General features: G+C 58.4%; 1 protein-coding gene across 3 annotated transcripts; it reads left to right on the forward strand.

Moving 5' to 3' along the window:
* The first annotated feature begins 78,761 nt into the window (after positions 1-78,761).
* Positions 78,762-213,358, forward strand: CFAP46 (cilia and flagella associated protein 46). Of its 3 annotated transcripts, none has more exons than XM_058298090.1 (59): positions 78,762-79,389; positions 79,984-80,108; positions 80,193-80,324; positions 81,209-81,273; positions 84,657-84,821; positions 94,482-94,605; positions 95,128-95,222; positions 95,883-95,993; positions 99,780-99,879; positions 107,292-107,390; positions 111,786-111,976; positions 117,727-117,955; positions 119,626-119,746; positions 120,611-120,734; positions 121,276-121,406; positions 121,841-121,968; positions 122,879-123,012; positions 123,902-124,114; positions 125,557-125,722; positions 138,130-138,279; positions 140,846-140,953; positions 143,179-143,345; positions 149,176-149,307; positions 149,762-149,924; positions 152,581-152,665; positions 155,103-155,241; positions 156,684-156,867; positions 157,130-157,289; positions 157,858-158,063; positions 158,898-159,071; positions 159,766-159,915; positions 165,370-165,518; positions 166,685-166,783; positions 169,137-169,269; positions 170,159-170,305; positions 176,001-176,201; positions 176,286-176,392; positions 177,865-178,041; positions 179,333-179,468; positions 188,706-188,894; positions 189,685-189,873; positions 190,436-190,570; positions 190,651-190,830; positions 191,151-191,321; positions 195,598-195,692; positions 196,117-196,193; positions 196,469-196,599; positions 197,018-197,133; positions 197,856-197,935; positions 199,563-199,721; positions 204,396-204,466; positions 204,576-204,636; positions 205,141-205,176; positions 205,821-205,929; positions 207,573-207,682; positions 209,062-209,143; positions 209,331-209,467; positions 209,553-209,630; positions 209,870-213,358. In XM_058298090.1, exons 1-59 carry the CDS (start codon positions 79,341-79,343, stop codon positions 210,004-210,006), a joined length of 7,812 nt encoding a protein of 2,603 aa, XP_058154073.1. In that variant the 5' UTR covers positions 78,762-79,340; the 3' UTR covers positions 210,007-213,358. The 3 variants fall into 3 exon arrangements, with proteins under 3 accessions (XP_058154073.1, XP_071071708.1, XP_058154074.1); XM_071215607.1 differs by having other exon boundaries at positions 205,827-205,929; XM_058298091.2 differs by lacking the exon at positions 80,193-80,324 and having other exon boundaries at positions 79,192-79,389.
* The last annotated feature ends 9,881 nt before the right edge of the window (positions 213,359-223,239 follow it).

A 223,239-nucleotide genomic window follows, 5' to 3' on the forward strand; every position in this document is an offset into this window, starting at 1 on the left:
TGTAAAATTATGCAAGAAGCCACCAGAGCAGAGCTGTGTGTGGCCGTCGGGCCCTGGCGCCCTGCTCCCGGCGCAGGCGGCAGCACCTCCTCCACGTGGGACTGTGGACGTGGCCGCGCGTCCCACGATAGGAACAAATCTGCACGGAGCGCGGTTCGAGAGACCAGTCGAGGTGCCGAGAGCTCCTCTCAGCCTCCGGCTGGGGTCAGCCTCGTGCTCCTTGAGACGTGGCCTGTGCTCCCCGACGGCCCCATGGCTCAGCCCAAAGCACGGCTGTGCGGGCCGAGGGCCACCCAGGCCACATCTGATGGCCGGAGCCCCACCGCAGGCACCAAGCTGTCCCAAGCCCTCGAGAGGAGGTCTCAAGGGAAATTTAGAAGACATGTTGAACTGAATGAAAATGAAAACACAACACACCAAAAACATGTGGATCCCAGCTGAAGCAGTGCCGCGAGGCAAATGCATACATTAGAAAAGGACCAAAGTCTCAAATCGATAACCTGAGCTCCCACCTTAAGAACCAAGAAATAGAAGGGCAAAAAGAAAAAGAAAAAGAAAAAACAAACAAAACTCCAGGGCAAAAAGGAAGGAAGGAATAAACATGAGACCAAAAATCAGTTAGTTTTAAAAGAGAAAACAATAGGGAAAAAATCAAAAAAACAAAGAGCTGATCCTTGAAAAGACCAATAAAACGAACACGCCTCTGGCAAGACGGGTGGAGGGACAAAAGGGCCAGAGGTGACTCGCTGGTGTCCCCAGCAGCTTGGAGACCATGATGAGGGAGTACCACGAACAACTCTACACACTTAAACGTTTTATTCTGACAACCACCGTGTGCTTATTTCCTGCATAAATTAACATTCGAAGACAGACAAGACAATTCACAAAATAAAGTTAGACACACACAATCCTCTCAATGGGCTCAGAAGAAACGCACGGAGGCTTTCGGCTCGAGGAGGGCAAGGCGCCCTGTCCTTCCACCGTCCACCTCCGGGTCATCCAACTCCAGCCACCTCCGCACGTGCCAAGTTTATCCCCAACGAGGTCAGAGTCATCGTGAACCCGGGGGAAGCTGGCGCCACGTCTGGCCTGGCCCCCGGCACCGGCCCCTGGGTCTGTCCAGAAAAGGTTGGCGACGCTGGCGTCAGGCCGCTGGAGAAGGGCTAAGACAGACAGTCCACACACAACTCGGTCACTGCGACGACGCGGGCCACTTCCTCGAAAAGCACAAACGAACTCACCCAATGCGAACGAGATCGTTTGACCAGCCCAGACTGTTAAAGAAACTGCATTCGTAGCTGCAAGGCTCCTAAGGAACAAATCCCCAGGGCTAGACGGTTTCACTGGAGAATTCCACGGAACGTGCACTGCAGCCTCGTGGGCTGGGCAGGCTCCTTGGGGGCAGAAGGGAGGGGGTGGCGGCTCTTCAGGTGTACCACACGGCGGGTTCTCCAGGGAACTTCGCTGAACGGAAAGAGCCGCCTACTGCCGAGGGACTCCACTGGCATAACGTTCTTGAAATGGCAAAACTACGGGGCTGGAGGAGAGCAGACCCCCGAGGGCGCGGTGGGGAGGTGGGCGGGGCTCCAAAGAAGCAGCCTGGGGGGCCTAGTGGGACAAGGTGCCGCCCTTTGGAAGCAGCAGGAAAAGGGCTCCCGGGATCCCCGGAACCATTTCTTACACCTGCACCTGAGTACACAACCTCGAACTAGAAAGTGGCGCGAATAGCGCAAGGTGTAAGAATCACAGAAGCAAAGCGTGCCCTGAAGGAAAGTGGCTTTCCAGTGACTTCTGACTTGCCCAGAGACTGTTCTTTGGTTTTGCGTGTTGTCGTTGGCATTGTCCTCTGGTCAAAAAGCCACCTGCACATGGCACCTGCTGACCGCGCAGTGGGCAGTGCGACAGGCGAGTGGCAGCGCCAGCTCTGTGCCCCGAAGCCTGCGCCTGCCTAGGGGCGCTCTGGCCCCACGCAGGGAGGGCGGTGAGGGCCTGGACAGTTCGCGACAGGGGAGCCGAGCTCGGGCCGGGATGCCGCTGTGAGTAGCCCCCAGCCTGGGCAGGAGAGGGCGATGCAGGAGCCAAGGTGGGGGGAGACGACAGGGCAGACGGGGCGGGCGAGGGTCTGTGGGGGGCCTTCCACCACCACGAGAAGCTCCATGAAGCCAGGAAGTCTCCTGGCAACGCCCGCGTCCAGCAGGCTGCGCGGTCAGCCGGGACGAGCCTGCAGGCTCTGCTCCCTGACTCTGCCCACAGCTCCCGCCCTGGCAGAGGCTGCTGGGAAAATCCCAGCCACGGGACGGCCCGTGTTCCCCTCGGCCTTCCCATCCCCCTCCTTTTCCATCTTGCCAGAGGCTGGACTGCGGCGAGCAGCCCTAGGTGCTGACCAAACAGGACTTCTCAGGGCCCCTCCCACGAGCGGATGAAAACCCTGCTCCAGCAGTGAAGACAGGTGGATAAAACCTCACCCAAACAGTGGAGACAGGTGGATAAAACCCCGCTCCAGCAGTGGAGACAGGTGGATAAAACCCCGCTCCAGCAGTGGAGACAGGTGGATAAAACCCCGCTCCAGCAGTGGAGACAGGTGGATAAAACCCCGCTCCAGCAGTGGAGACAGGTGGATAAAACCTCACCCAAACAGTGGAGACAGGTGGATAAAACCCCGCTCCAGCAGTGGAGACAGGTGGATAAAACCCCGCTCCAGCAGTGGAGACAGGTGGATAAAACCTCACCCAAACAGTGGAGACAGGTGGATAAAACCCCGCTCCAGCAGTGGAGACAGGTGGATAAAACCCCGCTCCAGCAGTGGAGACAGGTGGATAAAACCCCGCTCCAGCAGTGGAGACAGGTGGATAAAACCTCACCCAAACAGTGGAGACAGGTGGATAAAACCCCGCTCCAGCAGTGGAGACAGGTGGATAAAACCCCGCTCCAGCAGTGGAGACAGGTGGATAAAACCTCACCCAAACAGTGGAGACAGGTGGATAAAACCCCGCTCCAGCAGTGGAGACAGGTGGATAAAACCCCGCTCCAGCAGTGGAGACAGGTGGATAAAACCCCGCTCCAGCAGTGGAGACAGGTGGATAAAACCTCACCCAAACAGTGGAGACAGGTGGATAAAACCTCACCCAAACAGTGGAGACAGGTGGATAAAACCCCGCTCCAGCAGTGGAGACAGGTGGATAAAACCCCGCTCCAGCAGTGGAGACAGGTGGATAAAACCCCGCTCCAGCAGTGGAGACTGCTCTCTTCTTTGGCAAGTGGGGTGCAGGGCTGCCACAGCCCCCTCCCCGCCCGGGGCAGCTTCGGCCCCCGCCAGGCCCTTGCGGGGCGTCTTCCCTGCACTCTGGACTGGGCGCTGAGTGCAGGAGTTGCTCACCTGCCTGTTCTGGACTTTGCCTCTGCCGTAGTGAAGGAACCTGCTGGACGCCCCAGTGCGCCCTGAGCCGGTGCCCATGACAGCGTGGAGCACCTCGCCCCCAGGGGCCAGGGGAGGCCGGTGCTCCCAGCCTGGGGCCACGTGCATGTGTGCACGTGCGCAGTGTGCGTGCCTGGGTGAGTGTGTAGGTGTGCTGGAGTTTGTGCAAGCATGTGTGTACACGTGTGTGGGCGTGCACACGCATGCATACATGTGCGTGGGTGTGTGGCGTGCGCAGGTGTACATACGTGTGTGCGGGAGCCGCTGCCCGCCTGTCTGCTGTAGGGAGCCACCTGCTGTGAAGCCTATTCTCAGCCCTTCACAACATGGCAGAATTCACAAATCTACTCTGTCATTTCCTTGTTCTTCTTCCTCCCTGCTCCTTTGTTCTCCGTTTCCTGCCACTGCCCAGGCGAATACAGCAATGCGCAGGCGCAAGGCGCGACACTCTGCACACCAGACAAAAGCTTTCAACCAATCCCCTCCTTGGACGTCTGCCACCCGTGAAACCAGCCTATCACTCCTGAGCACGTCCCCTTTTTTCTCTATATATTCCCATGTTTTACCTCCAATAAACGCAGCTTGATCAGAATACTGTCTTGCTGTCATTCTTCGTGTCTCTCTTGTCCCATACCATTCTATCCTCACAGGTCCTGGAGTCTCCGTTGATCGTCCCGTGGGCCGGGACAGTCTGCCTCCCTGTGGCCTTGTGGACAGTGGCCTCAGCCTGCCCAAGGGAAGGGACTTTACTGCATCCCAGAACGGCGCGGCTCACTGACCCGGGCTGGGGCTCAGAAAGGACACGTTCACTTCTGGGATAGATGAGGGAGCGGCAGGAAGCCCGCCTGCCCCGAGGCCGCAGGGGCTCTCGCAGACGGGTGGGTGGACGCAGCCGTGGGCCAGTTGCATCTGGAAAGGACGAGGAGACCCGCCCTCTCCTGCGTTAGGACACTGCAAGCGGGCCTCCTCTTTAGAGGCTGTAGGAGGTGACCTGGCCACAGCCTGTGGGAGGTGCCAGCCCAAGCGCACGTCCACCAGGCTCACGGTTACGGCCGTGCTCACCTGCTGGCAGACAGCATGGGGGCCCCCCTCCACCCCGGAGAGGGCCATGCCTCGTGTCTCTTCTGTTTGCATTTTTAAAATTAATTAGTTTTAAAAATTGTATTTTTTTGAAGATGCATAGACCACAAAAAATATTACATTAAAAGATATGAGTTTCCCACATACCCCAGACCGCCCCCCCTCCACTCCTCCCACATCAACTGCCTCCCCCATCCTTGCGGCACACTCATTACACTCAGTGAACACATTTTGGGGCACTGCTGCATTACACAGATAACAGTTTACCCTGTAGTTCACACTGTCCCCCAGTCCATTCAGTGGGTTATGGCAGGGTATGTAATGTCCAGCATCTGACCCTGCAATATCATTCAAGACAACTTCAAGTCCCGAAAATGCCCCCACATCATCTCTCTTCTTCCCTCTCCCTGCCCTCAGCAACTCCCGTGGCCACTTTCTCCACATTAATGCTACAGTTTCTTCCATTCCCAAGGTCCACAGAACGGAGGAATAAAATATGGATTACAGGGGAATTACTAGTACTTTCTATAGAACCATTGTGACTTATATGCATTTTTAAAGCCAGGAGACATAACTCTAAGGACTATGAAGTGACTGCCCGGGACAAAATCTGACCCCCGGCAACCTTCATACAGGAAGTCCAAGGAGGACGGCCTCGGGGCATTTCTGAAAACACCAGTGTCACCGGCACTGCCGGGACTGGACGCTCGTTCTCCTCATGGGTCTGCCTCCGTCTGGGGCCAACCTCAGCGTCAAGTCCCCCTGGCCACCCCCACTCCCCTGGCCGGTCAGGGGAGCGCACCCCGGCTCTACAAGACGCGCGCCGAGCCGAGGCTGCTGCCCTGTCCGGGACGGAAAGCCTCGGCTACAGGGCAGACACCGCTGTGGGGTCTCGCCGTGATGAGAGCTCAGGCCGGGGGTCCAGGGGGAGGCCGAGCGGCCAGCAACCCCCCGCAGGAGAAAGGACACACGCCAGGGTTTTCAAAGAAAGTTAGGGGGAAAATCACATTTAAATCAGAGGATGAACATGCAGGGGGAAAAGAAATGCAAAGTCAGAGCAGACCGCGGCAGGTTGGGATCAAAGGCCAGACGAGCACATGAGCTGCCCAGGAAGTGCTGGGTTCACTGGGCAGGGACGGAGGGGCAGACAGTGGGGGTTGCCGGCAGGTTTGGGGGCCCGGCTGGCAGAGAAGGCTCGGGGCGCCAGGGCAGGCTCTGCCAGGCGCAGCACCCCTCCCTCCTCTGCTCGGGTGCCCTGGGGGGCTCAACAGAGCGTCTCCCGGCCTGGTCCACGGTGTGGCTCCGCCGGCTCCAGCTGGCAGGGTGGGCCGTGGACACCCCTGCGGGGTGGGGGGCGCCTGTGCACGGGCAGCTGGCTGGGGGCTTCTGGGCGGCATCGGTGGTACCTCCAGGCCCACATTCCTGGACTGCCCCCCCAAACGCAGACATCCCCTCACTCCCCAGCTACAGATTGATCTCTGCCTGCTGCGCAGTGTGGTCAGCGACTGCCACCCAGTCAATTCACAAAACGCATCCTGACAACACCTCTGAGGTGGCGTCGCTAAAATAAACCTAGATAAATCTGACGACTCACCCTGCTGCACGGGCACCTTTCCTCTTTGTAAACACACACCTCTGTTTAAAAGAATCAACCCTAAAATCCCACTCAGGGCCTGAAAGGCCGGGAAATGCTTCCCAGGCAACGTACCCTGGCACTGCTCTTCTCTTTAAAGATAGGTATTCAGTGAGGGGCGGCCGCCAGCCTCAGCTCCTCCCACTGGCCTGGCCGGCCGCTCCGTCAGCAGCCCAGGAGCTGCTCAGACCAGGGTCCCCAGCTGTGACCAGAGCTCAGCAGAGCAGAGGCTGTGGTGGCTCAGCCCTGGGAGTGGCCCCCGGGGCAGGAAGGAGCAGAGCCCAGTCCACTGGGCAGGCACGAGCGGAGTCCAACTCACACGGGGCAGGCACGCGCGGAGTCCAGCCCACCTGGGCAGGCACGAGCGGAGTCCAGCCCACCTGGGCAGGCACGAGCGGAGTCCAGCCCACCTGGGCAGGCACGAGCGGAGTCCAGCCCACCTGGGCAGGCACGAGCGGAGTCCAGCCCACCTGGGCAGGCACGAGCGGAGTCCAGCCCACCTGGGCAGGCACGAGCGGAGTCCAACTCACACGGGGCAGGCACGAGCGGAGTCCAGCCCACCTGGGCAGGCACGAGCGGAGTCCAGCCCACCTGGGCAGGCACGAGCGGAGTCCAACTCACATGGGGCAGGCACGAGCGGAGTCCAGCCCAGTGGGGCAGGCGTGAGTGGAGTCCAGCCCACTGGGGCAGGCATGAGCGGAGTCCGGTCCACGTGCTTCAGAACCTCCCACTGCGGCAGTGTGACCGTCCAGCTGCTGGCTAAAACGGAGTGACACGAGGAGCTGGCGAGCCCGGCGGGGGGTCCAGTGGGAGGAGCTCAGGCTGGTGGTGGGGGTCCACACAGCAGGCTGCACAGGCGGGTCGATGGGCAGCTTCCTGCACGGACGGCATCTTGGCGCTTGTTCTCTGCTAATGAAGAACGCAGCAGGGACGATCCAGAGGGAAACCAGGAGCGACACGCCGGCCCCTGCCTGCCTCCTCGCCCGCCCGCACCCTCCTCTAAGCCTGGACGGGAGTGAAGCGTGAAAGCTGCGGTTTCTTTTGTTTAAGATTGTATTCATTTCTTCTCCCCACCCCCCTCGTTGTTGGCGCTCGCTGTCTGCTCTGAGTTCGTCTTCTTTTTAGGAGGTACCAGGAACTGAACCTGGAACCTCCCATGTGGGAGGGGGTGCCTGATAACTTCAGCCACCTCCGCTTCCTGCTGGCTGTGTCTCTCATTGTGTTTCCTCATTGTGTCATCTTGTTGCATCATCTTGTTGAGCCAGCTCACTGTACCAGCTCGCTGTCTGGCTCATCTTCTTCAGGAGGCACCGGGAACCGAACCCAGGACCTCTCATGTGGCAGGCAGGAGCCCAACTGCTTGAGCCACATCCACTTCCCGCTGCAGTTTCAATTTCATATGACTTTTGAAAGTTCCAGGTCCAGGGCCTAACGATTAAGTTCAGTTATATTGAACTTGCATCCTGTCAATTATTTTTTATCTTAAAAAAAAGCATCTAACTGAGAACTGGTGGTTCTACTGGGCCAATCGCAAGGCAGCTAGTGAGGTGAGGGGCACGGTCCAAGCTGCCCCTGAAGGCAGCGTGCGCCCCCAGGTGACATGCTCCTCCCCCGGGCTTGTCCAGCCCCTGCGTCACCACAGCTGCACTGAGCCGGCTCCGCCGCGTTCAGCTGTAGGGCGTGTACAGCTCCAGCAGCCGACACTGCTCGAGGTTTCTCCTCCAGGAAAGAGCTGCTGCCATTTGCTCCTGGGGGTCAGACGTGGGGGGCAGCATCTGGGCCGCTCTGGACCCTGGGGTGCAGATGCACCCACTTCCCTGCTAGAAGCCTCGGGTCAGCGGACCAGCCGCCAGGAGAAGAGGCAGCAGGAGCTCAGCGCAAGCTCTGAGGGGGACGTGGAAGGAAAACGAGCATCTGCCACTGCGCACGTCGGCAGCCAGGGGGCCTGGTTTGAAACGGGCATTGGGCGAGGGAGCGGGTCCGTGGACAGCGGCCCTACCGCGGAGGGACGTGCCTCAAGGCATGACCAGGCAGCTGGACACGAGACCGCTGCGTCCACCTGGCCACCCCGGGCCGCGCCCAGCGCCCTCCGGAGCACATTTGGGCGCAGGTGGGAGCTGCCGCTGCTGCCCCCCGCACCCGCTCACTCGGCAGCCCCCATCCCGGGCGCCCGCCGGCGGTGCCCGCTGCAGAGCCTTCGCTTCCCACAAGCCCTTCCGGGCGCTCGGGCCGTGGAACGCAGCGCCCTTCCTGGAAACTCCTGTTGTCGCTCAGAATCCCGCAAGAGGTCAGGAGAGCAATGGGTTTAAAAACGCAGGACAATAATTTTGCCGAATAGCAACATGCAATTACAGAAATGAAGACCTATGAAGTTCTAATCACTGAATTACAGGCTGTTTCCATTTTCCTGTCTAACAATAAATAAAAGAGATGGCAATTTATAACTGCAGAGCAGGCAATTACTTCTTCAACATATTTCTTTTTAATAAGCCCATAGAAGGCAAGTGCTTCGGGGCTTTGCGACTGTTGAAAATAACGGGCGTCGGCGCTGGCAGCTGCTGAGCCCTTCCTGTTTCTACGGCGCCGACATTACAAACGTGCAGAACTCGGGGTGCAGAGCCAGCCCGGGGGGTGGGGACCGCACGGCTAGGCGGGGAAGGGCGGGGAGGCCCCGGGGCTCTGCGCGCGGGCTGGGTCAGAGGTCGGGGCGCAGTGGTGGACATGGGAGCCCAGGGCTGCCGCCCCTGCAGGTAGGGGACAGCTCCGGGAGGCGGTGCCAGCGGGTGGGGTCAGGTGGGCTTACGGTTGCTGTTGCCGCGTCTGCAACCACGACGGTGAGTCCAAGGGGGCTCTTTCTGCCCCTCCCCCCGCCCGGCACGCCCGCCCCCAGGGGGGCCCTGTCCCCTCCCCCAGCTCAGCGCCCCCCCCCCTCCCCGTCCAGGCCAGAGCCCCCCAGCTCGTCCCAGGCCTCCCTGCTCTCCTGGATGCTGCCACCCTGGACAGCACCCTGGGGGCAGGGAGACCCCTGGTTTCGTAGCTTTTGCCAATTTCCACAGTGTGTTCCTGCTGTGGTCTGTTCTGAGCTGCCAACGGAAGCCTCTTGCCAAAGCCCCTGGCCATGGGTGCCCCCGGGACAACAGCTCTGCACCGCCCATGCCGGCTCTAGCTCACCCTGCTCCAGGAGCTGCCCAGCGCCCCAGCCCCTCGCCTGCCTTTCAGGGACCCTAGTGTGCTCCTCGCTACCCCAGGATATCCCAGTGCCTCCCAGGCCTGGCGGGCTTGAGAAGGGGGCTCTGCCTCATTACCTGTCCCAGGTGCTGTGGGCCAGGTGAGTACCTGGCAGGTGACCCCAGTTCAGCCCTCAGGGAACGTCAGGGGGTCAGTCCACGTCCAAGGCAAGACCATGGGGCGTGGGCACTGGCGAGGTCCAGAAGCCACGGTGGCAGCAACTGGGCTTCTCGGACACCTGGGCTCTGGACCACATGGGCTCCGAAATCTCCAGAAGCCTCCGGCCTGTACTGGGGACGTGGCTGCCGGCCCCCAGCGGGCCCCGCACCTGCGGTCATGCTCCACCGCGCCCCAGCGTGGGGCGAAGGCCACGGGCAGCTCGGCCGGGCCAGGAGCCATGGAGGAACCCGAGACCCTGGAGGAGGAGGCGGGGAGGGTCCAGCAGAGTCCAACTGGCCTGCAGGACCGGGGCCAGGCCGCCAACAGCTGCTAAGTGGTGAAGTCACTGAACGCTGCCAGGCCTGGCACTTGCCACAAAGAAGCTCTAGAAGGCGGAGGAACCGGCGGGCGGGAGAGCAGGCGCCCTCTGCGTGGTTCGGGAGCAGGTCGTGGAGACACGTTACCGTCAGGCCCCGCCCCACTCCTGGGGCCCCGCCGGGCCGCCTGCCGCTGCGACCGTGCCAGCCCCGGGACACGCTGGAGCCACAGAAGGCGGCGCGAGCGAGGCTGTGGGTGGTCCCATGGCCACGTGGTACTCCCACCTCCCTGGCCCCGAGACCCCAGCCGAGGGCAGCCCAGGCTGGCGGGTCCAGCAGGAGCAGGGCACGGCGGCCGCCAGTCCCCTGGGCTGAGCAGGGCCTCGGTCAGCGAGCACGTGGGCACAGCCTCGCTCTGGGGCCCTGGGCGCTCCGGGAGGTCCGGCAGCTCCCTCTGATCCCGCCGTGGACGCTGCCGTCTCCACTGAAAGTTTCACAATGCCAGGAAGTGGCCGTCAGCATGCGTTGTCCTTCGAGAAGGAGCATGTTTGATTTATAAACTCTTGGGCATCGTGGGGCGGGGCCTCCGGCCCTCGGGGCACTCCCCCCGGGGACTACACACTGCAGGGGCGTCTTTGGGTCCAAAACAGAAAGGCACCTGGTCGGGCGATGGCCTGGCTCCTGCTGAGCTGGCCAGCACGGGCCTCGGGAGGTAGATGGCAGCCCAGCGAGTTCAGGGGCCGACGGGTGGCACTGAGGCCCCAACGCCCCTGCGGACGGCCTTGACCAGGCCCGCTCCAGGCGGGGGACAGTGATGAGCACGGTGGGAGGTCCCCTCGGGTCACGCTGCCGGGTGGGCACAGACGAAGTGCGTTCGCGCCACCTGCAGAGCTGGGCGTTGGGGGCGGCGGCAGAGGGGCAGCGGACAGCGCAGGGGCCGAGCCGGGCGTGGGGTGGGGCCAGGGCCTCCTCGTCCTGCTCTGCCTGACGTTGACGGCTTCGGTGGCCCTCGAGACTAAAGCAGGAAGCGCGTCCATCAGGCGCTGAGGACCCGGATGGAACAGGGCAGACCTGCTCCAGAAATGGGCTCGTCTGGCCACCCCACCTGCCTGGGCACCTGCCGGCGTCCCCGGGGGCTGCCGCTGCAGGGCTCCCCACTCTGGGTGACGTAGAGCAACGGCAGCTCCTTCTCTGTCTGGAGGCCAGAAATCCAAAATCACGCCTCGAAGGCCCCGGAGGCCCTCCCCTCCGCCTCCTGCTCGGGGCGCCCGGCGCTGCTCGCGGCCGCCTCTGCCTGTCTCTGCGTCTCTGTCTCTTCTCAAAGGACACTGGCCACGGCGTCCAGGGTCCCACCCAGGACAGCCTCCCCTCAAGAGCCCACCTCAATGCCACCTGCAAAGAGCCGCAGTGTCCAGGCGCAGATGTGCCCGCGTGGGGCCACGGCGCTGCCAGGAGCCTGACGTGCTCTCTCCAATAAGGCGAGGAGAAGGCTGGCGTGGTGCTCCCCCCCCACACCCACGGGGGAGCAGAATCCGCGCCAACGCGGCACTCCGGGCCTGCGGGGATCAGCTTCCAGAAGTCTCCGCGTGAAGCCTCAGAACTGCAGTCAGCTGGAACAAGACACCCAACCCCGGGGAGAGAGGCTGCTCCCCCACGTGTGGGGCTCCTCCAGCACACGACACGGAGCACGCGGGGGAGCCGCAGCGACGGCTCAGGGGGCAGCGGGCCAGGGCCCACGGAACGCCGAACCCGAGACAGTGCGGGTCAGAGGGCTGCAGGCGGCCGCACAGCCTGACGGTCTGCCGAGCCCACAGACCTGCAGACGGGATGCCGGCCGTGGCCAGGCCAGGGCAGGGGGCGGGTGCCCACAGGGCACGGCTGCTGGGCCTCAGAAACGCCCCCACCCCAAGCCAGTCCCTGCCCCACCACTCTCCTGGGCCCTGCAGTGACCCCAGGGCGGGGCGGCTCACCTTAAACCAGGCTGGGATCTATCCAAGAACAGGACTTGGAATTTCCTTCTGCTGAGCCCAGCTCAGCAACAGGTCTGCACGAAGGGAAGGCGGCGCAAAACTGAAGAAATAAAAGGACAGAAAGAAAGACACAAGAGAGAAATTAAAGATGCGACCGGGGTGCTCAACAGCTGCTGGAACTGAGAGCCTTGACCCTACTTTCCACATCTTTTTTTTAGAAATTACAAAGCAGTGCTTATCTGTGTTTATTTTCAAGGCTGCTTGTTGTTAAAGCTGCAGCACCGGCAATGCTAGGGAGCAGACCATACAAAGTTCAAACGCCTCCACAGGCCAACAGTTTTTGTGCTGACCCGACGGCGCTCCGTCCAGTCAAGGCCGGAGTTCCTAAGCCCACGCTTCTTATCTGCGTTATGGAAACGTTTCAACTTCAAGCCAGGTTCCCACATTCACATTCAGGCTATTTTCCCACAACCTTCCCATCTGGAATAACCAAAAAGCCAGAAAAAACAAACAGCGGTTTTCAAGAACTGACCCTCAGCCAACGCAGGTCAGCGATCCCTGAGGACCGGGAGGAAATGAATGGCTCCTCCAATCACCAGACCTTCAGCTTCAGAGAGCCTGCGGGCCACACGGCAGGTGGAGACTCAGGCAGGGCCAGGCGAGCTTTCTGAGTTAAAAGAACGGATCTGACGTTCAGGGAGACAAAGGTGGCTCCAGCTGGCAGGACCCATGAGCAGAGAGGAGTGGGCTCCGCAGCGGGTCCTCTGAAGGTGCCTCAAGCAGGCGAGGAGCCAAAGGGTCAGCAGAAACAGCTGGGTGCTCTCACAGGATCCATTGCCACCAACCAGCCGGGAAAAGCTCCGGTCAGTAGGAGAGTTCTCTGTACGGCCTCGCCTCAGTCGTTGGGAATAATTAGACAAGATTGAGCGCTGCTCTGTCCTGCCCAACAGGAAAAGGACCAACCTGTTGCCACATAACTTAACGGGATCCCAGAACGAGGCTGAAGGCATGTATGGGAATACAAAAATACCCAGCACCCGACAAGGTAAAATTCACAATGTCTAGCATCTAATCAAAGATTATCAGTCATGCAAAGTGAAGGAAAACGTGACCCGTCATGACGTGAGCCAATAGAGACCAGCTGTCAGTAGGAACAGCCGAATGAGGACCTCTGAAAACTCTCACCCAAAAGCAAGGGGAACACTGGAAAAAGTTCTCAAAGTCAAAGTTTTCAGGACTCTGGAAATTAATCAAAGGCTTGCAACAATCCAGAGGGTGTTCATTTAAGAATGGCTGAATCGCCATCAGGTGAGCCTCAAGCTCTGTGTGCTTCGACTTGCCTGCTCCCCTCGTCCTCCGCCCAGCTCCACAGGAGCCTTGGAAACAAACAGCCCTGAGCCACGGTGGAAGCCAGCAGCCACAGCCACCTGGGGAGCAGGGGGAGCAGGAGCCCCTTCAAAACCCCATCCCAGGCAAGTGCCATTTTTTGACCTGTACTGAAGCTTACTGGGAAATTCCACTCACAAGGCTCGTCTTGATCTGATGTGACTCAAAACACACCCAGTGCAAATGACGTTTTTCTCAGGTGCTGTGGCAGTTTGATATTATTTATGAAAGAGATATTGATTATGTTTGGAAACTGGTCTGTTCCTCTGGGTGGAAAACCCTTTGATTATATTAGATTCAGCTGAGATGTCTGATTAAATTATATAAAGAGTAGGGCTTTGATTCAACTATGTCCTTAGAGTGTGATGCAGTGTCGAGTCCTAGCCCCTTGATAAAACAGACTTGCACATGGAATTAGACACACAGAGAAGAACACAGAGGAATAGAGAGAGCTCATTAGACACAGCAGAGGCCCCGGGAAGAGAGATGAGCCTAAGAGTCTAGTTGACCTTGTGAAGAGAACAGAGCAACTGAGTCCAGAGGAAAACAAGCCCCGGGGAGAGAGATGAGCCTTACACCAGGCTACAGCTGAAATCAGAAGAAGCTGGGACCACAGAGCCTTAAGAGGAAGGAGGAGGGCTAAACCCTCGCAGTCGTCGCCCGCCATCTTGCTTCAACATGTGGCCAATGACTTTGGGTAAGAAAGAATTTCTTATGGCACCTTGAGTTCGAATCTTTAGGGCTTTGTGACCCCAAATAAATATCTTCTATAAAAACCAACAGAGTTCTGGTACTTTGCATCAGCACCCATTTGGCTGACTAATACAGGGGCATTTATCAAAACCGGTTAATGGAAATTGCTTAACATCAGAGGTGCTTGAGGTGATGACACATTTGAAGCAAACAAAAAGTTGACAAAACCACTTTAAAAGAAAGCTGAAGAATGAGGTGTCCATAAGGAGCTTTGGAAACTTCTGACATTTTCTTGGGACTCAAAAGGGGGCTGTGCACATGCCCAGGCAGGGCTGAGAGCGCTGTGGCCTCCGTCCTGCTGCTCTGGGGGCTACACACACTGAGGAAGTGGAGGCTAAGGCAGAGTCAGGCTACCTGGCTGGGTGCCGAGGGCCCCATGCGCACGCGCAGCTCCTCGGCGTGGACGGGAAGACCTCCTGGCTGCAGGCCTTTCAGGAAACTCCTTCAGTCAAAAGCTGAGCCCTAGGCTGACCAAATAGGTGTCAGGGCTGCCCATGACAGCACAGACTCAACAGTACATTCAAGAAAATCACTAAGCAAACAAAAAGCAGCAAGGATACCAACAGGTAGCAATGATGCTAAATCCTGGGAAGAATCTGATTTCTAGAGGGGCAAAATAATATTTAAATTGTCCAGTTTTCAACCAAAAAACCCCTATAAGACCTGCAAAGAAACATGAAAGCATGGCCCATATTCAGGAAAAGAGATACTCTCCCCAAAGTATTGGAGCTAGACTCATTTATAAGTTTCCTACATGTTTCTTATGCCTCTTTTATTCGAACCTATAATTAGCACCATACCTGTTAAATATGTGTCCCAGAGACAAATCTTCTGACTGTATACTGAATCTCAGCAGAGTCGCCGTTTAAACAAAAGTGATAATGTATAGTGGGGTTTATAACATGTATAAATAAAATGCATGACAACAATAGCACAAGGGCTGTAAGTTAACTATTGTATACAAATACTATGTGTGAACTAGTATATATGTAATTGAAGGTGGATTGTGGTAGAATAAAGACATGTATTACAATTCCTAAGTGGGAAGTGGACGTGGCTCAAGTGATTGAGTTCCTCCCTACTGCATGGGAGGTCCCCGGTTCGGTTCCCAGTGCCTCCTGGAGAAGACAAGCAAAACAGCAAGCTAGCATGGTGGGTTGGCATGGTGAGCTGATGTAACAAGGAGACACAAAAGAAGAGAGACAATGAGAGACACCACAAAGCAGGGAGCTGAGGTGGCTCAAGCAATGAGTGCCTCTTTCCCAGGTTTGTTTCCTGGTGCCTCCTAAGGAAAGGACGAGCAGACACAAAGAGCACACAAAGCATGGGGCGCAGAGAGCAGACAGCGAGCACAAACAAGAATAAATAAAATAAATTTATAAACAAATAAAAGAAATTTAAATAAAAGTGATTCCTAAGCAACCACTAACTCACAAAACAAAGTTTTAGCTAATGAGCTAAAAAGGAGATTAAATGGATTATAGTAAATACTCAATTCAAAAGAAGGCAGAAAAAGAGGAAAAGACAAAGAAGAGATGAGAAAAAACCGATTGGAATATGCCTGGTTAGACCTTACATAAATAATCACACTCGTGAATGGTCAGAACACCATGAGGTCAGTGCTTTTCATACCTAGATTTTTAAAAAAGCAAGAACTAATTTTATGCTACCTACAAGAAACACATTTTAAATATAAAAACACTTTCGATTAAGAGTAAAATGAGAGGAAGAGATATAATATGCAAACACTAAGCAAAAGAAAACTGGAGTCTCTGTAATAACAGCAAATAAAGTAGAGGTCAAAGCAGAGTATTACCAGAGAAAAAAGAGGGTCATTTCTAAATAATGAAGTAAAGAATTCCTCAAGAGGACGCCGCAGGCCTGAACGCATGTGCGCCGTACCAGAGTGTCCCCACGCACGAACACAGGGGATAGGCGCGGCGGGTAGTGAGGCACCCGGGGGAGCAGGGATTCCAGCCGTCCTCTCCACAGCCGATGGAAAGCTCACAGACATTTTCCACAACACTCGCATCTAACAGGACCTGGCTGATGCTTGTAGGATACTCCACCACTGAAATACCCATTCTTTTCAAGGGCACATGGAATAGTTACCAAGATGGACCAAGCTCTGGTCTTCAATAAATTTAAATTTATCTTCAGTAAATTCAAGATAGACAAAGTATGTTCTCTCTCTCTCTTTCTCTTTAGGAGGTGCCAGGATTGAACCTGGGACCCCGTACACGGGAAGCAGGTGTGCAACCACTGTGCTACACTCACTACTCCAAAGTTTGCTCTCTTACCAGAATGCAATTAAATTAGAAAGCAATAATAAAAAGATCTTTGGTAGATCCCCAAATATTTCGACAACAAATAAAACACTTCTAAATAATGTATGGTTCAAAGAAGAAATCAAAAGGAAAATTAGGAAGTATTTTGATCTGAATGAAAATGAAAGCACAAAATATGTGGAATGCTGCTAAAGTAGCACCTATAGTTATACATTTAGAACTTATATCAGCAAAGAAAAAAATCTCAAATCAATCAGAGTCAGTCTTCCCTTTAGGAAAAAAAGAGCAAATTAAACCCTAAATTAGCGAAAGAAAGTAAGTAATAGAGATGGGAACAAAAGCCTACAAAACAGAAAACAGAAAACGAAAGAGAAAATCAATGAAATCAAAAGTTGGGTCTTAGGAATATCAATAAAAATGATAAACCTCTGGCTAGATGGATCAGTAAAAAAAAGAAAACATAAAACATCAGTATAAGGGATGAGAGCATTACTTAAAATAAAAATTAATTAATCAGACTTCATCACAATTAAAACCTTCTGCTCTTTTAAAAAACAGTTTAGGACAGGGGTTCTTAACGTTTTTGTTCCATGGACCCCTTTGCCAGTCAGGTTGAAACCATGGACCCCTTCTCAGAATGCAGCAGCAGGTAGTTTTATGACACTAACTAGCACTGGGTCTAACACCTACTGTATTTTCGAAGTATGGATGAGAGTTAGGTGGTTTTGTTGAGATAGGCAATAATGATGGAAATGCTAGATTTCAGTTAGAGGTCAGTGAAAATAAAGGTAATAAATTGACTTTTTTTTCAGTTCAAGCTCATGGATCCCTGGAATCTTTGGTGGATTTGGTGTCCCCCCAAGAGGCCCGGGGCACCTGGTTAAGAAGCTGTGCTTTAAGAGAATGAGGAGGCAAGCCCAAAGCAGGTGCAAGTGTTGGCAGTGACATATCTGACAAAGTGCTTTATCTAGAATATGTAAAGAACTCTCATCACTCAATAATAAGATGACATGCAACTCAATTAAAATGGGCACAAAAGATTTCAATAGACAGTTTCTTCACAAAAGCACACATACAAAATGGCCAATAAGTATATGGAAAAACACTCAACATCATTTCAATAGGGAAATGCAAATTACAACCACAAGGATATACCACCACCTATGCAATAGAATTGCTGAAAAAAAAAAAAAAAAAGGACCACGTAGGTGTCGGGAGGATGTGGGGGGAGGGGGTGTATCCACCACCAGTGGGAAAGCAAAACGCTGCCACGACCTGGCAAATCCTTTTAGCCTTTTCTTTAAAAAGTTAAATATGCACACCTACAGATGCTCCAGGCTTTTACTCGAGTCAAATAAAGCCCTATGCCCATATTTACAGCAACTCCAAACACGATGGTGAAAACTGGAAACAAAAACCAACCAAATACTCACCAGCGTAGGAGGGTAGACGCAGCGTGTGCCTCCGACAGTGGACTAGTGCTCAGCGGTGGGAGAGCCGCCCCGGAAGGTCTGGTGCAGACGGACCTGAGGAGCGAGGCCAGCGCAGAAGCCACGCCCGGAGACCACACCCGTGGGATTCCACGAGGCTGAGGCCAGACCGGCGGGTCCTCAGGACGGCGGCAGGTCGGGGCTGCCTGGGGCTGCGCGAGCGGCAGGTGCTGCGAAGGGACACGAGCACGCTTCTGGGGCGAGGAACAGGTCTGCATTTTGGTTGTGGCTTAAGTTGGTGTGCACGTTTGCCAAAACTGTCACTTTGTACCCTTAAAATGTGTGCATTTCATTGCATGTAAATGACACCCCAACAAATTTGATTAATAAACAAAAATTCACTGTGGACAGTTCCTCGCAGCCACCCACACCAGCCCACGCCACAGCCGTCCGCCACCGCCGTCTCCCACCGTCTTTCTTCCGAAGGTCAGAATCCTCTTTCTCTGGCCTGGGTGGGGCGGCAGCACCCTCCAAGGTCAGCCTGAAGCGTGGGGTGAGCTGCCCTGCAGAGGGTGCCCCAGGCTGGGGGACCGCGCCCCGGGGAGCTGCCCTGCTCCAGGCGCTGGGTTCTCCAGGGGTCCCGAGGGAGGGGCGCTGGGCAGGTTCCAAGGCTATCTGCTTCCCGTGGCTGCGCTGGCTCCACTCTGAGTCCTGGAGACAACGAGCAGACGAGGCGCAGGCAGGGGCCTCGGCTCGGGCCGTCATCCCATCCCAGCCCTCGTTCCTTTTAAAGTACACAGTGCCTGGCACGTGATCACTTCCCGGTTTGTTCTTACGCTCAGTTTTCATCAGGGTCCGGTTAAATGTGCGCTTAGTTTGTTGCACATCATTTGGCTGTATAGTTAAAATATATCTCCATGAAAAATAGCCTTTAAAAAAGCCAGTCTTTTAAAAAAAACACATCAAAGTAAAACCCTTCTCTGATTTGTTACGCGCATGGGAGGCCAGAGCCCCGGCCTCCGACGGGGCGTTTACTCACCGGGTCCCGGCTTCCCTCCCCCGCTCTCACCTGCTGAGGGTGATGGCACAGGGCCGTCTTCCCTCTCTCCGCTCCTTTGTCTCGGGGCAGGTAAAAGGCCCCGGGACGTGTTTCACCAGCTGGATTCATGTGCGCCGGGAAGTTTGGGGCCGTGGACCCCCCGCTCCAGACCTTGAGGCAGGAGAACGTTTTTCTCTTTCACGTCTACGGGGAGGAGACACGCGAGACCCCGATCCTCACACGTGTCTCTTCAAGACTCGGCGGGGGGTCGCGTGTCTGGCGCCATCTGCCACGACGTCAGCCATTCGCAAGGACAAACACTGCACGCGGCAGCCGTTTCAGGGACACAGGCGCAAGTTTACAGCCGGACGTTCTTGCATAATTCTCTCAGAACCACCCAGTTAAATGTGCGCTGAGCCAGACGCCACCGGAAGAACAGAGCCCCACGCTTCATCGCAAGCAAGCTTGGCTCCCAAGGCAGGGCGAGGACCGGCTCCCAGCACGGAGGACCTCCTGGCAGGAGGCCCCGGCGCTCCCCACGCTGGCCCGGCGCACATCGCAAAGTCCTTGGGAAGAAAACGCCCTGGAAGTTTTTAACATTCAAGGAGAGGCTCCAAAGCTACAAGAGACCCCAAGAGCCGGTGCCAAGAGCTGGCGGCGACTCACGTCTCCAGCACATCAGCCAGTCCTCTGCTCCTCGGTGGGCGCACAGGGCGAGACGCCCAAGGAAAGGAGCAGGGCCCCGAGAGGGACTCTTCTCTGCCCCCAACCGCCCCTCACCTGCTGGTCCCTAGCACCCCTCCCCCTCCCTGCCCCGCCTGCCTGCCCAGCACCCAGGGCTCCTTCCCGAGGTGCCAGCATGCCCCTGAGCCCCTGAGCAGCATTCAGCCCGGCTGCTTGCCTCCACCTGGACAGAGGCGTCTCCGGGCCACCGGACCACCCTCCCTTCCGCAGCCCCTCCCACCCGTCCATGTACATCCATGACAGCTACTCAGCTCGCGGTGGGCACCGGAGCCCGGTGGTTTGGAAATGACCCTGAGGGTGTCCTCAGCAGGTAAGAGCTCACAGGGGCTCCCAGCAGGTGAGAGGAGGCCGGGTTCGCCCTATGAGGTGACTCCAGCTGTGCCCGCCTGGTTTGGACGTTGAGCGCAGCTCTGGGGGGGCCAGGAGAGCAGGCAGCGGAGTGCTCCAGAGAGCCCCCGCCACGGCCCGGCTCGTGGGCTTAGAGGGCCCAGGTGACCGAGGAGGAAGCTCCCGGCCTCCCCAGGGAGCACAGCCAGCCCCAGAGCCTCAGACGGGTCAGCTCCTCCAGGACCCCAAAGCTGGGCAGGTCTCAGAGGCAGCCCTGGTCAGGGGACACGGCCTGCCAGAGGCGGGGTCAGGGATTCACAGGTGGGGTTGGAGACGTGACCTGCACAGGTGAGGTCAGGGGACATGGCCTGCACAGGTGGGGTCAGGACGCACAGGTGGGGTTGGGGCGTGGCTGCTGCAGGTGGAGGTAGACTTGCAGAAGGCAGCCTGGCCCTCTCCCCTTTACACCCCTGCTTCCCCCTACACCCCGACCCCTCTGCCCCTCCACTTCTGGGGCCCCTCGTTGCCTCCGGCCTAAGTCCACTCCCAGGGCTTACGGCAGGCTCTGGGGGTCTCCTCGGGCCCCTCCCCGACGCTGCCACGCAGGTCAGGGGTGAGGCTTTCTGAAGACCGCTGGCTCCACCTGGGGGCCGCCGCCTGCCTCCGGGCCCCGCCCACTCTGTGCACGAGGGTCTCCTGGGCGCGCTGAGCACCCCAGGACACAGGAGGGGTCGGCACCCCTGACCTCTTCTGCCCCAAGGCCCCTCGGCGGCCCGCGCTCTGGACAGGAGCGGCCTCAAAGGAAGTTCATTCCAGGGACGAGGCTCCCGGCCTGCCCGGGGGCCCCACGCCCCGACTCTTCTAGCCCTGGGCCTAAGCACACCCCAACCCCTGAGCCCAGACCCACCCAAGGTTAGAGGCCCCCCAAAAGCTATGGCTCCCCCAGAGCTCTTGGAGGGGCAGGGGGCCCCTGGAGCCCAGATGCTGGGGCAGGGGCACATGGGCGCTCCCCTCCCGGGTGCCCCCCATGCACAGTGCCCCGAGTACCCTGCTCCTGCTCTCTGGACCCCCACGTCAGGGCAGACGGCGCGCGGGGCATCTGCTCTCGGCTTACCTGGCGTCCTGGGCCCGAGGCGGCCGGCCACGGGGCTGGGCTCGTCCAGCCTGTGTCCCTCTGCGCCCACGAGGCCCGGGGGTGGGTCTCCACCATCCCTCTGCACCCGCGAGGCCTGGGGCTCGGGTCTCCATGGGGTGCCGGGGAGGCGAGCCTCTGCCCACCCAGCCATCCGCAAACCGAGGTCGGGGGAGAGAAACGCCCGTGAGGAGACGGCGTCCAGAAGCCTCAGGCACCCGCTTCCTCGGACCAAGGACACGGAAGGACACGGCCCGCGAACGGGCAGGCTTGCGTGGCCTCCCGGCGAGGGCCCGGAACGCAAGGCCTTCACCCCGTGCAGGGATCCGAGAGCAAGGTTCTGGGGACACCGGCGAAGGTGCCTCGGCCAAACCCGGGACGTGTCTGAGCTTACGGTTCTCAGAGGAGACAAATACGGAAGAGGCGGCAACCAGCCTATGGGGACACAGGAGAGCCTGGCGACCAGCCTACCGGGACTCAGAAGGAGAGCCTGGCGAATATCCCACAGAGCCGGGCGTTCCTTTAAAAGGAGAAATACATCAGGACGCTCCACCCCAGTCAGGTGGGAGCACAGCCCCCGCCCCTGCCCCTGGCCCCCGGCCCCCAGCCCCCCACCCCCGTCGCCAGCCCCGCCCCTACCCCCAGCCCCTGCCCCGGCCCCACCTGGGGAGGCCGCAAAGATAACCTGATTTTATTTTTATACTGAAAGTGCAGCAAGAGGGGGCATTCTGTTTTAGGCTCTCACCTGTGTTCACCTCAGTGATAAATTTTGTTGAGATTTTTAATTAAAGAAAACCAAGCAAGTCATTTATTGTATAAATGCAAAACCACTCAAGCCCAAGAGACATTTAATCTAAAAAGAAGCAGTTTCCCTGAGCTGCCCCAAAATTTGGCACAGCTGAAAACGTGCTCCAATGGTGTGGATTTTCACACCAGAAGGACAGTTAATTAGCGGATGAGCTGAGCTGTCCCCAGCCCGCTGGGGCTTACTTTAACCACGAGCCAGCGTGGGCAGCACCTCCCGGCGGCCGTGAGCTCACACACCCCCGGCTCTGTGCAGACCCCGAGACCTGCGCGCGCTCCCCTTTGAAAGAGAGCAGGCCAGGCGTGCAGCCCCGACGGCCCAGCAAGGCCACCTGGGCGTCCACTGAGCCGGAGCAGCCCCGTGTCCCGTCAGCCGAACGGGGCCCGCCCAGGCATTCGGCCTTCCGAGGAGGGGAGCGCGGGCACGCGCCACAGCCAGACGGGTCTTCAAACCCACAGAGCCCAAGGACGGAAGCCGCAGAGCGGGCGGCTCCAGGTGTGCCACAGAAGGGCTGGAGGGCGGGCGCGGCTGCCGGCACACCCGGGGGGTCCTTCCAGAGGGGTCCTGGGATTAGCCGGCGCTGGGGACCGCCCAACGCTGGTCAAGTGCTAAACGCCACTGAACTCTGCCTCCGGAAGCGAACGCCTCCTCTGTGGGTAAAGTGGACTTGCCCACCTCGTGCCCACGATGAGGTGGCGGTGCCCCGAGCCCCCGGGCCCGCCCCCCTCCCTGAGGGAGCTGAGCCCTTGACGTGGACTTGGGCCACAGCGTCGCGGGCATGCGATCGGGTGACGGAGTGAAGGACAGACACTGATAGTGGAATGAGAGGATGGACACAAGCGAGGGCAGCAGAGGGGAAGGCGAGGCCTGCATGAGTTTCGTTTGGCTCTTTTAAAGGCCACTGTCACACGAGTTGACTTCCGTAAGAGCTGACCCATGCAGGGACGAGTGGAAGTACTGACTGGAGCCGTGCAGGACGCTGCGGCGCCCTGAGGTGCCGAACGGACAGTTGAGCCGTCAGGGAGGGCTGTGCCGGCCAGCAGCTGGGTTAGAAAGAGAACAGTGGGCGAAGAGGAAATCCTCCTCTCCACGTGGGATTCCGGCATTTTCCGTCGTCCACCGGGAACGATCCTGTGGAAAAGCCGGTGCCTCGCAAGTGAGACAGGCGCCCACCTCAGTTCAGAGGGGCGCCCTGAGGCTCCAATCCCAGACCGCGTGGGAGTAAGCGCTGAGTGTCCAGATCAGGCTAAAACCTGCTCTGCCAGAAAGAGTGGCACCCCAAAACCGCCAGGCGCTAAGAGGTCAGATGCCACCGCGCCACGGGGTCCCGGCCATGGAGGGCCCGCGATGTCACAGGCCGACCGGCCCCTGACGACGGGAGGAATGCGCGGCTGGGACCCCTCTGGGCCCTGGGAGGCCCCGGCCTGCGCCTCTGGCTGCGCCCACCCGCCCCGACATCCACGCGCCGGCCGCCCGCAGGCCCCTGAGGACACGGCCTCGCCCCCCCTCGGGCCATGGGGGGTGAGGGTGGCTGGTGAGCGTGCATCCTTATGAGTGTGTCAGAACGTGGTGTGTGCACAGGCGAGTGTGTGCAAGTGTGGAGGATGGGTGTTTTAGGGGGTGTGCAGTGCACAGGTGAGTGTGGTGTGTGCACAGGTGAGTGTACTCAGGAGAGTGGTGTGTGCTCAGGAGAGTGTGGTGTGTGTGCAAGTGAGTGTGTTCAGGAAAGTGGTGTGTGCATAGGAGAGTGTGGTGTGTGCAGGTGAGTGTAGTGTATGCACAGGTGAGTGTGGTGTGTGCGCAGGTGAGTGTACTCAGGAGAGTGGTGTGTGCTCAGGTGAGTGTGATATGTGCTCAGGTGAGTGTGGTGTGTGCTTGGGTGAGTGTGATGTGCCTGTGCTCACGTGAGTGTGGTGTGCACACACACACATTTGCACGCCTAGGAGGCCCAGGTGGAAGAAGGTCAAAATAAGAGCGGTGTGCTAGGCTGGAGAGAGAACAGGTGAGAGCCTCCTCCCCAAGCAAAGTCCTGGCTGCTCCCGGGGTGTCCGTTTGAGTCCCCAGGGGCGCCCGGCATTGCTCTTCCTGCGTTACGGAAGCAGGGGCAGGCGCGACCCCTTCCCCATCGCACAGACCTGCCCCCCAGGTTCCCGAGGGACACGGTGCCCCTGGGGCAGGCTGTCCACGGAGGGTGGGCGCGGAAGGGACCCTCCCGGGCTGGGCACGGGGACCCGCAGGGTGGCGGGGCTGGGTGGCCGGGGCTGTGCTCTTGGGGCTGTCAGCGTCCTCAGCTCTGGAGTGCGGGCAGGGGAGACGCCGGTGTGACAGGGCGGCAAGCGCAGGTGAGGCTGCCCAGGGCGTGGCTGTGCCGGGTCGGGAGGCTGGGGGAGGGGTAGTTGGCAGGTGGGTAGGGTAGTTGGTGGGTGGGGTAGTTAGTGGTGGGGGAGAGGGATAATTAGCAGGTGGGGGGAGTTAGCGGGTGGGAGGGGTAGTTAGTGGGTGGGAGGGGTAGTTAGCGGGTGGGAGGAGTAGTTAGCGGGTGGGAGGGGTAGTTAGTGGGTGGGTGGGGTAGTTAGCAGGTGGGGGGGTAGTTAGTGGCTGGAGGCGGGTAGCTAAGCGGGCAAGGAGGCAGGAGCCCTGGCTCGCTCCCCTTCCCAGGAGGCGGCCCTCGTGCCTCCACACTGGTCACTCCTGGGGACGCAGGTGCCTGGGCCCCGTGTCTGCGACCCAACCCGGCAGGGCCGAGACGCCCAGGACCACGGGGATAATCTGGTGAAAGGAACCCCCCCGCCCCGTCCCTGCTTGGAGAGACTCCCCCCGTGCCGCCCCCTCCTCGGCCGTCCCCGTGGGCCCCTCTCCTTAGTTAGGCTTTGCGTCTGGGCGGAGCCAAACCAGCCAGAGGGGCTCCGCACCCACCACTGGCTCATGGCGGGTGCCTGCCCCCCCACTCCAGGGTCCTCTCCTGCAGGGCCCCTGGGCTGCCTGGCCCCCACTGTGCCCTGCCCGCCGGCCCCTCCCGGCAGCACTCACCTAAATCAGACGAGGCTTCTCAGTTTAAAGCCACGCGTCCCCCGCAGCCGAGCCGCCCTCCTTCCCCCGCTTTTTCGGGAGCGCTGATATTTCTCCAGGACAAAAATCCAAGTTGCCATTTTTCTTCCAAACGACTTTAAAAAGTTACACCACGAAGCCAACCACAACAATGCTCCATGTTTGCCGATTAAAATGTCAAGCGACACTGACCGGAAGCTTGAGGACAGGAGAGGACACCGTGGGGCTTGGCCTCAGCTGCCCTCGGTCTTAGTGAGTAGACACCAAGGCCCCAGCAGGCGGTCCCACTCCGCGTGTCTGATGGCCTGGACAGGAGGCCGGTTCCCAACAACAGGGAAGAGGACGCAGAGAGAAAGCAGAACGCGGGATGCCTGGGCGAGCTGGACAGCGAGCGCCAGGGTCCCGGGAGGGGGCTTCCTTCCACGAGGTTTATGAAAACGGTAGCTCCAGCCCCGCCGCTTAGAAGCAAACAGCAAATGCCATAAAACCGCAATAAATTAACCGTGACTTTGGGCCCACCCCTCCACCCACTGCACGTTGTCAGAACGTTCTTTGAGACTGCGCTCTGGTCTGCAAGACCTGTCCCTGCTGCTGAGAGCTGGCTGCGACGACGACTGTCAGGCCTGCAAACCGACAACTCTTACCACCTGCCCTTCGCAGGGAACATTTCCCAACCCTGCTTTCAGAGACAGAAACACAGATGGTCAAGTGAAAACACAGAGCGAGCCCCTGTGCTTGCAGGAGCAGCCCACTGTGACTCCACACACAAGCGCACCTGTGCACACCCGTGAAACATCACGCACAAGAGCCCCTTCCTCGGGCACTGATGCCCTGCATCCGCCTCTCCTCCCCCCCCCACCGCCCTGCCTGGGGCTTCTGAGGCCCCTGCCCAGCGCCCGCAGAGGTCCTCTGTCCTTGTCACCTGCTAGTGAGTGGCCCCAAGGTGGCTGCCCCTCTGCTCACTGCCTTTGGAGGACACAGTGGCCTGGACCCAGGGCCCCTTTCCCCCCTCAGGAAGTTTCGGCCAGCACCTGCAGTTCTGCCGTGCCCACACCTGCCGACTCCAACGGGAACAGGGGGCCAGGGCTTCAAGGGGTTAGGATCCATTAGCGGGGGCCAGCTGCACAGGGTGACCCCCACCCCCACCCCAGGTTGCCTTCTCCTGCATCACCCTTAAGTAAAATAAAACAGCCACCAGCATCGGGGATTGCCGGGAAAAGGCCCCTTCCTGAGAAGACTTCTCCAGAAGACAAAATTGATTGGCCTGCGGGGTTTTCTCAGAAAACCTGAAGGCAGCTGATGAGCAGCACCTGGTGATAAAGCCCGGTTCCGTGCAGTGGTGCGCGCTCACCGCCGTGGATGAGCGCGTCACCCCAGTGCAAAACGGCAGCTTCACGTCAGCCAATCCGAGCCCCTCCTCGCTTGCCCGCAGCTGCCCCCTGTGAGCTCCCCCTCCACCCCCGTGGGGGTTCCCCCTGCCTTCTGAATGGGGTGCTGCTGGTGCGCGCACGTTGCCTAAAGCTGGGAGACCCTAAACTGCTGAGCGCCCTCCTTCCGTGACCCAGCCCACTGCCCGCCCTGCATGCCCCGCCGGGGGGAGGACGGTGCAGAGTCCAGCCTGTTTCTGGACACGTGTCCCCAGATTTGTCTGACAGTGTGCACGACCGGAAGTGGGGGCCTCTCACTCAGCGCCCCTGCGGCCCCCTCTCTGCACTGGCCATTTCCATCTCACTCCTTCCCTGCGGGTCCAGGAGCCAGACAGGCCGCTTCAGACATCCCACAAGGAGGGGCTCTGGCCACGGGGGCTGCCCCACAGCTTCCCTTCTGCAGCTGGGGGCTGTGGGCTGTGCATGGGGCAAACACTTGCTTTCTGGATGCCAGCTCAGAAGGTCAGCCCCAAGGGACAGTCTGGGAAAATCACTGTAGGACCCTCCCTGCTGCTGGGCCCTGTGCTCACCACGGGAGCCTTGTCGTCCTGCCCGGATGAGCTCTGAGCAGCCACGATGTGCACCTAGATTCCCACGCAGGAGGTTCCGCTCCAAGACCAGGCAAGCCCAGATACCAGGAAAGCCTCTCCTGCCCTGGAGGGGATGGGCATAGCTCTTTCCCTCTGCTGCATCTGCCTCCAGGATGGCTGTGGGCATGTGGCAGGCAGGTGGGCATGTGGCAGGCAGGTGGCTTGGCCTCGTGGGCACGTGGCAGGCAGGTGGCTTGGCCTCGTGGGCACTTGGCGGGCTGCAGGTGCTTGCAGTTCCTTGCAGAGAGGCATCAGACATGGGGTCCAGCTGCCAGGGCATCGTCGAATAAACACTTACGCTTCCCTCCCCAAGAGATAAAACACACCATGGACACATGGGGGGCGTTCCAGGGAGGTCAGCTCTTGGGGCTCTTTTTAGCCCACCAGGTCCCTGGCTTTGTTGTTACCATGGCAAGGGGGGAAGGGCTCAAGAACAACTCATGGATGGTGCATTTTGTCACATGGACAGCAAGGCTTCAAGGCTCCAGAGCTACAGTTACTAAATGGTAGGGGGCCAGAGCTGACATGGTTAAACCCACATCTGAGCCAAACTGCAAACCCACTGCATGTCAGCCTGTGTCTGTGGGATTGTGTCTGATGTGAAAGAGACAACCAGATGTAGGAATGTCACAAAGAGCTGATGACGGGTCCTGGTGTGCAGGGCATTCTCAGGAAGTGTCAGCCACTCCCACCTCCAGTGTTGCCCCAGTGACAATTCCCACCCCTATCACCATCACCACCACCACCTCCACCATCACCATCACCTCCACTATCAACTCCACCACCACCTCCATCATCTGCACCATCACCATCACCACCACCACCATTACCACCCCCATCACCATCACTACCACCACCACCTCCACCATCACCATCACCTCCACTATCATCTCCACCACCATCTCCATCACCACCACCATCACCACCACCACCTCATCACCACCATCCCCTTCACCACCACCACCATCACCTTCATCACCATCACCATCACCACCTCATCACCACCACCACCATCACCTCCACCACCACCTCCACCATCACCATCACCATCACCATCACCTCCACTATCAACTCCACCAACACCTGCATCATCTCCACCATCACCATCACCACCATCACCACCATCACCATCACACCACCTCATCACCATAACCGTCATCACTATCATCATCATCACCACCATCACAACCACCATCACCACCACCACTGCCATTGTCATCACCATTGGCTGGTGTTGGGGATTGAGTCATGTCCCTCCCAAAAGGCACGCTCAGGTTGCAGCCCCGAGTCCTGTGGTGAGAACCCATCTGTAAATAGACCTTGGAAGATGTGGTTGGTTAAGGTTGCCCAAACTGAGTGAGGATGGCCTTAATCCAACAAGGTTGACGTCCTCATACACAAAGGAAATTGGACACGGAGAGGGACCACGGGGAGCAGCCAGAAGCTGGAGGTCAACAGAACCCGCAAGAGAAAGGAGAAGCTGCCACCACGTGCATCGCCATGTGACGGGAACTCCAAGGAGCCAGGGTCGCTGGCAGCCAGCCCAGGATGCCCGCCTTCAGGGAAAAGCCTTGCCTTGATGACACCTCGGGTCTGGACTTCTCCAGCCTCCAAACCGTGAGCCAGTACACTCCCAGAGCCAAGCCTGCCCACTGTATGGCCTTTCTGTTAGCAGCTGGGAAACTAAGACAGTTGGTGACTTCCTAAACCAAAAGCATGGATCTTTGACCCGAAGCATGCTGACAATAAGAATAAGATGGAATAGAAAAGCGTTCTTTCCACCTCAGCTTTTGGTATCAGTGACTTCTCCAAACCCACCTCTACTGCCTGCCACAACGTTTCAGAGAGATTTGGCTGAGGAGCAGACAAGAACCGGCAGGCAGGGTCTTTGCCACTTTAATCTTGCCAAAGCCCAAACTGCGAAGCCGACTTTGAACCAGTAGTCTCCACACTTTTTCCTTTTATTTTTTTTCTTTTAAGCAGAAGCACCTTGATTTCCCAGAACAAAACCTCACACAGCACACGGAAACCAAGACCCAACACTTAGAAGCAGAGCCACCCTGGATGAGGCAGGGGCAAGCCTTGGGCGCATCAATATCACCAGAGCTCCCTTGAACCCACAGGGTGCCAGAGAGGCCCCCTTTGTCCTGTGGAAAACAGCACCCGTTCATTCTCTTTCACTCCATTTCTTCTTGAAGGCAACACTCAAACAAGAATCCAAAATGTATCCCATCTCCTGGAGTCTCTGAAGCAATTATGGCTAATCTGAGGCAGTGCCCTGCAGTGAAGACGGCACAGAGTTCAAGAGCCCCTCCCCCGGCCCGGGAAAGCCTCCCCAGTCCCAGGAGCCAGGAGACTCGGGGCAGAGGCCAACGTCCCCAAGCCGCTCCAGCCTTGTCAACACTTCCCTGGGGGGAAAGGGGTGTCCAGGTGGAGCTGAAACCGGGCGGGGTGTGCCCGAGGTGACGGAAGTGCAATTCTTGGTTCTGTGGTGGGCCTTAAATTTTTGCAAAATTGAAGGCAAGTTTTGACAGTAAAAATATATGTCTTCCTTTTACTTTCACTTTGTTTTCAGCAGTCTCTTTTCAGGAGGCACTTTCCAAGGGTCCTGTCTTGGAGGTGCGTGGGCAGCCCGTGGGCTGCTGGGGGCAGCCCTGGACCCAGGGGACGGGCTGCGGGGGCCGAGTGCTGCCAGGTCCAGCTCCCGCTGGGCGCGAGCTCTGCTTATGGCCCAGCTGCTCTTTCCTCCACGGGGCCTTCGTGAAATCCCAAGGAGCCCAGGGCTGGCCTGAGGCCCAGCGACCTGCCCCCGGGCCGCCTCGCTCTCCGCCCTGGACGTGGGAACGTCTGTCCATGAAAGGTGCGGCTGAGGGCACACACGCTGTGTCCTGGGCGCCGCCCGGTTCGGTGCCGTCTGCCTGCACACAGCTTGCACCCACCTAGCCACCGGAAGCTGAGGAGCGAGCGGTGGAGGCCCCAGGGGGCCTCAGCGGGGCCGCACCCTCCTCTCTGCAGCCCCCAGGCGCCTTCCCCTGAGCCCCTTCTGCGGCCTCCGGGCGCCCATGGCAACGCCAAGCCAGGGCGGCAGGGCCATTCCTGACCGGGCCGGGAGACCCGGGATGCAGACCTCGGGCTGTCCTTGGGGCAGACAGGGGGCCGCTGAGCCCGTGGGCGGCTCTTCCTGGTGCTCCCCACCCGACCAGGCCCCTTAGAGCGTGCTGGTTAAAAGCCACGTGGGCCACGCCCCCGAGCCAGCCCTCCCTGCCCAGCCCACTGCTGGGTGGCCAGAGCCACGGCCAGGCTGGGAGCCCCACAGGGCACTGGCGGACACAGGTGCCCAGGCGGTCCACCCCGGGGAGAGACCAGCTCCCCGCTCGCCTGACCTCACTGTGGGAACGGGCTCCCGGAGCAGGGACCACCGCCCAGCTCCCTGGTCTGAATTCCCCTCCCACGGTGCTCGGTTTTGTTTCTTCCCATGTTGGGAAAACGTCCTGGGGTCTGTGCTTATGTGTCCAATGTCCTAACAAAAAGGACTTTAAAAGGGGCCATCCAGAGCCTGTGGTCTCCCAGCCAGCACTGTCCTGTTGTGAGGACTTATCGGCTGTAAATCAGAGGGGGCCCTAGCAAGACCCGGAAATGTGGCTGAGACAAGAGGCTCCAGCACCCGAAACCGGCAAGTTCATTTCCAATGGCCAGGTCACAGGTCATCTCCCAGCAGCAGCAATTTTAAAATATTTAAACCCCTATCGTGAGCTGCTGCCTTTGCTTGTAGAAGGACAGTGAGTCTCCAGATGAAAGAACGAGGCTAAACTGAAAATAGACAAGGATTCACCCGGGCCGGACCCCCGCTCCGGGGAAGCACCGTGAGAACCGTGGGCACATTGGCAGGTGCCCAAACAGCGACTGCCAGAATTTGCAGGAAATGACGCTAGTCTGTGGACTCCGCAGCCGCCACTGGCCTCCCAGGGACCAATGGCAGAGGGCGGGCCCGGCAGCTCTGACTCCGGAAACTTGGGAGGCGCTGACCGGAGACGAAGCCCTCCAGGTGAGGTGCAAACGTGCCTCCTGTGGGCCCCGACTCCAGCCGCTCACTGTCACCCCGTGTCCGGGGGACCCTCCCCAGAGGCAAAGCCCCGGCCCCCGGCCAGCCAGAAGCCTGGAAGCCTTCTTGGAAAGGCGATGGCCACGCCCCTCGCCTCCACGTGCTCTGTGGCCAGGGCAACGCATCCCAGGTGGCTGGGTTCTCCCAGGGGCCTCAGAAGCCACGTCCAACCACGTCGCTCGTGCTGTTTCTAGAGGGCACAGCTGGTTCTTCTCTTCCTGCCCCACAGTTTCTGCCACTGATGGCAAATTCGTCTTCAATAACCTCAGAAAAAGTCCAGTGAAACTCAGTGATGTAACTTTGGTAGAGTACCTATTTAGACCTTCTGACTTGGAATTCTTCCTGGAAGCAGACACGTTCCACATGCTGCCCCTAAGGATCGACACAGTAACCTTTCTCAAGACATTTTAATCAACAGGAAAAGCGCAGAATCCTACATCTTCCTGCAGCAGAGACAGAACAGCTTTGACTTCTGCTGAGTGAGCAGAGGGAAGAGGGGGTGCTGGGCCTGCCTGGGGAGGGGGAGGGAGTTGGGGTGCTGGGCGTGGAGGCCCGAGGAGGGGGTGGTGGGATGGGGGTGCAGAGTGCCGGGGCACCTGCTGGAGCTGGGAAGGGAGCCTGGTCCCTGCTGCGGGCACTGGGTGGTGGAGGGGCCACCCCTGCCTTCCCAGGTGGAGTGGTCTTCTTGGGAAGCCTGGGGGGACACAGGCCTGGAGAAGGGTGAGGGTGGGGATTTGGCAGCAGCACAGAGGAGCCCCAGAAAGTAATTCCAGCACCTTCTGCAACGAGGAGGATGGCACTGAGCACTGGACAGCGGCAGGGGCGGGCGCAGCCCAGCAGGTGCAGGTCTGAGCTGATGACCCATGGGAGGGCAGCCCCTTGGGATACGGCTCCCTGGAGCCATGTTTGGGGAGCGCCTCCCCGACAGCCCCCATTAGCCGGCCTCCTCTCTCCGAGGGCCCCTCAGCTCCCAGCAGGTGCAGCGAGCACCTCCATTCCACAGGCGAGGTAGCCAGGGCGCAGGGAGGGGATGTGCCAGCGCCACGCTGCGTCCCCACTCTCGACCCCATGCAGTGCTGCCTTCCGGGTGGAGAACAGGCCGGAGGGTGGGGCACCCGGGCTTCTGTTCCTGCCACCTGCGGGTCCCCCCCCATCTCGAGGCTCCCTTTTCAGTTTCCAGCCGGGCGTCTGAGGTCCCGGGGAAGGCTGCCTGCGCGGCCACAGCCGCCCTCCTCGCCGCCCTGTGCAGGCCAGGGTGTGGGCGCCCCCCGCCAGGCCCCCTGCCAGTCCCTGGCCCACCCACCACCCGCCTGGCCTGGCCCACACCTCCAGCCAGCCTTTGGCCCACGCCCCCGCCCGGCCCTGTGCAGCGGGCCCTGTAGGCCAGGCCCTCCACCCGGAGCCCTGGACAGGTGGACTTGAGGAGCTCAGGGGCTGCCAAGAGGACCCGCTCTGCCCCCTGACCCCCTGTTCATGTGGCTCTTCCTGACCAGCCACGTCCAATGTCTGAGCCCCACAGGCCCAGGGGGCCCCTCGCTGTTGCTCGCTGAGCCCCCCACCACCCCTGCTTCCCGGGAAGGCCCGTGCTTCTGTGGAGAAAGGAGGCCGTTTTAAAAGGAAACAGCCAGAGAGGGCGGAGGAAGCCAGATCCCGGCAGCCGCCGCTCCTTCCCAAAGCGGACCCAGCCCCAGGCCCCTGCGAGGCAGAAAGGGGGCTCAGGCAGGGACGTGCCCCCACCAGCACCACTGGGCCCTAGAGCCGCCGCAGGGCCGGCCTGTGCCTCCTGGCCCTTCTGCAGGTAAACCTCCCCGCTCGACCCCCGCCCCGACAGGTGAGCAGCTCCAGGTCCCCGAGTCTGCCTTGGGAGGTCCCAGTCTCTGCAGCTGTGCCTGGGGCCATGGGCCACCCCACTCTCGCAGGGAGCGCCCGCCAGGCCCCGCCCACCCGCTGCAGGTGGGCCCAGGTGCAGGAGACCCCTTCCGACTCCACGCTGGGTTGGTGGGATCCCAGCAGCCCTGCCGCCCAGCGCCTCCGCGGGCAGCGTCTGACCCCTCCTCTGGCCCTCCAGCTCCGCCCTCGGCGCCCAGTCCCGCCCCCACCGGGCCCTCACCCATCCCGGTCCCTGCCCCTGGCCCAGCCCCGACCACAATCCAGTCCACCCCCACCGCAGGCCCTGGCCCGGGTGCCCACACCACCCCCCCGCCGCCCCCACCCTCCCAGACCCCCTCGGGCCTCCCCGTCCGCCCCCTCCCAGGCACCGAGCTGCAGCCTCTTCCAGGCGGCGCCGCCCCAGCGGAGGTGACCGTGGGCCCTTTGTGGCTTGCGCTGCCCAGAGGCCTCCACCCACGCCCTCCGCGGGGGTCTATGATGCCTGGGTCTGGCCGGGGTTGGGGTCCCTGGCTCTGGAAGGCCAAAGCCCTGAGGGTAGCAGCCCTGCGGGGAGACCCACCCTCCGGACACCCCCACACCTACCTCCCCATCCTCGGACTCTCTGGGGTCCCGGCAGTGCCGCCAGGCCGCGGATTACAGGCCGTGGCAGAATCGAGTGGGATACCTGCCAAGGTCCACACCGGCACCAGAGCATACCCGCGCATTGGCAAGTGCTTGGGGACCCGGCCTGGAGCTGGGTTCTGGGACAAAATGGGGGTGGGGGGGGCAGGGAGCAGCCTGCCACCCATCACCCTGCCTTTCCCAGGGTCTAGGCGGAGGTTACCCTGGGTCAGTAGAAAGCTCTTGGCCTCTTTCTCAGTGCCCATCAGCTCCGCTCTGCCCACCCTCCAGGGTCCCTGCCCTGCCCCCTGGCATGCCCTTGGCCAAAGACCAGCAGCTGATCATTATTTCCAAAAATCAAGCATGACCTGCCAGATTGCAGGAATTTGAAAATTCATCAGGTATAGGCTTCACTTCTCAGGGAAAATAATGATCTTAACTCTGGAATGGCTAGTGTCATAGAAAATGACAAAATCAGAAAGGTTATGCAAATTACAAGTGTCAAAGACATGCTGCTTGGTGAAGAAAGAGCTAAATCTCCAAATCTTGCTAGCTCTAAGAAACTTTCAAAATCCTATAAAATGATTAAACAGTAGGTCTAGAGTAAAAGAAAATCTCAAACTTAAAATGATAATAAAATGATTCATTGCATCCTATTTGAAAATTAGTTTGCATTATACATGCGAATGATCTTTATAAATTGAAAAGATTTGTTTTTTGACATTTGTCTTTTTTTTTTTAAAGATACAAAGATCACAAATAATGTTACGTTAAAAAATATAAGAGGTTCCCATATACCCCACCCCCCACCCCACCCCGACTCCTCCCACATCAGTAACCTTTTTCATCATTGGTGCCACATTTTGGTGAATACATTTTGGAGCACTGCTGTACCACATGGATTATTGTTTACATAGTAGTTTACACTCTCCCCCAGTCCATTCAGTGGTTTATGGCAGGATATATAATGTCCAGCATCTGTCCCCACAATATCATTTAGGACAACTCCAAGTCCCCAAAATACCCCCACATCTCATCTCTTCTTCCCTTTCCCTGCCTTCAGCAACTACCGTGGCCACCGTCTACACATCAGTGATACATTTTCTTCCATTGCTAGTCACAATAGTTCTATAGCAGAATACCAGTAAATCTACTCTCATCCATAATTTATTCGTCCATCCTGTGGATCCTGGATGGTGATGTCCACTCCACCTCTAAATTGAGGGGGCTTAGATTCCACATGGTTGATGGATGCAATTCCCCTGTTTGCAGTTGTAGGCACTCTCGGTTCCCTGGTGTGGTGGTTGACCATCTTCACCTCCCTCTTAGGTGACCTGGGTAAGTCCAACGAACCAGAGAATAAGAGTTGCAACACTGCTGAGGCTCAGGGCCTAGCTGACACAAGGCCAGTCCAGAGATTCAAGTCTTCTGAGTATACACCAACTTCAGTGCCAACCACAGGTTCAGTAAAAGTGACACTCAGGAGCACAAATTCAAAGTAGGGCCCACTGACAAAGCACTGAACACCAGAGCCATCTGCCATGACCAAAGAATCTGTGTGTCTCCGTAGCCCTCAGGAGCACCAGTACCTGGGATTGTATCTACTTTGGCTGTCTCTGGGATCCTGCAGAAATGTGCATAAGAGCGACCCCTCTGATGACCTCCTGAGTCATTTTGAAGTCTCTTGGCCATATTAACTCATTTGTCTTTACCATTTCCCTCTTTTATTCAAGTTCTTCTAGTTGCATCACCAGTTATTGATTGGTAGTAATCCCCTGGCAGCAGGGAGGCTCATTCCTGGGAGTCATGTCCCACACTGGGGATAAGGTAATGCATTTACATGCTGAGTTTGGCTTAGAGTGTGGCCACATTTGAGCAACATGGAGGCTTTCAGGAGTTAACACTTAGGCACCCTGCAGCTCTAGGCCTAGTTGAAATTTCAGGTTTAATAAGCATAGGCATCAGTATTAAGGGCTCATCATTGGACCATCCTACTTCACTGGTCTTTGCCCTTGCACTTGGGAGATTGTTGCTGTTTCATCGCGAATGTGACAGAGTTCCCCTGGCTAGGAACTCAGCACTCCCTCAGTTATCGTTTGTAACTCTAACTACTATGAAATTACCCAACAATATCTGAACACTTTTATATACACTATATACATGCCCTGGAGAACTCCCTCCCAACTATGTGTCCCCTACAATAACACCCCACACCAGTGTTCCTTCCCTACCATAGTTAAACCTCTCTGTGGTCCAAAACTTCTTAAAAAAATGAAACCTAATATATTGTCAAATTCAATTAGGAAAATGAAATAGTAATGATGGTTTCAAAGATTAGTGATATAATACATACTAATTTAGAAAAACTAAAAGTAAAAAATAAATTGGGGTAATAAAAAATGAAAAATATCATGAAAAATATCATAAAACTTTGCTTTTGATATTTTCCCTTTCATCACTGTAGTAGGTGTTGCCTTGCAGGCACAGTGGCAAGGCAATGTTTTCTACTCCTTCCTCAGTGTCTACACCTTTTTTAAAAAATTTTTAATTTTGTCTTCAGAAAGTTTTTGATCACGGTAGAGTCACATATACAACATAGGGACTTCCATATATCCAACATCAAACCCTTTTCCCCTTTCCCCAGCAATGATCTTTTTACATGTTCATGTTATATTTGGTACAGCTGATGTACAGATCTTGAAACATAGCTACCAAACATGGTTCCATTTTGTTTTACATGATGATCTATATTTTAGACTGTAAACTTTTCTAAATTTTTGGTTACATTATGGTTTACATTTTAGAATATATACTTTAATAAATTTTTGGTGAAATTTAACATGTCCTATATCCATCATTGAACAGTCTTGTGGAACACTTCCATTGCCCCCAGTTACCCCTATTTCCATCTATTCTATTCCTCTCCCCACCCCCTCAGGGCCCACAGTCTCAACCAAGCTTCGCTGCTTGAAGGACTAGATTCACAGATACTTGCAACAATACTGAGGGCTTGACTAGACTGTCCTCCCCCATTGGGAGCCACCAATTCTCTCGAGAGACACCCTTCCCTCTGTTTGAGAACATCAGGCTTCCCCAGGATGGGGGTACACCTTCCCACTCATTGTATGGGTCTCTGCCCAATGATATAATGCACTATGACAAAAGGAGCACTCACACACTCCCTAGAAGCCTGCCCCTGTGCCAGATGCCCCCATTAAGCACCTTAAACAAGTAACCCTTCCTTACTAGACTTTCTAATGAGTTTTTTCAACATTACAGTTTCAACCACATACCCGACAATCTCCCAATGTTCATCTGTTCCCCCCTACCCTCCCCCCAATTCCTTGGGCCATCTGACCCATCCTCCCAACCCTAGCCCCCTCAAGCCTGCAAAGCCCCACCCTATAGTATCCCTATGCCCCCGTCTCATCCCTTCCCTGTTCAACTACTTACCTCCACTTTATCATAGACTTCACCCATGTAGGTGTCAGCTCACAACCTTCCTCTCCACCCCTCCCCCCCCCACCAATTTCCTGTAAGTCTATCTTCCAGTCTCTGGCTCTCTGAGACAGCTTGGTTTGCAGTGGAATTGCTGGGTCATATGGAAAATCTATAGCTAGTTTTTTGAGAAACTGCCAAACCATCCTCCAGAATGCCTGGATCCTTCTACTTCCCACCAGCAGTGAATGAGGTTCCCATTTCTCCACATCCTCTCTAACACTTGTAGATTTCTGTTATTTTAATAGCTGCTAGTCTAATGGATGTAAGATGGCATCTCATTGTAGTTTCGATTTGCATTTCCCTATTAGCTAGTGATTTTGAGCATCTTTTCATGTGCTTTTTAGCCATTTGTATTTCTTCTTTGAAGAAGCATCTGTTCAAATCTCTTGCCCATTTTTTAAATGGGTTGTCATTTTATTTTTGAGATGTAGGATTTCTTTATATATGCAGGATATTTGTCTCCTATCAGATATATGGTTACCAAATATTTTCTCCCATTGGGTAGGCTCTCTTTTCACTTTCTTGACAAACTCCTTTGAGGTGTGAAAGGCTTAAATCTTGAGAAGGTCCCATTCATCTATTTGTTCTTTAGCTGCTTGTGCTTTGGGTGTGAAGTTCATGAAGGCATTTCTTATTACAAGTTCTGTAGATGCTTCCCTACTTTGTTTTCCAAGGTCTTTATGGTCTTGACTCTCATATTTAGGTTTTTGTATAAGGTGTGAGTTGGTAATCCTCTTTCATTCTTTTGCATATGGATATCCAGTTCTCCAGGTACCATTTGTTGGAGAGGCCATTCTCTCCCAGTTGAGTGGATTTGGTGGCCTTATGGAATATCAGATGGCTGTATATGCGAGGATCTATATCAGAACTCTTAATTTGGTTCCATTGGTCAGTATGTATATCCTTGTGCCACTACCATGCTGTTTTGACCACTGTAGGTTTCTAATATGTTTTAAAGTCAGGTACTGTGATTCCTCCAATTTCATTTTTCTTTTTCAACATGTCTTTGGCTATATGGGGCCTCTTTCCTTTCCAAATAAATTTCATAGTTAAATTTTTCTAGTTCCTTAAAAAAATGCTGTATTGATTTTTATTGGGATTCCATTAAATCTGTAGATCAGTTTGGGTAGGAGAGACATCTTAACAATATTTGGTCTTCCTATCTGTGAACAGGAAATAGTCTTCCATTTATTTAAGTCTTTTTTTTTTTTAAGATTTATCTATTTTTGTTTATCTCTCTCCCCTCCCCCCCAGTTGTCTGTTCTCTGTGTCTATTTGCTGCGTCTTCTTTGTCTGCTTCCATTGTTGTCAGCGGCACAGGAATCTGTGTTTCTTTTTGTTGCGTTATCTTGTTGTGTCAGCTCTCTGTGTGTGTGGCACCATTCCTGGGCAGGCTGCACTTTCTTTCGCGCTGGGCGATAGCATTGGTAGCAAAAATCAGTGCACACAGAAAAGAGGAAATCAAGGACAAGGAAGCACAGCAAATAAGAAACACTGCCTGCAGCCCCTAACAGAAAAAAAAAGGGGAAAAAAAAAAAGTAAAAGTAAAAAGGGGGGGAGGGGAGGGCCCTGGGAGGATAAAGAGGGAGGAAAGACAAGAAAACAAACAAAAAAAAGAGACCAGATACAGCCTCAAGGAAGGGGTCCTCTTGCAACTGAATAAACTGCTCAGGAGTCTGACCTTCCCCCTTTCTCCCTTCCTCACTCCCCTCTCTCCCAGGGCAGCAGGAAGGCTGCATGAGGGCTCCCCTCTGAGATTCAAATGCGACCCTGTGAACCAACTCACCACAGAAAACAATGAGCTTAGTCTGTCTGAGAGAGCACCACATCTTGCTGGGAACCTAAGGGTGCTACTGGAAGCCTGCAAAGCACATCCTACCATCCCCCTCGCTTGGGAGTGTTGCAGAGGATGAGTTAATTTTTGAGTCTACCTTCTTCCAGACCAAGTTTCCCTTTCTCAGGGCTTTTAGGTAAATTGGGCTCTCTCAGCAGATTCACCTCTCCCCTCTTCTTAGCCTCTCCCCAAGCCAGCTGGTATGCTCCCCCAAGCTCAAAAAAAAGGGGGGCAGGACCAGAAAATTGAACGTGCATTCCTTGGGCCCCTCTGCACCCCTCACCAGAATGCTCTCACTGCCCAGTCTGTCTGGGTCTGGTGGGCTAGGGGAACGCTGGGTTCAGGGAACGTGGCTCAGGGAGTGCAGGTCATGGGGAGTGTGCGTTCGGGGAACGCCGCCGAGGGACTGGCAGTGCTCGAGAGTGCTGTGGCCAGCAGCCCTGGGGGGTGCTTAGCCTTCCCAAGCTTCCCGCTCCAGAGCCAGAAACCCGCGGTTTTCCCTTGAAAGCTCTCCCCTTGCTGCACTCTCCAGATCGATGTCCAGAAACCTCTGGCTTTGTGGGTTCCCACACCAGTTCACTCAGGCAGGATTCTGTCCCCACTCAGCCGGCTTTTTGCAGGAGAGATGACAAGGGCGAGATTTGTTTTTAGAAGCTAAATATAAAGCAGTGTGTTGAGATCAGGATCGATTTCCTCTTGCTTTGTGGTCCCATCCCATATGTAACCATCTACCCACAGTCCAATAACAGTTTCAAATACCAGTGAGGATGGGCAGCAGACTTGGCCCAATGGATAGGGCGTCCGCCTACCACATGGGAGGTCCAAGGTTCAAACCCCGGACTGATGCGCGCAAGGAGTGCCGTGCCACGCAGGGTGTCCCCCGCGTAGGGGAGCCCCCATGCACAAGGAGTGCGCCCCGTAAGCAGAGCCACCCAGCGCGAAAGAAAGTGCAGCCTGCCCAGGGATGGCGCCGCCCACATGGAGAGCTGACACAGCAAGATGACACAACAAAAAGAAACACAGATTCCCGGTGCCACTGATAAGGATAGAAGCAGTCACAGAAGAACACACAGCGAATGGACAACAACTGGGGGAGGGAGAGAAATAAATAAAAAATAAGTCTTAAAAATAAATAAATAAATAAATACCAGTGAGGATAAGTTAACCCATGGAGTATATAGTTAACAGCATAATTAAAAGATGTGTATACCAAGGAGGATAAAGGCCTCTTGTAAGAAATTGCAAGCATAGAGGTGCCATAGTAGGGAAGTGGATTAGGCTCAATGGATAGAGTGTCTGCCTACCACATAGGAGGTCCGCAGTTCAAACCCAGGGCCTCCTGACCCGTGTGGTGAGCTGGCCCATGCGCAGTGCTGATGCGCGCAAGGAGTGCTGTGCCATGCAGTGGTGTCTCCCACATAGGGGAGCCCCACACACAAGGAGTGCGCCCCCCCAATGAGAGCTGCACCGTGTCGAAAAAGTGCAGCCTGCCCAGGAGTGGCACCGCACACACGGAGAGCTGATGCAGCAAGATGACGCAACAAAAAAGAGACATGAATTCCTGGTGCTGCTGACAAAAATGCAAGTGGACACAGAAGAACACACAGTCAATGGACATAGAGAGTGGACAACAGGGGTGGGGGTGTGGGGGAGAAGGAAGAGAAATTTAAAAAGTAAATGAATAAATCTTAAAAAAAAAAAGTGCCACACTAGCTGGTGGCACCCCAGGCCTACAAACCAGGGTCACCCCCTACCAAGACCCCGGCTCCCTGCTCCCCGGCCCGATGTCCCCCACATGGGCTGTTTGCCCAGTGGACACAGGAGCCCTGCTGTGGCCCTTGTGAGAAGGGAGCTGAGAGGCCACGCGGCCCCACCCCTGCGGCATTTACGTTTATGATGGTGGCCGCATGTAGGTTCAAACCAGGGTACCAGGAGCTCTTCCTCCCGGGAGGGAAGGCAGCCCTAAAGAAAAGGATTACTCCCCAAACCAGGTCTGAGTGCAAACTTTTCCAAGGAATGTTGAGAATGAAATCATGGAAGCTTGGCCAGGTGGAGCGAGAGAGAAAAGTCTTTTCAAACAGCCTGGTTCTGAGAAAGTAGCCTTGAGACAAACCACCCCCCCACACACAAGGTCTGTGGCGTTGAATGTAAAATAATCCAAATATTCTCCCAATCACGGTAAAAGACTTAGTCACGTAATTTGGGTTTTGGTTTCCTTGGCTGCTCAAACAAACGCCGTGCAATGGGTTGGCTCAACAGTGGGCCTTTTAGACCTCCCAGTTCTGAAGCTGAGGGGCAGTTCAAATCCGGCGTCTTCCAGGCGCTGTTTTCTCCCTGAAGGCCGTGGCGTCCGGGGCTGGGTGCCGGCCGAGCTCGGGCCTTGGCTTTCTGTCTCATGACAGGGCACACGGCGGCCTCTCTTTCTCCTCTGGCTTCCCTGGACGTCCGGCCCCTGGCCGCTCCCCGCGGCTCTCGCGCTCTGTCTGAATTTCATTCCGCTTACAGGGACCCCAGGAACGGATATGACCGTCCTGATGGGGCCAGGCCGGGCCTCACCTCAGGTCGCCTCACGGCGGGCTCACAGCCAAGGAGGGACCAAGCCTGAGAACATGTTTTTCTGGGCCACGTCCAGCTCCAAATCACACACCGTGGGTTTAGTCCATTACACGACTCAAAGCACCTTTTGTCTTTTGGTTTTCATCTTCTTTTTCATCCAAGTGACAAGGTCTTAAATGCTGTGTCATATTTGAAAAAATCTAAACAAGCAAAAAGGAAAAGGAAAAAAGACTCTATTCAGGAAGTTTCTGTGGAAAATTAATTGCTACCTTTTTCAGCTCCACCAGAAGGGGGAAAAATGTATGCTAATCCAACCATAATCAAAAACATGACAGAGCAATATAAGAGTCTAACTCCTCATAGAATATATAAAATGGTTTCCAGCAGAATAAAATTAAATATTTTTTTAAGTTGCTCTCGACTTTTTATGAGCTCTTTTAGGATTTTCTCTCTCTGCAAGGCGGGCTTTAGGGACTCACAGCTGTTAAAACTGGATTCACTTTATCTTACCAGTGCATTCGTTTTATCCTGGAGTTTAATAATTCTTGCTGCATCGATCCCATTTCATCATCTCCCCGAATCTGCCGGCTGGGATTGCTGCAGGGCAGGGAGGTGCGTCCGGGTGGCTGCGGGTTCTGATGGGGGCAGGGCAGGCTTGGGAGAGGGGCAGGGAGTGAGGGGCCACGTTGCTCAGGGAACGTGTAAAAGATGAGGTTAGAAACGTCCAGTCGGGAGTGAGCAACGAATAAAGGAAAGGATCCCGGGATTCCGGGAATTGTAGTTGGGGTGGTGGGGTGGGTGGGACACAAGGCAAGGGCCACGGGAGCCAGGAGGGGGCGGGGGCTCGAGGGCCATGGGGTGGGGTCAGGAGAGTGGTGGGGGTGACAGGGCCACGGGTGGGAGCCTTATATCCAAATTTGGGGTGTGCTTTGACCATCAGTGATGGCGTGAGGGTGCCTGGGTCACCTCCGAAGGGGACGGGTTTTCTCCGTCAATCCAGCTGTGACGAGACTCTTGGGAACAGTTATGGCCAGTTTGGGGCTTCCTCCTGCCAGATAAATGCACACATGTTACTTTAAATAGAGAGAAAATGTTTAAACACGGGAACAAATAGAAATTACTTGATCTGGAGAAGAGGCCACCATTCTGCATTAAGGCCACCCAGGCTCCAGCCTCAGCAGAGGAGGGGGCTGTGGGTCGCTGTCCAGGGAGAGCCCCGGGCAGCCCTGGTCTGGAGAGCAGGGAGGGGTCCACCACCTTCCACGTGGACCCCGTGGTGGAGAACCTGGGGGCTCAGCTGAGTCTGGCTCACGCGGGGATTCAGAGAAATCTTCAGCTGGCGTCTCTTCTTAAAACTGTATTGTTAGGTCCCAAAGTGCCCAGTCGGGCCACTGGGCAGTACAAAATTCCACTGCTGTGTAACAAATCGCCCCAAGCTTTGCAGCCTGAACCAGCAGCTGTACTTGGCTCACAAAATCTGCAGCTCAGGAATGGGCACAGTTGGGATGGCTTTGCTCTGCCCCATGGCGTCTGGGGCCTCAGGCAGGAAGGCTGGACAGCCGCAGCCACTGGACAACCAAGACCAGCAGGCAGCTGGTGCAGGGCTGGGGTGCCCGGCTCCCGGGGTGGGGGGGTGCAGATGCCGGGACCCCCCTCGCCCCTGCCCCTCCCACGACACGGCGGTGCAGGCCAGGGGCCCTTTCACGCGGCTCAGCTCCGAGGTGGAAGGCTGTCCTGCCTCGGACGTCACCCAGCGCCACCCCCAAGAGCCGCCAGACAAGGGGAGGGGACCAGCCTGTGGAAGGCCACCTGCTGCTCACAGGAATGTCACGAGCAGGGAAGGAAGGAGAGGGCTGAGTGGAGGAGGAGGGGGCTGGTGGGCGGGCTGCACAGGGGCTGGGGGGCACCGCCGGGCCCGGCTGCTCCGGACTCGCTGTTTGCAAATCTCTCTTCACTCTCCCCTCACCCGTGAGACCGAGGGCTCCTGTGGGCGGTGCAGAAATGTTTGCTGAACTGACCTGAAAAGGGGAGGTGGGAGGACCGTGGAGGAAGGGTGATGGGAGCTAGAACCCGGGCTGGAGGTGTTGGGGGCACTGGACCTCCTCCGTAAGTGCACCCCAAACCACCCTGCGAGCCCCAGGCTCACCACACATGGGGTGCAGGCTGCACACCCCGGGAAGGGGGTCAGAGCAGAACCAGAAACGGGGTGCTTACGGCACAGGAGCCCGGGCTGGCGGGCTTGGCAGAAGCAGAGGGGCGCCTCAGGGCAGGTACCTTGGAGCAGGTGCCTGGGCGCAGGTGCCCTGGGCAGGTGTGGCTGGCAGCTCCCGGCACATCCTCTCCGAGGGGCTTCACCCCAGGACCATGCCTGGCCCTCCCGCTGCTCCCCGCGTGGGGTCTGTGGACTCCCTGAGGTCATGGGGGGGGGCAGCCAAGGTGGCACGGTCTTCCAGAGGTGACGGGGCACATGGGATGAGAGGAGCAGGTGGCGCCTGCTGCCGCCATGAGCCTCAGCCTGGGTGTCTGCCCCTGCCCCTGAGGGGTCTGCAGGCCTCACGCGCTCGCTGGCTCCCCGGGGGAAAGGCACCGTGCTTTGGACCCTTTTGGAGCAGGTGCAGGAGGCCCTGGGGGCCCAGGAACGGGCATTTATGTAAGCAGCACCGGGCGGGGCCTCAGGAGCCATCCTGGCAGCCGGCGTGAGAGGACGAAACCCTCAGCCATGGACTGGCCCCCCGACAGGGGCTCGGGTGTCTCCTGTGGGGTCCCTGTGGCTGGTGGTTTTCTCAGAGAGCAGAGGATCCTGATCCGAGGCTACACCTGCACCTCCGTCCCTGGGGGGAGCCCCACCGCTTCCTCGGCCCCACCCCCCCCTCCCCTGGCCCCCACCTCCCGCCTCCCCGGCCCCCACCTCCTCCTCCTCTCGGCCCCCACCTCCCGCTCCCTCGGCCCCACCTCCTGCCTCCCCGGCCCCCGCCTCCTGCTCCTCTGGGTCTCGTCTGGGACTCGGCCTCCTCTGCCTCCAGGTGGGGACACCAGCCTAGAAGGCGCCTCCTCGGCCTAGACCAGGCCCCCGCCCCCAAAGAGGGCCGAGGAGGACCACCCCCCGCGCACCCCGCCCCGGCTTCTTGAGGTTAGCTTGAGTTCTCTCAGAAAGCGGCGCTCATCCACGCCGGGGCCGTTCTCAGAGGTCAGCAGCCGTAAGTGCAGAGCAATCGCCGCGCCGCCAGCGGCTGTCCCGCAGGCCTGGCCTCTGCGTCCCCGCTGGGCAGGCAGCCCCTGCACCCGCATCCAGCCGAGGCCCAGCCCGGGCAGGCACGGCTAGTGTTCCACCGAGCCACGTCCTGCTGAAACATGCCCCGTGGACCCACGTCCCACGGAGCCACATCCCTCGGAGCCACGTCCCTCGGAGCCACGTCCCTCGGAGCCACGTCCCACGGAGCCACGTCCCACGGAGCCACGTCCCACGGAGCCACATCCCTCGGAGCCACGTCCCACGGAGCTGATCAGCAAAGGACATCCCTAGGGTCAGCAGAGGGCTGTAGCCCCGGACGGTTCGTGGGTGGTGGCAGCGGCTGTGGCGGGAGCGCGAGCACAAGGGTGGGGAGGCAAAGAGGCCGGCCGGAGGGAGCCCCCGAGGCTGGAGGGAGGTGCAGGAGAGCAGGGAGGGAGGGGCCTGAGCCAGCCGCGGGAAAGGGGCTTCAGGGAGGCCCAGCAGGGGGCGGTTGAAGAAGGGCAACGGGAGAAGTCGGAGGCGGCTGGGGCGGCACACCCCTCCTTCCCCGTGTGGACGGGCTGACCGGCCGCCGGAAGCCAGGGCAGGGCTCCTCTGTGGGCTGCGTGCCTGCCCTGACCCCAACCCTGAAGGCCAGGGCTGACGGAAGCCTGACCCCGGGGCTGGGAGGCAGGAGGCAGACGGCGGCGCTCGGACCCCCTCTGCCCACGGGAAGGGGACAGAAGGGAAGGCTGGAGACGAGGAGCCCTGGGCCCTGGGGGACAGGAACCCCGGGAAGCTGCCCGCGAGCGCTCAGGAAGCAAACGGCGCGACAGCACCGAGGCAGCCCTGGCCCGGGCGGACAGGCACGTCCAGGCGGCCGGGACGGAGGGGGCGGCGAGGCGACCGGAAGGCCTCGTGCAGGTGCAGCCAGACCACAGCTCACGGGCAAAGGGACGGAACGGACAGAACACCGCCTCAGGTCAGAAAACGGACCCGTGTCTCGCTCCGACGGTGAGTGTCCAGGACCCCGGACCCGCCCCGAGAGGGGCTCCTGAGGCCGCCGGGAGCCCCACCTGCCTGTTCTCACCCGGACCATCGGGGGGCCCTGGTCAGAGGGCCGGGCTGGGGTATCCGTCGTGGGCAGCGCTTGCCCGGCGGGAGGGAGCCGCGGGACCTTGAGGGGATGCCACACGGCCTGAGGCGGGCAGGGTCTCCCCAGCGAGAAACTCAGGAAACACCCACCGCCCTTTTCCCAGCATCTATTCGAGGTGCCTCGCCCCCTAGCCGAGGAGTCCAGTCGCCGCGGTGGGCGGGCCTGACCAGGCACCGGGGGCTTCCTGCAATGGCAGGGGTGGGGGGGGGGAGCTGGGGAGGGGCGCCTCCCCCACAGGACCCCACCCGGTTGTTAGCGAGAAGGACCCACTGTCTCGAGCCTGCACCCTGTGGCTGAAGCAGCCGGCGGTGGGAGGCCAGCCCCAGCCCTACCATGATGGACACCTCGGGTGAACCCCGATACTGCTCCTGGACCCCATGATGGACACCTCGGGTGAACCCTGATACTACTCCTGGACCCCATGATGGACACCTCGGGTGAACCCTGATACTACTCCTGGACCCCATGATGGACACTTCGGGTGAACCCCGATATTGGTCCTGGGCCCCATCATGGATATCTAGGGTGAACCCTGATACCGGTCCCAGTGCCTCTCCCGTGATGGCTTTGTAGGGTGACTCTTGATACTGGTCTGACTGGAAATGGGGGTATAAATCAGGGTGAGGTGGGTAAAGGGGTGCTCGGGCCTCATTTGCGCCAACCCTAAAACTTCCTGAATGAGAAAAGCAGAAATGTCAGCGACGTGGAGCGGGGTGCTGGGGCGCTGCCCTGCCTGGGCTCGCTGGGCTCTTGCCCTGGGTGTCCTCGCCTGTGTGGACGCAGTGGTGGGATCCGGGCGGTCGCTGCGGGGCCCCTGCCCTCGGGCGGGTGGCGTGTGCAGAGCCCTCGGGCACCCCTGGCGCAGGGTCGGGGCAGCCGGGTGTGGGTGGGGTGTGGACGGGCGGCGTGGAGGCCCCAGGCAGGCCGAGCGGGAGCTGTCACCCCCGAGGGGCTGCCCGGAGGCCCGGCCTGTGCCTGAGCCTGTGCGGGGTGCTCCAAACACATCGTAAGGGCAACGCCGCCCCCTGCCGCAGGCGCACTGCCCGCCAGTCCCGGAAAGGGGCTCTTGCTGAGAGCTCTGATTACTCAGGACGGTGTTCTGGATCTAAGCACGGAGAACTCGTGGAAGCCAGGAGGGAAGGCGCAAGTGAGTCCTCCTGCTCGTAGCATCAGTCTGTGGAGCCGCAGGAGCCGGGAAACAAGCATCCCCTCGAGCCTTGGGTGAAGATTGCAGATCCGTCTTTTATCTCCTCCCCTCGAGCGCCTGAAGAGATATTCCGCTCGTTACTCACCACGGCAAAGCGCACCTGCTCCCACTGGTGGGACGTTTCAAACAGCCCTGGGTGTGGGAGGTGAGGGGCCCCAGGCCACGCCCAGACGTGTGCCCCGCAGGGCACGGGCGCAGCCACCGTGTGCCCAAGAAGCTCCTGCGGGCATCGCACGTGCTCGCGGCCTCGTTCTCCAGCACCTCTGAAGGGAAGGTCACCCGGCTCAGGCCACGGCAGGAGGCCTTGGGCGGCGCGTGGAGTCCCAGGTGTGTGCCCGGCGGCTGGGCCCCTCCCACACTGCAATGGAGCGTGCGACCGGCTCTCGCCCGGGTCAGCACCAGAGGGACACAGAGACGCCTCGGGGGTGTCTGGACCCACCACCCGCAGCGCGGCGCCCACATGCCTGGAGCAGGGAAGTGTGAGTCCCCAGCGAGGAGCCAGGCTGAGGTGGGGTGCTTCGGGCAGTCCCCAAGGAGAGCGCCGCGAAGGGGGAGCCGGCAGGCTCAGCTCTGCCTCCCCCCCCGCCAGGAAGCCCAGCCTCTCAGCCCAGCACCGCCCGCCGTCCCCGCTGGGCCATCAAGCCGGCAACCCAGGGCCTGCTCTTGGCCGTGGGTGCCCTCCCAGTCCCTCCCCTCCCCAGGCTGACCCTATGTCTTGTGTCCTGTGCCCTGTGTCCTGTGCCCTGTGTCCTGTGTCCTGTATCCTGTGTCCTGTGTCCTGTGTCCTGTGCCCTGTGTCCTGTGCCCTGTGTCCTGTGTCCTATGCCCTGTGCCCTGTGCCCTGTGTCCTGGGCCTTGTGTCCTTTATCCTGTGTCCTGTGCCCTGTGTCCTGTGCCCTGTGTCCTGTGCCCTGTGTCCTGTGTCCTATGCCCTGTGCCCTGTGCCCTGTGTCCTGGGCCTTGTGTCCTTTATCCTGTGTCCTGTGTCCTGTGCCCTGGGCCCTGTGTCCTGTGTCCTGTGCCCTGTGTCCTGTGCCCTGGGCCCTGTGCCCTGTGTCCTGTGTCCTGTGTCCTGTGCCCTGTGTCCTGTGCCCTGTGTCCTGTGTCCTATGCCCTGTGCCCTGTGCCCTGTGTCCTGGGCCTTGTGTCCTTTATCCTGTGTCCTGTGTCCTGTGCCCTGGGCCCTGTGTCCTGTGTCCTGTGCCCTGTGTCCTGTGCCCTGGGCCCTGTGCCCTGTGTCCTGTGTCCTGTGCCATGGGCCCTGTGTCCTGGGCCCTGGGCCCTGTGGCAGCTTCAGGGCTCCGTGGTGGACACCAGCTCTGCGGCGCACAGGAGGGCTTTGCTGAGTGGACCTGCGGTTCCGCCCACCGGTGGGAGGGGAGCTGAACAAGCAGGCAGGGGCCCTAGTGCACGACAGGGACCCCCAGGGGCATCTCAGCAGCTTTGGAGGCAAGTCTGGGCCCGCCGAGCCCCTGCACAGCCCGCTGTGGCTGCCCTCCCCTCCTGGCTGGGCAGACCCTGCGACAAGCCTCGCTGCCCACCCCTGGCCCTGCACGGTGCCATCCAGGTGCGCTCGCTCGTGACTGGCCCGGCTGCTCACGGTCAGGTTAGTCAGTTTACTTCGTCTCCGTTATGCGGAAGAGGCAGCACAGGGGTGCCCATGAACAAGATCCGGCGAGAGCAGGGAGATTCCAGGGGCGGCAGCTGGACAGCAAAGTGCACCCACGTCCTGCGCCTTGGGGGTGGCCTGCGCCACGGCCAAGCAGGTCACTACGGGCATTAGCCGCAGCGGCTGTGATGGTCAGGCTGTCGTGTCAACTCGGTGGGGTAGCTGTGCCCAGGTGTTTGGTTGAGCCAGCACTGGGCTAACTGTCATACAAGGGCATCTGTGGGCTTTAGTCCCCATTGACTTCACTGCGGAGGTAAATCACAGATAGCTGGTTATAATTACATCAGTCAGGGAGATTGCCAGCAGCAGAAAGGGACACTTAGGCCAATCAGTTGAATGCCTTAAAAGGGGAAGTGATTCCAGCATTGAGAGAGAATTTCCCAGCTCGTCTTTGAGCAGCCAGCATCTCCCAGAGCTCGTCAAGGACCTTTGCTGGACTTTCATCGGAGCCCCTGGTTGCAGCCTGCTGGGAACCTGGACTAGTGCATCCCCACGGCTGCGTGAGAGACTCTTATAGAATCACAAACTATTGACAGATATCTCTTATTGATTGTTTCCCTAGAGAACCCTGACTAGCACAGTGGCTTAAGAGGTCAGAGTTCCTCGAAACCTCCAAAAAACCAGCTCCTGCTGTGTCTGGAAATTAGAATGACCCCGAAATGGGGAGTTTGCTAGGACACACAGACACATGCTGCACTCAGGGTTGAGCGGGCCATCACCCCAGTGGTTACGCCATGAACACAAGTGGCTATTCCGTTTGTCCCTCAGGCAGAGGGTGGGACCTCCAGCCATCCAGCCAGCCTTTGCCCCCACTGTCCATCCAGCAGGGTCAGGGTCCAGTTTGGGGGGAGGGGCAGGCCTTGGTAAGAGGAAGTCCCCATCTGGGGGACCAGGAACCAGAGCCTCCAGGAAAGGCTGCTCTTGGTGCACCCTTGGTGTCTGAGGGATGCTGGGTGTGGTGGTTCCTTCGGGGTGGGGAGGAGGTGGAGACCCCTTGGGCAGGCTAGTGGTCTGGCAGTGCCGGCTCAAGGTTGGCTGGTACCTGCCTCGGGACAGGGAGGTCTGGCCTCCCTGGCAGGCTGGAGGTTGGGTGGCACAAGCTTGACATTGTGTGGTCTCCAGAGGGCAGGCCACTACAGCTTTATCTGGCAAAGTCTGTACAGATTTTAGGATTTCAATATCCGCACTGATATCATCAGCCCACGTGTCTCCATCCCAGTCCTCAGGGTTCCACTCCTTCCCAGTCCATGCCTTCACTTTAACAGCAGACACCCTGCCAGGCGGAGATTTCAGTTTCCTTTGTAACTCTGCTATTTGGACAATGAGACTCTGAGTCTGGTTTTCAGAGGCCTCAAGTCTGTGCTTGCACAAAACATAATTTTCCTTCAGAGCACACATAGAAACTTTCACATCATTCACACGGCGTTTAAGTTTCAAATTTTTTTGGTGACTGTATTCAGAGAATCTAGGAGAAGCCAGCCAACATCATTTTTCCTTTTGGCTCCACAAAACTCTGTTGGAGTGTTGGAAACATTCTCACCCAGATCTTTGCCTCTTGTAATCGTGGAAGCAGTCATATCCAGGGGTGATATTTTGCATATCTCCATTGCCAATTTATGCCGTGGACTGTTGGTGGCCTCTTGATGACTGGAAAGGGAGACATTAGTGCCCTTGAGTTCAATTAGAGTAGAGCCTATTGCAAAAATCCCAGAACCACTTCAGAAATCTCATTTTTAAGATTCTGTTTCTCAAGAACCATCCTGGTACCAGCTGTATCAGTCAGGGTTCCCGAGGGAAACAGAACCGACAGGAGAGATCTCTAAATAGCATGGGATTTTATAAAATTCTCTCATGGGACCATGGGGATGCACAAGCCCAAGTTCCTCATGGCAGGCTGCGAACCAGGGGCTCTGATGAAGTTCCCTTGAGTTCCCAGGGGACGCTGGCTGTATGAAGCCGAGATGGGAATTCTCTCGGAATGCTGAAACCACTTCCCTTTCTCAGGCCTTCAAATGATGGCTGATGGAAGCTCCTCAGGTGGTTGTGGATGAAACCTGCCATCTGTGCAACCAGCTCACTGAGGATTACAGCCCAGGCAATGCCCTTGTATGACAATTAGCTGAGTATGTGCTTGACCAGACAACTGGGCACCATTGCTTGGCCGAGTTGACGCATTAGCCTAACCGTCACAGTGGACCAGGGCTGGACACTGTGGAGCCAGGAGCTCCTCCCTAGAGGGAGGTGTCAGTCCTTGCACTGCTTTTTTCTTCTTTGGGACTGGGTACCCTGGTCAGAGGTGCTTGCTCTGGCTTCCCCTCTTCTGCCCTTGAAGGTCCACAGGTCCTAAGGAAACTTCAAGACCAGAGAAGTACCCCCAGAGAGGGCAGCAGCCAAGCACCACCTGCCCTCCCCACAGCGGAGTTTCCAGGGAACATGGCAGGGGCGGGGGGCGGGAAGAGCCAGTGGGTCACTCTGCGCCCTCACGCCACTGACCAGGGTGGTCCCTGCCCCAGCCTGTCCTGGCCGCTCCCAGGGTGAGCTAAGCTGTGCCCCCCAGACCCACGCTGACCGGGAGGCCGCGGGGCCTCGGCTCACTCTGCAGGGCACCCGCTCCCCGGGTGGGGGGGCTTCCCTTCCTTCCTTTGGGTGTGGCTCCCCTTCCCCACGAAGCCTCCGATGGCCCCCTGCCCAGAGACTGCCACCCATTCCCGTGCGGCCCCTCCCCGGGCCTGTGGCTCCGTTTATCTTATGTCCTCCTCATGGCCGCGTGTGCGCTCGCTAACACGCGTGCCACGTACTAGGAGATGGTCTTCCACGGGAGTGTTAGTGTGAGCGAGACAGACCAGCAGGCAGAGAGCTGCTCCCCACAGGGCAGAGCACGCTGCAGGCCAGGCTGCCCTTCCGGGAGCCAGAGCCAAGGGGATGTGGGGTTGGTCCACAGGACGGAGACAGATGTCCTTCCTGGGACTGTGCCGAGGAGGACAGACGCCGCCCAGGGCGCTCGCCTGCCGCCGGGCACCAGCTGAGCGTATTCCCTGACCACACGCCCACCGCAAGGCCGACCCCCAGGGGCAGGGCACCTGTCGCCAGGTGGCACACCTGCCCCACGCACCCTGGAACCTGGGGGAGCTGCCACCCCTGCCCAACGGGGCAATGTGAGGCGGGGGCTCAGCCTGCAGGCAGAGAAGGAGCACGGGCTGCGCCGCCCTCTTTGTTTCCTTGGTTTACTTCCTTTGGGTTTCCTTTGCTCTTCCTTTTCTAGCTTCCTGGGGAAGTCCTTGATTTTAGAGCTTTGTTATTTTCTAATATAAACATTCAAAACTCTAAATTTCTCTCTAAGCACTGTTTTAGCTGCATTTCACTCATTTTGTTATGTTGAGTTTTCATTATCATTTCACATGAAACATTTTCTAATTTTCTTTGTAGTTGTCTAATCAGTGGATGAGTTAGAAGTAGACTATTTATTTCAAGGTATTTCTTTTCCTAGATATCTTATTTATTGATATCTACCTGTTATGGATTTCTAACTTAATTTCGTTTGGCCAGCAGCATATTCTGTATGATTTCGATCCCTTTAAAACGGTTGAGGTTCGCTGCATGGCCAGCACGTGGTCTGCGTTGGTGGTCACGTATGTGCCCTTGGACGGGTACATGTCCCGCTGTGGCTGGGTGGTGTAGAGCTTCACGAACGGAACAACAAGATGGGTGAGAGCATTGGTCAGACACTGCGGTGACAAAGCACAGCCACAGCGTCCCAGGGCCCACGGCAGGTGCAGCTTGCTGCCAGAGAAAGTGGCACAGAACGTGCCTGGGTGGTGACTTGTCACGAGGCTGTGCTGACAGTTGCCAGCTCACAGAGCACCTGAGTCCCACTTCTTTTGGGAACACACCCGGCACTGATAGCGTCTGTAACACAGGCTCAAACAAGCGGCCTTTGGTCCCTGCACAGTGACACTAGTCCATGAAATCAACGTGCTTTGCAGGTGGGTCAGTCCCAGAGAGGCAGGAGGTAGCCGGACGCCCAGCCCAGCTGCCTCGGGGAGTGGGCCCCCCAGCCCCCAGCAGCCTGCCAACGCTTGACGCCCGGGGCTCGGCAGCCTGTCACCCCGTCCTGTGGGTGCAGACACGGCGGCAGCACGGGGGTGGGAGGGGAGGGAGGGAGGCTGAGGGGCAGGAGCCTAAGGGGGCTTCTGGTCTCGTGGCACAGCACAGGTGGTGGAGGCAGAAGCTGGGGTGCTCCCAACCCGAGCTCCAGCCTGCTCTCTCCACCCTGGCTGTGTGCAATCCATCCTGCTGTCAGCACCTGGGGGGCGTGGGGCTGGGGTGTCGGCACCTGAGGATCTTGGGGTTGAGGTGTGTAGCAGTTTGACATAGTTATGAGTTCCAAAAGTAGATATTGGATTATGTTTGTGATTTGGTCTGTACCTGGGTGTGATTAAATCACGATTAGGGCTTTGATTGGGCCGTGTCAGTGGGGTGCTGGGTCCCCACCCCTTGGTGGGTTTAGACTCACAGATAAAAGGCATGGCGAAGGACAGAGTGGGAGGGTTTTTAATGTTGGAGTTTTGATGTTAGGAGTTTTTGATGCTGGAGTCTTGAGTTGGAGCCCTGGAGAGTAAGCACAAGAGGAAAGAGAAGCAAGTCCCAGGAATGGCCCAAGAAGCCTGAACCCTTGCAGACGCCAGCAGCCATCTTGCTCCAACACGTGGAAATAGACTTTGGTGAGGGAAGTAACTTATGCGTATGGCCTGGGATCTGTAAGCTCCTACCCCAGATAAATACCCTTTATGAAAACCAACTGATTTCTGGTATTTTGCATCAGCACCGCTTTGGCTGACTAATACAGGGTGTCAGCACCTGAGGATCCTGGGGTTGGGGTGTCAGCACCCGAGGGGCATGGGGCTGGGGGGAGGGACTGGTGGTCTGAGGCACGGCCCCACCTACTTGTCCACGGCAAAGCATACTTCTTCAGTTACCATGGAAACTGCAAGCCCACACCCTCTCACGTGGCGGTTCCGTGCGTGAGGCTCTGTCCGCCATCGCGGCTGCTTTAACAACCTTTGCAGAAAAATAGACACTTCGGTGCAGCCAAGCACAGTGGTCGGCAAGCTCGAGGCGTGCGCGTGTGGAGGCCGGAGGGGTGCCCGCGGCTGAGGGCTGGAGGCTCCCGCCACCTCCATCCAGCAGGTGGAACTACGAGGAGAGGCGCAGCTTCTGCAGCAGAGCCAGGAGCGCCAGGGCGTGTCCTCCCACGGGGGTCTCAGCAGCGTGGAGAGCTGCAGGCGGAGGCGGTGGCGTGCCTGGGAGACCCGTGCTGACGCCCACATGGGCCGATGCAGGGAGCACACACCTGAGGCTGCGTGGGGTGGCCTGTGGGGACAGCCCAGCGCCTTCCCTGGAGCTCCTGCCCCAGGGACACGGCCCCTGTGGGGTGCAGGAAGGGGAGCTAACACAGCTCTTCTCTTAGCACCCCAGCACGTGTAATCAAAGAGCAAATAGGGGACGGCGGGCTTGGCCCAGTGGTTAGGGCGTCCGTCTACCACATGGGAGGTCTGTGGTTCAAACCCCGGGCCTCCTCGACCCGTGTGGAGCTGGCCCATGTGCAGTGCTGATGCACGCAAGGAGTGCCGTGCCATACAGGGGTGTCCCCCGTGTAGGGGAGCCCCACGCGCAAGGAGAGTGCCCTGTAAGGAGAGCCGCCCAGCGTGAAAGAAAGTGCAGCCTGCCCAGGAATGGCACCGCCCACACGGAGAGCTGACACAGCAAGATGACGCAACAAAAAGAAACACAGATTCCCATGCCGCTGACAGCAACAGAGGCGGACAAAGAAGATGCAGCAAATAGACACAGAGAACAGACAACTGGGGTGGGGGGGAAGGGGAGATAAATAAATAAATAAACCTTTAAAAAAAAAAAAAGAGCAGAAAGGAATGAACCAACCACAATGAAAGCCAAACTGTCCTCTCTGGGTAAGAGATTTCAACACGTTTCTGGATGATCGAAAGTGGTTAGAAAAGTGCTGTTCAAAGAGGCGGGGGAGGACGCTAGAACGTGGGTGAATTGTCAAGGGGGGTAGACAGGTGGCCGGGGGAGGGCAGAGGGGCCGGGCAACCGGGGGGCGGGGGCAGAGGCCCCTGGGGTCTTCTCAGTGGCCCCAGCCCGCCTGCCCCGTCCTCACCCACCTGTGTGTGGGACCCTCTGCCCACCGCTCTGCCCGCCCCCCCAGCTGGTGCTGCTGGCCGTTTGAGACGACCCTCCCCAGCCCTGCCCGAGGAGCTTTCCCACATAAACCGCCCGATCCGCTGTCCTTGTGCTCCAGAGCCCATTCCAAGCTCAGCCAGAGCAAGGTGACAAGGAAGGGCGAATAAAGGGCCACCACGCCGAAACCTCCATTTTCACCGTTTTGTTTGCTGATAACAAGGCTCCCTGCCAGTTTTCAGGAGAGGGTTGGCATTTTTCATCCTGTAACAGGAAAAAATCACTTCTAGCAAAAACAATCTTATCACAAATCTTCCAATTTTCATGACAAATGACACTTGGGTCTTGAGGTTTGCTCTGATTTTTAAAAAATATGGTTCTAAGATAAATGACTCATAATTCACTGAAAACCTCCCTCCAGCCACCTGGAGAATAAGATGACGGGCGTGGGCTGGAGGGGGAAAGCGCCTTGAGGCTGGATGCCGCGTGTTCCCACCTGAACGGGAAGCAGGAACGTCGTGTTTTATTTTTCACACGTGTGGGAAGGGCTGGAAGGCGGGTCAGTCCTCCCAAAAGGACACTCACGGCCCGCCCAGCCCCGACCCCGCCAGCCAGGGCCAGGGGCCTCCCCGAGCCCCCGCCCCAGGAGCCGCAAGCCAGGCGGGGCAGGCAGAGGGGACCGGAGAGCCGAGGGGACGCGGCCCCCAGGCCCGCCTCCAGGTGCGCACAGGTGGCGCAGGTGGAGGGGAGCCCCCGCCGTGGAGAGCCCGTGGCCCACCTCGCACCCAGATGCTCCCTGAGGGCACGGAAAGCACCTCTCCCTGCGGAGAAAACCTCCAGAACCCCCAAGTGTTCAGAGGCCGCTGCAGCCCGGTGTCTGGTGCCCGTCGTGGGCGCAGAGGGCGTGAGGAGCTGTGGGCTTTCGGCTCCCTCCCGTCCTGGTCCCTGCGGCCCCCTGCCCCACGGCCTGCGCAGCTCGTCTGGCCCAGCCTGCCCCTCAAGGCCCAGGCAGGGGCTCACGCCTGTTCCTCCCCAGGACTCCCTCAGCAAAGGGCGTCAACGCAGAGGAAACCAAGAGGAGCAGCAAAGGTGGCCAAGGGGACGCCGGGGCCCGAGGCCGCAGCCCGGCAGCGCTGCCCCTCCGCCCGCCCTGCGGCCCTCCTCCTCCCCTCCCTGATCTGGCCCTCCCCTCCCCCCACGCCTGCCTGGGGAGGGGTCGGCGTCCCGTCCCCCTCCCGCGGGAACTTTCTCTCACAGTCTCTCTCCAGCTCCTTCCTAAGCTCTGGAGGGACCCCCGGGGCTTCATGGCCCCTCGTCCCCGCCCGGCCGGGCCTGGGGCCTGGGGTCCTCCGGGCCTCACTGGGGTATGAGGGGTCCTGGCCACCTCTGGCTTCGTTCTAAGGGTGTTGGGGGCTTGGTCAGATCTGAGTGGCCAGAGCGGCCTGGGTCACTGGTATCCAGAACTGCAGTGACCTGCCTGCCAGAAGGTCTTGTCACGGTGGCCATGGCCACGTGTCGGTCTGTACGTGACTGTATTTGTCAGCCAAAGGGGTGCTGATGCAAAATACCAGAAATTGGTTGGTTTATAAAGGGTATTTATTTGGGGTAGGAGCTTACAGATACTGGGCCATAAAGCACAAATTACTTCCCTCACCAAAGTCTATTGTCTCGTGTTGGAGCAAAATGGCTGCCGACGTCTGCCAGGGCTCAGGCTTCCTGGGTTCCTATGTTCCTGGGGCTTGCTTCTCTCTGGGTTCAAGGTTCCTCTCTTCCTGGGGCTGGCTTCTCTTTCCTCTATGAGCTGACTTCCCAGGGCTCCAGTTTACGTCTTCAGCATCAAACTCCAACATTAAAACCCCAACATCAGAAACCTTTTCTCTGTTCTTTGCCATGCCTTTTATCTGTGAGTCCCCACCCCTTGGTGCCCTAATCATAACTCAGTCATGACCAGGTACAGATCAGATTACAAGCATAATCCAATATTTCTTTTTGGAATTCATCAATAATATCAAACTGCTACAGTGACTTAAGATGGGCACCGAGCCAAGCTACGACAGGTCCGATATCCAGAGAGAATGGAGACCCAAGGGTGGCCACCCAGGCAGGATGCGATGAGCTGATAAAACTCTGGACCCTAAGGCTCGGCAGCTTCCCTGCCTGGCAGCACCCTGAGGTGTGGTCACACGCAGACGCTGGCAGAGCAGGGGTGTCCTGCCTCCACAGGGAGACACACGGAGCCTCAGTTGGGATCGTCCCAACCTCGACCCACAGGTTTCTTCTTTAGCTGAGCCTGAGGGTGTCCGAGGGCTTCTGAGGGGCCCGAGGGGGATCTGAGGGCACCCAGGGGTGTCTGGGGGTGTCCAGGGTGCCCCAGGTAGTTGGGGGCACAGGGTGGGCTGAGCCCTTGGTGGACCCCACTCACCACCCTCCAGCCTCAGTGCTCCCCGGAAACGAGGTGACGCTGCCACCCTGTGCATAGCGGTGAGGGCTCAGGAGCCGCCCTGTCGCGAGGACGCGCTTCAGGAAGGTGCCAGCGCGTCGGGCCTTGGCGGTACTTCTGGGCCAAGTCAGCGTCAGGGACAGAGTCAGGCGTGGACCTGCCGCTGGTGGGCTGGCCGCCGCAGCAAGTGGCGGGCGGATGGTCCATCGCCCCCCGGGCCCAGGGCCAGCCCCACTCATCCTCTGTGAAATGCCACCACTTGCATTTTCCCTCAGAATCAGAAGCTGCCCCTTGTCCGCGACGCGGACGGTGCTCGTACCCACCAGCCGGGGCCAAAGACGGGGCGTTCTGCATTGGACCGCGCGGGGCTGCGGGGCCCGTTTCAGTGCTTGTTCCCTGGCTGCGCTGCACGTCACGGCTTTAAAAGGGCCAGATGAGGAGCCCGGCGCCTGGACGTCCAGGGATGGAGCTGCCCGGATCGCCGGCATCTGCGGGGCGGATGCTGCGTCGTCAGCTGCTCGCCGGGCCTTCCCCGCCCTTGACGGAGGGAAGCTCCCAGCTCTGAAGCAGCTGCAGGCAGCGCCTGGCCTCCACGGCGTGTCCTCAGCAGCCGGCCCTTGGCCGGTCCACCCCCCCGCCCTGCCCGCAGGAGGCCAGCGCTTGTCCTGGGCTTGGGATTTGAGGCCCCGGGCAGCAGAGCCTCAGGGACAGACCCGGGCCACAGCTGCTGGGTGAGGAAGGGGCGCGGGGCTCTGGGGTCTCTGGGTTCTGCTCGGGGCCCGGCCAGGCTGCAGGCTTGTAGCTTCACCCACATACCTGACAATCCCCACGCTCAGCCCTTCCCCCCAGGCCTCCCCCAGTCCCTCGGGGCATCTGAGCCGTCCTCCCAACCCAGCCCTCCTCAGGCCGCACACTTCCATGGGATATAAATAGAGCTTCGTCGTCATAGGTGGGTTTTCTGGATAGATAGAGGCCCACACAGTAGTTAACAAAACATTAAACTTCCCTCCTGGGCTATCCACTACTTTCTCCAACAAGATGTCCAGAAGCTCTGGAACTTGTCAGCCTTGCCCAGTAAAGGAAAATAGGCTAATAAACTAAGTCCTCAATCTTAATGATTGCGCTTATCACCCTTATTCCTGTAATAATGAAACGAAGCCTAGTATTATTTAATGCCCTAGCGTTGCCCCCTTCTTGTTGCTCAAATGTGGCCTTTTTCTAAGCCAAACTCTGCAAATAAACTCAGTACCTTCCCCCCAGCATGGGACATGTCTCTTGGGGTGAGCCTCCCTGGCAGCGAGGGCTTATTACCAAGTGTTTGTCAGCATTGCATTTGAAGAAAGACCTTGACAGAAAAGGGGAAATAATAACTAAAATAGAGTTTTTATGGTAAAGTGATTTCAAAGTGAGTCGGGAAGTCATTCCTGAGGTTACACCTATTCGGGTCTCCGTCAGATTTCACAAACCGCCACAGGAAACAAAGCCACAAACAAAAGTGCTCCTGAGGGACCTACGGACGTCCGTTCACCAGCAGTAAGCCACATAAAATCAACACTCCCTCAGTGGGCTCTATCTGGGAATATATGAAAAGCTATTTTCCCAATATAACGAGTTACACTTAGGTATAATTCCCCTAATCACGATTCTTCTTCTTTTATTTGAACCTATAATTTTCAGTTTACTTGTTAAGGATATTTCTCAGGGACGGAAAGCTTCCGGATGGTTCCTATGCGGTGCAGCCCCGAGGCCCAGCAGCTGTGTGGCCAGCCCTGGTCTCCAGGTCTTCAGGGCTGCCCTGGACACTAACAAGACGCTGATGATGGACCAGCCCAGCCCAAAAGCCAGGAGTGTCCTCAACTGCAGCAAAACAGTTCCATCCTCTGCCCAAAGTATCGATGTCGCCTCTCAGCCTGACGCAGTAAGGGTGGACTTCGTCCCAAATCCTACGAGACTGAGCAATGAAGCCAAAAATAAGGGGGCGGGGGGGAACGTGTAACTGCTGATTAAAGCAGATTTACTATTATTGTAGTTGTTGTCTTGTGTTAGCTGAGTAATATGTAACATAGATATAAAAAATTTTTAAAAGGGTTAAAATGATAGAGACAACAACAGAATTAAATTATATATGTACAAGACAGAATTATATCTGGAAAATATCCAATTGGAAATTAAGCAGCACACTTCTAAATAACCCATATGTCAAAGTAAATTTCAGAAGGGAACTTGATTTTGAACTGAATAAAAGATAAATAGAAATGTGTGGGAAACAGATGAAGCAGTGCTTAGAAGGAAACTTACAGGTTTAAATGCTTATAAGACAAAGGAAGAAAGATCTAAAGTGATGGTTTACTTTTCTACCACAAGATGTTGGAAAAAGAAGAGCAAATGAGACCAAAGTCCCTAGAAGAAAAGAAATAAAGATGTGAAGAGCAGAGATGAGGTACATAGAAAATGGACAAGGAGAGGCCTAGTGAAGCACAGCGCTTCCCTGAAAACATCGGTGAAGGTGCTCGGCCTTGGTGCAGACTGATGAGGAAAAGGCGGGAAGACCAAATGACCAAATGACCGCGACAGAAACTGCAGACATTAAACCACAACAGCGGGACGTCACAAGCACCGCTAGGGCCACACGCTGACAACAGATGAAATGGCAAATTCCGTGAAAGACAGAAACCTTCCGAGCTCTCTCTAGGAGTAGGGAGCCCGAGCAACCACGCGTCTATCGGACAGATGGACGTCCTCACAGGAGCCTTCCATGAGGGGACGCGGGGCGCCCCCTGCCCGCCTGCTCCTGTCCTTCTCCGGGAAGCCACGGGAGGCGCCTGCTGGCGCTGAGCCGGGTCCTCTCCTCCCGCGCAGCCGCAGGTGCGTTAGCGCTCCCATCCTTCTCCCCCTAGATTTCCAGCTCTCTGACCGGCTCCAGAACATTCTGATGCTGTAGGCAGTTTCCAGCTCTCTGTAGCTGGGGCAAAAACACACCTGCCTGTCCACATCTCTAGCTGCTTTCATCTTCCTCTTGAACAATCTTCTCACGTCACCCTGGAAGCCGTGATGCCTGGCTCGAGAGGTGGCCTGCGGGCAGTCGGGCCTCCCTGCCCGGGCCTGTGCCCGGCATTCTCACGGTGCCCACCTCGGGGCCAGGGCACGCCCGTCCCGCCCCTGGTCAGGCCCGCCCAGGGAAGCCTCGTCCACCCCGTGCAGGCCAGCGCGTGTGCAGAGCCGAGCCAAAGCGCACCTGTCAGTGTCCTCCAGGCCAAGAGAGGCCCCCCCGTCCCACCCAGTGCCACTGCGGTGCTGGCCAAGGCCAGCCAGGCCTGGGGTCCCGAGGCTGGGCGAGGGGCACGTGCCGTGCGGGCGGGCCTGCTGGGTGGACCCCGGCCCTCCAGAGCTTGCCCGGGCAGGCCCCCGCCACCTGGCCGCAGGGGCAGGGGGTCAGGCTGGAGCTGTCCGGATCACCTGGGAGGCCGCTCCCCAAGTCCCTCCAGGGCCTGCCTTTGCTGGTGCGAGGGACACGCAGGGAACGCCCTGGGCGGCCGTGCTCCCTGGGGGCCCCGGTTCAGTCCTAAAGATGCTGCGCGTTCTTGGCGCTTCTGCCTTGGTTCACGACGTGGCTGTTCCCCGCACGAAGGCCTGGACCGTGAACGCGGCTTTCAGCCCGCCTCGCCGACCGTCCTTCGGTCTCCTTCCCCGGCTCCCGAGGGCGAGGGTGCGCTGCACAGCAGGCACAGCTGCCCGGGTGGGGGGCTCGCTCGGGGGCTCGGTCCCTGTACGAGGGAGGGGCTGGCATGTGCTCCGCCAAGGGAGGCCCGGTCGTCCCGGCAGGGGCTGCTCTGCGAGGCAGAGGGGGCGCCGGCCCCTCCCGTCGGCTGCTGCGTGGACCCGCCTCCACGCCCGGGCCCAGCCTTCCCCATGCACAGGAGCCATGGCTGGCGAGCCCCAATGTCCAGCCCAGGGGGGGCACCGCCTCCACCACCATGTCTTGTCCAGACCGACGGGGGCGATTCCCCCACCCCTGAGCCCTGACGCCTCTGCGAGACACCTTGGGCGGGGGGTGTTGCCGTGTGGGATTTGGCCGTGGGCGCCAGGCCCCTCCCAGAGGCTGGGGACTTGGGCAGAGCGCCTGCACCCGCCCCGGCCGGCCCAGCCTGGCTGCCTCCCCCTGAGGCCGCATGCCCGTCACTACCCTCGGACGGTCGGGGAGCCTGGGCAGCCGAGCCCAGGCCAGGAGAGCAGGACGGTCTGCGGGGGCACCTGACCCCCAGGCCAGCAGAGCGGGACGGCCTGCGGGGGCAGCCGAGCCCAGAGCAGCAGGGCAGGACGGCCTGCGTGGCGTGGACGCTGCGGGAGGCCCCGGGCTCCCCACCTGGCATGTCTTCTCACTGCGCAGGGCAGACTGGGCTGCCCGGCCCACCCCGCGCCCTCCCCGAGCCCCTCTCCTGATGCCCCCCTCCTGGGGCCTGGGGCAGTCGCTCTGGCCCAGCCCCTCCTAGCCCTGAGTCCTGCCCGTGGGGGGCTGTGCGGGCCGCAATGGGGGCAGCTGCCGTCACAGGGCCGAGGTGGGCTGGCAGCCAGGACATCCGGCCAGCCCAAGCACCGGCTGCCCCTTGGGTCCCAGCTGGCCGAGCCGGGATCCCTGGGGACTCGCCCCTGCCCCCTCACTCCAGGGCTGCCTCTTTCCATGGAGGAAAGTGCCCTTGGCGTGGCCGCAGAGCAGGACTGTGGGGCAGGAGGCCCGGGACCCCTCCATCCTTTCTCCAAGGTCAGGCCTGGGTGTGTGCGGTCAGCGTGTGGGGGCCGGGTCACGCTGGCCATCCACCTGGCACAAGGGGCAGCTGCTGGCCACAGGAAGCTGAGGGGGCTTCCCTGGGAACCTCAGAAATGTCCTCACCGGCAGGTCCACCCAAGGACTTGGGAGCCGGTCACTCCACTCTGCCTTTAAGCCTCACCCAGGTGCTTTCCTGGAGACAGGACAAAGCACACTGGTTTCTGGTGAGCTCTGGACTGAGCCTGGAAGACTTGTCTGGCAAGGAGACGCGGTTAGGGCCTGAGGTTCAGCTCCAGGGCAGCTCTGCGCTCCGTGGTCACTGGAGGCCACGCTGGGCTCGGGGCTAGTCTCACTTGCAGGGGCCCTGGGCCCATGGCTGGTCTCCCCTGCAGCCACTGGGCTCAAGGCTGGTCTCACCTGCAGCTGCCCTGGTCATGGGAATTTGGGTGCATTTTGGATTAAGGAGGTCACTCAACCACGGAACATTCCAGAAAGGCAGCTCTTCTCCCAGCCAGAGCAGGGCTGGCTGGGGCTGGCGCGTTGCCCTGGTGGCTTGTGGGCGTGTTTTCTTCCGTGGCCTGATAGACACCTGCTCCTCCGCATCTGGGCACCGAGGTGGGGGATGCGCAGGTTTGGGGAGGGCCGCCTCCCACACCAGCCAGCCGCCTGCAGCCCCCGACACCGCCAGCCTGAAGCCACGAGCCACCGCGCACTTTCCCGTTAATTCTCGAGGGTCCGTGAGGACGGCCTTCGCGGGATGGCGGCTCTGCCCCGCGCCGGCCTCGGAACCCCTGCTGCCCTGAGGCCGCTCATCGGCCTGGGGTGGGGGGGCGTGGGCCAAGCGGGAGCGGCAGCGCCTCGCCCAGCGAACGGCTGCTCCTCGGCCCTGCGAAGCACAGAAGATCGTCCCACGGGTTTGGGCGCGTGTCCCATGCCGAGCCGGGAAGAGGCGCAAGGAGGGGGCACCCCCGGCTCGGGCACCCCAGCCTTGGACGCAGGTGGGCCAAGGTCAGGCGAGCTTCGCGCACGTGGCGTTAAGTCTCTGCGCCGCTGTCCGAGGGCCAGGGCGTGGCGCGCTGACGCACCCTCCGCCGTGGCAGGGCCCTGGGACACCTGGGGGGGGCGCCCCGTGGCCCCAGTGGGTGCAGAGGACGCAGCAGTCGGCCGTCGGGCCCCTCACGCCCCGGGTGGTGGGGTCGGGCGGGGTCCACACTGTGGGAGGCTGCAGGGGAACCCGAGCTGGGGGCGCGGACCCCGACTGACCCGGGCAGTCCCAGAGGCCTCTGCTCGGCTGGGCCCCGTGGCGCTCCAACACGAACACGGCCTGTGGACACGGAGGACTTCCCAGGGTGCTCAGGCCCCCGGGGGTGCCAGGGGGACCCCCAACCGCGCAGCTCAGATGGACCGAGGCCCCGTTCTCAGGCGCAGGAAGGCTGGACGGCCACGCCACAGGTCCAAGGCTGCCGCCCTCCGCCACAGGCCCACCCCGGTGCATGGTCCCCCTGGCCCAGGCGGGCTCTGGCCCTCACCTCCCACTCCCGCAGTGAGGCCGAAGGTCACCACCGCTCTAGGGCACTTCTGGAACGTCCTGCAGCAAGAGTCGGGTGCTCCCTGGCCATCTTGGCCACCACAGTCAGCCCTTGCCTGGAAATCAGAGGCCACACACCTCTGCGGACCCCCCGACTGCCCCGCCCTGCCCCCAGGGGCCGCGGAAACTGCTGGACGCAGCCCTGCTCGAGCCTGGCCCGAAATCATTTACGTGTCCTTCTGGGGGTGAAGCGTGGTTCCCAGCACCAGACTTTCCCATGTGAGCACATTTGCTGAGCGTTCCGGCGCCTTCCGGCTCCTTTTGGAAGCAGCAGCACTGTTCCTGAGGGCTGGCTCAGCGGCCAGCAGGGCCCTTGCCAGAGAGGACCTGCCCGTACCACAAGTGGTGCCTCCGCCCTGCCCCGCGCTGCCCGCTGTCCCCCAGCGTCCCCCTGCCCTGTGCTGCCCGCTGTCCCCCAGTGGCCCCCTACCTGCCCCGTGCTGCCTGCTGGCCCCCAGCGGCCCCTGCCCCATGCTGCCTGCTGTCCCCCAGCTCCCCCCTGCCCCATGCTGCCTGCTGTCCCCCAGCGTCCCCTGCCCTGTGCTGCCCCCTGGCCCCCAGCGCCCCCCCGCCCCGCGCTGCCCGCTGCCCCCCAGCATCCCCCTGCCCCGTGCTGCCCACTGGCCCCCAGCGCCCCCCTGCCCCGTGCTGCCCACTGGCCCCCAGCGCCCCCCCGCCTGCCCTACACTGCCCACTGCCCCCCAGCGCCCCCCCACCCCGTGCTGCCCGCTGGCCCCCAGCGCCCCCCCCCCGCCTGCCCTGCACTGCCCACTGCCCCCCAGCGGCCCCTGCCCCATGCAGCCCACTCTCCACCAGTGCCCCCCCGCCCGCCCCACACTGCCCGCTGTACCCCAGCGCCCCAAATCCACTCGGTCTCTCCACGTGCACCAGCCACCATTTCCTCCCGCCCGGACACCCCGGGAGCCCCCGCCCTCCCTGCCGCCCCATTCCCTGCAGGATGGAGCCTGCGCACAGCGGTCAGCTCTGCGCCCCACAACACCTCCCTCCACACAGAGTACACCCCGTCTGCCCCCGACCCCTCCTCTGTTCTGTGAGCCCCGAGGGTCCTCGCCCAGCCGCGCCAGGCCTGCGTGGCCTCCTGCTCCCCTCCCTGGGGACACCCCCACCCAGTGCCTCCTCCAGAGGTGCCCGGAACTCACATTCCTGCCTTCCCACCGGACGGTCGACGGAGGATCTCTTGATCCCGTGTTTCGGGGGCGCGAGCTCCCACGAGCAGGACCCCTGCCTCGCCCATGGCTCTGCAGGTCCCCAACAGCCATGCGGGGCACTCTAGAGAAACAGCTGGGGAGGCGCCGCCCACAGACCCTGAGCGCCGCCGTCGTTCCCCAGAACGTTCCGGGAAAAAGCGGGGATCGCCGTGGTGGCCGAGGGAGGGCTGCACCGCGTGGAGGGCCCTGTCTAGGAAGACACGCCAAGCACGGGACCCCCAGGAGCGCAGGAGCCTGAGGCGGGAGGGCCCAACCGGGGGGGGGGTCTGGTCTGGGGAGCGGGGACAAGCCCAGGGAGGGGGCTGGCCTGGGGACCGAGACAGGACCAAGGGGTGTGGACAGGCCCAGGAGGGGGCTGGCCTGGGGAGGGGGCCGGCAGGCCCTGCTGGGAGGCCCTGGGCATGGATGCCCTCCTTTGCGGGAGGGGCCTCAGGTGCCCTTGTGGGTGGGGTTCCTGCCGCGACCTGCCCGGGGTCCTGCCGCAACCTGCCCGGGGTCCTGCCGCGACCTGCCCGGGGTCCTGCCGCGACCTGCCCGGGGTCCTGCTCTCTCCCCACAGGCCAGCGGAACTGCAGGCTGCCAAGTGAGGGTGGGCGCTGGGCCTCTGTGTCGCCCACGGCCGCAGTGGACCCCACAGCTCCGAGCAGATCCCGCCCCCACTGCACCCACTGGAGGCAGGGCAGGTGCCAGCAGACGGTGGACAGGTGGCAGGTGGGCAGGTGGGCAGGTGGACGGACGAAGGCAGACAGATTTGACAAGCTCGACGCCAGCCGGAGGGCAGGGGAAGTGGCAGTGGCCCGAGAGGCAAATCAGGCTCTCGGTTATTTGGTCAAACTTCACGTTTATAAGTGAGAAACAGAGCGCGGTGCTTCTCCTTCTGGGTCGGGCGGCCTTTACAGACACCTTTATTCAGGCTCGCTGTGGGCCTGGAGGTCATTCAGCTTGCAGTCTCGGAGCTCAGGCCTGAGAGCTGTTTTCTTTGGCCCTCTTTTTTTTCTTGGAAAAGACAGGAAACTCCCAGCCAAATAAAAAGTATGTTGCTAGCTTAATAAATAATGGAGCGTGAGGCCAACCACTAAAGCGTCATTGTCCTACTTACATGACTCTTTCAGCAATGACCACCACAAACCACCAGGGCGGTGCGCCCTGCGCACTTTCTCCCCGGCTTTTGAGTTAATGCGGGAGGGGGTGCCGTATCCCAGCTCACTGAAGGTGTTTGTGTTCCAGCCCACACTTGGGAGCTGCTTATCCAAGACACTTCTGGAATGATGGCGTCGCGGTTCCTTCCCAGCACGTGTTTGTTAATTAAGTCTGATTCCATCCTGCCTTCCGTTCGGGCAGGTGCCTGGTTACGCGGCTGCGGCAGGGTTGTGCTGACTGCTGCTGGCCCCTGTGGAATGAGGAGCCGTCACTCGCGGTGAAGGGGCCAGGCGGGAGCAGACGCACATGTAGAGAAGTGACACCCACACTCACACCCACACCCACACCCACACCCACACACACCCACACACTTACACACCCACACCCACACACTCACACACCCACACCCACACTCAGACTCACACCTACACCCACACACTTACACACCCACACCCACACACTTACACACCCACACTCACCCACACACTTACACACCCACACTCAGACTCACACCCACACTCAGACTCACACACCCACAACCACACCCACACCCACACCCACACTTGCACCCACCTTACACCCACACTCACTCTTGAAGATGGAAAAGCACTGGAGTCCCCTAGGTGCTTGGCTGTGTTGCACAAATGAATTTAAGAACACGCCAGTTTGGTTAGGCCAGTAAGAAGAATTTATCGGGAAATGGGGGAAAGAAGAGAGCCTGCTGAGAAATGGGAGAGAAAGATGGAAACACACTCCAAGATCTGATGCCGCCTGCTCTGAGCTGTGTGCCTCGTGCGGTCCCTTTTGAACTGTGAATTACTGCTCCCCTCGCCAGGGCTGAGGCAGGGGCCCCGGCTGTACTGGTTACCCCACCAATGGCGGGGGCCGGGCTGAGGCCTGTTTGGAATGTCCGGGCCCAAGGGGAGGCCCAGGAAAGAGTTAACTGGGACCTCAAGGTCGGGGTCAAGGTCCCAGCAAGGTCTTGCAGACATGCAGTCTGCTGGCCATGCCATTGGCTGTACTGTCTGTTGGCCATGCTGCCCATCAGCCACGCTGTCTGTCGGCCATGTTGTCGGCCATGTTGTCGGCCATGTTGTCGGCCATGTTGTCTGTCGGCCATGTTGTCGGCCATGTTGTCTGTCGGCCATGTTGTCGACCATGTTGTTGGCCATGTTGTCGGCCATGTTGTCGACCATGCTGTCTGTCAGCCATGTTGTCAGCCATGTTGTTGGCCATGTTGTCGGCCGTGCTGCCTGTCGCCTGTACTGTCCATCACCCATGCTGTCTGTCGGCCATGTTGTCGGCCATGTTGTCGGCCGTGCTGCCTGTCGCCTGTACTGTCCATCACCCATGCTGTCTGTCGGCCATGTTGTCGGCCATGTTGTCGGCCATGTTGTCGACCATGCTGTCTGTCAGCCATGTTGTCAGCCATGTTGTTGGCCATGTTGTCGGCCGTGCTGCCTGTCGCCTGTGCTGTCCATCACCCATGCTGTCTGTCGGCCATGTTGTCGGCCATGTTGTCGGCCGTGCTGCCTGTCGCCTGTACTGTCCATCACCCATGCTGTCTGTCGGCCATGTTGTCGACCATGTTGTCGGCCATGTTGTCGACCATGTTGTCGGCCATGTTGTTGGCCATGTTGTCGGCCATGTTGTCGACCATGCTGTCTGTCAGCCATGTTGTCGGCCATGTTGTTGGCCATGTTGTCGGCCGTGCTGCCTGTCGCCTGTGCTGTCCATCACCCACGCTGTCTGTCGGCCATGTTGTCGGCCATGTTGTTGGTCATCCTGTCTGTTGGCCATGTTGTCGGCCATGTTGTCGGCCGTGCTGCCCGTCGGCCATGTTGTCCCGCTGCGCCACCTGCACCTGCAGGCTCCTGTCGGTGCCCGCCCTGATCTCAGTGCTGCTGGACTGCAGGGGGCTGACCAGACAAAACGCAGCGGGGTGGGGGAGGTGGACAAGGAGGCCGTGGATGCTCAAGCGACCGAAGGAGTCAGTGTGCCAGGGGGAACACAGGGCAGGGTCTGCGAGGGGGCCCTAAATGAGGTGGGAGAGGGCGCCCGAGGGGACAGCGAGCAGAGGCCTGCAGAGGGTGAGGGGTGAGCCGGGGAGGGCTGGGGGAGCGTCTCCAGGCAGGGGCGGGCCTGTGCAAAGGCCCCGAGGCAGGACCCGCGCGGCCGCTTGGGGCAGTGAGGAGGCCTGGGGGGGGGGCAGGGCGAGGGTGGGAGGTGGGGGAGCCGGGGGTGGGCCGCGGGCAGGGGCTCTGGCTGCCACTTTCCTGAGCGTCGCGGCGGAGGGGCTCTGGGGTAGGATTCTGGGCACAGGCAGGTGCCCTGGGGATTGCTGGGGGCAGTTTTAACCCCACTTTGGAGATCGTCCTCCCCTCCGCGCCCCCAACACGCCCACGTCAGTCCTGGGCCTGTGCAGGCGACCTCGGTGGACCGGGGGCTCTGCGGCCAAGGCGAGGGTCCCGCAGTGGGAGATGATCCGGGACTGCCCGGGAGAGGGACGACGGCATTCCAGGGAAGGGCGGGTCGGCGTCCGAGGACCCGTGAGCAGAGGCCGCAGCGTGCACCTCACGCCCCTGGAGGCCGGGGGAGGCCCGCGCAGCGCCCCCGGGGGGCAAGCAGCCCTGCTGAGCGCGGCTGCAGGCCTCGGCCTCCGGGGGCCCACGAGGACAGCTCTGTGCCGTTGTAGGCCCTGGGGTCGGCTGACGTGTCGTAGCAGCCGCAGGGCGCGCGTACACACGACATCCAGCAGGCACGGCTCTGTTTTTCTAGCTTCCCAACCACGGCTTTCTAGTACTTTCCACGCCCCTTGATGAAGAACGCTCCTCATCCTTTGGGTTTGCATTTCTCTTGCCATGAGATGAAAATGTTTAAGTGCAAGTTGTATTTTCTTTTCTTTGAACACCACCTTCAACTCCTTTGCTTGGATTACCGTTGGAAGATGATGATTTCCTTCTTGATCTGTAGGGATCTGGAGGAATCGATAAGGAAATCACCTCCCACCTGCACTGCAGATGGCCAGTCTCTTCTCAGCTGTCCATTTGTCTTTTTACTTATTTTTGGTGAGAAGTTTCTATGTAGTTACATTTCTCAGTCATACTTTGTGTTGTACTTTGCCATTGCCCTGTCCAAGAATGTTTTTAAATTCTCTCGTTTTCTTCTAGACTTTTAGAAATACGTTTTGCTTCCTGTTTGATTGTTGATTGTCCACTTCCCCGGCCATCGTCCACAGTTTGCGCTTCATGTCTCTGTCTGGGTTCTGGTTTACAAACAAGCCCCTCACCCCCACCCCCCGTCCCCACCCTCCCTCCCCCACCCCTCACGTCCGCCCTCCCCTGCCCCGTGTCCCCACCCTGTGTCCCCATCCCACATCCCCACCCACCCTCCCCTGTCCCTCACGCCCGCCCTCCCCGCCCTCCCCGCCCCCGCGTCCCCACCCCGCGTCCCCACCCGCCCTCCAGCCCTCCCAACCCGGCCCCCAGACCCCACTGGCCCCTCGAGGTGCCGCAGCCCCCAGGAAGCCGGCCTCTCCTGCCGGCCTGGCCGACTCCTCTCTCCAACGCGGGCTCTGCCCTGGAGACGGGCCACCTCCAGCGTGTTCCCGTCGCTCGTGGACGTTCTCCCATCGCCCCAGCAGGACCGCGAGCTCCGGGAGTGTGGGAGCCCCCGCCCTTGGCCCCTCACCCCGCCTCGCGGAGCCCCTCTCTCTCGGGGAAAGGAGACAGCGAGTGGGGGGCTGCGGCCCTGGTGGACGGGCCTTTCCAGCACCCTGGAAATTGCCGCCGCTCTAACCACCTGCCCTGGCGCGGTGCAGCTCCCCGCATGCTGCGCCCCCAGGCGGGTTTGAGGGTGGCCCTGGGACTGACCGATGGGCCGACGGCCTCGCCTGGGGGCAGCAGGGCAAGCAGGGGGCACACACCTGGGTCAGGTGTCGGGGTCGGGGCCTTGTGGTTGGGGGAGACGTCGCTGGGAGCAGCGCACCCCAAAACGTGTGTCCACCCCCCACTGAGCTCCCCGGGGGCCGGCCTGGTGGGCAGAGCACCCTGCATCCCCCGCTGCCAGGAGCAGGTCTGGAGACAGGACCCGGCTTCCCCTGAGCCTCCAGGTGGAAGGGCCGCAGGGGGCTCTGTGGGCCCAGAAGGCAGAAATTTCTCCCCACTTTGGAAGGGATTGCAGAAAAAAAGGCATTTGTAATGAGAAAAACGACTTTCTGAGATGACCGGGAACCTTCATCCCTGAAACAGAGTAAAATGGCCCCAAAAATGAAGGCAGCAGAGATGCGCCAGCAGAGCGGAGCTGGGGCAGTCAGGGCGCGGCGTCAAGCAGAACCATCCAGAGGCCCGGCACGCGCCTGGCCCAGATGCTGAACCGTGCAGGCCGCGCCTGGCGGGGAGGGCGGGCAGTGCCGAGAGTGGGGCGGGGTCTGGGGGCGCCCAGGGCGCCTTCTCTCCCAGCCCAGCCCGACCCCCCGGCCCTGCAGCCCGCCAGAGCTCCTGGCTCCGTTGGGGCCACTGCGCCCACCTGCACCCACCTGCACCCACCTGCGCCCACCTGCACCCACCTGCACCCACCTGCGCCCACCTGCGCCCACCTGCACCCACCTGTGCCCACCTGCACCCACCTGTGCCCACCTGTGCCCACCTGTGCCCACCTGCGCCCACCTGCACCCACCTGTGCCCACCTGCACCCACCTGCGCCCACCTGTGCCCACCTGTGCCCACCTGCACCCCGGGGCTCAGCCAAACTCAGGGGCCACACCGGCTGCCCAACTTCCATCCTAGGGAGGCCCCCAGCCGAGTAGGGGCGCCCAAGGACTGGGAGAAAGCCCCGAGGGTGGGGTCTTTCAGAACTCTGGGCAGGGAAAGACAACGCCTGAGCCTCCAGCTCTGCCCCTCGGCGGGGGTGCACCCCACGTTAGGTGCCCCCCTGTTTTGATTGGGCCACAACCTGCCGGACAAGGGAGGGACACAGTTTCCCCCGAAATCCCCTCCGCTCCCTGAGCTTCTGCCCCCCCGGGACCCCCAGGGCATGTGTCCTCGTGGGGTCTGGTGGGACCACGGCTGCCCGCCTCCCAGAGCGCTTTCTTTTCTGAAGGACGAACAGCGGCCGGTCAACGCGCTCTGCCTCCCGCGAAGGCCCAGGCCTGGGGGAGAGCGGCGTCGGGCCTCGGCCAGGGCTGGACGAGGCTGCCCGCAGGCGCGGGGGGCGGCCGCTCGGAGGGAGGGCCTGGCACAAACCCGCGCTCACGAGGCGAAAGGGAGGCCGGTGGGCAGGTGGGGGAAGTCGGGGGCGCGGCGCCGTCCAGCCAGCGGGAGACGCCGCTGCGCGGGCGGGGAAGCCTGGCCACGCTCCTTTCGCGCCTGACGTCGCATCCGCCCTCCTGCGGGACCCGCCTCTGAGGGGAGCTGGGGCCCCCCCAGACCACGCGCCCCCGTTTTCTGCTTCTCTAGGACTCACGCTTCCGAGGATGGAGCGCTCCCCGCCCCGCCCGGCTCTGTGCCTGGCCCCCACCCTGCCGCCTGCACCCCACCTTGCCAGGGGACCCCAGGCGGCAGGAGGGGAGGAGCAGGCTCTCCTGCGTGCGGGATTCAGGACATTGCGCAGGCTTCCTTTCCAGTGCAACATCCAGCCTCCCTCTGGGCGGGGTCTAATTCCTCACTTAGAGAGCTTTTCCTTTGGCTTAAGCAATGCTGCTTCCCTATCGAGGGCACCGGGTCTGGAAAGGGGGGCACCGAGGGCCGACCAGCCTTTCCTGAAAGGTGCGATGACAGGAGGGAGAGCAGGCCAGGGGGCCAGCTGTGGGGACAGCGAGGGACTCGGCCGGCCAGTGCCCAGAGCGTGCCCTGGGCGCGGGCTGCTCCGAGGCCTGGCGCCGGTTCAGAGTCGGCCCAGCCAGAACCGGGCGTGTCGCCGGCGTGTGCGCCCCCACTGCCCTGGAGGCGGTGGGTTCCATGCAAAGCGCCTTGCGCCTGGTGTTTTCGTTGCCACGGCAACCCTGAAGCCGGCCTCTCCGCAGGGCACCTCCGGCCCCGCCGACCCCACGTCCTCCTGCAGGTGGCCGGAGAAGGCGGAGGACAAGACGCGGCCTCAGCACCGAAGGCCAGGCCCCGCGAGGCGCACCCACGGAGGGAGGCTCCCACTACCGGCCCAGCGGCGCCCGATGCCGGCAGGACGGCTTTTGTCGCCTTTGAGTACAGCTGTTAATGTGAATTCTGTGGTTTTCTGTTTCAGTCTGTTTTGAACTTGTAAAGGTTTCAGCTTCACCCCATCTATTTTGCATGGAAAGTGTTTTAAAACCTCGGGACTTGTGCTTTCACACTACCTGTCACACAGCTCCAAGAGTCCTCAGCTGAAATCCATCACCTTAATTTAATTAACAAGAAAAATGGAAAATAATTCAATTAAGCCTTCAAATTTAAAAGATCTACAAAATCGAGTAAAGTTAAGCAGACAGAAGGACTTAGTAAAGATTAAAGAAAAATGAATGATTGAAAACTGGAAAATGGAGAATCAGTCAATAAATCCAGAAGTGGGTTCTTAACAAAACAGTAAAGCAGAGAAACCATTAGTTGACCTCTTCAAGAGAAAAGTAAAAAGGAGAGACACAAAATGGGAAATGAGGAGAAAGCAGCCCCCGGCGCAGAGGTCAGGGCCCCGCGGGCCGTCCGCAGGTGGCGACGCCAGCCCGCGTCCAGGGCCTGGCCTCGCGGCAGCCCAGCTCAGGAAGCGCGGTCCGCTACCCGGGTGGGCCTGGGGCCCGGGCTCCGCTCTGCTCGCCCAGTGCTTGCCTGGCTGTGAGGCGACGGTGGTCAGCTGGGCTGCAGACAGTGCAGCCACTCAAGCCAGCGGCCCTCGTGGGCGTCGCTGGGCTTCGCCCAGGAGGAGGGGACCCTGGGGACGGGCCCCACGGAAGCTGCCGGAGATGTGGGGCTGGAGGCGTGGGCCACCCCACCTGCAGACCAGCTGTGCTTGCCCGGTGGGGCACGGAGAGGAGCGGCGGGACGGAAGAGGGAGAGTAGCCGCTGACTCGAGCGTGGCGTGAGGACGCAGCGCTGCAGGACGGCCGCGGGGAGCGGCGCAGCACAGGCCGCGGGCTGCCGGGACGTTCTCTCCAGGGAACCAGGGCGCCAGAGCTAAGACCCCGCCATGCTGGCAGCCCGAGTTGGGGGGTACTCTCGATCTCAACCCCCCTCTACCCGCCCCAGTTTGCGTGCCCATCTGTGTGTTTTGAATCCCGGGCCACGTCCTTCGGCCGCGGTTCTCAGTGTCTGGACGGGCGGACGCCCCAGGCCTGGAAACGCCTCCTGCCCTTTCGGGCTCCCTGGGGCCGCTCTAATGAGTCGCCGTGTACACTGTTATTGTCTTGCCTCTTCTCACCACATCCTCCTGGGGTCAGCAGTCCCCGTATTTGTCCGACAGGAAACGCCAGGCCCAGGAAGGCTGCCTGCTCCTTCTGGGGCTTTGCTCCCTCCTGGAACCATCAAAAGCCTCGGTAGAAAAGCCCACGTGGGCGCAGCACTCGTCACCGGGCTTCCCTCGTCTCAGGGGGGCAGCCCCCCAAGTCCTGGCCGCCCCCAAGGCCTGCAAGCAGTGGTTTTGATGGTTTTGTCATCGTTTTGGGGCTGTCCAATAAAAACTACTCAATCGTGAATGAAGGCCACAACAATCGTAAAAGACAGATTTGCTCAACTCTCTGCCTATTAAAATCTGAATGAGTTGAACGGTTTTCTGAGAAAATATAAATTACCAAACTGACTCAGAAGGAGACATTTTCCACAGAAGAGAGAATGTTGTCAAAGAGTCACAACACACACTCAGACACACACAACTCATGCATGTAAACAGACACATACACATGCACACCTATACACACCTGCACATCTATAAGTACACAGGCATGTCAGCACTCACACATGCATACACACATTCACACACACACATACATGCATGCGTGCCTGCGTGAGACAACAAAGAAAACATCTATTGTCACTCATTCTAGCAAAACCTTAAGGGACAGATAATCCCAGTGTTATTAGCATAGAAAAAAGGACAATTCTCTGTTTGAAAAGACATGGTAGACCGGGCTTGCCTGCCCACATCGAGGTGCACATTCTAACACTGCTGGCAAATGAGCCAGCAGCCCCGGAGGAGCACGAGTTCAAGAGCACGTGCGTTCTGGCCTGGGAGACTCACCATCCTGACGGTGTCGCTTCTAAGTTGATCTTTACCTTGAACACAGAAAAATCCCAAAGAAAGCCCAGCATTGTTTGAATTAGAGCAGAAGATTCAAAATTTACAAGAAGCAAACATGCACGTGCAGCCTTAACTGACTAGGAGGGAGGTGACGGCCTCAGGAAGCAGGTGCAGGCGCCGGAGCGGGAAGGGGAGCGCGGCGGGGGCGGCACCCCCAAGGCAGCCCCTGCCTCAGCAGAGACCCAAAGACTGAAACGGGGCCTTGGGAGCTGGACGGTGCTGGGGGCCGGCATCGTCCTGGACTCAGGTGCGTTTCTGGGGTGACATCGAGACAGCTGCTAAATTCAACCATGTTAAAACAAACAAGCAGCCAAACCTTGTGCCTGGCAGGAAAACAAAACAAACAAGTGAAGAAACTAATCATGAAGTGGGAAGAGCTTGAACTCCATATTACGAAGCAGTAATTTCCTTAAGGCATAGAGTGCCCGCCCAGGTCAAGCTGAGACCATCAACAGCCCGATCGGAAACAACTGGTAGAAGATAAAATGACCAGCAACAGAAAGGAGACAAAATTGTGCAGAAAGGACGTTTAAGGAACACCTTGTAAAACAAATGCGAGTTAAAACGAGATGGGAAGCTGTTTCCCTCTGCTGCCCTTGGCAAGGAGGTTTTACTGTTTATTTTGTTCTTCGTTTCTCTTGGCGGACCTTTTGCCTGCACAAGAGACAGGAGATCATCACCCACTCCCCCACTGGCCTGCGCCCGGGTTCCACAACCTCGGGGCGCACTGCAGGCCTTGCTGAGATTTGGGGCCTTTGTCCCTTGTCGCAGAGTCAAAGGGACGATGTGCCCCGAGCAGGGCAGGTGGGGGCTGAGCCCCCTGCCACGGCCCTTCCCGGCACCAGGACCTCCCCATCCTCGCGGGCGCTGGCCAGGCCGAGCCGCGTGCGGGGACACCGCCCTCGCGTGGCCGGCGCGGGAACTGTGCACAGCGGCCATCCAGGCTCGCTGTGGAGCCGCCGGCCAGAGCGGACCCCTGTTCCCGGCGCCGGGCCGCTCCTCTGCACGCGCCCCCGGACCCAGGTCCCCGGGGCTTCCCGGCCGCGCGGCGTCTCTGGGCTCGAAGGGCTGCCCGCACGCGGCGCTGGGCGGGGACTGCGAAGGTGTGCAGGGCCCGCTCTCTGCTCCGTGCCCACACGCAGGCACAGACCCCACGTGCACACGCACTGACACACGCACTTACACACGGGCACACACGCAATGCTAACACACATGCACACCGCACTCTTCATATGCACACGTACGCTTACACACTCATGTACGCATGCACACCCACATGTGCACTTACGCGTGCACACACTGTCATATGCTCACACACATCACATGCACACACTCACACACACACACGTGGGCTCCTGTGGGGAGCCCACTGCCCACTGCTGGGACGTCCGGGTGCTGCCCCCGTGGTCCACCCCTGCGGGCTCAGGCCCTCTTCCTCGGCTGCACCTTTGAAGACTCACTCCCGTCTGCAAAGAGCCCCAGCACCTAGGGCCCGAGAGCAGAGGCGGGGGCGGCTCCAGCCTGGCCTGCACCCGCTCAGCCTCCCTGCAGGGTGCGGGGAGCTGCAGCAGGGGCCGCGGAAGGGCTCCCAGGACACCCCGGAGCCTCCGTGGCCGTGCAGCCAGGAGTGGCCTCGGCCTGGCTGACCGCTGACCGGGAGGCGTTTCCGGAGCTGCTTGCTATGCCTGAGGCCGCCTGAAATCGCCGTGGTCGGAGGATTTACGCCTCAAAAACGGAAAATTGGCAAATGCTAAGAATCATGGGGTTCCCTTTCTCTTTCCAATAGGCGCTCCCAGGCGGCCAGAGCACCACCACTCCTCCTGGCTCGGCCGCCCCGGTCCCCGTATTCCAAGAGCTGCCCCCACCTGCGCCCTCCGCCCCTCCCTGCGCCTTCCTGTCCCTTCCTGCCCCTTGCCCTGCCTGGGACCAGGAGTCAAGGTCTATTTAGAGCAAGTTTTTCTTTAATCACCGAGATCCTCACTTGGGTATACTCACAGGGGGTGGGAATGGCTCTAGTTGTAAATTTTGTTCCATTCATTTAAATATTTTTGTGATGTTTTAAAGCAAACTCTGGCTGTCTTCCTGCTATTACTTGATGAAATTACAAATGTTCAGAATTTTTGCTTTAGCAGGACCTGGGGTCTAGCCTGGGAGCCCGGGCCCAGAGCACCGTTTGGAAGGGCACAGCCTCTACCAGGGCCGCTTTGGAGGGCCAGCCTTAGGGACTGCGGGCTCCCGGGGAGGGAGCGGCCTCGGGGACAGCCCCGGGTGCCAGGTGCTCCTTAGCCCCCACTTTGTGTCCCTTAGTGGGGAGACTTGTGACCACTTCTGAGTGTCAGACGTGGGGCGTTGCCTTTGCCTTTGGGCATTTCGGGGTGCAGGTGAAGGCCACAGCGAGCCCGCTGGACCAGCATCCAGGGACATGAATGGCTCCCCGCCACCTCCAGGCAGGTGGGGCAGCAGGCGGGCCTGGCCGGAAGTGTCTTTGCAAACTGAAATGTCCAGCCAAACACAATTGAGGGCCACTCAGTGTGCAAGTGTGCAAGGCCACTGTGTGACTGGGGAAATGAGGTTCATTATCTAGTGCCCCAGACTTCAGAAAACCTCTTACCACATAACGTTTAGGAGATACCTGCCGGGCGGTAATAAATATTTCATACCTGCTGTATGCATAGTGCCAATTTTCTCCATGAATAAGCAAAAATTTGAGAACCATCTTTGGAAACTAATAGGTACTTAATTTTAAAGGGATTTGAGCTCTCTGCCTTTAAGATGGTATATTGCTCTAGGACCCTGAGGAAAATATGGAGGCTTCAAAATCATATGAAGGCACACCTTACTTGATCACGAGCATGGAGGTGTGGATGTGTGTATCATGCTTCTTTGGATTTAACCAAGAAAACCTAGACACAATACTTGTCAAAAATGCGCCCACCCCACAGCCCCTATGCTCCCCCACCCCTCACCACGGTCTGCATTTGCAGCCTCATCTTCACCAACTGGCAAACATCGCCTTTCGGAATCTTCTGGAGATCTGCTTCTCTTAAGCCCTGGTGAGGATTTCAACTGGGAGTGCACAGAAAACACACACCGGCCATAGATTTAACACAAGGAGAGTTTATTTTTTTCTAACATAAAATCATCCATGGCTGATCAGGGCCCCACAGAGAGTGGAACCCAGGCTCACTTGTGCTTTGTTGTTCCTTAGCATTGCTCAGTATGGGGGTGTCCACCTCATGGTACAATACTGTTGCTGAAGCTCCAGCCTTCAACGTCATCTTCTGCCAGCAGAAAAAAGGAAGGACCAAGGTAGGGTTTGCCCCTCCTTTAGGAACACGTTCCTAAAATTGCTTCCATCCTCCTGGGCAGAACGTGGTCACTTGGCCACACCTGGCTACAAGGGAGGGAGGTGCAGGGTAGCCCTGTGCCCTGCCAAAAACCAGGTCCTTTTCCTGAGGGGAGAAGGGGAAGAGCTGAGGAGGAGAAGCCGGGTGCTGCGAGGAGCAGAGCCCCTGCCTGGAGCTCGAGCACGGCTGCCGCACACCTGCCTCGGGGGCTCTGGATTACCCCGTGTTCTTCTCTCCACAGCCACAGCCCCACCCCCGGATCTGGGGTCTGGACCACCTCACAGCCAGGCCTCGGGGGTCTGCGGCAGGCCCTGCTCACCCCACCCCTCGCTCTTCCTGCGTCCGTGCCCCCTCCCCGCCTCTGAGCTCCCGCCTCACCCAGGAGGGCTGTACCCAGCACCCCGACACCCCCACTTCCTCCCCAGCCGCCAGGTGAGCCTCTGTGTCCAGAACCTTCTCCTGCTGTTTCAGCCTCACCCACCTGCCGAGGCCCCCACCACAGGACCCCAGTGGGAGGGGCCTCAGAGCAGGCAGGAGACCACTCCTCAGCGGGGTCTGAGCAGGCAGGAGACCCTCCTCAGCGGCCTTCCTCCCCCATTCAGGGTCCTGGAAAGCAGGCGCGCCTGGCAGAAGCCCCTCCCCAGGGCAAGGCCCCGTGCCGACTGGCCCTCCGGAGCTCCCAGGGTGTTGGTTGGGTTTTATCCGGCGGTGGATTAACGGGAAGATGCACGCACTGTGCACACCAGCCAGCCAACAGCCGTGTGAGGCGGGGACGGCCGCCTCGCCCGGGGGCTCCCTGTGCCCTTCCCTGCCCGCTATTCCAACTCCTGTTCTAGTTTCGTATGACAGAACCCTACGGCAGGCGCCCTTCTGAGCGTGCGCTGCGTGGCACTGGGGCTTCCCTCGCACGCCTCGCCGCGGCACAGCAGGTCGCGCCTCTCCTGACGAGGGCCAGGGGCTGTGTGGCCACACCTCGTCGGTGTATCGTTGGAGACCACCCTGGTTCCACTTTGGGCAGATGCTGCTCCCTTCTTTCCTCTTTCCTGGCCTACGTCCTCTCCTCGTCCAGTTCTCGGCTTGGCTGTCCCTGCTCCCCAACTGCTTTCCCCGCAGCTCCGGGGTCAGAGCGCCTGGGCCAGCGGCCGGGGACCCCTGTGCTCCCCGCATGCTCCTGGGAGCCCCCCAGCAGGCACTCCCTCTCCTCGGCTTGGGGTCTGTGCCCCACCAAGCTCCCGCCCTGGGGGTTCTGGTCTCTGCCGCCCTCCAGGACCAGCCCCGGGGAGGAGCCACTGCGGGGCGGGTGAGGGACGGAGGCGGCAGGACGCCCGAGCACGTCCAGGGGAGCTGCAGCGGGCAGCAGGGGCCGGAGCCCCAGCCATCCTTGGCCCGGGGCAGCCAGCCTTGCCAGGCGGTCTGGAGGTGGGAGTGGGCCCCGGCAGCCACCGCACCAGTGACCAGGCCCAGGTGTGGAGCGCTGGGCAAGGGCGGAAAGGGGTCGGTGAGCCCCCCGAGCCCAGCCCCTCCCTGGCCTCCTCTGCCCCGTCACCTGCTCTCCCTCCTCTCCCCTCTCCCCTCCCTCTTCTCAGCTCCAGCCTCCTTCAGGCCTGCCTCCCCCTGCCCGCCCTCTGCACCCTCCTTACTGTATTCTCGCCCCCGCGCCCCCATGCCCCCTGCTGAGCGCCCACCCGCGGAACTGGGACAGCCGAGGACCCCGGCGTGGCTCCCGCCCAGTGGCTCCGCCGCGCCCCGTAGGCCGCGCTCCGCGTCCCTCCGTCGCTAGGCAACCACGGCCGGTTCAGCCCGGCTCCGGGACGCGGTGGGCTGTGGGCGGCGGAGCTCGGTGGGAACCCGAGAGGGCGGCCCCGGGCACGGTCGCCATGGACCTGGCCATCACGGAGCACCTGGCCCGCGCCAAGAGCCAGCGAGGTGCGCCCGGGGCCCGCCGCGACCCCCGTCCCCGGGCACGTCCGGGCCCAGCCGCCCCGACCTGGGGAGGCCCCGGGTGGCCGCGACCCCCGCCCCGGCCGGTCCCTGAGCCCCGGGAGGTCTGCGGCTCGACCGCTCGGGCGGATTCGCGGGACCAGCGCGGAGTTCGCGGGCGGCGCTTCGCCGGGAGGGCCTCGGCCGAGCGGGGCCAGCGGCCGGTGGAGGCGGAGCGCGTCTCGGGGTGGCGCGGGCCGGGGAGGGGCGGCGGGCCTGGGGCCGAGCCCCAGGAGGGACGGGGGGCGGGGCCGGGTCGGGGCCGAGCCTCGGGAGGGACGAGGAGGGGCGGGGGGCGTGGGGCCGAGCTCCGGGAGGGACGGGGTCGGGGGACGGGGAGGGACGGGGTCGGGGGGGCCCCGAGACCGAGCCTGGGGAGGGGCGGGGGCCGGGAAACGGGGAGGGGCGAGCCCGGGGACGGGCGGGGGGCCTGGGGCCCCCCGGGAGGAAGGGGGGAGCGGAGGGCCCCTGGCGCGGGGAGCCCCGGCACGGCGCTGGGGCCGCGCCCCGCGCCCCTCGAGCGCCCGCCCGCGCCCGCAGATGCCGCCGCGCTGCAGCGCGCCTACGCGCTCATCAAGTCCGCCAACCTGGGCAAGTCGGAGTTCGACCCCTCGGAAAGCTTCAGCCCCGACCTCTTCGTGCTGTGCGCGGAGCAGGCGCTCCAGGTGAGCCCCCGAGGGGGCCGGGGGGGTCCCGGCGGCGGGCGCCGCGCCTCTGCCCCCGGTCCTGGACCCCGGCCTCTCCCGCAGATGGGCCGGCCGGAAGTGAGCGCCGACTGCGTGCAGATGTACTTCAGGGTGAAGGGCCCCGTCACGCAGTTCCTGGGCCGCGCGCACCTGTGCAGAGCCCAGCTGTGCGCCCCGCGGTCGGCCGAGAACCTGGTGAGGCCCGGGCGCCAGGACGCCCCTCCCGGCCCCGGCCCCACACGCCCTGCCCGCCCCGCGGCGAGAGCGCCGGCCCCCGCGTTCACTTTGTTAGCTTGGACTGAGAGGCTTTAGGTGTGTGATTTAAGTCTCTTCAGTGCCGGAACGTACAAGCCTCTCTGGTTCACCTTCCTGGTAGGAATGCGTAACTGCCCTGCCGTCTGTTTTCCTGAGAGGCCTTGCGTCTTCTCAGTCCCATACTCCTGAGAGCAGCTAAACTTCTGCCACACCTGCAGAGCCACACCTGCAGAGCCACACCTGCAGGGCCACACCTGCAGGGCCACACCTGCAGAGCCACACCTGCAGAGCCACACCTGCAGAGCCACACCTGCAGGGCCACACCTGCAGGGCCACACCTGCAGAGCCACACCTGCAGGGCCACACCTGCAGGGCCACACCTGCAGGGCCACACCTGCAGGGCCACACCTGCAGGGCCACACCTGCAGAGCCACACCTGCAGGGCCACACCTGCAGAGCCACACCTGCAGGGCCACACCTGCAGGGCCACACCTGCAGGGCCACACCTGCAGGGCCACACCTGCAGGGCCACACCTGCAGAGCTGCTATTTAGCAAAATCGAGTTAAATGTCCAAATTCATTTTCACAGTCCCAGGGCATCCCTGCTTCCTGCCTAACCCTTTGACGTCCCATGATCCACTCCCCAGCCCCCCCTGCCTGCCACCTGGGGGGGGGGACTTCAGGGGAGGGCCCCTGGCGGAGAGCACAGCTGCTGAGGCCACAGACCCCGCCCCACTCTTCCGTGGTTTAAGTCACTGACATGACGTGCGCAGCAGTGGCAGTTTCAGGCAAACTCAACTGAACCCCAGCCCTTCACGTCGCAGGAGGAGTTTGAAAACTGTGTGACTCAGTACATGAAGGCCGTGAACTTCGCCAAAGGAGAACCCAGGTAGGTGTATGGGAAGCAGCTGTTTCTGACGATATGAAGCATTTTCGGATCAGAGTTGCCCAGCTGTTCTCTTTCATTTGGGCTCCGGGGTGTCCCCCGTTCTCTTGGGCTGTCCGCTGGCCCCTTCCACGTGTCCACCTGGGCAGCTTCAGGTGAAAGCCCCTTGGAATCCTGCTCTCAGGATTCGTGGTTTGCGGGCAGCTTTGAAGAGCCTCTTTTCCTTCTCGTCTCCATTTTGGTGGTCCCCAGAGCTGCCACCGAGACCGGCACTGCAGCCTCTGGGTCTGAGTGACCCAGCCCACCGCCGCCCCCACTGTGCCATGTCCCTGTCGAGCAGACGGGCAGCTGCAGGAACTGGAGCAATATTATTCAATTAATGCTTTCTCCATCAAAATAAATACCATCGTGGAACCGGTTAAGGTCACGTACATGCTGATAGTAATACAGCGTATTTTAATAGGATGCAGCATTTAGAGGCGACAAATGTAAATCCTAGCTTCTTCCGTCCACCTGCCAGGAGTGACTGGCCTGTGCTGAGCACCGCCTCTGGCCAGCCCAGGCTGTAGGTGTTGGGGACACGCCCCCCCCCCCACATACATGGCTGCCCTGGGTGGGGTCAGGGAGGCTCTAAGGACAATGGATGGTTCTGGAGGGGATGGCCCCTGGGGAGGGCATGGCCAGTGCCTCTGTGGGGGAGCCCTGGAGGGCTGGCAAGGCCTGGGTGCGGCGTGGAGAGCAACCTGGGCCCAGGAGGGGGCCTGCGGGAGGGCAGCCCTGAGCAGGACGGGGGGGAAGCGAGGGGAGGGGAAGGAGAGGACCCTGCAACCCACGGCCATTGGCCGAGAGGGGCGTAGGGCGAGGGGATGGAGGAGAAGCTTCCGGAGACTCACCCGGGGAACCGTACCATGCCCTCCCCTTCTTCCACGGAGATGCTAGAAGGGACCCCCACCTGGGGCACCCCTAGCCCAGAGCAGAGCCTGCCTGGGCCCCAGCAGTCCTGCGTCCACCCTGCTTCCTACGTTCACCCACCTGAGGGCTAGGGCTAGGGCTAGGGTCAGGGCTAGGGCTAGGGCTGGGGTCAGGGCTAGGGCTGGGGCTAGGGTCAGGGCTAGGGCTAGGGCTGGGGTCAGGGCAAGGGCTAGGGCTGGGGTCAGGGCTAGGGCTGGGGTCAGGGCAAGGGCTAGGGCTGGGGTCAGGGCTAGGGCTGGGGTCAGGGCTAGGGCTAGGGCTAGGGTCAGGGCTAGGGCTAGGGTCAGGGCTAGGGCTAGGGCTAGGGTCAGGGCTAGGGCTAGGGCTGGGGTCAGGGCTAGGGCTAGGGCTGGGGTCAGGGCAAGGGCTAGGGCTGGGGTCAGGGCAAGGGCTGGGGTCAGGGCAAGGGCTAGGGCTAGGGTCAGGGCTAGGGCTAGGGCTGGGGTCAGGGCTAGGGCTAGGGTCAGGGCTAGGGCTAGGGCTAGGGTCAGGGCTAGGGCTAGGGCTGGGGTCAGGGCTAGGGCTGGGGTCAGGGCTAGGGCTAGGGCTAGGGTCAGGGCTAGGGCTAGGGTCAGGGCTAGGGCTAGGGCTAGGGTCAGGGCTAGGGCTAGGGCTGGGGTCAGGGCTAGGGCTAGGGCTGGGGTCAGGGCAAGGGCTAGGGCTGGGGTCAGGGCAAGGGCTGGGGTCAGGGCAAGGGCTAGGGCTAGGGTCAGGGCTAGGGCTAGGGCTGGGGTCAGGGCTAGGGCTAGGGTCAGGGCTAGGGCTAGGGCTGGGGTCAGGGCTAGGGCTAGGGCTAGGGTCAGGGCTAGGGCTAGGGCTGGGGTCAGGGCAAGGGCTAGGGCTAGGGTCAGGGCTAGGGCTAGGGCTAGGGTCAGGGCTAGGGCTAGGGCTGGGGTCAGGGCAAGGGCTAGGGCTGGGGTCAGGGCAAGGGCTGGGGTCAGGGCAAGGGCTAGGGCTAGGGTCAGGGCAAGGGCTAGGGTCAGGGCAAGGGCTAGGGTCAGGGCAAGGGCTAGGGCTAGGGTCAGGGCTAGGGCTGGGGTCAGGGCAAGGGCTAGGGCTAGGGTCAGGGCAAGGGCTAGGGTCAGGGCAAGGGCTAGGGTCAGGGCAAGGGCTAGGGTCAGGGCAAGGGCTAGGGCTAGGGTCAGGGCAAGGGCTAGGGCTAGGGTCAGGGCTAGGGCTAGGGTCAGGGCAAGGGCTAGGGTCAGGGCAAGGGCTAGGGCTGGGGTCAGGGCAAGGGCTAGGGCTAGGGTCAGGGCTAGGGCTAGGGTCAGGGCAAGGGCTAGGGCTAGGGTCAGGGCAAGGGCTAGGGTCAGGGCAAGGGCTAGGGCTAGGGTCAGGGCTAGGGCTAGGGTCAGGGCAAGGGCTAGGGTCAGGGCAATGGCTAGGGCTGGGGTCAGGGCTAGGGCTAGGGTCAGGGCAAGGGCTAGGGTCAGGGCAAGGGCTAGGGCTAGGGTCAGGGCTAGGGCTAGGGTCAGGGCAAGGGCTAGGGTCAGGGCAAGGGCTAGGGTCAGGGCAAGGGCTAGGGCTAGGGTCAGGGCTAGGGCTGGGGTCAGGGCAAGGGCTAGAGGGTTAGGACCAAGTTAGGGCTAGGGCTAGGGCTGGGGTCAGGGCTAGGGCTAGGGCTAGGGTCAGGGCAAGGGCTAGGGTCAGGGCTAGGGCTAGGGTCAGGGCTAGGGCTGGGGTCAGGGCAAGGGCTAGAGGGTTAGGACCAAGTTAGGGCTGGGTCTGGGGCTAGGGTTAAGGCTAATGCTGTGACGCAGGGTTAGGGCTAGACCTAAGGCGAGGTCTAGGGTTAGGGCTAGAGGGTTAGGGTGGGGCTAGAGCCAGGGTTAGGAGCAGGGAGACCCCTTTCGTCCCCTTCCTTGAGAGGCCTCCCTGCCCTACGCCCCAAGTTGAAGTCCTGCCTCTTCGCTCCACTCTCCACCCTTAGCCCTCCTTCCTGGTCTGGTGAGGAAACTCAGGCTCAGGGAGTGGCTTTGCTCCAAAAGTCCTGCCCCTCTGCCTTTCGCCCCTCCTGCACTCCTCTCCTGTCTGGGTCTGGCCTGGTCACCTCCTCCCAGAAGCCCTCCTGGCTGCCCTGTCTGCTTGCCTGCCCTTGTCTCTGTCCCACCTAACCCAGGCCATTGCAGCCTCGGGCCTGGGCCCTGGTGCCTCCGCCTGAGGGCAAGGCACTACCTTGACTGGGACCACTCCCAGAGTGTGGCCGGGTCACTGCTGCCGGGTCCCAAGTGGGCCACCTGCAGCGGGCCCCAGCAGGGCTGCGGACGGCTGCCCTGTGCTCAGGCCCTTTGGGCCGGAGGACCTCTGGTGGGGCCACTGCTGGAGGGGCCTGAGGTGCCCTGCTGGAAGGGGGTCCAGGACCACGAGCCGCTGTGCGAGCCTGCGCCCCGGCCGCCCCTCTGCTTGCCTCTCAGGTATCACTTCCTGGTGTTCAACGCCTCCGTCCTCTACTGGCAGATGGTGCGGCCGTTCCTCAAGCCCGGGTACCGCCGCCACCTGATCGCCAGCCTCTCCCAGATCGTCACCGTCCTGAACCAAACCGACGAGGAAGACAAGGAGTGGCGGGCGGAGCTGGCGCTGTGAGTCCAGCCTGCCCTTCCCCTGGGCACGAGCTCCCGCGCGGTCCATGACGGGTCACGTCAGGGTCGACGTTCTTGACAGCACCTGCGTCCTGGGCGGGGGGCAGTCGGGCCAGCTGGGGGAACGGACGCCACTGAGGAAAGAGTCGCAACAGCACAGAGCGCAGGTCTCGTCCTCCCAGGCGCCTCTTCTCAGAGGTAGAGGTAACTTACTCCATAAAGCACGGCCCTCTCGGGGATGCCCCCCAGCCCCCGGAGAGCCCCCTCCCACCCCGGCCCCGCCGGGGAGTCTGCCCCTTTGCTCTGACTCCGTGCCCCTGAGGCCGCGGTCTGAGAGCGTCTGTGCCATTGGCCGGTGCTCCTGTCCCCCGCTGGTGCTCCCTGCCTGCTGGAGCAGCATTGTTTGCCCCCCCCCCCCGCCGAAGGGCTCCGGGGTGTTTCCTCTTTGGGGCGATGTGAGTGCTCACTGAGAACATCCGTGCTCAGGCTGTGTGTGCACACGTGCTCTTTGTTTCTCTTGGGAATAAGTTTAAAGTGGAGTTGCCGGGTCCCAGAGTAAATGTTTAAATATTAATAAAACAGCCAGGTGGTCCTCCAGAGAGGTTGCACCGCGCCGCAGTCCCGCCAGCAAGACGGGGCGCTCCGGGTGTGCGCGTCCACACCTGCGCGCGGTGGTGGTCTCCGTGTGGGAAACCGTGTCCTCTCAAGGTTTAATTTGCGCTTCCCTGGTGACCAAGGGTGCTGGCCCTTGCCCGTGCTCTGGGGTATTTGCGGGTCCTGCCGTGTGGCGCGTCCGTCTGAGTCTCTTGCTGGTGCTTTGTTGGGTTGGCGGTTTCCGTACTGAATTGTATGGAGCATTTTCATTACTCCATAAATAAGAAAAAATCCACCCCTTAGCAGTCACTTCTCAGTCCCTCTATCCTTCCCCGGCCATATATATCTGATAAACTTTTCCCATCTGTATTAACTTTCTATTTACAATTTATATAAATGGAGTCAAACAATATGAAGAACTCTGTGTCTGGTTTCTGTCACTTAGGATTACTCCTTTTTTCATAAGTGATGAAAAAAATTCAAATATTACCATTCACTACATCCATAATTTGCTTCGGGTGCGTTTTAGCTCGAGTACCACCCTATTATTAACGTCTCGTAACATTAACGCGCACTTGTGATCCCCGGAAGAGCAGCCTTGGGTTTGTTCTGTTAGCCACGCTGGTCGTCTCTGGCAGGGCTCGCTGTGCTCTCCGTCCCCGACCATCCTCAGCGCTCCTTCCGGTGGCGGTCGCGGCGCTCTCCTTTCCCTTCCAGCAGCCGCGCCCCACACTGATGCTGTGCCACCGTCACCTGTCCAGTTCCAGACACTTACCGTCAGCCTTATTCCCAGTCGTGACAAATCGAGCCTCAGCTCCCATTCCCTGTCCTCACTCTGCCTCCCGGTGACCAGTCCTCCAGCTTCTAACCCCGTGCCTGTGCTCATTAGAGTTTATTCCTATCAGTGAGATCAGGAAGCGCCTGTCCTTTTGTGTCTGGCTTGTTCCACTCACCATAGTGTCCTCAAGGTTCATCCATGTTGTCACATGGATCACGACCTTACCTTATAACGGCTGAATAGGATTCCATCCTGGGCGGCACCCCCTTTGTTTACCCACTCATCTGCTGGTGGACACCTGGGCTATTTCCAGCCTTTGGCAGTTGTGACTAACACTGCTGCGGGAATGAAAGACTCGCGCACCAAAACTCATGCAGCGAGGGCCCCGTCTGCTTTATTTCTCTTGCTTATTTATCATTCAGGTTTTGTCCTAAATTTTAGTCTTTCTTAATAACTAGTCATTTTATCTTAGGACAAAATTATTTTCTGTTTCCTTAATAAAAACACACTTTATACTCTCTATATATACAAGTTACCAAAATGATTTTGGAAACTGTCTCCACGCAAACTTTTTACAACATGCAGTTACCATCAACACTAAGCAAACTTGTCAAAATAATGATTTAATTTGGTTATATGCAAATATCTTTTCTTTATTTCAAATACCTAGTAACATGCAATACTAGAAACAGTTTTTTAGAGGGAAGTTAGCAGAGGGAGGCTGACTGCCAATAAGTTTTCTTGTTATGAAGTTACTTTTTGTTATTCATTTCTGTTTAATAATTTCTTGGAGTTAGTTAATTCAAAAAATGCTCCACAAACTTCTTACAATTATTCATAACCACATAGACTGTAATTATTTTATCTTAAGACAAATTTTACCTTCACAGAGCCTGTTCTCTCACTGAACATGACAATGCTTTTTACAGCTTGCCATGTGCATTCAAGTTTTGTCCTGCTTAATTCCATTTTGATTTCATGAAAACTAGCCATTTTATTTTAGGACAAAACACTTTTTTGAACAACTTAGCAAATTTCAGTTAGCATTCTCACAAACTTTTTACCTTTTTAAATATTCATTTAAGTTTTACATCCTTCATTTTGTTCTGTGAAGAAGAATCAACTATTGATTTCAATTTAGGCAAGAACTATTTTTTATGAAGAAATCAAGACTTACGGTTTTTATCATTGTGGAGATCTTATTAGCATTTATACTTATGTATTAATATAAGCATTTATTTATTTTTTGGTCATTTGAATAGAGCTCTTTTAGGAATTTTTATTTATCAGTTTATAATACCATCAGGAGGTATTAAAATATACACTGACATTGAACAAACAGACAAACATAAAAACAATTATAACGCACCAAGGGAAACATAAAGTTTACAATTTGACCCGTAATTCTAAGTCTAGAGTTCCCATAATTCAAAATCTAAGGTTCCCTCATTGGGGAAGTACAGACAAAAGGTCTGTACTGTTTGAAGCAATGTAGTAATTTGTTCTTTCACTTTACAATTAGCTGCTTCCAACAGTTGTTGTAAAGTGTGGGGATAGGTCTCCTGTTGCTCTGATAATGTATTTCCCATGTTATACTAGCGTTGGTGGTCAGCTTACCTCTCCCAGGGCAGCCGATGACCTGTCTGTGCAGAATGCGTGGCCTGGACCAGTCTCACTACGCAGACCCGTTCCCGGGGGCCCTCCCAAAAGGAGGGCCTCAGCTAGGGGGGCAATCAGCTGCCCCACGTTTGGGCGCCAGTTGCCGTGGGAATGAAAGCCTCGCACTCCAAAAACTCATATGCAGGGAGGGCCCCGTCTGCTTTATTTCTCTTGCTTACATATCTTGTATTTTTTGGATTCGGCCAAGGGCTGTGGTTAAAGTTAATTTCCCAAGGATGTTTTGTCTTGAACAAGAAAACTTATCCCTGGGCTCACATCCTGTCTAGCGGCAGAAAGGACAAGAGGAACCTGTTTTCAAGCTTCAAGCGAAAAGAGAGCTTGTACAGAGATAGGCAAGGACAGAGCTATTTTTGCTGTGAAGCAAGAACAGATGAGCTTAATAAATCATTTCACCATTCCCTTGCCGAGGGGCTGGAACTAATCCCCACGTAGCACTGCGAGGAACGTCGGTGTGCAGATGTCTGCTTGCGTCCATGCTTTCAGGTCTTCTGAGTATATACCCAGTAGCGGGATTGCGGGCTCATTCCCCAGATCGATATTTACCTTCCTGAGGAACCCCCAAACAGTCTTGCACAGGCTACACCAACAGAGAATAAGCGTTTTTCTCCACATTCTCTCCAACACTTGTAATTTTCTGGCATTTGAAAAAAAATGTTTTTATAGTGGTCATTCTGATAGGGAGGAAATGATATCTTGCTATTTTGATTTGCATTTCCCTAAGAACTGGTGCTGTTGAATATCTTTTCACGTGTTTTTTTTTTGCCATTTGTATTTCCTCTTTGGAAAGATGTCTCTTCAAGTCTTTTGCCCATTTTTAAATTGGGCTGTTTGCTTTTTTTTTTCATTGAGTTTCAAGATCTTTTTATATATCATGGATATTAAACCCTTATAAGAGATGTGGTTTCTAAATATTTTCTTTCCATTGAGTAGGCTGCTTTTTCACCTTCTTGACAAAGTCCTTTTAAGTACGAAAGCATTTAATTTTTAATTTTCAGGAGATCTGTTTTTCTTTCATTGCTTGTGTTTTGGGTATAAGGTCTAAGAAACATCTACCACAAGAACTTGAAGATGCTTCCCTATGTCTTCTGCTAGGAGTTTCTGGTCCTGGCTTTATTATTTAGGTCTTTGATCCAATTTGAGTTAATTTTAGTACAAGGTGTGAGGTTGGGATCCTCTTTCATTCTTTTGGATGTAGATACTCAGTTCTCCCAACACCATTTGTTGAAGAGACTAGTCTGACCCAATACAATGAGTGGGCTTGGTAGTCTTGTCAAAATTCAATTGATTGTATAGGTGAGGGTCTATTTCTAAACTCTCAATTTGATTCCATTGAGCCATATATCTATCTTTATGCCAATTCCATGCTGTTTTCACCACTGTAGCTTTGTAATGTGCTTTAAAGTCAAGAAGTGTGAGTCCTCCAACTTTGTACTTCTTTTTAAATATATTTTTGGCTAATCTGGGTCCCTTTCCCTTCCAAATAAATTTGGTAATTGCCTTTTCCATTTCTGCAAAATAAGCTGTGGAATTTTTATTGGGATTGCATTGACTCTGTAATTTAATTTGAGGAGAATTGTCATCCTAATAATATTTAGTGTTCTAATCCATGAACATGGAATGTCCTTCCATTTGTTTAGGTCTTCTTTAATTTCTTTTAGTGTATGTTGTTGTTTTCTGAAAAAAGATCCTTTACAACCTTGGTTAAACTTATTCACAGATATTTGATTCTTTTAGTTTATTGTAAATGGAATTTATTTCCTGATTTCCTTCTCAGATTGTTCATTTGTAGTGTATAGAAATGTTAGTGATTTTGTGTGTTGATCTTGTATCCTGCCACTTTGCTGAACTCACTTATTAGCTGTAGTAGTTTCATTATAGTTTTTTTTTTTACTTTTCTAAGTATAAGATCATGTCATCTGTGAATAGTGAGTTTCATATCCTCTTTTCTAATTTGGATCCTTTTATTTTTCTTGCCTAATTGCTCTGGCTAGAACCTCTAGTGCAATGTGAATGGCAGTGGGGACAGTGGGCGTCCTTGTCTTGGCCCCGTTCTTAGAGGGAAGCTTCCAGTCTTCCACCACTGATTGTGATGTTGGCTGATGGCTTTTCATATCATGCTGCAGAAGTTTCCTGCTATTCCTATCTTTCTAAGTGTTTTTATTAAGAAAAGATGCTGGATTTTGTCAAATGCCTTTTCTGCATCAATAGAGATGTGAGTTTTCTCCTTTGATTTGTTAATGTGGTGTATTACATTCATTTTCTTTTGTTGAACCACCCTTGCATACCTGGGATAAAACCCACTGGATCATGGTGTATACTTTTTTTAATGTGCTTTTGGATTTGGTTTGCAAGTATGTTATGGAGGAACTCTGCATCTATATTCGTTAGAGAGATTTGTCCATAATTTTCTTTTCTTTAGTATCTTTGGTTTTGGTGTTAGGGTGATGTTGGCTTCATAGAATGAGGTAGGTAGTGTTCCTTCCTGTTCAATGTTTGGGAAGAGTTTGAGCAGGATTGGCATCAATTCTTCTTGAAATGATTGGTAGAATTCACCTGTGAATTCATCTGGTTCTGGGCTTTTAGTTTTTGGGAGGTTTTTGATGCTTTTGCTTGTGATTGGTTTGTTGACGTCTTCTGTATCTTCTCCTATCAGTGTAGGTAGGTTGTGTTTCTAAGAATTTGTCTATTTTATCCAAGTTGTCTCTTTGTTGGCTTATAGTTGTTCATAGAATTTTCTAATGATCTTTCTTATTTCTGTGAGATCAGTGGTAATACCTCCCCCCTCATTTATGATTTTGCTTATTTGCATCTTCTCTGTTTTTCCCTTTGTCTTTCTAGCTAAGGGGTTTGTTTATTTTGTTGATCTTCCCAAAGAACCAACTTTTGTTGTTGATTCTGTTGTTTTATTTTTGTTGTTCTCAATTTTATTTATTTATGCCCTAATCTTTGTTGTTTCTGTCTTTCTTTCTGCTTGCTCTGGACTTAATTTGCTATTCTTTTTTTAGTTCCTCCAGTTAGGTCTTTGATTTAGTTCTTTCTTCTTTTTTTAATGTAAGCATTTAGGGCTACAAATTTACCTCTCAGCACTGTTTTCACTGCATCCCATGAATTTTGATAGGTTGTGTTCTTATTTTCATCTTGAGATACTTACTGATTTCTCTTGCAATTTCTTCTTTAACCCAATGATTGTCTAATAGTGTGTTGTTTAATCTCTATGTATCTGTGAATTCATCTGTTCCATTCCTGTTATTGATTTCCAGTTTCATTCCATTATGATCAGAGAAAGTCCTTTGTATTATTCCTATCTTTTAAATTTTATTGTGACCTGTTTTGTGACCTAACATATGGTCTATCCTGGAGTAAGATCCATGAGCACTTGAGAAGAATGTATGTCCTAGTGATTGGGGTTCAATGTTCTGTATATGTCTTTTAGGTCTACTTCATGTATTATTTAAGGTCTGTTTCTTTATTTATCCTCTGTCCAGATGTTCTATCCAATTATGAGCATGTTGTATTAAAGTCTCCAATAATTGTAGAGATGCCTATTTCTGCCTTCGATTTTGCTAGTGTTTGCCTGATGTGGGGTACCCTGGTTAGGTGCATACATATTTGTAATTGTTATTTCTTCTTGGTGAATTTCCCCTTTTGTTAATTTCCCCTCTCCATCTTTTTTAACAGTTTTACATTTAAAATCTATTTTGCTCGTTATTAATGTATAATAGCTACTGTTGCTTGTGTTTGGTTACTGCGTACATGGCATGTCTTTTTCCAGCCTTTCACTTTCAGTCTGTTTGCATCCTTGGGCTTAAGGTGAGTGGCTCTTCTTTGATTCTTGAGTCAATTCTTTCTATTGTCTTTAAAATTGGCCATTTTAAGCTATGAGAACAGGGCCAGGGACCCACTAACGGGACACAAGCCAGATCCAGGGGCCTGGAGATGGGCAGGAAAGACGCCCAAAGTCTTTCTTCCCCTTCGCTTTCCGGCCTGCCATGGACGGTGCTCCTTGGTGACCTCTCCCCGGAGTCCTGGGTGGAGGCAGCGTGACCTCTCCAGCCTGCGCCGGGTGCTGCTGAGATGACGGGAACTTTCCTGGGCCACGTTGAGCTGGGGTTCGAGGCCGTACCCTGCTGTCGAGCCTCGGGGCAGCCCTCGCCCAGCCCCATCACGCCCTCCCCTGCCCTCTCGGCCGCCTCCAGCCACGGCCGACGGAGAAGGTGAGCAGCCCCAAGTTTTCCTTTCGGCCCTTGGCCTCTCTGTCCCACTCCCTCCTGGGCCATGTGCAGCACCCCCAGAACATCTGCCGGGAGCTGCGGCCCCCCCTGCTGCTCTCCAAGAGCTCAGCCCTGCCCACCCTCGCCAGCGCCCTCTTCCCAGAGCCCCTTTATGCATCTTGATGCAGTGCCTTGCCTGGTACATGTATGGCAAACATTTCTTCTGCTCTGGGCTTGCCCTTTCATTGTCATAATGTGTCTTCTGAAGAACAGCAGTGCTTAATTTTGATAAAGTCCAATTTATTCTATTTCCCTTTTATGGCTATTCATTTTTTGTGCCCCACCTAAGAAAGCTTTGTCTGCTCTAAGATTGTGAAGGTGTTTTCCTGTGTTTTCTTTGAGATGCTTTACGGTTTTAGCTCTTCTATTTGGCGCTATGGTCGCCTCAAGTTAGGGGTCAAGGTTCATTTTCCCCTTGGCTACCCGGTTGTTTCAGCGCTGTTAGTTGAAAAGACATTCCTTTCCCTTGTTGACTTTTACTGGAATTGTTTTTCAAATCACCACTGACGCTGCTTTTGGATGACTTGGTGACAAGTCTCTGACCGTACAGAAAGATGAGATACTGCACAGATTTTTGCTTCTTTTCCCCTACCCCCTTCTCTCTCCCCATTAGGTAACTATTTTTTATTGCCAGGGTGGGTATTATTCACTTTCTGTTCTATAGTTAGATTTAAGTGTTTTGTGTCATGTCTGAAGGTTGTTTCTAAAAATCGAGAACCCACCGACAGCATTTCCGGTGTTGGGATGCGGCTGCTGCAGCCCGTGGCGGTGTGCTGGGTGGACCCCGGCAAATGCTGTCCTTAGAGCTGAGCCGTTGCTGTGCGGCCACGTGCTGCAGACGGGACCTTTAGGTTAGACTCGGCTAAGGGCCCTCCTGATGAGGCCACCTCAGGAGGAGCAGAAGCCACAGACACAGAGAGAAGCCTCCAGCAGTGACGACCCAGGGGGTGAAAGTCCCCGGAAGGAGCAGCGCAGAGCTGCAGCAAGGAGGCCTGGGCTGGGGGAGGCGAATGGGCCCTGCCGCGCGCCTGAGGGCCGAGCTGACTCGGGGAGAAAGTGAGCCTGCAGGAGCAGGCAGACACCCCCGAGCTGCTGCGGGGCAGCGGCCCCGCGATCACTAGCAGCCGACCTTTGCGGGGAGAGTGTCGCCTGAGGCCTTGGTTTAGACACGTGCATGGCTTCAGAACTGCATGCTTTTAACCCAGTAGATCCCGCTGTAAAAGCCGACTTGTACCTGGTGGAGCTTTGTCAGCCCTGAGTGAACCAAGCACAGCGGAAGCCCGAGCTCTGGCTGGACTCGAGCCCAAGGCCATGTGGTCCTGGCGCAGCATGTAGAAAAATTAGTCCAGCACATTTAGAAGGTAGTAGGCCTCTTAGCAAAATAAAAGTAAGCTGAAATGAGCACAGACCTCCCAATGCCCCTGTGGCCAGCTTAGGGGGGGCGTGCCACGGGAGTTGCCGCGGGTGGCAGAGGGTGGGGCCGGGTCTGCTGCAGACCTGGGGATGCACAGGGGGCCACCTCGGTGGTTATCGGGCCAGCGGTCTGGGAGGGAGCCCTCAGCTGCTCCTGTAGCAGGGGAAGCACCACATGCAGGCCAGTGCAAGAGCAGGTACCCACAAACAGAAAACCAGAGACCCCAGAGGACACCCACAAACAGAATCCAGAGAGCCCAGAGGACACCCACAAACAGAATCCAGAGAGCCCAGAGGACGCCCACAAACAGAATCCAGAGAGCCCAGAGGACGCCCACAAACAGAATCCAGAGAGCCCAGAGGACGCCCACAAACAGAATCCAGAGAGCCCAGAGGACGCCCACAAACAGAAAACCAGAGAACCAAGAGGATGCCCACAAACAGAATCCAGAGAGCCCAGAGGACACCCACAAACAGAATCCAGAGAGCCCAGAGGACACCCAAAAATAGAGACTCCAGAGAGTCCAGAGGATGCCCACAAATGGAAAAACCAGAGACTCCAGGCTGAAGCCTGCACCTGGATCCCGCAGGCGCTAGTCACCTCCTTATGGCAACTTTGGGATCTTTTAAAAATTATGAATAGGAACTTGCTTTAAAGTGCCTTTTTCAAATGTCCTAGTGATTAAAATGCAGATAATCCCCTTTTCCTCTTGTTGGCTGTATCCCGACTCTCCCCTCCCTGGTGGCCCTGCCATGTGAGCCACGGACGCCGTGGCTGGGGCTTGTGGAGCTGGTAGATCCTGGGTGTCATTCTGGAGTTTGTGGAACATGAAAATAATAAAAGTAGAATAAACTGGTTGTTAGACGCTGCAGCAGCAGAGGGCTCTCCACGCACGCCTGACCCCACTGCTCTGTGCCGTCTAGGGAGCTGCTCGAGTGCTACCTGGACGCCGGCAGGAAGGAGGAGGCCACCAGCTTCTGTTCCACGGCAGTGCCGTTCATAAAAGCCAGCGTGCCCCAGAAGTACCGACAGCTGTTTTCTGTTATGGTAAACTGACATGAGTAAATGTAGCTCTAAAAGTAGTTTTCTCAAAAGCCGGTCCTCAGAAACCTTGTTTAAGAGCAGCAAGCAAGTTCTTCACTTAAGAGACACAAAGACACACATGGACAGAGGAGCAAAGCAGATGTGAATGAAAAGGAATATAACGCATTCCTTACGAGCACATACATAAACCTGACTTTTTGAAAGCAAACAAAATTGTTTTCCTTGTCACCCTTTGACTATTTACATTGTGACCACGTTGAACAAAGAAAAAGTTAATAGAAAATTTCTAAAGATACTAGTAATACGACAAGAATGCATTTGAAAAGCATTCATCACCATTAAATTTTATGTACAAGGGAATCAAGTTGTATAGAGAAACTAAATACAAAACATAGTTCTAGAAGATACTCTTAGTTACAGTTATTAATTTTATGGGAGGAATTTTTGCGACATAGTAGCTACATACAGCATCAGGATCCCACCTAATGCTGAACTCCGGAGACGATCCCGCTCCCTGTACCGCAGGTACGTTGTGAGCTCATGGAGGAGTCGTGGTTAAGAGAAGAATCGAAAGCTTCCGTGAGCCTGTCTGTCACCTTCCACATCAACGTTCTGAAAGCGTGAGTGGTCGTGGGAGGGAGAGCAGGAGCTCGCTTTTGCAGCGGCCGCTCTCGGCAGCCTCATGCCCTGCCCGGGCGCCGCGGTGGGTGCTGTGGGGAGGGTTTGGCACAGCAGGCCAGGCGGGAGGAGCTGGGACAGCAGAGGGTCTGGCAGCCGCACCCTGTCCTCCCTCCTGCCACCGGGAGGAAGAAGGACAGGCCAGGAGGCCCGGGCAGCGCGAGAGCCGGCCCCCGGGTTTAAGGGCATGACCAGCCTGCCGCGGCTGCCAGGTCACAGCCGCTCGCCGTTTAGACCCAACCGCGAGATGGAGCAGAACACCGTGGGGTGGGGTGGAGGAGAGTGGCGGGCTGTACGCAGGCGGAGGCAACTAGGTGTGAGACGGGGACGTGGGAGGGCTGGGTGCCAGCCCCAGGGCAGGCGTGGGGAAGGCGGGTCCCCGGTGGGCTCCGGGTGGGCTGCTGGCCGAGGGGCTTGCCACATTGCCCTTGGAAGCAAGGGCCGCAGCGGGGAGGACGGCAGACGAGGTCCAAGGGTGCAGGCTTGCTCTAGGCTCCCGTTCAGGGGGAAGCGTGGGCTCACGACCTGCAGAGCTTCTTTTAGAATAAACTGACTTAAGCTGACAAGATTTTTTGGTTAGTTAATATTTGAACTAATTCTAGAAAACTGGATAAAAATGAGTTACCAGAAGACGCCAACGGAGTTCTGAGGAAAGCCTACGAGCATTTAAGTTCCTGTGATCAACAGTGCTCGCCTGCAGTCAGAGAAGACGTGTAAGTGCTCCCAGCCAGGCGGGCCCCGGACAGCGTTTGGTTAGGCCCAGGAAAATGCAACTACCTTTTAAAAAAAAAACACGATAGCCTTCCTACCAAGCGTCAGCCATTCTGGAGTTTTCAGTATATTTCTTGCAAGTCTTTTTTTGTCCAGCATGTTGTACTGTTTTGTGACCACTTGGGAAAAATAACTTTGTATCCTACTTTTAAAAATCAGATTTAATATGTAAGTAAAGCCCTTCTCAAGTTATTACATCTTCTTACACATTTCTGTTTCATTGGCTAACATTTCCTTGTGTGGGAGGACAACAGTGTTTCTTGACATTCCCTGGCTGATTCTTTTGGTTCTGATTTCAGAAATGACCCGCGCTGGGCAGCTCCAGGTGGAGGAGTCCAAACCGCCTGGACCCCCCCAGGGCAGGTCCCTCGGCCTGAGGCAACAGCTGCCTGAAAGGCGTGGGATAGTCGCCCACCCCGGCCCACCGCCGGGCGGGTTTCGTCGCCGCCTCATTAGCGCTGCAAAGCCTCTGGGACAGCGGTGGTTGAAAGCAGCTTCCTGTCCTTGCTGTGATTTGCACGTCTCTGATCACCAACATGGCTAATGTTCAGCCCTGCTGCTGCCATGTTTGAGAAATTATTGTCCCTTTGCCTATAATCATAGTTTTGGAATATTTGGTAGTTGTTTGGGGAGGTATTAGTTATCTGTTGCTGCGTAACAAGTTATCACCAACTCAGCAGCTTAAATGAGGCACTTACCATCGTGCTGTGTCAGCCTGGATCCCACAAGCTGCGGTCAGGGAAGGCCCTGCGGTCAGGGGAGGCCCTGCGGTCAGGAGAGGCCCTGCGGTCAGGGGAGGCCCTGCGAGGAAGGCCCTGCGGTCAGGGCAGGCCCTGCGGTCAGGAGAGGCCCTGCGGTCAGGGGAGGCCCTGCGGTCAGGGAAGGCCCTGCGAGGAAGGCCCTGCGGTCAGGGCAGGCCCTGCGGTCAGGAGAGGCCCTGCGGTCAGGGGAAGCCCTGCGGTCAGGGAAGGCCCTGCAAGGAAGGCCCTGCGGTCAGGGCAGGCCCTGCGGTCAGGAGAGGCCCTGCGGTCAGGGGAGGCCCTGCGGTCAGGGAAGGCCCTGCGAGGAAGGCCCTGCGGTCAGGGCAGGCCCTGCGGTCAGGGGAGGCCCTGCGGTCAGGGGAGGCCCTGCGGTCAGGGAAGGCCCTGCGAGGAAGGCCCTGCGGTCAGGGCAGGCCCTGCGGTCAGGGGAGGCCCTGCGGTCAGGGGAGGCCCTGCGGTCAGGGAAGGCCCTGCGAGGAAGGCCCTGCGGTCAGGGCAGGCCCTGCGGTCAGGGAAGGCCCTGCGAGGAAGGCCCTGCGGTCAGGGCAGGCCCTGCGGTCAGGGGAGGCCCTGCGGTCAGGGCCGGGGCTCATCTGGAGCTCAGCTTTTTGTAGTTCAGCTGAAATCCCTGCCTGTTAACTAGAAGTGCTAATTGGGGTGTTTTAGCCAGTTATATTTAATGGGGTCTGATATGCTTAGTTTAAATTTACCATCTTGTTCTTTTGTCTTCCACTTGTCCCATATGTTCTTTATTACCTTTTCATCCATTTCTTCCTTTTTTTTGGATTAACTGGATATATCTTATGATTCCGTTTAATCTCATTTATTGGCTCATTAAGTATGCATGGTCCTAAATTTTGATGGTCGCATTAGCATTTACAATACACATTGTTATCTCGTCACAGTCTCCTTTGGAGGATACTGAATTTCTTCACATGTAGTAGAACATTCCACAGAATGCCTCCACCCCTCCCAGCTCTGGGCTATCGTTGTCATGCTTCTTACTTCTATCTCTAGCATAGTCCCTGTAGTACGTTATTATTGCTTTTATTTTAAAAGTCAATTACCTTTAAAAATATTTAAATGATAAAGAAAAAGAGACTTAAGAAAAATACATTTTATGATTACCCACATAGTCACCGTTTCTGGTATTCTTCGTTTTTTGCCTAAACTCTGATAATCGTGTGCAGTGTATTTTTCATCTCATGCATTGCCGTTTGCACCGCTAGAAGTTCTACTTGAGTCTTTTTTGTATTTTTCATGTCTCTCCTTTTGCTCTCCTCTGCCTTCTTGAATATACGGGGCATAGTTTTATCCACTAGAATGTCTTTGTCTTCTGATTCTACCACCTGTTTTGTTTCAAGGTCTGTTTCTATTGATATTTCTCTTCATTAAGGATCACATTTTCCTGGGTTTTTTTTGCATGCCTGGCAATTTTTGGAAGTTCTCAGGCCATCCTTCTGCGTACTCTCCCCTGCGCGTCACCTGAGGGCTGGTGGGAATGTGGACCATTCCCGGCCACGCGACCCCCAGGGACGTGCTGCCTCCTCTTTTCTGGTGCTTCTTCCTGGGCCTGGGTGCTTTCCCCACCCTCGAGTGCCGACGGGGGAGCCTCCACCAGCCACTGGGCGGGACTCTCGTCTCTCTAACCATCTTTCTTCCCCAAATTCTCAACCCTGCCTCCGCACTTAAGGTCGACTGTCGGGCTCGCTTGGATTCCCACTCCCCACCCCCCAACACTGGCCTCAACATTTTTCCGTGCAGTGTGCTGGAGCAGCGGCAGGGCTCCCCCCATTTCTCTCCCTTTTGCATGAATGGCTGTCCTGCACTGCCTGTGGTTCACCGTCCAGAAACAATTGTTCCATATGTCTGTTTTCTTTTTCTGTTTTCTTTTAGTTTTTAAGGCTGAAGGTTGAATCTCTTTCCCATTGCTCCACTATGTTTGAGAGCAGAGGCCCTCCTTTTATGTGTTTTTAAGATAAAATTGTATTTAATCATGCCTCTTAACTGTTTATTTGTATTTTTAAAATGTCTTTATCTGTCTCTGCTGTCTGGTTTAAGTTCTCCACATTTTCAAGTTCACCAATGTCTCTCCTTTGTGTGCACCTCAGATTTTATCAAGTGTAGGAGCCTTTAGTCTTTCCATGGCTGCGCCCAGTGGCCCCCTGCCATCACTGGTGTGGTAATGAGTTATTTGTGCAAATGAGTGCTGTTGCTGAAACGGTGTGATTGTGGTGCTGAGTGGAGGCTGTTTCTGACTGGGTGAACAACTGTGCAAGTTGCAGATGGCACCCCCAAATCGTCGCCACGCGTGAGGAGGCCCGAGGGCTGAGTTTGGAGTCAGGAAGGTTTTGCCAACCCAGCTTTGCCCCTTGTGTTAGGAGGCCACCTTCCCCCCCCCCCCCCCCCCGAGCCTGCCCTGCCTCACCTGTCAGTACAGGTGCTCACACCTGCCAGGCTGCGTGGCTGTGGTGTTTGGAACAGAGGCCAGGCTGTAGCCGCGTCCCGTGCCTCCCTGGGGCGGCTGGCGATGCGCTCCGCTGGTGTGCAGCGCTCTTCTTGATTTCTGCAAAGCCTTAGGTTAGCACCTGGCGGGGGGAGGGGTTCTGATGGTGCAGCTTGGAGCTGGCTTTGGGGGCAGTCACAGGAGGATCTGGGGCTGAACGGGAGGTCCTGGCCGTCTCCTCTGAAGCTCTGCCATGTGGACACGCTCCAGATGCTTCTCCGCCTGAGTTGAGTACAGATCCTTCATGGTGACATTTGCGTATTAAGAAATTGCTGGTCTCCCCCATTTTTCTATTATTTTAAATGTCTATAGTTTCTCTTTATCACTCTTTCTTGCTATATTGTTGTATCTCCGTTTCCTGCCTCTGGCTGAACAATGATAGGATGTTTTTCCATCTCACAGGTGTCTTTTTCCTTTCATATTCCTATCAGTTCATTTCTGGTTTGTTCATTTGTTTCCAGAATTCTTTTGCTTTTTGAATTAGCTCGTCTTTCGTTGGTCTTGAAATGCGTGGAGATAAGCTCTGGATGCATCGCAGACCTAAAGAAAGTTGAAAGCATGGTAAGTGGCCGGACTCCTCTAGAAATAACAGGTGCTCCTTGTGAGTCAGAATGTACAAGGCAAAAGTGCCACCAAATGGGAATAGCAGGTAAGTTTCCTTCCATCTTTGTAATGTACATTTTACATGGTTGAAATTATTTGAGTTTTGCAATTTTTGCGTCGTGCCCCTTTCTGTTTACCTGATGTTATAGGCACTAACTAGTCCACATCATTCCCAATTGTGTATAAAATTCAATCTAGTGATGGCACATTTCTTACCCTCTTAACCCCCCAGGTGCATTTAAACTATATAGATTTTTTTTTCTTATTACATAAAATGCTACAATGAATATTTTGTGCCTAAAACTTTTTTCTGCATTTGGAAATTTTCCCCTAATATAAGTTCATTGATGTGAAATTACTCAGGAATCATCACTTTTAAGATTTTTTTTTTATATATTAAAATATTGCCCCCAGAAAAAGTTAATGATCCCACTAAAAGTCTATGAGAGTGTGTGTTTCAGATTTGTTTTTCAGTTTAAAAAATGGAAGGGCTCTTCTGTAAAGCAGAGGTTTGTTTTAGTAGCATAGTGGACAGATTTAAATGTCCTACATGATATTTTACAAACGGCGTGTTGGCTACATACGAGGGTGCCTAAGTTAGGGGGGGATTCTCTTGGCGTAGGGGGCAGTTGGCAGGAGGTTCGCGTCCCGTCTCAAGAGCCACCTGTTCCGCCCACGTCACCTGTGAGCGTTAAGCGTGAGCTGGTCCGGAGTCCTGGGTCCCAGGTGGCCCCACGGCCACTGCCCAGCTCGTGCTGCCAGCCCCGGGCAGTAGAGGTCACCGTCACAGCTGGCTGCCACCTGGAAATGTCACGGAAAAGAAAGAGAACTTTGTTTGGACCTTGGCAGGCAGTGGCTTCTGGCCTCACACCCGGGAGCTGGGGCCGTCGGGCTGTAGGTGGGACGTGCAGTCGCGGCTGGAGGGCGGGCGGCCGCAGGCACCGAGGCACCCAGAGCGCGGCTGGCCTTGGTTTTGACGCGCTGTGCGGCGCCCTTGAGGCCCCACCCGGCACTCGCGGCTTCCACGGCCGGGCGGCGCGGCGTGGCGGCTCCACGCCTGGCGCGAGGCCTCCACCCCGCGAACCCTCTGCGCCTCCGCCTTCCGTCTTTGTGAAATGGCGACGGTGGTGCGTCCGTCCCCGGGGCCGTTTCGGAATTGAAACAGCTGCGCGGCCGGTGTACCCTGCGCGCGGGCATCACCGCCCAAGGCCCTGCGCGTGCCGGGCCCTGGCCGGCTGTCGCCTCCTCTGTGACCGCTTGTCGGAAGTGACCTGGCGTTGCTGGCCTCACTGCTCTGCTGGGACTGGCTGTCCCTGCGGGCGCTGTGGGTGGACGTGCGCCCTGCGCGAGGGCCTCCTTCCGCGTCGCTGGGACCTGTCGGAGCGTCTGGCATCACGTCCCTTCTGCTGCGCTTTCTCTCTTTTTCTTTTTGGCTCAAAAGCACAACCTGAGTCACCTCGCCTCTCTGTTCTTGGCACCCCTTTCTTCTCTGGGGTGAAGCCGTTCCACCTGCTCCGTATCTGCGTTCTTCGTTTTGTGACTACTCCATGCATGCCAGAAAGAGGTGTGTTCCCTATTTGTAGGTACAATATCCATTAAATAGCGCTGTAGTCTACGTGCTTGTTTAAATTTCTACATCCCTGCTAGATTTTTTGTGGGTGTTTGTATTTTCTGAGGAGTATCTTAAATCTCCATTTACGAGTACAATTTTACATTGTACATCTTTCATTTTTTGCCTTGTTTTTTTAAACACTCTTTTCTTTGGTATGTGTAAGTACAAAATTACTCTACCTTCCTGATGAAATATTGCATCTTCCTAGTAGATTCTTAGTTATATGTTGACCCTTGTTATGCCTTGTAACATGGTTTTTGGGTTAACTTGCTTATTGCCCATTTTCCTACTAGAATGAAAGCCCTGGAGGTCAGGGCACTTCTCACTGGTTCACGGTCACATCCCCACTTCCAGCATAAGGCCTGAACGTCAGAGATGCTCCACGAAACTTGCTGAGCAAATGAATCGCTCTGCACGGCCATCCCAGTCTCTGCGGTGGGCTCTTGCCCTGTGGCTGGGAAGTCTGGGGGCCTGGCCAGCCTGGGGAGATAATGCCCCAGAGGAGAGAGACCTAACCAGAAAGACACGGAGAAGTGAACACGAAGCAGGGACTGTTTGCACAGTCATGTCTGACAGTTTAGTATCCTCTTAGGGTGGAATGAAAAGCAAAGCAAACGTGTAATCATTTATGACTGCTCAGAAATAAACAAACCTTTTCTTAAAAGGAGGAAAGAATATAAAACTGGTGACATAGGGCTTCTGTTCAAGATCAAGTCAAAGGAGTATTTACTTCCAAGCCTGAAACAATTGAAAAAAACAAACAACATACATGAAACTATGGCTTTCAAGACATGGAACAGCAGATAACAAAGGAAAGTAAAACTGGAGAGGTGAGAAGCAAATGGGCTAGGCCTAGGTTGCCCCAGCTTACTGCCTGAGGGAGGTTTTCAGGTTAGGCACACGGGAATTGGGGTGGGTCCCGGAGGTCTCCTTGAGTGGAGGAGACGGAGCTGGGAGGCCAAGGCAGCTCCAGTTCACAGAGTAGAGCCCTGGGAACGGTGAGCTGCGCAAGTGAGAGCTCTGGAGAGCGGGGACCACTCCGCCTAGCCCTCCGCTGAGAACTCAGTGCGCACGTCTGAGGACGCCATCCAAGTGAAGCAAAGAATCGCCCTGCAGGAGAAAACGGAATGACCCACAGAAGGCACGAAGGGCAGGAAATCGTTGCTGTTCCCACCAAAGAGGGAATAAAGCTGTAAAATTCATGGGACATTGGCCGGGGAACTCAGAAGGGATTTATCTGGGTCTTGGAGAAAATTTATCCTTAGGCTAAACACTGCTCTAGTTCTGCATAACAAAGCTTAAAAGCAAAACTGAAAGAACTAAACTTTTTCTAAGTGACATGATTGAATACCAGAAAGAGTCACAAGAATGTAGGAAGACAAAAGTGTACAGCACCCAACAAGGTAGAGTGCACAATGTCTGGTACCCAATAAAAAATCACCAGACATACAGAGTGCAGGAAAATACGACCCATCATGAAGAGAAAAATCAAAACCAACCAAGAAATGACACAGATTATAAAATTCATTGGCATGAACATTAAAAGTTATTATAACTGTATTTCGTGTGTTCAAGAAGGTAGAAGACAGATTGAATATTTATTTTAAATAGAAATATAGATGATACATAAACCCCCAAATTGAACTTTTAGTGATGAAAACCACAGTATTGCAGATGAAAAATACTTGATGGAACTTAAAGCATAATTGAGATTTCAAAAGAAATGATTAGCAAACTCAAAGATAGAACAATGGAAATTATCCAAAACGAAACACAGAAGAAATCCTGAACAGAAAATGTGGAGCATCAGTGAGATGTGGGACAACTTCAAGCAGACTGATCTGTATTTAACTGTAGTTTCTGAAGAAAAAGATATAAAGGGAGAAACAAAAAATATTTGATCAAACGACAGCCAGCAATTTCCAGAACTGATTATCTTCAAAGAAAAAAAAATTGACATTTATGTTCAGAGAAACAAAAATAACAGTAGACTTCTCATTGGAAACAATATCAACCAAAAGATAGTTTTATTATTTCAGTATTTTAATGGTGTTATATCAACCTAAAAGTCTATACCCAGGAAAATTTCTCTCAAAATTGGAGGCAAAATATTTATCAGAACATACAAAAAACTGAAAAAGTTTGACCTACTACTATAAGAAATACCTTAACAGACACTTCGGCAATGAAGATGGATGGATGGAAAATAGACACACGAGAAGAAGCTTCACATCACCTGACATTTAGAACATGCCAATCAAAGCCACAGCAAGCTATGGTGTGGACCATTGACCATGAGGTGCAGCGGTGCTCAGAGATGTACTCACCAAATGCAGTGAATGTCTCATGATGATGAAGGAGGTTGTTGTTATGGGGGGAGGAGTGAGTTGAGGGGAGTGGGGAGTATATGGGGACCTCATATTTTTTGAATGTAACATTAAAAAAATAAAGACAAGAAAAAAAAGCAAAAAAAAAAAAAAAGCCACAACAAGATGCCGCTGCACACCTACTGCAATGACCGACAGCGTGAGATTGAGCAGGTGCTGACGAGGATACGGGGCGACTGGATTCTCTCACACCACAGGTAGAAATTTAAACTACTCTGGGTCCGCTTGGTAGTTTGGCAAAAAGTTGGACATGTACCTGCTGTAGACCTTGCCACCCCACTCCTAGCTATTTCACAAACACAAACGGCAGCCCGTGTTCACACGGACACTTGCACACGAATGGCCTGTGATCGTGGGAAACTGGTCACAGCCTGAACGTCTGCACAGGAGCTGGACAAAGACAGCTCGTCCTCACCGTGGATCCCGCCGTCCAGTGAGAAGGGAAGAGCCACGATGGACGAGATGGCAGCGCAAGCCTCGGGTAGTTATGCTGACAGGAAGAGGAGAAACCATGACGAGTGTACTGCGTGCTCCCAGTCCTGTGGGATTCTAGAACAGGCAGAGCAGCCTGCGGTCAGCAGCTGCCCGAGTGTGGGGGGGGGGTTGGGCGGGAGGGCAGGGCCAGAGGCTGCTGGACGCTCTTGGAGCAGAGGGAGGTGCTCACATCTCAGGGACGGCGCTGGCTTCATGGGTTCACACAAGCATAAAACTTAAAAACTTGCAGTTACACGTCACTTATACTTCAATAAAGTTGTAAAAGAAGAGAGAGTCAAAAAAATCAGTGACTAAAAAAGACATTTTTTCATTAGCCATGCATTTTCCTCTTCTCTCGTGTAGCCTCGTGGTGAGGCCGTAGGAGATGCCTGTGATGGTCAGGCCATTGTGTCACCTCGGCCAGGTGACTGCCCAGCGGTTGCGGTCAAGCAGGCACTGGGCTAGCTGTCATACCAGGGCAGTAACGGGCTTCAGTCACCAGTGACTTTACCTCGGTGGTGAATCATAGACAGCTGGTCAGTCACAGCCAGCAGGGAGGCTGCCAGCAACAGTGAGTGACACACTAGCCAATCAGCTGAATGCCTGAAAGGGGAAGCGATTCCAGCATTGGGAGAGAATTTCCAGCTCGTCTTTGGACAGCCAGCGTCCCCCAGAGCTCGTCGAGACCCTTTGCTGGGCTTTCACGAGCCCCTGGCTGCAGCCTGCTGGGAACCTGGACTTGTGCGTCCCCCGGTCACATGGGAGACTGATAAAATCGCATACTGTTGACAGATATTTCCTGTTGATTGTTTCCTAGAGAACCCTGATGAATACAATGCTCCAAAAAAATGCTTTTATAGCATTTTCATTGTTCTAATATTATAACAATGGCTCCTAGCTAAATTATGAGAAATTTGGAATGCTCGTAAGGATAAGAGAAAAACTCTCCGCGGACGCTCCTCCCGTGCACGGCGTCGGCGTTTGTGTGATGACGTGCATCTCGCCCATGTCAGGACGGCACGTGCGTCTTGCTCCGACCTGCTGGCAGGCCACCCCCGCCGCGCCCACAAGTCTTGAGGCCTGAGCGGTGCCCCTGCCGTGCCGTGAGTGCCTCGGCGGCCGCTTGCCGCAGGTGCCTTGACCTAAAAGCTCAGCGTTCCTGAGGGTGTACGTGAGTTTTGATTTTCAAGCCTCGATGCATTTTTAAGGAGCAGCCCCAAGACACCTTATCTCGAAGCTCCTGAGAGAGTAGGGACAAGGGACGAAGGCAGGTGAAGGCCCCAGCCTGTGAGGCGCTCTGCAGAATTCAGGGTTCACGAAAGTAGCAGGAGCGCTCCGCGAGGCAAGGCTGCAGCTTCCTCGGTGGTTTCGAAGACTGTCCAGGAGGCCTTCCTACACGTGCACAGGCCAGGTGACTAGGTGAGGGGGCCGCAGGCCAGGTGACACAGGTGAGGGGCTGCAGGCCAGGTGACACAGGTGCGTAGGCCAGGTGACCAGGTGAGGGGGCTGCAGGCCAGGTGACACAGGTGAGGGGGCCGCAGGCCAGGTGACCAGGTGAGGGCCGCAGGCCAGGTGACCAGGTGAGGGGGCCGCAGGCCAGGTGACACAGGTGAGGGGGCCGCAGGCCAGGTGACCAGGTGAGGGGGCCTCAGGCCAGGTGACACAGGTGATGGGGCTGCAGGCCAGGTGACCAGGTGAGGGGGCCGCAGGCCAGGTGACACAGGTGCGTAGGCCAGGTGACACAGGTGATGGGGCTGCAGGCCAGGTGACACAGGTGAGGGGGCCGCAGGCCAGGTGACCAGGTGAGGGGGCCTCAGGCCAGGTGACCAGGTGAGGGGGCCTCAGGCCAGGTGACACAGGTGATGGGGCTGCAGGCCAGGTGACACACGTGACACAGATGCCACAGATGCCACAGGTGAGGGGCTGGGCAGACGCCGGAGCCGACACTCAGGCCTGCTGAGACCTGGAGGCTCCCGGGTCTGGGGTCTGTGAGGTTGAAGTCAGGGTTACCCAGCATGTTGGGAACGCTTGCTGGGATGTCCTTAGGGCCCCCGAGAAGGCGGTTCTGCTGTAGCTGCGGCAGCCACGCCGAGTCGCGGGGGCTCCGGGACCGGGTGCTGAGCCTGTCCAGTGTGCTCACGCCCCCACGGGAGGCCCGGGAAGGACCCGGCCGCTCCAGGCAGTGCGGGTTTCAAAGACGTGACCTTGGCAGGACGGCCCAGCGCCCTGTCCTGCTGCCCGGCTGTGCCCTTGTGGTGCTGCCAGGGCCGGGGGGCACGTCCCCTGGGGCTCAGAGGCAGGTGGAGGAGGGCGGTGGGCAGCTCCCCGCCCCAGGGGGGCTGTCAGGCTTGGGGATTTTGGGGTCCCCCTGGTGCGCCGAGCGCCCTCACGAGGCTGGGGTGGGCTTGTATGTCAGGCTTCAGGGTGGTGGGTGGTGGGCAGCCGAGGCCCCCCCGCAGGCTGGGGTTGGATACCTCCGAGGGGCAGGGACCCCCTGGACAACACACCCCCAGCCCCCTCCTGCTGCCACCTTGGCTAAGCGGGGTCACCACTGCCCCAACCCCAGGCAGTGACCAGACAGCGTGCGCTTGCCAAGTTTATCTGGAGTTGGTGTAACTGTTCGAAGGCCAGTGGCCACTGAAATCTACTGGTTTTCCTTCTGTTAAAGAGGTTATAAATATATATATCTATTAGCTTTCTCACTTAAATCTTTGTACTTTTGGACACATTTTAAGTTTTTCTTGTCTGTCTCTCTGATCTTTTGTTTTTTATTTGTTGAATTTCTGCCTGGTACATTAATTATATTTAAAAAACAGTCTTTGAAATTAACAAATGGGCATGAATGTTTTCATTAAACATGCATAAGATTTTTAATGAAAATTATTTATATCCCACAGGACCCTGGGATGCTGATTGAAATCGAATGTCTTGAATGTGAATTTGAAGCTTTGGGACTTGAGAATAGCCTTAAAGTCTACCCCCGAGCAGCTGTGGAGGTGAGCCTGTCTGCAGATGGACCCGCTGGTGAGGGCTGGGTGGCGCCGGCCTGGGGGTGCTGGCACGCTGGTGAGGCGGTGGGCCTGGCAGCGGGCCGGTACCTCAGTGTCCTCACCTGAGAGCAGGGCCCGGCGCAGCCCCCTGACTTGGAGTCTGGCCCCTCGCTGCCAGGCCGTCTGTCCATCCTCCTGCACAGCATGGAGGCCAGGCTGTCCGCCCTGCCTGCTCCCGTGTGCCAGCGCCGCGCACCCCCAGGGTGGGAGCCTGGCCAGCGCCTGGCGCTGCGCCCCACGGGTCTCTGGAGAGCCACCCCAAAACATACACGCCAGCAGCATGTGCCTGTGGGATGCTGCAGGTGCAGGCCCCGTGTCCAGGAAGGTGCCGGGGCCACCACAGCTGGTCAGGAGTCACCTGGGTGAGGGCTGGTCAGCGATGACATGGCCCTGGAACTGGGAGTGATGGCGCCCACTGCCCTCTGGCAGTGCTGGGGTTCGCCCAGGGAAACAGCGTCATCGCAGGGCCGGGTGCTGCCCATGGCCTCCCCGGAGCGTCCACTCCCCCAGCAGCAAACCACGAGCAAGGCCAGAGCCGGAGAGCAGGCTTGGGAGCAGGCATGGGGCGGCGAGAGCACAGAGGGGTACAGCCAGGGGGTGCAGCACAGAGGGGGTACGGTGCAGAGGGGTGCAGCACAGAGGAGTACAACGCAGGGGAATACAGCACGGGGGGTGCAGCACGGGTACAGCCCAGGGGATGCAGCAAAGAGGGGGTATGGTGTGAGGGGGTGCAGCAAAAAGGGGTACAACGTGGGGGAATACAGCACGGGGGGTGCAGCATAGAGATGGGGTTGTCAGCACGGGAGGTACAGCACGGAGGTGCAGCACAGAAGGTGGGTGGTGCAGAGGTGGGGGGCAGCACAGAGGGGGCAGCAGGAGGCGGGGCAGTGCAGAGGGGGCAGCAAGGGGGCAGTGGGAGGCGGGGGCAGTGCAGAGGGGGCAGCAGGAGGGGGGCAGCGGGAGGCGGGGGCAGCACAGGGGGCAGCAGGAGGTGGGGGCAGTGCGGGGGGGCAGCAGGAGGCGGGGGCAGTGCAGAGGTGGGAGCAGTGCAGAGGGGGCAGCGTGGGGGCAGCAGGAGGTGCGGGCAGTGCAGAGGGGGCAGCTTGGGGGGCAGAAGGAGGTGGGGGCAGGGTGGGCAAAATCCAATGACTTTTCGTGAAGAAAGCACTAGGAAAACTAGGGATTGGAGGGAAATTTCACAGCACGGAAAAGGGCATTTGCGAGAACCACCGAAGCCCCCGCTGGGTGGCACAGGCTGACGCCCTCCGGGCCACTCGGCGCTGTCCTGACGCTGCAGCAGAGTGCTCGGGCGGCGAGAGAAGGATCAGGGAGAGCGGGTTCTCCCTGCTCAGAGTGACATGGTCCTGTAGAGGATCCCAAAGATCCACACAAAGCCCCAGCCCCAGCTAATGAATCCAGCCGGTTGCAGGGCACGAGGTAAACGCAAAGCCAGCTGGGTTCCTGTGCAACAGTAATTACAGCGTGGGGGAGCAGACTTGGCCCAGTGGACAGGGTGTCCGCCTACCACAGGGGAGGTCCGCGGTTCAAACCCTGGGCCTCCTTGACCCGTGTGCAGCTGGCCCACACGCAGTGCTGATGCGCGCAAGGAGTGCCGTTCCACGCAGGAGTGTCCCCCGTGTAGGGGAGCCCCATGCGCAAGGAGTGCGCCCCATAAGGAGAGCCGCCCAGGAGTGGTGCTGTACATGGAGAGCTGACACAACGAGATGACGCAATAAAAAGAAACACAGATTCCCGGTGCTGCTGACAAGAATACAAGCAGACACAGAAGAACACACAACAAATGGATGCAGAAAGCAGACAACTGGAGAGGAGGGGAAGGGAGAGAAATGAAAAATAATTAAATTTTAAAAACAACGTGAAAAGGAAATTAAGAAAAAAAATCCATTTGCAACAGCATCTGAAAAGTAAAACACCTAGGAGTAAATTCAACCCAGGATGCTGCTTGTACACTAAAAACTGTAAATCATTGATGAAAGAAATTGAAGAAGACCAGAAGAAATGGGAAGACGTCCTGTGTTCGTGGACTGCAAGACTTAATGTTGTTACGATGTCAGCACTGCCCACAGCAACCTGCAAAGTCACTGCCTATCAGAATCCCAGCAGCCTCTTTTTGCAGAAATGGAAAAGTTGATCCTCAGATTCGTATGGACTTGGAAGGGGCTCCAAGCAGCCAAAACAATCTTGAAAAAGAACAAAGTTGGAGAACTCACACTTGCCAATTTCAAAACTCACTACAAAGCTACAGTAATTAAACCATGTGGTGTGGCCTAAGGATGGACATGCAGACCAGTGGGGTAGAATTGAGAGTCCACCCGCACTGTGTGGCCAGTCGGCTTTGCTTTGCTTTTTTCCTGCTCTGGCCTCAATTTCCCAGGCGAGGCTCTTTCTTACAGTCACACGCTGGGGGCGGCGGTGGGCACTCTTGGCCAGCTGACTTTTGACAAGGGTGCAAAGTCCTTTCACTTGGGAGACAACAGTCTCTTCAACAAAGGTTCCTGGAATGGTTGGAAATCCAGATGAGAAAGAATGCATGTGGACTCCTAACTCTCACCACGTGCAAAAATGAACACAAAGTGGATCAATGGCCTACAAATAAAAGCTAATACTATAAAATACTTATAAGCAGACTTCGAGAAATATCTTCAAGACTTTGTAGTAGGTGAGGATTTTTAGATTTTTTACCAAAAGCACAAGCAACAAAGAAAAATCAGATAAAATAGACATAACCAAAATTAAAAGCTTTTGCATATCACAGGACATTATCAAGAAAATGAAAAAAACCCTACAGAATGGAAGAAAATATTTGGAAACCATATATCTGGTAAGGGTTTAGTATCCAGACTATATAAAGAACTCCTACAACAGCAAACAGTCAACCCAATTAAAAACCGGGCCAAGGATCTGAGTAGACATTTCTCTGAAGATCTTCAAACGGCCAGTAGGTTTACGAAGAGACGCCCAGCGTCCCTCGTCATTTAGAGAAATGCAAATTGAAGCCACAGTGAGATCCCCCTTCTCACCCGCCCGGGTGGCTGTTGTTTTAAACACTGGGAACAGGTGTCGGTGAGCACGTGGAGCAGGCGGGACCCCCTCGCCGGTGGCTGGTGAGGTGGCATAGCCGTGGGGAGCGGGCGGCGGCTCCTCAGCAGGTCAGCGCAGAGGCAGCAGTGACCCAGCCGGTCCGCTCCCAGGACGGGTTTGCACACCGGCGCTGATGGCAGCACGGCACACAGGAGCCAGAGGGGCAGGCGTCCGTGGATGACGGGCAAGCCCCACCGTGGGGTGCTGCTCAGCTGGGAGGAGATGGGGCGTGCTGGCCCTGCTGCAGCGTGACGAGCCTCGAAGACGTCGTGCCCAGACACCAAAGGACAGATACCGTCTGACTTCTCTTACGTGAAATACCTAGAATAAGCAGCTTCCTAGATGAAGCGGAAGAGTGGCCCGAGGTGAGAGGAGGGTACAGGGAATTACTGCTAAACGAGTCCAGGTTTTGTTTTGGGATGATGAAAATAGTCTGGAAGTAGAGGTGAAAGTTACGCTGCATTGTCAGTGCATTTAACATCGAAGAACTGTCCACTTAAAATGGTTAAAATGATTTCTACGCTATGTGTATTTTAGCACAATTTACTTTTTTTAACTCTATGGACACAGTGGCGGCTAGCGTTTCCTCGGGGCTGCGGCCGTGCCCGGGCTTAGCTCGGAGCTGTCGCACTGGCCGGTGGGACCAGGTCCCCTCCAGGCCCCCCCGTCACCATGAGGCGGAGTCCCTGGAGCCAGACCCACACCCGGCTCAGCCCTGCCCCGAAGGCCCACCGGGCCGCCCCTGACCCTGCGCCGCCCCCCCCACACCCAGCCTGGCGCTGCGGGAAGAGACCCCGCGGGTTTTGTAGACTGTGGGCACTTCGCAGATGTCTGTGTAAGAGGAATTTCAGAGGAAGCTGGGGCTGCCATCTTTCATCATGAGACCTCAAGGGAATGGGCAGAGGCGGCTCCGAGTGCCGCGTTGGTCAGTGACACAGCCCTGCCCTCGCGCCTCTGTGCAGCCGAGGGGGGCACGGGTGCCAGGGAGGTCCTCGGAGGCCCTGCCCACCAGCCCTGGCAGCCCAGGTGCCAGTGGTCCCCGGTGCAGCTTGGGCCCCACGGCCCAGGAGAAGCACAGCCACGGGTCCGAGCCGTGGGACGGATTGTACCTCCGCGTCCACGTCCGCGCCACCCACTGCCCCGGCTCCGCGGCCTCAGGCTCGGGGCTTCGCTGACCACCGGCGTGGCGCTGCTGAGGTCATTCACAGCCTGCGCTGACTGGCTCTGTCCTCTGCGCAGGCCCAGCTGAACATAGTACACCGCCTGGACGTCGCGCTGCAGCACGCCACCCGCCTGGGCAACCCCCAGGTCATCCACGTGGTGTGTGCCACGCAGTGGAACGCCTGCCTCCCCCTGCTCCAGCACAACTTGCGCCACCACCTGCGGAAGCCGCTGACCAGCATCGCGGAGGTCCTGGAGAAGGTGGACAGGTCAGTCGCGGGCCCAGGTCCCGTGCGGTCACGCACTCGGGGCTGACGAGGCTCTCTGAAACATGGGCAGGAGAGGGTTAAGGCAGATGCTTCACTCTGCCGGTAGATACAAAATCAAACCTATTTGCTGGAAAAGCGATGCAAACCGAAAACTCCCCCCGTGCTAACGAAAGGCTAGCAGGGACCCCAGCGACGAAGCCACCCGCGTGTCTAAGCGCACGAGGCTGCTCCGGCCGCCTGCTCACGGGCAGAGCCTGAGGGGTGGCCTCAGCTCCAGGAGAAGCAGCGTCCCTGGCAGGGAGGGGCCGGCCCGCGGGGTGTGCTGCTCTTTCCCGAGCGGCTCGTGCCGTGCCCCCCCCCACGTGGCTCAAAACACCAGCCAGAGCAGGCAGGGTTCAGCCCAAACACCTAGCCTGGGTCTGCACCTGCACCTGTGTCTATACTTACACCTGTACCTACACCTGCACCTGTACCTACATCTACACCTGCACCTATGCCTGCACATGTCTACACCTGCACCTGTGTCTATACCCACACCTGCACCTACACCTGTGTCTATACTTACACCTGTACCTGTACCTATAAAGTACCTACATCTACACCCGCACCTATGCCTGCACATGTCTACACCTGCACCTACACCTGTGTCTATACTTACACCTGTACCTACACCCGCACCTGTACCTACATCTACACCCGCACCTAAGCCTGCACATGTCTACACCTGCACCTGTGTCTATACTTATACCTGTACCTACACCTGCACCTGTACCTACATCTACACCCGCACCTAAGCCTACAGCACATGTCTACACCTGCACCTACACCTGTGTCTATACCCACACCTGCACCTACACCTGTGTCTATACTTACACCTGTACCTACACCTGCACCTGTACCTACATCTACACCCGCACCTATGCCTGCACATGTCTACACCTGCACCTACACCTGTGTCTGTACTTACACCTGTACTAACACCTGCACCTGTACCTACATCTACACCCGCACCTATGCCTGCACATGTCTACACCTGCACCTGTGTCTATACCCACACCTGCACCTACACCTGTGTCTATACTTACACCTGTACCTGTACCTATAAAGTACCTACATCTACACCCGCACCTATGCCTGCACATGTCTACACCTGCACCTACACCTGTGTCTATACTTACACCTGTACCTACACCCGCACCTGTACCTACATCTACACCCGCACCTATGCCTGCACATGTCTACACCTGCACCTGTGTCTATACCCGCACCTGCACCTGTGTCTGTACTTACACCTGTACCTGTACCTATAAAGTACCTACATCTACACCTGCACCTATACCTATGTCTACACCCACACCTACACCTGTGTCTATACTTCAATCTATATCTATACCTACACCTGCACCTACACTTGTGCCTTCACCTACACCTGCACTTATAGCCACACCTGCATCTACACCTACACCAGCATCTACAGCTGTACCTGCATCTACACCCACACCTACCTCTACATTTACACTTGCAGCTACACCCACGCCTGCATCTGTGCCTTTCTGTACTTACACCTGTGCTGTATCTCCACCTGCACCGGCACTGTAGCTACGTATTCACCTATACCTACCTCCACATCCAGGCACTGGAGGTACGTGGTGGCCACGTACCTACACCTGCCTCCACACCACACCTGCGTCTCCACCTACGCCCTGCACCTGCACCCACACCTTCCCCTGCATCTACAGGCCGAAACACCTCCTTCCAAGAGGATCCTCGGAAGCGAGGGCGGGTAGTGAAGCCCGGGGCCAAGGGCAGGGTTGCTGGAGCTCGCGGGCTTGTCTGGGTAGCCTGGTGGTCTTTTGTGGACTCCCCCAGGGCATCCTGGCATGTGTGAGCGCTGCAGGGTGGGCGTGGATGTGACAACGCCAGCATGTGCAACCCTTCTCAGAGAAATGGAAGCAGGAGAGGGGTGGGCAGACAGGAGGCCTCTAGGGGTGGGTGAGGAGGGGGGTGAGAGGCGGTGCGTGGAGAGGGCTGGGAGGGCTCGGTCAAGCTGGGGGGCCGAGCGGCGCACTCCTCATGCCAGCGGCACTGCGCGGGGTCCTGCCTGCGCCTGCTGTCCCTTCCCATCTGGAGGCCTAGGTCACTCTCCAAACTGGGAACCTCAGCATTTAAAAGCGTTCCCTCCTCCCTGTCCTTGCCAGGCTCTGGACTTCTGCTTGGACAGATGAAGGGGCCATCTGTCCCACTGTGAGCCCTCGGGGCCCCCGCCCCTTCTTGTCACTCCTGTCTCCCTGCCCAGCGCCTTCTCATTGCGCTCTCCCCCGTCCCTCTCTCCCTCCTCCCCCTCCCTCTCTGCATGTCCCTCTCTCCATCTCTCTCCTGCTCGTGCTGTCTTTCCTTCTTTCCATCCCTCCCTCCCTCTATCACTCCCTCTCTCTCCCTCCACTTTCTCATTTCCAGAAGTGTTCTTTGAAAATACCTTCTTCGCCTGGTTGCCCTCTGTTTCTCTGATGTACACACCAATTAGATGTGGGACATTTCCATCCCTCCAAATTCCCCCATGCCCTTTCCTCACTAACGCCCTCCGCTGCCAGCCCCGGGGCACTGCCCGCCTCCCGTCCCGACGGAGTGTGGCCTCTTCTGGAACATCACACACCCGCGATTATGCAGGATTCAGCCTTTCACTCGGCTCGTGCCACGCGGTTCACCCGGGCACCGCACGTGCCAGCCGCCGGGCGGTGTTCCGTGCTGTAGAAGTCCGACTTGGGTGTACTCACCTGCCGGGGGACGTTTGGCTGGGTGCCAGGTGCCAGCGTGTGCACGTCCGGCCTGGGCGAGGGCAGGCAGGGTCCAGAGCCTGCTCCTGCCTCCTGGCGTGCGTGCACCCTTAGCCCCCGCGCTGTGCGTGCCAGCGGCTCTGCACCCTCGGCAGCACCCACCCTGCTGAGTGCAGCCGACCTAGAGCTGTGCAGTCCACGGGATATGCGTTCACCTCGACGGTGCAGCGAGCACCGCTGCTACGCTTACAGCTGCTCTCTCCTCCTGGGAGGTCTCTCGGCGTTCGTTTAGCGCTGGGTGGTGTGTCCTGTTGAGTTGTAAGAGTCCCTCAATGATCCTGCCATGCCCCAGGAAAACGTGTTCTTAGCCTGAGCCCCCTCATGAGGGCCAGAGCCCCTCCTGAGCAGGACCTGGTGAGGGGGTGTCACCTGGGGCGTGCCCAGCCCACGGGGGGGCCTTGCTCCTACTCATGGAATCCTTTAGGAGAGAACAAAATTCAGGCAGACGGAGAGACAGCCACACGCAGCCAAACGCTGGACGCAGAGAAACCCAGAAGGACACGGAGAGGCCGGGAGAGGCCGTCGTGTGGGCTGTGGGACAAGCGCGGAACCAGGGTGGCCGGCGGCTGCCCCGAGGCCACAGTCTTCAAGGAGAAGGCCTTGTCTCGATGCCTCAGTTTGGACTTTCTTGAGGCCTCAAAACCAAATAAGTCTCTATCGTTTAACCCAGGCTTTTGCATGGCATTCGCTCAAGCAGCCCCGGAACGAAAACTAAAGCAAGTGTATGCAGACCCTTTGCTGAATGCCTGCTTCGTGACTAGTTTCTCTGCATCTGCAGTTTGTGTTTTCATTTTCTTAGCACTGTCTTTCAAAGAGCAAACGCTTGTGCTCCGTGTCCTTGTACACTCACTTATTAATTCACTTGTAAATCTGCTTGTGAGTCCGGCTGGTTTGGCGTTGGCAGGCGAGGTCGGGGCCGTGGGCCTGCCGTTCCGTCGTTGCTGGATCGTGGGGAGGGTTCCGCCTCCTTGGTTTTCTGAAGGGCTGGTGCTGGTGCCAGTTTTTCCTTAAGTGGTTGACAGAATTCAGCAGTGAGAGCGGCAGGGCCTGGGGGCCGCTGTTGCTCAGTTTGCTCTTGAGGGAAGGATTTGGTGCCGAGACCCCTCCGTGGGGTGGGAAGCTGAGGGGTTTCCGCGCAGCTCCCCCGCCCGCCCCGCCTGCCCCAGGCGCCCACGGCTGGCTCTGTCTGCCCCAAGTGCCCCCCGGGAGGTGTTAGAACGCCCAGCTGTGATTGCAGGTTTGTCTCTTTCTCTCTTTCTCTCTTTCTGTTTTCACTTGATGTACTCTGAAACACTGTGTGGTGCACAGTTGGGATGGTTTGACTTCTTGTTTCATTGACACTTTTATATTTGAAATGCTCCCACTTTTCTTGGCTTCCTCTCTTTCTGCCCTTGCCCAAAGGAAACTGCCCATTCCTGGGTGCAGCTTGGACTTGGGAGCAGGGGCCAAGCCCTGGGTGTTAGCGGGTCCCCTGGCCTCCTGCCTCAGCTTGGGTGCTGCGGCCCCTTCCCCGCGGGCCCTGAGTCCCGTGCCCTCCCATACCCGGCTGCAGCCCCCTGCGGCCAGGCTTCCTCCTCCCTGACTCAGCCAGAGGTTATACAGGTGATCAGGTGAGGTTTTTCCTCCATCTCGACTGAAAGCTGAGGCGCGGGCTCTAGAATTTCTTTTGTAACTTTATTTAAAAGTGACTTCAAGTGTACAGTTACAAAAATAATGCATTAGCCAAAGGAGTGCTGATGCAAAATACCAGTAATCTGTTGGTTTTTCTAAAGGATATTTATTTGGAGTAGAAGCTTACAGATACCAGGCCATAAAGCATAAGTTACTTCCCTCACCAAAGTTTATTTTCAATTGTTGGGGCAAGATGGCTGCTGACGTCTGCAGGGTTCAGGCTTCCTGGGTTCCTCTGGGCTCAGCTCCTCTGTTTCCTCCACAAAGTCAGCTGTAGACTCTCAGGTGAACGGCTCTGTCTCTCTCCCTGGAGTTTCTGCCATGTCTAAAGCGCCGTCTCTATTCCTCTGTGTTCTTTTCCTGGCTCAGTTCCTCTCTTCTTGGGGCTGGCTTCTCTTTCCTCTGTGAGGAGCTTACTTCCCGGTGCTCCAGCTTAAGGCTTCAGCATCAAACTCCAACATCAAAAGCCCTCCACTCTGTCCTTCGCCATGCCTTTTATCTGTGAGTCCCCACCCACCATACCCTAATGATGTGACCCAATTAAAGCTCTAATCCTAACTCAATCACACCCATGTACAGACAGGATTACAAGCATAACCCAGTATCTATTTCTGGAATTCCTAACCGTATCACACTGCTGCACCATACTGAGACCTCCAGCATACCTTGCCAGACACCCAGATCTTCCAATTTTACCTTTCTGCCAGGCCCCATAGACTTTTATGCAGCAGAACTTGCTGGATTTTCTAACGCTCTTGTCCGAGGGCAGTGGTCATGGTTTGGGGGGCTCTGGTTCTGTTGATGGGAAGCACTTTGGGGGTTCTTTACGTGCTTTGAGGTGGAGAAGGCACAGGGCCTCTCCAGAGGCCTGCCTGGTGCCCCAGATTCCAGTAGAGCTGCCAGCCGAGCAGCGCCCTGCTGGCCTCCCTGCCGAGCCCTCTCCCATCTCCAGGGCCCCCGCTGCACCTCAGGTCTCCCCAGCTTGGCCCCCAGGGCCGCCCTGCTTCTCCCCAGCCTGGGAGCCCCGAACCTGCAGCTCTCGCCAGCCGAGCTCTCATGTGCAGTGAGCCTGGCGCCAGGGGCACGAGGCCGAGCCCTGCCCCTTCCAGCTGGGGCTGGGGCAGGCCGAGCCCTGCCCCCACGAAGGGGTCACGCACCAGGGCCCTTCCTTGAGTGCCCCAGCATTTCCTTCCGGAACGACCACCCCGCCGCGGGGCCCCTCACGCCAGTCTGTCCCGTGTGCAGCCTGATGGACCTGCTGCGCTGCCAGGTGCACATGGAGCTGGCCCACATTGAGGAGGACGAGGACCGGCTGGAGCCGGCCGTCGAGCACCTGCAGAAGGCCACGCGCCTCGACAGCCTGGGCGTCTACGAGGACCGGCTCCAGATGGCCTCCAACCGGCTCCGCCTGTGCACCATGCTGTACCAGTCCCCCGAGCGGGCCGAGGACAAGGCCATCATGGCCATTGAGCAGGTGCCGACACGCCTGCAGGCTCTGAGCTCAGCCCCCAGGATTGCCTGGATTGGGCAGAATGCTTGGCCGGCGGGAGATGGGTGGGCGAGGCTAGCAGAGACCAGGGGCGGGGCTAGTAGACTGGGGCGGGGCTAGGAGAGGCCAGGGGTGGGACTAGAAGGCAGGGGCGGGGCTAGGAGGCAGGGGTGGGGCTAGGAGAGGCCGGGGCGGGGCTAGGAGGCTGGGGCAGGGCTAGGAGAGGCTGGGGGCGGGGATAGGAGAGGCCAAGGAGGGGCTAGGGAGGCTGGGGGTGGGGCTAGGGGAGGCGAGGGTGGGACTAGGAGAGGCCCAGGGGTGGGACTAGCAGAGGCTGGGGCGGGCTGGGAGAGGCTCAGGGGCGAGGCTAGCAGAGACCAGGGGTGGGGCTAGGAGACTGGGGCGGGGCTAGGAGAGGCCAGGGGTGGGACTAGAAGGCAGGGGCGGGGCTAGGAGGCAGGGGTGGGGCTAGGGGACTGGGGTGGGGCTAGGAGAGGCCAGGGGTGGGACTAGAAGGCAGGGGCGGGGCTAGGGGACTGGGGTGGGGCTAGGAGAGGCCAGGGGTGGGACTAGAAGGCAGGGGTGGGACTAGGGGACTGGGGCGGGGCTAGGAGAGGCCAGGGTGGGGCTAGGAGAGGCTCAGGGGCGGGGCTAGGAGAGGCCAGGGATGGGGCTAGGAGAGGCCGGGGGTGGGGCTAGGAGAGGCCGGGGGCGGGGCTAGGAGAGGCCAGGGATGAGGCTAGGAGAGGCCAGGGTGGGGCTAGGAGAGGCCGGGGGCGGGGCTAGGAGAAGCCAGGGTGAGGCTAGCAGAGGCCAGGGGCGGGGCAGAAGAGGCCAGGGGTGGGGCTAGGAGAGGCCGGGGGCGGGGCTAGGAGAGGCCGGGGGCGGGGCTAGGAGAGGCCAGGGGCGGGGCTAGGAGAGGCCGGGGGTGGGGCTAGGAGAGGCCAGGGTGAGGCTAGCAGAGACCAGGGGTGGGGCTAGGAGACTGGGGCGGGGCTAGGAGAGGCCAGGGGTGGGACTAGAAGGCAGGGGCGGGGCTAGGAGGCAGGGGTGGGGCTAGGGGACTGGGGTGGGGCTAGGAGAGGCCAGGGGTGGGACTAGAAGGCAGGGGCGGGGCTAGGGGACTGGGGCGGGGCTAGGAGAGGCCAGGGTGGGGCTAGGAGAGGCTCAGGGGCGGGGCTAGAAGAGGCCAGGGTGGGGCTAGGAGAGGCCGGGGGTGGGGCTAGGAGAGGCCAGGGTGAGGCTAGCAGAGGCCAGGGGCGGGGCAGAAGAGGCCAGGGGCGGGGCTAGGAGAGGCCGGGGGCGGGGCTAGGAGAGGCCAGGGGCGGGGCAGAAGAGGTCGGGGGCGGGGCTAGGAGAGGCCGGGGGCGGGGCAGAAGAGGCCGGGGGCGGGGCTAGGAGAAGCCACGGGTAGGGCTAGGAGGGGCGGGGGGCGGGGCCAGGAGGGCCGGGGGCAGGCTGGGGCTGGTGGGGAACTGGGGGTCTCCTGGGAGGGCTGGCTGGAGCCCGGGGGATGTCGGGGTGAGGGTGGTACGTCCGCAGTGAGGTGCCCGGATGGGGTAGGAGCCCATGCAGGAGCCCCTGTTGGGGGCGCAGGGACCCGCCCCCTCCCGCCCTTGGCTGAGCTCTGGGGGTCCCCACCCACTCCTTTGCAGGCCAAAAAGGCCGCCCCCAAAGACAGTGTGAGGAAGAAGCGGGCGCTGCTGGTGAACGCGGGCCTGGCCTTGGCCCCCGACGCCTTCCAGATCGTGCTGGACAGTGAGAACGAGGCCAAAGGTCAGCGCGCAGTGCGCCCCTCCCCCCGCCCAGGGCCTTTGGCACAGGCGTGAGGGGCTGCGGGGTGCCTGCCCCAGGTGCTGAGCCCCCGCCCGACAGCCCCTGGCCTCCTTGCTGGCTGCTTCGCTGCTCCTGCGGGGTCCCCAGGGTCTGCTCTCTCTGACCCTCCCCGCCAGCCGCTGCCTTTTTCCTTGTAAACAGAGACCTGTCCCCAGCGAGTCTAAACTGCTTTTTGGTAAGCAAATAGGAGACTGCACCACCCCCAGGCTCCAGAAGGGGGGCTACTGGGCAGCCCCCAGCAGCACTGGGCCAGGCTGGTACCCCCATGTCACAGAGCAGCACCCGGGACAAGCAGGGCCCTGGTTGGGGCTTTCGGCAGGAGGACACGTTAGTGCTGGCTCCTTGTGAACGGGCAGGTGTCCAGCCGGCAGTGGGCCAGCCCAGGGAGGCCAGCATGTGCTGTGCCCCCTGCCAGGGGCCTCCCCAGCCCAGGAAGGGGGGCGTCCCCCGGTGCCACCTGGACCTCGGCATGGGGATGCGATCCTGGCGTTCGTGGGGGAGCGGGCAGTACAGGCTGTGGCTGCTGCACGTGAAGGTCAAGTACGGCCAGGGGAGCTGGACAGGACGCGGGGTCTCGTGGTGCTCGGGGACGCCGCACACCCTGGGGGGGCAGTCAGCTCTGGGCAGTGCTGTCAGAAGCTGCAGGGACAGCCTGAGGTCCAGCCTGGAGGAGGGCGGTGCTGTGCTGGCGGCCAAGGATGCGGCCGTCTTACCACCACGGCTGGGGCAGAGCCGCCCGTTGGGCACAACCACACGGTCCCGCAACCTGCGATGCCAACGTCTGTTCTCCCTTCTGTGTCTCAGTTTCCATTGGCAAAAATAGGGGGCGATTCACCTACCTCTTTGCGAAAGCTCGCCACTACATCCTAAGCGTGGACAAAGCCAGCGGGCACTTAAGGCGTCTGGGAGATGAAAACGACAAAGAAAGGTAAATCAGGACAATGCATTTTTCTGGGGAAAAAGGAGAAAGAAACGAAGCCAAGCCCCGAGAGGCGGGCCCATTGGCGAGGCACGCGGACACCGTCGCGTCCTGGTCACACCCGCTCAGCAGAGGACCCCTGTGGACCCTCCGGGGCCTCCCCAGTCACTGCCCTGCTGCTAAGGATGTACCCCCAAGCTCCTGCACGTGTGTTAGGATGCAGAGCTGGAGTGGGGGGCCCACCCCCAGCCCCAGGGGCAGGACCACATGGGGGCACGCCGTGTTGTCACGGTGACAGGTGCCACCCACTTGGTGGGAGCCCGTGAAGCAGCACCCCACCACCCTGCTGCCCAAGAACCCCTGCTGAGCTGCACCCCACACCCGGTCAGCCCCCGCCGGGACCCCCTGCCCGCCCGTGTGTCCTCACCTGAGCCTCAGGGTCCCCACGGCTGCGCTTCCGGCCTGGACTCCGCGGCCCCAGTGGCTGGGGTCGGTCGAGTCACCGACGGCGCCTGTCCTTGCTCCCTCCACGTGGACCTCCACTGAGCAGGATACAGATTTGGGCAGAGCTGGCCAAAGTGGCCCGGAAGCAGGGTGTGTGGGACGTGTGCCGCACGGCGAGCCGCTTCTGCCTCCTGTACGACAGCGCCAAGGTGAAGAAGCCGTCCAAGGGGAAGAGAGGTGCGTGCCGTGCGGGAGGCTGCGGGCGCGGTGTGCGGGCCGACGCCGGGCCTCCGTGCTTCCCCTGCGCTGCCGTGGCGAGGCGGCCCCCCCTTGAGGGTGGAGAACCCGAGGTGCAGGGAGGCCCGAGCCAGGGCCTGGAGAGGGGACCCCATGGGCCCCACAGAGGCTGAGGCCCGGTCCCCGAGGCCCGTCCCAGGGCTCGCCAGTGGGCAGCGGCCGGGCTCACGCGCAGGCGCGACTCCTGGGTTTGCTTCACCCGCTGGAAGAGGCCCCCAGCCCCCGCCCCCAGCCCTGGCCTCTGCCCCCGGCTGCCTCTGATGGCCGCGGCCCGCCCCCCGGCCCCCGGCTCCTGGCCCCCTTCCCCTGCCCCCAGCCCCCAGCCCTGGTCCCTGGCCCCTGGCCGCCTCTGATGGCCTGGCCGTCTCCCACAGGAAAGAAGAGGAGAGACACGGACGGCGCAGCAGTGGACAGCTGGGGTGCCTCGGAGCTGGCCCTGCAGCGGCGGGCGAGCCCTGACCTGCTGCGCAAGTTCGCGGAGGTGGGCTTCATCAGCGCCGAGGTAGGTGCCCCCCGAGCCGTGCGCGCTGCAGGGTCCCCCGAGAACCCCAGGGAGACCGCCAGGGAAACCCCCGGGTCCTAGGGATGGGCCCTAGGAGGGAAGCCCGGAGCCGCCTGGCGCTCGGCCCCGGGTCAGAGCTGCCGAGCAGGCGGTGCCATTGGCTCCGACTCGGGGCTCTGGGCTCTCGGTGCTGCGCTCTCGTGCACCCACAGCTCTGAGCTCCCTGGGGTTTAGGTCCCTTCGGGGGCCATCACGTGGTCTGACCTCCGAGCTGCCCCGGCCAGCTGTGCTCCCCGCTCCCTTGCCGGGTCGTCCTGGGGGCCGCGCCTGGTGACCGCCGTGCTCGGAGGCTGACGGCAGAGCCGGGCGGGCGGGGCAGGCCATCCCTGAGGGCCCCGCGTGCCCGGCGCAGGGAGGTCGCCGCGTCCCCATGGGCCGCGCCCGGACGCTTTGCAGCCGCTGACGCTTCCAAACCCATTTGTGGAAGAACCAGCGCGTTGGAACGCTGCCTGGCCATTGACAGCACCAGGAAATGAGCGTTCCTCTTTAGAGGCGCGATAATGCTTTGGAAAGATTCCTTGCCCTCGAGAGCTGTGGGTCTTTTTGGGTGAAAAGACGGGATCCTGGGGTTTGCTTCAGGCGCATCTGGCGGGGGCGGGGAGCAGGCGGGCAGGCCCCGTGTTGGCGACTGTCAGAGTGCACGGACGCGTCACGGCCCCTCGTATGCGTCGCTTCTCCACCTTTGAAAGGGTTTGGCATTCTCAAAACCAAACTTTAAAGGAAAAGTAGGCCAGAGCGGCGGGGGTCCCAGCCTCTGCACGTGGCGTGTCCAGGGCTGGCCGTGGGCCCCGCCTGGCTCCAGTCCTGGGTTCTGCCCACGTGGCATGCCCACTGCGCATTTCCTCCACAGGCCACAGTCCACTTGCTGCGGATGGAAGGCGTGGAGCTGTACGATCGCCCTGTGCCCCCCGAGGACTTGAGCCAGCACCCTGCCGGCTATGTGGCCTCGCCCCCCGAGAAGAACTCGGAGTGGATCACGTACAGGTGGGCGGCGCCCAGCAGCCTGCAGCGGGGCCTGCGGGCGGCCAAAGGTCGCCGTGTCCTTCCTGCCTCCAGGGGCAGGCGTGGGCCCCTTGGCATCGTGCCCATCCCAGTAGGCTAGGAGGACCCGTAGATAGGAAAGAAGGGGGCAGAGCATTTCATCCAGACGTGGCGAGACCATGAGCTGGCTGTTGTTACATAATGATGAAGAGAAGCCACCAGGTTTTTTCAAGTATTTTTTTATTTTAAATTTCAGAATTTTGTCATTTAGTCAAACGACAAATAAGACAAATAAGAGAATAGTCTTTTTCATTATTGAAAAAAGAAATGAGTTATTAGGGACACAGCGTTGGTGTGGAATGTAGAGTGGAGCGGCTCGCCCTGTCTCCTCTTGCTCCAGGAAAAGCCTCCCGGCGCGGCCTGGGCCTTGAATTCCTAGCGTGTAGAAGGGGGTCATCAGCCAAGCACCTCCCGGAAGAGGAGCCCAGAGGAGGCTCCGGGGTCAAAGCCGTCATGAAATTGGGGCTCTGGGTTAAAAATGAGTTTTCCTTCAAAACCTTTTTAAAGGGCAATGTTGTAGCAAGTGGAATCTTCTCGCTTGGGCCCCAGAAAATGAGCCCTAGCCGTGCTGGCCGTTACAGCGCGCGCGAGGCCGCGCTCCCGGAGCTGTGGTGGTCCTCGAGGCCGGGGAGGGGCTCGGCCCTCTGGAGCCCGTCAGCCCCGGGGGCTCGGCTGCATCCAGGGCCCCGCCCCAGCTGGAGCGGGCAGTCCTGGGCAGGGGCAGGGACGCCAGGGGCCCCCGGGGGCCGGGGGGCGGGGCGGGGGCGCCCCCAGCAGGAGGGTCCTGCGGGGCTCGCCGGGTGCCGTGACCGCGTGCGCCCGCCGCCCGCAGCACCTGGGTGGAGGGGCTGTCGCAGCACGCCATGACCAACTGGCTGCGCTCGGCGGAGATCGGGCAGCAGCTGCAGGAGCCGTGGATCGTGCAGAACGCCGTGGTGTACGTGCTCAACCACAGCCACCACCTGCTGGCGGCCGGGCGGCAGAGGGAGCTGGTGGGCCCGCTCCGCCACCTGCTGAGCATCGTCCAGGCCACCGGGCACAACGGGTGGGTGTGGCCGCGGCTGCGGGGGGGGGGGGGGGGGGGGGGCGGGGGGGAATCCAGGGCGGGGGTGGTGCCGTAGACCCTCGGGGCTGCCGGAATCCAGCAGGGCGATGAGGCGGGGGCGGGGCGGGGGCGGGGCTTCGGACCCACGGGGCGGCCATCTGCGTGCTGTGTGCCCTTGGGCCACAGAGCGCCCTCTCTGAGCTCAGGGCAGGCAGGTCCGCGCCTGGCACCAACAAGGCCTCCACCCACAACCCCCTGGCCCTCGGCGCCACCAAGGACCGTTCCCCAGCCCGTCTGCCTCTGTCACAGACAAACCAGTCAGAAAGGTGTGCTGAAACCTGGTGGAAAAGAGCCCTCCCGTGGGAGTCGTACTCGCTGTGTGGGGCGGTCCTGGAAACGGGCCTCTGTGTGTCGCGCTTTCATCCGGCTGGACATGAGCTTGTGGGAGACAAGCGCCTCCACCAGCCACAGCTGGGCATTGGAACACACCCGCTGGGTCTAAGTTTCATTTAACTTGGATGAAATTTTAAAACTGTGGTTTTTTTGCTTGCTTATTTGCTTGGTTGGTTGTTTTGTTTGAACACTGCAATTTTAGCTTTTTACAATTAGATGCCAAGATCGCAATGCTAGACTGAGGCGAGTGCAGGGACATGTCCATGAAATGGTGTTTTTAAAGTGCGAGCAGCAAAGACGACAGGCCGTGAGCCTGCCACGGCTCCGTGGTCCTCCGAGCACCTAAGAGGCCTGAGCGGGCTGCGTGCTGAGGCAGGGCGCAAGACGCCTGGGGCGGCGCTTCGGGAAACCGATGCCCTCGGCCGCGGCGGCTTCCCCGCCCGGCAGCCCCGGCCCCCGGGTTCTCCGCCCCGGCGCAGAGAGGTCGTGGCGCCCTGCTGGCTGGCGGGGGACGCCGTGCTCAGCCGTTGCCAGGACGCCCGCACTGTGCAATTACATGCGGGAAGGCGCTGGCGTAGCCCCCTTCGCCGGCGCTGGATGCCGAGGCTTCGCCCTCGAGCAGCAGCCCCGGTGCCGCCTGCAGAGGGGCAGTGGCCGAGCGGCCCCCGCTGCCCTTGTCCAATCCCAGTCGATGCTCCCTGGAGGACCCCAGCCCACGTTTAACAGGGGGCACCTCGTAAACCAAAGGCCGCCCGTGGGAAGAGACGATGCTGTCCCCGCGGTCACGAGAGCCCCGCCTCGGGCCCCTCCAGCCGCCGCCTTCTCGGAGCCGGAGGGGGCTGCTCGACGAGGGCTCTCGGGGCCGGTCGCCGCCCTGTTTCATTTCAGGACACGAGAAGTGCGCCCACTTCTGTCGTCCCCAGGCCTTCCACCATGGGCCTGCAAGGGGCTCAGCGGCCCTGCTCGCAGGACGGGCTCGGGGCCCCTGACGCTGGGCACGGCGTCACTGCTGGCTGTGGGGTGGCTCTGAGGCTCGGCTGTGTTTTCAGAGACGCGGTCACTCTCGCGATGCTGTGCAACGCTCTGGCTCGAGGCTTAATCCTCAACTGGATTCCGACTCAGGCGCCGGAAAAAGCCAAGAAGTTTGCGCGCTCCACCCCATTCCACGCACCGCTGGACGCGGGGGCCGCCTCCGAGATCAGGACGGCTGTGGAGGTACGGGCCCCCAACGTGAGCCGCAGCGGCCAGCAGGGGGACGGCGGAGGGAGGGCAGCCCCGAAGGCCGGGCTAGGGGCTCCCGAAGGCTCCTGGGCAGCCAGGAGAAGGCCTGACCCCCACTCAGCGGACGGCGAGAGGGCGCGAGCGCGGCGGCTGGGCGTGAGGCGGGGGGACGGCACCTGCAGGGTGTCCTTCTTCGGGGCGCGGCGGGAGCGGGGGCCCGTCCATCGTGTATAGCTTGTCCCTCTGTCAGTCGAGTCATTCCAGAGCAGAGGAAAACGTGAATATGGAACAGAAAAGGACAGCAGCAAAATAACAAAGCGCAGAGCAGTGTCACTTGAGAATAGAGACGCAACAGCCCCAAATAAAGTAGTAGCAAACCAAGGGCTGGGAAGAGCCCACAATGCCCTGAGTGTCATTTATCCCATGAAATGCATTTCCCAATGGGAGCTTATTTGTTGGAATCCATAATAACATAATAAAGGGGAAAAAAATAGTAGTCTTGTTTGTGGAAAGGTATTTGATAGTCCATCACCTACGTCTAATTTTAAAAAGTCTAAATCTTAGATTTTAAAATTTTAAAAAGTCTCAATAAATTTGGGAAACCTTGTTTTTCCTCCTTAAGGAACCACGTTCCCCAAAAGTCACGTCCGCCTAGGACCTCGGAACGTCCCCTTATTTGGAACTAGGGTGTTTGCAGATATAATTAGTTATGATGTGGTCAGAGGACGGGGATGGATCCTCAACCCGATGTGACTGGCGTCTCCGTAAGAGGAGGAAGAGTGCTTGGACCTGGGGGGGCAGGGGGGTGCAGCCACAAGCCAGGAGCGGCAGGGCCCGAGGGCGGCAGGGCCAGGCAGGCACCAGGGGCAGGTCTCCCCATGACCTGGAGCCCGCCCTGCCAACCTCTGTTTGGACTTCTGGCCTCCAGAACTATGAGAGATTAAGTTATTTTGTTTCAAGCCTCCCAGTTTGTGGTGTTTTGTTACGCAGCCATAGGAGACTAATACGATGAGTTTAAGAAAATCTACCAGAACCCTCCGGAAGGCCCACTGGGGTGGGACCCCTAGAAGCACTGAGTCAGAAGCAAGACGGATGCTCGCTCGCCCCGCTGTGGAACGCGGCCCTGGCGTGGCCCCGCCATTGCAGTACCAACACAAAAACTAAAAGAGCACATGGAAGCACCCCCGTCCCACAGCACCCGCAGCTCGGTCCTTCCTGCGCTCGAGGGTGAAGAGGCGAGCCGGACAGGCCTGAGCCTGCTGCGCAGCATGCACGGCAGGCTGGCCTGGCACATGGTGTTCACGCACGTAAGCCTGCGCCAAGATTAGAGCGAGGCCAGAGAGAGCCCTGGAGCTGCCAGGACGTGACAAAGAGACCCGGTCCAGCCGGGCCCCCTTCCGGAGGCCGAAGGTGGCGTGCACGCTGCTGGCGGCTGCAGAGGCAGAGTGGGGGTGGCAGAGGGGGCGGCACTGTCTCACCCCGGGCGGGAAGGGGTGGGGTTTGTAGCTGAGGGACTGTGGGAAGGCTGGCGTGGGTGGCGGCAGCGTGGACTGGAGAGGCAGTGGAGGCCGTGTGGGTGGCAGGACCACAGTAAAAACAGTGATAAAAGGGAAATTTAGCAGAGTAATGCCTGCATTAAAAACGAAGGAAGCATTCAAGTCCATAACCTAACTTTATAGGTTGAGAAACTAGAAAAAGAATATTTAGAAAACTAAATCTGAAGCTGAAAAACAAGTTAAGGAAATAATACAGATTAGCATTGAGATAAATGAAATGGAGACGGGAAAACAATCAGGAGTGTCAGCAGAACCAAAAGTTAGTTCTCTGAAAAGATCAACAAAATTGGCAGAACTTCAGCCAGACTAACTTAAAAAGAGAGAAAATGCAAATAACAAACTAAAATCAGAAATGAAAGTGAGGACATTCCTACTGAACTTACAGATATAGAAAGGATTAAAAAATAATGCTATGAACAGTCATAGGCCAACAAATTGGATAACCTAGATGAAATGGACAAATTCCTAGAAACACACAAATCACCAGAACTGACTCAAGAAGAAAAAGCAAATCTAAATATATTTATAGGGAAGCGGATGTGGCTCGAGTGATAGGGCCTCTGCCTACCGCATGGGAGGGCCTGGGTTCCATCCCTGGGGCCTCCTGGTGAAAGGCCGGTGTGGCGAGCCAGTGCCCGCGCAGGTGAGCCAGTGCCCGCGCAGGTGAGCCAGTGCCCCCGCAGGTGAGCCATGCAAGATGACGACACAACGAAAGGGAGAGGAAGGGGTGAGTCAAGGCGAGGTGCAGCAGAAACCGGGAACTAAGTTGGCGCAAGTGACAGGGAACCTCTCTCTGCATCAGAGGTCCCCAGGATCGAATCCCGGTGATTCATACAGGAGAAAAGTGAGAAGAGAAGACAGAGAGAGACATAGACACAGAATGGATACAGCAAAAACAGCAGGGCGGGGGAGGGAAAATAATAAATATATCTATAACAAGTAAGGAATTGAATCAGTAATCACAAACCTCTCGACAAGGAGAAGCCCGGGACCAGACGGCTTCCCTGGTGGACTCTCCTGAACACTTAAGGAAGACTTAGCTTCGTTCCTTCTCAAACTCTTCCAAAAATTTAAAGGCTTTGGGGCCAACATCACCCTGATACCAAAGCCAGATAAAAATATCACAAAACGGAAATTACAAACTAATATTTCTTGTGAATGTCGATGGAAAAATCTTCAACAAAATGCTTGCAAACCAAAATCAGCAGTAACTTTAAAAAATCATCCTCTATGACCGACTTGTATTTACCTACAGTATGAAAGGGTGGCTCCACATAAGAAAAATCCATCAATGTAATATGCCACATTAGTAGTATGAAGGGAGATAACCACATGATCATTTTAATTGACACAGAAAAGGCATTTGACAAAACCCACCATCCCCTAACATGACAAAAACATTCAATAAACTAGGGATAGAAAGGAACTTCCTCAATATGAAAATCCCACAACTAACATCATATTCAGTGGTGGAAAATAGGAAGCTTTTCCCCACACCAGACACTTCTGTTCAGTGTAGTACTGGGAATGCTAGCCAGAGCAATTAGGCAGGAAAAAGAAATAAAAGACATCAAAATTGGAAAGGAAGAAGTAAAATTATTTTTGTTCACAGATGGCATGATCTTATATGTATAAAACCCTACAGAATACACACACATCACACACACAACCCCTAGGACTAATAAACAAATTCAGCAAAGTTGCAGGATACAAAATCTTGGCAAAAATCAATTGTGTGCTTCACACTTTCAATGAACAATCCAAAGGAAAGAAAGAAAATGTTTCTGTTTACAATATAATCAAAAAGAATAAAATCCTTAGGTATAAACTTAACCAAGTAGGCATAAGACTTACACACTAAAAATTATGAAACATTGCTGAAAGAAATTAAAGGAGACCTGAGTAAGAGGGAGGACATCCACATTCATGGGTTGAAAGAGCTGTAATATTGTTTAGATGAAAATACCAACCCAAAGCAATCTACAGATTCAATATAATCCTTATTAAACCCCATAAGGCATTTTTTGCTGAAATTAAAATTCCGTCCTAAAATTCATGTAGAATTTCAAGGGATACTGAACAGTCAAAATATTCCTTAAAAAGAAGAACAAAGTTGGAGGACTCAAACTTCCCGATTTCAAAACTTAATACAAAGCTACAGTAATCAAAACCATGAGGAGGACTTCCAGGAAGACGGAGGACTTCCAGGAAGACGGAGGACTAGAAAGACATGGGACTCTCCTCCTCCAGAAAAATAGCTGGAGGACAGGTTGAAACAGCCTGGAAAAAGACCTTCTAGGTTTAGGACACCAAGTGAAGGCTGGACACCGCCCAGAGGAGAGAGGGACCAAGGAGCGGAACCACGAGCACGGCCTGGGAGCTGAAGCCAGTGGCTGCTGCTGCCGGCACCCCCACACAGAAGATTCTTCAGTCTGGCCTCTGGGCCCGTGGCTACAGACAAAGGGGGCTTCAGGGACCCACCACCCCAGGAAAGGGGGAGAGAGGGACACAGCCAAGGCTGACTCAGCTCCTGACCCACAGGTTGGGTCTGCTGCATCCAGGGGCCTGTCCAAGCTGGGTGGGGCCTTGGGAGCCGGCAAAGAACTAAAGAGACCCAGGATTAAAGCAAGCTGACTCTCCAAGTCGCCCTCTCTGCTGACCAGGACTGGCTGGTAAGGATCCAGAGGGGGGTGGAATTTGTTCCTACCTGGGAAAAGGGCAGGGGCTGCCAGAGAAGGCTGGAGAACTGCCTCGAGAAAGTGCAAACTACAAGGCTCTGAGCCCCCAGGTGGGAAGCGCTATCACACTGATCCTCCCTGTGTTGCAACAAGTGCACTGTGACCAGGCGTTGAACTGAGAGCTGCCAGAGAGCGCCATGTGCTGGCAGACCAAGGAGTGCACGTAAGAAAATTAAAAATAAGCGAGAGAGCCTTTCCCCGGCCTCTGTAGCTTCCCTCCCCAAGGCCCTAGGAAGCGGGTCTGCAACCAACTACTAGGTCCAGAGCCCATTTTCAAGCAGCTAACAGGGACAATCCTAACAATCCAGGTCGAGCCAAAAATCAAAGAGCAGTGGTAACAGACAGCCTCCTGCCACTGAATCCCTACGAAAGAAAGTGAGCATCTGAGTAAACCACATCTTAATCAGATGCTTAGACATCAGCAAAAAATTACAAGCCACCCTAAGAGAACGGAAGGCATGGCCCAAGAAAAGGAATATATCAAAGCCCCAGAAGAGACACAGAATTAGCGAGATGCACACACATTTCCAAAATCAAATTAATTGGTTGAAAGACAATATGGCTACAGAGATAAATGACACAAAGAAGACATTGAGCAAGCACAAAGAAGAATTTAAAATCCTGAACAGAAAAATAACAGCACTTGTAGGAATGAAAGACACAATAGGTGAGGTCAAAAACACATTAGGAACATACAACAGCAGACTCAAAATGATAGAAAAAACAGTGATACCAAAGACAGAACAGCTGAAATTAGAGAAAAGAACAGAGAGAGGAAAGAATGGGAAAAAATTGAGCAGGGACTCAGAGAATTGAATGACAGCATGAAACACAATAAGATACGTGTCATGGGACTTCCAGAAGGAGAAGAGAAAAGGGACAGAAAGAGTGTTTGAGGAAATAATAGCTGAGCATTTCCCAGCTCTCATGAAAGAGATGAGCTTATATGTCCAAGAAGTGCCTTGCACCCCAAACAGAATAAATCCTAATAGACCTACTCCAAGACACATACTACTCAAATACAGAACATTATATCTAAACTCAGCAGGTTACACTCTTCTCAACTGCCCATGGATCTTTCTCCAGGATAGACCACATGTTAGGGTGCAATGCAGCTCTCAATTAATATAAAAAGATTGAAATTTTACAAAGCACCTTCTCAGATCATAATGGAATAAAAATGGAAGTCAGTAACAGGAAAAAAGTAAATTCACAAATGCGTGGAGGCTGACCAACACACTCCTAAATAATCAGTAGATCAAAGAAGAAATTGCAGATGAAATCAGTAAATATATTGAAATCGAGAATACAACTTATCAAAATGTATGGGATACAGTGAAGGCAGTCTTGAGAGGGCAATTTAAAGCCCTAAATGCCTATATTAAAAAAGTAAGAAAGAGCTAAACTCAAGGATTTAATTAAACAGCTAGAGAAACTAGAGAAAGAACAGCCAAACCAATCCCAAAGCAAGCAAAGAAATAATATAAAGCAGAAATAAATGAAATTGAGAATCAAAAAGCAAACAAACAATAGAGAAAATCAACAAAACCAAAAGCTGGTTCTTTGAGAAGATCAATAAAATCGACAACCCCCTAGCTAAACTAACAAAGAAAAAAGAGAGAAGATGCAAATAAATACAATCAGAAATGAGAGGGAGAAAGTTCCAACTGACCCCACTGAAATAAAAAGGATCATAAAAGGATACTAAGAAAAACCGTATGCCAACAAACTATACAAGCTAGGTGAAATGGACAAATTCCCAAAAATATACAAATAACCTACACTGACACTACAAGAACTTAACAAACCAATCACATTTAAAGAGATTGAATCCATCATCGAAAGTCTCCCAGCAAAGATAAGTCCAGAACCAGATGGTTTCACAGGTAAATTCTACCAAGCATTTTGAAAAGAATTAACACCAATCCTGTTTAAACTATTCCAAAAAATTGAAAAGGAGGGAAAATTACCCAACACATTTTATGAAGCCAACATCACCCTAATACCAAAGTCAGATAAAGACCTACAAGAAAAGAAAATTATAGACCAATCTCTCTAATGAACATAGATGCAAAAATTCTCAACAAAAAACTTGCAAATAGAATTCAATAGCACATCAAGAGTTATACATTATGACCAAGTGGACTTTATTCCTGGAATGCAAGGCTGGTTCAACATAAGAAATTATCAATTAATGTAATATACCACATTAACTAATTGAAGGGAAAAAAAACAGATAATCGTCTCAATTGACGCAAAAAAGGCATTCAACAAAATCCAGCATCCTTTTTTGATAAAAACACTTAAAAGATAGGACTAGAACGAAAATTCCTCAATCTGATAAAAGGCATATATAAAGACCACAGCCAACATCATACTCAGTGGGGAAGGTTTGAAAGCTTCCCCTCTAAGATCTGGAACAAGACTAGGATGCCCACTGCCATCATTACTCAATATTGTACTAGAAGTTCTAGTTAGAGCAATTAAACAAGAAAAAATAATAAAGATATCCAACTAGGAAGAGGAAGTAAAACTCTCACTGTTTGAGGATGACACAATCCTGTATTTAGAAAATCCTGAAATATCCATGACAAAGCTACTTGAGCTAATAAATGAGTTCAGCAAAGTGGCAGGATACAAGATCAACCCAAAAAAATCAGTAATGTTTTTGTACACTAGTACTGAACAATCTGAGGAGGAAATCGGGGAAAAGTCCACTTAAAATAGCAACTAAAGGACTCAAATATCTAAGAATTAATTTAACCAAAGTACAGGACCTATATGCAGAAAACTACAAAACAATGCTAAAAGAAATTAGAAAAGACCTAAATGAATGGAAAGACATTCCATGCTCATGGATTGGAAGAAAAAAATATCGTGAAGACATCAATGATACCCATACTGAATACCAATCAAAATTCCAACAACCTACTTTACAGAATTAGAAAAGGCAATTACCAAATCCATTTGGAAGGGAAAATGCACCCAAATAGCTAAAAACATTCTAGAAAAGAAGAGTAATGAGGGAATTTCACTCCCTGACCTTGAAAGATATTACAACGCTACAGTGGTCAAAACGTCATAGTGCTGGCCTAAAGATAGACGTGTCGATCAGTGGAACAGAGTTAAGAATCCAGAAATAAACCCTTGCATGTATAGTCAGCTGGTTTTTGACAAACCTACCAAGTCCATGTTAATGGGACAAAACAGTCTCTTCAACAAATGATGCTGGGAGAACTGGATATCCAATAACCAAAAGAATGAAACAGGACCCCTGTCTTACTCCCTATAAAAGAATCAACTCAAAATCCATCAAAGACCTAAATCTAAAAGCCAGGACCACAAAACTACCAGGTGAAGATATAGGGAAACCTTGTAGTAGGTGGTGGTTTCTTGGACCTTACACCCAAAGCACGAGCAACAAAAGAAAAAATTGATAAATGGGACCTCCTCAGAATTAACACTTTTTTACCTCACAGGACTTTGTCAAAAGAGTTGAAAAGACAACCAACTCAATGGGAGAAAATATTTGGAAATCACATGTCAGATAAGGGTTTAATATCCGGGATATATAAAGAGATGTTACAACTCAACAATAAAAAACAAATGATCTAATTAATAAATGGACAAAAGACTTGAATAGACATTTGTACAAAGAAATACCCATGGCAAAAAAAAAAAACCATGAAAAAATGTTCAACATCACTAATGATTAGGGAAATGCAAATCAAAACTGTAATGAGGTATCATTTCACACCTATCAGAATGGCCACTATAAAAGACAGAGAACTACAAGTGTTGGAGAGAATGTAGAGAGATAAGAACACTTATTCCCTGTTGGTGGAAATGCAGAATGGCACAGCCACTGTGGAGGACTGTGTGGCAGTTCCTAAAGAAGTTGAATATAGACTTGCCATGTCCCCCTGCAATATCGCTACTGGGTATATACCCTGAAGAACAGAGAGCAGTGACCAGACATCTGCACACCAATGTTCAAAGTGGCATTATTCACAACTGCCAAAAGTTGGAAACAACTCACAAGTCCAACAACTGACGAGTGGATAAACAAACTGTGGTCTCTTCACACAATGGGATATAATTCAGCTGTAAGAAGAAATGAAGTCATGAAGCATATGACAACATGGATGAACCTGGAGGACGTTATGTAGAGCAAAGCAAGTCAGGTAAATACTGTATAATTGTGTTACTATGAACCAAATATGTTGTGTAACATGTTGTATGATTCAAAAAAAGTTTTATAGATATCCAGTACATTTAATTGAGAAATGTATGTTTTTATTCAACTATGTTTTCTTTTTCTTTTTACTGTTTATATTTTCAATTAAATGTACAAAACAAAGTTGAAAATTTTTTAAAAACAACCATGTGTTAGTGAAGTAAGGGCAGACAGCAAGGCCAGTGGAATCGAATAGAAAGCCCAGCAGAAGTCCTCACATGTATGGTCAGTTGGTTTTCAGCAACGATGCCAGGACCATCCACCGGGGAGAGGACAGTCTCTTCCACATCAGGTGCTGGAGAACGCGCCGCCACATGCAGACTAGCGAAGCCGACCCCTCCCTCACACCACATGCAAAATTAACTCCAAGTGGACTGAAGACCTAAACTGAAGGGCTAGAACCACGAAACTTACAAAAAACCACAGGAGCAAATCCTCATGACCTCGAATTTGGCAACGTTATCTTAAATGACACCAAAAGCACAGGCAAGAAAGTAAAAATAGAGGAACTGGGCTTCAAAATTATGAACTTCAGAACACCAAAGGATACTATCAAGTGAATGAAAAGACATAATGGGAGAAAACATTTGCACAAATATATATATAAGGGTTTAATATCCAAACTGTATAAAGAATTTCTAAAGCTCAACAACAACAGAACACAGCACATTCAAAGATGGGTAAAAGACTTGAGTAGACATTTCTGCAAAGAAGATGTATGAGTGGCCACAAAGCCCACGAGAAGACACATAGCCGTGATTACGGAAATGCAAATCAAAATCACGAGATTGATCGCTTCACACCTGTGACGATGGCTGTTATTAAACACGCACAGGAAATAACAAGTGTAGGTGACTGTGGAGACAGTGGAACCCTTGTGCATTGCTTATGAGCATGTAAAATGGTGCAGCTGCTGTGGAAAACAGGTGGGTGGTTCCACAATCAAACAGAGAACTACCCTATGACCCAGCAACCCCATTCCTATTATATTTTCCCAAAAATGAGCTCATTTTTTACTCAAACAGATACTTGCTCTCCAGTCTTCATGGCATCACTTTTCACAATAGCCAAAGGGGAGCAACAACCCACGAGTCCATGAGCAGATGAGTAGATGGACACAGGGTGGTGCAGCCACTCGGCGGGCCCTCCGCCAGCCGTGAAGAGAGGACACTCTGGTACATGCTGCCCCGTGGGTGAGCCTTGAAAGTTCTGCTCAGTGTCCTGTGATTCCACGTGCACGCAGTTTCCAGAAGAGGCGAATTCATCCATAGGGAAAGAGGCTGGCTGCGGGGCTGCGGGGCTGCGGGGGAGGGAGGGGGCGTTAGCTCTCGGTGGCGACTGCGGTTCTGTTTGGGGGGGTGGGGGGTGAAAAGTTTCTGGAAGCAGATCTTGGTGAAGGTTATCCAACTTTTTGGATGTGCTTAATGTCACTGACTACAGACTTGAAGATTATGGCAATGGCAAATTTTGTGTTGTATGTGTTTTGCCACAATAAAAATATCTAAGTAGTAGTAAAAAACAACTTAGAGCAATAAGAAAGCTCAGCCTTAAAATGCAGGCTCAAACTAGCAAGTCTCCTGTAATGAACAATATTCAGTAAGACCTCGCAGCAGGATGAGGTTCTCACAGCCAAGCACTCGGCTTTGGAGGAAACCACACAGCGGCGTGTGGCTCCGTGGCGAGCCGCGGTCGTGGTGGCCTGGACGGCGTCGGGCGGGGGTGAGCTGCTCCAGGCTTGGGGGCCGCGCCAAGAAGGGGCTCCGTCCCCAGATGGACCCGCGCCGCGCTCAGCAGGGACTTCGGGGGACCGAGGCGGGCTTTTAAAGGCTTGTCTAGAAGGGCGGGCGGGAGGAGGGCAGGCGGGGAGCTGTGCTCTGGGGCTTTTGGGCCCACCCGGAACGCAGCGCAGGGAGCAGGTGCTCGTGGTAGCCTGGGGGGCGCAGAGCTTGGCCACTCCGGCAGGAGCAGACCCCAGTTCTTGTGCTGCAGTGGGACGCGCTGTCCCCACGGCACCCGTGATGGGCCTGGGGTCTCGCCACAGGAGGTAGAGGGGCCAGCCCTGGTCATGGCAGCGAGGGGCTGGGGTCCCGGCCGGGCCCCCAGAGCATCGGGCACTCCTCGGGGCCCTCACTCACCAAGTGGCTTTGGGCGAGTTTCCTACCCTCCCTGTGCCTCAGTTTCCCCTGTTTGCTGTGGATAACAGCGGGGCCTTGTTGGCCACAGCAGGGGCCGGGCGAGCTGAGGACCCTGGGGGCAGAGCCGGGTCAGGGGCCGTGCACCCTTGCGCACCCCGAGGGCTTCCAGATCCCCAGGCTGCCGGCCAGGCTGTCCCGGGCGGGCAGTCGTTTGTTTCTTAGGTCTGAGGACTGAAGTGCTTTTTGTGTGGTTTTTACATTTTTAGCAGACAGAGTGATATATATTTACACACCGTAAGTCCGTCCAAGGTGTGCACTCAGCGGCTTTTAGCGTCGTCACGGAGTTGTGCGTGCAGCACCCTGACCGGTTCTGGAGCGTTTCATTCCCCGAGAGGAGGGAGCCCGTGTCCAGCAGTGGCCACAGGCCGCCTCCCCGGCCTCCAGGCCCTGTTGTCACCCGACTCAGTAGACTTATTTATAGTCACGTTTTGTACAGTGGAATCATACCGTTTGTAGCACTTTGGTCTGGTTCTCTCACTTAGTGTAAGTTTTTTAATTAGTGTAAAATACTTTGTAAATTAGAGAAGTTGTAGATTTGCATGCGCATACACCCACCTGCTGTTGGCACATCGCGTGGTGCGGTGCATTTGTTTCATTCGAGGAAAGATTATTAAAATACGGCTGCTAGCCATAGACCCAGCTGGCATTAGTGTGTCTTTTCCCATTCACCACCCTGTCCTCAGCACCTTGTAGTGGTGACGTACGTTTGCTGTTACTCGTGAGAAAACCTCCTTGTCCCTGTACTGTTGTCCACAGCCATCGTCCAACAGGGTTCACTGTGCCGTACAGTCCTGTGTTTTGGCCTCTAGCATTCCTTCTAGTAACATACACAACGGAAAGCGTCCCATTTCAGCCACACCCACACACACACAATTCAGTGCTGGTAATCACACTCACAGTAATGGACTACCATCACCTTGAGCCATTTCCAACATCTGCAGTCAACCTGAACAGAGGCGCTGCACCAGGCACGCAGCGGCCACGGGCCTCCATCCCACCTCCTGGCAGCCCGTGTTCTGGGCTTTAGCTCTGGGCTTGTGCTCATTATTGTGAGTTCGTGTTAGTGAGCTCATTCGATACTTGTCCTTTTCTGACTTATTTCACTCAACATAGTCTCTTCAAGCTTCATCCGCATGTCGCGAGCACCAGGGCTTCCGTCCTTTTACAGCTGAGTAATCCACCACAGATATATCTGCCACAGGTTGCTTATCCATTCATCGGGTAGAGGGATAAGTTGGGTTGCTTCCATCCCACGCACACCGGTGTGCAAACGTCTGCCCATGCCCCTGCTTTCCGTTCTTTGGGATATGCCTCGTGGCAGGATGCCAGGCCACATGGTGATGCCACACTTAGCTTTCCGTGGAACCGTCCTGCGCAGCGCCGCACCGTCCTGCACTCCCACCAGCAGTGAGTGGCTCCTGTCGCGCCACCGCCTCTGCAGCGCCTGTGGCCTTCTCTTTTCTTTAAATAATGGCCGTGCTAGCCGGAGTGAAACGGTGCCTCTGGTTTTGACTTGATTTTCCCCAGCAGCCAGTGGGTTGTCGAGCCCAGCTTCAGCCGGGGGCAGAGGGCGCGAGGACCCCGCTTCCCGGCTCTGTGGGTTTCGGGTCTTGGGCTGTGGTTCAGGCGACCCCGTTCGGAGCTCAGGCTCACGCACGAGGACTGCCCGCCTCAGGTCTGCGAGTTTGCCCTGAGCCTGACGAGCGGGAACACGCCCGAGGAGGTGGCGCCCAGCAAGGTGCGGCAGCAGCTCATCGCCACCTGGGTCAAGGCCAAGCAGCTGACGCAGCAGCAGATTGGAAGCCGCCTGGGGACGGACGAGCAGGTGCGCCGCCCCCCACCCGTCACCCCCACACCCACCTGCGCCCCGAGGGCTCCACCTGTGCCCCAAGGACCCACCTGTGCCCCGAGGACCCACCTGTGCCCCGAGGGCCCACCTGTGCCCCGAGGACCCACCTGTGTCCCGAGGGCCCACCTGTGCCCCGAGGACCCACCTGCGCCCCGAGGGCCCACCTGTGCCCCGAGGGCCCACCTGTGCCCCGAGGACCCACCTGTGCCCCGGAGGGCTCCACCTGCGCCCCGAGGGCCCACCTGCGCCCTGAGGGCCCACCTGCACCCCGAGGGCCCACCTGTGCCCCGAGGGCTCCACCTGTGCCCTGAGGGCCCACCTGTGCCCGAGGGCCCACCTGCAGCCCGAGGGCCCACCTGCAGCCCGAGGACCCACCTGCACCCCGAGGGCCCACCTGTGCCCCGAGGGCTCCACCTGTGCCCCGAGGGCTCCACCTGTGCCCCGAGGGCCCACCTGTGCCCTGTGGGCTCCACCTGTGCCCCGAGGGCTCCACCTGTGCCCCGAGGGCCCACCTGTGTCCCGAGGGCTCCACCTGTGCCCCGAGGACCCACCTGTGCCCCGAGGGCTCTACCTGTGCCCGAGGGCCCACCTGTGCCCCGAGGGCCCACCTGTGCCCTGTGGGCTCCACCTGTGCCCCGAGGGCTCCACCTGTGCCCCGAGGGCCCACCTGTGTCCCGAGGGCTCCACCTGCGCCCCGAGGACCCACCTGTGCCCCGAGGGCTCTACCTGTGCCCGAGGGCCCACCTGTGCCCGAGGACCCACCTGCACCCCGAGGGCCCACCTGTGCCCCGAGGGCCCACCTGTGCCCCGAGGGCTCCACCTGCACCCCGAGGGCCCACCTGTGCCCCGAGGGCTCTACCTGCACCCCGAGGGCCCACCTGTGCCCTGAGGGCTCCACCTGTGCCCCGAGGACCCACGTGCATCCTCCACCTGCGCCCCGAGGGCCCACCTGTGCCCCGAGGACTCCACCTGTGCCCTGAGAACTTCACCTGCACCCCAAGGGCCCACCTGTGCCCCGAGGGCTCTACCTGCACCCCAAGGGCCCACCTGTGCCCCGAGGGTTCCACCTGCACCCCGAGAGTCCACCTGTGCCCCGAGGACTCCACCTGCGCCCCGAGGGCCCACCTGTGCCCTGAGGGCTTCACCTGTGCCCTGAGGACCCACGTGCATCCTCCATCTGTGCCCTGAGGGCTTCACCTGCGCCCCGAGGGCTCCACCTGCGCCCCGAGGGCTCCACCTGTGCCCTGAGGGCTTCACCTGTGCCTTCCACCTGTGCCCCGAGGGCCCACCTGTGCCCTGAGGACCCACGTGCATCCTCCACCTGTGCCCTGAGGGCTCCACCTGTGTCCCCGTGGCAGCCCTGCACACTCCTTGAATATTCAAGAGCCCAGGCAGGGGCCAATGCACAGGTGTCTGGGCTGTACCTTCCTCTGGGAGCCCCGCCCTAGCCCCACCCAGAGGAGGAGCAGGCAGCACCTGCACGGGAGGCTTCCTTGCCCTGCTGGGACCAGGGACATCCCCTACTTCCTCCAGCCACGGGGGTTGCTGGGCAAGCACACCTGTGATTGCCCCTTGGCTCTGGGGAGCCGTCCACCTGGCCCCCTCCCCGTGAGCCCCTCTGCTCCAGCAGCCCCAGGGCTGCTCAGGCACAGAAAGGCAGGGCATGCAGGTGGGACAGGTGGAGCTGCCTGAGAGGGCTGTGGGGTGGCCGGGGTCCTGGTGGCCATGGCTACCAGGCTGGGGGCTGGACAGCAGGTGGAAGCTGGGCCGGGTAGGGCAGCAGGAGTGGACCGCCAGGAGGCATGCTGGGAGCCGAATGCGCAGACAGGGCGGGGCACGGAAGGGGCGTTAGCGGCAGGCAGCTCTGGCGTCGCAGACCTTGTGAAAATGCCAGAGCCCCGAGTGACCACGTGGACTTGGCTCTCAGGCGGTGGGACAGGCGGCAGGTGGGGAAGGCCTGGGGGAGGGCAGTGTAGGCGCCGGGGAGGGGGTGATTTGGTCACACGGGCGGCCTGCGGGGGACGCAGGGCCCTGGAAAGAAGACCCCACCCCAGGAAAGAGCCCTGGCCAGGGCGGCCTGCCCACAGGGCCACACACGGGACAGGCAGAGGGGAGCCCCCGGGGCGGGCAGGGGCGGGCGGGTATCTGGGGAGCCGGCAGGGGCTTGGGCCCGCGGTCAAGGGGGCTCAGCCGCAAGAGGGGAGTGGCCTCTCGAGAAAAGGACCAAGAGGAGGCCAAGGGTGGGAGGACCCAGAAGCTTCCAGGAAGATTCTGAGAAGGTGCTGGCAGAGAGCCCGGGGGCCCAGAGCGTGAGCTGCCGGGGCTGGGCGCAGTGGGCGTCGCGCAGAGGGCACAGCGGGAAGCCGGGCAGTGCCCTGCTGCCGTGACGAGCATGCTTGGGGCAGCCAGGCCTGCAGCCGGCTGGGCAGAGCCAGGAGGACGTGCAGCTGAGGGGCTCCGGGCCCCCGGGCTGGCCCCGGCTGACCCCTGCTGACCCCAGTTGACCCCCCGCTGACCCCCATCCCCTCTTCCTTCCTGCCAGTGCACCAACGAGGACATCAGTGCTGTGACCAAGGTGCTCGTCGCCCTGGAAATGTACTCGTGCAACGGGCTGGGCCTCATGGAGTTCACCGTCCCCCCCTTGGCTCAGGTGGGGGCCTCCTCCATGGGTGCTCTGGCCACCGTACGAACGTGGCCACGGCCATGGCCACGGCGGGGGCCCCTGTGACACGGCTGCTAGCCATGGGTGCCCCCACATCCTGCCCCCACCTGAGGGCGCACTTTGCTAACCCTGCTTCCCGGCGGGCCCTGACCCCTCAGTGCTCCCGCAGCGGCTGGGCTCCGGGCCGGGAGCCGCCTGCCCCACTGCCCGCCTGCCCCCGCGCCCGCCTGCCCCCGCGCCCGCCTGCCCCCGCGCCCGCCTGCCCCCGCGCCCGCCTGCCCCACTGCCCGCCTGCCCCACTGCCCGCCTGCCCCCGCGCCCGCCTGCCCCACTGCCCGCCTGCCCCCGCGCCCGCCTGCCCCACTGCCCGTCTGCCCCACTGCCAGCTTGCCCCACTGCCCGCCTACCCCCGTGCCCGCCTGCCCCACCGCCTGCCTGCCCCCGCGCCCGCCTGCCCCCGCGCCCGCCTGCCCCACCGCCTGCCTGTCCCCCGCGCCTGCCTGCCCCCGCGCCCGCCTGCCCCCGCGCCCGCCTGTCCCCCACTGCCTGCCTGCCCCCGCGCCCGCCTGCCCCCCGCGCCTGCCTGCCCCCGCGCCCGCCTGCCCCACCGCCCGCCTGTCCCCCACTGCCTGCCTGCCCCCGCGCCCGCCTGCCCCACCGCCCGCCTGTCCCCCACTGCCTGCCTGCCCCCGCGCCCGCCTGCCCCCCGCGCCTGCCTGCCCCCGTGCCCACCTGCCCCCCGCTGCCTGCCTGCCTGCCCCCGCGCCCGCCTGCCCCCCGCGCCTGCCTGCCCCCGTGCCCACCTGCCCCACCACCCGCCTGTCCCCCGCTGCCTGCCTGCCCCCGCGCCGGCCTGCCCCCGCGCCCACCTGCCCCCGTGCCCACCTGCCCCACCACCCGCCTGTCCCCCGCTGCCTGCCCCCGCGCCCGCCTGCCCCACCACCCGCCTGTCCCCCGCTGCCTGCCTGCCCCCCGCGCCTGCCTGCCCCCGTGCCCACCTGCCCCCCGCTGCCTGCCTGCCCCCGTGCCCACCTGCCCCCCGCTGCCTGCCTGCCCCCGTGCCCACCTGCCCCCCGCTGCCTGCCTGCCCCACCGCCCGCCTGTCCCCCGCTGCCTGCCTGCCCCCGCGCCCGCCTGCCCCCCGCGCCTGCCTGCCCCCGTGCCCACCTGCCCCCCGCTGCCTGCCTGCCCCACCGCCCGCCTGTCCCCCGCTGCCTGCCTGCCCCCGCGCCCGCCTGCCCCACCACCCACCTGTCCCCCGCTGCCTGCCTACTCCCGCGCCCGCCTGCCCCCCACTGCCTGCCTGTCCCCCGCTGCCTGCCTGCCCCCGCGCCCACCTGCCCCACCGCCCGCCTGTCCCCCGCTGCCTGCCTGCCCCCGCGCCCGCCTGCCCCACCGCCCGCCTGTCCCCCGCTGCCTGCCTGCCCCACCGCCCGCCTGTCCCCCGCTGCCTGCCTACTCCCGCGCCCGCCTGCCCCCCACTGCCTGCCTGTCCCCCGCTGCCTGCCTGCCCCCGCGCCCGCCTGCCCCACCGCCCGCCTGTCCCCCGCTGCCTGCCTGCCCCACCGCCCGCCTGTCCCCCGCTGCCTACCTGCCCCACCGCCCGCCTGTCCCCCGCTGCCTGCCTGCCCCACCGCCCGCCTGTCCCCCGCTGCCTACCTGCCCCACCGCCCGCCTGACCCCCGCTGCCTGCCTGCCCCACCGCCCGCCTGTCCCCCGCTGCCTGCCTGCCCCACCGCCCGCCTGTCCCCCGCTGCCTGCCTGCCCCCGCGCCCGCCTGCCCCACCGCCCGCCTGTCCCCCGCTGCCTGCCTGCCCCCACGCCCGCCTGCCCCCCGGAGCGCGCCGGGCGAGCCCTGTACAGCAGGTGAAGCTGTTTAGCATCAGAAGCGCCCCTTGACCTGGTCTCTCCCTGGAGAACCCTGTGCCGTGCCCTGCCGGCCCCCACGGAGGCGGTGCCCCCGTCCCTGCCCGCCCCCGGTGCCTGTGGCCTGGCCTTCGCTTGCCGATGCGCCTGTCCTTCTCCAGGGCTGACGACCTTTTGCAAATCCCTGGATCTGTTTGGGAAAAATACGCTCACGTTTCTAGGTGAACGTTAGAACGCGTGTAACGTTTTATAAAACTGAGTGAGCGCAGCAGCCTCGCAGCCCAGTGGCCCTCCGGGCCGCGCTCTTAGAACCTGCCGCCCTTGGTGACGACCTTCCTCCTGCGCAGCTGGTGAAGATGGCCTCGGAGTGCACCTGGTCAGACCCCCTGGTGGGCCTGCAGACCCTCACGCGGCTCAGCCATTTCGCCCACGCGGCCCACGACCACGAAATCACCATGGCGTGTTCCCAGGACGCCCTCCAAATGGGCACCAGGTGCCTGAAGACGTTTGAGCAGTAAGTAAATGCCGTCACGCGTAACTTCGGGTGTCCTGACGTGATAGGCTGATCCCCCAAATCCCCGGGTGCCCTGTGTTCCCCCAGGCCAGAGTGCAGGGCAGCAAAGGCTGTGGCCAGGGAGAGGCCCTGAAACGAATCCAGATGGCCTCAGTGGCCCACCAGCCACTGTGTTTCTGCGCAGGCCTCACCCATGAGCACGTGTCTGCCCCCTGCACTCACAGACAACACACCCTCAGCAGTGCTGCCTGCAGAGCTGTGCTAAGAAAGACTCTGAGGCCCCCCCGAGCTCCGCAGGAAAGGGTGTAGCAGGTTGTGTGCTGTTAGAAAGGAGTGTTAAAAAAATACAGCTTTGAAGATCCTTGCTATTGGACAAGACCCAGCATTTATAAAGAAAATAAGTGCTGTGGGACAGGGACTGAGGAGCTCCTGAAAATTAAAAGGACAATTTCTGGAGTTGGAAATAAATTCAATGAAGAGCTAGAAGAGAAAAGCGGAGGAGACCTCTTAGAAAACAGAAGAAAAAGCACAGAGAGAGAAAAAGGGAACGTCAAGCCAGGAGCCGCAGACCCCGCCCCGGCAGGGCCAGCGTCCGGGAGCTACAGCAAGCACGACGAGAGTGGAGGAGAGGACGCCAACCAAGGAGGCACGCGGGCATCCCGGACCTCGGGCGCGCCCGCTTCGGCAGCTCGCCCTGCCCCACCAAGTGGCCAGCGAGAATGGGGGCACCCACGGGGACGGCCGGGGGACGCTCGGTCGTTGTGGATAGAGACAAGCCCAAAAGCTTCCAGAGGCAAGTCGCCTGCAGAGACGAGGAAGTGGAAACGCACCGACCTTCTCCGGAGCCATTGCTAGAAGCCGAAAGAAAAAGGGAAGTTGTAAGTGGAAATTAACTTTAAAACGAGACTTCTAACTCACCCAAGCAAAGTAAAAGGGTGAAAGAAAACCATTTTCATGCAGGTAGCGACCCAGAAAATGTACCTCTCAAACACCCCATTTTAGAAAGTTACTTGAAAATATGCTCCAGAGAAACAAGGGAGTAAAGCAAAAAGGAGAAGGACAGGAGGTGCTGGAAACGGTCGAGCCTCTCCAGAAAAGCAGCAAGGAGCGGTCCCAAGATGGGGCAGCTGTGCTGCTCGCTGAGAGAGCCCCTCTCCACAGGAAACTCAGGACCTCATACTATGAGGACTTTAAGAGGAATTGGCTCCAGCAAAATAGAATGATGGTGGAAGAGGCAACTGGACACTGCAGGAACACAGCAGCAACGCACAGTGTGGCTCTCCAGTGAAAATGTGCACGCAGCCATAGTTTATTGATGCCCACTTTCAGGATAAACATTTGACAAAGGAAAGGTGACCTCTTTGAGTTCTCAGTGTTGACAATATAAAGATAAAGAACAGGTGCAGATAACAGACTGCAGTGGGGGACGGGAAGGCCAAAGGGAGGCGAGAGGGCCTGAGACGTGAGTCCTTGGGTGTCACTGTTCTGGGGGCCAGGGGGTGAGGAAGTTGGTATCGCATTTTAAGCACGAAGACAATAAATAAGGGAATTAAAATGACCTATTTCTACCTACGCAAGTAAGTTGGGTGAAAGGAAAAAGGAGGCGTCAGTAACCAACTTCCCCTTTATTGTTGTAAGAATTCCATAGAAAATGTTTAAAAGTGATCAATCAGGAGGTAGAGGCAGAAGCCAGTTGTTGAGAGGGGAGCTTATGTCCACCAGAGAAAGAGCTAAGGGTTAGAAGTTGTTCCCTCCGGGGCCAGGGCAGTGGGCAGGGAGGGATGCTTAGTCCTAGCCATAGGGAGGCACTTCTTTGATAAAAATTCAAAAATTATTTTTAAAAGAAAGAAGCTGAGAAGATGTTCTTGGAGCACAAGCCAGGGCAGGAGTGCCGTGGCGCGAGTCTTCCTGTGCTTGGCTGAAGTGTGCTCCACCAGCTCCTCGGGGCGTCAGTGGCTGCTGCGGGCCCTGAGTGCCGTCACACACTGACAATGCCTGGTGGTAAACGAGCTACAACTACAGCTGTGCACACCTGGCAACACGGGGGGCCTTTAGAAAACTCGTCCCAAGGCCCCGTGGCGGGAGCCCACGTCACCCACTCAGTGGGATTCTCCCGAATGCTACTGTGCCCCCCGACTGACCACGCCACGTGCCAGCCGTGTCCAGGCCCAGCGCTGTGTGTGGCGAGGCCGGAGAGACCCAGTGACGGGCTTTCGGCCACGCTGGACATTGGTCTTGCTGGTCACTGCCAGAGGCCTGGACACCGGCCGCAGTCAAGCAGGACACAGGGACACTTTGGGGCATGCGGAATGTACTGCAAGTGATTAGCCTGTTACAAAGGCACTATTTAAAAGTTACATGTATTTCAAAATTTTTAACTAATTTTCCCATTCTAAAAGTTATATGCAGAAACTAGGATGAAATTTGATAATAAGAAATATTTAGATCCCTAAAATGGACACAAAATAGGTTAAGAGGAGATAATCTAAGAATGTCATTTGAGACTTTCTTCTTTGTTTAACCTTTTTAATTTAAGATACCCATCAAAATTTTTGGGTCTTTAAATACATTTGTCACTTTTTCTACCAAGTGTGGCCTTTGCAGAGTAATAGCTATCATACCCTTATGCTGTAAAAAAAAACTACAGAACTTGACAAGATATATGAAATAGTTATTTTAGGCATTGGCCAGCAGCTCATGACAGTGATTCCTGCAAGAAGAGAAGATCAAAAGTGAGCTCCAGGGAAGCGGGTGTAGCTCTGGGGTCGAGTGCCTGCTTCTCATGTGTGAGGTCCCAGTTTCAATTCCCAGTGCCTCCTAAAAAAAAAAAAGTAGACTCCACAGTCGCCCTGGCTTTCTGCCGGAAAGAGCTTTCCCAGCAGCAGCCCCGGGAAGTAGAGCCCAGAGAGGACGCTTCTGAAGTGCAGTGGAGATGAAGGCTCGGGCTGCCGTGGCAGCCGGCGTTGGTGAGACCCGGCACGGGGGGGGAGGTGGCCGCACCGAGCGTGCACTGGCCCTAAGCTGCTTGCGCTAGAGCAGACGTCCATAAGGCAAGGCCTGGTGGAAAATGACTCCTGGGGGAGCAAGGAGAAGAGATTCGGGAGGCCACCCGTGCGTGAACTGTTGGTGTTCCGACCAGCTCGAGAGGAGAGACTCGCCAAACTTGCGAGTCATTCAGAAAGAGCACGTCCTAGGGATAGCAGTGCCCCAGACTCGCCCTCACCCAGCTAGACCCGGCCTCAACAGGAAGAGGCTGGTAGAGTCACTGCAGCCAGACCAAAGCCAGCACAGGTAGGGAGGGCCGCGTCGTGCATGCTCTCGATGATGTAACTGTCACACACCAACATCAAGTGAAAAATTACTAAGCACGTGGAAAAGGAGCAAAATGAGACCCACAACCAGGAGGAAAAATAGCCAGTAAAGTACAAAAAGCAGTCAGCAGGCCTAGACAGGACATAAACATTCAGAGTATCAGGAAATGAATTTACAGTAGCTATTAGGGACACAAGCAAGGATTTTTAACAGACCTGATCAGTTCAGATGGGAAATTCCAACACACAAATGGAGACTGAAAAAAAAAGCCCAGTGGAAATTCTTAGAACTGAAAAATACAAAGGCTGAAATGAAGATTTCACCGGAAGAGCTTGGCATCAGGTTGAACACTGAAGAAGAAATGAAAAGGGAATTTTGAGTGCAGATAAATAAATGGTCCAAACTGAGCCCAGAGAGAAAGATGGAAAAACAAAATAGTACCAAGTGGTCTAACGTAAGTGCAATTGGATTCTTGGGTAGAGGGAAGGGAGGGGACAAAGATGCACATATTTGAAAAAATAATAGCTGAAACTTTTCCACATTGAAATAAAATAATCACCCCAGAGATCCAAAAATTTTAATGGACCCAAGTAGGATAGACCACAAAGAAAATCACACATAGTTTCATCATAGTCAAATTGCTGAGGACCAAAGAAAATGAGAAAATCTTGAAAAGATATTAGAGGGGGAACAAGCCACATTCCATACAGGGAAGCAAGGATAAAAATGACTGCTGACTCCTCATAAGAAACAATGTGGGAAAGCAGATGTGGCTCAAGCAGTTGAGTGCTCGCCTCCCACATGGGGTTCAGTTCCCACTGCTTCCTAAAGAAGACAAACAATAAGAAGACATCAAGCAAAAAGAGCAAGCAGACAACGAGCAGATGAGCGAAAACAACAAGCAAGACAATGAGCAATCAACGAGAAGACAGTGAGCAAAAACAAATGATCAGGGAGCAGATGTGCATTAAATAAAAATGCAAGACCCAACTATAAGCTATTTACAAGAGGCACTTCAAATGTCAAGACACAGATTAAAAGTAAAAGGGATAGAAGAAAGACATACTTTGCAAACAGTAATCAAAGGAAAACAAGGTGTTAAGTTATCGGAGATAACGAGAGACATGTCATAATGATAAAAGGATTAAATCGTTAAAAAACCTTAATCATCCTAAATGTGTGTTCAATGAATAGCAGAGCTTCAAAATACAAGCAGCAAAAAAATAGCTACAACCACAATTACAGTTGTAGGTCCCAAATTCCTTTCTCAGTAACTGATAGAATAAAGTAGGCAAAAAAAAAAAAAATGAAAAACGTCCATCAGTACATGGAAGATCTGCCGCATTGCTAGACATCCCATCCAGCGGACATTCACAGACCACCAGCTGCGTACCGAAGGTCACCGTTTCTAGCAGGTCATTTCCTAGGCCAGGACCCAGCTCTCCTCTGTCCTGCTAAGGGAGTGAGGGCAGCATGCTTATCAGGACCACGGCCACCGTTCTCCTTCCGTGGCCACTAAGCAGCGCCTCGCATGCTCCGGACTTGGCCACGCACGTCCAGGCCAGCAGTCCCACCACCCGGCATGCCCCGTGCTCCCAGGCTCTTCTGGGCAGAGTGTGGCAATGCCATCGGCCCCGGCATCCTGGTTGTGCAGAACGGGCCCCCCAGGGCGCAGCACTTCCCTCTCACCCTGCGTCCAGAACCCCTGGGAGCTGAGCCGCGGGAAGGCTCCACCCCGGCGCAGGCACGGGGCTCGCTGCAGCGTGCGCGGTGTTCCGTGTCCAAGCCACAGGCGGCGCCCGCCCGAGGGGTGCGCCGGGATGGACAACAGGTGCGTGTGAACTCCTGAGATAAGGCTTAGGCTGGGACGAAGGGGGCAGAGCCCGAGCACTCCTGGAGAGGGGAGGGGGCCCGAAGCTCCATTCCGTCAGCACAAGCGCCTAAAAAGCCCAAAAACACAGAAATTTCAACGTTCGTGATGTTCCCTCCAGCTTTGTGGTTCTGGCTCTCCCAGGAGGTGCAGTCAAAGGGACAGCTAGGGCTGGGACCAGAGGGCGCACGGGCTGGGCATCCTAGATGGTCCCTTCCACAGCTGGACACCCTAGATGGTCACTTCCATGGCTGGGCATCCTAGATGGTCGCAAACGCAGCTGGACGCCCTAGCTGGTCACTTACAGCTGGGCATCCTGGACAGTCCTCCACAGCTGGGCATCTTGGACGGTCCCTCCCTCGCAGGAGGGACCCCCCCAGCTGTGGCCCATCACAGCCTCGAGGTCCAGAGAGTGTCCCCGGCATGAGAATCCCAGACACTCTGACCCCCGTTGGCCCTGGGGTCACGGGGGCTCCGCCCGGGGCACCCAGTCGTCCCTTCGGCTGCCTCGCTACGGCCAGTGCACATGCGGAGGGGCAGGGCCCCGGGATGGGGGTCTGTCGGCAGCACCGCAGCCGTGCCCGCCGAGCGGGGCGGCGCCAGCCGGGCGGGCACCCCTCCCACGAGCACCGTCTCCCGCTCACGCAGGGCCGAGGCGGGCCTGGCCGCAGAGATGCTGAGCGCGGCCGCCTGCACCCAGGGCCGAAGCATCATGGAGAACCTGAAGGGACGGAAGCAGCTGCGCCTGGCGGCCGCCAAGGCCTTCCTGGAGAGCGCCAGGTGCGCCGCCCGCCCCCGGGGCTGCGCAGGCTTCGCTCACGGTCCTGGGGCCGCCCGCGGGGCCGTCACAGCGGCCGAGAGCGTCCCCAGAGGGCGGGGGCCGGGCAGGGTGGGCCACGGGCAGCGCCCAGGGAGGGCGCTTGAGAGCAGGGGGCACGAAGCGCCCCTTGAGGGTCCCACGGCCGAGCCCGCTGCAGCGAGGGCCGGGCGGCCTCCCCCAGTCCCTGGCCCAGAAGCTCCAGCCGCAGGGAAAGGCTTGGCTGAAGAAGGGAACGGAGAGGCCGCGGCTGGGGCGGGCGGGGGCAGAGCCGGAGCAGGCCTGGAGACCGCGGTGCCCGCCGGGCCGGGGAGGAGGGCCGAGGCGCGGTGGGGCCCGCCTGGGGAGAGCCGGCCGGCTGCAGCCTCGGCGTGGACGCGGCCCTGGCGCGGTGGCCCTGACGCAGCGGCCCCGCAGGTTCGGGGGCCTGGCGGGCAGCAGCGCCCTGGTCCTGCTGGCCGCCCGGCACTTCTGGAACGCCTGCCTCCCGCTGCTCTCGTCCGCGGCCAGCAGGAAGAAGGTGAGGGGCGCCGTGCAGAAGGTCGTGTCCATCATCAACAAGACCGAGACCACGAAGCAGGTAGGGCCGCGCTGCCCGCGCAGCTGCCCGCCGGCCGCTCCGAGCCCTTCTCCTTCCAGAACGGGTCAGCAAGGCCGCACCACAGAAGGGGCAGGGATGCCCGCGGCCCCCAAAACCCAGCCTGGCGGGGGCTTAGCGCTGATCTCCCCCCCCCCAGCCCCTCCCCGGCTTCCGTCCTCTCCCCTCCACCCCTCCGGCTTCTCTTTTCGTCCTCTCCTCCCCCTCCTTTCCCGTCTTTCAGACCCTTTTCTCCTTCCTTCCCTCCCTCCCTTCTCTACCCCCTCCCCCCTTTGCCCCTTTCCTCCCTCCCTCCCCTTCTCCATTTTACCCTTCCCCCTCCCCCTCTCCAGCCCTTTCCCCCAGGAACGTGCACTGAGAGTACAACATGTCCAGCTGCAGAGAGCAAGGAGTGGGCTGGGGGACGAGGGCGGCTGGAGGGGGACGAGGAGTGGAGGGGGGGACGGCTGGAGGGGAACGAGGGGCGGCCGGGGGATGGCTGGAGGGGGATGAGGAGTGGAGGGGGGCGGCTGGAAGTGGATGAGGGGCGGCCGGGGGGTGGCTGGAGGGGGACGAGGAGTGGAGGGGGGCGGCTGGAAGTGGATGAGGGGCGGCCGGGGGGTGGCTGGAGGGGGACGAGGAGTGGAGGGGGGCGGCTGGAAGTGGATGAGGGGCGGCCAGGGGGCGGCTGGAGGGGGACAAGGAGTGAAGGGGGGCGGCTGGAGGTGGACAAGGGGCAGAGGGGGGGGTGGCTGGAGGGGGACGAGGGGCAGACGGGGGGCGGCTGGGGGGGGACGAGGGGCGGCTGGGGGGCGGCTGGAGGTGGACAAGGGGCAGAGGGGGGGCGGCTGGAGGGGGACGGGGGGCGGCTGGAGGTGGACGAGGAGTGGAGGGGGGGCGGCTGGAGGTGGACGAGGAGTGGAGGGGGGGGCGGCTGGGGGTGGACAAGGGGCAGAGGGGGGGCGGCTGGAGGGGGACGAGGGGCGGCCGGGGGGCGGCTGGAGGTGGACGAGGAGTGGAGGGGGGGCGGCTGGAGGTGGACGAGGAGTGGAGGGGGGGGCGGCTGGAGGTGGACGAGGGGCAGAGGGGGGGCAGCTGGAGGGGGACGAGGGGCGGCTGGGGGGCGGCTGGAGGTGGACGAGGAGTGGAGGGGGGGGCGGCTGGAGGTGGACGAGGAGTGGGGGGGGCGGCTGTAGGTGGATGAGGAGTGGAGGGGGGGCGGCTGGAGGTGGACGAGGAGTGGAGGGGGGCGGCTGGAGGTGGACGAGGAGTGGAGGGGGGGCGGCTGGAGGTGGATGAGGGGCGGCCAGGGGCGGCTGGAGGGGGACGAGGGGCGGCCGGGGGGCGGCTGGAGGTGGACGAGGGGCAGCGGGGGGCGGCTGGAGGTGGATGAGGGGCAGCGGGGGGCGGCTGGAGGTGGACAAGGGGCAGCCAGGGGGCGGCTGGAGGGGGACGAGGGGCGGCCGGGGGGCGGCTGGAGGTGGACGAGGAGTGGAGGGGGGGGCGGCTGGAGGTGGACGAGGAGTGGGGGGGGCGGCTGGAGGTGGACGAGGAGTGGAGGGGGGGCAGCTGGAGGTGGACGAGGAGTGGAGGGGGGCGGCTGGAGGTGGACGAGGAGTGGAGGGGGGGCGGCTGGAGGTGGACGAGGAGTGGAGGGGGGCGGCTGGAGGTGGACGAGGGGCAGCCAGGGGGCAGCTGGAGGGGGACGAGGGGCGGCCGGGGGGCGGCTGGAGGTGGACGAGGGGCAGCGGGGGGCAGCTGGAGGTGGACGAGGGGCAGCGGGGGGCGGCTGGAGGGGGGCGAGGGGCAGCCAGGGGGCGGCTGGAGGGGGACGAGGGGCGGCGGGGGGCGGCTGGAGGTGGACGAGGGGCAGCCAGGGCGCGGCTGGAGGGGAACCAGGGGCGGCCGGGGGGCGGCTGGAGGTGGATGAGGGGCAGCGGGGGGCGGCTGGAGGGGGATGAGGGGCGGCCGGGGGGCGGCTGGAGGTGGACGAGGGGCGGCGGGGGGCGGCTGGGGGGGCGAGGGGCAGCGGGGGGCGGCTGGAGGGGGGCGAGGGGCGGCGGGGGGCGGCTGGAGGGGGGTGAGGGGCAGCGGGGGGCGGCTGGAGGGGGGCGAGGGGCGGCGGGGGGCGGCTGGGGGGACGAGGGGCGGCGGGGTCGGCTGGAGGTGGACGAGGGGCAGCGGGGGGCGGCTGGGGGGGCGAGGGGCAGCGGGGGGTGGCTGGAGGGGGGCGAGGGGCAGCGGGGGGGGCGGCTGGAGGGGGGCGAGGGGTGGCGGGGGGTGTGCACGAGGTGCAAACACAAGGCCCAGCAAGATGCCTGGCTTAAGCAGTGTGTGCAGCATCCAGGGCGCCCGGGGTCCCTGGCGCCTCCGGGACCCCTGGGGCGTCGGGGGCCTTGGGTCCAGCCCATTCCCTCCCCTCGGTCCTTCTGGCCCTTGGTGGGGCATCGGCCCTGAGTGTGGTCCTGGCAGAGGCACGTTCCAGGGCGTCCTCGCCCCAGAAGGCGAAGGCAGCCCCCCGCCCCGGGGCAGGTTCCGTGAGGACTGGGTCTGGGGGGAGCTCGCCCTGCGCCCTGCGAGTCGGGCACGGAGCCTCTGGGAAGCAAACGGCAAAAGCCTGGGCTGCAGCCGGCAGGCGTGTCCTCTGCCCTCATTCCAGGAAAAAGGGAGAACGCTCTTCCTGCACCAGTGGCCCACGATGGACCTTCAGAGCGGGGGCGTGACCGAAGGCCACTTTGTCCCAGGTTGGTAGACTCAGAGCCAAACCAACAGACGGGCCTTGGCACGAAGGCGGGGCCCTTGCCCCCTCGAGGACAGCAGCGCGTCCCCCCAGCTCACACGGACGGGCCCGAGTGCCTTCCCAGGGCCGCCTCTCGCCTGCGGATCCCCCCCCACGCAGAGCGTCACAGGGGCCGGGGGTCAGGCTGCGCAGGGCGTTGGGGTCCCGGGGCCAGCTCAGCGCCGGTGACCTCGGTCATTCCCACATGCCAATCCTAGTTCTCTGCTTTGGTAGAAAACACAGCTGTGCTGGAAACCACCGGGCGGACGGCCTGTGGACACCAGCAGCCTTAGCATCTCCGCCGTGTCCTCAGGAGAAAAGGCATTTGTCTGCTCATCAGGAGTCACCCGTGCAAAGCTGAAGGGCCCTCAGGCGTGTTGGGGAGCTTTAAAGGCTGGGGAACAGCGAGTGGCCCCTCTTCTGGGTGCCCTCAGCCCCTTTAGAGAGAGAAACCGAGCACAGGCCATGGACCCCTCAGCAAGGCCGGCCTCAGCCGCCCGGGCACCGCGCCGCGCCGTGGGGAGGGATCGGCAGAGCTGGCGGCAGCTCCGGCCCGGGGAGAATTTAGGGTTTAGCAAAGAGGAGGTTTGGTGCATGAATCAGCACAGCTGGGGAGAACCTGAACTTGTAAGCCAGCCTACCCCTCACCCCACTCACCAGAGTAACCACGAGGTGTGTGGAGTACTCCATAGGTTTAAAAACTCAGATTAGAGAAACAGCACCGGAAAGTTGAGCTGAGTAGAGCGGTGTTTTGTGGAAAGACGGCTTTCTAACTTTCAAAGAGCTCAAGAAGCCCTACCTTCAAATATGCAAAACCGTAACGCTTCCAAATAATGAAAATTGCAGAAAATTTAAAGGCACCAGATGGGGGGAGAAATGGCTGGTGTCCGGCACGTTTGACCGCTCGGGCTCTGGGCAGGCACAGGACCGCCTCTGGTTAGCCGGGGGTCGTCACGCCGCAACCGGGTGCCCTCTCCCACTCTCCCGGTCCTGGCCCCCTCCAGGCGAGGGCGGGGTGGGGGCCCACGGGCAGCGGCTGGGCCCCTCGGCCAGCTCCGCCCCGGCCGGACGCCCGCGTGACTTGATGGGAAAAGCATCAAGGCTCGGATGGGCGTGGGGTCAGGGGCACGTGTGGCCAGGGATGGGCCCATCCCCCTGCGGTCAGGGAGAGGCGGGGGACGCAGTGGGACCCCTCCCCACCCGCTGGCCGGGGCTGAAGGTGAGCAGGGAAGGCAGCCCCCTCGCTCTCCCGGGTCGTGGGTCCCCGAGACCTGGGCCCGGGTTTGGAAGGATCCGTGGAGTGGAGGAAGCCACAGCCCGCAGCTGCCCACGACGTGCTCGTGCACGCGGCCCTGGGCGTGGACGGGGTGGCTGCGCGGTTACGTCCCCAGGGCTGGCGGAGGACAGTGGCAGGGGTGTCCTCGGGGACGCGGGGCGGCAGCACCCCGGTGTGCTCAGCCCTGGGGTCTCGCTCCTGCTCCGGGTACTCGGGAGCCCTCGGCGGGCACAGCAGGCCGCGTGCTCAGCTCCCTGCCGGGGGGCGCGCCCAGCACATCGCACAGTGGAGCTCGTGTCAGCGCAGGGAGGCCTTTCCCTTTTCTTTCTTCGTGGCCCTGTCGTTTATCCAGAAACCCACAGAAAGTGCCAGGATTAGCGAGAAGAGAAGGGGCTTGTGGCCCCGTGGCGTCTGAGAACGCCCGCGTGGGGCCCGGGTGCTCCGACGGGCCCCGAGGCGGGTGGCCGGCGAGGGTGGCCGGAGGGGGCTCAGGGCCGCACTGGATGCCCCTGGCAGAGGTGCGCAGAGGGGATGAGGACCCCGGGCGGCCGAGGTGGCCTCTGGGGGCATCAAGGTTGCCCGCGGCTGGCATGCACGCCCTGAGATTAGCGTGAAAGCGTTTTCCGGGCTGAGCCCGGCGCTCTTGCTGCAGCCGTTTAAGAGCCACGTCTGCCCCTCCCGCTGGGGTCCAGCAGGTGTACTGCAAAGAGCGCGTTACACATTGTGCAGCCACATCAAGGGTCCTGCATCCCAAGAGGCAGTCAGGCAGCACCGGGCTGGAGGTCGGTCTGCACAGAAGTGCCACGCCCCATGGCCTCGGGTGCCTCCCTGAGCTGCGCAGGACTCAGGATGGCCGTGAGCGGGGCCAGGCATCAACCCTTAGTACCTCTGCAAAGCGCAATTCTCAAAACAGACTGAGCTGCGCCAGCGCTGTGGGGTGGCGTGGGCAGGGTTCCTGCTGGCATTTAGGAGCACAGAGGCGAGCGGCAAGGCTGCAGGGTCCCGCAGGGCCACGCCCTCCAGCCTCCTCGTCGGCTGGGGGTCAGATGGGCAGCCCCCGGGGGTTCAGGGGATACCGGTCAGCACTTCGCCTGCCCACCCTGAGACCGCTTCTTCCCTGTCCAAGGGGCCGAGGATGACCTCACCCTGCGCGCAGCGCTCTACGGCCTGCTGTTCCACAGCCACGCCGACCAGGACGACTGGGAGGGCGGCCTCAAGGTGCTGGACGAGGCCGTGCAGGTGCTGCCGCGGACCGCCCACCGCCTGTGAGTGCCCCCACTGGAGGCAGTGGGCAGGGCCCCCGCGACACACGCCCCAGTCACATGCGCGGCTGCACGCGGACACTCACAGGGCCCACTCACAAGCACACGTGCTCCCACTCATGCACGCTCATAATCACGGTGCTTACACGCACTGACAACCACACACATGCGTGTGCAAGCACAACTGTAACTGCACACTCACACGCTCACACTCAATTGCACATGCTTACATGTTCACACATGCACTCACACTTGCACACTTGCACATACAGTCAATTACACATGCTTATATATGCTTACACATGCACTCATAAGTGCACATACTTACACACTTGCAATACTCAAAATCACAACACATGCTTGTATGCTCGTATTTGCACATATTCCACATACTCATAACCATACACTCATCCATGCACACTCACAACCACACATGCTTACACATGCACACTCAAATTGCACATGATCACACACTTGCACATCCACACTCAGCCACACATAAATGCTCACATGCACTTGCACACCTATAACTTCACACTCACATGTGCTTACACATGCACACACATGGTTGCACAGGCACACAAACATGCTTACACTCATCACTGCACACTCGCACATGTAGACTCACAGTTGCACACACTTGCATACTCATTCACACACGTGGTTTCACACATGCACACATACACCATCACACACGCGTGCTCTGACACATGCTTACACACACACCCATGCACAGACATGTTCACACACACCCTCACACCGTCCAACCACCATCCTCTGATAACATGAGATGCCAGAGTCTGGCTCAGGCTCCCTCCAACGTGCTGGAGCAGGAGGCGTGGGCAGGAAGGGCCCCGGAATGTTCCATTTTAACAAACTCTCCACGTGGTTCAGATGCAGGTGGTGAGAAGCACTGTTCCAGGTAAACCAAGAGAGAAAGCCTTTCCCCAAACGCAACCTCGTCCCCGGATCCCTGGTGGGCACGCCCCTCCTTCCACACGCCCAGCCCACCACACGCACACATGCACGCACGCACACACACACTCACTCACACACTCACACACGCACACACACGTTCACACGCTCACATACACACTCACACATGCACGCACACGTTCACACGCTCACATACACACTCACACACGCGCGCACACACACACTCACACACTCACACTCACTCACACACACACTCACACACCCCAGCAGAAGGCAGGCCTTGAACACAGCCCCGGAGCTCACGTTCGAGGAAAACCGAACACGTGCTTTGCTTCTCCCAGTGGTGGCCGTGCCCAGGTACATCCCTCATTTCCCCGTAAGATCCCAAACACAAGGCCCGGCTCACCCAGGGGCCCTCTGGTTTCGTCTTTGAAAGCAGGACCATGGACGAGCCACTCCTTGCCCCTGGACGTGGCCGTGTCCAGCGCAAGCCGCCCTCTCTCCGCCAGCCTCATCTTCAAGCACATGGTGATCGTGCGGGCCAAGCTGGGCCAGAGCTTCGCCATGGAGATGCAGAAGTTCCGGGACGAGAGCGAGGCCTACCTGGCACAGATGTGGCACCGGCTGGCGCAGAACTCGAAGGACGTCCACGGGGAGCTGACCTGCTACCACCGCGCCATCCAGGCGCTGCAGGTCACCGCGGGCCCCCTCCTGGGGGCTCGTGGGCAGCGGGAGCAGAGGGAGCCCGGCTCTCCACAGAAACCCCCCCAGGCCAGCGTCTCGGGGCCCGATGCTGAGCAGCGTCGTTCCCGGCGCATCTCCCAGAGGCGACCCTCTGCTTCTGGAAAACGAGCCAACCCTCCCGTGTCACATGTCGTCTCTTCCAGGCTCGTTTCTGGGTTGAACGGGTGAGCACAGCCGGGGTCCAAATGGCCTTTCCTCTCTAACCCCCCAGAAGCCGGAAAGCACGTGGCACAAGGTGGACTACATCGTGGAGCTCAGCGAGTGGCTCTACGACAAGCAGTTCCCTCTCGAGGACGTGGTCTTCCACCTGAGATGGGCCATCGACCTCCTGCTGGCCACGAGCGGCCCTGGCAGCGCGACCGAGCCGGCAGGTGAGCCCGCGGCCTTCGGTCCTGCCACGAGCCTCCCGCGCGCACCCAGGGCTGCAGAGGCACGCTCTGCCTCCCGACGGCGACATCCCACCGTGAGCACGACCCGCGTCCCCGGCCAAGTGGCCGCCGGAGAAGGTCAGCGTGGGCTTTGCCAGGCCAAGAGCCGCCCCTTCCGGGGGCCGGACTCAAGAGGACGAATCAGTTGGTCGTCAGGAGGAAGGCAGCCGAGGCAGAAGCCCACAGGCCGGGGTGGGCTGAGCCCAGCGGCAGTAGCCGCGCCCTCGCGGTGGGCGCCCCATCCTTCTCCAGCTGTGCGCAGCGCTGGGCGGGCCGGGGCCCCCTGCTGGAATTGGGGCTCAGCCCAGGGGGGCAGCGGGCAGGGAGGTGTGTGGGCCCCGGGGCCCGGCAGCCCCCACCCACCCCAGGGTGCACCCCCACTCTGCTTGGACAAGACCCCAGGCGAGGGCGCAGGCTGGTGGCAGGAAGGGGCTCGGCCTTTCTGGAGAGAACAGGGTTGGGGGAGGCCCCTGCACAGCTGCGTGCCCAGTGGTGCTCGCCCTGCTTGCAGAGGGACACGCGCCGGGCCAGGCGCCCGTGGACAATCCAGCGTGCCAGGAGACGGCCCCGCGCTCCTTGGCAAGCCTGCGGAATGTGCGGCAGCTGGACGCGCTGGCCCGCACGTATATCCAGCTGGCGCTGATGGCGTCGCCAAGCGCCCCCTCCTACCAGGACTGCTGCCTGGTGGCTGTCACGCTGCTCCAGCGCATCTGGCAGGTGGGGGGCCGGCCGCACGTGGCGGGGAAGGGGTGAGGCAGCGCCGGGGACCCTAGCCCCCCTGGACGAGACCCTTCCAGAGGCTGCTGGGAAATGATCACGTGTTTCAAAGGACGCAGAGCCCTGCCAAACGCTGTTGAAAGGGCCCTGACGCCGCCTGCCCCTGCGGCCCCGCCCTCTGCCCCCTCCTCGCCGACGCCCATCGGCCTCCGTGCTCTCAGAGCCCCCTGGAGTGACCCCTGCTCGCCAGGCGGGCCCTCTGCTCTGAAGCCCACCCTGAGCCTTCACGTGACCCGCCACACGGTGTCCGCCCAGGCGCCCCCCAGGCAGAGCCGGCGGTCAGCGCACAGCCCCGTCCTCTGCCGCCGCAGCCGAGGCTTGGCAGTCGCCCTCCTCCCGCCCGGCCGCTGACCCCGCCGGCGCAGCCCCCTTGAGTCCTGCCCTCCTTGCCGCCCTCGTGGGCTCCGCGGCAGTTTTGGATCCTGGGCCCTCCGTTGGCCCGGTCCCCAGTCGCCCCTGTCGGCCAGTGTCGTCCACGCAGCCCCCACTGGAGTGGGGGGCCAGGCCTCAGCAGCGCACGAGCCGGGAAGCCCGGGAGGGGCGAGCTCGGGAAGGTGCAGGCCCCTGCACTGGCCTCCCGGTGGCCGTCACTGCACCCCCGCTGTGGCGCCCTAAGTGCCCCGCCCCCAGCGGCCTGCACACTGGGGTGTCCCATGGACCACCCCCTCCTGGTGGGCGACCACGCGGAGACGCCCCTTGTTCGCAGCATGGGGGAGCAGGCGCCGACCCAAGGCTGGCCCTGAAGCTGAAGTCAGGGTTTCGGGGTTTTTTCAGGTTACTTTCTTGACAGCAGGAAAATTGCTTTCAGAAAATAAAGACCTAGCAGTGACTAGTTCATACTTGTTATTACTTAAAAAAGAGAAGGAGAAAGGCAAAGAGAAAGAGAAGCCCAAAGAGAAGGAAAAGAGCAAGGAGAAAGACAGAGAGAAGGGCAAAGACACCAAGCAGGTAACCCGTGTGCGTTTCGCTGTGACAGCTGGCGCGGGCCGGCGCCATGGGAGACCGAGGGACGCCGCCAAGTCACGCCCCGTGCCCGGCGCCCTCTCGGGTTAGGTGGGGTGCAGGTGCCCTTCCTTGGGGTGCCCCAGGGACCAAGCGCTTATTGGGCATGGGGTGCGCGGGCTTTTGGCATGCCCCTTGGCTGGCGGCCACCCCCGAGGGGACCGTGGGGTGGCGGGACCCCTGGAGCGACGAGGGACACGGTTTCCTTGCCCACCCGGGCCGCGCTTCCTGAGATGGGCGCCCGCGGGGCGGTTCCAAGCGCTCTGGTGCTCGCGTGTGCTGCGCGGGGCGCCGTCGTGCCTGGGCCCCGGCTCTGGGCACGGGGAGGTGTTGAACACATGGCCCCGGGAGGCCGCGGGGGGCTTTGCGACACGGCACCCCGGGACGTCAGGGGGGCAGGAACCAGCCCGCCTGCACCCGGGGGCTCTTCCAGGAGCTGTGTTTGGGCGGGAGGGCACTGGCCTTCGGGGGCAGCAGGGGCAGGAGGGCACCGTGGGTGCCGAGCTCCAGGAGCGCGTCCCAGGCCGGCCAGGAGCACCCTAGGGCCCACGCAGCGGGCACAGCTGCCCGCCCCGGGCGTCCACGGGCGCACGCACCTTGAGCTCCACTTTTAGGTGAATTCCAACTGCTTGCCTTCCAGCCGCAAATCCCTGTCGGCAGCAAACTGCCCGAGGACTCGCCCGCGAGCACTGAGGAGTGGGCCTCCTACCCGTGCCCCGAAGAAATCGTGTCTGTGTGTAAACAAGACAGAGGCGACTTCACTGTGAACCCCGCCAGCATCCAGAAGCCGGTAACTGACGGGAAACCACCCCGACCGGCGCCCGCCCCAGCGCCCGCGCCCCAGGCTGCGTCTCCTCGACGTGTCGCCACGTCAGGGCTTCCCGCTGTGACTTAGGAACAAGCGTTGAGCTCAGCGGCCGGTTGAAAAGGGGGCTCCCCCACGTCACCGCCCCATGAGCCCCTGCCCGCACGCCCGCGCTCTCCCCAGGAGGCCCCCTCTACCAGGATTTACGGGGACACTTGCTTTTCCTTCTGCGGCCGCCGCCAGCTTGCGTCGCTGACCTGGCAGTGTTGGCTTCCTTTGGCTGGTGCCCGGAGCTGGGTGGGCAGCCGCTCTCCCCGGGCCCTGGGGAGAACCATCCCGCCTCTCCCAGCTGTGGGGGCTGAGCTCCTTGGCCTGGGGTCCAACACGCCAGCCTGTGCCCGCGGCCGCAGGCCTCCTCCCTCTGCCGTGCTCTTAGGGACTGTATTAGTCAGCCAAAGGGCTGCTGATGCAAAATGCCAGAAACTGGTTCGTTTTTATAAGGTGTATTTGTTCAGGGTAGGAGCTTACAGACACCAGGCCATAAAGCATAAGCTACTTCCTCACCAAAGTCTGTTTCCACGTGTTGGAGCAAGATGGCTGCCGACGTCTGCGAGGGCTCAGGCTTCCTGGGTTCCTCCCTTCCAGGGTCTTGCTTCTCTCTGGGCTCGGGGTTCCTCTCTTCCTGGGACTGGATTCTCTTTCCTCTGTGAGCTGACTTTCTGGGGCTCCAGCTTAAGTCTTCAGCATCAAACTCCAACATCAAAACTCTAACATCAGAAGCCTTCACCTTCGTCCTTTGCCTTTCATCTGTGCATCCCCACCCCAGGTACGGATCAGATTCCAAGCACAATCCAGTATTTCTTTTAGGAATTCATCATAATATCAAACTGCTCCAGGGACCAGGTGGTGGCCTTTAGCACTGCCGGGGAGGCCAGGGCCGCCTCCCTTGCAGCGTCCTTGTCCTAACCATGTCTGCGCAGTCCTCTTGGGCCATTGGAGTAGCACCGCAGGCTGCAGGGAGGCGCCGCCCCGTCCGGCTGGCGCTGAGCTTCAGCAGAACGTAGCCGGTCAGCGATGAGCTCTGGAGCCTCTCCGTGCGCTCTGTCCCCACCGCTTGCTCAGTTTCATCCCTGGGGAGGAGTCCACTGCACCAGTGGACCACACCTTGTTGGTGCACTGTGGCTGGATGTGGGTTGTTTGCATGTCTTCCTCTTACACGCACAGCTTCCGTGAGTAGTGTGAACACCTGCCCCACACCCGCACGTGGACAGAGGCTGTGCCAGCGGTAGAATTCTGTGGAGCGTGGGCACGTCCAGCTACACTGATTGTACCAATTTCCATTCGCTCCGTGGTGGGCGAGAGCGCCCTCTGTTCCGCGTCCTTGCCAGCTGAATGTTGTGTGGCTTTTTACCTGGGGGCCTCATGGAGGGCATGCAGTGTGGTTTAAATGGACGTGTCCCAGCTGATTAAAAGGCCCACTACCCAGAACTGAGACCCTGGGCCCCGTGGAGACGGCACGACCATGGCTCGCTGAACGGAGAGGGGCGCTGTGGTGCTGCGTGGCGGGGAACTTGTGGGAAATGTTCCCTCTGGAACTAGCCAGAAGTACGCCCTCCAGAACTTTCTGGAACTCTGCCCTATAGCATGCTAGAGGAAGCTGTGCACTGAGAGGTGTCTTCCTGGAAGCACTGTGCAGCAAAACTGCCTGAGGAGAGGTGCCAGCAGAAGGGCCCAGCTCCTGGGGCTGCGGGATTCAGTGCTCTGTGGGAGCTGGGTGCGAGGAGCTCCACGTGCTGCCTGGACCTCCAGGAGAGTCTGGCAGAGCCAGGAAGGAAACCCTGCCCTCCGGCAGTGTCCACCCAGCGCCGAGCAGGCCAGCTGGTCTAGGTCCTCTAGGTCCATTTTTATAGTATAGGCACTAAAGGGTGAATGTGGAACAGCGAGGCAATACAGTGATAAGTAGTACAGCCACCTTTCCTCATGTTCCGACTCTCCTCACGCCTTGTCTCCTCAGGTGCTCCTTCTGCCCCATCTTCTCGCTCCCCTCTTTTGGAGGCTCCAGTTCTCATCTGTTCGACCCTCTCCTCTGCATCTCTTGTCTTCCGTATTTCCCACCCTTTCATCTCTCCATGTTTTTGCTGAGCTATATTCTTCTGACCTGTTTCTAATTTACTGATTGTCTTTTCATCTGAGTCTAATCTGCTATTAAAACAATCCATCGAATTCATTTCGGCCACTGTATCTTTCAGTTTTGGGGTTTCTGGTTGTTTCCTAGGTTAGCCTGGGCACTCTGCAAAGCAGAGCCAGGAAGGGATGAAATGTGCGAGGATTATTGAAGAATCTGCCTGCACGAAAGGAAATGGGGAGGGAAGCAGCAGAAGCTGAGAGGACCCTCACACTGATGCAGATCTGGCCCAGCGTGGCGGGAACAGCAAAGGCAGGGGGGCAAAGCCCCTGGGACCACGGACCTTCTAAGGAAAGTTCAGCCCGTGTGCCGAGGAGGTGCCAAGCCTGAGCTGGCCGCGGGAGGAGTCGGCCCCACGTCTCCACAGATAGGTCTGCCTTGGCCTCCCGCCATGCTCAGCAACTGGCCAGAGCAGCTGTGGGGAGTGTGGCCTCGGCGCTAACCCGGGATGATCTCAGAGCATGGCCACAGGGCCCTTGGCCAGTTTCAGTCTCTGTAGAGGGTGGTCTACAAGATAGGTTCTCCTAGCCGCCACCATTATTTTGCTATGTTATTTATTTTAGTTTCCAGTTCTATGACAAAATTTTTAATCTTCTGTCTTGTGGAGCATAGGAAGCAGAATCTATTTCCTAAAAACTATCCGTATCTGGAGCCTCTGGGTATCTAAGTTTGCTGAGGGTTGCCAATGCGATATGCCAGAAATGGGTTGGCTTTTGCAATGGGAATGCATTAGGCTAAATGCTCACAGTTCTGAAGCTGGAAAAATGTCCAAATCAAGGCATCTGGGACAGCTCTCTCCCCAAAGGTCAGCTGCTGGCCAGCCTGGACACCTGCCCCATGGCAGGGCACAAGGGTGGCTCTGCCAGCCTCTGCCTGTCCCCGAGCTCAGCTGTGGGGATCAGGCACATGGTGGCATAGCAGGGTGGCGTAGCGGGGTTGTGGCTGCCCCCCTCCTCTGGGCCTCCTTGCCAGTCCTGCTTCAGCTGCTCGTCTGTGGCTTTTCTCTTTCCTGGGTCCATTGATTCCCGGCTTCTGTCTCTGTGGCTTTGGCTCTGGCTCCTGCATTTGTAAAGGACTTCAGTGAGAGGATCAAGACCCACGCTGGGCCATGCCCCACTGGAGCAATCTATCGAATGGCTCCTAACTGATCTGTTCTAAGCAACGTTCACAGTGGGTTCCATTTAAGAACTTAATTTTGTTGTCTGTGATTTCCAGTGTTTCTCTGTTCCTCCTCACATACTTAGTTATCCTCAGTGTGTGCTGGTCATCCTAATTAAAAGATTATAAAAATAATTTGAAAAAAAATAGAGGCCAAGGATGACATTTCTTTCTGTGGAAAGGTTTTTCAGTTCTCACATGCCCCTGAGCACAACTCTAGAATCTGAGAGGGAGCTTCACCGGGTGGTCCTTAGTTCCAGGGTGCAGCCTGAGGAGGGCCTGACCTGGGAGTTCAGCTCTTGGTGGGCCCTGAGCTCTGGCTTTCTTCCCAAGCCTTCCACACTACGTGAAGGACCACTCCAGCCTCTCAGCCGCACCCTCTACAGCTGGCGACAACCCCAGGGCAGATATGAGCGCCTCTGGAAAGCATTCTTCTGGGTCTCTGCCCAGTAATTTTCCCGTACATTGTTCACTCTCCAGTGTTTATATGCAGATTTTTAAAATAGTTTGCCTTAGCTTGCCACAGGGCTGATGGTGCAAAGTACCAAAAATGGGTCGGCTTTTTTTTTTTAAGATTTTACTTTATTTTATTTATTTCTCTCCCCCCCCCCAAGTTGTCTGCTCTCTGTGTCCATTCACTGTGTCTTCTGTGACCGCTTCCATCCTTATCAGTGTCACCGGGAATCTGTTTCTTTTTGTTGCATCATCTTGCTGTGTCAGCTCTCCGTGTGTGCGGCGCCATTCCTGGGCAGGCTGCACTTTCGCACTGGGCGGCTCTCCCTGTAGGGCACACTCCTTGCGTGTGGGGCTCCCCTACGCGGGGGACACCCCTGCGTGGCATGGCACTCCTTGTGCGCATCAGCACTGCGCATGGGCCAGCTCCACACGGGTCAAGGAGGCCCGGGGTTTGAACTGGTAGGTGGACGCTCTATCTCCTGGGCCAAGTCCGTTTCCCGGGTCAGCTCTTATAATGGGAATTTTATTTAGGGTAAAAGCTTACAGTTCTGAACTACGAGAAGTCCACCTCAAGGCATCACCAGAGGTGCTTTCTCACCATTCGGCATCCTGGGGTCCTGCCACACGGCCAACACAGCCCCCATCTCTGCCTGGTCCCTGCCTTCCCCTCCAGCACCCACCGTGCCCCTCTAGGAGCCCAGCCGTGGGCGCCGGGCCTCGGGCTTCCCGGGCCTTGTCAGTCTCGGCTGCTCCGCTTTCTTCTGAGCTCAGCCGTGGGCACCGGGCCTCGGGCTTGTCTCTTGCCGGGCCTCCTTGCTCAGTCTCGGCTGCTCTACATTCTTCCTGAATTCGTCTTGGCCCGTCAGGCACGTGGTTCGTCTCTTCAGGCCTGAGCGGCCGCGGGGGCCCAGCCTCCTGGGGCTCCGTGCTTAGCTTTGGCTGCGAGCGGTCCTCGAGCTCTCTCACGTGGCACAGTCAGAAGTGGCGGGGCTGCCCTTCCGTGCCTCTCTCCGTGTCTCCTTATATCAGACCCAGCAAGGGGCGGGGCCGCAGCCCGAGTCACACCTCCCCGGTGCGGTCCCGTCGAGTCTCACATCCACAGCAGTGATTAGTTTAAACACCTGCTCTTTCTGTTTTGGGATTCATAAAAGACCTTCAAGTTGTCACGGAGTTCATACACCTTTTCAGATTTTCTGCTGAAGAATAATTGTCTTAAAAAACCTAGCCCAACATTATAGGAAGCAGAAGTTCTCTGTATGTTAAATTTTTAGAGCAGTTGTAGGCGTACACAAAGAAATTCTGTTTTTAATGGCTCAGTAGTTGGTAGTAATCATTTCAGGAAAAAGTTGAAGCGAAAACGTAACTTTGGACAAATCCGTGGATGAGTGTGCTCCTTGTAAGGCTCTTGAACTACATTTTTGTAGTTACGGTTTTATGATTACAGTCTATACCTTCATTAAGTGAAGGCTGTTCATGAAGGAGCGCAGGAAGAGAACGCACTCGCTCAACTCACGTTTGTGAGCACCTGCCGGGAGCCCGTCGTGCGTCACACGGTGGGGGGCGTTCTTCGGGAAGGACCCTGTGGCCAGCTGCCGGCCACGCCGCCTCTGACCTTTCGTGTTCGCTGTGTCTTCACGTAGACGTACACTCTGTATTTCATGGACCACCTGGTCAAGGCGCTGCGGGGGCTGTCCCTGTGTGAGCTTGCGGTGCCCGTGCTGCAGCTGGGCGTGCTCATCGCCGAGGCCGTGGTGGAGAGCAGGAGCCTGGCGGACCTCTACCACCTGCGGTCAGTGCCCCTTCCCCCGGGGGCCGGGGGGCGCTTAGTGACCGCAGTGAACCCTCCCGAGAGCCTTTTTAAGTAATCCTGTAGGTGAGAATGTGTAGATATAATGATAAAAGTTGGTAAAGCCAAGCAAATCAAAATGCTTGAATACCAGTGACATTTTTATGTTAAAACTTCTATGCAAACCTGATTTTACTAACTGTACTCTGGGTATTAAGAGAATATCCTGGCTTTAAAGAAATATACCCAGACGTACTTGGGAATAAAGAGGGATTGTGTCTGCCACTTACTCTCAAAAAGTTCATAAAAAATCTCACAAGGGAAGCGGACTTGGCGCAGTGGATAGGGCGTCCGCCTACCACATGGGAGGTCCATGGTTCAAACCCCAGGCCTCCTTGACCCGTGTGGAGCTGGTCCATGCGCAGTGCTGATGCGCGCAAGGAGTGCCGTGCCACGCAGGGGTGTCCCCCGCGTAGGGGAGCACCACACGCAAGGAGTGCACCCCGTAAGGAGAGCCGCCCAGCGCAAAAGAAAGTGCAGCCTGCCCAGGAATGGCGCCGCACACATGGAGAGCTGACACAACAAAAAGAAACACAGATTCCTGTGCCACTGACAACAACAGAAGCGGACAAAGAAGAACACACGGCAAATAGACACAGAGAACAGACAACTGGGGCGGGGCAGGGGGAAGGGGAGAAAAATAAATGTTTAAAAAAAAATCTCACTTAGGTATGGGGGAGGGAGAGCAATAAGGCGAGTGTGGTGAGGTGTCCATATTTAGGGAATCTGGGTACAGGATAGATGGGAATTCTTTGTAGTGTCTCTACAACTTTTTGGAGTCTGAAATCACTTCAAACTAGGGTTGTTTTTACCGAGAGCTGAGCAGAGCCCCTGGGGGGGGGTGGGCCGGCTGCCATGCCTCTCCCCTCCACGGGGGCCTGAGCGATGGGTGCGAATTACACACTCGTGTGGACAAATGACTAAAACCTTCTGAAATCTGATGGACTCAACCGTTATTTTCCCAGGAATTCTGCTGAGCTTTAAAACTTACGTTAAATGTAGCCGCTACGCATGTCCGTGTGCAGTGGGCGGCTGCTGTCGAGTCCACTGAAGGCAGCCCAGCACCACTCGGCCTCCAGGCCGGCCTCACGCGCCCCTCCCTTCCTTAGACTTGCACTGGTGAGTTGGGACCTGAAGCTGCGGGACGCGGCGGCGTACCACGAGGAGGTCGTCGGGCAGAAGTACATCAGCGAGGTGGAGCAAGCCAGGTGCGGTGGCCCAGCGCGGTGCGTCCCCGGGGCTCAGCGCCACTCCCAGCCCGAGGAGGGGCGCGGCCTGGAGCGGACAGCCGGGGTGACCTGGCCACCTGCGCATGCGGCCGGGAGCGGGGCAGAGGCCTGCGGTCAAGGACGCCCACCCAGCGGGTTACCGGGAAACCGCGCGGGTGCTGGCCTCAGGACGGAGGAGGGCGCTTCTGGGTGTGCCTGGGGGCAGCCGGGGCCAGCCCCCTCCCCCCCCGGCACCTCTGACCACCACGCAGGGCGCACGTGTGTCTTCTCTGGGACACGGACCCCTTGGGGTGCACGAGGGCTCGCAGGGACGCCAGCCGCACACACGGCGCGTGCTGGACGTGCGCATGCTGGGCCATGGAGGTCCAGCCACGCAGCCGGCCTCAGCCGGGCATCCCGGGGGCCGCTGCCGCGAGCGGGTGACCCGGCAAGCACGTCCCTGTCGGCTGGACCCCCCCAAGCCTCCCCTCCCCACAGCTCCCCCGAGACCACCCGCCCTGGAGCGCTTGTGAGGCCAGGACCAGCAGCTGCTCCTCCGGGGGCAACCGGCTCCCTGCGCAGGCCCTTGGGCCATCTCTGGCCGTGTCCCCTCAGCCCTAGCTCCTCACCTGTCACCACGGCTGGGCAGCGGGTGTCGGGGAGCCCAGCCGGGGGAGCAGGTACTCTCCCTTCACGCACCTGTGTTTCTCAGGTGAGCTTTAGAGCCGGGCTGGGTAGAGCAGGTGTTAATAACAACACGAGAAAGGTGGGCACCCTTCCTGAGCAGCTCAGGGCTCCGGGCAGCACCCTCGCGGCCTGGGGAGGGGCCGAAGCAGGGCGAGCAGGAAGCCAGCGAGACGTCCTGGCGCCTGAGGACGCGCGTCCCTGCGTGGGGACAGGTGTGCGTTGGCGTCTGGAGCAGTAGCCGCTGCAGGGGGTCTCCAGGCGCGCACTCGGCGACCGGCAGGGCGCGTCCACGGCTCGTTTTCTCGGAACGCCTCCGCGGCGCGGCGTCTTCACCTCCTGGAGCCTCCTCCCGGGAAGGGCCCTCCCGGCAACGCAGACGTTCATTTTATTTTACTTAATAGTGGGTGGGGGCAAGAAAGGACAGGAGAGGGGGCAGAGAGCGAGGGGCCTCGGGGTTCCGCCACGCCCAGCCTCCCAGGGAGCTGGAGCCCCTCGGTGTTGGGAGAACCTCACAGATGGTGGGGAGCGCCCGGGACACCCCGGGACCGGGTGCTGGCGGCGCCCCTGGCGGGGGCTCGTTCCCACAGCTAGGCGGGCGCGTGAGCGTGCCGGCGCGGGTCCAGGTGGCGGGGCCCCGGCGCATCCCTGCGTGGGGCGTCCCCACGGCTCCGGTTGTCACTCCGCCGGCTTCTGGGACGTGCTTTTCACTGTTCTCTTGCTTCGTGAGTGGTGCGTGGCCCTGTGCCCCGTCCCGCGGCGGCTGCACGGCGCCAGGGCGCGCCTCTGGAGTGCGGCACCTTCCCCCTGCGGGGATGGAGCGCAGGCCCCGGCACCGCCCGCGCACCACTGCGGCCCGCGCCGCCCTCTCTGACCGGCGGCGGCCTGCGCCCAGGCTGCTCGGGCGCTCGACACCGAGGGGCGCGCTGCGAGGGCGAGGCCAGGGCGAGCCCCTCCTGGCACGGGTCGGGTCTGCCGGAGCTCGAGCGGGGGCACAGCAGGGCCCGCGGGCAGGGCGCAGCGCAGAGGCGGCCTGCGGCGGGTGGCGGCTCCATGGGCCCTCAGGGGTCAGGCCGGGCGTGCGCAGGGGGGTCCCCAGAGCTGCAGGCCCCGAACGCGGGGCGAGGGCTGCAAAGGGGCCTTGGGAGGACGGCGGCAGAGGCGGGCGGCGACGGGACGGCGTGGGCCCGGCCGTGTCGGGGAGGCCGCGCGGGTCCGGGGTGGGGCCCAGGAGGCTCTGGTGCTGGGTTGTGGGGGGTGGGGTCGGGGACAGGAGCAGCTGGGGGGGGGTGTCCTGTTGAGAGCCCAGCAGGCCAGGCGGCGGGGCGGGCGGGGAGGCCGACCGGGCCAGGCCCCTGCACATGCCCGCCGGGGGCCTCTTCTGGGTGTGGGTTTGAAACGCGTGTCACTGAGGTGGGGACAGCAAGCTCCCAGCCGGAGCGGGAGTCTGGGCTCCGGGAGGAAAAGCAGCTGAGCGGACGTGGGGGCCGGGCGCCTCTAACTTGCCCGAGCTTCCTTTTTTATCTTTTAAGTGCTGTGGGAACAGCGGCGTCTCGTGGCTGTTTTAATCTGTGTTTCTGTGTTTCTTTGACGTCTAAGGAAGGGGAACAGTTCGTGTATTTATTGGCTGCTGCATCTCTCTTCTTGTGTGTTGTCTGTCTTCTATTAGCTGTAGAAAAGAAATCGCGCTGAAAAAGGAGAGAAACAAGGAGCCCGTGTTGGAGGAAAGCCTGCACCTGCAGGGCGAACCGGCGCCGCCAGCCCCCCACGCGGACATCAGGCCCCTGGTGGCCAAGGACAAGGTAGAGCCCGTGCTGGCAGGCGCTGCCTCCGCGCCCAGAACGGCGGCTCCCGCTGGCACTCGGAGCAGAGCACCCAGGCGCTTGGGCTGGATTCTGGGAAACCCAGAGTGAATCGAGGCCCCGAGAACCTTCCACGGAAGGCGAGCTCTTTGGGCCACGTGCTGTAGGGCAGCGCCTGCCACGGGTCCTGGCGGTGCCCCCGAGAGGCAGGGCCAAGCAGGGGGTCCCTGGTTCGTGGCCTCCAGGCTGCACGGGGTTCCCTCACTCAGGCTGCCCAGTGGGAAAGAAACCTCCCGACCCCACCCCCCATCCTGGACCACTTAGTTTACATGGAAGAGCAGTGGGCCACGACCGCCCTCCTCAGACACGCATTAGAGACCCTCTTCCTACTGCCCTGTGCAACTCAGAAGAGCATCAGAACGTGGGAGGGTGCCAGCCCCGCCCCTCTGTCCCCCACATCCGTGATGGCTCAGGGTCCGCCAGGTGACCCCCATGTCCATGACGGCTCGGGGTCCACCAGGTGACCCCCCATGTCTGTGACGGCTTGGGGTCTGCCAGGTGGAACCCCACTTCCATGATGACTCGGGGTCCTCTGCGTGGCCCCCACCCCGGGGGCGCCCTGTCAGCTCACAGGTAGGACAGCCAGGGCAGGAGGAGCTGGCGACTGGCCGTGGGGGCCGGCCCCCAGCTCTGGTGGGGTCCAGAGTGTGGGCGGAGGCAGCTGAGAAGACACGGGGTCCCAGGAGGGACAGGCACTTGTCCAGGGGACAGCAGGGCCCTGGGACTGGGACTCGTGGCAGAGGCCAGGACGCACGCGCCAGCCTAGGAGCCTGTCCTTGGTGGACACGGGGGTTGGGGACACGGCAGCTTAGGCCGCGGTGCTTTGCAGATTCTCAAGGTCAGTGGGGAGACGGGGAAGGGCCTGGACGGGACGTCCTTCCCCCACTTGTGGACCCTCAAGGCGGAAGTCCTCCTGGAGATGGACCTGTACCAGCCGGCGAGGCTGCTCCTCTCCGAAGCCCACCTGGCTTTCCAGGTAAGGAGCCAGCACCGCCCCATGCCCTGGGGTCCTCAGCCCGTCAGAAGCCACGCCCCTTTGCACCCCAGCAGCCCTGAGCCATCCTGGGCTCCCGCTCTAGAACGTCCTGTGCTTCCTTCTCCGGGGTCAAGCTTTGTCGGTCCCTGTCTCCTGCCCTTCGCCTGCTCCTGTGCTTTTCCACAACCCCCCACTTCCTGGCACCTCGGGGTGCCCCTCGCACCATCAGCTTGGCCTTTAGGGGCGTCCAGCCCAGCCCTGTGTGTCCAGCCTGGAACGGTGCGCGAGAACCTGGAGAGGCTGTGGCGGGCGTCCTCCCGGAAGTGTGGGGCTGGGTCCCGGCTGCTCCTGCGGGCTGCCCTGTCCAGCCGGGTCCTCCCTCACTGCGGCCCCTGCCCCGCGGAGGCCGGCCTTCCGGGGGCTGGACAGCCCCATGTCCCCCAGGTAGGGGCAAGGCCGGAGTGCCCGCTGCCACCTCCCTGCGCCACGCGGCCCAAGTCTCCACTGCGTTAAAGTCCGGCTGCTGTTTCCACCGTTGCTTAAAACCAGTTAAAGAGCAAACTGACGCCCCCGGGGGTCTGCACCAGCGTCAGGCTGCCTTCTCCCCGGACCCCTCAGGACCCCACACCCGGAGGCCCCGCTCCAGCCTCGCTCTCCTCAGCCGGGCTGCGGCCGCCATGGCCTCGGCTCCCAAACGCCCCCAGCTGCTCCCTCCTGAGCCCGGCTGCCCCCTCCGGAGCCCGGCTGCCCCCTCCTGAGCCCGGCTGCCCCCTCCTGAGCCCGGCTTCTCCCTCCTGAACCCAGCAGCCCCCTCCTGAGCCCGGCTGCCCCCTCCTGAGCCCGGCTTCTCCCTCCTGAGCCCAGTTGCTCCCTCCTGAGCCCGGCTGCCCCCTCCTGAGCCCGGCAGCCCCCTCCTGAGCCCAGCTGCCCCCTCCTGAGCCCGGCTGCCCCCTCCTGAGCCCAGCTGCCCCCTCCGGAGCCCAGCTGCCCCCTCCGGAGCCTGGCTGCCCCCTCCGGAGCCCGGCTGCCCCCTCCTGAGCCCGGCTGCCCCCTCCTGAGCCCGGCTTCTCCCTCCTGAGCCCAGCAGCCCCCTCCGGAGCCCGGCTGCCCCCTCCTGAGCCCGGCTGCCCCCTCCGGAGCCCGGCTGCCCCCTCCTGAGCCCGGCTGCCCCCTTCTGAGCCCGGCTTCTCCCTCCTGAGCCCGGCTTCTCCCTCCTGAGCCCAGCTGCCCCCTCCTGAGCCCGGCTTCTCCCTCCTGAGCCCAGCTGCCCCCTCCTGAGCCCGGCTGCCCCCTCCTGAGCCCGGCTGCCCCCTCCGGAGCCCGGCTGCCCCCTCCTGAGCCCGGCTGCCCCCTCCAGAGCCCGGCTGCCCCCTCCTGAGCCCGGCAGCCCCCTCCGGAGCCCGGCTGCCCCCTCCTGAGCCCGGCTGCCCCCTCCTGAGCCCTGCTGCCCCCTCCTGAGCCCAGCTGCCCCCTCCGGAGCCCGGCTGCCCCCTCCGGAGCCCGGCTGCCCCCTCCTGAGCCCTGCTGCCCCCTCCTGAGCCCAGCGCTCCCTCCTGAGCCCGGCTGCCCCCTCCTGAGCCCGGCTGCCCCCTCCTGAGCCCGGCTGCCCCCTCCGGAGCCCGGCTGCCCCCTCCTGAGCCCGGCAGCCCCCTCCGGAGCCCGGCTGCCCCCTCCTGAGCCCGGCTGCCCCCTCCTGAGCCCAGCGCTCCCTCCTGAGCCCGGCTGCCCCCTCCTGAGCCCAGCTGCCCCCTCCTGAGCCCGGCTGCCCCCTCCTGAGCCCGGCTGCTCCCTCCTGAGCCTGCTGCCCCCTCCTGAGGTCAGCAGCCCCCTCCTGAGCCCAGCTGCCCCCTCCCAGCCGGCGGCGCCTCGAGCACAGGTGGCCGGCAGCTCTGCAGCGGCCTGGTTTAGGAGAGGACTTCCAGGGTGAGCACGCCCTCATGGGACTTGGCGCCATTGCAGCCTTGCGCGCTCACTTCTCCTGCAGGAGGCCTGCTTTCCTCCAAGGGCAGGGGACACGTGCAGCCGCTTTGGGCAGAGGACGCAGCATGAAGATGGCTGCTGACCTGCCCTAGACAGCCTCGGCCCAGCACAGGCCCAGGACAGCCCAGGCCAGCGGGGCGGGCAGCTCCTGGGCCGGTCAAGGCTGGAGGCCAGACTTCAGCCAGGCATGGAGGGAGGAGCCAGGGGCAAGGAGCAGTGGGGAGGGAGCAGTGCGGCGTGGCAGGGCAGGAGCAGCGGGGCAGGGAGGAATGCTTCTTGCTGCCAGGCCCAGAGTTGCCAGTGGAGGGAGCGGGAGCAGTTCACCGGCCAAGCCCAGGAGGTGGGGGCAAGGGGAGATGTGGGGGGTGGGGAGGGGGAGAGGGGGGCCTACGGGGCAGCCCCCTAGTGGCCAGCGCCTCGGCTGTTCCCTCTGCCCTGCCCGGCAGTCAGAGCTGTGCTGTGGAAGGTGCTGGCAGCTGGGGTGGGGTGGGCTGCGGGCAGGTGGGGGCTGCCGACCTCGCCCATGGGGGGGGGGGGAGCGCTCAGAGGAGGGGAAGGGAGGCCCCGGGCAAGGGTGCCCGGCCGCCAGCGCTGCAGGTGGTCCTGCCTGCAGTGGGGGCTCTGGAGCAGGTGGGGGCCGGGAAACGAGCCTGCACATGAGCCAGACTCCAGTGCGGGGCGGGCGAAGGGGCAGCCGGTGCAGGTGACGGCCTCACAGCTTTGTGCTGAGCGTCCTCCCTGCAGTGTTCCCGAAGGGGAGCTACATGGAGGAGAGGGGGTGGCTGGGGGGGCGGGGGAAGGAACCTGGAGTCGGGGCGCTGTAGACACGGGACAGTAGAGTGCAGGTTTCAGGCGAGGACAGGTGTGGGCAGGTTCTAGGCAGTGGGGACAGGTGTGGGCAGGTTTCAGGTTCTGGGGCAGGTGTGTGCAAATGGAGTCAGGAGGGAGCCTGGGCCCAGGGAAGGGACACGCGGGTGTGGGAGGGCGTGGGCACTTGGGGGCGGGCAGCCTCCTCTGCAGGTGTGAGGACGGCCACGCCTCTTGGGAGCCCAGGAGGATGCGGCAGGGACAGGTGCTTCTGGGGCTCGAGGCGTGGCCAGAGAAATGCCCAGGAGGCGGAGGAGGTGACGTTAGCTCTGGGGACACGGGGAAGGAATCGGCGGGGGCTGAGCCAGCCTCTGGCCCTGACAGCCCACGTACCTGGCAGCCCCACATCCCCGACCTTGTGTGACCCATGGAGCCCACCCCAGACAGACCCCTGGCTCCTCGCTGGCCCTCCCTGGAGCAGTCGCCGTGTGGCCTTTACTGTTGCGTGCCACGGGTACCTGTCGCAGGATGTTGGATGCTTTTGCTTTACTTAACGCTCCATCTTACCAAAAGCAGAAGTCCTCGCCTGCACCTGTGGAAGTCGGCCCCTGGCCATGTCGTCCAGAGGGAGCCCACCTGCCTGCCCCATGCCCCCACTGCGGCCCCTGGCCCTTGGGGACACCTGGTGCTGGCTGCCGCCTCCTGGGATCACCCTCCAGGGCCACTCCTCTCCTCCCTGTCCCCCACCTCCGCAAGGCCCCCTCCTGCCACCCTGGGTCTGCCCCATCCTCCTCCGACGGGCCTTGGAGAGAGCTCTCCACTGGGACCTCTGCCAGGGCCGTCCCCGTGGTGCCAGGGCACGTGGTCTTGGGAGATGCCCTGCTGCCCTCATGTGGACACTGGCACCCGAGAGCTGGGGTCAGCCTCCCCCCTCCCCCTTCCCTCCCCTCCGCTCCCCTCCCCTCCTCGCCCCTCCTCAGCGTCTCTCTCCCATTCTCTGTCCCTCTACTCTGCGCTGCCTCCTCGTCCATTCTCCACACTGCCCTGTTGGCCATGGCCCTGGGGCTGAGCGGCCCTGGGGTCCACCAGGCACCCCCACCGGTTATCCTGCCCTGCTTACAGGTCCAGCCTCGTTTTGGCCACTCCTGGCCATGCTCTCTGGGCTCCCCTGCCTGTGGCTTGTGCAGACTCCCGCCGTGCTCTTCTGGCCCCCACGCCCAACTCCCACTCCCGGCCGCCCACACCGTCCAGGCTCCACGCCCTTGACCCCCCCCCCACAGCCCTGCCCATGGCCTGGTGGTCACTGCAAAGGCACTGGCCGTCCAGCAGGGCTCCAGGCCTCTGTGGCCGACATGGTGGAGGGCAGGGTCTGTGAGTCCCCCACCCCTGTGCCCAGCTAACGGCTCTCCTGGGGGTACAGAGGTGCAGCGCGCACACCCGCACGCACCTGTCCTTCCTCTAGCGCCATCACAGAGAAGTGGGCGCACAGCACCACGGGGTCTCCCGCAGGCTCACCCCACCCTCATCCCCCGCCGCGGTGGCCGGGGCCCTCGGAGTCAGGTCCATCCTGCCCGAGCTGGCGTGGGGTACCCGCCACGCCAGATGGTCCCCGCTCTCCTCTCCTGCATACCCGGGGCTTCCGCCAACGCCAGAAAGTGGGTCTCGGCACACGCGTTGGCCCTTTGCCCAGTCACTGCCGGGCCTCTCGTCCCCCACCGCTGTCACCGCCCCTTCGGACGTGATGGCTTCTGTTTTCCACATGGGTCGCCCTGGTCTGTGTGGGGTGGCGCGTGCAGGCTGCACAGGACTTCCAGGTGGGCGCAGACATGCGGGGCTCTGCCCGGGTCACAGCCGGACGCCCTCAGGTTTCCAAGCATTCGCCACCCTCGGCACCCATGCAGGAGCCCCCTGCAAAGACGGGGCGGGGTGGACAGCTGCTGGAGCCTCAGGAGGGCGCGGGAGCTGGCCTGCCGCGCGGGCACTCGTGCCAGCCCCCCAGAACACCCGGGCACTGAAGGGCGCTTACCAGCTCCCTGTGTCCTTCCAAGGGCCCAGAATGAGGAAACTGGGGTGTTCGGACCAGGCAAGGCCGGCTTGGACAGGGCCTCCAGAGGAGCTGCTGGCACCCAGCAGGGAGGGGGCCGAGGGGCCGAGGGGCCCGGGGCAGATGGCAGCACCACAGGTGGGCAGCCCGGTGGAGGCCCAAGTCCTGCCCAGCAGGCTGGCTGGCCACCCACCTGTGGGGGCAGAGGGCAGGCTCAGAGCGGGCTTGCCGTCCACCACCCATGGGGGACAGGCAGGCTTGGGCGGGCTCACTGTCCACCCAGCTGGGGGCCTCAGGGCAAGTTCAGGGCGGGCTCGCCGTCCACCAGCTGGGCAGTCCCTGCCCGCCACCCCGAGGCCAGCCGCCGCTCCTCAGCCGGGAGTGTGGGCCGAGTTGAGGGGCAGGGTGGCACCGTCCCGAGCCTCTGGAGAAGGTCCTAACAGACAGGCCCCCGAGGTCCCCCAGCCTTCAGCCTCAGAGAGAGCCCGAGGCCGAACAGGACTCCCTCGGACGAGTTAGGGGCCACGGCCCACCCACGGCCAAGGGGCCTGCCAACTGCAGGCGGCACCCCACCCGGTCTCCACGTGCCCCTGGCCAGTGGCACGGGGGCAGGTCGTGTCGGAGTCAGTGACTGACCACGGGGGGACGGAGTGAACGTGAAAACGGCGACGGGGTGAAGCAGAGGTGCAGCCGGGTGGGCTTCAGAGGCAGCTGCAGGGCCGGGCGCAGAGCCCCTCACACGCTGGAGGCCGCAGGCGCTGGTGCCCGCGCGGCGCTGCCCTCGCTGCGGGCGCGCGCTTGGCGACATTGTTCAGCCGCGGCCTCCGGGCCTGTTCACGGGCACCCCCGCTCCCCGTCCTCCAGGAGCTCGGCGATCCTTGCGCGCAATCCAGGTGCTTGTGCCTTCTGGCACAGCTGGCCAACAAGGAGAAGAACTACGGAAAAGCCCGGAAGATGATCCAGAAGGCGCAGAGCCTGGGCGGAAGCGAGGAGTTCTGGTATACCTCCACCCTCGCCCTGGCCGAGTCCATCCTGCCGACGGGAGGCGCAGAGAGCAAACTGCTGGTGAGGCGCGGCGGCGTGGCTGCGGGGCGGCGCCCCACGCGGGAGGCGGGAGGCGGGAGGCGCGCCAACGCCCGGCACCCGCAGGTCTGCAGCCTCTTCCAGAAGCTCATCGACACCTTCAGGGTCCTCAGGACGGAGCGCCCCAACAGGGCGTCCGCGCTGGAGTTCATGGCCACCGACCTGGAGGCCAGGTACCGCGAAAGGCGAGGCTGGCGGGAAGCCGCGGCGCCGTGTCTCCGTTACTGTTCTTGCCGCTTTTCAACCCTTAGGGACTGCGGGGCCCCCAGGAGGGCCACGCACGTCCCCCGGCCCCGCCGGCCCCGCATCCCTCTGGCGCCTCCGAGAAGTGACACCGTCCGCCAGGGCCGCGCCTGCTCTGGGCTTGCCCCGACGGCCCCCGGCTGCGCCTCTCCCTCCGGCTCGTCCTCCTCTCGACCCCGGGTGTTGGAGGGGACCCCGAGGAGGGGCAGCGGCGGCTCCTGACGGCCCCGGCGCGCTGCGTTTGCGCCCGGCAGCTGGGCTCCCGCGGGCCTGCCTGACTTCCCGGGACAGGTGCTGCCGCTCAGCCGGCGGGCGCCGTGGGGCGTCGCTGTGTCGCCCCTCCGCCCCCCGTAATGGGGTGCGCTCTTCCGAAAGGCCCGCTTTCCTCCTGGGCGCGTCGGGAGCTCCTCCTGTAACGTCCCCTCCAGGGAAGCGCGCCGACTGCCTGCGCCACGGCTCCTGGACCCTGCCCCCTCCTTCCTGCTCGGCCGCGGGGCCGCGCCGTGACGGTCCACAGCCGAGGCGAGCCCCGGGCCCCGCCGCTGCGCTGTCCTCCGCCGAGGGCCCCCCGTGAGCCGGCGTGACGCGCCTGCCCCCGGGCCTGCCGCGTCCAGGCCACGCGTGAACGGCCCCCAGCCCCTCACCCCGCCGGCAGGCGGCAGGTCTTTCGGGGTCGTTCTGTCTACGATTTCCATCTTGTCAGAATTTTAGCTGGTTTTGTGCCATCTTGTTTGTCCTTCGTATTTTTACGGAGAAGTGTTCCTCCGTGGAGATGTACTACTATAAATTTTCACAGCATCTTCTCTTAGGGCTTTTAAAAAAACCTTTCTCTTAGGCCTGTCTCTGTATTTGGTCGTCTCTTCTTCCAAATCAGAATTGAGATGCCATTTGGTTGATCTTTTCAAAGAACCAGGTTTGGGTTTATTGACGGAAGCAGTTGGGATTTTTGTCTGATTTTGTTTTTCTTTATCTTCTGCTTCATCTGTACGAAGTTCCTCTTTCTGTTTGGAGAAGAGGGTGTTCAAGTGTTGTGTTGCCACTTCTGGAGCTGACACCTACTGCGTACCTTTACCACTTCCTTTCCTAACGCGTGGCAGCGCCCGCTCTTCTCAGAGGCGGCTGTTTCCACGTGGGTTTTCTTTCCTGCTCGTGAGTCATTCAGGAGAGTGTTTCTGAATTTCCATGTTGCCGTGTTGCGTGGGGTGGGAGGTACCACCGCTTTCTCACTAGACCGCGCTGCGGTGGGAGAGCGTGGCCTGGGCATTCCCAGATGAAGCTGGGAATGAGCAGCCGCCAGCAGGGCGCGGCTCCCTGCCAAGGGTCTTTCGGCGCCGCGGGCTGTCGTGACATCAGTTGCCCCGGCGACGTGCTGAGCAGACACGGAGGACGCCCCCCCCGCCAGGTCCGTGAGCCTGCACATCACCGTCGCCCAGGAGCTGACGGACAGCGACCCGCCTGGGTTCTGGTTTCTGCTGAACAAGATGGACAACTGCTTGTTGGAAATCGAGAAAAGGTTTGTCAGCTGCGGTCACAGCGAGAACTGTGTTGACGTAAAGCTGGAGCGGTCAAAGATAAAGCGGTGAGCAAGCACCCCTGGCGCGGCGCCCCTGCCGCTCCCCTACCTCAGGGCTCCCCCAGTCCGCTCTGGCCCCCTCCCCAGCCCCTCTCAGTGTTGCCGCCTTCTCCATGCCTGGCACGGGGTCCTCAGACCCTTTTCCCGTGGCAGCTGCTCCTTGTGGCCATGTGCCCACACTCCTCCTGGGTGCACCCCGTGGCCCCAGACCCTGCCCCGAGACTTGCAGCCACTTCTGGACCCCCACACAGCTTACTGCAGAGCCCCCGGGCCTCCCCGACTGCCCACCGCCGCCTCCATGGCCCCTCGATGGCCCACCCACTCCACCCAGAAAGACTCGACCCCACAGTGTGGCCAGAGTCAACGTCAGCGACGCAGTCTCTGCAGCAGGCTCCTAACAGCGGCACCTTGCAGAGACGCCCACATGGACACACATGGCACGTGCCACACCCACGTCCACATGGACACGGCACACGCCTCACCCCACGTCCACGTGGACATGGCACATGCCTCACCCCACATCCACGTGGACACACACGGCACACGTAGCACCCCATGTCCACACGGACACACACAGCACACGCCACACCCCACATCCATGTGGACATGCATGGGCACACACTTCACCCCCATCCCATGCGGACACACATGGCACATGCCCCACACCCCACATCCACGGGGACACACGGGCACACTCTTCACACCCACGACAGCACAAACACGCGCCCCACCCCACCGACACTCATCACACAGACACGCCACGCCCACTCGTCCTCACGCAGGCCACACCACTGTATGCACACACGTCGCTCCTGCGCCCCCAGGCGTGCTTGCCCGCAGGTTGCACACGCTCACACCCCGCAGCCCCGTGGCCCTGCACCTGCACGTGCTCACCCGGGTCTCGGGAAGCCAGGCTGCTCCCCAGGGGTGCTGACAGCCGCCCTCACGTCCACTGGGGCTCCCAAGGGCAGGCGGCCCGGCCCACGCCATGGTCAGGACATGCGGTTTATCCAGACCCTGCAAGTGCAGTGAGTGTAGGTGTCCACAGGCCCTAATTGTCCTCAGCAGTATAGAAGTGGTGGACGGTCATCACAGGAAACTTAGGAAGTAAGAAAAGCCAAGGCAGGAAAATAAGGTGGCTTGAGACACCTCTAGGTGTAAAGCAGCTAATTGTAAAATATTAAGTGACAGCAAAATGTGCAGTATAATCGTGTGAAATGACACACTGCACATTTGGTTAGTACGTGTAACACAAGGCTAACATTTTCGCTATAAATTCCACTCATATCTTGTAAAGGTTATGTGCCCAAAATGAGAAAGACGAAGAACAAAAAACTGCATATTACCTGGAGGCATATGACTTGGCCTGGAGTGCCATGGCCAAAGGAGAAGAGCTATTCCATGGGGTCCAGGACCTGCTGTCCCAGCACGAGGTAGGTGCGTCCAGACCCCAGTTGCCCCGTCAGCAGAGAACCCTGGCTGCTCCATCTACTTAAAAACACATCAGCCGACGTCCACTCCTAGGCGAGGTAGTGTGACCAAGTGGACTGCCCACCAGCTGGACAACCCAAAACTGTACAAACACCTGAAACAAAGGTTTTCAGACCATGGTCATCAGGCAGGGATGAGCCAACCTGAGAGACATGAGCTGCCAGCAGCCAAGCTGCCAGCAGCTACAGGAGGCAGTGGCCAGGCGGAGTCCGGCCAACCCCTGGACTCAAGCAGATGGCTCTGAGAGTCCAGGAGAGGAGGGCAGTGGGAAGGAAAGCACTAAAGAGAGAAGGCTGCAGAGGATTCAGCAGAGAAGGGACCAGGGCAGCCCTGGAAGGAAACCACACAAGGCAGGGCACGGACCCACCGCAAGAGGATTGGTGGACAGCGCCCAGCCCTGCTCGCCACCGGCCAGGCTGGGGAACCTCAGGGTTCATGGGCAGTGGCTAGAGTGGGTGGAAGAGTCCTGACACAGCCACAGGAACAATTAACCAACCCCAGATGATCTCCAGGCCCACCTGACAAATCCTGAAAAGATTTTGAACTGCTTCCAAGTAACTTAAGAGCATCCCAGAGCAAAGCTCAGGAATACTTACAGGAATCCAAAGATGTCCATCATCCAAAAAGGTGAAATGCAGAACGTGGCAACCAACCAAAAATGATCAGCCATGCAAAGAAGCAAAAAGTGTAGCTCACAATAAGGAAAATAATCAATCAACCTGACAGATACTAGAAATGGAAGACAAGGGCCTTAGAAGAGTCCTTACAACCATAGCCTGTGTGTTCAAAGAGTTATGCAGAGAAATGTAGGATATTATAATATAAACAAATACAACTTTTAGAGATGAAAACCACAGTGTGTGAGATAAAGAATACACTGGATGGGATTGGTGCCAGATAAGATATTTCAGAGGAAAATTTAGAGAACTTGAGGACACAGCAATAGAAGCTATTAAAAATAGGGAAAAAGAAAAATTAACAGAATACCAGTGACTTGAATAATTTCAAGTGGCTGAATTTAGTTGTGATTGGAATCTCAGAAGGACAGGAGGCAGAAAAAAAATATTTGAAGAAGTAATGGCTAAAATTTCCCCAAATTTAATAAAAATAAACTCACAGATCTAAGGAACTTAGTGAATCACAAGCATAAGAAATAGGAATATGGGGAAGCAGATGTGGCTCGAGTGATAAGGCCTCTGCCTCCATATGGGAGGACACGGGTTCAATCCCTGGGGCCCTAGTGAAAAAGAAGAGAAAATACACCTGCACAGCGAGCCAGTGCCCACGTGGCGAGCCAAGTGCCCACGTGGTGAGCCAGTGCCCACATGGCGAGCCAAGTGCCCACGTGGGGAGCCAAGTGCCCAATGGTGAGCCAAGTGCCCAATGGCGAGCCAAGTGCCTGCACGGCGAGCCAAGTGCCCAATGGTGAGCCAGTGCCCAATGGCGAGCCAAGTGCCTGCACGGCGAGCCAAGTGCCCAATGGTGAGCCAGTGCCCAATGGTGAGCCAAGTGCCTGCACGGCGAGTGAGTGCCCATGTGGCGAGCCAAGTGCCCACGTGGGGAGCCAAGTGCCTGCACGGCGAGCGAGTGCCCACGTGGGTGCCCACGTGATGAGTGCCCACACAAGTGCCCGCATGGTGAGCCGAATGCCCGTGTGGCAAGCTGAGTGCCTGCACAAGTGTGGGCAAGGTGAGCCGAGTGCCCATGTGAGAACCTGCGCGGAGAGCCGAGTGTGCGTGTGGTGAGCCGGTGCCCACACGGTAAGCCAAGTGCCCGCCTGAGTGCCCATGTGGCGAGCTGAGTGCCCACATGGTGAGCCAGAGCCTGTGCAGCAAGCCAGTGCCCACACGGCCAGCCGAGTGCCCTTGTGGAGAGCCAGTGCCCGTGCAAGTGAGTCACACAGCAAAATGATGATGCAACAAAAGTGAGACAAGGGGAGAGTCAAGGTGAAGCGCAGCAGAGAGCAGGGACTGAGGTGGCGCAGCTGACAGGGAACCTCTCTCCACATCAGAGGTCCCAGGATCGAATCCCGGTGAATCCTAGAGGAGAAGGATGAGAAGAAAAGACAAAAAAAGAGAAATAAATACAGAAGATCACACAGCGAATGGACACAGCAAAAACAGCAGGGTGGGGGAGGGGAAGGGGAAAAAAAAGAAATAGGAATATGAATAAATGTACACCAAAGCAGACCATAGCCAAATTGTTTAAAATCAGTGACAAAAAAAACACCTTACAATCAGTTGGGGCAAAATATGCATGTGATGTTCAGAGTATCAAGATAAATACAATAGGTTTCTCATCAGAAGCAATGCGACCGGGAAGGCAGTGGAGCAACATCTGTTAAGTACAGAGAGACAATCTGTCAGTCTGGAATTCTATACCCAGCAAAATTACCTTTCAAAAATGAAGGTGAAATAAAGATGTTTTTCAAATATACAAGAGTTAAAATAATTCAACACCAGCAGACTCACCAGTAAGAAATGTTCGAATCAGACCTTCAGAGAGAAGGAAAATGATACCAGATGGAAATATGGATCTACACAAAAGAAGAGAAAGCATAAAAAATGTGAGCTGCGTGGAAAATGTGTGTCTTAGTTTGCCACAGGGCTGCCAATGCAAAGTACCAGAAATGGGTTGGCTTTTTATAATGGGAGTTTTTTTAGGGTAAAAGCTCACAATTCCAAGGCCATGAAATGTCCAACTCAAGGCACCGTCAGAGACGGTTCCTCACCAGAGTCGGCTCCTGGTGATTCCCGGCCCTGCCTGTGGTGACGATGGCTGCTGCTCTCCACCTGGTGCCTGCCCTTCCCTCAGAGTCTCCCGTCTCCCGGGGCTCAGCTGTGGGCACCAGGCCTCCTCTCAGTCTCGGCTGCTCTGCTTTCTTCCCGCGGTCAGCTGTGAGCTCTCGGGTACATGGCTCATCCCTCCAGCCTCGAGCCGCTCGGTGGGCCTGGCCTCTTGGGGGCTTCGTGCTTCAGCCTTGGCTGCTAGCGGTCCTCGAGCCCTCTCTCTCTCTGTCTCCATTTATATAAGGCTCCATTGAGAGGACAGAGACTCAGCCGGAGTCACACCTCACTGACGGAACCCAATCAAATGAGCCTCACACTCAGCAATGGATTCATCAAAAACATAATCTCTTTTTGAGATTCGCCAAATTAAGGCTGTCACAATGTATAATAAGATTTTTCCCTACCCCTATAGAACTCTCTCTAAAAGATGATTGAGTATTTAAACAAAAATAACAGTGTAGTGCAGTGTTTATAACACGGGTGTGATGGTGTGAAGCTGTGCACACCCCTGGAGAAGCATTCTCTTCAATCTAGCCCTTCCCCGTGGGTGCGGGCCGCTGGACGCAGCACCTTAGCTGAGGTGGCTTTGGTTAAGGTGTGGCCCATTGCGTTCAGGTGTGTCTAATCCTCGCACTGGAGTGCTTTGTAAGTGGAGTGATAGAGAGAGAAAGGGAAAGCCACAGCAATCAAGACGCTGAACCCAGAAGAGAAGGGAGAGACCAAGAGACGCCGCTGTGTGCCTCGCCACGTGACAAGCTGAGGGCCAAGGACCGCCCGCAGCCAGGAAGAAGGCATCTCCACGATGATGCCTCGATTTGGACTTTTTCCCAGTCTCAAGCCATGAGGGAATAGATTTTCATTGTTTAACCCAACCCATTTCATGGTATTTGCTTGAGCAGCCTAGAAAACTAAAGCAATATGTAAAAATAAGAAGTATGATGACAATAACATAAAGGCCAGGAGAACAGAAATGGACATACACAAATGTAAGGTTTTTTACTTTATGTAAAGGGGTATATCATTTATAAATATACATTGTAGTCAGAGATTTCCATACCCCTCTCTCAAAAACTGCCAGAACAAGCAGACAGAACATCAGCAAGGCAGCAGATCTGAGCAACACTGTCAAGCAGCTTCACTCAATGGCCGTTTGCAGAGCGGTCTACCCAACAGAGCAGAATCGTGCTCTTTCCAAGTGCATGCCCAGTGCACAGACCATCTTCTGGATTGCAGGAGCAATTAATGTGCAGAGATTACATCGTACAAAGCATGCTCTCTGACCACAGCAGGGTTCAACTCACGGTCGAAGCCAGGGCAGTGAAACTGGCAAACCCAAAGAGACAGAAGCAGGCAGGTGGGATAGACCCAGGGTTTCCTTTGGGGGTGATGAAAACGTGTTGGAACTGGATGAGGTGAAGGTGGCATAGCTTTGTCAACGTGCCAAATGCTACTCAATCGTCCACTTTAAAATGGTAAATTTTATGGGAGACATCCCCAAATATTTGGAAAGGAAATGGCATACATCCAAACAACTAATAGAGAAGCAATCAAAAGTGAAATCAAAAAGTATTTCAAGTGAATAAAAAAATGTGTCAGTGGCTGCGCGGACCTGGCGCACGCGTCCCTGAGGTGTCACGTGCTGTGCTCCATGTTACCAGGCCTGTGGCGCGGGCCAGTGGAGGGAGCATGCGCAGCCCTGCCCTCTGGACCCCAGGCCCGTGCCCCCAGCCCGCGGCCGTGTTTTGGCTGCCATGAACTTGCCCTAGAATTCATCACCTGGACGTGATTTCATTGGTCCTGGGTAGGTTTCTCAGAGGAAAATTAGCAAGTATTGTGGAAAGAGGAGAACGAGCCGGCAAGAAGGCTCTGATTTTCCTATGCAGGTTTTCCCTCAGCAGTCTTTCTTTCTCTGTGGTGTGTGGTGTTCCTCGCCTGACTGACCGTTCTTCTTCACGGGAGCCGGGCAGCCACATCCCGAAGGAGGGGCACGGCTGAGTGTGACGCTCTCTAGGGCCGTGCACCAAGGCTGTGGACACAGGCTGACGGCCAAGTGGGTTCCATTTGTCAGTGTCCTCGAGGTGAGTCTCTCACAGGACTCGAGCAGCTCCCGGGTTCCTGGTGGTGACGCTGCCAAGGACACCAAGATGTCTTTCCAGTGCGTGTCTCCTGTGGGCGCACTCCGAGGGCTGACCTGATGCCCGGCAGAGTTGACCAGGTTGACCTGCGCGGTGCCTGACAGCTCCCAGGATCCTGAGCTGACCAGAAGCTCGTGGGCTTTCCACAGGCCTGTCGCACTGATGGCCATGGAGGCTGTGGCCATCCGCACAGCTGGCCGCCCGAGGCCTTGCGGCCACCGGGGCTCCCTCGGAGTGGGGGGCAGCGCCAGCCTCCGCGTCGGCCCAGGCAGTTCCTGTGTGGCACACACCCGGTGCTGGGCCTCCCTTGCGCGGTGTCTTGTGACGCCACGGCCAAGCGCGTCAGGGCAGGAGTGCGGTCCAGAGCGTCGGGGCAGCATGCCCGTGTCACCCTGAGGCCCGTCCACTTGGGAGCTCGCGGGCTTGGGCCATTCATATCTGCACCTCATTGCTCCATCTGTGTTGTGGGGACAGTAAGTAAAACCTGAGTTCACCTGTGGTGAGGGTTGAACAAATAAATATATGTAAAGTCTACAAAATTTTTAAAAACTTTCAGTCAAAAAAAACTTATATCACTATCATACTACTTAGGGGGAAATTTTATAGCATTTAATAGCTGTATTAGAAAAGAAAAATGACCCAAATCAGTGAGCTCAGCCTCCACCTTAAAAAAGTAGAAAAGGAGCAAATTGAACCCCTGATAAATGGAAGGAAAATTGAAAATCAGAGTGCAAATCAAAGAAATAGAAAAGCAGAAATTGTTGAAAATGAGAACATCAGTAAAACCAAAAGCTGGTTCTTTGAGATGAATAATGTTGATAAATTTATAGACTGACTGATCAAGAAGTTAGAGTGGATGTAAATAACCAATATCAGAAATGAAAGATGTGACAGCAGCACAGATTCTACTGGCATTAAAAGGACAATGAGGGGGAAGCAGTGTGCTAAGCAGTTGAGCCCCGTTTACCGCGTGGAGGACCCAGGTTCCAGCCCCAGGGCCTCCTGGTGAAAAAAGAAAAAAGTCATCCCAGTCTGCGTGGAGAGGCACAGGCCCCCGCACAGCAAGCGTCACACCAGAAAGACAATGACACAACCAGATAGGGGGAGGAAAAAGGACCATGAGGGAATATTATGAACAACTTTTGCTAATATACTTGGCAACTTAGAGAAAATGGACAACTTTTTGGAAGACAAACTACCAAATCTCTCTCAAAAAGAAATTGACAACCTGAATAGCCTTATGTCATTAAAGAAATTGAATCTGTAATTAAAAGCCTTCCCACAAAGGAAATAAGAAAATTCCAGGCCCAGGTGACTTTGCTAATGAATTCCACCCAAAATTTTAGGAAAAAATAATATGAGTTCTATACAAACTCTTCTAGAGAATTGAAAATGAGGGGTGTACCCCAACTCTTCTATGAGGCTAGTATTACCTTGATAACAAAACAAGATGAATTTATTACAATAAGAGAAAGAGGAAAAAACCACAAAAGCTACAGGCCAGTTTTCCCATGAGCATAGATGCAAAACTCCTAAACAAAATTTTCATAACTTGAACTCAACAGAACGTAAAAAGGGCACTACATCATGACCAAGCCAGATTTATCTCGCAAACAGTTTAACATCCAAAAATCTATCCGTTTAGTTTGCAATATTAAAAAACAACAGCCGTATGAGCACCTAAATAGATACAGGAAGAGCCTTTGACAGAATCCAGTGTCCACTCCTGAAGAACTCTTAGCAAATTATTAAGCAAAGGGAACCTCCCTGACCTGATGAGGGCATCCGCGACAAAAGCAGCGCGGACCTCGTGCTTCCTGGGAAGCACCCCGAGCTAAGGAGAGCGCACCCTCTCTCCACTCTGTTGGTGTGTACTAGAGGTTCTAGTCGATGCCTGGGGCAGGGAAAGGAAGGTAAAAGCGTCCTGATTGGAAATGAGGAGGGAAAACTGTCTTTGTTCACAGGCAATGGGATCATCAATATAGAAAACCCTATGCGCTCTCTACAAATAAATATGTAACTAATTAAATAAACACTACTAGTGCTACTAAGTGACTCTAGCCATACAAATATACATTGTATGTCCACATCCTAGAAACAATCGATCAGACACTGAAATCTAAAAAACAGTACCATTTGCAGCACGAAACATGAAAGTTGACAGGAGACGTGAAGTTTGTACCATAGAACTACAAAACATTGCTGAGAGAAACTAAAGAAGACATAAACCAATGAAGACATACAGTGTTCATGGGTTAAAAGACTCAGTACTATTAAGATGAAGTTTGCTTTAAATTATCTATGGATTTGATGCAATCCTGATCAAGATTTTAGCAGACTTTCAAAAATTGATGAACTGATTTTAAAATTCATGTGGAAAAACAGAGGCTCTAGAACAGCCAGCACAACTTTGAAAAATAAGTACAACGTGACCTGCTTGTAACTTACTGTAAATCTACAGCTGTCAAGACAGCCCAGGTGCAAAAATGTGTAATAAAGAACCCAAAATGCATCATGGACCCAAGTTCTAAAAGCTAAAATTATAAAACCCCTGCGAGAAAACAGGAAAATATCTTTTTGACCTCAGACTTGGCAAAGATTTCTGACTATGACACCCAAAGTGTGGTCCACAAAAGGATAAATTAAACATTTGTTCATCAAAAGACACTGTATTTGTCAGCCAAAGGGGTGCTGATGCAAACTACCAGAACTCTGCTGGCTTTTATAAAGGGCATTTATTTGGGGTAGAAGCTCACAGTCACAAGGCCATAAAGTGTAGGTTACTTCCTCACCAAAGTCTGTTGCCGTGTGTTGGAGCAGGATGGCTGCCGACGTCTGCAGGGTCCAGGCTTCCTCTCCCTCTTCCTGCTCTGTGGTCCAGTCTCAGCTTAGGCTGGGATAAGGCTTGTCTCTCTCTCTCCCTGAGGCTAGTTTCTCTCCAGGCTCAGCTGTTCTGCTCTCTCCACAAAGTCAGCTGTGGACTCTCAGGCTCATCTAGGCTGGTCTCTTCCCTCGGCTGCTGCAGTGTCTACAGAGCCATCCCCATTCCTGTGTTCTCCTGTGTATTGTCTTCCCAGGTTTCCAGCGTCAAAACTCAAGTCTCTCCTCTACCAGGTCATGTTCTCTGTCAGTAGGGGGCAGGGACTCAATGTCCCACTGAGGTGTCCCAATCAAAGCCTTGATCATAATTTAATCAAGTAAAAGTGAAACCTCTGAATCTGATACAATCTAATAAGCCCAGAGGAACAGACCAGTTTACAAACACAATCCAATGTCTATTTTTGGAATTCATAAATAATATCAAACTGCTATAGACACTGCTAAGAGAATGAAAACAAGCTATGGACTAGGAAGAAATACTTGCAAATCATCTATCTGATAAAGGTCTTGTATTCATATATAAAGAACTCTTGACACTTAATAAGGAAACCAACAACCCAATAATATATGGGCAAAAAAATTTGAACAGACATTTCCCCCAAAGAAAACCCATGGATGGTAAAAAGGCTTTGAAAGGGTGAAGCACATCATTAGTCCTTAGAGAAAGGAGAATTAGAAGCCACCTCACCCCGTCACGATACTCACAATTGCAAAGACCAGTCAGCAAGTGTTGGTACAGACTCGGAGGGCCGGGAACGCCCATTCCCTGTGGGCGGGGATGCAAAACGTTCACGCACTTTGGAAAACAGTTTGGAAGTTTCGTGACAAGTTAACTGCACACTTACCATATGGTCCAGCCATTCCACTTCCAGGAGTCTCCCCCAAGAGAAATGAAAGTGCATGCGCACAAGCACTTTTATGTGAATGTTTGTGGCAGCTTTACTTGTAATAGCAAAAAAACTGGAAATGACGCATGACTAAACAAATGGTGCAGCCATATGGTGGACTACTACTCAGCAGTGAAAAGGAAGAGACTACTTTACACAGCAACACGGTGGAGCTTGAAGTGAGTATGCTGAGTCAAACCCAGCACAAGGAGTACATGCTACAGAGAAAGTGCAAACTACTTCACAGTGCCAGAAAGCTTGGGGGTTGCCGAGGGAGGAGGGAAGAGAGAGGTTTATAAGGGGACATGGGGAAATCCGGGCGTGATCATCTCGTGACGATGGTTCCATGAGTTGATCAAACCTTACCGCACTGCGTGCTCTAACCGGCGCAGTGCTGTCGGCCCCAGTGATTGAATAGAGCTGGTCGACTGCAGCTCAGTGAGGCTGCTGAACGGGAGCCGATGTCCCCGCCCGTGCTGACTCTGCAGGTGCACAACGTCAACAGTCCCCTGATGTGGAAGCTGGCCCAGCTCAAGCTCGGCCTCGCGGAGCTGGCCCTGGACATGCTCGAGCTCCCCTGGGGGGTGGCCCTGCAGTGGCAGTCTGAGCAGGACTCGCTGGACAAGCTGCTGGCCTACTGCCTGCAGGACTTGGGCGACTACAGCTCCCTCGACCTGGTGATTGTGGGGGGCGCTCCCGTGATGACAGGGGGCGGGGGGGAGGCGGGGGCAGCTGGGCCAGGGTCTGGAGCTTGCTGTCCGGTCAAGCGAGGGGAGCCTCTCCACTCCAGGCAGGTTCACAGGGTCTCAGCTGCCTCGGTAGGGGACAGCCTCACCCTGGAGATTTCACTGAGCCTTTTCCGTGGCCCCTGCCCCCGAGTGCGTTTCCTGCCACTCAGTCATCAAGCCGTGAGAATTTACGGCTGACCCTGGAGACTTCCTTCCTTCTCTGTCCTTCCAGCTGACCACTTGAGGGGACCTAATTGCCTAATAAATTAGAAGCCTTGTAGGAGGGAGCCCCTGTGGGACATTTATGGCGCCCTCCCAAGTAGTGCACCTGCCCGACCTCGTGTCAGCACGTCAGAGAACTCGACCAAGGTGGCTGACATTTTGTTAAAAAAATAAGTTGAATTTGCAAAATAGCATCTGTTTTGCAGGAATCATATTCTTCCATTTTAGACATTTTCTTAGAACTTCTGAAATGTGAACAAAATTAATTTGGCATAAATACAAGCCGACCAAACAGAGTCCTGGAATTGACCTTAATAACACACGCGTTTGTCACTGAGCCCCGAGTCAAGGTTATGGAACTTGACCGCAGCAGATGTTCAGACCCTGAGCCCCGGAGACCCTTCCCCACCAGCAGGCCCCACCCAGCAGAGGGTGTTTCTTGGCGCCTGGGTGGCGCTTAGAGGGCGGGCCCCGTCCAGCCGAGGCGGTGACAGTGACGGCGTTTGTGTCCTTGAAGAAATGGCTCATGCTGAAGCGGACCCTGGCGCACGTGGCACTGGCGCAGCTGGGGAGCCTGCAGCCGCTCTGCACCGGCCGCCCCGAGATCCGTGCCCGCCTGCTGGGCCTCGCCGGGAAGGCGCTGCACCTGCAGGCCGTGCGCGCAGACCCCGTGCGCCCCGGCGCCTACTGGGAGGAGAGCCTGCTGGTGCGCGGCGCCCGCCTCCCCCTTCTCCCACCCCTGGCCTCCCCCCCACCTACGACCCTCCCCCCCAGCTCCGCCTCCCCCCCACTTCTGGCCCCCCCCTTCCCCTCCCCTGCTCCTCCTCCCCCCACCTCCCGCCTCTCCCCCCACCCCCACGCCCAGGGCCCAGCGTCAGCCCGCCTTGCCTCGGGGTCTCCACTGCGGGGGGCGGCCGGCACAGGCTGCTGAGTGGGGCACAGCTGCACACCCAGCAGGAGCATGGCCTGGCGGCCACCGCGTGCAAACCAGTCCTCCACCCCGGGACCATCGGAAGCCAGCCCCCCACCCAGCAGGCGGCCTACAGGCTGGCCTCACTCCACCTCTGCCCCCGCCAGTCCCTCCGTGTCAGGGTGGCCCAGGCCTGTGCCGGCCGAGCACCGGGCGAGAGCCCCGGGGACACGACGCCTGCAGCAGGTGTCCGTGAAGGGAGCGGTCATTCCCAGGCCTGGGCCCCCGGCACCCACCCCCGGCGGGGCAGTTGAGCCAGGTGGGGGGCGTGCCCCTTACTGCACCACCTGCCTTGTAGGTCGACACTAAAATGAGTGCCGTTAGGTCTCCAGACGTGGAAGCCGAGGAGGGGGCTGGCACGGAGACTGCCGCGGGCCCTCCGACGGTCAGAGCCACCCCCAAGGGGTGCGGCAGGAAAGGCGCGGACCTGAAGGTGTGGTCCCCGCGCGTCCCGTGGTGCCCCCTGCCCCCCGGGCTCCGGGGAGCCCCCCGACTGAGCTCTGGCCCCCGCAGAGGCACTCGGCGCTGGCCCGGCGGTACCTGGCCCAGGCGTCCGAGGTGCTGCTCCAGTGCCTGCAGGTGGCCCTGGGCAGCCGCCTCCTGGACGTGGCCGCGGCCGCCAGCCTGGAGATGGTGGAGTGCATCGGCGCCCTGGACCCCGCGACCACCTGCCAGTTCCTGGCCCTGTCCCAGGTGCGGCGCCGCCCCTGCCGGCTCGGCAAGGCCCCGTGCAGCCCCTCGGGGCCGGGGGTCTCTCCAGGGTGGCCCCACCAGCCCGGCAACCACTGGCCCTGCCACCTCTTCTTGGGACCCCACGATGGGACAGGTCTCGCGGGCCTCAGAGGAGGGGCCGCGGGGCCAGGGAAGGGCGAGGGCAAGGCTGGGCCCTGGCCTCCCTGCCTGGCGCCCAGCCCCTTCCCCTCACCGGCCTCCCCCCGGGGGGGGCTGCAGCCCCCTTTCCGGCCCCCGGGGGAGTCAGACCACCCCAGCCCCACTGCCAGGGTCTCTTTCAGAGCTGCTCAGCCTCGGAGATGATGCGGGACGTCCTTCTGGCGGCCACGGCCAACACCAGCAGCTCCCAGCTGGCCGCACTGCTGCAGCTGCAGCACCAGCTGAAGCTCCAGGGCAGGACGTCCACCAGCCTGTTTGCCAGCGTGGAGCAGAGGCTGGCCGCCACCTCCAAGGTAGCCCCCGCCTGGCCGCCCCGGCTCGTGGAGGGGCGGGGATGGGGAAGGGCGGCCACCGGGGACTGCCCCTGGCTCCATGGCTCCGTTCCTAGCTTCCATTCTTAGAGAGTGTATCAGTCAGCCGAGGGGCTGCTGCAAGATACCAGAAATTGGTTTGTTTTCACAAAGAGTATTTATTTGGGATAAGAGCTTATAGATACCAGGCCATAAAGCACAAGTTACTTCCTTCCCCAAAGTCTATTTTCACATGTTGGAGCAAGACGGCTGCCGACATCTGCGAGGGTTCAGGCTTCTGGGTTCCCCTCTTCCAGGGTCTTGCTTCTCTTTCCTCTGTGTCCTGATTTCTCAGGGCTTCAGCATCAGACTCCAGCATCAAAACCCTCCACTGTGTCCTTGGCCATGTCTTTTATCTGTGAGTCCCCGCCCACCAAGGGGTAGGGACTCAACGTCCTACTGGCACAAGAAGTTTGCATAATTACCTAATCAAGTAAACCTATGAATCCAATATAATCTAATATGCCCAGAGGAGATGCTCAGTTTACAAACATAATCCAGTGTTTCTTTTTGGAATTCATCAATAATATCAAACTGCTACAGAGAGAGCAGGCTCTTGCCCCAAAGCCCCGCGCTGCCGCTCCTGCTGGGTGGCTTGGGGGGGTCCCGTGGCCCCTCTGAGCTTCGTGGGCAGCTGGGGATAGTGACAGCGCACCCCCTTCCCCACGGGTGCCACGAGGATCGGAGCTAACAACTATAACCACCTGGCCAGGCCTGCAACAGAGGGCATGGAGCCACCAGACGCAGCGAGGGAACGTTCTGGAATGTTCTGGAAGGCTTGTGTGACGCTCAGTGATGGCAGCATGGCGCCCCCGTTGTAATGACATCCCCAAGGCTCTTTTAAGGATAGTGTCCTTCCCTTAACAATGACTGTTTAAGGAAACTTCCCCTATCTCAGTCTTTAGTCAAATCACAGGGTTTGACGTTGAGAAGCCTCTTGGAGTGCTACAGCTAAGAGCACCGCTTCTTTCATTAGGACGAGCAGGTAGGAACTGGAGCACTGAAGGAAAAAGGATTCGCTGAGACGGAACGGGCCACAGTAAACTGGAGGGCCCTGGCCAGCGGCTGGCTTCTCACCCTTTCCCGCCGCAGCCTTCGCTGCTCGCCGGCGCAGGCCTGCCCTCTGGCCCCTTAGTACATTTGGGGGCGGGTGGCTCTTGGGGATGGCCTGTCCTGTGCATTGCTGGGTGTGGAGCAGCATCCCAGGCCGGACCCCATCGTGCCACCCAGAGGCAGTGTCCCCTGGGCAGGTCGCCCCGGCTGAGAGCCGTCCACCTTCCCCCGGCGCTGAGCGGGAGGAGCAGCCCGAGGACAAGGCGATGGGCTCCTTCCAGGCACAAACAGCTGCCCCCACCTGGAGGAGGCTGTGGGCAGGTGCTCAGGCCAACAGGCCCAGGGGCAGGGGAAGGGCCGCAGAGGTCAGCAGGTACTGCCCGAGGCGGGGAGGGAGCAGCGAGGGCTGTGGGCTGAGGCCCCAACCTCCACTGCGAGCTGCGCGCCCGCAGGGCACTTCCCCTCTCCGTGCCTTGGTTTCCAGGGCTTGACGAGCGCCAACCACTGCCCTCTCGGCACGGCTGCTCCTCCTGGTCCTGTTTCAGAGGTCCTCGCAAGAAGCTCACACCGACTCACAGTCAGGCCGTGCAGACAGCCACACAGCCACGTGTCCACTTCCACATCTGAGTGTGCCGGGAGGGCCTAGGCCACAGTAAGCCCATGGCAATAGCAAGAAAAGCCTGATAGATTGCAAAATCTCCTGTTATTAAAAGCATCAGCTGTGGAAGAGATGAGGCCTAGCTAAACTAAAATTCCTGCGGGGAAAAGCGCTCCAGTGTGAGCTGGCAGTTGCTCCTTGCTTCCCTGGGGCCACCTGCTGGCAGATGGCCTGACTGGACAGAAGAAACTAGCAGGGCTTCTAGCAGCCACGTGGGAATGGACATGGGAACTGGAGTTTGCCTGAAAGCTTCAAAAAGGCAGTGAAATCTATCAGAGTCTCGAGGTGCTTAGGAAACAAAGGGGGCGGCCAGCCCCAAGCGCAGCTCTGGCCTTCACAAGTGACATCTGAAATGAAGAGCTCAGTGGGTGGTTTGGAAGAGTGAACACAGGGAAGCAGACTTGGCCCAGTGGTTAGGGCGTCCGCCTACCACATGGGAGGTCGGTGGTTCAAACCCTGGGCCTCCTTGACCCGTGTGGAGCTGGCCCATGCGCAGTGCTGATGCGCGCAAGGAGTGCCCTGCCACGCAGGGTGTCCCCCACATAGGGAAGCCCCATGGCAAGGAGATTCCCATATCACTGAAAACAACAGAAGTGGACAAGGAAGATGCAAATAGAGAACAGACAACTGGGGGGCGGGGGGCGGTGAGAAGGGGAGAGAAATTTAAAAAAAAGAAAAGTGAACACAGCCAGCCCAGAGTCAGCAAATGAATACAGACAGAAAATACCCCAACTGGAAAATGAATACAGACAGAAAACACCCAAATGGAAAGAGAAAAGAATGGGGAGAGGAGGACCAAGGACAAGAGGTGTGGGAAACTCACCAACGGTCTAACACATGCTTAATTGGAGACTGAGAGGAGACGGAAGAGATGGGGCAGAAGTACCAAGGGAGATGAGATGATGGCTGAGAATTTTCCTAAAGTAATGAAATTCTCAGGTTCAGGAATTGCAGCAAACCCCAAGAAGGCCAACCAGAGAAAGCCACACCTAGACACATAATAGCAAAGCTGCCGAGGAATCCCAAAATGGATGGTGAGTCTAAGACGAGAGCAAGCCGGGAACCGTCAGCTCGAGGGGCAGCGTGCCCTGTGGTAGCAGCCCCCGAGCCAGGTCAGACAGCTCAGGGCCACCAGGGAGGACTCTGCAGGCAGGGCCAGGGGCTGGGAGCAGAGCTGGAGGAGGGCAGCGCCGCAGCTGGGCTGGAAGGGCCCGCGGGCTGTGGCACACGGAGCTGCCGCTCAGCCAGGTTGCTCAAAACGCCTCAGCAGCGAGTCAGTCCAAACGCACACGGAGGCCATGGGCAGCTGTGGGTCTGTGGGGAAGTCAGCGAGCTGCATTTGGAACGCTGCAGACAGCACGCAGACACCACCAAGGAAGTGGAAATGATGAAACTGCTTATCCAAGAGAATTTTTAAAACTTTGTTTTGACCTCAGAAATAGGAAAGCTTTGAAACATGTGTTCACACCTCAGGTTCTATGCCAACAATGTGAGTGTGAACACTGACCAGCGCCGTCGCTCACTCGCTCGTGCTGCGTCTCCCTGACGTCCGTGATGCGCAGCATTTCATCCAGGCCGTGGGGAGATGGGCTTCCGCTCGGCGCGGGCGGTGGCGGGCGGCCGTGCAGGCCAGGGTGGAGGTGTCCGGGCGCGCTGCGCCTGGCGGGAGCCCCACCTGCTCGCAGGGCGTGGGCGTGCCCAAGGGGACGTTGGGGGTGGCGGGAGCGCAGCCACGCTGACCCTGCCGCGGCCTTGGGCATAGCGGGATGTTCCAGGTGTGGTCAGTATGTGTGTGAGGTGTGTGTGCAAGCGTGTGCACGCATGTGTGTCTGCATACATGTGTGTGCAGCTGTGCACACGTACGTGTCTGTGCATGTGTGCCTGTGACCATGTCTGTGTTGCATGGCTGTGTATGTGTGTAGTTGTGTGTCTATGTGTATACAAGTGCCTTTCATGGTGTGTGCACATGCTGTGCCTGGGTGCTGCATGTCTGTGTGTGCATGTCATGTGTCTCTGTGCATGTGTTTGTTGTGTGCTGCCTGTGCGTGTGTCCGCAAGTCTGTGCATGTGTGTGCATGATGTGTACATGCCGGCGTGCATTGTGGAGAGGGACAAGAGAGCAGGATAGAAGCGAAGACTGTGCTGGGGAAGGGGATACTGGAGACTTTTCGATTTTTAATTTTGTTTTTGGAGTATTTGTGCTTTGTTGTCACAAGGCACGTTTGTAGCATGCAAACTGGGAACATTGATTTTTTAATAGTCTGTGGGTTCTACGGGTGCCTGCTGCCCCTTTGTGGTGGCCACGAGTCCTGCAGGGACCCTGACAAGGATTTGGGGGCTCCAGACAGGAGCGGGGGAGGGGTGGGGTTGCACCTCCAAACGCCCACCCTCACCCTAGCTTGAGCTGGGAAGGAGATGCAGCGCAGGCTGCTGTGCCCTGTCCCCGGGGCACTCCAAAGGCGGGGCGCAGGGCACCGCACCCCTCAGGGCGCGTCTGTCATGCCGCAGGCCTGGCAGAACCTCTGCGTGACCGAGCAGCACTTCAGCTTCCTGAGCGACATCCCCCCCTTCCGGCTCCTCTTCCTGCACCACTCGCCGGACAGGTGAGGCCTCCTGCCGGCCCCTCCTGGAGCGGGCTGGTCCACGGGCACGGCGGCCGGGCCTTCTGCGCCCGCAGGAGGGAGTCGTGGGGCAAAACCCCGGCGGGCAGCCCACCCCTGCAGGACACACGGGGCAGGCGGGCGGGGGGCATGGGGCTGGCCGGGGCCCTGGGCGCTGTACCTGCAGGCCCAGGTAGTAGAGCGAAGGTGGGAAAGCGGGAGCGCCTACCTGGCAAGAAGGTGGCAGTGTCGGGGCCTGTGGAGCGCCCACAGCCCCGGGCCCCGGGGGCGCAGCCAGACCCCCCACCCTGCTGTGGCACAGCTGCTGCCACCTGTCACCAGGACTGGTGACGCCACCTGCCGGGGTCCCCGGGGTGCCGCCTGCTGTGCACGAGGAGCTCTCCTGGCACGGCGCCGTGTCCCCCAGGTCGCGTCTCTACGGGGCGGTCTACGAGAAGCCCCAGGCTGTCCCTGGACCTAAAGGAAGGCAGCTGCAGATGGGCGGTGAGCGCTGGTCCTGGCCAGCGGGGGGTCAGCTGGCGGGGGAGGGCCGGCCCCTAACACCCCAATGGACCCCCACCTGCCCCGCCTGGGGTCACACAGCCCCCCACTGCCCGGGCATCGGGCCTCGAGGGTGGGCCGTGCGCCTTTGGGTGTAGTTTGCGTGCAGATCCTGACTCGGGGGCCGCAGGGAGGGGGCCATCCACACGGCCATGCACACAGCCGCCCTCGGGCTGCCCGGGCATGCACGTGCGGACGGCGCGGCTCATGTCCCGCAGGCCTCTGCAAGGTGATGCGGGTGGCGGTGGACGCCGGCGCCTTCTCCCACCTGCTGGCCAGCGCCCGGCAGCTCCGGGAGCAGACGGAGGCCAACATGTCCTGCGAGGACGCAGCGCCGGCCCCCAGCCCGGTGAGGCACCAGCCCCGCTGCCCCTGGACCCTGACAGGGATGCACAGACGGCGCCGCGGTGGGGGCTGGGGGGTCGGGGTGGCTGTCGGTCAGGGGAGCAGACAGAGGGGGCTGGGGGCAGGGGGCCTGGTGGCCTTGGGGGATCCCGACACCTAAAGGCAGGTGAGCAGGTGCATTGGGTGAGGAGGGGGGGGCATTGTGGGGCATGGGCACAGGGAGAGGTGCAGTGTGGGGTGCAGTGGGGGGCATGGGTGCAGGGGAGTGCAGTGGGAGGGCATGGGCGTGGGGGCAGGTGGGGGTGCACTGGGGTGGGGGGTGCAGTGGGGTTCGGTGCAGGGAGCAGGTCGGGTTGCACCACCTGCTCCCTCCAGGCTGGGGTGCTCCGGGCTCTCTGACCCGCCCGTGCTGGGGTCCGCAGGACCTGCAGCAGGAGGAGGACGACGAGCAGCTGCAGCAGCTGCAGAGCGTGCTGCAGCCCATGGAGGCGCACCTGAGGCCCGTGTTCCCGCTGCTCAGGGGGGCGCCCGAGGCCAGGTACCACCCGCGCGTCTCTAGCCCTCGCAGCGGCGCCAAGCGCAGGAGCCCCTCGGCCCTCCAAGGGCGGGCGGGCACGGCTGGAAGGCGCGGAAGCGGCTGCGTCGTGGGATTGCCGCCCCAGATGGTGAAAAGCCAGCCTTCCCCCGGGGCAGGCAGGAAGACTGCGCCGCCCGCCCGTGCCCACCCGCAAGGAGGCGCCTCGGCGGCGGGCGCTGCCGCTGGCCCTAAACCCCACGGCCAGTGGGCCGGCACACACGGGGCACACAGGGCTCGGGGGGCAGACGGGGAGAAGAGGGGGCTGACGGCCGGGGCCTCGCAGCCCTGGCACCCTGGGGTGTGCCCGAGCAGCTGGCGAGCGGGGACACCTGCCAGTGAGTGCCGACACTGCTGAGCTCTGCCGGGAGCTGCCTCGCAGGTGTGGGGGCTCACGCGCCCCGTGGGGAGCACCTCCGTTTCTGGGGGCACCCCTGCCACTCGGCCTTGGGCTGTGTTTGGTGGGAAAGGGGGCGGGGCGGCATGGGGTGCTCTGGGGATCCGCGGGTGGAGCGGACCGGCCCGGAGCCCCATCTGCTGGTGTCACACCTGGGCAGAGGGGCGGTGGGCGGTGTGGCCGTGAGAGCAGCCACTGTCCGCCCGGGAGCAGAGGCCCCCCGAACCTCAGCCAACTTGGCGGTAGTTTCCTCTGTGTCTAAAGCCTCAGTATCAGCCTTTGTTTGCAGGACACAGACTCCCGCACAGGGGACGGATTCGGGGAAGCCCAAGGCCAAAGACAAGGAGAGGAAAGCGTCCCTGCTGCAGGGTGAGCGGCGCAGGAGGGACGCGGCGCTGGCTCCTCTCACAGCTGTCCCCCGCCTGGCGCTCGAGAAGATCGGCGTGGGGCGCGCCCGCCCACCTGCGCACACGGGAGGCCAAGAGCCCGTGGCCCTGCCCAGCTGCCCAGTGCCCGCGTCCAGCAGCTGCCAGCTCTGAACAGGCACCGGCCCTCCCGCTGGGCACCCGCAGACCAGCGCTGTGGGCAGGGGCCTGTCGAACGCCCCCCAGGAGCTCCCCAGTCCCAGCACACGTGGCCTCTCGGGGCAGCCGGCAGCCACGGCAGCCACCGATCCACCTTCCTGCTCCTAGACCTCCCAGCGCGAGGGCGGGGGGCGGGGCACGGGGTCCTTCTAGTAGGAGGGTGCGGGGGGAGACACTGCACAGATTCCTGAGGGAAGACGGGCGCCACGGGCCTGCCGCACCGCGTGGGGACCCTGTACCCCCCGGCTCTCTGGTGGCCTCTGCGTGTCCAGGGCACTGCTGCGCTTTGCTGAGCCCCGACCCAACCGCCCCCCCCCCCCCCCCCCCCGGCAAGAAGACGGGCTTGGCATTGCCGAGGGTTTCACACCCCTCTCCTCAGGCCAGGGCTGGATAAATCCAGCTTTTGAAAGGCTCGTTAGACATTAGAATTTGTGCCTTCTACTTGTTTATCTCCAGCACAGAAACCATTGGGCAGAGAAAACGGGGGTTTACAAAACTCCATTTTTGGGTTTGGGTTTGGGTTTTGATTTCCAAGGTGGCCAGGACCGCTTCCTGGTGCCGGCGCTGGTGGTGGCCCGCGCCCCTGCCCCCAGACTCGCCCGAGGGCCCAAGGAATCAGGGCGGTCCCCGCCCCAGCCCGGCCCCCCTCTTCTGGGACAGGCTTTTTCCACCTTTGGGAACCCAGTTCCTGGATGAAGAGAAGAACAGACCCTGCTCAGTTTTCAGCAAACTTTTTATTTTTAAGTTAGTCTAAATTAGTTTCCTAAAGGTGACTACAATCAGCGTCTCACAGCCTCACCCCTCAGCACCAGGTGTGCCTGCCAAGAAGAGATTTTTCCCAGACAAGCCAAGACCGACCACCCCAGGACCCTCCACAGCCACCTCCAGGGCCGCAGTCGGCCCCTCAGGCTCCAAAGCAGCGGGTGCCGCAGAGGCCGTGGCCCCCTCTCAGGAGCATGCAGGAGGGCCGCAAGCCTCTGTCCTCTGACCGAGGGCCCAGAGGTGGCTGCAGCGTCTGGAGTCCCACCTTGGGAATCAGATGCTGGAGCCGGCCAGATCCTTGGGGCTGGGCCCCTGTGACTCCGGAAACGGGCCAGGCCGGCCACTGCGAGACCTGCGGTCAGAGAGTGGTCAGGCCGTGAGCCCGGCTGTGGCGCCAGCCCAGCGTCCACCCCCTGGGCTCTCGGGGTGCTCCCTGGCGCGTCCCAGGGCACACCTCCCTACAAACCAGGCGAGGGCAAGTTCCGCCTCCCAGGCCGGGTGGCTGCCGTGGCCAAACCACCCGGTGACCTCCCAGCCAGGCCCTGGGGCTGAATCGGGCTGTGGGCTCGGGCTTCCCGGGCCGGACGCGGGTGCTCTCGGGCGCCCTTCTCCCCACGGTCACTTTACCTCTGCCTCTCCCGCGCCCACAGTCCCATCTGAGGCCGCAGGGGACGTCGTCATCATCGCGGACGGCCACCTCCTGGAGCTGCCGCTGGAAGGGCTCTCTGTGTTTGACAAAGGGGTGTTGTCGGTGTCCCGCGAGTTCTCCCTGCAGATGCTGCGGAATCGGCTCCATGGCGAGGAAGCAGGTGCGGCTTGTTGGCCCCTCTCTAGGCACTCCTTTACTCAGAACCGTTTCTGGAGAGGCCGGGCACCCTGCTGGGCTGAGCAGGCAAAGATGAGCAGATCCAACGCGGCTCTGGCCACCACGCAACTTTCATTCCAAAGGGAATAGCCGAGAGTACACAGCCAACCGTGGGATTGGTCGTTCTGCCGTCGTCGTAATGAGCAGCGGAGGAGAGGACCAGGAGGGGCTCAGGGGCCTCGGGCTGGGGGCATCTGGGGACTTGGGGGCTGGCTGCAGCCCATCGCAGGTGCTGGTCGCATGGATATGTGCCGTCTGTGAATGTCCCCGAGCTGCACGGTGGAATGGCAGCTCTCTGCATTTGTGCAGAGCTCCAGTAAATGATATAAATTAAAAATAGACTGAGTGTCTGTTCCACCCAAGGTGAAGTAACAAGCACTAGATTTACCGTCCAATTGAAACAACTATACAACCAGACAAAATACACGAAACCACCGTTTTCAGACATCAGATGCCAGGGAGTGCAGGTCAGGGATCCCAGAGAGAGGGGCAATAAGCAAGGTGGTCCCGGCTTGCTGCCTGGGGGCCCCAGAGCACAGCATGGGGAGGGGGAGGCAGGCAGAGCCCAGGGTTCTCTTGAGCTGAGGAGATGGAGAAGGGAGGCTGCAGAAACCAGGAAGACGAGATTTGCAGGACCGGACAGCAGAGAGAAGAGAGGAAACTACCCAAGGTTGGGTAAAGAACACCTAGAAGGAGGAGAGGGGACAGTCCTCAGAGCTCATCCAAGACTGCCAATCGTTCAAGTTCCCTCCAGCCACAGTGGGAAACCTCACGACTCAGATATGGAGTAGCAGGACCAGAAAGGTATTCTCAGAATTGGGAAGAAAACTCTAATTCCGCTAACAGAACTTAAAAGTGAGCCTCAAAGGGATCAAGTGATCTCCAAGTAACTTAACCACATCCCAGAGCAAAGCTCAAGAATGTTTATAGGAAAAAAAATATCCAGCCCCCAAAAATTCACAATGTCTGACATCCAGTCAGAAATTACTAGGCATGCAAAGAAGTGGGGAAACTATGACCCACGTTGAGGAGAAAAATCAGTCAGTAGAAACTGATCCAGAAAGCGAGAGACAACAGGATGGGTAGTCAGGACATCATAAAGGTTACTCTGGCTGTAGTCCATATGTTCGTTCAGGGAGAGGAAAAATTAAGTGTGTTAACCTTGGAAGATACGGAAGATACAAAGAAAACCCAAAGTGAACTCCTAGAGGTGAAAAAGATGAGGTGGATCTCTGAGATGAAAAAGACACTACGCCAAACAGCTTTACCAGCATATTAGACAGTGCAGAAGATAAGTCAACATAAAGAAATGCAATAGAAACTGCCCAAAATGAAACTGGGTTTTTACAAAGAGACTGAAAAAATTAACAGAGTGTCACTGAGCTGTGGACAATTTCAAGCAACCTAGTATATGCATAATTGGAAACCACAACAGGAGGGGCAGAAAAAAGATTAGAAGTCACAATGGCCAGATTTTTTCCAAATTTGATGAAAAATATAATTTACAGATACAAAAGCAAAGAAACAAAACTAAGGCACATCAGAGTCAGATCGCTCAAAGCCAGTGAAAAAGAGAATAATTTTTAAAGTAGTCAAATAAAAATGGCACATTATTTATCGAGGGACAAATTTAGAATGGCAACAGACTTCTGGATAGCAACAGTGAAAGCAAACAGCAGCGAGACCTCTCTGAATTGTTGGTTGAAAAACTCTGTCAACTTAGATATTTTTTTAAATAACTTTCAGAAACAAAAGTGAAATAAAGACATTTTCAGATACAGAAGAGCTCAAAGAATTCATCACCACCAGACCTGCAATACAAGAAATGTTAAAAGAAGTCCTTCAGGCAGAAAAATATACATTGAGATGAAGAAATCAAGAACACTGGAAATGGTAAATATGTGAGCAAGTTTTTAAAAAAATTTCCTAATTTGTAAAAATCTCTTTAAAAGAATTTTAATGGTAAAGCAAAAACACCAGTGCATTGTGGGACTTCTTTGTAAACAGTCATGCATGACAATAGCATTTCCCCCCAGGAATGCACAATTGTGGGCCCTAACTCTGCATCTGAGACTGAGATGAATGAAAAATGTGTATTATAAACCCTAAAAGAACCAGTGAAAAATCAGGCAGAGTTATAGCTGATACACCAATGAAGAAGGACTGGAATCATAAAAATATACAATCCAAAAAGGCAGAAAAAGAGAAACAGTTGAACAAAAAGCAGATCTAGGACAGAGAAAAGAAATAGCAAGAAGGTACATTTCAACCCAACCACATCAATAATCACATTTAATGTAAACCATCTAAACACCCCAATTAAAAGGCAGCGATCATCAAGTTGGAAGAAAATGCAAGTCCCAAAATATGCTTCCTTCAAGTAACACACTTTAAATATAAAGGGTTAAATATAAATAGGTTAAAAGTAGAAGATAGCTGCCCCATAACATCTACGTCCCTTCTCAGCCTGAAGCAGAGTGGACACTGCCCCAAATCCCTCAAGATCGAGGAATTAACAAAAATAAGGTGGTGGTGTAACTGCTGACTAAAGCAGATTTGTTGTTATAGTTGTTGTCTTGTATTAACTTGCAACACTGATATTAAAAAATGTTAATGTAAACTAAAGGATGGAAAAAATATGCTACACTGATACTAATCAAAAGAAAACGAGTGCTAAATTAATATCAGACAAAAAAACAGATTTCATAGGCAACAATGTTACTGGGGAAACCATGTCACACAATAAAAAGGTCAGTTCATAAAGAGGACATAACTGCAAATACACAAAGCAAAAACCGATAGAACTACAAGGAAAATAAAGAAACACACAGTTATAGCCAGAGATTTCAACTTGAACTGCGAATACCCGAACCTTTTAAATGTTTGAGGCTTTGTTATGGCCTGGCATAGGGTCCACCTCAATCCTTTTTCCATGTGCGCTTAGAAAGAGCGTGCCAGGAGGTGGATGTGGCTCAGGGGACTGAGCTCCCGCCTACCACATGGGAGGCCCCTGGTTTGATTCCTGGTGCCTCCTAAAGAAGACAGTGAGCTGATGGGACAGGCAGGCACAGCAAGCTGACACAACAAGATGACATAACAAGAGACACAAGAAGAAAAACATAATGAGGGATACAACAAAAGCAGGGAGCGGAGGTTCCCGGTGCCTCCTCGAGAAGACGAGCTAGAGTGAGCTGGTGCAAAGGGCAGGCATGGCAAACTGATGCAACAAGATGACACAAGAAGAAAAAGAAAAGGAAGAGCATGTGTCTCCAGGTCTAGTTTTATCTTCTTCTGAGGACGCAGGTCTTGGGTGAAGGGCCCACCTGATGCAGTGGGAGTGCATCTTAGCACATGTCTATTTCCAGATATGGCCTCGTCCACAAGAACCAGAGTTGGGACTTGGGTTCATCTTTTTAGGGGACGCGGTTTGCCCCACAATAGGATCCACCTTAGCAAATTAAAGAAAGAGCAGTAGAAAAATTCCAAAGCAAATGGAGGGGAAGGTGTGGTGAACACGTGAGTGGAAGTGAATAAAGTAAAAAGCAAAACCATAATTGACAGGACCAAAAGGGCAAGAGTTGGCTATTTGGGGGAGAAAAACTTCTAAAATGGACATATTTTGGTGAGAATCATCAAGGGAAACATAGTGAAGGCACAAATAATATAGGAGAAAAAAAGAGACACAAACTACAGGTGCAGCCTAGATTTAAAAGGTGAAACGAGTGTTACAAACAACTTTGTACCAATATATTAAAAAACCTGGCAAAATGGATGGCACCCTAGGATTGTAGCGACTCTCAGACTTGGGAAAGAAAGCCCGAAGAGCTCCTGAGGAATAAAGAAAGGAAATCAATCGATGCAGGCCTTTGCCCACAGAGTAAACCAGTTTTTCCATTTTTCAGCCGAATTTTACCAATCTTTCAAGAAACAGATCACACCAGTCTCCTGCAGATCTTCCCACAAATAGAAAAGGGCGCCGGCTCCCTCAGACGCGGAGGACGGGCTAAGCAGACGCCGCCCTGTGCGAGGACAGCAGAGAGGAGCTGGTGTCTCCTCTCCTCGCCAGGTAGCCCCAAGCTGAGCAGGTGCCCCAGACGGGCACAGCCGGAGGAGCTTCTCAGCCTCTCAGCCACGCAAGACGCCCACGCGCAGAAGGGAAACCCACGGAAATGACCTCGTCCTGGTGAGGGAACCGACCAAACACCGGGGAAGCCCCCTTCTTGCTGGTGCCCCTGAAATCGGAGTAGACGTCACCTGCCAGAGGCCCCTGAATGTGGAAGACAGAAAGCCAAGGCCGGAGACTCGAGGGAAAGAACAACTGCCGTTATTCCCAGTGAGCTGCCTGTCCCCAAACCAAGAGACAGCAGGCAGGGGACGGGGCGCAGGCCCCGAAGAAGGCACACAGGCTTCCTCAGCACCGGGGACCAGCAGGGCACTGGCCCTGCGACTGGGCGGCCGCAGCGGGCCAACTGGTGGGTGCCCAGCAGGGCGTGTGAATGCCAGCCCATGGGTGTCAGCACCGGTGTCAGCCTGGACGTGTGGGAAAGCACTGATCCCTTTTAGCTTTCCAACAGCATTACATCCGTCATTCTCACCCCTTTCTTCTTGTCTTTAACAGAAGGTAACACAAAGAAGGAGAGCCGGGGCAAAGACCCCAGAAAGAAATCGCCCTCCAAGAAGGGCCTGAAGGTGGGCCTCGGCGGGCTCCCGGCGGGCAGGCGGCCGAGGGCCAGGGGGCCGGGCTCCCCTGGGCTGGGGTTGCACCTCGTGCCCTCCACTGGCCCTGCCTCTTGCCCAGGGGGGCGTGCCCCGGATCATCCCCCCGGAATGCATCGTCATCGACGCGGACAACTTCAAGTGTATCCTTTTTTTAAAAAAGATTTATTTATTTATTTATTTATTTATTTATTTTATTTCTCTCCCCCCCACCCCCAACCCCGGTTGTCTGTTCTCTGTGTCTAATTGCTGCGTCTTCTTGTCCGCTTCTGTTGTTGTCAGCGGCACAGGAATCTGTGTTTCTTTTTGTTGCGCCATCTTGTTGTGTCAGCTCTCCGTGTGTGAGGCCCCACTCCTGGGCAGGCTGCACTTTCTTTCGTGCTGGGCGTCTCTCCTTACGGGGCGCACTCCTTGCGCGTGGGGCTCCCCTACACGGGGGACACCCCTGCATGGCACGGCACTCCTTGCGCGCATCAGCACTGCGCATGGGCCAGCTCCACACGGGTCAAGGAGGCCTGGGGTTTGAGCTGCGGACCTCCCATGTGGTAGACGGACGCCCTAACCACTGGGCCAAGCAAATGTATCCTTTACGAGCCCCAGCCCGGGCCCACCCAATGGCCGCCCACGCTCCTTAACCAGCCCCCCAGATGTCGTGGACCCCTATGAGGAGGCTGAGGGTTCAGGTGAGCCTCCCCCCAGCTCCCGGCCCCCGACAGCCCCACCCTGCCCTGCCCCCCCGGGGGCTGCGCCACCAGGGCAGCACCCACCACACAGCTGTGCGGAAACGGTGGCCTGAGCAGCCGCGGCGGTGCCCGGGGCCTTGGCGCCCGGAGGAGGGCGTGCCCACGTGGCCAAGGGAGTCTGATTTTTTGGCTTCGGCTGAACCTGTTTTGTAAATCTCTCCACAAGGGGGGGGGCACCAGCACTGCCCCCTGCGTTCAACGTCCACTCCACCCCAGGCCCTGCTCAGTGACGGCGGGAGGCGGCCAGGACAGGCAGGGGCCACACCAAGGTCATGCCGAGGCCACACCAGGCCCACTGAAGCCACGCCAGGGTCATTCCACCGAGGGCACGAAGATCCTGTTGAGGTCACACCAAGGTCACATGAAGGTTACAGCAAGGTCCACCAAAGCCACACCGAGGTCATATCAGGGTCGCACTAGGCCACACCAAGGCCGTGTGGAAGTCGTGCTAGGTCACACTGAGGTCACACTGAGGTCACAGCAGCGCCCACCAAGGTCCACCAAAGCCACACCAAGGCCACGTCGAGGTCTGCAGACCTGCCGCCCGGTGCCCCCTGCCCGTTACGAGGGGCACGTGTGTTCAGTTGCAGAGGCCCTGACTCCCGTCTCCGTAACCCGGGACATCTTGGAGCGATTCCGAGACGCGTTCACCTCCCGATGGGTCGGACATCTGGGGAAGAAGCACTTTCCAAGGTCCGGGTCGGTGTCCGCGGGCATCCGTCTCGGGCCGGGTGTACAAGCGCCGAGGGGGGCGTGGAGGCCGGGCGAGCCTGCAGCCCTGGGCCCCCGGCCCCTCCGGTCAGGCCGCGCCCCCACGCACGGGCTGCGGCCCCGTGACTCCCAGGGGAGTTGCTGCTGACCCGTTTTGCAGATGAGGGAATTAGGGTGCAGGGGGTCCATGCGGCCGTAGCCCCCAGCCCGCAGCCGGGCAGCCTCCTCGCCAGTGACCTTGGGGTGCCCCAGGTCAGAGTCACCCGTGTTCCAGGCGTGTCCCTACAGCTGACCCGTGAACCCCTCCACCTCCGCACTGCCCCCTACCCCCACCCCCAGCTGGGGGGCAGAGGCTGGGGTCGCACTCCCCACTTCCCAAGTCCGGTCCTTCCAGAATCCTGCTGGTTCCACAGCTCCCCCCATTGGTCTCCTCCCCCACTCTGCCCGGGGCACCCAGGCCCACCCGTCCTGGGCACCTTGGCACACACCCGTGGCACCCCAGCCCTGGCCCCCCCAGCTCTCTGCGTTCACCCCAGCAGCTTCTTGCCCTCTTGGAAGTCACCAGCTTGCTGTGCCTCAGCCCCTCCCGGACTGCCCTTTGCCTGGGTGCCCCCCTCAGCCCCGGCCTGTACACCACGCTGACCTCGGGCTGGCAGGTGGACCTTCCAGCATCCATCTGGGGGCAGCAGGACGGCCTGAGGTTGGGAGCACCTGGGAAGGGCGGGAATGCCAACGGCACAACTGCGGGGCCGCACGCCACCCCTCTGTGCTGAGGGCAGCTGGGGGTCTGCGCTGGGTGTCGGGTGCAAAGGGAGGGGGCACTTACCCAGGGGCGCAGTCCCGCCTGCAGGCCCAGCTCCCTGTGTAGCCCCCCAGCTCCTGTCGGCCAAGGGAGGGTCAGCGGCCCAAGTGTGGGCATCACCTCTTGGGCCTGTGCCCTGAAAGTGTCTCCCAAGCGCCCACCTCCACCCTTCGCAGAACTGAGAGCTTTGGGGACACATTTGTGTGAGGGGCCAGGCATGTCTGTCCATGGCCTTTGTGGCCAGGCATGGCTTTCTGTGCCCTTCCATGGCCAGGCATGGCTGTCCGTGACTGTCCGTGGCTGTCTGTGGTGTCATGGTCAGGCATGGCTGTCTGTGGCTGTCCATGGCTGTTGTGGCTGTCTGTGGTGTTGTAGCCAGGCATGGCTGCCAGTGGCTGCCTGTGGTGGCATGGTCAGGTGCGGCTGTCTGTGGCTGCTGTGGCTGTTGTGCCTTTTCCGTGGCATTGTGGTCAGGCGTGGCTGTCGTGGCTGTCCGTGGCTGTCCGTGGCTGTCCGTAGTGGCATGGCCAGGCGTGGATGTCTGTGGCTGTTGTGGCTGTCTGTGGCATCATGGTCAGGCGTGGCTGTCTGTGGCTGTCATGGCTGTCTGTGGCTGTCTGTGGCTGTTTGTGGCTGTCCGTGGTGGCATGGCCAGGCGTGGCTGTCCGTGGCTGTTGTGGCTGTCTGCATCATGGTCAGGCGTGGCTGTCCGTGGCTGTCGTGGCTGTCCGTGGCATTGTGGTCAGGTGGGGCAGGGCATCCTCCTTCTGGGTGTCCCTGTCCCATGGCAGCACCCAGCTGAGCCCACGCTCGCTCCTCGCAGCCAGGCCGACTGGGAGCAGCTTCTGGCCTGCGACGGCCTCTTCTTCTACGGCATGGAGAGCTTCCTGCTGCACATCGTGGTGGAGAGGCTGGTCGCGATGAACCTGCAGGGTGAGGCGCGCACTCGCCGCGGGACCTCCTGGGCACCAATGGCCCCACGGGGCCGGCCCACCCGGGTCCCTACAGCGTCACCCTGCAGGAACGGCCGCGGCCCCCCACGGAAGGCACGGGCACAGCCCCCAGCCCTGCCCCTCGGCCCCGGCTGCCCTGTCTGCAGAGGGGCCTCCTCAGCCACGACCTTCCCAGGCCCGGCCGCCCGCAGCCACCCACCCGCTCCCCGGAGACCCCGGTTCAGATGGGCAGAGGGAGGGCCTGCAGGCCAGGCGGGGTCACGCGCAGGAGGGGCTTGCCCTCCCAGGGCCGGCCCACGGGGTCTCTGGGAAGGCAGGGAGGGCATTTCGGGGACACCTGGGTCACCCTGTCCCAGAGTCCTTCCGGTCTAAATTGGGGCTCTCTGGCCTGTTGGCCCCTGGTGACCCCTGGTGACCCCTGGTGACCCGGAAGCCTGCACTCAGCCCAAGGCTTGGGGCAGAGGGGCCACAGGAGGCGGCAGGATGGGCGCGCCAGGCAGGAGTGGGCAAGGGCGCGTGGCAGAGCGCAGAGAAGGCCGCGCCGTGGCTGAGAGTGGACACCATGCGCGGTCACATGCATGCGGTGGGTGGGGCCTCAGGCCGCACAGAGCCCGGCGGCTGAGACAGAGCCGTCTCCCATCCGGGTGCCGCGGGGTCCGGGCCCCCAGGTGCTGCGCTGTCTCTGCAGGTGCTCAGCCCGCGCTGGCCAGGCAGGAGCAGGGCAGGCGCGGCCCGGGGGCCACCGCTCTGAGGGCAGGCGCTGCACCCTCCCCGCCGCCGGAGCCTGGGCCAGCTGGGGTGCTCGCTGGGCAGACGTGGGTCTTGCCGCAAGCCAGCCCCTTCCTCGGCCGTCGGGCACCGGAAGCCAGGTCCCCTCGAACGGCCTCCACGGAAGGCAGACCCCAGCCCTCGCCCCGTCTTCTCAGTTACGGGGATCCTCTGTGGCCCCAAACTGGTCCCAGCCTGGGCCCTGCAGACGGGAGGCGCTGTGGCCTCGGGGCTCTCCGCCCCCGTGGAGGGGCGTTCCTGGCTCCAGGCTCCCCCATTGGGCCCAGCCAGGGTGACCTGCTCGTCCTGGGCTGACCATCCACCCAGCCCCGCCAGCCAGCTCCAGGGTCTCCTCCTGGCCGCAGTGCAGCCTCCAGGCTTCTCCGGGGGGTGCTGAGAGCACGGGGGGGCAGCCGAGGCCCCCGGGCCACTCTGGGCAGCCCAGCAAGGGCTTCCCTCACCTGCCACCAGCCAGGCGTGCGGACGGGGCTCCTGAGGCCACCAACCTCCACGTGGCCCGGGCAGCAGCAGGTGCGGAGAGGCTGGCCAGCCCCGCGCCCTGAGCCCCCTGTGGGCCCTTGCGCTCCGCAGAGTGCCGGCTGATGGTGCTGCTGGACCTGACGCGCTCGCCCAACAGCCTGCGGCGCCGCCGGGAGCTGGCAGATAGCAAGAGGTGCAGGGGGGGGGGCGGGGGGGGGGGTCCTGGCAGGGGGCCTGCTGGGGCCCTGATGGGGGCTCCCAGGAGGGGTACCTGCCCAGAAGGGGGCCTGCGGGGGCAGTCTGCCGGGGGCACCTGCTGGGGCCTGGGGGGCAGGATGGGGGGAGCACGGCCCCATGCCGTCTCACGGGCCGCCCCGCAGCCAGCTCCAGCTGTCCCTGGAGGACCCCCTGGCGACGGCCGTGCTGCTGAGCCTGGTAGGCGTGCGCAGCCTCCTGGCGAACCAGTGGCCCACGCGGCTGCAGGACAACGCGCTGCGGGCCACCGTCCTCTGGGAAAGTGAGTGGACGGGCTGCGGGCGGGGCCGCGGGTGGGTGCCGGGCACCGGGCGCCGGGCACCGCCTGAGGGCTGCTCCCTGCGCAGACCTGCTGGCCGCCGGGAAGCCCGTCGGGAGAGCCGCGCGGGTGCTGCAGAGGATGGTCAGCGAGGAGGCCGCCCCGGGTGAGGCCAGCCCGCCACTGGGCCCCACACCGCTGAGGGGACGCGAGCGCGGGGACGGGGGGCAGCAGGGAGGCCGCTCCGCCTGGGTGCCCCACAGCCAGGGCTCCACCTCCTCCACCTCCACCCGGGGGACCCGGGGGCGAGGGCAGCCCGATGCGGCGAGGGCGTCCTGGGGCGTGAGGACACCCCGCCCTCCGTGCACCCCGCTTTCCAACTGACGCTCCGCCCACTGTCCCCAGAGGAGTCCCCTTGGACCTCCAGGGACAAGCTGCTGCCCGACGCCCTGCCCCTGCAGAAGCTGCTGCGCGGGTCTGCGCTCCCGCCCGCCGCCCTCAACCTGGTCGTGTACGGGCTGCCGCACCAGGCCATCGGCTAGGCCCCCGCCCCGCGGCCCCGCCCCTCGGCCCCCGCCAGCGCCCTGCCCTGCCCTTCAGCCCCTCAGCCCCTCACCCCCTCCCGCCTCAGCCCCGCCCCGCCCCCGAGCCCCCTGCCCCTCAGCCCCCACCCAGCCGCGCTGCCGCGTGGCTCCTGTCCCCTGCGGACCCCGTGTGCCCCAGCCTGCTCGGGGGCTAGGGGTACGTGGAGCCGGTCCCCAGAGACCATAGAGCACCCAGCACCCTTCCTGCCTCAGGCACCCACCTGGCCCCGTCATTAGGCCCGTGGCCAGGACGCGGGGTGGCCCGGGCCCCGCTCTGGAGAGTCCATGGCCGCCCCTCCTGGCCCGGGGAGCACCCCCTACAGCGCGGCGCCCCATGAGAGGCCACAGCAGCCCTGTCTGAGCGCCCCTCCGGCTGTGCCATCCCCTGGATAATTAAACTCCTCGTGCGCACAGGCTGGCTCTGACCTGCGTTTCTGTAAACAGCCGCGGGAAAGCGCGTGCCTCCCGGGGCGCCCGGGCCCTGGGGTGGGGCTGGGAGCCGCTGTCCTGGCGCTCACCTGGCGCTGCCCTGGAGCACGGCCGGATGCCACTTCCCCGTCCGTGGGCCCCTCCCTCCCAGAAGACCCCGCTGTAGGCGCCGCGCCCTCCGATAGCGCCAGACTCGGGGAGGCCGCCGCCCGCAGGAAGGGCCCCTGCCTGCCCGCGGCTCTCCAGGCTCCAGGCGGGAGCGGCCGTGCCTGCTGGCGCCCGGGTGCCCCGGGACTCTGAAGACGGGCTCTTCCCACCTGGCTGCTTGCCAGGCCGGGCAGGGGCCGCCGCGCGCGGGTTCGCTTCAGCCGGGCCCTGTGACAGGGCCAGAGCAGCAGAGCTCCCGGCACAGGATGCAGGGTGGGGCTGTTTGTTACTGCAGCATGGCGTGCTGAGCTGACAGGTACATCAGGATGGGGTCTCCGGCAGCCGCCCTCTGCCTGGGAAGGGCCCTCTTGGCTCCTGCTCAGGGACCTGCCACCTCTTCCTCGCAGACACCTGCTTTCCTCTGTGCACGTGAGGCCAGGCGGGGTGGGCGCATCAAGGGACGGGGCCGAGGGGGCCTGGAGCCTCTGCCTGGGCTCGCCCTTCCCCGCCCAGAAGCCCCTGCCTCCTTCCCAGCCGCCCAGAGCCCCACACGCCCGGCTCGGGGCGCCCACGGCCATCCCCACCGGCCCCTGCCGCGGGGACCCAGCAGGCCTCGGTGGTGAGGCCCCGCTTCTCCCAGCCGCTCGGGGCTGCACTGCCCCTCTCTGCAGGGTTGGGGGCACGGACAGCCTCCCCAGGCCTGCGGTGCCCCACGCCCCCTCCCCGGGCCGCCTCTGGCCTGCAGCTCCCACCCCCGCCAGCATGGCCCGCCCTCCCCAGGCAGAGCCACCCTCCCCGCAGCTCCCAGGCTGAGCCCGACGCAGGCCCAGTGCAGCTGGTGGCCTGGGGAGGCTGTCCATCCAGAGGGAGCCCGCGGGCAGCCGGGGCAGCAGGAGCCTCCCACCATTGGCCAAAGGAGCCCACGGGGATCAGGAACTGGCCCTGTCCCCCAGCATGGCCGCGGCCACAGGCCCAGGACACACGCCTCCCCTCCTGGCCTGTCCACGTTCCGAGGTCCTCTGTCCTCCCCGCCAGGCACCCCACGCCTGGCCTGGGGGCTCAGGAAGTGCTTCTCGGACAGAGTGGATGAAAACAGCCCCGGGACCAAAAATACCAGAGGCTGCGGGCAAGTCGAGGGTGTGGCCCTTGGGGCCCCGGGGTGGCGAGATGGCAGAAGGCAGAGGGGTCTGCAGGCCGGAACGTGGAGCAGTGCAGAAGATTCTAGAAGGGTGCGCCCAGGGCCCCCGGGGCGGGGCATACCTCACGTCCACCACGGCTGCACTTCCGGCCTCTGCCGTGGTCACCACAGACAAGCCCAGGAGACTCGGCCCTGCCAAGAGGGGGCCTGGCCAGGGAAGGGCGGCGCGGACGCCAGGTGCTGTGCCACTCGAGCCTGAGCACAGAGCCTGAGGCGAGGACCTGGGGCCGGGCGTCCTGTGGTGCTGGTGTCTGGCGAGCAGCCCGTGGACATCTGGGGGGCCCCCAGAGTGCCCTGGTCCAGGAAGCCAGCAAGGCGCAGTGGTGCCGGCCCCGGGGGCGGCTGGGCCCTGTCCCTGTGGGGTGCCCGGGAGCCCCTGTGCTCCCCCCGGCCCTGCAGGCTCCACCCACTGGCTTCTGGGCGCGGACGAGGAATTGGCACCCACAGGCGAGCACCCCGAGACCACTCACGGCCACGACGCAAGGGCTGGAGCCGGCTCCTCAGAGCTGGGGGCCAGGGGTCCCACCCCTGAGCTGGCCTGCGGGCGTCCAGCCGTGCCGTGGGCCCAAGATGAGGGCGTTGGGCAGGGTAGGGCAACCTGCACCCTCCATCCTGCAGACTGGCCGGCAAGGCCACGTCGGGGCAGCGTGGCCTTCCCTTCTCAGGTCCAGAGCCCCTCGGGCCGAGACTTCTGGGTCCGCGTGTACAACCAGCAAACGGGCTTTAGAAAAACAGCACAAAGCCAACACCTCGATGTCAAACAGCTAAAATGAAGGCTGGAGGCAACACAGCTGCTGCTCCCACGCGGTGCCGGGTGAGCGGAAGATGGAAAACACGGTGCCTGCCGCTGTGCACCAGCAGCTGCCCTCCTGGCGTGGAGCCGGAGAAGACAAGAGCTTTGCTCCCACAAAAACCCGCCAGGGATGACGGCCTGACACTGGCCGCCGCCCAGGTGAGCAGGCGGACACGCTGCCCGGCCTCCCCGACAGCAGTGGGCAGGAGCGGGCTGGCGCTCAGCCCCGGGCACCCTGCGGGGCGCGTGAGAGAAAGCCGACCCCGAGCGTGCGCTGCGTGTCCACGTGCACGACGCTCTCACAATGACAGGAGTGCAGGGACGGAGAACAGACCAGCCCTGCAGGGACGCGCTGTGGCGCCGGCGGCAGGCGGTGGCGGAGCACGGTGGCATTGCCCGAGCGTGGACAAAGCACCTGCACACCCGTCAACCCACCTGCGGACGAGTTGGCGGCGCTGCGCCCACACCAGCGCCCTGGCTTCGCTCGGGTACAACGGCGCTAAGACGTGCCGTTCAAGGACTGCACCTGGCATCCCAGCCGGTAGCTTCCTGTGGGTCTAGAATTATCTCGACGTAAAAAGTAAAAAAAGAAAAGCACGTGTGTGATCATGTTGAAAGGCTGCAGTTCTCCTTTTTGTTTGAAGATTTTTCCTTTTCTCATTATATACATATACTTGTTCCAGTTTGAAAAAAAAGCTAACTAATGACCCAGGAATAAATTCAAATCAGAGCAGTGCTGGAAATATGAGCTTTCTTCTAGAAAGATGTTGGCACGCACCCAAACAACAAGAGTAAAAGCTTCTGGAAATATTTCATCCACGCGGCATCACATTTTTTACCTTATGCTGTGTCTACTCATGTGAGAAATACTCAGCGGTGAGTGCTGGCCCCTGTATGAGAGGCTTTAAAATAACTTTCTGAGTTATGTCCCAGCAACATAACAAATCACATTATCAATTAGCTTCTATAACAGAAGTGGCATCCTGTAATATATTCAAGCGTGAAAAAATTGCCTAGGTGAAATTTATGTAACCCTAAAAACTATAAGGAGAGGAGAGATCACTCGGAATTTATTGGTAATAATAGCAGACAGCGCGCAGTCCAAGTGGCAGATAGCTCTCCGGGAGTGGTCGCCGGGCTGGGAGGGCCCCGAGGGTCTGGGGGTGACGGCCGCCATGCACGCCCAGCCCGCGGACATCCCCGATGTGGGTGCCCCGGCTACCGCGCGGGCGAGGCCACGGGGTTGCACCTCTGTGCCGCCCGGGGAGCCGCCCTGGGCTCCGTGGCCTTGGGCCGCTCTCCCAGCTCGTGCTCTGCCCCGGGCTGTGGCCCCGGGCGGGGGGCTCCCTGCGCCGCTGCAGGTGTGCTGGGAGAGCTTCCTCGCCTGCCAAGACCAAGGCCACGAGACCAGCGCTCCCCAGGGCTGAGCCGGGTTCCTCCTGCCAGGTCCCCGCAGGGCAGGCAGGTGGGGGGCACCAGGCCGGCGGGGGACAGGTGGGGGGCAGGTACAGGGGCTGCTGGGGCAGGTGGGGGCACCAGGCCGGCGGGGGACAGGTAGGGGGCAGGTACAGGGGCTGCTGGGGCAGGTGGGGGCACCAGGTCGGCGGGGGCTGGGGCAGGTGGGGGGCAGGTACAGGGGCTGCTGGGGCAGGTGGGGGCACCAGGCCAGCGGGGGACAGGTGGGGGGCAGGTACAGGGGCTGCTGGGGCAGGTGGGGGCACCAGGCCGGCGGGGTCAGAGGCAGGTGGGGGGGCAGGTACAGGGGCTGCTGGGGCAGGTGGGGGCACCAGGCCGGCGGGGTCAGAGGCAGGTGGGGGGGCAGGTACAGGGGCTGCTGGGGCAGGTGGGGGCACCAGGTCGGCGGGGGCTGGGGCAGGTGGGGGGCAGGTACAGGGGCTGCTGGGGCAGGTGGGGGCACCAGGCTGGCGGGGGTTGGGGCAGGGGCAGCGCTCACCTCTGACGACCACCCGTTCCTGCGTCTGTTCTGATCAACCTTCACCTTTTAAAACGTTAATTTATTAATTTATGTCTTGAAAACGGTGGTTTTAACATTTTAGAAACAATGTTTTATTGTAGGAAATCTGGAAAATACACAAAAAGAGGGAAAAAAGGCAGAAAAAGGCCACTTCCTCCTGGCCCTGGCGTTTCTCCCGGGCGTCTCCCTCGGGCGCTCTCCTGCACGAGTCTGTGTTGGGTCAGTGATTTTCTCGTGTTTCCACTTAACACAGTAAAGGATTTGGCATTTCAAGATTTTAAAATCAGAACCTTTATTTACAGCATCCTTTAACCTCAAAATAAGCTGCTTGCAAGTGCAAGTGGCCCTAGAAACGGGGTGGGTGGCGTTCTCCAGGAGAGAAGAGCCTTTCACCTTGAGAGGTTAACACTTTCGGTGGGGGTCTCGGCTGCCCTTTCCTCGGCTTTCCCTCTGGAGGGGCCGAGGCAGCCAGGGTGCCCCTGCCCCGTGCCCACCCATCTACCCACCCGGGACCCCTTGCTGGCGACCTGGTCAGAGCAGCGCCCCCCCGCTGGGGCCAGGTGCTGGGGAGGGGCCCTCACAGAGGCAGCCCCTGTCCCCGTCCCCACTTAATCCTGGAGACCAGCACTGCCCAAGCAGGGCCCGTCCTCCAGGGCCGTGGCCCCCAGGCCCCTCCCCGCCACAGCGCCCGCTCCCGGGCACTCCGCTCCCGCAGAAGTCGGAGCCCGCGCCCTGTCCTGGCGCCCGGGCTCCCCGGGGCCCTGGCCCGTCCCCCTCCCCAGGGCCGCCGTCCGGGCAGTTAATTCCCGATCACAGCTCGAGCAGGCCTGCAGATTGATTTGGATTAAGAAATGAGGCAGGTTAATAAAACTAAAATGCTCACAGCCACTTGTATATAAATTTCTATTAAGTTGCTTCATCCAATGCTGGTCTCTAATAGTTTAATTTCTGTATTAAATAATTAAAACTCTATTTTCAATTGCAGTGAACAATTGTTTTCCTTAATGATCTTCCTAGAGGAGCCAGTAATTTTATATCTTGTAAAAATGATTAAATGGCATCATTATCCCATATCTCTGAAATATAACTCAGCAACTTCAAGCAAGGCCATTTGTATTCAATTAACGCTCCCTTGCATTAAGCCGCACAATATTACTTCATGCCACATGTAACCCAACTGTCCTCTCATTTTATGATGACGATGATGAAGATAGAAACAACCAGTTTAATTATCCCATTTCCAACAGGGAAATCAATTTTCAATATGTCTTCACCCTTACACACACAAAAAAGGCCGCGTTTCCTGGGGAAGGGCGGGCGGAGCCGCGCGGCGGAGGCTCCGGGGGTGCGTGGGCTCTCCCAGAGCGTGGCCCTAGATGCGGGAAGGGCGGGTGCAGGCCCCACACGGGCCCCGGCGGGGAAGGGTGGGCACGGGCCCCGCTGGTCGTGGGCTCCGGCCGCCGCCCTCCCGGGCCTCGGCAGGCCCTTGCCCTCCAGGAGCCAAGGGGAAGCCGCCTAAGGCCCAGCAGCGTCTGGGCCCCCGGGACGGCCTTTTCCCCCCACCTGCCTAGCTCCCCAGCGAGCCCCCCACCAGCCCCAGGTGCTGCCCCATTTGGGGACTGACCGTACAACCCAGGGGGCTCCTGGGGGGTTGACCGAGGCTGGGCCCAGCTCCTTTGTCAGGGTGATTCAAGGGACGCGCCTACCGGACACTCAATCACGCCGGCGCTGTGGGCCAATGTAATCTAATTGTTTGACATTTTTATCACAACTCATTGAGGCCAGAGGGAGGCAGCTAGATTAATGCCCCCGGGCACTTGGCTAATGGCGGGACGGAGCTGATGGGCCAAATTACGGGGGAGCTCTTAGATTTTCTTATTATAGATTTTAATTATTTGTGACAAGAGGCGAGAGGTGACTCTAAGATAATAAGTTGGTAGCAGCCCGTCCTCCGCCGGGTGCCCCCAGGTCCGGCACCCCCACCCCCGCCCCGCTTTCTGTGCCGAGCCCCAGGGGGTGCGGGGGCACTTGAGGGGCTGGGAGGCAAACAGCCTGGGGTGGGAGACAGGGACGGTCCTGCCCAAGCCTTGGGGCCCTCCCGCTGCCCCAGGACCCTCCTCTGGAACCCCCAGAGGCGCTGCGGCCAGGCCTGGGAGCCGAACGCAGCTGTTCCTGCAGCAGGGTCAGTGCGAGCGGCCTTCGAGGTTGGGGAACCCCGGCCCCCGGATGTCTTGGGGACCCCGCCTTAAAGGCACGGTGCCCCGTAGGGTGACGCGGCAGCCTAGTGTCTGCTCACCAGGACACTCCCCCACCAGGCCCCCGAGAGGCTGCCGGGTCTGGCCCGGGGGTCTCTGGGCCCAGGGACCCTCCTCCCCCCTCCTCCCCAGCCCGTGCCTCGAACCCCCTCTGCAGTGGCAGGGACGGGGCCTGAGACACCTCAGAATCCCCAGTGCCCCTCCCTGGGTCTGGGAGGCAATGAAGGGAATCAAAAAGAATTAGGGGGAGCAGATGTGGCTCGAGCCACACGGGAGGTCCCAGGTTCCATTCCCGGTTCCTCCTAAAGAAGACCGACATACAACGAGCAGACGACAGACAAAAAGCAAAAACAAATGAGCAGGGAGCGGATGTGGCTCAAAGAGTTGAGCACCCGCTTCCCACACGGAGGTCCCAGGTTTGGTTCCTGGTGCCTCCAAAAAAGACATAGACCACAGGCAGACAATGAGTGCAAATAATGAGCAAACAGATGAGGGAGCCATGCCAGAGAAGGAAAAGAACACAAAAAGTTAAAAAAGAATTAGGAAGAGGCTTGCAGAAGCTCCTAGTAACAGGACCCCCAGTTTTGGGGTTTTTCTAGGGAACAGGGCTCAAGCCACAGCATTGCACAGCTCTGTGTTGCTGTTTCACCTTTGCTGTGGTAACACACGCGCAGCGTGCGGGCTTCCACTTTGACCCATTTCCAGGGCACAGCTGGGTGTTGGCACTCACGGTGCTGTGCTCCTGTCACGGCTACCCATTGCTGGCATTTGTCTCTCAGCTGCAGAAGCTGCGCGCACTGGGCACTGACTCCCCGTTCCCGGCCACTCTGCAGAGGCTGGGAACAAAACAAGGGGTTTTGAAGCGACTGCTCTGGGGGCGCAGAATCGCACGGGCTCGCCTTGGGGTGTGTGGCCTGGCGAAGCTATGCTCAGCGGGTCACCCGGCCGCGGGGTCAGCAGCTGACCTTGAGAGGTCAGCACTGACTTCCTCAAGACGTCTGCAAAATCCCCCCAACTGAAGCACCCAGGTGGGCACCTCTCCCAGCCTGAAAGACCACCCCTGGCCAGGGAACCGAGACCTGTGCCGGGTGCCCGCCCATGCCGGGGGGCAATGCCAGGAGGTGGGCACTGCGGCCTTGGAGCTGGGGTCTGGGTGGGGAGTCCCGCCAGCCAGGGCATCTGTGAAGGGCCTGGCCCCGCGTGAACCATCACCTGTCAGGAAGCGCGGGGCGCCGCCGAGCTCGCCACGGAGGGCGTGCAGACCACATTGGACAAACGTCCGAGTTCAGCCAGCTCAGAGAGGGTGGTCTCTGCAGAGGTGGGGGGTCCAGCACAGTGCCCCAGTGGGCCGGCCCAGTGGGGCAGCAGGGAAGGCTGCCGAGGAGAGGCACCTCCCAGGCTGGGGCATGGAGGACAAACGAGGGACAGCTGCGGGCTGGGGGTGCAAGGGGGCCTGTGAACCTGGAGGTGGGTCGGCCTGGGTGGGGGAGCGACGTGGGGCTGTGCTGGGGCACCTGTGGTCCCAGTGCCCATTACCAGGCCACCCATCCTTGCTCGCTTGGGCTGCCTGTTTTCCCCAACCCTGCATGAATACACAGGTCTTTTCCTGGAATCCCTCTATATTTATTAGTTCCTGTGGTGGATCCACACTCTCATTTTTAATCATCATGGCTTCATAATATGCTTTACTATCTGGGAGCTACCCCTCTTTGCTCTCCTTTTTCAAACTTCAGCTTTTGGGAACTTTAATTCTTCCACATAAAATTTAGAATCAGTTTGTCATGTTCCCAAAGAAATGCTACTGGGCTTTAGATTGAAATGGCATTGAATGTTCAGATTAGCATGAGGACAATTACGTCTTTAGGTGTTAAGTCTTAATATCCATGAAAATGGCATATGTCTCCATTGATTCCAGGCTTCTTTTATGAATATTATGCTTTTTAATAGTTTGAACATTTTTCTATAAGGGTCTTGGGCATTCTTCATTACTCCCTAGAGGTTTAATAGTTTTTGCAGCTGTTACAAATAATATTTTCTATTGTATTTTCTGGTGGTGTTGCTTTTATAAAGAAATGCTATTAATTTTCTTACATGGCTCCCAGCAATTTGGTGAAACTGCCTTATCAGTTCTAGCCAAAGTGTTGATATAATTTGCAAATAATGATACTGTGCCTTCCTTTTAATTCTTATGCCTCTTATTTCATTTTCCTGTCTTATTGCAGTGGCCAAGACCTCTGTCCTATCTTGGAGGAGCTAGGTCTCATTCCCACCCTAAAGTCTGTTCAGAAAGTGTGATTTTCTTGGAGATTTCTGAACAGCCTGTATCAACTTAAGGAAGTTCCCTTCAGTTTCTATTTTTCCAAGAGTTTTAATTTTTTTATTTTTTACTAAATTTTTTTTATTTAACTGTTTTTTAAAAAGATACATAAATCACAAAAAAGGTTACATTAAAAAATAAAAGAGGTTCCCATATACCCCACCCCCCACTGCCCCACATTCCTCCCATATCAACAACCTCTTTCATCATTGTGGCACATTCATTGCATTTGGTGAATACATTTTGCAGCACTGCTACACTGCATGGATTATAGTTTACATTGTAGTTTACACTCTCCCCCAGTCCATTCAGTGGGTTATGGTGGGATATATAATGTCCAGCATCTGTCCCTGCAATATCATTCAGGACAACTCCAAGTCCCAGAAATGCCCATACATCACATCTCTTCTTCCCTCTCCCTGCCCTCAGCAACTACTGCGGCCAATGTCTCCACATCGATGATACAATTTCTTCCATTGTTAGAGTCACAATAGTTCTATTGTAATATACCAGTAAATCCACTCTAATCCATATATTTTTTTAGATTGCATTTATTTATCTCCCCTTCCCCCCCCTCCCCCATTCACTGTGTATTCTTCTATGTCCGATTGTGTTATCAGGCAGCACTAGGAAACTGTGTCTTTTTTATTGTGTCATCTTGCTGCATCAGCTCTCTATGTGTGCAATGCCACTCCTGGGCGGGCTGTGCTTTTTTTTTTTTCCACACAGGGTGGCTCTCCTTGCCGGGCACACTCCTTGCACATGGGGCTCCCCTATGCAAGAGGACCTCTGCATGGCACAGCACTCCTTGTGCATGGCAGCACTGCACATGGGGCAGCTTACCACACAGGTCAGGAGGCCCTGGATATAGAACCCTGGACCCTGCATGTGGTAGGCAGACGCTCTATCAGTTGAGCCATGTCCACTTCCCTAATCCATATTTTATTCCTCTGTCTTATGGATCCTGGAATGGTGATGCTCACTCCATCTCTAAATCAAGAGGGGGCTTAGATCCCACATGGCTGATGTATGTGATTCCCCTGCTTACAGTTGTAGACTCTCCCAGTTTCCTGGTGTGGTGGTTGACCATCTTCACCTCCCTGTTAGCTGACCTGGGTAAGTCCAATGAACCAGAGAGTAGGAGTAGCAACTCTGCTGAGGCTCAGGGCCCAGCTGGCACATGACTAGTCCAGAGATTCAAGTCTCCTGAGCATACACCAACCCCAGCACCCACCACAGGCTCAGTAAAAATGAAAGAAATGGCATGTGTAAAAAGTCACATCTGAGTCCGACTCCATCACACTCAAGAACACAAATTGCAAAGTAGGGCCCACTGGCAAGGCACTGAACTCCAGAGCCATCTGTTATGACCACAGAACCTGTGTGTCTCCATAGCCCTCAGGAGCACCAGTACTGGCTGTCTCTGGGATCCTGCTGAGGTGTGCATAGGCACAACCCCTCTGATGATCTTCTGACTCATTTTGAAGTCTCTTGGCCATATAAACTCATTTGTCTTTACCATTTTCCCCTTTTATTCAAGGTCTTTTTCTAGTTGCATTACCAGTTGGTGATTAGTAGTAAACCCTCAGTGCCAAGGAGGCTCATCCCCAGGAGTCATGTCCCATACTGGGAGGAAGCTAATGCATTTACATGCTGAGTTTGGCCTAGAGAGTGGCCACATTTGAGCAACATGGAGGCTCTCAGAAGGTAACTCTTAGGCACCTGCAGCTCTAGGCCTAGTTCATATTTCAGACACACAGGCTCATAAGCATAGTCATCAGTATCAAGGGCCCATCATTGAACCATCCTTCTTCACTGGTGTTTGCTGTTGCACTTGGGGGATTGTTGCTGTTCCATTGGGGAATGTGACAGAGCTCCCCTGACTAGGAACCCAGCACTCCCTCAGTTGTCGTGTGTAACTCTACCTACTATGACAATACCCAATGAATATCCAAACATTTTTATATACCAAGAGTTTTTAAATCATAAATAGGTTTTAGCATCATCAAATGCTTTTTCTGAATTAAAAATAATTGTGATATTTTCTTTTTTAGCCCATTAATGTGTCAGATTTATCAATAGAATTCTCATGTTGAATCACCCTGATACTCCTGAGATGAGTCTTGCTTGATTGTGATATGATTTTTTCATTAGTATCATTTTTAGTTTTTGCAAAACAGGGATCAATCCTACTACACAAATTCCTCCACTATTAGCTCTTCTCACTTATCAAAGCATCACCATCAGCCTCCTGCTCACCAGGAGCTGAACTCCATCCAAGAGCTGCATAATGTTTCTGTTGTTTCCATTCTTTTGCCTCTAAATAGGAAAAGAAAGAAGAAAGGGAGAGGGCAGGGAGGGAGGGAAGGAAAGCTGCCATAACATTACAATGTAGCAAAGGATTGGAAACAACTTAAATGCTAATTAACAGAGGACTGGTTAGATGAACTATGGATAAAATGCAGTGGACATGTAAAAATGAAGAAGCCACTCAGCCCTGGGGAATATTAAGTGAAAAAAGCAAGGGGCAGCAGGCATTTAACACAACATCTTCTGTGTAAAGCATGGCGGGGCCACAAAAATCTACACTGGCATCTACTCCTACACTGGGACCTGAGAGCCAGGTTGGGAAGTAAACATCATCTTTTTAGACCTTTTTTATTTAGGACCATAAAAATGTATTTCCTATTCAAAAGGTTAAATGGTGAAAAAAAACAACAAGAAAAACAAAAAGTTGTACACTTTTATGGTAAAAATGAACATACATCCCAACCTAGTAGTGGTTTTGGGTCCAAAGGTGGGATAATCTGGTCAAACTGGGTCAAAATATGGGGTATTTCCTATTTTAGTAGATATTCCCAGATTGCTTCCCCAGAGGCTGCAGCCATTTCCAGTCCTGCAGGAGCTGAGAGGAGGCCCTTCCTGTGCCCTCACAGCCGGTCACTCCACAGCACCTTTGAAATGTTGATGGCGATCGAACAGCCAGGCATGTGTTATTCAAACTGGATTTCTTTAACCAGTGAAGCTGAGCATCTCCTGAGGTATTTAGTGGCCAGATGGATTCCTATTCTGTAAATTTATTTGTATTTCTCTGTTGGGTTGATTGTCTTTTTTTTTATATCAATTTCTAGTTTTTTGTATAACACAAATGTTAATTTTTTTCTGTCATAGAACAACAAACATTTTTCCCTGTTTACGTTTCTTCACGATGGGTTTTACCTTACAAACATTTTACAACAATTTCTGGCAATCAAATGTGATTTTCCGAACCGTTAGGAGAGCAGGCCCTGGATCAGTCCAATGTGCCGCCCTGGAATCCAGGCTTCCCTGAAGGCCGGGGCAGACACTGACATGAGCCTCCATCCCACACTCTGTAGCCACACTGACCAGGAGGGCGTCTGCCCAGGCGTTGTCCTCACCGCAGCCAGCCAGGCCCCAGAGCAGGACTGTACTCGCCTGACCATTTGTGGAGTTATTATAAAGCCACAGAATCACCAAAAGGAACGGTTGGCTCTGAGGCCAGTTTTGCTTTACAACTAGAAATTTAGGGTACGTTAAAATGTTTGGATATACGTTGGGTATTTTCATAGTAGTTACAATTACAAATGACAACTGAGGGAGTCTGAGTTCCTAGCCAGGGGAGTTCTAGCACAATCCCCAATGGAACAGCAACAATCCCCCAAGTACAACAGCAAAGACCAACAAAAAAGCATGGTCCAATGATGCGCCCTTGATACTGATGACTATGCTTAGGAGCCTGTGTACCTGATATGTGAACTAAGCCTAGAGCTGCAGGTGCCTAACTGTTACCTCCTGAGAGCCTCCGTGTTGCTCAAATGTGGCCACTCTCTAGGCCAAACTCAGCATGTAAATGCATTACCTTCCTGCCCACTGTGGGACATGACTCCCGGGGATGAGCCTCCCTGACACTGAAGGATTTACTACCAATCACTAACTAGTGATGCACTAGAAAGAGACCTTGAATAAGAGGGTCAACTCAGACCAGTAGAATATCTTAGCCTACCTGTAGGATCACATGTTAAAAACTGCTTTTGACCTTGAATAAAAGGGGGAAAT

Source organism: Dasypus novemcinctus, chromosome 6 (assembly GCF_030445035.2).
Source record: "Dasypus novemcinctus isolate mDasNov1 chromosome 6, mDasNov1.1.hap2, whole genome shotgun sequence".
Taxonomy (NCBI): domain Eukaryota; kingdom Metazoa; phylum Chordata; class Mammalia; order Cingulata; family Dasypodidae; genus Dasypus; species Dasypus novemcinctus.

Bases quoted from the DNA above. Each gene is read 5' to 3' on its own strand.
- CFAP46 (XM_058298090.1), top strand. From the start codon at position 79,341: ATGGACCTGGCCATCACGGAGCACCTGGCCCGCGCCAAGAGCCAGCGA. The intron at 170,306-176,000 runs GTAAGGAGCCAG...CCCGTCCTCCAG, and splicing joins AAGCCCACCTGGCTTTCCAG to GAGCTCGGCGATCCTTGCGC. The intron at 190,831-191,150 runs GTGCGGCGCCGC...GGTCTCTTTCAG, and splicing joins AGTTCCTGGCCCTGTCCCAG to AGCTGCTCAGCCTCGGAGAT.